The sequence below is a fragment of the Pseudorasbora parva genome, chromosome 17, assembly GCF_024679245.1.
Source record: "Pseudorasbora parva isolate DD20220531a chromosome 17, ASM2467924v1, whole genome shotgun sequence".
Classification (NCBI taxonomy): domain Eukaryota; kingdom Metazoa; phylum Chordata; class Actinopteri; order Cypriniformes; family Gobionidae; genus Pseudorasbora; species Pseudorasbora parva.
Genome location: NC_090188.1, coordinates 7,768,339 through 8,056,696, shown reverse-complemented (window position 1 = coordinate 8,056,696; position 288,358 = coordinate 7,768,339). Strand labels below are relative to the sequence as shown.

General features: G+C 38.1%; 4 protein-coding genes and 2 long non-coding RNA genes across 21 annotated transcripts; 2 read left to right on the top strand and 4 right to left on the bottom strand.

Moving 5' to 3' along the window:
* The first annotated feature begins 55,439 nt into the window (after positions 1-55,439).
* dact2 (dishevelled-binding antagonist of beta-catenin 2) lies at positions 55,440-61,075 on the top strand. The gene is made up of 4 exons (XM_067421051.1): positions 55,440-55,821; positions 57,932-58,064; positions 58,331-58,624; positions 58,771-61,075. Exons 1-4 carry the CDS (start codon positions 55,567-55,569, stop codon positions 60,615-60,617), a joined length of 2,529 nt encoding a protein of 842 aa, XP_067277152.1. The 5' UTR covers positions 55,440-55,566; the 3' UTR covers positions 60,618-61,075.
* An 8,499-nt stretch (positions 61,076-69,574) lies between these two features.
* Positions 69,575-87,823, bottom strand: LOC137045546 (uncharacterized). The gene is made up of 3 exons (XR_010898809.1): positions 87,556-87,823; positions 84,642-84,739; positions 69,575-70,530 (listed from the first exon to the last, which is right to left on the bottom strand). It is a non-coding gene; the product is annotated as an uncharacterized lncRNA (long non-coding RNA).
* A 15,480-nt stretch (positions 87,824-103,303) lies between these two features.
* On the bottom strand, positions 103,304-175,082 carry ablim1a (actin binding LIM protein 1a). 15 transcript variants are annotated; one of them, XM_067422346.1, is made up of 24 exons: positions 163,064-163,307; positions 144,300-144,434; positions 137,453-137,636; positions 137,217-137,329; positions 135,118-135,244; positions 134,950-135,043; positions 130,714-130,801; positions 129,898-129,956; positions 126,454-126,531; positions 125,587-125,742; positions 120,989-121,033; positions 120,641-120,667; positions 118,585-118,711; positions 117,099-117,182; positions 114,837-114,884; positions 111,193-111,333; positions 108,612-108,697; positions 108,419-108,527; positions 107,774-107,835; positions 106,600-106,660; positions 106,395-106,402; positions 106,115-106,189; positions 105,037-105,117; positions 103,304-104,949 (listed from the first exon to the last, which is right to left on the bottom strand). In XM_067422346.1, exons 1-24 carry the CDS (start codon positions 163,290-163,292, stop codon positions 104,836-104,838), a joined length of 2,331 nt encoding a protein of 776 aa, XP_067278447.1. In that variant the 5' UTR covers positions 163,293-163,307; the 3' UTR covers positions 103,304-104,835. The 15 variants fall into 15 exon arrangements, with proteins under 15 accessions (XP_067278447.1, XP_067278432.1, XP_067278433.1 ...); XM_067422340.1 differs by lacking the exons at positions 103,304-104,949; positions 105,037-105,117; positions 106,115-106,189; positions 163,064-163,307 and adding exons at positions 129,589-129,633; positions 171,169-171,267; positions 171,432-171,955 and having other exon boundaries at positions 106,223-106,660; positions 111,193-111,339; XM_067422331.1 differs by lacking the exons at positions 103,304-104,949; positions 105,037-105,117; positions 106,115-106,189 and adding an exon at positions 129,589-129,633 and having other exon boundaries at positions 106,220-106,660; positions 111,193-111,339.
* Positions 175,083-178,702: 3,620 nt separating this feature from the next.
* fhip2a (FHF complex subunit HOOK interacting protein 2) lies at positions 178,703-197,035 on the bottom strand. The gene is made up of 17 exons (XM_067421027.1): positions 196,690-197,035; positions 195,078-195,156; positions 194,821-194,990; positions 193,645-193,749; positions 193,413-193,535; positions 193,038-193,280; positions 192,755-192,951; positions 191,658-191,772; positions 191,379-191,455; positions 191,027-191,219; positions 190,464-190,636; positions 189,445-189,588; positions 188,549-188,639; positions 187,542-187,685; positions 187,229-187,369; positions 186,832-186,935; positions 178,703-181,725 (listed from the first exon to the last, which is right to left on the bottom strand). The coding sequence occupies exons 1-17, from the start codon at positions 196,732-196,734 to the stop codon at positions 181,614-181,616; spliced, it is 2,256 nt and encodes a 751-aa protein (XP_067277128.1). The 5' UTR covers positions 196,735-197,035; the 3' UTR covers positions 178,703-181,613.
* Positions 197,036-198,080: 1,045 nt separating this feature from the next.
* Positions 198,081-211,608, top strand: zfyve21 (zinc finger, FYVE domain containing 21). 2 transcript variants are annotated; one of them, XM_067421218.1, is made up of 8 exons: positions 198,081-198,257; positions 199,216-199,266; positions 200,796-200,964; positions 202,596-202,671; positions 202,758-202,849; positions 207,697-207,747; positions 208,112-208,242; positions 210,909-211,608. In XM_067421218.1, exons 1-8 carry the CDS (start codon positions 198,132-198,134, stop codon positions 210,942-210,944), a joined length of 732 nt encoding a protein of 243 aa, XP_067277319.1. In that variant the 5' UTR covers positions 198,081-198,131; the 3' UTR covers positions 210,945-211,608. The 2 variants fall into 2 exon arrangements, with proteins under 2 accessions (XP_067277319.1, XP_067277320.1); XM_067421219.1 differs by lacking the exon at positions 207,697-207,747.
* A 45,827-nt stretch (positions 211,609-257,435) lies between these two features.
* LOC137045679 (uncharacterized) lies at positions 257,436-258,965 on the bottom strand. The gene is made up of 3 exons (XR_010898827.1): positions 258,760-258,965; positions 258,118-258,155; positions 257,436-257,462 (listed from the first exon to the last, which is right to left on the bottom strand). It is a non-coding gene; the product is annotated as an uncharacterized lncRNA (long non-coding RNA).
* Between the last annotated feature and the right edge of the window lie 29,393 nt (positions 258,966-288,358).

Below are 288,358 nucleotides of genomic sequence, written 5' to 3'. Positions count from 1 at the left end.
TATCTATCTATCTATCTATCTATCTATCTATCTATCTATCTATCTATCTATAGATAGGTAGGCACTTTTTTAGAAAATGATAAAAGAACGAAAGAGATTTTGAGCTCTGGCATTGGGGGCGTAATAATAATATGAACTGCTTTTTATTTTGGCAATTGAATTGAATTTCTGTGAATTAAATTGCATCAATTCACAATTTGGCCAACTGAAAAATTTAGATGTGATCAGTCTCTACACTGTAAAAAAAAAAAAGTCCCAGCCTGACATTTTTAAGTACAATCGACTTGGATGTTTAAGTTATTTCAACTTAGATTATGTTAAACTGACTTAAAAAAATAAGTTGTATCTTGTATGACTTATAAAAAAGAGACTTATAAAAAGATTCTTAACATTTCTTAACTTATTTTCATGAGTTAAAACAATGTAAAAACACACGTTGTCATAACTTATTGAACATTTTTTACAGTGTAGAACATTTTCAATTGGAGACAATAATTATTTTTTATATTCCAACGTTTTCGGTCACTAAATTTCAAATAAATACTCTTCTTTTGAACTTTCTATTTATCAAAGAATCCTGAAGAAACTGAACTCAAATCTCCAATTCTCTCATTTTGTTTGTAACAACTGCAGCAGAATCACCCCACCTATAATAAAGGGTTTTCTCAGGGCAGGGGCTTCACATATGGGGTCGCATTCCCATCATGGGATCACTTTATGGATTTAGTATTAGTAAATTCAATTTATAGGAATTCATTTTTAAATTTGAATTACTTTTTATTAATTAAAGGGGGGGTGAAACACTCAGTTTCAGTCAATCTCATGTCAATCTTGAGTACCTATAGAGTAGTATTGCATCCTTCATATCTCCGAAAAGTCTTTAGTTTTATTATATTTATAAAAGAAATATGGGCTGTACCAAGTCTTTCCGGAAAAAAACGAGCGCCTGGAGGCGTATCGTGTGGGCGGAGCTAAAGAATAACGAATGCGCAAAACGGTGACGTCCTCAAGCGTGGAGAAGCCCATCGCTATCGATCTCAGCTTATATTATCTAGAATCAGATTCGGAGGCTGAAATAAATTGAACAGGAAAACCAGCAGCAGCAGGACGTCCGTCTCTGTGGTATGTACTGTATTTAGTGGCCTGTCAACATTTGTGTGTCTTTACTCGCAGTTTATGAGGACATGATTCGGTTTATGGACTATTGTATGCGACTAAACCTTAGCAGTAGCAAGCAAAACGGTTTTGCACGTCAGACTAGTGTAACGTTATACAGAACAACAATGGAGTCCGTTAGTGCATTTGAATGACGAAGCACGCGATCGTGTCGTTTACTGATGTTTACTCACGTGACGATAGCCAACAGCTCAGACATTTGAAGCAGTTTTACTCACCGACTGCTTCTAAAGCAGGACCGAACTTTTATCGCTGGGACCGCTCCGTCAAAAACACACTTCTTGGAGTGTGGAGATCTACTTTGCGATGCAACTGAAGCGATGTTGTGAAGCTTCTCGTCATTTCTGCGTTCAAATCAGTTCAAATGCAGCGCTGCCTTCCCGGAATGCTGTGCTGAAGCGTTGAAGTCGCTTAATGTCAAAGAGGAGGAATGAAGTGGAGCGCGGCTCGGACTATAACCAACATAAGTGTTCACGTACGACTGGATCTGCAGCTTGAGAGAGTGTTTATGGGCGTGCATTTCCTCTCTCGCTCTAGTCACGCGCACGCACTCTACCGGGAGAAGAGCCCGTACGGCCTATACAAGGACCTTCCGCTCTGTCGACGTCAAGCCGAGCCATACTCGAAAAAAACTCTCCAAAACTTGTGAGAAACCGGAAGGAGTATTTTTAACACAGAAATACTCCATCAAACGTCCAACATTAGTTTTTGAAACTTTATCTATGTTTAGGATGGGAATCCAAGTCTTTAACAGTGTAAAAGGCTCAGTATGCATGAAACAGCATTTCACCCCCCCCCCCCCCCCCCTTAAACACTTTGCAAATAGACTTTATAAATAGATCCAAAAAGTATTATGTAATCATTTAAGACATTTCTGCTTATATAAAAACTTTTTGGCAAAAAGTGGTTAAAATGGAGTCCAGAACTCTAGGGTTCTATACAGAGTACCCCCCCTAATGCCCAGCTCTTGTCCATCTCTCTCGGCAGTGCTTCTTTTGTGTGTCTTGGATCGGGTCAGTTCTCCCGACACACACGGCAGGCCTTTGTGTCTGCCCTGCTGTTCCTCATTCCCACACTTTCCACATTCTTCTTTTTCATTTAAATCTTTTTTTTTTCACTCTCACCAACTTCAAGCCACGCTAAGACTTTGATAGGAGTGGCTGATGTGGAGATGAAGGATGAGTGTTTTGTTGTGTGTGAGCATGGCCGCTTTCAAAGGTTGTGGCAAAATCTGCTGCATTAAACAATTTTCTGAATGAGATCTGTGTGATTTAGTCTTTATGAAATTAATTATAATAGTATAAACATAACGCAGTCATATACATAAGTCCGATAGTCACACACACACACACACACACACTGCATCACAGACAGGCCCTTTGAGAGTGAGAGGGGGCAGATTACTGGGGCAGCTGCTGTCTGTTCTCACGCTAATGCCGTATGATTTGTGGCTTTGCTGCATTTTGCAGATCTAATAATTCTACAGCTCACCTTATTTAACACCAGAAGGAGAGCAAGATCAGAGGAGCATGAGAATGAAGGAATGGAAGAGAAAGAGAGGGAGGGTTGAGAGAGGACAGTGCAACGGTTTTCTATAAGTCGGGACATTGTAAATCAGAGAGAATAGGGTAAAGAAAACGCTCAAGTCAAAAGAGAGCTTGATGGTGTAGAAAAGTTATATCACACCTCTTATTACGGAATTTAAAGACAGTTACAGGCATCTATGATTCAATGAAGAACCTTTGATATTATATGACATTTATAGTTTTTGATAAGGGTTGGAGCTAAACTCTGCAGGACAGTGGCCCTCCAGGACTGGAAGTGCCCACCCGTGTTTAATGGCATCACTTTCAAAAACCTTTTTAAGAGCGCAACAAAGTTTGGTAACTTAGGGCCCTATCATACCTCGTGCAATGCAATGCCAGATGCGACTCAGGTGTTTTTTGCTAGTTTCTCGCAAAATTATACGCAAATATAATTTTTTTAACATCTAGCGCTGGTCTGAAAACGAGGTGTTTTCAGGGGCATTGTTGGCGCGTTGTTATTTTGAGGAACTGAAAACAGCTGCGCCATTGACCAACAAAAACCTGCTCAAGTCAATAGTGCAGTATTTGTTGTGTTACTGTATTTATAGGGCATGTTAGTAATATGTCCCTATAGGTGGGTGCCTATGGAGAAGAACTCTTTCCAGTCGCAAATTACACATTTTAAATAGCAAATCTCCCATGGTACAACTGTCTTTTAAAGGGAATGGGAGTTGATTGTTCTTTTGCATGTTATGCCCAAAACACACCCATGACTTATTAAAGGTGTACTTCAGCTCTGGGAAGATGAATCTGTATTTAAACGGGGTCTTCAATGTAATACAAAAAGTGAAATTATTTTTGAATTTGGTGCCTTCTAGACTGAGAAAAGACAGAAAATGTATTTTTGTCTCATGGGGATGAAAGACTACAATTCCCAGAATGCTTCGCTGCCCTGTGAGGCCATTACCAAAGCCACCAACTTGATGACTGAGTTTGAGAACAGACACTACAATTAAATACTGAACGTGTCTGTTTAATATAATGAGTGAGTCACCGCGCGAGTATCCCAGCACTAACTGCAGGAGTGAGATAAATGAGCTGATGAGCTCTCGTGATGAGAGCTGAGGTAATCGTGATTACACTTGCGGCATACATTCACCAGAATTCATACATTCAATGCAGAAATAAAATGCATTCACAACACGAGTTCAGTCTGGCGCATTTCATTCATGCCTTTGCAAGCTTAACTTTCATAGAAATTAATTTGAGAAGTTAAAAGACTTACATTGCTCACCATAGCTCCGTTTAAATGAGGGCCTGTAGCTGCGAGCTGAGCTCTGAGTGTGATCTCCATCCCCCATGCGCGGGTTCAAAACATGCGGAAATAGCTCCCTCTGCTGGCTGTAGTCTTTAGCCTTTGGCCAAACATTCCTCCTATGATGCAAATATCGTCAATTTGCATCATAGGAGGACTTTTTCCAGAAATAAAATGCATAAATCTCTTGTCTCAGGGGGATATGAGGGGGGAAAGCACGATCATTTGAATATACTCCAGGGTTTCTACTGATACAAAGCCATATGCTAATCGCTGAAGTAACCCTTTAAGAGACTTGCGTCTTACGCACCAACCATTTAGATTCGGCGGATTCGGACACACCTTAAGTGTACCTGGACCACGAGCTTTAGACCATGCACTTTTGTGTTCTAATCTTTAACCCTAAAGGTGTAAAATATTGATACTCATCATTAGTTCTTCAGAATTAGCATGAGAGGTGAGAATGGCACACCGTGAATTAAAGAAAATCATCACAGACTCTAAAACTATGGACGTAGTGTCCGTGACATCACCCGTAGCTGTAGGTTATAAAAAATCAACTTCCCTCAGTTGTCTTGAAGGGTAAGATTAGCTGTATAGACCAAAAACACTTTTTGTACCAAGCTGTAAACATTTTTTTTTTCTGCTGTAAAGTTTAACATGCGGGGTCTGGGATTGGGATTGATCGGAAGGTTTCCGCTTGCAAATCAACCCATGACCTTGGTATTGCTAATGCCATGCTCTGAATGAGCTACAGGAATGCTAGTTATTTAGCTGGCCCAAGTCAAAATAGTCCACTGTCTCTATTATATTCTGCTCCATAGATATAGATTTTGGCTCACTTTAATATCAATATGAAAAATAATATGAAAACTGAAACAGAAATGGCATTGTTCTGATAAAGAAACACCTCTCAAACCAAGACCTTTGAAATATGAATCGCGAAGGCTTTGTTGACTCGTTTTTTCACACTGACTGAAGGAGCACTGTTTATAGACAACAGTAACTCTAGTAGCAGCATCTCAGTTGATAAAGTGTGGAGGTGCTCTAATTAAAAGAGGGAGAGTTTCTGTCTGTTGTGTTCCCAGACGAAGAACAAAGTCTTTCTTGGTGGTCCTGAGGCACATTAACTGATCCAGAGCGCTTGGCGGTAAAACACTCCTACCTGTAGTTTACTGCAGCTGTGTGAAGAGATTTTGGTCGAGCTTCATGCTGAGAGCCATTCCTGTTCTGTATCACCCAAGCAAAGCTTCATGAAACCATCTCCTCCTTTTGATGTAAGAAAAAAAGAGCTCTTATAAACATAGGAGGTTTTATTCAGATAAAACTGATGCATTAAAGAAATGATTTAAATAAAAACAAAAGAGTGTCAACCAAGATAAACTGCACATAACCCGAGGCCTCAGACTCCTCCAGCGGTGCATGTGGACATTAAAGTTGATAAGGAAAAGCCGACCCTTGGGGGTCAGAGGGAAAACTATTCGGTCCGATCAAGATATGTCACACTGCGACTGATTAGAACCTTTGGACTAAAGAAAGTGTTGATGGATTTTGAGATGGATCTGCTCCCACTTCAACCGGAGGTCATTTGTGCTGGAGAGCCTGAGGCCATTTTTAATCTGATATCAAATCTGCTCATGGTGTTTACAGAGAGTATAATTAAACCATCAATACTATCTGATGGCCCAACAGAAATGGGTTTAAATTCACACTAACCCCTCCTTTTCCTTCAAACGGCAGGATAACGAGACTATTCACACAAGAGTCCCAAAAACAAAGAGTCCCATTTCACAGGTTTCTTATGAAGAAAACACTCCCCCAAACTATCTGTTATCTTCCCCAATGAGGACATTGAGATTAAAAGAGAAACCAATCCATAGCTGTTTTATGAGCTTTAAATGGAATTATGGAAAAATAACTTGAGATACCTATATCTCTTTCATTAGCCTAAATACTAAGACATCTGTGAAAACGTCTACCTGCAGGGTCACGACTCACTGTGACTTAATTTATCTCCTATTTGTTTGCAATGCAATGCTTGAAATTTAGCTCAAGCACAGACAAGCCATGACATTCCCAACCTTAAATTATGGGCAGAGAAATGTCCTTTCCTCTGTTTTTGTTACCATAATAACTGTGTTCTTTACATTGTATTAAGACATTACAGATCATATAGAGTTCACTCGAGATGATTTATAAAGTAGGACAGATGCCGATTATTATGTTGTTATTGGGGTCTATGGAATATCTAAAAAAAGCAGGCCATTAGCATCCCCATTCGTTTCTATGGCAGTTACTCAGTGCAGGAACTTCCAGGAGTAGCAGTTTGAAGTAGCATTTTGCTCATGGACCCATTTTATGTCAGTCACCTGAGCTGTGATAATCCCATGTGATTAACAACTCTGAAGCTGCATGAAAATGAATTCATGACAATGTTGAATGGCTGATGGCATTGTGTGATTGTCACAATAATCTCTATTTCATGCATTAACATTAACATATACTGTAATAATGTGGGTTAGTTACTGTCAGTTAATGTTTAAATTTAGCTACCTAACTAAACATTTGAAATGTATCGCCCCCTTGAGTACTAACGTTTGTTAGCACTGCAGTGTAATGCAAGAATGCACATTGAGTATATATACCACTTTTTCGAATCGTATAGCTTGCTATTAAGAGTCATAAAATTTGAATAAACATAGCTTTCTAGTTTCTGCCACTGTATTTTTGCCAAATGATGACAACCAGATGATTTGTTAGATAATTACTAACAGAACACTATACTTACAGTAGGTACCTTCTCAAACCACCAGTTAGATTATACTGAACTAATTTTCATTCAAGCATTGTATATTTGAGGGAAAACAGATTTACTGCGAGAGATTTAATATTTAATATTGAAGATTTAATCTCTCCGCTTTCATCGATAAACAAAATGAATGTTTCGCTCTGTGTTTGAAGGCTCTGACCAGCTCAGTCAAAACAGCTCTGTATGATTTGAAATGGTTGAGAGATATTGAAAGATAAGTGTTTATTTTCCCCTTTTGAATATTTTTCTTTCACTCTTATCAATTTTTGTGTCTGTCGTGCACCTGTCTGACAGAGTGGGAGAATCATCTTGGCTGATGACTGAACATTCCAGAAGAGAAGTCACCCCGTTAATCCTCAAAGCTTCGGCCTGGGACGCCCCACACGCACCCCTTTACACCTCCCCTCTGGCCATTTCTCTGTCCTCTCCTCCTTTTTGCCCTCCATCCATCTACCCTTCCATCCATCCATCTATCCATTGACCACTGCCCTCTTCAATCAGACCTGGCTCAAACATACCAGGCGGGGCCATACACCAAAGGTAAAGACTGTGTGAACCAGATTAAGGGAGCCCCCTTCACCCCTCCCAGAAAAAAGAAAAGAAAAAAAAAATTCTAAAGGTTTTAATCCTCACAAAAATTTCCAAATGAAAGCAAATATTGTTCATTCTATGTCTGAGGAGGACCTAAAAGAAATCATGGCAAAGTGTTCACCCAAAAATGTAAGTTCTATCATCAAACAACTCACTCTCATAAAGTTATAAACCTGTACGACTTGCTTTTTTGCGAAACACAAAGGGAGCTTTTTTGTGTGCAAAATTTCCAAGCTTCACTTTTACATAAGACCAAAAGTAGATATTGGGCTTAAAAACAAGTAGGGAAAAAAGTAGAGACCTATTATGCTCTGTTATAAAGTTTGTTTTTGGCCTCTACTAGAATAGGTTTTCACATTCACAAAACACATTATTTTCACATATTGTACATGGTTGCGGCAACTCTATATCCAGTATGTCAGTAACACACTGGGGTGCGTTTCCCTACAATGATGTAAATCACGAATTAACCACCATACTACAATCCATCGTTAAAGCTACACTGTGTAACTTTTTTAGTTTATTCTTAGCTGAAAACACTTCAAAAATATATGTGCTCATTAATGTATATTTACTTCTATCAAGTAATAAAGTATTCTCGTAAGTTTATAATATGCCATTGAAAATACATACGGGTGAGGGGTTCGAATGCTGGTCGCCATATTGCCCCTCCATCTTGAAAGTACATTAGCCAAAGAGGGAAGCAAAAAAATTCAATCGTTTTTCAAATTTTAACACTCAATGGCACTCATCGAGGAGGTCGAACTGGAACCCATGTTAATCTTGGACTAAATCGGCCACCGTAGGAGAGGAACAGAAACTAATATTCACTGGATTGTCATATACCTTTTCACTGCTAGATGGGGGAAAATATCACACAGTGTAGCTTTAAAGAAATCAACTAGCTAGTCACGACTGTCGTTCAACCACGTTGGTTGATGATGTCACGCAGGTGGTGAAGTAATAACAGCTTTTAATGAATTAATTTGAGACCGAATTCATGCTAGATTTATTGCTATAAATTATGGACATGGCACCTGGGGACTAATTCTTATTTTTCTCAGTTATTTTCCTTTATTTCCAGATTCAATCACGTAATAGAGCACGTACGCACATGCGCACTCTTCAAAAAAGGTGCTTTATATCTCCAGACAAACTAAAAGAAGTAAATGATGGTAACACTTTATTTTGATAGTCCACATTAGACATTCTACTAAGTAACTTTGCAACTACAGGTCAACTAACTGTCATTAGAGTATTAGTAGACTGTCTGATTAATATTTACTAAAACTTAATTTTGTTGGTCCCCCAACTGACATTCTACTGCATGTAGGTAATTTGCCAACTACAATTAAACTTATTCTACTAACCCGAACCCTAACGCCTACCAGTAACCTACCAGTCTAACCATATCCTACCAGTCTAACCATACCAGTCTAACCATATCCTACCAGTCTACTGACAGTCTACTAATACTCTAATGACAGTTAGTTGACATGTAGTTGCAAAGTTACTTATGTTTAAAGTGGACTATCGAAATAAAGTGTAACCTCTAGAGGACATTTGTATGTTTTCAAAATAAAAGATATAGATTGGACTGAATGTCAGCTTGCTTATTTTAAGATAAGGATTTATTAAGTTCACGTCATGCAAACAAGAAACCAAGCTTCTAACCACAGGTCGAAAGCCTGTCGCTGTTGTTGCAACCACACAAGTTTGCGAATGTTCGTTGGTTGAACGATGGTTTCGGGAAACAGCGACTCGTTTTACAATGTTAACTATAACTATGAACTTGCGATGATAGTTGGCTAACGATGCTTCTGGGAAACGCACCCCAGATTAGTTCTTGTCTCTATGAAGTCCCTCTTTCTGAATAGCACAATGTGCTCTGATTGGTCAGCTGGATCAGTGTGCTGTGATCGGTCAACTGCTTCTAAACTTTTTAAAGAAATGTCATGCCCCTTTACATAATTACGAGTTTCAACACACTACTAACTCCTCCTACCCATTATTGTATTTGCTTTGTGCGGGAGCTCTTTAAATTAGAAATATTGTGACGTGTTCGTTCCGGGGGGGCAACACTACAAACGTGTTTGATATAGAGAATAACTTCCTTTGGAGTGACTTTGCGCAATCTTTGAGTAAAATAAATTGTCAAAAAGAAATCACCATTGTACGGAAAAGGAACATGGTGCTAGAAATAAAAAGAGATGGGAGGAAAAAAAAACAAGTCAATGCTTTTGCGTTCTCTCGTGAATATATTTTGTGTTTCATCCACCATTATGTCACTTTAGGGGCCCCGTCCATTAACTAGAAAAGAGTTAATACTGGGTTTGGGCAGATTTGCAAAAGGATCTCTTTGCAGTATGTCTCTATTTTAACTTGCTAAAGACTGTGGTTCACAGTGTTTCAGTGTTTCTCTATCTCTCTTGCTCTGTCAAAGTCCCGTCTTTCCCCTCATCCTTAAAATATTACTCACACAAAAAGCTCTTTATCTCTCAGAGAAATTCTGATGTCCGGGTAGATTTTGCTCTTGGCATCCTCCTCACTCTGCTGGATATGTCACTGGAAAAAAGAGAAGTTTGAATATACATGACAAACTCATGTTTGCTTCGACAGTCTTTTTCACAGGTTGTCTTTTTCCTCTGTGGTATTTTAATATCAGACTCTGGAAGAGACTCTGGAGATCTCAGTCTGGGCCAAAATAAGAAAGATTCCAGAGTGATTTTTGGTGGATTTATTTCAGCAAATATGTGGCAACATTCAGCTTTACCAAACTGCTCTTTTATGTCTTAATTTGGAATTGCCAATTATTTATTACACTTACATATGTGCCATTATACACAACTCCATTCGAACTTTGATCATTTTAGTATAAACTTTTCTCTTTTGAATAATTTTAACTTAAAAATATTTGCATATTTTTTTGTATATATAGAGTGCAACAGTTGGGTTCCCACAAGAAAAAAAGCATACATTTTCTCCATATATAGGATTTCTAACTATAACTTAGCGATAAAACGATAAAACTCATAGGTTGTTAATCGATGCTATATGCTTCTGTTGAAGCCGTCAGCCTGGAATATTTTAACATATTTTGTTGAATTTGTGTTAAAAACTACATTACTCATGATGCTAATTGTTGTTTTTCCTCACTCTTTAAAGCCTTTTTACTTTTCAAAAAAATACTGTTTTGCTTCAAATACAATTTTGTAATATTTTGATTCACCCCGAACCTGATTTGCTTGATTTATGGCTTGTGACATTTTAACAAAGTTTCCCTTTCAGTCGGTCACGTTCGATGTACGTCAGAACTGAACCGACGAATTGGGTCTCTAAAGTCAGATCCTAATTCGTCGGTTCAGTTCTGACGTACGTCGAACGTGACCGACTGAAAGGGAACGAGGGTTACATATGTAACCGAGACATTTAAAAAAAAAATCCCAACAGGGCCGGCCCGTGGCATAGGCGGAATAGGCAAATCATTTTGGCGCCACTCGTCCATAGGGGCGCCAAAATGAGTGATTTTATGATGATGATCCGTTTTATTACTGCTACATTTTATTAATATTAATTCGAAATATTACCAAAAAAAACCTTAAACAAATCCCCAGACTCTTCCCAGACCACCGCATCAATCTCCTCCTGCCCAGCGAGTGCTTTAGTGTGTCCGATATTGAACGCACGATCAGTTTAACGTTGGGAATTTGTTGTTGCGTTGCCTCTCGCGCATCTAACAGACAGGAATGTGCTTGTTTGCTCGCGCCAGTGAAAGTTGGAAAGTTGCCTAATTATTTATGACGGATGGCCAATGTGTCAAAAAGACCGAAGCCCTCTGATACAGGAAAGATAAGGAATAAGGGGATAAAGACAGAGGTAAAGTGATGAAATGAATGAACAGTTTATCTAAATGCATTATCTAAATATGAATGTTTGCTAATTAATTCCAGTTCTTTTTATCTTAAACTTTATGTAAGCAACTGTTCTGGGTGATCAGAATCTGTAAAAAATCATGTCAATTGTTTATAAACATATATAATTTTTTTTAATAGCCTAATGTTTTTACTCAGTTGTGCAAATGTAAGGGGATATATGGTGTTTGTGAAATTTATTTTCTGAAATTAGTAATGCTATTTATATACAGGTTTATCTAAAATAGCTAAGAAATAAAATAAAATGCACACTAAATATAAACAATTCTTAAAAAGTTTAATTCATGGTGAAAACATGAGCATGCATAGTTTAGTGGAGGTTATACGTATACAATTTTATATATATATATATATATATATATATATATATATATATATATATATATATATATATATATATGTGTGTGTGTGTGTGTGTGTGTGTGTGTGTGTGTCCTTGTTTATATTACATTGTGGGGACCAAATGTCCCCATAAGGATAGTAATAGCTGATAGTAGTCACTTTTCAACCGGCTCATTGAAAAGTGAGCCGGTGCCCACTTTTCAAAATGCTTATAAATCATACAGGATACGTTTTTCTGAGAAAGTAAAAATGCAGAATGTTTCCTGTGATGGGTAGGTTTAGGTTTAAGGGCTGTGTAGGGGGATAGAAAATTTGGTTTGTACGGTATAAAAACCTATGGAGAGTCCCCACAAAGATAGTGAACCAGACGTGTGTGTGTGTGTTTGTTTATTTTTATTTTAAAAATTATAAAAACACAACCAACATATAAAAACCGTGATACAAGGGGCACCAAGTAAAATCTTGCCTAGGGCAGCAAATTGGTCAGGGCCGGCCCTGAATCCCAAAATTAATGGAGAAAGTATTTCTGGAACTAATGCAGCTGAAATGTGGGCGGACTAATGCAGTCTATTAAACCATATGGTGTAACGCAACCCATTCTCACTCCCAAGGCGTCAAAATCCGAAGCACAGTCAAGTGCCTTCTGCGTCACAATGAAGACGCTAAAGGTGCCCCTTGGTGTCATTTTTCGATGCGCTGGGTGCTCCATTCATTTCAATGAGAAACCTTTGGCGTCATTCACAGACGTATACAATACACATTTTCCCTGGGTATGGGAATATTATCGTCATGGTGAAATTAATTTTTTTATTGAAATTATTTATTGGTTTATAATTTTGCCATTATGACATGTTGGAGTGTGATTCTCAATTTAATCAGCAAGCATAATTTCATTTTCATTTATTTTATTTACGCTATTTAGACATGTTTTAACATGTAACCCAACCCCACCCCATCCCTAAACCTACCCATTTGTGTGAACATGATATAAAACACAGGATATAACATACGACTGCATCCACGAGTTATTCAAAAAAGTTAAATAATCCAAGTTTTCTGTTATTATGTATATAATAGAACACTGAGAATATTGTCATACATTCATTTTTATTGATATGTTTTGGAAGCGAAACCCAATCTCTTGCTTTCTTTTTCTGCTCGTTGCTTGTTCAGACCTGCTTTACAGATGATCAAAATATCTCTGCAGGTTTCAACCATCCTTAACGGTCCACAATAAAGTGTTTACTAGTGAGTAGCAGTGGCTGACATTTACATTCAAAGCTATTGTTATCATTGATCAGCAAAAGCAAAACAGACATTTCAACAAATATCAAACCTTGAAAATAAAGTGCCATCTCCACTTGATCAACTCCGCTACATGAAAGCCGATGAGGTGTGTGGGATGTGCTGTGGTTTTCATTTTCTAAAGAACATTGTTTCATCTCACAGTCTCAGATAAAATCAACAACACTTCAGGAACCTCAGGAATTTGCTGTGAGGCTAAAAAGAAAATCCTATGGAAGTTGCTATCTCATAAATAGGCACATCTGCCCTTAAAAGGATAAAAAAGAATAAAGGGTCACTCTTAAAGGACAACTCCGGTGAGAAATGAACCTAGGGGTAATTAACAGATGGTTACAGACTAGATCGTTCTCTGGGATGCATTTTCATGAAACGAATGTAAAGAGTTTTATGTCTAAAAATAGATAATGCTATGATATGCTTATAATGCTATTCTATGGGGCACAGGGTAGACACAGGGTAGTGAAATTTAATCGCTAGTTAATACCATTAACAAGGCTAAAAATAGCCTCACACTAACACGGTAGCATAATGAGGATCCCTACATGCAAACCGCAGCATTGAGAACTTTGTATGTATACAAACAGTTTAATAAGAAGATACTTTATAAAGACAGTGGATTACACGTTCACGGACAGGCGCCATCTTGGAAAACAGTCTCGACTCGTCGAGCGACGAGAGCTCTGCTAAGTGATGAACTGTGACTTGGAATCTCATATGGACCGTTGTTTCTGGAAGAAAACACTGAACGCAACAGAGAAATAAAAATGTCTTATGTAATTACATTTCACAAACTTAATTGCTATCGACCAGCTCACTTAGCACAGCGTTTGTGGATCGACTCGTCAAGACTGTTTTCCAAGATGGCGCCTGACCGTGAACACATAATGCACTATGTTTTATTAAACTGTTTGTACACATACAAAGTTCTCAATGCTTCGGTTTGCATGTAGGGACCCTCATTATGCTACCGTGTTAGTGTGAGGCTATTTTGAGCCTTGTAAGTGGTATTAACTAGCAATTTAATTTGACTTACTCTGTGCCCCAACGACAAGCGTTATAAGCTAATCTGTTTTTAGAGATAAAACTCTTTACATTCGATTTCATGAAAACGCATCCCAGAGAACGATCTACTCGGTAACCATCTGTTAATTACCCCTAGGGTCATATCTCACCAGAGTTGTCCTTTAAAAATAAATATTTCAAAAGGGGGTTTTGTGATGCCATTAAAGAACCATTTTTGGCTCCCCAAGAACCTTTCAGTGAAACGTTATTAACCATGTTTCATAAAAACCAAAAAAAAAAAAAAAAATGTTTTCCTTTTAATGTAAAGGACATTTGAAATATTTAAAGAACCTTTGTCCTTTTGTGGAATGGAAAAGGTTGTATAGGTTCTTCATGGAACCATCAATAGGGCTTTCACACCAGGTAGTTAGGAACTAGCCACGAGGCTGGTTTCCCGAGAACTAAAGGTTTCCTCTAGGGCCGTTTTCATGGTTGCATTCGCACTGCCTGTAGGAACTCTGAAATGACGTAAGCCGTGCTTGTTGTTCCCAAAGAAATCAATCAAAACTTTTATTCAGGACACACACACGATCCACACGACACACGATAACATTCGTATAGTTTTTGAGTGCCTTCACACAGTAAACCAGAGGGAGATCCAGAGAGAGCATATTTAAATTTGCAGCAGTATTAATACGAATATAGTGTAACATTTAACAGCGGGAATGGCGGCTACATTTATATTGTGCTTGCATGTGTCTTGACAGTTACAAATAAACGCAGAGGAAACTCTGACCAATAAGAGGACAGTTCGTACTCGCATGTGACTTGCGTGCCGTGTACACATTAGGGTACGCTCTGAAAGCGAACCGAACAAAGAAGAAAAAGCAACATTGTAAAAAGTCCCTGTTTAAGAACAAACAATCTATAGGTGTGAAAAAACCCAAAGGGTGTGTTCCAACCCGTTCTCACTCCCAAGGCGTCAAAATCCGAAGCATAGTCAAGTGCCTTCCGCGTCACAATTAAGACGCTAAAGGTGCCCCTGGGCGTCATTTTGCGACGCGCTGGGTGCTCCATTCATTACAATGATAAACCTTTGGCGTCATAAACAGACGCATTTAATTCTTTGCGTTTATAAAAGCAGACATGATTTTATTAATATTTAAAGGCTACTTTCATATTTTGGAGCAACTAACTCCACTCCTACCCTAAACCTACCCATATCTAAACAATATAAAACACATAACAGGCAAATAAATGTACAGTCACAGGTATTTATTGCAAAAACTGACCAAAGCAGTATAAAAGTATTAACTCATGTTGCATTCCAAGTCTTCTGAAGTCATACGATATCTTCATGTGAAGAACAGAGTCGATCTTGATGTTTTAATCGCTGAAATGATGATCCCGCTGCCCCGTGAACGAACTCATTCATATCTCATTCAAATAATTCAAAAGACTCCTGAGCATGACGCAATCGGTCACAAGACACACGAGAGCCAATGACATTTTACAATCAATGCTGACGTAATGACGCAATTGGTCACAAGACATACGAGAGCCAATGCAATTTCACTATGAAATCTCACGTAACCGGCGCCAATATTTGAAATTTGATTGTGTTTGTTGATGATCTTCTGCGGATGGAGATGCTGATCGCTTTTGGGGATTTTCTTCATACAAATCAATCGTTTGGCCTCGGAAAACTTGGATTATTTAACTTTTTTGAATAACTCGTGGATGCAGTCGTATGTTATATATCCTGTGTTTTATATCATGTTCAGACAAATGGGTAGGTTTAGGGATGGGATGGGGTTGGGTTACATGTTAAGCATGTCTAAATAGCGTAAATAAAATAAATGTAAATAAAATTATGCTTGCTGATTAAATTGAAAAACACACTCCAACATGTCATAATGGCAAAATTATAAACTAATACAATTTCACCATGACGATAACATACCCAGCGCGTCTGTGTATGACGCCAAAGGTTTCTCACTGAAATGAATGGAACACCCAGCGCGTCGAAACATGACGCCTTGGGGCACCTTTAGCGTCTTTATTGTGACGCGGAAGGCACTTGACCATGCTTCGGTTTTTGACGCCTTGGGAGTGAGAATGGGTTGTGTGTTCACACTTGAAGTTCGGTTCACTTGGTTTGTTTGGTCCAGACCAACGCAGTTGGCATTTTAACACAGATCCTAAAGATACTGAACCTAAGGGATATGTTCACTCCCTGATTAGTCACTTTAAAGTTTTAGTTCATCCATAAATTTAAATTCTATTTTAAATTACTAACCCTCATGTCCTTTTAAACCCATAAGATCTTCAGAGGACAAATTAAAGCGGTGCACTATTTACAATGTAAACTGTGTAAGAGACTTACACAAACAAGAAGACATGGTTGAACAAATGTGTTATATTTGTTTGTTTTCCGCGCACAAAAAAGTATTCTCATCACTTCATAACATTAAGGTTGAACCACTGTAGTCACATGAACTATTTTAATGATGTCTTTACTACCTTTCTGGACCTTGAAAGTAATTAAATTGCTTTCTATGGAAGGGTCAGAGAGCTCTCGGATTTCATCAAAAATATCTTAATTTGTGTTCCGAAGATGAACAAATCTCTTACAGGTTTGGAACAAAATGAGGATGAGAAATCAATGACAGAATTTTCCTTTTTAGGGTTGCATCTTGTGGCATGTCTTTTTGGGTGCACACCAGGGTTGGGGACGGCAGCGTTCCCACTGATTCAAATGAACCGCACTAGCAGTGCAATCGCACCTGAGTTCATTTTATCTAACCAAATCTGCCAAGTGTGAACACACACCCTAAATAGATAAATGTAATGTTTGTGCAAAAGAGCATGAGCAACAGAAAAACACTCACAAACAGGTAACCTCAGCAGAGCAGGCTCAGTAATCAGTGTGTTTGCTCACCTATTAAGTCTCTCGTCAGATGTGTGAGGAACCTGGGTCACACTCTCTCAGGAGAGCCTTTGACTGATGGAGAAAAAGAGATGGGGGATGCTATTTGAAATCATTTGCTCCAATGTAGAATGAAACATAGCTTTAAGAAAAAAAAAAAAAAAAAACGAGGTTGGAAAAGTTTACGCAAAAAAATATGAAAATAGTTTCATCATTCACTCACCCTCAAGCTTTTCCAAACCCAAAGAATATACAAATGAAGATGATCCCCAGAATGTTCTTTGTCTTAAATACCTGAACCTTACCAGAGTTCACATGAAATTTCCTTCAAAGTAAAAAGACTAAAATTACATTTTATTAACATAACAACTTGGAATATGTTCAGTACACTTAAATATACATTGTTTTCTCATAATATCATACAGAAGCACTGTACAAACTGAATACAGCCTTGAAAATACATGAACATTTCACATGATTAGTAAAAGTTTGCATTGTGAAATTTGTCAAAATACGGGTGACTGACTATGAAAATGGAAGAGAGAGGGGAAAAATGGGTTTGTGGAAAAGAGTTGCTCTTAATTATTAAAGCTAACATTTGCACAGCAAACATACACGATGTCCGTCCACAAACTCTCCCTTGTGAGGCGCTTTTTTTGTTTTGTTTAGCCCTTCACCTAAACTTGCTCTGCAATATACACAGATTTGCAGTATTTGAACAACTTCAGAAGTTCAGCTATTAACCGTGCAGTATGATACACAGCAAAAGTCAAGTCTGTTAGTTAATGCAACGAGGAAAAGTCACATTTTGAGGACACATACATATGTTCTAATTAGCAGGTCAATATGTTGGGACTTCTGTTTGATTTTGAACCTGAACACACACAAAAAAAACACAAGACAGAAAACCGTGCAAAAATCTTAACTAAGGTAACATCCCCGGGATCACAGACAAGGTTTAAGATTTGCACTTGCACTGGCAGATCTTAAAATATGGCAATGCCATTATTTTGTCTCGAAATGCATGCCAGTTGTTTTTTTTCTACGGCATGTTTATAAAAGCTACTTAAATGTCCTAAGTGAATTGAGGCCTAATCCTAGTTTAGTCTAAAGCCCTGTCTGTGAAATTGGGCAATGTATTTTCCACTTGACCTTCTTAAAAAAAGTACTTATTTTTAACCATGGATAAGGATCACATGTTATCTACATTTACAACTAGCCTTCATATTTTAACATGTTTGGGACCACAATTCATGATTGTTTCCAAATGTTAAATGAGTTTAAAGGGCGGATGAATTGAGAAATCAACTTTCCCTTGGGCTTTTGATATATTAAAGGTCATGGTAATATAAGAATATCCTCTGAAAACTTCCTTGTTAGTCAATAAAAAGCTTTTATAGACACCAGGTCCAGAAAACGATCTTCATCCTTACGTCATTGCGTGACGAAATACACCTCTATGAATAGCACGTCTAATTCAGCAGCCTCTGCCCACCGACATATGGAGCTGTTCGGATCTCTAGCCAGTAGCAATAAATATGCTGAAGAAGATAGCAAAATATTGTGGAAGAACACAGTCGCTGCATAAGCTTCCTTCGGATCATAATATTAGAAATGTGTGATACTTTTTTAAATAAAGTTCCAGCTGACGTGGGGAAGACATGTACGCGTGTTCGCTTCATTTCACTGCGGAATCGTGTGTAAACAAGTCTCAGGATTAGTCTCGCTGGATTTGCAGACACTATGTTGTGCCTTCTATATTGGATCCGACAGGAATGGTGCAACACACTTATGTGAGTAACACTTCTTTTTTTATATGTAATAGTAGTCCCGGGGCTATGTGTTTTCCAGACGGGCTACCAAAACGTACGCCCGTCGGCAGGAGGTGAATCTCAAATACTGAAATAATATTCCTTTCTTGATCTAGGCGGCGCACGTGTTTGTGTGTGTGTGCGTGTGCGCGCAGTTTGCGCTTATAGCAATCTATCATGTGGGCCACGTAATACAGAAATAATATTCCTTTCTTGATCTAGGCGGCGCACGTGTTTGTGTGTGTGTGCGTGTAGTTTGCGCTTATAGCCATCTATCATGTGGGCCACGTAATACAGAAATAATATTCCAATCAATCGCGGGTGGAACAGAAATAAATCATTGTGTTTGTTTGATAAAGACGTTTACGAGCCCTGTGATTGAGAGAATCATTCCGGTTGATGCTTTCAAAACAATCCCTCCCTCATGTGAACTGACAGAGGAGCTTAAGCTCATTAAATATGCAAATCTTATCCATTCCTAGCCGTGGGCGTTTATTTCCAAGTCTCCAGTTCTGCACGCCCATCAAAACCCAGCGTTCAGGAGAGAGCCTCAAAACCAGTGTAGAAAATAGCCTATTACTTATTAGTTATGATGTTTTTGAATGTAAAAACCACACGAACGTCATAAGTTGACCTTTAGACAACAGTATACATTTTTTTTTAAAAAGCCAGTTCATGACATGGAGGTAAGATAAGAACTGCACCCCCCCCCCCCCCCCCACACACACACACACACACACAAAACTGATCTAACTTGGTATAAGCTGCCATTTTTATGTCGTCAAGAAAAAAGTAGCCTAATAACAAATCAGAAAGCTTTGTTTGAAGGACATCCCATTTTAAATGTGACAACAGAAGCTATGGCAAATGTAAGAAGTTAAAACATCAAAGTAAATCTGAAAAGATTAAAATAACATATATTTTACCATTTTAAAATATGAACAACCATTTGGAGAATCGCCGAGAAATCAGCGCATGCGCATTTCTTTGTGCACGCGACATTAATTCTGCACAGGTTTCCTCGTGCTTCCCGCTCATCAATCACTCACACTGGTCTCTCGGGCCAGCGGAGCTGACGGCTTGACACGATTTGGCCATCGATGCCGCTACACATTCCAGGCGTCCGTCGTCTGTACGGATAACTTGCACAGCCTAATATTTCGTGGCACAAGACAGCATTCATACTCGTTCTGCAGCGGTTTATTGGCTTCTCCATATGATTTATTTGTGTGTGACAACCTCCCTCCCCTACCCTCTGCTCCCCAAACACGCTTGATATTTGTCTTTGGTTATTAGTTTTCACTCTTCATTTGCATTTTGATTATGTTTTTGCATGAGACTTACGACCACTAACTCCGCAAGAAAGAACAGGATTCATTAAGAACATGATGAATAAATGATTAACTATAAAAACAAAAAGGCCAATGTATGTAGCTGATGAGGAAATATGAATGACATAAAATATTGCTGTAGCTGTGCAATACTGTAATTGGGTTTGACAGAAGGATGGAACAAAAACACAGTACTGTCATTGAGTAAAGACATATGTGACAGAAGTCTTATTGAACTATTTTTTAATCAATCAGCAAATATGCTACTTACTGTTGAATATGGGTGTAAGGGCTGCACAATTGGAAACATCAACCGATCTACTCTCACAGTCACAGCAAAGTCTTAAAACTAAAGGGACATTTACACAACAAACGATGAACAAAATGGAAAAGTCCCACATTGCAGACATACTTGAATATTGGGCTAGATAAGGCTCTGGTTTTGGATTTCTGGTTAAAGACTGGTGTTGATATGGTTTATGGTTTATACAACATTGTCAAAATTATTCACACTGGTCTGCAAAAATGATTAAATACGCTTTACTATGCATGCCAGGCATGTAGTTGTCACTTAGTTGAACACGTAATATAGGCTATGCCTCCGAGTGACATTGTCTGTTTTTACAAAATAGAATTTTTGTAGTTTACACAGAGACAATGTATTGTTTTCAAAAATGTGCACTTTGCGTTTTCAGACCTTCAAAACAACCATAGGCTTTGAGGGGGAAAATAACTGAACCACGGAGCAATGGAAAAAGGGGGCCTGTTCTGATGAATCATGTTTTCTTTTACATCACGTGAATGGCCGTGTGTGTGTGTGTGTGTGTGTGTGTGTGTGTGTGTGTGTGTGTATGTGTCGCTTACCTGGGGAACACATGGCATCAGGATGCACTATGAGAAGAAGGCAAGCCGGTGGAGGCAGTGTGGTGCTTGTTCTGCTGGGAATTCTTAGGTCCTGCCCATCATGTGGATGTTATTTTGACACGTACCACCTACCAAAGCATTGTTGCAGATTATGTACACACTTGAATTGAAACGTTATTCCCCTAAAAAGAAAAAAACCCTGCATTAATCCCCTGATTATAAAGGTGAGTCAATTTTTGTAAGTATCTTTGGACATAACAACACACACAATTCGTAACAGTTTTACGTTTCGTCTATTCTCTATTGTCTATTATTGTATCTGTTTACTCCCCACTGTCAATTGGGTTTAGGGGTGGACCTTCATGCTTAAAAAAAAGTTAATCAAATCAAATCATACAAAATCCCCACCACGTTTTCTCATGAGTGGGTTGGTAAATAAAGAGAGGCCATACAAAATGATCTACATAGCAACACTACAGTAGCCAAAACAAAACAGTCACCTATCTGACATTAAAGGTCCCGTTCTTCACGACTCCATCTTTCAAACTTTAGTTAGTGAGTAATGTTGCTGTTAGAGCATAAATAATACCTGTAAAATTCTAAAGCTCAAAGTTCAATGCCAAGTGAGATATTTTATTTAACAGAAGATCCCTTTCAAAGCCTTCAGCGACCGGCCGGTTTGGACTACAGCAGGAAGTGCAGGGATGTAATGACGTCACTAGAACCGTTTGTTGACTAACCCTCCGTCCACAAGAACACGCAAAATAGGGGGCGTGGTCTTGTTGCTCTCCCACGTGGAGAAGAGCGCGCATTCAGTGCTTGCATCGCCACGTTATGGTAAGAGGCGGGACCTTTCCGGGCAAAGTGCGCTAAGCTGCTGTCCAATCACAACACGGGAAGCGCCGGCCCAATCAGAACTCGTTACGTGTTTCTGAAGGAGGGACTTCATAGAACAAGGAAATCATCAGGCCGTTTTTAGGACAGAGGAAACAGCGCTGTACAGATAAGTAAATTGTGTGAAAAATACTGTGTTTTTTTACACGTGAAACATGAACTCATGTTATATTGCACACTGTAAACATAATCAAAGCTTCGAAAACGCGCGAAGAACAGGACCTTTAACAATGTGTGATTTTCATTGATGCTAAGGGACACAATCATTGCATCTACAAATGACTTGAGAAGGAGACCCAGCTGGCTTACTTTTATGAGCTCCTAAATAAACGGCAGGAAAATTCCCTAAAAATTTGTAACAAAGCCTACAATCACACAATCATCCCGAAAAGCCTGTCATGACATCACTAAGAGAGCGTGAGTGGTTCTGTCTGATTATGAAGGGATATCGCCAACACATTCCTGAGGGCTGATGAGAGAACAAAGACCATTCTTGCTTTACAAGAGATATTTTTTTAACAATGGACTCTTCCTCTTTTATTAATTAATTCAGTCATTAGTCAGTCTTGGCATCTGTAGTGCCGTTCGCAAAAGCCAACAAGGCCTGTTTAGCGCTTGGCACCTGTGCCCAGACACAAGACAGGGCACTGTATGTGAAGTCTTGCGTAACGGCCCACAGAGGTAAGTTTACACAGCTCAAATGACTGAGGAGATACCCAGCTCACAGAATCCGCCCTTATCACAAAACATCTGATAGTACCGAATCAGCGGAGGTGGGTATAAGCCTTCAATGAGGGACAGACCTCACAAGAATTCCTTCTGGAAAAGGAAACCTGCCTGAGCATGGAGGAGGAGAGAGAATCCGTCAGAGCTTTCATGCCTGAGTCTTTGTATTCATGTCGTCCTGGAAATGGCCTTTTGGAGATGTGTCACTGATCATATTTGGGAGGATTTTATTTGCTTGTCTGCTTAAAATATAGCTCTGAAGAAACTACATTTATGTTTTTAGCAGATGCATTTACATTTAATCATTTAGCAGACGCTTTTATCCAAAGCGACTTACAAAAAAGGGGAGAGTAATAGAAGCAACGAAACAGACAAGGCCAACAACCTGTAAGAGCTGTAAGAAATCTCAATTAATTAGCACAGTGCACAATTTTTTTTTTTTTTTTTTAAAGACATCTACAACAAAAACTCACGTACGCAAAATGCCGAACACTGGATTTTAAAAGCTATGATAACAATGCTCTCTATCCACAGTGTCCTCATGAAGGACTGAAGGCCATTGATAAACCTTAACTCTATCATGCTCCGATAGCCAATGGGAAACTAAAGTTTCAATACTTTACATACAATACAAATCAGGTTTAAAATAAGTAAAAGCAGCAGTATTTACATGCAAATAATATCTAGAGTGCAACAGTTGAGTTTAGGAAGAAAAAAACTCAATTTTCTCCATTATATCCTTTAAAGAGAGCTCAAATTTCAATACATTTTTAAAAGAATTCAAAATGAAAAACAACATTACCATGATGTAGAGAAACTTTCAATATAGTAAACAATATAAAAATATATTGTTTCTATAATAGACAACTTTAAATGAATAGATTTTCATCTGATTTTTATATTTGTTTTTCCTTCATCTCATATGTTAAAGGGTTAGTTCACCCAAAAATGAAATTTCTTTCATTAATGACTCACCCTAATGTCGTTCCACACCCGTAAGACCTCCATTCATCCGCAGAACACAGTTTAAGATATTTTAGATTTAGTCCGAGGCCTTTCTGTCCTTTGAATGTAAGTGTATGCCCACTGGCTCTCCACGTCCAGAAGGTAATGAAAACTTCATCAAAGTAGTCCATATGTGACATCCGTTGGTTAGTTAGACTCTTTTGAAGCGTCGACAATACCTTTTGGTCCAAAAATAATGCAAAAATAAAGTATTGTCTTCTCTTCCGTGTTCCTCAAATAAAAAATCAAACGGTTATGATTCAAGATTCGAATCACGTGTCAAACTGGCAAACTGCTGAAATCACGTGACATTGGCGATACGAATCACGAATCAATCTGCTGATTCACGACCGTTTGATTCTTTATTTGAGGTTTTGAAAACAAACCCGGAAGATAAGACAATCCAGTGGCAGCGTGCCTTACACCACTGTACCCGATGCTTTGCATTGCACATGGTGATGTAAGGCTTGGATGCAGCAGCTCGGCCATGGAAACCCATTCCATGAAGCTCTCTACGTCCTGTTCTTGAGCTAATCTGAAGGCCACACGAGGTTTGGAGGTCTGTTGCTATTGACTCTGCAGAAAGTTGGGGACTTCTGCGTACTGTGCGCATCAGCATGCGCTGACACTTTTACCCCCTTTCCACCAGAATAAACCAGGTGCTAGTTCAGAGCCAGTGCTAGTGCTAGTGTCAGTTCTAAGTTGGTTCGACGGAGGAGCCTTAAAGAACTGGTTTGGCTTTCCACAGGCTAGAGAGCCACCACAGAGCCGGGTCTTACGTCACTGTATACGTCTCATCTTTCTCATCAACGCTAGCGGGAAACACACACACACACACACACACACACACACACACACATACACGTCTATATTACCAAGAGGGGACTATCACTCTACACTATCCAAGAGGGGACCTGTGTTTCTAGTCATTTTGAAGAAACAAAAATCACATACAAAATTTTCTTTTAAGGTCCTTATTCATAATATAACTTCAAATTAGCATTTTTTTATTTTTTTAAAAATATGCCAAGAGGGGACCTGAACGATGTCTACCTATCCAACAGGGGACCTCCATAGACTCTAATGGAGCTGTGTGTGTTTGTGTGTGACCGATGTCTACCTATCCAACAGGGGACCTCCATTAGTCTGCAGTGGAGCTGTGTGTGAATGTGAAGTGAGCTGGCAGTCAAGTCTGTCTTCATTTTATATATATATATATATATATATATATATATATATATATATATATATATATATATATATATATATATATATATATATATATATATATATATATATATGCATTTGGCATATATATATGCCATCTCCACCATTACATGTCTTTACAAATAAATAACATAAATGCAGTTAAGCTTCGTACAGACTATATAATGTGTCAAGTAATAATATGTCTTTTTATAATAACTGTGTTCTTTTGAATGTACTGAGAAGTATTTATTTGTAACCTAAAATATACTTTAATACTTTAATTTATTTTTAAATATATTTATTACACAGTCGCAATAAAGTTACAAGATGTAACATCAAGTAACACACTACACTTAGTTAGTCCACAAGTCTTCTTGTGCTTTAGTATGTTAGTCAACACATTAAAATAAGTTAACTTGTTTACACAGGCATCTGGTATCACAATAGGCACACACACACACACACACACACAATATACCTTAGACATAACACCTAATACATTACAGAAAAGTCATTTCTTTAAGAAATTCATTCTCTGTTGTGTCTTCATAATTACAGTATATGATCAGTCCACATCTCTCATTTAAGATTATTGTCAGGTACACCAATGTATTTACATTATTGAATATTACAGGTCATTATTGAATAGTGATTACGTTACACACACACTGACTCAGGTCCCCTGTTAGATAGTAAATCACGACGCCTGTGTGTTTGCTGTGACATTTCTTATCATCACAAACACACTGTAAACATTTAGAGTTTTTACAGCAATACCTGAGCTTAAAGGGTTAAATCAAGCAGAAATAGCTCTCTAATGTATTAATTGCAGGTCATTATTGAATAGTGATTACGTTACACACACACACTGACTCAGGTCCCCTGTTAGATAGTAAATCACGACGCCTGTGTGTTTGCTGTGACATTTCTTATTATCACAAACACACTGCTAAGATTTAGAGTTTTTACAGCAATACCTGAGTTTAAAGGGTTAAATCAAGCAGAAATAGCTCTCTAATGTATTAATTGCAGGTCATTATTGAATAGTGAATATGTCACACACACACTGACTCAGGTCCCCTGTTAGATAGTAAATCACGACGCCTGTGTGTTTGCTGTGACATTTCTTATAATCACAAACACTGCAAAGATTTAGAGTTTTTACAGCAATACCTGAGTTTAAAGGGTTAAATCAAGCAGAAATAGCTCTCTAATGTATTAATTGCAGGTCATTATTGAATAGTGATTTACGTTACACACACACACTCACTCAGGTCCCCTGTTAGATAGTAAATCACGACGCCTGTGTGTTTGCTGTGACATTTCTTATCATCACAAACACACTGCAAAGATTTAGAGTTTTTACAGCAATAACTGAGTTTAAAGGGTTAAATCAAGCAGAAATAGCTCTCTAATGTATTTATTGCCGGTCATTATTGAATAGTGATTATGTTACACACACACTGACTCAGGTCCCCTGTTAGATAGTAAATCACGACGCCTGTGTGTTTGCTGTGACATTTCTTATCATCATAAACACACTGCAAAGATTTAGAGTTTTTACAGCAATACCTGAGTTTAAAGGGTTAAATCAAGCAGAGATAGCTCTCTAATGTATTAATTGCAGGTCATTATTGAATAGTGATTACGTTACACACACACTCACTCAGGTCCCCTGTTAGATAGTAAATCACGACGCCTGTGTGTTTGCTGTGTCATTTCTTATCATCACAAACACACTGTAAAGATTTAGAGTTTTTACAGCAATAACTGAGTTTAAAGGGTTAAATCAAGCAGAAATAGCTCTCTAATGTATTAATTGCAGGTCATTATTGAATAGTGATTACGTTACACACACACTCACTCAGGTCCCCTGTTAGATAGTAAATCACGACACCTGTGTGTTTGCTGTGACATTTCTTATCATCACAAACACACTGTAAAGATTTAGAGTTTTTACAGCAATACCTGAGTTTAAAGGGTTAAATCAAGCAGAAATGGCTCTCTAATGTATTAATTGCAGGTCATTATTGAATAGTGATTACGTTACACACACACTGACTCAGGTCCCCTGTTAGATAGTAAATCACGACGCCTCTGTGTTTGCTGTGACATTTCTTATAATCACAAACACACTGCAAAGATTTAGAGTTTTTACAGCAATACCTGAGTTTAAAGGGTTAAATCAAGCAGAAATAGCTCTCTAATGTATTAATTGCAGGCCATTATTGAATAGTGATTACGTTGCACACACACTGACTCAGGTCCCCTGTTAGATAGTAAATCACGACGCCTGTGTGTTTGCTGTGACATTTCTTGTTGTCATAAACACACTGCAAAGATTTAGAGTTTTTACAGCAATACCTGAGTTTAAAGGGTTAAATCAAGCAGAAATAGCTCTCTAATGTATTAATTGCCGGTCATTATTGAATAGTGAATATGTCACACACACACTGACTCAGGTCCCCTGTTAGATAGTAAATCACGACGCCTGTGTGTTTGCTGTGACATTTCTTATAATCACAAACACTGCAAAGATTTAGAGTTTTTACAGCAATACCTGAGTTTAAAGGGTTAAATCAAGCAGAAATAGCTCTCTAATGTATTAATTGCAGGTCATTATTGAATAGTGATTTACGTTACACACACACACTCACTCAGGTCCCCTGTTAGATAGTAAATCACGACGCCTGTGTGTTTGCTGTGACATTTCTTATCATCACAAACACACTGTAAAGATTTAGAGTTTTTACAGCAATACCTGAGTTTAAAGGGTTAAATCAAGCCGAAATAGCTCTCTAATGTATTAATTGCAGGTCATTATTGAATAGTGATTACGTTACACACACACTGACTCAGGTCCCCTGTTAGATAGTAAATCACGACGCCTGTGTGTTTCTCTCCTCAACCCCCACAACCCCCCACTCACAATTTACATTTCAATAAGGGAAGACTTGAAAAACCAGTTTGTGAACCAAAAGCCAATAGAGCTCAAACTACCAATGTGGCAGAACCCTTCTCAAATAAACTAGAGAAGATGCTGGGATTTGCCCTGCCAAATTAAACTAAATTACATTTTTTACAATCGCTAGGCCACATTTCTCAATACTTTGGTCATTTTCAAAATCCTTCACACAGTTCTCCAAACCAACTTTCTGCTTCACATCAGTTATTTCACATTCAAAATCCACAAAAACCAACAAAACACTTAATTCATGTCTCAAATCAAGTGCCAATGATCCACAGTTTAGCTTGCACAGACTGAAGTTGTGATCACTGTGTGAAGAGTTGAAAAAGTTGAAAAAGTGTGTTTATTATTGAGAAATGTTTTGTAAAAGAACATTTTATATCACAGCTTAACTGTGGATCAACATTGCTTTAGCAAAAAAATGCATTTAATGGCAACATCTTTCAATTTACCTGAAATCTTTTCTCACTTTGACACAAACACAATCAAAACTTTGTTCTACAGGCCAATTCGCACATCCTTACATGCTGTTTTCAAAAGTGTTAAACTTATGGACAAAACAATAACATAATACAAAACTGAATGAGACAGCAATTTACAACATGTATACCGTAATACTGTAATGCAATTTATCCTGCTAAAAAAATCAAACACTATCAAAGCAACTTTGATGAAACTGAACACCAACACAAGTGTTAGTCCATTACCATCCATTCAAAAGAGGAAACTTAGGAATAATGTTGTACTGTACTGTAAGCATGCAGTGAATTATGAGCAGTAGAGAGTGTCATTCTAGTTTTGTAAAGACATTTTAATTGTATAATGTTCCTGATGTTAGTGTTGGATGTAAACCTGCGCTGCCAGTGCTCTGTAAGAATGAGTTGATTTGTAAAAGTAAAATTAACTGCTGTGAAGCTGAAAGTTGGTTAGCAAATTTATAAACTCCTCACTCAGTTCTCCTAAATATTGGGAAATATGTCCTAGCGATTGTAATTTCATTTCATCATGTAATTTCAATTTATTTTTGGCAGTGTATTTGGTCTAGGACACAGGTAACAGTAGTGAGCTTCTTTGTATCACCTGTGAGAGTCTTCATGCATTGAAATGTAAATTACTGGTGGGGGGTTGAGCAGCAAACTCAACACACACACTATTCTCTATTCCAATTTCAAGAGCACATCTAAAACCACAAGCCCAAACACATTACAAGTGAAAGCACAAATAAATACAAAAGATATGATACACATGAAATAAACAGTGCTTTTCAGGACGGTCTGTCAGTAGTTGTAATATAACACTGTATTGTCCTCACTGTAAAAAAATAAAATAATATATATATATATATATATATATATATATATATATATATATATATATATATATATATATTTATAAGTTAATAATTTTAAAGTTACTTTTTCTCAAAGTGTATGTTCACTTAACTGAACCTACTATGACATAAGCAACTATGTTTACTGGGATACTTCCTATTTTTTTTAAAAATAATTTTGTATTAATTTTAGCATTTTAGTTTAGCATTCGTGGACTGTCAGAGATACAGCTTTTGGGGCGTGTGTTTTAGGTGTTCACCCATATAGCACGTGAGTAATGAAGAGCCTTCTGAAGCAAAGTGGCACGTTTGTGTAAGAACAATGTCCATATTTTAAACTTCATAGACTAAACAAACTATTTTTATTGAAAGAAATTGTGTTTTAGTGTTATTATGAAAAGAGTAACCCCTGACGCTAAGTTTTGTTTAGCTCTATCTTCTCTCTTCAGTGTTTGTCAGTGCACATACGTCAAGGATTCATGGGTGAAGAAGGATTACTCTTTAAAGGACAACTCCGGTGAGAAATGACCCTATAGGGGTAATTAACAGATGGTTACCGAGTAGATCTTTCTGTGGGATGCGTTTTCATGGAAATCAAGTGTAAAGAGTTTTATCTCTAAAAACAGATTTGAGTGACGAACGCTGTGCTAAGTGATGAACTGTGACTGAATCTCATATGGGCCGTTGTTTCTGGAAGAAAGCACTGAACGCAGTAGAGAGAAAAAAGAAAAAAAAGTCCATGTAATTAGATTTCACAAACTTAATTCCTATCGATCAGCTCACTTAGCACAGCGTTCGTGGCTCGACTAGTCGAGACTGTTTTCCAAGATGGCTGCAGTCTGTAAACGTGTAATGTACTGTCTTTAGAAAGTATCTTCTTATTAAACTGTTTGTACTCTAACAAGTTCTCAATGCTGCGGTTTGCATGTAGGGACCCTCATTATGCTGCCGTGTTAGTGTGAGGTTATTTTGAGCCTTGTTAGTGGTATTAACTAGCGATTTAATTTCACTTATTCCATGCCCCATAGACAAACATTATAAGCTAATCTGTGTTTCGAGATAAAACTCTTTAAATTCGATTTTCATGAAACCGCATCCCAGAGAACGATCTACTCGGTAACCATCTGTTAATTACCCCTAGGGTCATTTCTCACCGGAGTTGTCCTTTAAGCGCAATGTGATTCGTGTGGCACTGAAAACCGAAAGCTAGTATTTTAGTCTATGGATCAGTTACTGTGTGGATCAGTTATATGATGGTTAGATGCACTTTTATGGACCGACAAGGCACTGGCATTTTAAAGCTGGGAAGAGCCAGGACTTTTTTAATATAAATTTAAATAACTCAGATTTTATTCATTTGAAAAAAGAATGTCATATACACTTGGGATGACTTGAGGGTGAGTAAATCATGGGCTAATTTTCATTTGTAGGTGAACTAACTGCTGTAAACTGGGCCCACAAACACAGTAGATCCACACACACACACACAATTTACATTTTAATAATAATAAATAAGGGAAGACTTGAAAACCTAGGGCCCTATAATTTCCGCGATCACGGAATCGCGGACGGAATCGCGGAATTGGCATATTAACGTGGAATCTGCATATAAACGCGGAATCTGGTGTTAACGCAGATTTCCCCAGAATTTTACATATTTGTAATGAAATTCTGTGTCGTGTGGGTGGAGAACGTATGTCTGAGGAAAGTGCAGACCGGGGGAAGCAAATCTTCGCGACACAACCCCTCCCGTCATTTCAGCTCGCCCTTCAAAACAATGAAAGTATGGCGAAGTTGGTCTCCACGGCTCTGCTTTCGGCAGCGAAAAAGTTAAGAAACTCGACGCTAACGGCGGTTTCACACTGCACGCGCAGGCGGCGCAGAAGCTTTCCGTATGGAGAGCGTGAGCCGCGCTCGTGTATTGCACAGACAGACAAATATTGTCCATTCTGTCAGATTTTCCGGTGTTCTGCTCGACCCCTGTCATCTCGTGCTTTGATTTATAATGTGCACATTAGGCAGCAATGCATATCTGCTGCAAATGCGACCGTTTTCCCCTCTGTTAGTCTGTTCCAAACATGCATTTAACATGCTGTATATGGGTAGTTTACATGATGAGTAACCTTAAAGTTAAAATTAAGCATCTAGTTTTAATCATTTAAAGGGGCCTTTGAAGTTAGGGGAAAAAAACTTCTGGCAGTGTTGTGTTTTCGTGTATTTTTATTTTTCACAGCTCCTGGATATCATTATGGTGATTGTTAAACACACAGAACAATTCACTACATGATTTCATGGTGCAATGGTTTTTTTTATGTTAATTTTCAAATTTAAATGTTTTACTTAATAGTACTTAAGAGTACTGTAAAATATGATTCTTATGATTTTTTTTTTTTAGTTCTTTTAAAAAAAAAAAATACTTGAAAGAAAAAGCTAATGGAGCACTTTCATTTTAACTTATATAAACTATTATAATTTATTTTACCGGAAAGTTTAAAGCTAATAACCATTAATATTTGAAGTATTTGAAGTGCAGTGTTATGTCAAATATCATATTTGTCCTAAAAAGTAAATGTGATGTTTGTTACCTCGATAAATTTAAGGTCATTCCTATTTTTTGTTTTATGTTGTATTATATTAACATTAAAAGCAAACTCTTTTTTCACCAAAATTACAGTAAAGGGTAAAAAAACTGAATTACCAAACATTTTAACGGAAAAAAAGGAATCTGCAAAAATTAAAACGGAAAAAACGGAATTTGGGAAAAAATAAAACGGATTTTATAGGGCCCTAAAAACCCAGTTTGTGAACCAAAGGCCAACCTAGAGGAAAGGAAAATCAAACCTGAGATCTCCTTCTCAACTCACATCTTTCTCCTAGACAGAAATGAGATCAAGTGAACATCAAATTGAGACATAAGGCTAAGTCTCCTGCTTCTCACATGTTTATCCTGAGACAAAAAATGACATTCTCTCATGTTTATCTCCTCTAAAGTTTCATAAGAGATCTCAACAACATCACATACTATGTTCTGATTTGTCTCCTTGGCTAGAGAGACTGGATTGCTCATATGTGTCTCCTCTAAAGTTTCAGAAGGGATCTCAACAGTATCGCATGCTGTGCTCAGACTTTTTTCTTCAGCTAGATACTCTGGAACTCTCACTTTTGTCACCTCTAAAAAGTTTCATAAAAGATCTCAATAACATCACACATTGTGCTCAGAATATTCTCCTTAGTTAAAGTCTCTGGCACTCTCAAATTTGTCAAACAAATGTTGGTCACTTTTTCAAAACTCTTCACAGAGTGATCACAACTTCAGTCTGTGCAAGCTAAACTGTGGATCATTGGCACTTGATTTGAGACATGAATTAAGTGTTTTGTTAGTTTTTGTGGATTTTGAATGTGAAATAACTGATGTGAAGCAGAAAGTTGGTTTGGAGAACAAGTTTTGAAAATGACCAAAGTATTGAGAAATGTGGCCTAGCGATTGTAAAAACTGTAATTTAGTTTAATTTGGCAGGGCAAATCCCAGCATCTTCTCTAGTTTATTTGAGAAGGGTTCTGCCACATTGGTAGTTTGAGCTCTATTGGCCTGTGGTTCACAAACTGGTTTTTCAAGTCTTCCCTTATTGAAATGTAAATTGTGAGTGGGGGGTTGTGGGGGTTGAGGAGAGAAACACACAGGCGTCGTGATTTACTATCTAACAGGGGACCTGAGTCAGTGTGTGTGTAACATATTCACTATTCAATAATGACCTGCAATTAATACATTAGAGAGCTATTTCGGCTTGATTTAACCCTTTAAACTCAGGTATTGCTGTAAAAACTCTAAATCTTTGCAGTGTGTTTGTGATGATAAGAAATGTCACAGCAAACACACAGGCGTCGTGATTTACTATCTAACAGGGGACCTGAGTCAGTGTGTGTGTAACGTAATCACTATTCAATAATGACCTGCATTTAATACATTAGAGAGCTATTTCTGCTTGATCTAACTCTTTAAACTCAGTTATTGCTGTAAAAACTCTAAATCTTTACAGTGTGTTTATGATGATAAGAAATGTCACAGCAAACACACAGGCGTCGTGATTTACTATCTAACAGGGGACCTGAGTCAGTGTGTGTGTAACATATTCACTATTCAATAATGACCGGCAATTAATACATTAGAGAGCTATTTCTGCTTGATTTAACCCTTTAAACTCAGTTATTGCTGTAAAAACTCTAAATCTTTACAGTGTGTTTATGATGATAAGAAATGTCACAGCAAACACACAGGCGTCGTGATTTACTATCTAACAGGGGACCTGAGTCAGTGTGTGTGTAACGTAATCACTATTCAATAATGACCTGCAATTAATGCATTAGAGAGCTATTTCTGCTTGATTTAACCCTTTAAACTCAGGTATTGCTGTAAAACCTCTAAATCTTTGCAGTGTGTTTATGACAACAAGAAATGTCACAGCAAACACACAGGCGTCGTGATTTACTATCTAACAGGGGACCTGAGTCAGTGTGTGTGTAACGTAATCACTATTCAATAATGACCTGCAATTAATACATTAGAGAGCCATTTCTGCTTGATTTAACCCTTTAAACTCAGGTATTGCTGTAAAAACTCTAAATGTTTACAGTGTGTTTGTGATGATAAGAAATGTCACAGCAAACACACAGGCGTCGTGATTTACTATCTAACAGGGGACCTGAGTCAGTGTGTGTGTAACATAATCACTATTCAATAATGACCTGCAATTAATACATTAGAGAGCTATTTCTGCTTGATTTAACCCTTTAAACTCAGGTATTGCTGTAAAAACTCTAAATCTTTACAGTGTGTTTGTGATGATAAGAAATGTCACAGCAAACACACAGGCGTCGTGATTTACTATCTAACAGGGGACCTGAGTGAGTGTGTGTGTAACGTAATCACTATTCAATAATGACCTGCCATGAATACATTAGAGAGCTTTTTCTGCTTGATTTAACCCTTTAAACTCAGGTATTGCTGTAAAAACTCTAAATCTTTGCAGTGTGTTTGTGATGATAAGAAATGTCACAGCAAACACACAGGCGTCGTGATTTACTATCTAACAGGGGACCTGAGTCAGTGTGTGTGTAACGTAATCACTATTCAATAATGACCTGCCATGAATACATTAGAGAGCTTTTTCTGCTTGATTTAACCCTTTAAACTCAGGTATTGCTGTAAAAACTCTAAATCTTTGCAGTGTGTTTATGATGATAAGAAATGTCACAGCAAACACACAGGCGTCGTGATTTACTATCTAACAGGGGACCTGAGTCAGTGTGTGTGTGTAACGTAATCACTATTCAATAATGACCTGCAATTAATACATTAGAGAGCTATTTCTGCTTGATTTAACCCTTTAAACTCAGGTATTGCTGTAAAAACTCTAAATCTTTACAGTGTGTTTGTGATGATAAGAAATGTCACAGCAAACACACAGGCGTCGTGATTTACTATCTAACAGGGGACCTGAGTCAGTGTGTGTGTGTAACATATTCACTATTCAATAATGACCTGCAATTAATACATTAGAGAGCCATTTCTGCTTGATTTAACCCTTTAAACTCAGTTATTGCTGTAAAAACTCTAAATCTTTGCAGTGTGTTTATGATGATAAGAAATGTCACAGCAAACACACAGGCGTCGTGATTTACTAACTAACAGGGGACCTGAGTGAGTGTGTGTGTAACGTAATCACTATTCAATAATGACCTGCAATTAATACATTAGAGAGCTATTTCTGCTTGATTTAACCCTTTAAACTCAGGTATTGCTGTAAAAACTCTAAATCTTTGCAGTGTGTTTGTGATGATAAGAAATGTCACAGCAAACACACAGGCGTCGTGATTTACTATCTAACAGGGGACCTGAGTCAGTGTGTGTGTGACATATTCACTATTCAATAATGACCTGCAATTAATACATTAGAGAGCTATTTCTGCTTGATTTAACCCTTTAAACTCAGGTATTGCTGTAAAAACTCTAAATCTTTGCAGTGTGTTTGTGATGATAAGAAATGTCACAGCAAACACACAGGCGTCGTGATTTACTATCTAACAGGGGACCTGCATCATTTTGTTAAACATAAATAAATCAAAAGTGGTTAGTTTAAAAAGCTCATAAATGTATAAGGTGGTAAGATGGGCCTTTTATATGGGCCAAAAGTCACACATTATTTTTACAAATACTTGGCTAAAATAAAATGTTTTTAATAATGTCTATGTTAACACTTGTTTAAAAGAACTTTAGATGCAAAGTTTGTCCCATTTACCGTACCTTTTTTTTTATATATAAATAAAATAATGCATTATTTTTCAATAATTATAGGCCACTGTCATTAAAATGTTATATATATATATACACAGAAACAAAAATGTTTACAAAAGCATTGAATGAGATCCCTTAATAATTTAATAAAGTTTTACGGTCTCTCCACGGCCATGATGGATGGTATTTACTATATTTATTTGTAGAAACTGAGGACACACACATTTTGATGGCAGATGTATTTCTAATTACATCCTGGTTGTTTAGATTTTTTAATCGTTTTTTCTTGGATCCTGTAGTATTTAATTTTAAAGTAATGCAAAGTTTGAAACTAGTCAGGGTATTTAGTAAAGAGATATAATCTATATAATGTTTGTTCCTTTAGTAAGCAGCCTGTTAAACAGCAGCTCTAGAGGCAGAGGACAGCAGGCCATTCAAACAATAGAGGAGTGTGTGTGTGTGTGAACGACGTGTGTTTAAGGGCTATTACAGTTCCTGCTCCAGCCTACAGGGGAGCTGCTGAGCATGGCCTTAAACACTCACACACTCTTAGGTCCCCTCTTGGTCAAAATTTTTAAAAATTCACCAGAGTGTTGTTTCTTGATTTTAACATGATTTAAACACACACACCTGTAGGTCCTTACTTGGTCAAACATTTAAAAAATCACCAGAGCATTTCTTTAGTTTTTTACTTCATTTTCACATGATTTGATGCATGACCAACAGGGGACTTGAAAAATGTCCCCTCTTGGCTCAGAGGTCCCCTGTTGGTGAGTGTGTAACGACGCCAAGGTCCCCTGTTAGATAGGTAGACAAGTACACACACACACACACACACACACACACACACACACACCAGGCTAGATCGAGATACATCAGCGCTGTGCAATCCACGTTTGATATCAAAATACCGTGTGAGCGATTCAAAAGCATTAGGAGTCGTTTGCTCTCGCTGGACTTGTTGTCATACGGCGATCGGTCTACACAGCGCTGATGTATCTCGATCGAGCCTTATTCCCTCAATGGCTCATGGCTTTATGTTCCTACATCGGCATCAAAACGCTGCGAATCCAACGTGTTCGTGCAGCTCACACTGCAAAAAATGCTCTTCTTTCTCAGTATTTTTGTCTTGTTTCTAGTCAAAATATCTAAAAACTCTTACATTAAGAAACATTTACTAGACAAGTACAAATTGTCTTGTTTTGGGGGAAAATAACTCTAAATGAAGAGAGTTTTTGCTTAAAATAAGATAAATAATCTGCCAATGGGGTGAGAAAAATCTTAATTCACACAGAAAACAAGCTAGCTTTGAAACTAGGCCCTGGCTCCAAACTAGCACCAGCACTGGCTTGGTGGAAAAGGGGTATTTGTGGCTGAGATGCTGTGGTTCCAAATTGCTTCCACTTTGTTATAATATCACTAACAGTTGAGCATGTAATATTTAGTAGTGAGGAAATTTCACGCATTGGCTTATTGCACAGGTGGCAGCCTATCATGGTACAACACTCTTAAGAGCGACCCATTCATGTTTGTAGAATTTGTAGATTTTAATCACCTGTGGCCATGGAAGTGATTGGAACAGCTGAATTCAAAGATTTGGAGGGATGTCCTAATACTTTTAGCAATATAGTGATGTTGTTTGTGAATGTTAGCTATGCCAAATCATTGAACTATGTTGGTAACGACAGAACTTGCGACCATAGTTGACTAACGATGGTTTCGTGAAAAACACCAGGCTAGTTAGGCCAAAGCACTTAACCTCAGGTCACTCCCAAGGGGTGAAGTATCATATCAATGCATTTAGCACATTGAGTTTATTTCCCTTTAAATGAATTTGACAGCAACGCTCAGTCAAAATTACACAGATGCTGCTTACACTCTTTAACAGGTATGCCTGCGTGCACTTACTTTTGTGTCAACAGCTTTTTTCAACAGCTTAAAGTCAGATGGATGTCTTTGGGGTCGGCCTGCATTGATGACAAATGTTGCGTGCATGCTTGCAGTTTGCTCTCTGACTGTCAGCGTTAATTGTAGTACACCCAATCTCATTCCACAAATAACACCAGCCCTCAATTAATCAACTAGATGGCTGGCTAACAGCATTAGCTAGCAGACGCTGACCAGCAGAGGCCATTTGGGGGTTAAGAGGGGTTTCCACAGCCTGCTGAGGTGACAGGGTTCTGTGGTTGGCTCTGCACACAGTGGACGGCACTGTACTGGGCAATGGAGCCCTTAGTGCTCTGCGTCACAAGTGAAGCAGTTGAAAAGAGATGCATTATGGTCAGGTACTTGCCTATCCTACTGCTGCCCTCTCTCTCCTTTGCTCCTTCTTACCACTCAACCGTTTTCCCTCACTTGAAATGTTGTCCTGCTCTTCATGAAAGTCCCTCTCACTTCTCGGGCTTTTTGGCGTCTGGCTGTGGGTAATCAGCACCTCATCATGTCCAGCCACACGTTCAGATGATTTAAGCACTATATCAAATTCTCTCCACCTGCCAAATACTAAAAATGCATGGCTCTTCTTCTGGAACAATAAAAAACTTGTTTGAAGGCACTTTAGAAATCAATTCTGCAAATAGCTGTTACATAATGTTTGCACACCGCAAAAAGGCTTAGTCGTATATATTATCTATAATGTCATTCTTTTAATTGGTTGATTAGTAAGTGTTTAGCAGCCACTTTATCCAAGTAAATAAAAATATGAAAATGTGTTACTTTGGGTACTGAACCTGAAGCTAAATCAAATTTCCCCCTAATATCTGGCATCAGGTTTAATGTTTGTATGGGAAACCATCTCTAGAAACATTACATGTTCCAATATTTTTTCAATTATTTTTCATTTAAATTATTTCACACACATGCACGCACGCACACACACGCACGCACACACGCACACACACTGTAAGGACTCTTCATAGACGTAATGGTTTTTATACTGTACAAACTGTATATTCTCTCCCCTTACACTAACCCTACCCCCTAAACCAAACCATCACACAAAACTTTCTGCATTTTTACATATTCAAAAAAACTCCTTCTGTGTGATTTATAAGCTTGTTTCCTGAATTTAGGTCCCCATGGTGACAGGGGTCCCCATGAGTCTGTGTACATTCAGGTTGAATAATAATAATAATAATAATAATAATAGTAGTAGTAGTTACATTTATATAGCGTTTTCTAGATGCTCAAAGTGCTTTACACACAGAAGGGTGGAATCTTCTTAACCACCACCAATGTGCAGCATCCACCTGGAAATTGTAACGGCAGCCATATTGCGCCAGAACGCTCACAACACACCAGATGATTGGTGGAGAGGAGACCGAGTGATGAGGCCAATCAGTATGTGGGGATGATTAATTAGGAGGCCATGATGGACAGCGCCAAATTTAGGATTTTTAATGACCACAGATAGTCAAGACCTTGGTTTAACGTCTCATCTGGAGGATGGTGCTCTTTTGATAGTATAGTGTGCCTATTACTACAGTATACTGTGGTGTTAGGACCCACACAGACCACAGGGTGAGCGCCCCCTGCTGGCCTCACTAACACCTCTTCCAGCAGTAACTAAAGCCCCGTTTCCACCAAAATTACAATTTGTACCAGGAACTTTTTTACAGGAACTTTTCTCCCCCCCAGACCTGCAACTGTCTGCGTTTCGACCGCGATCTAAAGTTCCGAGAAGATAAGGCAGATTAGTCCGGTGATGTAGGACTGCTCCTCCAAGTCAGTGACGGACAGTAATCATTTTTGTGTGTACCGATTGAAAGATTTAGTGGACTGTTTACATGAGACGTTATCTAAACCAATCTGGTGTTTACATGTGATGACTTTCAATCGCAATCATTTTGTCACATGCAGTTTGTCTGCCGCATCAAAAATGTCAACGCTGTTTTCTCCAGCAGATGGAAAGTGTTAACTGTAGCCGCAACTCTTAACGGCCAACAGGACTAATACAGTATTATAAGCTATTTATTTGTTGTAAAGTGTAATAATCATCTCAGAAAAAAAAAATCTTCTGTCAGGTGCAGTTAAAGTAAAAACTGCCTGGGGCAATATACGCTGTGTCATTATTCCAACATTATCTTCATAACTTACGTGTCAACATGTCAACATGAGCGCGGCACGCGCTGTCACGTCATGGAAGGACGTACACTTAAAAGTAATCGGTCAGGTCAAAAAAATTAATAACGAGTATGGAAGAGATTCAAGCTGTGCTGCTTTTGCTGGTTATGTATAACGTTAGGTTTACTAAAGAGGTAATTTATAATTAACAACGACAGAAAAGAGCACTAATATGCAGATTCAGCAGCATGCAGCATATTCAGAAAGCTTGTAAAGCTAGATTTAATGTCCGCTATTACGGACATTGCACGTGAGATGGCTGAGACGAACGCGCGCCATCAGACAGAGAGCAAGACTGATATTTACTGAACGTAGACCGAACCTCGCAAAAGACTTTTAAAAATGCCGGGTGAAATAAAATGCTAAACCAATCAGCATGTTCAGCGCCCAAGTCCCGCCCTTGAAAGTTCCTGAACTTTGAAAAAGTACTACCTCACGAGCAGGGCCGTTTGGAGGGGGAAATATTTACCCGGAACTTCATTTAGACCCTGGTTCCTGCGGTCTAAACACACCGAGTACCACCCAAAGTTCCTGGTTACTGGGTAAAGTTCCTGCGGTGGAAATGGGGCTTTAGTTTTCCCAGGAGGTCTCCCATCCAGGTACTGACCAGGCTCAACCCTGCTTAGCTTTAACGGGAAACCAGTCTTGAGCTACAGGGTGATATGGCTTCTGGTTGAAGTCGTTATATTAGTGAACTAGAATTTTAAATCGGATCACTGTTGATGGAGGACTTTATTCCAGGAACAGGCTTAATCTCTGGCTGGAACATGGTCCATTCAGGAGTTATGCTCTTGTTCTGTGAAGCATTTGAGTCAATAGATGAGTGTGCAGAAGGCAGGATGGGTGTCTGCAAGTTCTGTTTGCTTTCTTAAGCCTCAGCTCAGAATTTGTGCAGTCGGCCCAATGCGTTTGTGATCCACACAGGCTTTGGCTCTATTGCTTAGCACCTCTCATAGTTTTCATACTAAGGTGACAATATTTATTTATCTAAAAAAAATATATATTTTATTTATTTATCTAAAATCTAACAATCATGCGAACCTGTTGACATTATCAGAAGTAATCCTCGGGTGCTGCTCACATTGCGTTCAAAAATGACAGAATTTTTAAATCTTTTTATTTCAATTACATAAATGTACTATATTTTAGTTTGATAAAGTTTTTAATTCATAAGTTGTATTAAGGGTATTTTATTGTACTAAATTATTTTCATGGAATAGTTATGATCCATTTATTACCTGATGTTCACTTTTTGAGCATGAATGTTTTGAAGTTGGACATTTAATTTTCAGGTCTATGACAGCTGGAGCACAGACTAGTTTAGTCTCTTATCATGAAAATCATATAAAAATACAATTTTACCCTTTTATATGAAATATATTTCAAAACACTCTTTTTTACTCTAAAACAGTAAGACAAATTAAAGTCTGAAATCTAAACAAGTTGTGCTCCATATTTGAGGTTGATACTTGATATCTCAAAAAATGAGCCTTCAGTAAGAATGTGTTTGGGCGCAGTACCAAACGTTTCCACTAGATCAAATTTGCTTCCTATTCATTTCCAATGCGATCTTTGTGAACAGTACAAGTGTGACTATTTTTCTTAGTGTCACAATTTCTTAATTGTGAAAACGTTTGTAAACGTTTGAAAGTGTAGTCACAATTTTAGTCTCAAAAAGTACAAGTATGAGAAACATAAATGAAAAGAAATCAATGTTTTTATTAACCAAAACTAAAAACACAGACATAAGCCCTATTCGGACTGGATTAGATTAACATGGGGACGTGGGGGTAAAGTAATTTTACCTCGGGACGTCGGTAATATTAATGGCCAATTCGCACGGGATAAGACATCTCAGTAAAACTAGCAGAAGTGGGAGGAGCAACTCGCTTTACAAACCACGGTAACCTCCGCGTCGTCATGTGCGTATCACGTGAGCCAACACAACATGAGCGCCAACTCCGTCTCCTATATATGTTTTTTAATAAACCGTTAGGTCCAGTCTAACGATTCTGATTGGATTATGTTGGTAATAGACACTTTCCTAGAGCTAAAATGTGTTGTGCCTCTAATAAGTGCTTTTGATCTTCTTTTTGCTTTAAATGATATGCGGAAAATACTGGACATTTGCCACAGATTTGTCCCACCACCTACAACGCAACCGAATCCTTCAAGCACCTCCAAGCTCGCAAAATGCGCTTTTTAAAAAAACTTTTAAACAGAAAAAGGCATTTTACCATACATTTTTACAGCGGGTCTATTCGAACGGGATTAGTATTACCCGAGGTCATTTTTCCGGACCTTTTTACAGAAGGTAAAAGTCTCGGTAATCTTTACTGACATTGTCCGTAATGATTACCGAGATGGCACATTTGGACGGGACTAAAATCACAGAGAACCTCTGGTAATAATTACTTTACCCCCACATCCCCATGTTAATCTAATCCAGTCCGAAAAAGGGGTATCAGTAAAAGAAAATAAGAAGATATAATGGCACGATAAAAAAAAAGGTTAATTCTGAGAAATTAAGTCACAATTACCTTTTCTTTTTTTACTCTGCAGTGAAAGAAGGAGAGCGGTGTGGAAAGACGGCTATATGAGTGCATGTTTTGTCCTTTTGATGGATGACACTCCAGCCGGGGCTGCTGTCAGTCAAACCTCTTCATGAAGCTGCCTGAGGTCACTGTGTGCAGGTGCTCAAGCCCCCGGCTAGGAAAACTCTGGTGCTTCAGAAATAAATAAACACACACATCTGTGTGAAGCCTGAAGCACACTAGAGACAACTTCAAAAATAAAAGAGCCATGAAGTCCTGACTAGGCCTACTTCCTAAAGGTTGTCCAAATTACCTTCTTTTTTTCCAATGAAGGTGACCTGCAGCTGTCAAAAGACAAAAAAGTGTCATGTAAGTATCAATATGACAACACCAGAGAGAGATACAATCTCACACATTCAATAGACACCAGAACTTTGTTGGTAGCAATGCATAATTGTCTCTTCATGTAAAATACATCCACTGCAAAAAAGTATTTGTGTTATTTCATTACAAGTATCTAAACATTCTTAAATCAAGATATTTTAACTTGAGAAGCAAAATGACTTTAATTTACTTTAATTTAGATATTAATGTTTCAGAAAACAAGAATGACTATCCAGAGAAACACGTGGAAGATGGGTTAACACAGGCAAGACACAGTCATAGATAAATCACTTTTCTTCATATCTTCCAGGCAAGAACAAGAAACAAAGGTAAATCCTTTGAGGAGCAAAAGGTCAGTATAAGCATAATACTTGCAGGGTTCCTCAAATCCGGTCCTGGAGGGGAACTGCAGAGTTTAGCTCCAACCCTGATCAAACACACCTAAACAAGCTAATCAAGGTCTTCCAGAAATCAAGGATCACAAGAAAATCAAAGGTAAGTGAGTTTGATTGAAGACTGTGAAGACACACACACACACACACACACACACCGGTAAGGAGCAACAGGTGTGTCTCATTAGCACTCAGCGGGTGAATGATGGTGAGAACAGGGAATCTTCTTAGTAGGTGAAATGTGACAAAAGAAGTATGTCCGAGTTCATAATACTCCTAAAAGAGTAGGCAAAACCTACTACTTCCGGTGAGATTCGGAAGTGATCATAAAATCTCTCTATCTTTACTATACCATGAGGCCACAGGAGAGAATTTGTGAATGGCAGTGATACGAAAAAATGATAATGAAACATGGTGAATGTAGTACGTCCGGATTACATTCAAACTTCACACATTCATACTATAGAACGCACTTTTTAGCGGTCGTGAAGTAATTACTTAATCAAAATAAGAACCTACTCAGGAGAGATTTCGGACACAACCTTTGTCCTAAAATACATCCTGGTTACACTTTATTTCGATAGTCAGTAGAATGTCTCAAGTGGACTACATGTCAACTAACACTCATTCATTTGTAACTCTCAGAGTATTAGTAGACTGTTAGATTAGTTAATGGTTAGGGTTAGTAAGTTGACGAAGTTACTTCAGTAGAATGTCTGTTGGGAGCATCAAAATAAAATGTAAGGAAGTAGCAAAAAGTCTACTGATACTATGACTGCCAGTTGAGATGATGCAAATGTTAATTTTAAATGAATGGATTTATAGCATTCTCTGACGCATAGGCGCCTTTACTCAAAGGTTTACTTACAGTTATTGCTGTAAATCAGGTCTATCAGTCCACCTCTCCTGTCTCTGGTACTGAAAATGGCTGCAAGTCAAACTTTCCTGAGCAGTGTGGTCACTTGTGGGATACTCCATCATTAAAAAACAGATTAACATTAATTGGATGACTGTTTTACGATGGCAACGTGTGGAATTCAACTTGGATCAACACTTTACACGTTCTTAAAGGACTCTAGCTCTCTCCACTCCTGGAGAAAGAGTGCTTCTCTTTTAGCAGAGAGCCTGTGTCTGAATACAAGCCACTGGAGGTTGGTCTGGATAACTCACTCTTGAATGGACCTTGACGTTTTTATATTCACCCTTAAAACATAATCTCCCGAGCTAAATTGAGTCTTTCAGGTAAAGCCCTTCTGTCCACGGCACGCAGGCATCTATCCTCTTGAGTTATATGACAGTCCCATGAAATAAACCAGTGTGAGATCAGATGAGTAAACCTATAAATACATAATACATTTAAAAAATGATGAGCGTCACAGCGTATGTGGAACTATATGTTTCTTAAGCAGCATACCGGTATTAGAATGATTATTATTGCATAAATATTGTGTCCAATACTGTGAAAATTAAATGATCCTTCTCCTGAATTAATAATTTATGTTTCTGCAAAATCATGAACAGACTAATGCAAAATATCTTGCCTGATAAATACAGTATATATCCAGTGAACACATTTTCATAACCAGTACAACACAGCAGCCAAATCCATATGAAGGCACCAAAAAATGAAAAGTATTATAATTTACTCACCACAATGTTGTGGTTTAGGCCTATTTGAAAATAAAATGATGTTTCGGTGATATTTTTTTCTTTTCACATCAGCTATTAACTTGAATTGGCAACACATTATTTTACAGTGTCTTTGTTACATATGTTACATGTACATAGTAATAACAGTAAATTATTACATGTAACTAACCTTCAACCAAACACTAATCCCTAACCCTATAGCAAGTACATGTTGTTAATTAATATTACTCAGTACTTAAATATGTAATTATGTTGTAATAATGACACCTTAAAATAAAGTGTAACCCCTTTACAGTAGTTACATTTTACTTAAGTACTGAGTATTATTAACTATATGTATGTACTTACTTATAGGGTTAGGGATTAGGATCTGGTTGAGGGTTAGTTGCGTGTAATTATGCATAATTAACTGTTATTACTATAGTAAGTAAATTAACACACGTAACTGTCAACATAAAAAGTGTTATTGTCGGTGATAGATCACTGATTCTCATGTCATTTGACCAAATGAGACGCTGTAAGACTGACTACACAAAAGTACAAATTAGATTTTAATGCTACACTTTACCTCAAAAAAATATGTTGATGAAAATATGTACAAAAAATATGTTGACTCAACCTAATCTGCCTAATTTCCTAAGTAATCAGACAATTTCATTAAATTACTACAACCTAATTTAAAAACAAAAGCCAATTAATGCAGAAATTTGAGTTTAAATTACTGACGATATTAAGCTGATGTACTGATCAACATTATGGCGTTAACAGATCTCTATCAAATGTTTGCAACTTAAAATAAATAATTTAAAATAAATGTGAATGTTTAACTTGCAACCACACATTTTTTTTAAGTTGTAGCAACTCCCGTAAATTACTTTTTAGAGTGGGTGTTGATGTAAAAAAGAGCCCAGAATTTTTCATATCTTTTCAGAAGACATTGAACATGTCACATGCACTATACTTATGATGCTTTTATGGTGCTTTTTTGTAGCTTGATTGCCCTGGTCACTTTCTTATGAAAAAGTGCAGACATTCTGTCTAAATCTCCTTTTGTCTTCCACTAAAAAAAGAAAGTCATGCGGGCTTGGAACAACATAAGGGTGAGTAAATGATGACAGACTTTTCATTTTTTGGGTGAAGTATCCTTTTAAGCTTTAATAAAGCACAGCACTCATCAATAACTAAACATCTAATCTAGCAATGCTGATACAGTATATATTAGTATAAAATGACTACAGACCCTTTTAAAAGATAAACAAAAGGAACAAAAATATATATTAGTGGTGACTAGCTGAGAAACATGTTCAGACATGCTCCTCCACACAGAAACACACACACGGTTTATATATTAACAATCTGCATTGCATTGTTGATGCCAGTGGCTTGTGTAGACATCGCATTGACATATCAGAGAAGCTTGGCTTTGTTCTCGTTCAGATGTGGTTTAGAACAAAGAGGATTGTGGGTAATGCAGGGCCTAACTACAGGAGAGGATGGACAGGTTTAATTTTATGGGATGCTTTCTTTTTCACTGCATGACACTTACAGCACTAATAAAATCAGACAAATCACCTCCACATGAGAGAACATAACTTCAGAGTAAATCAATACTTCTCATCTCTGTGGAAATTATACGGTGGAAACGGCCGGCCTTTAAGGGTTTGCTCTTTGTAATACTGGACACTTCAAGGCAACATGAAATCAAAATGAAAGAAAAAATATTGTTTTTCTATTCTTATCCAAATGTAGCCTATATGAAAAAGTGCTCCGTCTCTTCTCAAAGTCTCTCATCCAACCACCAGCCTCCATTCTAATGTAATGCCCAATTTTCACAATCCAATACATTCCTGATGGAACAAAAGTCCTGGCCTACATTTTATTTACATAAAATCTTACATAAATCTCTGAGTGTATCTTGTTTCACTCAGAATTACATCAAATTAAAACGAAGGGGGTCAAATTGGTTGCAGTAGAGTGCTGCAGACAAAACCCGCAAGACTAATTTGCCAGTGGTTCCCTCGAGATTTTCCTACAGGGTTTTATAATGAGTTTTTTCAATTTATGAATAAAATAATTTGGTGGTAAACAAAAGGTTGACGATACTTAATTGGAAAATAATGTGCATAATAAAATCATGCCTGTTTATGTTTACTTTAAGCCACATAACCATTTGCATTAAGATTACAATATATCAAGCCATTATTTATCATTTTTAGTGGATATACTCTCCCATTCAAAAGCCATACCATTTTTTTTTTTATATATATATATATTTGAATTTTGAATATTTTAAGTCTCTTCAATGCTCAACAAGGTTGCATTTATTTGATCAAAATATTGTCTAATATTATTAGAATTTAAAGTGTTTTCTATTTTAGTTATTTTATTTTAAAATATAATTTTAACAATAATGTAACAGCGTGCAAGACTTTACTGGCAATTAATGCGTCCTCGCTGAAAAAACGTATTAATGTCTGTCAAAAAATTATTTTAAACGATTTCTGACCCCAAATGTCTCAACACATATGATGCCACTTCTCCTCAGGTTTAAACTGGCATCATGTGGAGCAGTATACATTTTGTTTTATCATAATACATAAACTTCTGTTTATAAAATGCTTGGAAATGTGATTGTGTTATGTTTATTTAAAATAAATGATGTATTGCTTTTTTATTTTCTGAGATTTTCAACTTAATTAAGTACACTGAAAGAAAGATGTGATTTTCTGTGGGAAAGTGTTTGTGTGAGTCTCTCAGAGGTGCTGAAGGGATTCAGGAATGTTTTTAGGTAAAGAGAAAATGTTCTTTGATGTCTGAAATCCCATATCTGTGGTTTTGTTAGTGAATAAAGCTCAAAGACTCAATCAGACAACCAGCATGGGAAACCCCTCATGACAGGAGACCATATACACACACACACACACACACACACACACACACACACACACACACACACACACACACACACACACACACACACACACACACACACACACATGTTGGTCTATGTGGTTTACAGGGACTCTCCATAGGTGTAATGGTTTTTTATACCGTACTAACCGTATTTTCTATCCCCTTACACTGCCCCTACCCCTAAACCTACCTATCACAGGAAACATTCTGCATTTTTACTTTCTCAAAAAAACATCATTTAGTATGTTTTTAAAGCTATTTGAAATATAAACCAATCATAAACCACAATTATAGTGTAATACCAGTGTAATACCCATGTAGTTATACAAATTTGTGTACTCATAAACCACATAAACAGGCTCTCACACACACACACACACACACACACACACACACACACACACACACACACACACACACACACACACACACACACACACACACACACACACACACACACACACACACACACACACTTCTCTTACACACATACCAACTGTTGTTCCAAACCTGTATGAATATCTTCTGCTGAACACAAAAGATGATATTTTGCAGAATATGGGTAAGTAAACAGTTGATGGACCCCAATGACTTTGATAGTATCAACTCTCATCAACTCTTTGGTTACCAACATTTTTCAAAATACCTTAATTATGAAACACCAATAAAGTTTTGTTCTGTGTTGCAGCAAATGTATATTTTCAGAAGGACAATCCCCACTATACACAAACAAAACACCATTCAAGAACACACACACATAGTAGGCCTATACACACCCAGGAAAATACCTTGTGCATGATATCAGTCAGATGCTGGTGGCTTGAAGGCCGTGAGGCTTGTGAGGCACGTGTTTGTTTTCTTGTGTTCATCACTCACTCTCTCAGCTTCACATATGACAACAGATTCCTGTTTACCTTTCCCCTTGCTGCACTTCCTGTTGTTTGTGACCTGTCCTTTATTGCCTCACAAATACAGGTACACCTTATCACCGAACGCTCCTTTCTTCTGCCCTCGCACATTTTCCGTTCCTTTAAAAGCTCTGAGCGGCATCTATGTCTGTCGCTATGGTTGTGTTTGGAGGCCTTTGTGTTTCATTTAGACGGCTACATTCACAAAGCTGGATGAGAGACAATGAGAGATAAACAATGAGAAAAAAAGGACATGGAAAAACTGAGAAACATATTGAAGATAAAAGTATTGCATTAAGGAGTAGGGATGAAAACAGAACTGTTATCCAGATCTGTTACTTAAAAGAACATTGCTGAGCAACATGCCATGAGCAAAATCTTTTGGTTGGTGTCATTTGTTTTCACTCCTATGGCAAGCCCTTTTAGCTGAAAATGTTCTTGTGTTACTCATCAAAATTGCCTTTTTACTACTAAGAATTAAATAAAATGACAAATAAATTATTATTAGTTGTATAATTACAACTAGAGATCCAATTAATTTATTACTTGTAACAATTATGATCAGAGAGCGCGCTAATTCAATTCATTCTAGTAAAATTTGAATTAGGGGGCTCAACAATTGAAATTCTTACTAGAAAAAAATATTAGGGGGCTCTAAAATTTGAATTCTTACTAGTGAAAATTGAACTGGATGCTCTAAAATTTGAATTATTACTAGTGAAAATTTAATTAGGGGGCCCAACAATTAGAATTCTTATATACTGTTCCCATGAAAGTGTGTACATGGTCTGCAGCAATGCTGGAATAGGTGGTACATGTCAAAGTAACAGCCACATGGATGGCAGGACCTAAGGTTTCCCAGCAGAACATTGCCCAAAGCATCACACTGCCTCCACCGGACGGCTTGCCTTCTTTTTACAGGGAGTGCAGAATTATTAGGCAAGTTGTATTTTTGAGGATTAATTTTATTATTGAACAACAACCATGTTCTCAATGAAGACAAAAAACTCATTAATATCAAAGCTGAATATTTTTGGAAGTTTTAGTTTTTAGTTTGAGCTATTTTAGGGGGATATCTGTGTGTGCAGGTGACTGTTACTCTGCATAATAATTAGGCAACTTAACAAAAAACAAATTTATACCCATTTCAATTATTTATTTTTACCAGTGAAACCAATATAACATCTCAACATTCACAAATATACATTTCTGACATTCAAAAACCAAACAAAAACAAATCAGTGACCAATATAGCCACCTTTCTTTGCAAGGACACTCAAAAGCCTGCAATCCATGGATTCTGTCAGTGTTTTGATCTGTTCAGCAACCACAGCCTCCCAGACACTGTTCAGAGAGGTGTACTGTTTTCCCTCCTTGTTAATCGCACATTTGATGATGGACCACAGGTTCTCAATGGGGTTCAGATCAGGTGAACAAGGAGGCCATATCATTAGATTTTCTTCTTTTATACCCTTTCTTGCCAGCCATGCTGTGGAGTACTTGGACGCGTGTGATGGAGCATTGTCCTGCATGAAAATCATGTTTTTCTTGAAGGATGCAGACTTCTTCCTGTACCACTGCTTGAAGAAGGTGTCTTCCAGAAACTGGCAGTAGGACTGGGAGTTGAGCTTGACTCCATCCTCAACCTGAAAAGGCCCCACAAGCTCATCTTTGATGATATCAGCCCAAACCAGTACTCCACCTCCACCTTGCTGGCGTCTGAGTCGGACTGGAGCTCTCTGCCCTTTACCAATCCAGCCACGGGCCCATCCATCTGGCCCATCAAGACTCTCTCTCATTTCATCAGTCCATAAAACCTTAGAAAAATCAGTCTTGAGATATTTCTTGGCCCAGTCTTGACGTTTCAGCTTGTGTGTCTTGTTCAGTGGTGGTCAACTTTCTGCCTTTCTTACCTTGGCCATGTCTCTGAGTATTGCACACCTTGTGCTTTTGGGCACTCCAGTGATGTTGCAGCTCTGAAATATGGCCAACTGGTGGCAAGTGGCATCTTGGCAGCTGCACGCTTGACTTTTCTCAGTTCACGGGCAGCTATTTTGCGCCTTGGTTTTTCCACACGCTTCTTGCGACCCTGTTGACTATTTTGAATGAAACGCTTGATTGTTCGATGATCACGCTTCAGAAGCTTGGCTATTTTAAGACTGCTGCATCCCTCTGCAATATATCTCACTATTTTTGACTTTTCTGAGCCTGTCAAGTCCTTCTTTTGACCCATTTTGCCAAAGGAAAGGAAGTTGCCTAATAATTATGCACACCTGATATAGGGTGTTGATGTCATTAGACCACACCCCTTCTCATTACAGAGATGCACATCACCTAATATGCTTAATTGGTAGTAGGCTTTCCAGCCTATACAGCTTGGAGTAAGACAACATGCATAACGAGGATGATGTGGTCAAAATACTCATTTGCCTAATAATTCTGCACTCCCTGTATAGTGCATGGGCACCCTGACTGGCTATGCATCCCCATGTGCAACAAGCTGCCCTGCACTGTGTATTCTGACACCTTTCTATCAGAACCAGCATTAACTTCTTGAGCAAGCTGAGGTACAGTAGCTTGTCTGTTTGATCGGACCACTTGCCAGACTTTGCCCCACGAATGCATCTTTGAGCCTTGGCCACCTGTTGCCGGTTCACCACTGTTGCTTCCTTCAACCACTCTTGATATATACAGACCACTGCAGACCAGGAACACCCCACAAGAGCTGCAGTTTTAGAGATGATCTGACCTATTCATCTAGCCATCACAATTTGGCCCTTGTTAAACTCGCTCAATTCCTTACGCTTGCCCATTTTTCCTGCTTCTGAAGCAATCAGCTTTTTAGGACAAAATGTTCACTTGCTGCCTAATATGCCTATATATCCTTTATAAGATATATAAGACTTTCTTTTAATTTTGGGGTGAAATATGAGGGTGTTACTTACAGGTTTCATGAAATGTACTCTCTTACACAGAGTGAAAACCTCAGTGTGTTATTTTAAAGGGAGGTTAGGCAATTTTGTAGTTAGCAATAAAAAGCTACTTTTGAAAACATTAGATCCCTTCAGGGCATCTCCAAAGCCACACTTCCTTCAAAACACAAACTCATACAGCAGCGTCTGCAAAGCATCACAAGATAAGACATTTTGATCGTGAAAACAGTCAATAATTTTCACAATAATAATGGATGTAAACTAGCCCAGAAATCTAGACGCACTAGCCTGACGTGGTCATACTCAATTCTAGTCAGAATATGAGTCTGAAACTGCTCCATTGGGCTGTGATTATGGGCCGTGTTTCAACCGAACCAGAAAAGACATCAATTGGATAGACAGACAACCAATCAGAGCAACGGAGCGACGCATTGTCAAATGTCAACAGAGCTCAACTGCACTGTGTTGCCAAGTCTGCGTTTTTTCCCCCGTGGGTTGTTTTCTATGTCCGCGGGTTGAAGCGACTAATATGTGATATATGGACCCATGAGTGCGAATTTTAGCAGGCAACCTTGCCAAAATAACACACATTTTACCCCCCAAACCCCATTTTTCCCCCGGAGAACCCCCCCGAGAAGCTATTGTTTAGGGCTAGTAGTTGGCGGTTTTGTTGTAAAAACTTGGCAACCCTGTCTGCACGCGCGCTGGTATCAGGCTGGAATACACGATCTTTGGTGGTGTTGTAAAAAAAATAGAATAATTTAATGATACACAGAGTACTTACCCAACATGATCATCATTTCTGAGAGAAATTGTGAAGGTGAATACAAACAAAATCGAAGAAATATAATCCAAGCCCCTTTGATGACGTGCATAATTACGTTACTGTTGATCATCTGTCCGTCATCGTCTAAAGCCCGCCCTGATGATTTCATTGGTCCGAACAGTTTCTGTTCGAGGATAATTACTCCTCTATGGAGCAAGGCCAGACCGAACTGCCTGACCTAAAAAAAATTGTGGGCGGGACTAAGTTCGGCTGGCATCCAGGCTATAGACGCACCCTAGCGGCAGCAAATCTAATCTGCCGGGAGTGTCGTCTAGCAACTCTCAGTACACTTCTGAGCTGTAAACCAAACTCTGGTCGGGCCGATCACAGCATGTATAGAGTCGGTGGACGTGGCTTAACATAATGACAGCCGAGTTGGGTTTGCGTGCTTCTAGTAAACACAGAAACTGGCGAACAGCGGTCTTTCGAATCAGCTTTGACCGCGACTCTGGAAGACTTGGAGTTAAGCTTTTCACTGAGAAAAGAACAAAGAACGGCACTGAAGTCATTCTTAAGAAGGGAAGATGTGTTCTGAGTTTTGCCGACCGGATACAGCGAATGTTTAATCTATTAGCTCTGCTTCACCTTCGTTGCTCTGGTTGGTTGTACCGCTATCCTATCGCGTGCAGAGGGAGTTTGAAAGACAACCGTTTATCCCGCCTCTCGGATTGAGCTGTCAATGGTGAGTTTCCAGACCAAACATCTTGATGTGGGTCTGGCTTGTCAGGCTAGATGTAAACAGCTTACACTGTTAAAAACAACCCAAGTTGAGTTGAAAATGGACAGACCCAGAAATTGGGTTGTTTGAACCCAGTAAATGGACCTATTCAAACAACCCAATTTCTGGGTTTGTCCAACTTGTGTTGTTTTTTGTCAACCCAACATTTTTTAGAGTGTACAGAGCTCTTACTTGTACCACCTGACTGCTGCAGATTAATTTCTGCGTTGATAGTGTTGACACACACATAAAGGGTTGTCATCTCGAAATTATGGTTGCAACATGGTGTGAACGTAGCCTAAGCTTGTTGTTATGGAGGTATGAAAATACATATGCTGACAGGCAGGTAGGACATTGTATCTTTGGACGATTGAATGGACATTTTTGGTCATAAGACTTCCACAGAAAATATATGTGCATGTTTTAATGTTTATAACAAAAAAATATATGTTTATAAAAAACATTTATTTAAATCAAACCTACCCTACATTTAAATCATTCAAACAAAATCAAAATAATAGAGTTGTTGCAATGCAAATATGAGATGGCTGCCCAAGACTCTGAACTAATACATGATCTGTGATTTCTCAATAAGGATGTTTAAATAAATACTCCTCTGTACATACATGGCATATGTGTGGTAAATGGGAAATATCATGCTGCAGTGCTGTGAAGGACCAGTGTCTCAGCCGTTGGCTTTGATCAGTGTGAGGCGGAGGTATCGGACTGTAAACCAGCGCGTAAGAGGAAGGTGATGCTTATCTTATTTTGCCTTGAATTTTGAATGTAGTAGATAAAGGTCCAGTGGACATAATAATGCTAACATTGTCCTCTCTGGACGTCCCTATACCCTTATCCCCTTCAAAGCACTTCCACATAGTGATGTCACAATGAGTTTGATCTCTCAGTGTGCCCCTTGGTCTCAAAGCATGCCAATGAGGGTGTGAATCAATGGCCACATTCTGATGGGATGTCATATAAACTAACAGGCACGCTCTGTTGCAAAACCTATAGTGAGCTGTTTTATGTTACTACACCCAGAGACAAGAAAACAAGAAAATGGTCAAATACTGCATCTAATACTTGGTTTATATCGCCACCTGCTGGTAACAGCACCTTTCTTCTTCATAACACAGGACAGTGTCTCCCTGTGGTAAGTTTATGTAAATCCCAATAGCAGGTACATTAGAGTCACTGTCTCCCACAAGCTTCTGTTTCTGACTTCAGCAATGTCACTGTTAAAAATCTCACAAAGACATCTCTGAGTTTTAATGTGAAAATAATATATTTTACATACATAAATATTAAGGCCAAAATTGTTATTTTCAATTATGATTCTCATTAGAATCTGATAATTCTAATACAGAATAATCAGCATAAATCATTACAGTTTATAAATGTATATAGTGTGTGTGCGTATTCACATTTGTATTAAATATTGCCCTTTTGTGCTTGATAATCATGAGAATTGGGGAGCAAAACATCATACAGCTCATAAAAATACAATTAATTTGCTAATAAAAGATATAATTCTTTCTTTCTTTCTTTCTTGACCCAGAAAGGATTTGTGAGAATAATTTGTGTAGATGGTTGACTTGAAAGCCTAATCAAACCATCTCACATTTTATAACATTGATAAAACATTGTATTTAGACTAATCTTGATCAGATTTGACATCCTCTGGCTTACTCATAGAAAGGATTGTTTGTTGTATATTTTTGTATCGCTCCCTGTATCTCACTTCCCCTCCCACATCCTGCGGCTGACAGAAGTAAACGTATCCAAGCTCTGTAGGGGAAAGACAGTGTGGTGCAGTCTGACTTTACCTCACAGCGCCACTGCAGGGATGAGGGCTCGATCCATGATGCTATCTGGCGCCTAGCTCACTCATCAGCACACATTTCCTGTGTAGTCCGACGTCACACAAAATGCACATGGATTAAAGATAATCTCAATATAATGAACTCTGTTTGTTGCGTAGCATGGTTAACGTTTAAAAATATATAGGCTATTATTTCAAAATATAAATATGTATTTTTGTATTGTTTTACCTTGAACTTGTGCATACTAGACATGCATTATGTTATGCCTAAAATGCCAAAACCTCAGAAATAGCATGGTAGGGGTATGCCTACTCTTTGTTAAGAATTAAAATGTTTCCACAGTAGCTACTTTAGTTGATCCTTTTTGAGGTGTTTAGGGTTCTGTAAGTCAGTCATTGTACGCAAGAGGGCGCTAGTGGCTAATTGTTCAAACGAAGTTTGATTACCTGTTTAACTTATGAGGATAAAAGTGCAAAACACATATGCCTATAAAAGGTATAGACCTAACGTTTAATGCGGATTAAAAATATAACAATTTATATACTTCAAATTGGTGTTTGTTTTAAATTAGTTCTTGTTTATTCGTATTTTTTCTAAGGCACAAAGCAATCTACCTGACCACAAACGATTATACAAATCCTGCTAACTCAATAGCACATGAATATTAATTTGTTCATATGCACTTTGTTATTGATTCACTTCTTCGAGCGTTTGATCACGTAACCTTATTAACATTAATATCCTAGACTAGACATTTAACAAAAAGAAAGATGAGCAAAGTCGATGTCCGCCAATCAGCCAGTGAGGGGGCGGGGTTTTCCACGGTCAGCGTGGAGGTGGGCGGGGCTGCTTTATACACCGCCCCTACAGGTACTATACACTCATGCGTTTAGTCCAAACACAACTGTTGTCTCACACTGGGACGCACATTGCACAGGCTCAGTCACATTGTGGATCTCATTATTTTCCTCGCCTCTGTGGATATGTCTAAACAGCACGTCTGATAATGTCGGGGAGAAAAATACCTGGGTCAGGTGTGCAGAACGCAGCGGCAGGAATGGACCGGGGACGTACAGGGGAGAGGCTGCACGCAGCGCTGGCCGGACTGCAGGAACTGCATTTCCTCCGGGACAAACAGAGTGCCATGGTGCACTGGGCTCTGACCCTGAACAGAGAGGAGTCCGATACATCAAAACATGAGAACGTGAGCACCGAAGAGCTGAAACTGGAGGCAACGCTTACCCTGCTAAAACAACAGCTGGTAAGTGTTTTATTAATAAAGGCAAGTTGCCAATAATTATGATTCCCGAATGTGGTTCATTTTGATCACAATTGCAATCACACAATGAGCAACTAAGGACTAGAAAAAGTTATTTTATAACAGGCAATTGCGGGTAGCAAATGTATGGTATAAATGCATATTTAATTTATTTTACTTTTCATTTAATAATACATCACTCAGTTACTTATTCAAAATTGGGATTTGTGTTTTCCAGCTGGGTCACAATTGTGACCATTGACATGTTCAAATCTCAGTTAAAGCATTTTATTAACATAAAACACAATCAATAATCTACCATTTATATAATTCGCATCACATCTGTATTATTTGGATTACATTCGGCTTGCTTTTATGGAGCTTTTTGACAAAGATGTCATCTGAGAGAAGCAAACTGGATTAAACAGCTCTAGTCATATGACTGCTGTATTTGCACCAGCCAAGTAAAAAATGTCCATGACATCAAGACTTCTTTCATTTATAACTGAAAAAACAAACAAACAAAAAAACATTAAAATACATGAATGGCTCGTCAAAGACCCTTTAGACATAAACCTTGTTTACAAATATAGGCTCAAATGTGTGAATATATCTTATGTGATCATTTTGGGTGAATAAAAATAGATCTACCAGATGTTTTCTGAGATTTAGTCAGTTCTTTTACATTATTTTGTGAATTTCCATCAGCAAATGGGAATCTTTGCATAAAACCTACAGTCCTGTGTGTTCTTACTTATGAATACATTCATTGGTGTATTTTGTGCATGGTTTGGCAGTGCGCTTGATGACTGAATCCAGTGCTGAATCACAGGCACAGCTGGAGGTCATAGTGAGGGGTCATAAATCAAGGGCTCTGAGGGGGGCCAGTCCGTTTCTGATGATTAACCCAATTTAATGAGAATGGCAACAGAGGAACTGTGGCCCGGTCGGCGACACAGATTTGACCCCACCGCTGATGCATGTTTGAACCTTTTGGACTTTTGTTGAACCCTTCTAATACTCGATGGTCAAAGTGACTCTGGTCTATAGACATATCAGACTGGCAGTAGGGCTCTTGCACCATTTAAATGAATCCTAAATGGCACAGGGAAATTGCATATAAATTATATCATCTGTAGTAAGTGCTCCGTTAATGTGGATGTATGTGTGCACTAAGATATTCTCTCTAAAAAGAAAGGATTCCTTAGTCAAATGTCTAGGAACTCTGAGAAAACATCTGGCGGACCTAACTTCATATTTATCCAATTGCCAGTTCCCAGATGCAAAGGAAACCCTTAGTTATAATATTTAGGGTATTGTCACTAAGGATTTTCTTAATTTAAGTGGTTTGTTGCAACCGGTTGCATTATCCACACAACTATAGATTACAGTAATACCCTCAGATAAAATTGGATTAGTGATCCTTATTGTTCTCTTTCACTACCTGGCAAGCGCAAAGACGATAGATTAAAGTATGTGTGTAGTCAGAGTTTGGCGCTGGTGTGACTCTACTTTGCTGGTTTGGTTTGTTTACAGTCAACCATTATAGATGTTCTGTATTTGGCATGTAATTTCCTCGTGGACCTATACATTTGGTTTACACAATAGTGTGTGCTCCTCTGCAGGAGAGAGTTTAGTCATCTTACAGCACTTCCCCCAGGCTACCCTTTATCCTTGCCTAGTTAATAGTCAACCGCTGTCCTTCTTTATTTGCTTCCTCCTTCTGTTTTTTTTCTCTCCTCTTGTCTACATCGTATACCAGCAGGAGTCATATCAGCCATTAAATGCCTGGAAGCATAAAGTTTTCAATGCTCTTCTGTGGTTAATTTGGAATGAGAATGAATAGTAGCTTAACAAAAACACTTCAGATAGTTATATTGTGCTTGATTGACTTACAATTTATTCTCAAACTCTCAGCTTATTATTTGTTGCATTAATAAATAGCCTGTTGATTTTATATACAACTCTACTCATGTGGTTCATAAATGTACTAAAATTGTGTGATGCATCAGATACCTTGTATTGTATGATAAGTGATGTATTTGCAGTTGCAGTCAGGATGCGTTTGCAGCAGTTGTGTTGCATGCTAACATAATGTGTGTTGTACCTGCAGACACGTCTACGCAGACAGGATGTGGGATTGAAGACTCATCTCCAGCAGCTAGATCAGCAGATCAGTGAGCTGAAACTGGATGTGTGTAAAGCATCCACTGAACACCTAGAAAGTGACAGCAGACCCAGCTCAGGTGACTAAACATACATATTCACACATCTTCCTTTTTCATTTAGAGGTGAAGCGTCAGTGCAATTTCTGCTCCATTTACAACACCAAATAGAATCATAAACTGTTTGTTTGAATGGCCTGAAGGAGCTGGACATACTAATATTGATGAATTACACGCTTCCCCATTAAAGACTTTATTTACACCAGAATTTCAACATTTCATTTCAGACATCAAGCATTTTTTGTACAGAAATTAACTTTGTATTGCATACTTATCTCTTTTTCCAGGGTTCTACGAGCTCAGCGATGGTGGTTCAGGCTCACTGTCCAACTCTTGCACCTCTGTCTACAGCGAGAGTCTCTCCTCCTCATCTCAAACAAGTTTGCTTCCACTTCTCTCCAACTCATATGTGCCACATGTCCGTAATGGTTTCAGACAGACCGGTGTGTCCCGCCGTTGTTCTGCTGATGAGAGCACTGGCCAGTCTGATGCACCACGTTCAGGTGTGAAGCTCGGTAGCAGCTGTATACGAACAGCAACTGCTCGGGCAGAAAAAGCGAGACAAAGACCTGTTTCCACAGGTGAGCATAGATTTCTGCAAATTACTATGGCATGTACTATCAAGATATGTTTTTTCTTCTTGTAGTCACTATAGTCATAACCAGCTTAACATCTGAAATGTAAAGTGCATCATCTTGATGCTATCTTTCTTGGGTTTGTCTTTCAGGGGACCTTGAACGAATGATCACACCTGGTTTTGGCTCCTTCAAATCCACTGATGTGAAGAGCTCCAAACCCTGTGCTAGCCTCCAAAACCCCTCAGTAGACCCCAAATATCAGAGTAACCTGGTGTCTAGCAGTGGGACAGAAGTGTACTGTTACCCCAGTCCATTGCATGCTGTGGCCTTACAAAGCCCCATCTTCAGTTGCACCGGTGATCAGGGAAGTCCAGCAGCACTTGATGGAACGCCTGAAGTGGGTCTTGAAGAGGAAACCCAAAACCCAAACGAAGGGTTCACAAACTACAGGTCTGCTGGATACATCAACAAGCTACTACAGCGAAGCTCCAGTAAGATAAGCCTGTTAAACGGCATAAGAAAAAACGATACTGCTGGCAGTACACAGGAGCAAAGACCCAGATCCCAGGAAATGACCTACAGACAGCGGACTGTTCCTCAACTGGTGGGATCCATTCAACAAATAACAATGCCCTTAGAAAATGCACTGGAGACTGGAAAAACATCTCCAGCACTAAACTTCAATCAGCAACAGAAGAACGCACCTGGTTTGGAGCCTAATTTAAAAGCTATTGAGGTCCAGACATTGTGCCATGACACACACTCAGCACCTTCCATGGCTCTCCAAAATAATTACTTTCCCATAAGGAATGCCACAGGCAAGACTAGTGCAATGTTTGAAAATGGACATTTAGAAAAGGGGAGTGGACATTTTCCCAAGGAGTCATCTATGGTCCCGAAGACAATAGAGAGGAGATCAAGTTTTACATTCAGAAGAGAGGATGGTAGAGCTTCTTTTGATGATAAGGGTGGTATACCTCAGTCAGAGTTTGTCCATGCACAGTTTGTTCCTGCAGGGTCTCAGAGGGTGAAAATGCGTCAGGCAGACAAGAAAACGAAATCTGTAAAACTGAGAAAGAAGAGCTCAGAAAAATCGTCAAAGAAACAGCAGCAAAAACACTTATCTCGAGAGCTCAACAACAAAACCCGAGCTGACTTGAAGCAATCCAGCTCATGCAAAGGGAAAGTGACAAATCTGGAAGAGTCACTGATACATTCTTGCTCAGATTGCAGCTGTAATGGACATTTCAACTCACACTGCACCCAAAACAACCCTCACCTTCAACAGAGCCAAACCTCCAAGTCCACAAAATCCCGTAAAGCCCCTGAACCTGTGCACCTTCCTCTGGATCAAGCCAAAAAGAAACCGAGTTCTAGGAAATGGCCTTCCGCCTCAGAGATCCCATTGCACCAAACTCTCCACAACCAGAGATCCAAAGAAATGTTGAACTCTCGAAAGGTGTCTATGGTAAGGAGCGTCAGTGCCAGACCTCGTTCCGGTCAATGGGGCTGTCCTCCACGGGCCCTTCCTCACTCGCACTCTACCTCCTCTTACTTCAGTTACTTAGAATCTAGATATCCGGCAGCGCCAGTCTCCAGCCGCTACCCTCCTCGTTGTGAGTCAGAGTTTTCGGAGTATTCTGCAGAGTGTGCGTCACTCTTTCACTCTACTATCGCAGCAAGCAGTGATGGAGAGATAAGCAACTACACCACGAACCGTTTTGGGGACAGCGAGTCCAGCCAGGGCTCTCAGACGGCCTCCGACTCAGACAGCAGTCTCTCTCTGGATGAGGAGGACCTGTTGGAGGAAGAAGAGGAAGATGAAGGGGGTTTAGTGTGGGCTCAGGCTGCGATGGGGACCACGGCAGCTGGCTTTTCTCTTCAGCAACACCATCGCTCAGAGTCAGCAGCCTGTCGCATCAAAGCTTCCAGAGCACTGAAAAAGAAGATCCGCCGCTTTCAGCCAGCATCACTCAAGGTTATGACTTTGGTGTAGCTTTACCAAGGCTTCAGGTGGATTTTGTCAAGTAAACCTTTAGCTTCACCTGAAATTTGGGACTTGCATGGAGCCCTTTTAACCAAACTGAAAACTGTTCATGGTTAATTTTCACCTGTAATCCGAACAAAAGTATTTGGAGGCTTCAAATCCAAAAATATCACATGCTATAATGTACACATTTGATCACTGAGCTCAAGCTAACTTTACCCAAAACATGGCAGTAACAAAAGTTCCATAGATTGAATAGGCAACTCAACTATCACAAGACCTGAGTGATTCTGTCATATTTTGTGCTGACAAAAATGTACTTCTCGACAACACCATCATCCTCTGTTGATATGTATAGAATCTGTACACTGTAAATAAGGTCTTTGAATATCTTGTAATCAAACTGATTTTGGTACAAAACTGTACTTTATGTAATTCAATAAAAATCTTTTACATTTTCACATTAATTTCAGCTATGCATCTTATTTTTCTCTCAAAATAAATATTATTTAATGGAGTTTTCCTACTTTCTTATTCACATTGTCCATTTTAAAATTGACAGAACAGAACAGAACTTTTGGTATTGAAGGGATAGTTCACCTAAAATTGAAAATTCTCTCATTAATTACTCTCTCATGTTGTTCCAAACCTGTAAGACTTTCATTCATCTTCAGAACACAAATTAAGATCTTTTTGATGAAATCTGAGAGCTTTCTGTCCCTCAATTGACAGTCTACATAACTACCACTTTGACGATTTAAAAAGTTATTAAAAAGATGCACGTTTGAGCTTCCGCAACAGCCAGTAAGGTTAATTCTCGTATTTTGTTCTTGAGCTTCAGTTAAGCTTCTGTGTATGCTTGCTTATCATATAAAGCGATCATTTCTCTTCAATTTTTTTTGACTAAACTGCTAAATTAAAATGGATTCGTTTTATGACCTCTATCTCTTATTAACTAGTACATAGTGCACAGTACAAAAATCTCTCAGATTTCATCAAAAATATCTTAATTTGTGTTCTGAAGATCTTACGAGTTTGGATCAACATGAGGGCAAAATTTTCCTTCTTGGGTGAACTCTCAGTTTAAGCATTTAAGATTCCATTGTTCCACAAGAGTGTGTTTGTATATGTGCAGGCTTTTTATCCATGCAAGATCAGATCCTTACACCAAACAGGAGTTCCATTGCTTTAAATTATTCTCTCAATGATATGGCTTTATCTGAAAAAGTTGACAGCTCAGAGGCTACAAGTCTGTTAATGAGGTGAGGTGAGGTGGGGTGGGGTGGGGTGGGGTGGGGGGTATTAAAGCAACAAGCAGTGAAAGATGAGCATTAACACTAAGAAGAATAGATGTCATCAAAGAGTGGACAAAATCTTAGAATCTCTATTAAAATTCCTGTAGTGTCACAGAGGTTGGAATGTTTTTTTTCTTCTGAATAGACTCAAAACAGGTGAAGACCAGATGGTCCTTGGGCCCCTGGATGCGTTTTATCTTTGCTAGTCTGGGTTGAAAGGAGCTTAACTCTCTTACAGACTCTAGAATTTCATCAACTTTTACTTACAATTTACTGCACTGCTTGGTCTTATTGCCATGGCAATGCACACACACCCCTTCAACACAACTAACCATGTATTTTAAAACTGTTTCTGGCTATAGGAAGTGGATTTATATGAGAATCATAATTTACAGCACCTGTTAAACTAGCACTGTATTGAAATTTCTCTTAATTTGTCTCCACCATTTTCTGTAATTAATTGCAATTGACATTCTTTGTAGCATTTATTTGCAAACTATATTGTCTCAATTGTCTCTATTTTTCTTGTTCTTCTATTCAACTATACACAGCCCTCTTAACAGAGGTTAATGTGTAATGTTTCATTTCTTGTGGAGAGCCAACAGATCAACAAACAACTTTAATCATGTTGAACTATTAACTTGCCTTAAAATGCAACACTTATGGCACAAAGTATTGAAACATTAATTATAGTGCTTGCTTGTTCCATTTTAAGATAAATAGTAATTCCCTCTAAGTGCATAGCATCATAAAACCCCCAAAATCATGTGTCATAATTGTTATTGTGTCAGACAGAGTTGCATCTGTGACTGAGAACATCAAGCAAATCACAAGATTAAAGAGAGAGCATAGGTCACTCTGTTTTTCTTTGACACTGGGTCAAGGCCAGCTAGTCTGACCCTGTGTTTGCATTCACCTTCACCAGCTGTCTAGCTGGATCATCTCACACTCCCTGATGCCTTACAATAGAGCTAGTCAACAGGTTCAACATGGAGGTCATGACCATACTCTCCCAAACCTTTCTTTCCCAGCTTGGCCTCAAGCCTTGACCTTCATTCGCTTTTAGTTGAATAAATGAATTGCATTGTATTGGCTGCATTTGCGCCTTGTTTTAAATCTAAGCATGATTTATTAGAGTAAAGCAAAGCAGGGATGCAGAGATGTTATAATCAACAGTGGACAAAAATGTACTTAACTCGTCCAAGTATGTGAAAAATTGTCCAAATATATTTGGTTACATTGTTTGCGACAAACACTAGTTCACTGCTTATTTTTGTCACTGTGTTTGCATTTTGTAATATTAAGCATATAACATTGAGCTTCTGCAAGGACCAACAAGGTTCATTCTTGTTACGCAGCACATTTGAGCTTCAAGAACCAATGAGGTTCATTCTTGTGTTAAGCAGCATGTTTGAGCTTCTACAAAACCATTGAGATTAATTCTCTTGTGTTACACAACACATTTTAGCTTCCTCAAGAACCAATGAGGTTCATTCTTGTGTTAAGCAGCACGTTTGAGTTTCAGCAAGCACCAAAATAAATGATGCCAACTTGATAACTTAACTTGAAAACACAACCTTGACCCACATCTTAAATATGAAGTCACAAATTCACACCACTTCCTTTCTTGAGAACAGTGACTATCCCTGCATGCCTTTTTAATTGTGCTGTTCACTTAAACATGCCCATTTAATCACGCAAGATCTATTCAAGCAACACAAAAGCATGGATAAACAGCTTTAAAATCTCTGTTTCAGATTTTACATGCATGATCTTACATCAATTATGTTTAATTACTTGAGAATTAATATTAAGGTCTTGTAAACGCCTTAAACATTGTCCTTTTATCGGATAAAAGTTAAATGGTCTAAGCAAAATCTGATTGACACCTAGATTTGTGTACAACAATTTCTCTTGTGTAGGTTTTGACATCAAAACCAGAGAGAAGGTTTAATGTAGCAAAATTGGATCAATAAAAATCCAACATATGACCACTCTCCTGTGAATGAGTATAACCTGGGGATTTTACACTCTTCTATATTGTAGAATGAACTCTGAGGATGAGAGAAACGGGGAGGAGAAACATCGAAAGGATCAACACACATTAAGAGAGAGAGAGAGAGAGAGAGAGAGAGAGAGAGAGAGAGAGAGAGAGAGAGAGAGAGAGAGAGAGAGAGAGAGAGAGAGAGAGAGAGAGAGAGAGAGAGAGAGAGAGAGAGAGAGAGAGAGAAGTATGGCATGAAAAACATACCTAAAGGAAGTTAGACATGCGGGACAAAAGATAAAGAAACAGACAGACGGCTGGAGTAGTTGTGAATTTTGGCTCTCCACAGGAGGCATATTACTCTGAAGGGTTACTGCTGTTATTAGGGATCTCATTATGGCTCAAGTCTTCCATCCACAGTCAACACCCACTGGGACTCCAGCCTCCACTGACCTGGACAGCCTTTGAAAGATTTATCCACATGGATGACTCGGTGGTTTAAACATGAAAGATGATTCCTTAGAGATGATTCTGATGCTCATGTTTAAACTGGTACCATACAAGACTTGAATATTTAAAGATGCACAATGCTCAAACAATGCCCAACGTACTAATAAATGTAACACCTATAGGGGTCCAAAGATTATGTATAAACCAATGTTTCCTGTAGAACGGTACTGGAATATTTGGCATCAATGTTTGCTGATAGTACTGTGTTGTTTTTAGTTTAAAAGGGTGCTTCTAACTGCTCTTTGTCAATGTCACATCTCTAATACAATGTTAACGTGACAGACAAGTGAAACAGGGTTTTTAATGGGGGATGAGAGATAGAGAGAAACCACAAAGGAACAGTGGCCATCCAACAGACGGGTGATAATTACAGCCAGGATGGAGGGAGGGAGAAAAGCAGAGAGGAGAGGGGGGATGCATGGGTCTCTGCTTTCTTTAAGTGATGAGGTAATCCTCAGTCCAAACACACGGCTGCCCACTGTCATCTGTGTCACAATTCACTGAGCTGTCCCCCTGTTCAACAGATGTCCCCGTCTAGCAATGCTACAAGTCTCTCTCCATTCACGTGGCCTGTAATTTCGTGCATGCACAGAGCATGAAACTTGGCCATTGTTGTATTTCGGTGAAGCTTAACAAGAAGACATTTTCATACAATTCTGAAAACCTTTTCATACGTAGATGCATTTTGAGGTTTGTATTGAATATGTTGACAAGCGGGGGCTTTACCACCATGACGAGAACGCTTTAGGTGACCTCTCTGAAAACCAATACACATACAGTGGAGATCAAAATTAGAGAAAAATTTAGAAACATTCGATTTTTTTTTCCAGATATATTGTTTTTATTTTATTTATTGCTTGACGTTTGAAGGACGATTAGCTGTGGGTATACCATTGTTCTGCTAGCATGTTTTACAAAATACCAAGGTACTTCCACAAAAACCTTGATTTTGTCAAAAACACTGTGATCAAAATTAGAGAACAATAACCAATGCAGCACAAAAAAAAAACATTACAACTAAAACATGATGCTTACAGCAGTCAAAAATTTGTAGGAAGTATAGAGGCCCTTGCTTTGAATGAGCTCAGCACATCTGTGGCCACAGGACATCACTAGATACTCACACTGCTCCGCTGTGATCGGTCCACTCTTCTCCCAGTCTCTTCCACAGTTCGGTAACTGTAGTGGGTTTCTTAGCCATAACTTTGTCGCCAATGATTTTACACAGATTTTCAATGGGGTTTAGATCAGACTCTCTCATTTTCAAGGAACTGCTTTACCCATTTTGCAGTGTGATCAGGGGCATTGTCTTGCATAAAAATCGCGGGCTGATTGGGAGATGCTCGCAGTGAAGGAACCACATGTTGCCGAAGGAGGTTCTGATAAACAGGTTCTGATGTCCTGCCATGTAGCTGTATAACAGGCCCAACTCCTGCTGCAGAAACATCTCCAAAACCATGCCACTTCCTCCTCCATCTTTCACTGATTTCTTTGGGCACTTTGGGTTCAGTCTTTTCCCAGTTTGATGCCGAACATAATGTTTCCCATCAGACACAAATAAATTAAACTTGCATTCATCACTAAAATGAACTTTGGACCAGTTCTCCTCTGTTCACACAACATGCTCCTCAGCAAAGGTTAGTCTAGCCTTTTGATTCTTTCTGCTGATGAGAGGCTTGGTCACTGCAGAGTGAGCATCCAGTCTGAATTCTCTTAAATGACAAGACACTGTATGGCGAGACAGATCCTCACTGTGTTCAGCTCTGAACTGGCGAGTAATTCCAGCTGCAGTGTTGAACCGATTCCACATTGAAAGTCTCCGCATTGTCCTGTCCTCTCGTGTATTGGTCTTGCGTACCTTTTTGAGTACTTGAATGAATTAGTGTCTTTGTAAAGCTTCAATATTCTAGAAATTACAGATTTGGAATCTGAACTTCTTTTGCAATAGCTGAAAGGGTCATCCCTTTGGCCTTTAACCTGGTGTCGTAGGGTTTCAGTCACCTTAGAGTGGCTTGCCATCTTGCAAAGTCAGTGAAAATTGAAAAGTTTGCTTCAAGTCAAATAGGGTTTGCCAGATTATTACGGAAATTAGCACAGTGCCAGTGCCAGATTAACACCCAAAGCTTGAAGGTATCTAAAAGTATCTAATTTTGACCAGCGTTATTTTTCAATTGTCTTATTTAAGTTGTATATACTGTACTTCAGAATATATTTAACTCGTGAAATATGCTTAAAAAACTGCCCTTTTGCTCCTGTTAGGATAATAAAAACTAAAAAAAACTAAGCAGTGACCTTGAAATTTAGGAAATTGTATGTTGTTCTCTAATTTTGATCTCTACTGTACACATGCTAAACCTGCCAAAGCCTTTGCGTCATGTATGAAACCTAATCATTTTGCGAAACATGGCTTCGATATTTGAAGATGTGATAAAGATTGCATTTCCTTGAATAAATGTACAACGCCGGTAAAGATGGATTTAGACACACCTACTTATTCCTTGGGATTCAAAACTAAAGCCCCGTTTCCACCACAGGAACTTTACCCAGGAACCAGGAACTTTGGGTGGTACTTCGTGTGTTTAGACCGCAGGAACCAGGGTCTAAATGAAGTTCCGGGTAAATATTTCCCCCTCCAAACGGCCCTGCTCGCGAGGTAGTACTTTTTCAAAGTTCAGGAACTTTTGAGGGTGGGACTTGTGCGCTGAACATGCTGATTGGTTTAGCTCACGCAGCATTTTATGTCAACTGGCATTTTTAAAAGTCTTTTGCGAGGTTCGGTCTCAGTAAATATCAGTCTTGCTCTCTGTCTGATGGCGCGCGCCGCGTTCGTCTCAGCCATCTCACATGCAATGTCCATAATAGCTGATAATCATCTAGCTTTACAAGCTTTCTGAATATGCTGCTGAATCTGCATATTAGTGCTCTTTTCTGTCGTTGTTAATTTCCTCTTTAGTAAACCTATACATAATCAGCAAAAGCAGCACAGCTTGAATCTGTAAACGACCTGACCGATCAATTTTAAGTGTGCGTCCTTACATGACGTGACGGGATGTTGACAAGAGAGGAAAGTTAATTTTTCTGAGGGGTAAACTTTTTATTTCGTAAGTTATGAAGATAATGTTGGAATAATGACACAGCGTATATTGCCCCAGGCAGTTTTTACTTTAACTTCGCCTGACAGAAGAATTTTTTTTTTCTGAGATGATTATTACACTTTACAACAAATAAATAGCTTATATAATACTGTATTAGTCCTGGTGGCCGTTAAGAGTTGCTCTGGCTACAGTTAATACATTCCATCTGCTGGAGAAAACAGCGTTGACATTTTTGATGCGGCAGACAAACTGCATGTGACAAAAGGATTGCGATTGAAAGTAATCACATGTAAACACCAGATCGGTTTAGATAACGTCTCATGTAAACAGTCCACTAAATCTTTTAATCGGTACACGCAAAAATGATTACTGTCCTTCACTGACTTGGAGGAACAGTCGCGCAGTCCTACATCTGATCACCGGACTAATTTGCCTAATCTTCACGGAACTTTAGATCGCGGTCGAAACGCAGACAGTTGCAGGTCTGGGGGGAGAGAAGTTCCTGTAAAAAGGTTCCTGGTACAAATTGTTCCGGGTAATTTTGGTGGAAACGGGGCTTATGACTAGTGCCATGTTCTACCAGCAGTGACTAGTAAAGTCATCAAAAAAACTAATCGTTTCTGAAAGATCATGACACACTGAAGACTGGAGTAACGGCTGCTGAATAAATCAGCTTTGCCATCACAGGAATAGATTAGATTTGAAATTAATATATTTCAAAATATTACTGTATTTTTAAACAAATATAGCTTTGGTGAGCATAAAAGACTTGTTAAAAACATTTTAAAAATCTTACAGACCTAACACATTTGAATGGCAGTGTTAAAAAAATGTTACACAAATAATTTTAAAAAACATTTATAAAACCATGATCATAAAACATATATCTGTGTTTGACTGGCAATGTTTATGGCCTCAAAGTAATGTAATGTAATCACTTTAGAAAGCATTTCCTTACTACACAGACGCACATACACACTTTAATAGCCAGTGAGACCTGCTCGTCAGGCTGGTGTCCTGACTCCATTCACATTCATGAGTTCAGGGGTTCCTGTCCCTGCCTGCGTCCATTCATATGTACAGTAACCAGAAGGACAAAGGGTACGACCGCCCCTCCCCCTCTGAGTGTGTGTTTGTGTGTGGGATTGGGTGTATGCCAGAGAATAGGGGTTGAGGTTAGGAAGACACTGACGAAACAAGAAAGGACATTGTGAGAAAAGTTTTACTATAAGATTTAGGTATGAGGTTTGTGTTTGTGTATGGAGAGTCATAATGGTAAATGCAGCTAAATATACTGCTTGATATTCTCTCATGCAGGCTCTTGTGAGGAATGTTTCGGGTACCCTACAAGTAAAGCTCTACTGAATACGCATTTGGTCAATTCCCAGATAAACCTCCCCTTTCAAAGCAAAAATCAAGGCAATATTAATGTACAATGGAAGTGAACGGGGACCAGCATTCCAGTGGTTTTAAAAGCAGAAATGTGAATTGTATTGTTTGAGCTGCAAAGTTATCATTCCAAAATCATTATATTTGAAGTATGGATTAAATTCTGGTTATGCTTTACTTTTTTAGCCGAGTAAAAAGTCTCGTTCTACATTCTTATAAGGATATGTCTACATTAATCTGAATATATTTAAAAACAATGCTTTCATTTAAAATCTCCGCAAGCCTTTTCGAACGTTTCCCAAAATTTGCTCATCCACACTGAAACATCTCAAAATGCTTAATGCGAATGCGTAAAACATAAAACCTCACAAAATGATACAGAGAAAGCAGACATAATAAAGTTCTCACACTATTCTTCTGGAAATATCATTTCATTACCAAAATATCACACCATTCACTTTTGCGTCCAGGTTGCATTCAAAATTGTATGCTTTTAAATGTAATTTTTTTAAATTAAATATTTATCATATTATTGACAAACATTTCACTGCATTATTCAGTGTATTCAAATGCATTTATGAATGCATGTGAATGATCACAAAATTAAAGATATTGGGGTTAGCATTTATCTAATTTTATGCAGTTAATAAATATCACACGAAGAGTGCCATTTCAGTTTTTCTCCTCCAAAAATCAGCATGATTAAAATGTGATACTACAACACTTTAATAAACAGTCATTTAAGTACAACTACAAAATGTTGCAGAATAATATGATATATGAATGAATAATAGCCTAAAGAACCTTTGTGCCAAAAGGGTTCTTTCTTGTCATTATAGAACCTTTTTAGCATAAAAGGTTCTTAGGAGTCGAGTAAAGAACCCATATGGTTCTATATAGAACCCCAAGTGAACCCTTTTTTCTAAGAGTGTATGTCACGACCAAACATGCATCATTGTTTTCAAATACCTCCATTTTCACAGTTTGGTCGCTAATGCAAAAATGGCATTTCTCAAATATATCCACATAATACATTGACAAAAATGCCATCTATGTGTGGACAGAAGGCCAAAATGGAGAGGAAATGATGCGCCTACTTTTTGTCCTTGTCCATTTGTCTATTTGTCCATTGTCCGGAAAGTAAAGATTCCATGGGCGTTAAGGTCCTTCATGAAACAATCAATAAAGCACCTTTATTTTTGAGAGTATAGTGTGATTTTCTAGTCTCAAATGTTTCAGTGTTCATTTCAGTGTACATACATTGTCAAACTGTGGGATGAGGCAACATTATTTTCTTTGGTAATCATCATTACACCACAAATGCAGGTGATATTTCAAGACTTCAAAGTGTACCCATGGAACACATAAACATCCCCAGTGACTCTCACCAACAGGGTATTGTTTAAATAAAGATTCAGTGTTTATATGCATGAATGCATGCGTGTCGGCTTCCTCTTTGCTTGCCTGTAAATGTGGCGTTTAGTAGAGGAAGTTGAGTATTATGTCAGAGCACATCCTCCGTTGTCAACAGCTCCAGACAGGCGGTGTTCTCCCCCCGACAGCAGCCATCCGAGGCTCCTAACCCTCTTACTGCCCTGGAAGGAGCTCCAAACAACCTCCAGATGTTTCTCCACCACTTCCTTTAAGCCCTTTAAGAATAACAGGAAATGGATTAACTAACCAGCTCTATTCTCATGCCAATGTTCAGTAGTGGTCAGATTACTTCCCAGGATTACCCATAATTTCAGCTCACTTCCTGGGAACTGTCTAGTCAGGAATCCATATGTAACATATTACAAATGTTATACTGTCCGATGTTCTAGTTAAGCTTAAAAACTAGAGGATACAAGACTTGTGTGCTTGCATTTTCCCTTTATAAACACATAAAACATCATGTCTTACATTTTTTTTTAAATGATTTTTACATGTATTTCAAGCGAATAATTCTGTACATTTTATCAAAGGCAGATATCATAAGGAGGGACATTGTCATTCTATGAAAAATATGATTAGACAGAAATGTTTAAATGCCCATGAGCGCAACAAGAGTCATCAATATCTGTATTCTTAAGTCTATTTTCTTAAGTAGAGAAATGTGTTAATCTGATAAAAATCCACTTTGTGGTTTACTTTGCGAAATGCACTACAGTTAATCGAGGATGCATTAAATTGATCAAATGCATAATGTCACAAAACATTTCTATTTCAAATAAAAAAAATAGATATATTAAGCTCTTCCTTTGAATCTAAATGTATCAAAGAATCCTAAAAACTGTAATAGACATGGATTAGAAGCCACAAACGTACATTATTCATATCATGGGGTAAAAATAACAACATATTAACATTTTCTGAAGCATACCATGATGCTAAGGCTTAGGGTAGGTTAGCTAATGAGTGGGATGGGTTACACACCTAAGACATGTTTTAATCCTTAACCGTACGTGTGCAATAATAATAGTGATTCTTGCCTTGTGCTGAGAAAGACGTTTCCACTGCTGTTGTTGACAACAGATAAAGCTCATCTCCTAGTGTTAAAATGAGGTTTATGTGCTGTGTTGACCACATCAAAGGCCCTGCAGAAGAACAGATGGTCTTTCCTGTCACCCAAACCACGTAAGGTCTCAAGATAACAGAATACTCAGAGGAAATAAAGGATATGCCTCAGAGGGCTGTGGTTTAGCCAAATCATTCTGCTCCACAGAATAATGAATTTCTGAGGTAATATGGACAACTGAAAAGGAACAATTAGGATTTCCTCCCAAGCTTCATTCAGGATTTCCTCTGAAACTTCCCACCACATGAATGTGCCACAGAAGTACCAATTCCACCTAAAAAGATAAAACCGTCCAGGATAGGTCGTTGCTCTGTCAGGATTGATAACTAAGTAAAAAAAAATTGTCTTGTTTTTAAAGGCATCTTAAATATCATGCCTGACAAAGAGAGACACTGTTTTTATTGAAGCTTCAACACTCCTGGTTACATCCATAACACTTCAGCAGACAATAAGCTCAGACTCAGCAGGTGTTCTTTTCATCTCTCTTGAGGAGAACTGTCTCAGTCAGACACCTCTCTCCTCCCTTCCTGTATCTCCTCCTGCACGTGTGAGAGCGTTTGCCCGGGCACAGGTCATAAAACCATTGGAAGTGCTGTTATGATGGCCGCATGAAAGCCAACTCAAGTCCTAATAGACTTTGGAGCTTGTCACAAACAATGAACAACTCTAGTGAAAATAAAGTGTCTGGATTCAATTTTGACAGTGTATTTTATGTATACTGTGAACATAAAGTAATGTGAATTTGGAACAACAGCAAAGGTGACTACATGGGATAATGCTCAGTCCGTCATTTATTATCACAAAATAAATAATACAAGACTCACAGCTGTTTTAAGGTCTTTATCGCACTGTTTGGGTTTAATTTGAGGGGTTAATGACTGAAACATTATCCCACCTATACTACTTATATAAAAACAAACAAAACAAAAAACAGTTTGTGTAGAATTTCTTCTTTTATAAATAAATGCTTTTCTAAAATATTATACAATTATTTTAGATTTTTTTTAATTTTATTTTATTTTATGAGAGGAGTGTAGAGTGATACAAGAAAATCTGTTGCTCTGAACAACAGTAAATTATACAGTTTAGCGCTATTGTACAAAAATATTTGATGGCAAAATTCGGCAAATGTCCAGTCAGATTTAAGGGTGCACTATTCAACTTTCCGTCCACTAGAGGTCGTCTATTCAAAACAAAGAGTGTGAGCGCAGTATCTTGGGACATGTGGTCTTCACCTCACAGCCGGTGGAAAATAGGACTTGGGCAGAAATCATGTTGATGGATGCGGTTATTAACGTTACTGTAGTGTGAAGCAGAGCAGGACCGAGAGTTGTGGAGCTGAGCACGGCTGCTGGAGCGATTGTTACACAAACACCCGCCTTGCAAGACATGGGACTTTTATTATGACAGGACGGGACACAGTCGCCGGGCTCCTGTACTATTTCCGCTTTTCCGGTCATTGGTATAAGGTGATCAGCTTTTAAAAAAAAATCATATTAGATACATTTAAGTGTGTTTAAAATGATGTTATGACGTTATTCTGTGCGTTCGCTCGGTGGCTGCTGTGACAATTGGTCACACTGCCGAGAGAAAAGTGCTTCTGCCAAATAAGAATATGACAGATATGACGCAATCGCTAACTCCCTAAAACGCTATGCTGAAACGTCCCGGTTCATTGGTTAAAATAGCAATTTTCTCACAATTTACAAATAGTTGGAAACATTTGGGATATTGTAAGTATTCAACTGAACAAAATATATAACACTGGCCTGGTGGTTTTTGGATATTTTACTGCAAAAATACTACATAGTGCACCTTTAAGTATTCATTAGAGCCATGTCAGCATTGTAATCATCCTCTCTCTTGACTTTATAAAATGCGTGCTCATTATAATATAACAGCAAAACATGTCTAAAGCAACCGTGACTAGCTGGTACTCACAGGTGTTAGTCAGGTCAGACACTATATTGAATTTTTATCCGGATGAAAGCTGGCAGTGAGGCTGCATCCGAAATCACACACTGACTTAGTTAGTTAAAAACAGTATGTGACAAAAGTAGTAAGTCTGAATTAAAAGCACTCATAAAAGAGTAGACAAAAAGTGCCCAGATGAGCTACTACTTCTGGTGAGATTCTGAAGTGTGCATACAATGGACACTTTAATATCCCATGAGGCCACAGGAGACGATTTGTTAATGGCAGTGATGTGATGCGGCTGACACTGTCCAGATTACATTCATACTAAACACAATCATACTATATGGAACATACTGTACTTTTTAGCAGTCGCATAAGTTATTACTTATTCAAAGTAAGAACCTACTCAAGAGGGTATGCAATTTCCGACAGAGACATACAATTTTCACAACTTTCAAAACAGTTTTATGGATTTTTTTGCTGTCTATTTTTTCTGAAATATATGTTTCATCAGCTGAACAATCGCTATGTTGTTAACCTGACTAAGGTCTACTGGGGTTGGATGGTATGGACATGTCTCTACAAATGCCAAGTGACCCTTATTTTTGTCCCTTTCTATGGAACATTAACACTCAATATATTATGGCTTGTCTCTGTTGAATAAATAGGAGAGCAAATCTTAAAGTGAAAATTATGTCATTAAATACTCATGTCATTTCAAACCTTTGAGACTTCCGTTCATCTTCAGAACACAAATTAAGTTTTTTTTTTTTTTTTATAAAATCTGAGAGCTCACATAGACTCAATTCAATTGCCACTTTTAAGGCCCATAAAGGTAGTAAAGACATTGTTAATATAGTTAATGGGTTGAATCTTAATGTTATGAATTAAAGAGAAAACGGTTTGTGTGCAAGTAAGGAAGAAATCTCTTCCTGTCTGTGTCAGTCTCCTACGCTGTTTGCGTAGTAAATACAGTGCAGGGCTTTCGAAAACGGCAGCTTACCATTGGTCCACACTGTTCACGTGAGCAACACTACGCAAGCATGTGATGCTGACGCAGGAGCTAGCCAATGGTGAGCCGCCGTTCTGCCGTAGAACTCGGAAGCTTAGGAGACTGACACAGAAGAGAAAAGATTGTTGAATAAAAGCGTTTTGTTTGTTTTTTGTGTTATTCTCACGGTTTCATAAAATTAAGGTTTATGTAGTGACATCGATTGTTTTAACGATGTCTTTACTACCTTTCTGGACCTTAAAATTGTTAATTAAATTGCTGTCCATGTAGGGGTCAGAGAGCTCTCGGATTTCAGCAATAATATCTTAATTTGTGTTCCGAAGATGAACGAAAGTCTTACGAGTTTGGAACAACATGAGTGTGAGTAATTAATGACAGAATTTTCCATTTTGGGTAAACTAACACTTTAATTCAAATGCATTCTAGACAAGCTGTTGAGAGTTTCAAATGCCAGTGAGATGAACAACTATACTATACTATGAGTACTATACTATGAGTACTATACTATGAGTCTTATGCTGTTTGGCAATCCGATTGACGAGTCTGGGTTTGGCGGTTACCAGGGGAACGATAATTGTCTGGCTGCATTGTGCCAAGTGTAAAGTTTGGTGGAGGAGGGATTATGGAGTGGGGTTGTTTTAACTCCATATTAAACCCTAAAGATTAACAAAGGGATTTCACATTTCACAAATTCATGTGCATGTAAAGGCTAGCATCCCACAACTTTTGGCAATATAGCGTATATGTATGTAAAACATATAGGCATATAAGGTTTAAACCTAGTCTAGGACTAAAATGTATGCTTGAGCTGTTTTAACTAAATGCGACTTGTACTGAAATATCTTAAAATATGTCAGTGTTATTGTTTTGTCTCAAGACACACCAGTATTTTTTTCTTTTATGGCACTTTTATAAAAGCGACTTAAATGCCCTAATTGAACTAAGGCCTATAATCCTGGCTTAATGTAAGCCCTGTCTGTGAAACCATGCCATAATTTTAGTATTATAATCCCATTGTTTATTTGCAAACTCTTTATGGACTTTAGAGGGTACAATAATTGTTAGGGTTTAAAACAACAACAACAAAACTTCATCCCTACCAGTGAGATAAAAACTTAGACCATCCTCACACGCTCTGAGCAAATACTGTTTCAGTGGCGCTGAGCTTTCATTTGTCCTCCTACTTTTTCAGACACTGAGCATCATTACTCTGTTTACACGAAGTTGAAAAAATAGCACATTCTATTTATCACCTTCAAGGAATAAGGAAACCCAAACCGCTTCACTTACAAGCTCATTGCTCAAACTTTAGGGAATATCCAATTAAATGTAGTGCTTGTTATAGAGGAAAACATCATCTCCTCTGGGTCACAGTCTCTCTCTAGAATTGGTTGTCAGTGTCTCGCTGGAGGAGTGCAGCATGAGTAGACATCTTCTTTCCAAAATTGGGGCGGGTTGGTACATGCCCTGAATTTGGGCTTTTGTTCACTGGTTAGGATCCCACTTCTGTCATTACCTCATCTTCCAAAAACAAAAGCACTGTGAAAGAGTGAAAGAGGAAAGGCATAACTTTGCATATTTAAAGGGAGGAAAAGGCTTATCCTGTTAGCAATCATCCTGTGATATGATTTTCCCCTGTTAATTGAATATTTTTAAATATATTCCCTTGTTAACTGTAGATGACAGTTGGGCTTGACAAACAAATTATTTTGTGCAAATGTGAACTTGTTAATAATGTCACTTCCTTTTCAATATGTCATTTAAAGTGACAGTTCACTGTTGTTATAAGATAAATAATAATAATAATAATAATAATAATAATAATAACTTTAATTTATATAGCGCCTTTCACAAAACCCAAGGACGCTTAACAAACAGCAAGGGAAGGGAAGGGGGGCGGGAGAGAAAACCGAGCAGTTATGGACCATAGGCCTCAGTGAAGAGATGTGTTTTAAGTTGTTTTTTAAAGGTTGCTAGAGATGATGCAGAGCGGATGGAATGAGGAAGCTTGTTCCAGAGTGAAGGAGCACCAACACAGAAGGCTCTATCACCAAACGTCCGTAGCCTGGACTTTGGGACAGCAAGCAGGTCCTTGTCTGAGGACCGCAGGGACCGGACTTGGTTGTAAGGATGGAGTAGATCAGTCAGATACTGTGGTGCAAGTCCATTTAGAGATTTGTACGTCAGGAGGAGAAATTTATATTTGATCCTTGATTTAACAGGCAGCCAATGAAGTTTTTTGAGGATTGGAGTAATATGAGATCCAAGTTTTGTGTGAGTAAGCATCCTAGCCGCAGAGTTCTGTACATACTGGAGTCTGTCAGTAGCTTTGCTAGGCAGACCAAACAGGACACCATTACAGTAATCAAGTCGGGACGTGATGAAGGAGTGGATTAGGGCCTCGGCTACAGTGGGCGACAGTGGTGCGCACAATAAATGGTGCGACAGTGAAATCAATATATTCAAGAATCTGAATTTGAATTAAAATTATTTTTTATATATGTAATCGATCTTGCAGGAGTTTAGGACTGAATGTAGGGACTTTGAATGTTGGTACAATGACAGGTAAAGGCAGAGAACTGGTAGATATGATGCAGAGGAGGACATTCTGTGTGTCAGGAAGACCAGGTGGAAAGGGAGCAAGGCTAGAAGCATTAGAGCAGGGTTTAAATTGTTTTATAATCGTGTGGACAGGAAGAAAAATGGAGTTGGAGTGATCCTGACGGAGGAGTTTATGAAGAAGGTTCTGGAGGTAAAGAAAGTGGCAGATAGGTTGATGAGTCTGAAGCTGGATACTGAAGGTGTGATGTTGAATGTTGTTAGTGCCTATGCTCCACAAGTAGGTTGTAAGCAAGATGAGAGAGACAGATTCTGGAGCGAGATGGAGGAAGTGATGCAGACTGTTCCCAGAGGTGAGAGGGTAGTTATAGGGGCAGATTTGAATGGACATGTTGGGGAAGGGAATAGTGAGGGCGAGGAAGTGATGGGCAGGTTTGGTCTTCTGGAAAGGAACCCAGAAGAAAAAGAGGTTGGTAGACTTTGCTAAAAGTATGGAGATGGCCGTGGTGAACATGTACTTTCAGAAGCGGCAAGAACACAGGCTGACATATAAGAGTGGTGTCAGGAGCACACAAGTGAAGTTAATAAACGTAATTTCGGGAGGAGTACGCCCATCTAATCTTTCAATTAATACCAAGGTATAAAACCAGCAGCTTACCTCTTCCCCTTTTTAGTTCCTGAAGCATCCCTCCTCCTCCCCTGCTCCTCCTTTTGTACAATTTTGTACACCACACTGGTGGTGGTTGAGGAGAGATCCCTGACACGAGTGTAAAGCGCTTTGGGTGTACAGAAGTACATATGAAATCGCTATATAAATGACTCATTCATTCATTATTTTATTCATTCAATTTGTCTGTTATAGGGGGGCAATCGGAGCTCGGGTAGAATATCCTCTCCGAGCCCCTCTATAGCAGACAGCAAGCCAAATCTGTTTACCACTTTCACTAAGATTATATGGGCACACAAACTCGTGAAGTGGACTATGTCTTATGTAGACGCTGTAATCTCATGGAAATTATCGTTTGTAAAGTAATGGTAGGTGAGAGCTAGATAGCCTGGTGGTGTGTAAGATGACTGTAGTGGTGAGGAAGATGAAGAGAGTAAAGGCAGAGCAGAAGACAAAGTGGTGGAAGTTGGAAAAGGAAGAGTGCTGTGTGGTTTTCAGGGAGGAGTTGAGACAAGCTTTAGGTGGTCAAGAAGGGCTTCCAGATGACTGGACTACTACAGCCAAAGTGATCAGGGAGACTGGTAGAAAGGTGATAGGTGTGTCATCTGGAAGGAGGAAAGAAGACAAGGAGACTTGGTGGTGGAATGAGGAAGTCCAGGAGAGTATCCAGAGGAAGAGGTTAGCTAGGAAGAAGTGGGACAGTGAGATGATCGAGGAAAGTAGACAGAAATATAGGGTAATGCAGCGTGAGGTTAAGATCAAGGTGGCAAAGGCCAATGATAAATAGAAAAGAAGTTAAGAGGGATGTCTATCGGTTGGTGAGGCAGAGGGATAAAGATGGAAGCGATGTGCAGCAGGTTAGAGTGATTAAAGATAGAGATGGAAATGTGTTGACAGGTGATATGAGGGTGAGGGAAAGATGGAAGGAGTACTTTGAGGAACTGATGAATGAGTTAAATGACAGGAAGAGAAGAGTTGTAGAGGCAAATATTTTTGACCAGGAAGTAAAAAGTATTTGCAAGGGTGAAGTTAGGAGAGCTTTGAAGAGGATGAAGAGAGGAAAGGCAGTTGGTCCTGATGAGTGGAGGTATGGTAGTGTCTAGGAGAGATGGCAGTAGAGTTTTAACTAGGTTGTTAGCGAGTGTCAACAACGTTTTAGAGAGGGAGGGGATGCCTAAGGAATGGAGGAGAAGTGTGTTGGTATTGATTTTTAAGAACAAGGGAGATGTGCAGAGTTGTGGAAACTACAGCGGTATTAAGCTGATGAGTCATACAATGAAGTTGTGGGAAAGAGTAGTAGAAGCAAGGCTAAGGGGAGAAGGTAGATATTTGTGAGCAGCACTATGGTTTCATGCCAAGAAAGAGCACTACAGATGCATCATTTGCTTTGAGAATGTAAATGGAGAAGTACAGAGAGGGTCAGAAAGAATACATGTGTCTGAATGAGAGAGAACCAAGTGGAACAGTGAGGTTACAGGGAGAAGAGGTAAAGAAGGTGCAGGACTTTAAGTTCTTAGGGTCAACAGTCCAGAGCAATGGGGAGTGTGGAAAAGAGGCGAAGAAGCGTGTGCAGGCAGGTTGGAATGGGTGGAGAAAAGTGTCAGGTCCGTTGTGTGATGAAAGAGTACCAGCAAGAATGAAAGGAAAGGTGTACAGGACAGTAGTGAGACCAGCGATGTTGTATGGTTTGGAGACAGTTGCACTGAGGAAAAGACCGGAGGAAGAGCTGGAGGTAGCAGAGCTGAAGATGTTGAGCTTCTCTTTGGGAGTGACGAGGATGGATAGGATCAAGAATGAGTACATCCGAAGGACAGCACATGTGAGATGTTTTGGAGACAAAGTTAGAGAGGCCAGGTTGAGATGGTTTGGACAATATTCAGAGGAGGGAGAGTGAATATATCGGTAAAATGATGCTGAGGTTAGAGCTGCCAGGCAGGAGGTCAAGAGGAAGAACAAAGAGGAGGTTTATGGATGTAGTGAAGGAGGACATGAAGGTAGTCGGTCTGAGAGAAGAGGAAACAGAGGATAGGACTAGATGGAGGCAGATGATTTACTGTGGCGACCCCTGAAGGGAACAGCCGAAAGAAGAAGATACAGAAACAGATTTATTTTATTTCAATAAACTTTTTATTTAATTAATACATTATTTAACCTGGCAAAAAATGCTATCCCTTTCATATGCAGTAATGGCCAAAAGAGATGTCTTTTCATATTTTTACATTTTCTTCAAATATTATAAAATATTTGTAAGAATTTTGTATTGTGTAGTTGTGCTTGTTGTTTTATTTGTGATAGTATAATGAAATATACCAAATTGTGCAGGCATGTTTGGACAGGCCGACATAGCCTACAAATTAAAAAACAAAAAATGTGAACATGCAAAAACACGAGACAACCAACAAAATATTATTAACTTATTGTGTATGTATGCTTTTTCTTGTGAGCTTTTTGTTTTTATGCATTTTTTTTATTACATTGTTTAATAGAACCTGTAGCTTTATTTTGCCTTCTTTTTTCCCAATAATTTTGGGATAAATATCATAACCAAGTTTAGTGTTTTATTCTTCGCTTATATTTAAAATGTTTAAAAAAAATATTAAATACACTATATTGCCAAAAGTTTTGGGATGCCAGCCTTTACATGCATATGAACTTTAATGACACCCAACTCTTAATCCATAAGAATCCACCCTTTGCAGCTATAACAGCTTTACCTCTTCTGGGAAGGCTTTCCATAAGGTTTAGGAGTGTGTTTATGGGAATTTTTGTGAGGTCAGACACTGATACTGGACGAGAAGCACTGACCTCAACCTGACAGAACACCTTTGGGATGAGTGGAGACTGCAGCTCAGTCAAGTTCCTCCACACCAAACTCGCTCATCCATGTCTTTATGGACCTTGCTTTGTGCAAGGGGACGGAAGGGGCCGTCCCTAAACCTGAAATTGTCCACTGAAATTGCCCTTGGTGATGTAAGGCTTGGATGAGCTGCTCTGCATGGAAACCCATTCCATAAATCATACAGGTCTGTTGCTATTGACTCTGCAGAAAGTTGGCAACTTCTGCGTACTGTGCACCTCAGCATGCGCTGACCCTGCTCTGTGATTTTACGTGTCCTACCACTTCAGGCTGAGTTGTTGTTGTTCCTATTTGCTTTCACTTTGTTATAATATCACTAACAGTTGACCGTGGAATATTTAGTAGTGGGAAAATTTCATAAATGGATGCACAGGTGGCAACCTATCACAGTACCAGTTCCTAGGAGCAATCCATTCCAATATTTCACAAATGTTTGCAGAAGTGTCCGCATGCCTAGTGGCTTGATTTTATACACATTTGGCCATGGAAGTAATTGGAATGCCTGAATTCAATGATTTGGAGGTGTGCAATACTTTTGGCAATATAGTGTATGTTCCTCATTTTTATGGTTTAATCAAACTTTAAAGACTAATATTACCTCTGGACATCACTCTTGGCCACTATACTGTAATACAAAACTGAAAAAAATATATAATTTGTAAAGAAAAGTTCAACACAGCTCTTTTCCACATTACAACAATTAGTTATTGTAATGACTATGGCAACATACTGATTTGGAACTACATGAGGGTGAGTAAATAATGATATAATTTTTTACACACAATTTTAACACACATTATCAAAAACTGCAGGTATGATAGGCATGTGTTTTTATCTGTTCATCTTTTCTCTTTGCTATAAGTGTCATTGCACTAAAGTGAGTATTTGAAGACAGATTGGTAAGTTTGTATTTGACTTTTTCATTATGTCCCATAAATTCCTGAGCAGATAACATTCTGTGGATACTTTGCTCTGGCCATAAAATCTCATAAGACGTTGCCATTAGCACAGTGTCGACATGAGGCATGCGACAGCTGATTGATGGATGTGAAAAGCACGACACACTAGAGCAGTTGCAAAACGAGGACGGCGAGAAAAAGACAGACAGAGAGAGTTAAAGAAAGACAATCCACACTCTCTCAGCAGCGGATAAGACGTCTTTGTTCTCTGTTGTCAGTAATACACGTGAAAGACTTGAAGAGCTGCATGGGTGGGAAATTCAAAACAATCTCCTCTCATCCCCTCAAAACAAAACCCTCTCATTAGAATTACGCATACCAACTGCTGCTACACACTAATCCAGCTCAGACAGGATTCTCTAACAAAACTTGTGATTTGAAGACAGTTTTGCAGTACTACAATAATTACTAGATTTTTATTCTATCTGAATTATATGCGAGTGGTGCTTGCCTGTGCAAAACCCAAAGCCACAAGTGAAGTCTGAGGTGCTCTGAGTTGTTGTTGACATGTTGAGAGGTTGTTGCTAGGCAGTTACTTATGTGGTTGCTAGGTAAATGTTTTACTGTCTTCTAGGCAAAAATCGTAGGTTTGATAGAGTTGTAGCAACCTTTCACACAAGCCACAATTTGAGGAATCATTCATGTATAGCACAAGGTGTGAGGTGAATTACAGTAGTGAGTAGTGTTTTTATTTTAATTTTTTATGAACCTACAACTTTGATTAAACCATCAAATATGAGAAAAAATATTTTAGAAATTAAAGAGTGAATATCAAGGTTATAAAATTAAGTTAAAATGCCTTCTGTTATGTAGATATGCCATCTACACAATATCTATCGTATTATTTACTCCGATGTTTCTAAGTAAAGCAAAAACTTTAAAAGCGAAGTTTAATTCAGTTTTTTAAGTTTATGCAAAAAATTCATAAAAAAACCCCAAAAGCTCACAGGACAAAGCATACATTGAGTATAACAACATAATCCGTTATTAATATTTCTTTGGTTCTCTCTTGTTTTTGAATGCATTCACAATGCATGTTAGCCTAAACAGCCAAAAATTGTTCACACAATTTGGCATCACAAATAAAACAAATAACTCAAAGCAAATACATATGCTTAATAGTATTTATATAATAATACAATTTGAAGGGGTGAAGATGTCAATTTTCCAATAAGCCAGACATTTTTTTGGTCACTATCACACATACCAAAGTTTACAACTAAAGTAAAGTACTTTTACTTCATTATTGTATATCTATTCATGTATATGTACTTTATCAGATTATTTTTTATTATGGGAAATTTTTATTTTTACTTTTGTACATTCCAAATCAATATCATCCTTTTCATTCTATTTTTATTTCATATTCCTCATAATTACAAACTGAAAAAAAATCGCCATCTAATACCAAACCTGACACAAAATAGCAATGTCAGATTCCTGAATGAGACCATTTTATTTTATATCAATATACATTTTTAGGGTATCTTAAATGGGTGGTCGTCCACAACTGCAACTTTTAGGTTTATTGGTTTGTTTAAGTATATCTCAGCTGTTTAACCTAAAGCCTGCTCCTCATAGTCAATAATAAAACTGACGCTCCCAAAGGAACATTTATACATGACTTCCCTTTTCCGAGCGTTTACTTTCATGAAGCTTTCTATGCATGCACGTTGACTTTAATTTCCGCAACAAATCCTCATGCCGTATCACATGTCTTTATTGCTCTATCTATGGTACAGTGAAATGAATCCTCAAAGGTTATAATACAGGTTTATTGAGGAGCCTGAACAGGTGCGGAACAGCTGTGGAATAGATTCTCTTAAACTCTGAAAACGTTATAAAGCACGCAAGGACACGCTATGAAATTAGCAGACCATAAAACATACAATATTTCTGCACACAACACAATGCCCTCAGCTATGACATTCATAGACAATACCTTCTTCACAAAGGCATTTCAATTCATATATACATTTACTTTTATATAAACAATAGCAATGGTATAATATACATACAATAATATCATTATAAGGCTTGACCTCAATGTATTTATGACTTTTGAAGTGTATTATTTACAGTAGCCCCATAGTCGTAATAGTGTTTATACCGTACAAACCATATTTTCTATCCCCTTACACTCCCCCTAAACCCCATCACAGGATACATTCTGCATTTTACTTTATAAAAGAAAAACTCATTCTGTATGATTTATAAGCATTTTGAAAAATGGGGACATGGCCAATGTCCTCATATTTCACCATCTCCTTGTAATACCTATGTCATACCCATGTCATTATACACATTTGAGTCCTCATATTTCACGAAAACATGCCTACACACACACATACACACACATGCACACGCACGCTCACAAGCACGTACGCACGCACAAACACACACACACACTCACACACACACACACACACACACACACACTCACACTCACACTCACACTCACACTCACACTCACACTCACACACACACACACACACACACACACACTTTTATTAATAATTTTTATTTTAGGGACAAAAAACAGCCAGTTTTCATAATAACTTTATAATTGTTTTCCACAGATGAGAGAAAATGTTATTTTTTTTTGTTGTTTATGGATTTTGAAGTCACACTTGTCATTCAATTAGATATAAAATATCAAACCAAGTAGCATTTGCAAACAACTGATGCACATTTTTTTATATTATTCTGAATATTTTAGAATTTTAAACCCAATATTTTAATATTAAATGTCTTAATAAAAAGTTGAATCATCCTGTTTTTATTCCAAAATGCCACTTGATTTGATATTTTATATACTGTAATACAATGACATGTAAAAACATTAAAATAAGACCATTGCATACGAGTTCACCTTGTGGCCTCTGTATGTAACTATTTAGATAAAAAGGTTGATTTGAATATACACTTGATTAAAGTTGAATGAAGGTGTTATCAAAATGATTATGTCCTCAATCTACCCAAACTGCAGACAAAGCTTTATTGCCATTGTTCTTTGTGTATGGCTGTTTGTGTGAGTGAACCATTAGTAAACACACCGGGTGAGTCACACATCTGGAGTCAATTATGCTTCATTAGACAGAGTCTATCCATCATCGCATGCAGCGGTTAATGGCTCTGGGATTACAGTGTGTGCGTATGACTTAGCACCGCAGCTCACACACCCTCAATGAAAGCCATTTCCCATGGAGCTCAATGTAAACAGTAATCCTACCGGATCTCAGCAGGATGGCGTCAGAGCGGCTCCCCATCACATGCCCTGGCATCAGGCCAGCGGCCTCCTCTAAACTCTGGTACCAGTCTGCGAGTAATCTAAAATAAATAGCAATAGACATGATCAATAGCATTAACAAGAAATCAGTCATTTTAAATATATTTGCTATTCATCTACAAATCAACATGAGATGGAAACTCACCCATCTCCTGGTGGGGACACCGATTAATATGAACCACATGTGGCTCTGCACAGGCATTTAATCATCAAAGATTCAACATTGAACACATTGCATAATCATATTATTACTCTTATCCTGTGGTCATTAATGGAAATAATAGCAAATTATCAATATAAAGACTAGTAAATTATTTACATGTACTACTATTGCAATGTACTATACATACAAATGTATGTACTATATATACATTTAAAGGCAAATGCTAAAGAGTAAGTAATTGGATCATTATTGCAGTGATTATTATGTTTCAGTGTAATTTGTAATATGTTTGGCAACAGTTCTCCTAACTCTAATAGATGGAGTGTACAGCTTTTAATTTTTTAAACCACCATGTAGGAAGACACACCATGGCCATATTTCAGTCAATGTCAAGATTCATCAGACTCAAAGTGAAAGAATGGTTGGGAGGATCATGAAGAATCACTTTCACACATGAATCGGCACCTCTGAGTCCAGACCTTAAATTCATTGAAAGTCTTTGGGATATGCTAACGAATTTTACGAAAATACAGCAAGGTTTGTTAACTCTGCTTATAGAAAAAGAAGAACAAAGAATGCGCATCAGTTTTAATCTTTTACATTTTTAGTTAATCTATGAAGCCACTGTAAACTGTATCGTTATATATTAGGATAATTGTTAGGAGAAAAGGAGAAAAAAAATCCATTAGGAGAAAAAAATGACCTGCAGAGAGCTGAGACCAAAGTAATAAAGGCTACCATCAGTAACACACTACAACACCATGGATTCAAATCCTGCAGTGCCAGACGCGCCCCCCTGCTTAAGCCAGTACATGTCAGGGCCCATCTGAAGTTTGCTAGAGAGCATTTGGATGATGCAGAAGAGGATTGGGAGAATCTCATGGTCAGATGAAACCAAAATAGAACTTTTTGGTAAAAACTCAACTTGTGGTGATTGGAGGAGAAAGAATGCTGAGTTGTACCATACCTACTGTGAAGCATGGGGGTGGAAACATCATTATTCGCATTATTCGTTTTTCTGCAAAGGGATCAGGATGACTGATCCGTGTAAAGGAAAGAATGAATGAGGCCTTCTATCAGCAAGGGCATTGAAGATGAAACGTGGCTGGGTCTTTCAGCATGACAATGATCCAAACACACCGCATGGGCAACGAAGGAGTGGCTTCGTAAGAAGCATTTCAAGGTCCTGGAGTGGCCTAGCCAGTCTCCAGATCTCAACCCCATAGAAAACCTTTAGAGGGAGTTGAAAATCCGTGCTGAAAAATCCGACAGCCCCAAAACATCACTGCTCAAGAGGAGATCTGCATGGAGGAATGAGTCAAAGAACCAGCAACAGTGTGTAAAAACCTTGTTCCGACATACAGAAAACGTTTGCCCTCTGCCATTGCCAACAAAGGGTATATAACAAAGTATTGAGATGAACTTTTGTTATTGACCAAATACTATTTTCCACCATAATTTGCAAATAATTTTTTTTAAAACCCAGACAATGTGATTTTCTGTTTTTTTTTCTCATTCTATCTTTTCACCTCTCTCATCTTTTTAAGTGGGGAACTGGCACAATTGGTGGCTGAATAAATAATTTTTTGCCCCACTGTATGGACTTATCTAACTGAGGGATACAGTGAATAAGCTAAAGTCTCAAAAAGTGTACGTGCTCCTTTAAGGAAGATGCACACCGCAACTTGACTTTAACCACCACAATGCTTCTGAAAGTGCTAGACACAACGGCCAAAGGTTTTTAAAGGGTTGTATTTTAACATGGAAGTAAAATAAAAATAGATTTATTTAAACAACCAGTTAACTGACTAGTCAGTTGTTTGACATCTATAACAGATCAAGCAACCACCATCATGACCAATCCATATTCGGTATAAAATGGGTTATTTCAGAAAAGCTAAATATTTTAAAGGAAAAGGAGGCCTCTCCTAACCCTGACCACCAACAGATCCACTTCAACTTTGTACATAGAACATATTTAACCCCTCGCAAACTCCATTTAATGAAGAGATTAACCAAACCAACTTGTACTCTATGTGCTCTCAAGGTTCCCTGGTACTTTCTTACACATGATCACTCTAAATAATGCTAGGTTATTTTTTAACCCAAAATGCTGGGTTAAGACTGTTGGGTAATTTTTGTTGGTTTATTTGATCACATTTTAAACACCATTGGGTAGTTTCAGATTTCCAGTCATTGGGTTAAACCTGCTGGGTCGCAATGCTTGGTTAATTCTACCCAGCGCTTGGTTGTTTCACATGCTTCCCGCCTTGATTCGTTTAAATTCGCTCCCACACTGTCATTTTGAAAGGACAATGCAAAAGGCAAAGCCACTGGTTGCAGATGTTTTAAGATAAGTTCATATATTTTCATTAATAATCATTTTAATAAGCATAATTATAGTTTTTTTTTTCTTCTTCCGGGCAACAATTCTTAAGCTTTGTTAAGACGACAAAAGTTTTACCTCAGAATCCGATGCAATGTAACTTACTGACTCGTGTTAACTTAGTTTAGGTAGGCATGTGAGACGATTTGTTAGATTAATACCGTTTATGATTACACAGAACCATGATCCCCTTACGAAAATTAAACATGGTTGTTGTATGTAGGGATGTCACAAGTACAGGTACTTCGGTAACAAATACATACTGAAATGTTAAAAATGTGACGATAGTATGTATAGCATCGACTTACAAGTAGACTATATTTGGTCCCGCAGCTGCGTTCAGTCGCATCACGCAGGGCTCCAGACTGTAGCCGAATATACGAGTGTCTCTGTATATTAAATAATATTTAAATATTACTCTTCCATGTTTTGCGTCTCTGTGTGAATGACGGGGGCGCGTGTTATATTATTAACACAGAGACTCAAAAGTCACGGCAACCAGTCAAAATAAAAGTTCGATTTAAACGTGAATAAATTGACAGAATATATTAGGTTTGTAGTTGTCATTGTTGCCAATTTTAACACATTTGTGTATTGTACTATTTGTCAAGCAATAAAAATTATTGTTTTAACAGTCTAAGCATGCATTCTTCATTTGTTCTTTCATGATTGTCTAGTTTTACAGTAGGCTAATGCACAGGAGATTTTTTAAGAACAACCCAGCAAGAATAACCCAGAATAGCAAATCCATTAATGGTAAAAAATTGACTACATTTTGGGTTTCTCAACATCCCAGCCTGCTGGGTTAAAATGCCACTGGGTTAATTTAACCCAGCATGTGTTCTGTCCAATACTTACCCAGCGCTGGGTTGCCAATTGGGTTGTTTTTAACCCAGCCGTTTTTAGACTGATGTGGGAGTGGCCACCTATTGCTCTGTTTTGGACAGAGGTAGCATCTAGATTGTCTGATTTGGTTTCAGTAACAATTCCCGCAACGGTGCCTGTATTGTTATTAAATAATTTAACAATGCTGAACTTTAATATTCAGCATAAGCGCATAGTACTAGCTGGCATCACAGCTGCTAAAAAAAATGATTGCATTGAAATGGAAACCTCATTCACTTTCTGTTGGATTCTTACATTTCTGGATGCAATCTTTCTAGAACTGTCTACTGCTCGAGTTAATGGTGCAAATGAAAAGACACCCTGTAGTTGGAACACTTTTGCTGAGTCATTGAAAGCCTGGTTATGATAATTTATAAATTAAAAGATAAAGGAACACGCTGACTTTTTTGGCACTTTAACTTATTCACCGTATCCCCCAGAGTTAAGCCCATACAAACATTCGCATCTCCGTGCATGCCATAACTCTGTCTGACACACCCACCGCTAGCCTAGCTTCCCGAAGTCCCAAAAAGTCAACAAAATTGGCCTGTTCTTTTAACATAACATATTTTGACATAACACGATAAGTCATTTCTGAAATAACCCATTTTTTTTTTCAGATGAATATAGAAAATATTGTTTCTGAAGTAGCACAAGAAATAAAGAAAGCGGGCACCTTTGGTATTTTTTTGGAACACTAGCGTTACCATGTCAAATGTTCTGAAGAGTAGTCATTTCCTCCACAGTATTACTGCATTTCCTGTTCTCACCTGCTCACCCTCCATTAGGTTTAAGTGGTCAGCAGACTCTGGTCCAGACAGCAGGTGACTCATCTGAGTAAACTACTTCAGAGAGCAATATAAACCAGACAGAGGTCAAAACTGTGGCGCATCCTGAGGGCGAAGGGCACAGCAGGTCAGCTATACTTCAGTCTTTCAGAATCTGGTCTGTCTGGCTGCTGATGGTCATCCTTACTCACACATGTAACGTAACGTATAACATATAACGTAATGTAACACATAACAAAACAATCCTGCTTATTTTATCCTTTGATGCATATTTAATTTTTGAAATATATAGTGAAAAATAATATACAACTTAGTTTAAAATATGCAAATATAATATAAATATAAAAAGTTTGTTATAAACTTCATCAGTTATATTAGTTTAAGATATACTGAATATATAATATTGTTAAAACTCACTGAATAAAGTTATAAACGTGCTTGAAATGAATCATGGTATCTAGCATTTCTCTAGGGCCTATTAAATTGAGCAGATCTCATCCGTCAGCATGTGAAGTCCCACATTTCAGACTCGTTCCACCTTACACCTGCCCTGCAGGAGGGAACTTTGACGACGGTAAGCCCGCTGACCTCAGCTGTAAAATCCTGTAGTGACCTCAGACTAGTACCTGCAGGGTGTAGTGGGAGTTCAGGTCACGGGGTCATGAGGGAAGAGCTCTCATTCATCAACTTCCTGCAGTCTTTCTCAACATGTGTTTCCATTGTAGGGTCAAAGCCTATCACACACACGTGGATACAAGGCACTCAATCACTGATGGATGGATAACAAAAATGATTTGATTGATAAGGCAAACGTTTGCGGTGCAACGTATCAGTCAGTGTAAATGGACAGCTATGTACAACATACAACCTCTCTATATTTGCAGAAAGTGTCGTTTCACCTGTGAGATGGAAGTTGTGCGAGAGCCGACAGAAAAAGTCTTGTTTAACTGAAATGGTGTGACACAGAATGAGCAGACAGGTGTGTGACAACTGTCTTGGAGTAAAAGCGACACAAAAAAAACATTACAGTGGTAAAATTAACTTAAACTTAACTTAATTAAATTTAACTTAAATTTGTCAATTTCTTGTCTTGCTAAGGCAAATTTCAAAGCTATTATTTTTATGTACACTACATGCAATTAACCCTTTTTGTGCATAATTTTGCATGTCACATTTGAGATAATCGCAATTTAAAAAAAAAAAATTCAGATGAAAGATGATCATTTTCATATTTTAAAATGTAAAAGGGCCTGGGTCAGGGGTAAAACAATAAAATCTACACAGAACGCATTTGAAAAATAGCACAAAAAATGAGGCATGATTTAATACAATTAAACAAGTATATATTAAAATATAAACAAACGTTAAAAATAATGTTTAATTTTTTGTGCAGAATTTAGTGTAATTTATGTTATTTTACAATTATAGTTACAGCATAGATCATCAACAACTACACACACACACACACACACACACACACACACACACGCAAACACGCACGCACGCACGCACGCACGCACGCACGTTTGCGGTTCGCACGCACGCACACACACACACACACACACACACACTCACACACACACACACACACACACACACACACACACACAAACACACACACACACAAACACACACACACACACACACACACACACACACACACACACACACACACACACACACACACACACACACACACACACACACACACACACACACACACACACACACAGGCTATATATATCAATACCCAAACTCTTATGCCCATGAATGTCTCATTCACTTTTCATGCTGGTCTTGCACATTCTTGCTTCACAAATATAAGCAGATATGGTCAAAACGTTGAAAGGATTGCATGCAATTGGATTTGGGAGAACACAGTTCTTTCTGTGAAAGTCATTACAGCTAGAGTAAAAACAGGCCAGAAAGAGACTGACAGCTGATTAACCTCAGCTCTCCTGCTGTTATTGCTATTCCATCTGCTGGATGTTGGTGTATAAAAGAAATCATGCTACTACTACATGCTAAAATATCACTATCACTTATAAGCCAGAGACCTTGTAAGAAGGGAGATATAAAGGAACCAATACCAGGATTTTGTTCATCCAGTTTGTGTAGAAATTCATATTCATGAGCGGCTTTGTTCTCGCATGCGTACTCAATAGTTCACGTTACGTTACAAAGTCGTTCACAGAGACATTTGACATTCATACATTTCGACTGAACAAAGACCTATAGTTTTCCTCAAATTCTAGGCCCTGCATTTACATATTACAGTGAATCTAAACACGGTCCTGCGCTTCAACTCTTGCCTTTGTAAGTGCAATGAAGCTTTCATTCAAAGGTGTTTGGAATCACAGCTTGTCCCCACAGCGGGAACCCCTGTCCAAACAGTCAGAGGACAAATCCCCTCACTTCCTGCACCATAAGGCACATTCTCCACGGCAACCCACAATGGAGGCTTTAGAGGAACACATTTACAGAGTGCTAAAGCCTAGTACAGTCTAGACTAAAGGTATAAAGGATGCTGAGATGTGAGCATTATGACCAAAATGATAATCAAGGTAATTTTATGACATGGTTAACATTTAAGACACACATTGCTCTATATTTTCTCATTACTGTGTATTCTCACTCTCATTGTAACATAAAGTAGTTGGTACAGCAGAATGCCTACCAGGTTACACAGCAAAAATATGTTAATTTGTTACATTTATATAGTGCTTACTCAAAGCATGGAAGTTGACATGAAAGGGGGAAATCTCCTCAACCAATACCAATGTGCAGCATCCACCTGGATGAAGAAACGGCTGCCATATTTCGCCAGAACGCTCACCACACACACCAGCTGATTGGTGGAGAGGAGAGAGTGATTCTTATACACACACTGATATATATACACACACTTTTTATATTCATTTTAATACATTAAATGAATAATTGTTATTGAAACAATAATTTTACTTAAGTGCACATCTCTGTGCAGTAAGATAAAAAATATACAATACAATCTATGAAAACTATGCAGTTTTCCTTAGAGTCTATTTATCTTGTTTCAACTAAAAAACTAGAAACAAAAGTCTAAAAAAGAGTTTTCTATAGTGAAGAGGGTTTACATGATAATCAGTGCACCAAGCTCTCATTAGTCAGGCCTCAGCAGCTCAGTTAATAGCCTAATAGTGTTAGTGGATTTGGTCACTTTAGTACAGTTTATTTATATCCGACTATGCACAATCCTGTACATGCTTGCTTTAATCTGGCCTGATTTAGAATATATGCTCAGCTTGAGTTGACATATCCTGTAGCCCAGCGTGCCAAGAGCATTTAACTACCATACATAGGCAACAAACCGTTAATGAGATCAGTCTTAAATGGCAACATGAGGTCAGTGTTGTAGACACGAGCAAAAACACTCATTAAATCATCCACCGCTCTTTACCGGCATACACCTCTCACCTGGCTATAAACCGGGCGCTAACTGGCCGTTAACGTTTTCTTCCAGAGAAGATAAACAGAGATGATTGCAGAGGTAAATACCATTCTAAGGGGAAACAGCAAGGGTTCAGTTACATGTGACATGTGGAATGGGCATTTTGTATAGTTGGGTTTCATTGACCTCTTCAATTTGATCATGTCTTTATGTACAGCTAAGTTTATGCACAGCTGTCATAAATAATCTGCAATAGTTGACCTGCTAAACACCAAATGCTTTAATGTTAATGGGTGCCCTTTAAGCCCATACCACTGACTACTTTATAAGGTAAACCTGAACGTCAATGCAAATATATATTCATGGCCAAGATGACCTGCTGAAGTTCAAACTGAGCATCAGAATGGGAAAGAAATTAGATTTAACTGACTTTGAATGTGGCATGGTTGATAGTGCCAGAAGGGCTGGTCTGAGTATTTCAGAAACTGTTGATCTACTGGCTTTTTCATGCACAACTATCACAGGGTTTACTGAGATTTTTTTTTTTCTCTCTTCGAAAAAGAGAAAATATCCAGTGAGCATTATGTGGGTGAAAATACCAGAGGTCAGAGGAGAATGGCCAGACTGGTTTGAGCTGATAGAAAGGCAACAGTAACTCAAATAAGCACTTGTTATATTCGAGGTCTGCAGAAGACTCACCGGTGCGACTCATAGGCGCAGAAAATCTGAGGCTATAATTCACACAGGCTCACCAAAATTGGACAATAGAAGATGGGAAAGATGTTGCCTGGTCAGATGAGTCTCCAGAAGGTGTGGTCAAAAAAAAACAATAGTTCAGGCTGCTGCTGGTGTATTGATGTGGGGGATTTTTCTTGGCACACGTCAGGGTGTGGTTACACCCCTAGCTATTTTGGGCCCTATGAAAGAATATGAGCTTGGGCCCCCTATCGTACCAACCATACAGGCCAACCTATAGTGATCCAAAATCGTTGTCAGCCATTTAATTATATATACACTACTCAAACAAAAGTTTGATAACGGTATGATTTTTTAAATGTTTTTAAACAAGACTCTTCTGCTCACCAAGGCTGCATTTATGTTATTAAAATACAAAAAAAGCTGAAATATTGTGAAATATTATTCAAATGTAAAATAACTTCTCTATGTGAATATAAAGTGTGATTTATTCCTGTGAACAAAGCTGAATTATCATCATTACTTCAGTCTTCAGTGTCATATGATCCTTCACTAATCACTCTCATATGAAGCATTTTTGTAAATTTTGTTGTCGAATGCGAAGACATCTCTAATTTGACAGTTGATCCATCATTTGACCATCTGATCTCACTCAGTGATTGTAGGCAACGCAGAACAGGACGGAACCATGCAGAAAATGGGGGGGGAGAGATTTTTTCCGCCAGAAATGCAGAAATAAGACATTTTGTTTTATTTGTTACTCTGGTAGATTATATATTTACAATTTATATTTCATTACTACTAGTACTGTTACTACTAATAAAAACGATCTCTGGGCCCCAAAAGTTCATGGGCCCTTAGAATCGTCCTAACTTTCCCCTTTAGCTACACCCCGGGCCTCATTTACACCTGGTATTAAGATGTGTTTTGGTTGATCGCATCACAAGTAGACGAAGGAGACACCCATTACACCTGGTGTTTTAATCCATCTCTGTCGTCCACTTTAAATCACGCCTGTGATCCGGTCGACCAAAATGCATCTTAATACCAGGTGCAAACAGGGCCTTGGTACCAGTTGACCATCATTTAAGCACCACAGCCTTGTTTTTTTTGCTGACCATGTCCATCCCTTTATGAGCACAGTGGACCCATCTTCTGATGACTGCTTCCAGAAGGATAGCCTGCCATGCACAAAGCTCAAATCATCTCAAACTGGTTTCTTAAACATGGCACTGAGTTAACTAAACTCAAATGACCCTCCGCTGTCACCGGATCTCAGTCAATAGAGCACCTTTGGGGGGTAGTGGAACGGGAGATTTGCATCATGGATGTGCAGCCGTCAAATCTGCAGCAACTGTGTGATGATATCATGTCAATATGAATCAAAATGTTTCCAGCACCTTGTTGTGCACCACATCTGGCTGAAGGATATTTATCATTGTCAGCTGTCTTAGTCATGTGATATAGAGGCTTAACAATGTTTGGGTTACTAGGGAAACCTTCTCTCATAACGTAAGCCTCTTATTTAACTGGTGACCCTTGGTCCTGTCGCACTAATTAAAGATGCCATCATTTAAAACCGCAATAAAAGTCCATTTAGAGACATCAGATGAAATCAATACAAGAATCAATTGCGACTCAGTTATATCCGTTTCTTATTCCTTTGTGACTCTATACCTTTTCTGTTACAAGATGAGCTGCACAGTCAGTCCTGCTTTATAGAAGTGACAAAGTGATTAAATGTAGTAGTGTGTTTGAGTTTTTCTATTTGCATGTGGTCCTTTTCTTCATCCATCACTTCATCCAGAGCACTACAGTTAAAAGAGACATTCAACAAGGTTCCGGTTTTTCTTATTCAAATTAGGTAGTGTGCCATCTAATATTTTATGTATTCAACTATTTATTAAAGGGTTGTTTCCATCTTTAAGTAGATGCTGCACAGCAAAACCTGCAACAACCAGTGAACACAGTATACCTCTCATTGTGTAATAAGACTTCACAGTAATTGTTAAATGTTAATTCCAGTGTGAATATTAAAATGTAATAATATGACATTTTATAGCGACATTATAGGAAGTAGCATCAAAAAGTTTGGGGTTGGAAATGTAAAAAAACAAAAACAAAACAAAAAAACTCTCCAAGCTAAGGCTGCATATTTGATAAAAATACAGTAATTTTGTGAAATTTAAAATAACTGTTTTCTATGTGAATATAATTATTTTAAAATGTAATTTATTCCTGTGAACAAAACTGAATTTTCAGCATCATTACTCCAGTCTTCAGTTTTACATTATCGTTCAGAAATCATTCTTATATAATGATTTCCTGCTTAAGAAACATTAATCATTATTATCAATGAAGAAAGTAATTGTGCTGCTTAAAAGTTTTGAAGAAACCCCGATACCGGGATTTTTTTTCTTCAGGATTCTTTCATGAAAACATTTATTTAAAACATAAATCTTTACTAACAGTATAAATGTATTTCCTTGCTGAATAAAAAGTATTAATTACAAAACCTAACTGAACCTAACTTTGGAATGGACATAAATGTCTAAATAATAAGAATTACATCAGACATATTAGAAACATTATTGCAATTGTGTGAAATAAAACATTCACACACAAATGCATTGCAGAGATACAGATTACTAAATTACATACAACATAATATTAATGGGATTACATTTTTTTTAAAAGTGGAAACAGGACTGGAACTAAAAATCTAAATCAGGTTTTCAACTGCAAACCTGCAATCTTCTCATCGAATAACAATTCACAAATAACTAGTCTGTTAGATCACAGTCAGAAGGATCTCCCCTGCAGTGCCGCATTATCATCATCTGCTCCTTAAACACACAGCCACATACCAATGCAGTTTTATCAGATGGCCCCACACTGAGGTGCAAAGGACAAACATGGCAACTCTTCACCCCCTCAGAGAGAAAACAAGCCAACTGACAAACCAGAAACTTGCGTCAGCGGTTTGGGTGAGCTACAAAAAGTTCTAGATCCTGTTTACACATGCATTTAAAAGTAGAGTCGGCCATTTCTGCATCACTAGATGAAATGGCCCAAACTGAATAAAAAAACAAACCCAACAACAGGTAGTACCGATACAGGCTAAAGGTTTATTATATTGTAAAATGAAGTTGGACTGAACTGACTCAAAGTGAATAAAAGCACTGTTGTCGCTGCAGAACTGAACTCTGCTTGCATCACTGACAATTTGTTCCTGTTTATTACTGTGAAGCTCCTTTCCCAAACAGCAACATAGTGTCAATCCAGATCGGGCCCACATCTGGTACATGTGGATTCCATGTGTACCAGATGAGGGCCGGATCTGGGCTGATACTATGATGTCTGGGTTAAAACAGCTCTGGAAAAAAAATATATACAGCTCTGAAAAAAATTATGAGACCACTCAACATGGATTTCTCAATGTTAAGATTTTTCCAGAGCTGTATATATATTTTTTTTCCAGAGCTGTGTTAACCCAGACATCATAGTATCAGCCCAGATCCGGCCTGTATATATATATATATATATATATATATATATATATATATATATATATATATATATATATATATATATATATATATATATATATATATATATATATATATATATATATACGCAGACAGACATACAAACTTGATTCCAAAAAGGTTGGGACACTGTACAAATTGGGAACAAAAAAGGAATGCAATAATTTACAAATCTCTTAAATGTATATTTTATTCACTATAGAATATAGATAACATATCAAATATTAAAAGTTAGACATTTTGAAATGTCATGCCAAATATTGGCTCATTTTGAATTTTATGAGAGCTACACATTCCAAAAAAGTTGGTACATGTAGCAATAAGAGGCTAGAAAAGTTAAACGTACATAATAAGGAACAGCTGGAGGACCAATTTGCAACTTATTAGGTTAATTGGCAACATGATTGGGTATAAAAAGAGCCTCTCAGAGTGGCAGTGTCTCTCAGAAGTCAAGATGGGCAGAGGATCACCAATTTCCCCAATGCTGCGGTGAAAAATAGTGGAGCAATATCAGAAAAGAGTTTCTCAGAGAAAAAATGCAAAGAGTTTGAAGTTATCATCATTTACAGTGCATAATATCATCCAAAAATTCAGAGAATCTGGAGCAATATCTGTGCATAAGGGTCAAGGCCGAAAAACCATACTGGATGCTCATGATCTTCAGGCCCGGCATTGCATGTACAGGAATGCATACAGGAATGCTACTGTAATAGAAATCACAACATGGGCTAAGGAATACTTCCAGAAAACATTGTCGGTGAACACAATCCACCGTGCAATTCGCTGGCTAAAACTCTATTTGTCAAAAAAGAAGCCATATCTAAGCATGATCCAGAAAAACAATCATTTTCTCTGGGCCAAGGCTAATTTAAAATGGACTGTGGCAAAGTGGAAAACTGTTCTGTGGTCAGACATTATTTTTGGAAAACTGGGACGCCATGTCTTCCGAACTAAAGAGGACAAGGACAAACCAAGTTGTTATCAGCACTATATCCAAGTTCTAGAACAACTCCCATCTATGCTCCCATCCAGACGTCGTCTCTTTCAGGGAAGACCTTGCATTTTCCAACATGACAATGGAAGACCACATACTGCATCAATTACAACATCATGGCTGTGTAGAAGAAGGATCCGGGTACTGAAATGGTCATCCAGCAGTCCAGATCTTTCACCCATAGAAAACATTTGGCGCATCATAAAGAGGAAGATGCAAGAAAGAAGACCTAAGACAGTTGAGCAACTAGAAGCCTGTATTAGACAAGAATGGTACAACGTTCCTATTCCTAAACTTCAGCAACTTATCTCCTTAGTCACAGACGTTTGCGAAGAGGGGATGCCATACAGTGGTAAACATGGCCTTGTCCTATTTTTTTTTTGAGATGTGTTGATGCCATCAAGTGATTTTTCCCTTAAAATGATACATTTTCTCAATTGAATCTATGTTGTATTCTGAATAAAATATTGAAATTTGAAACTTCCACATCATTGCATTCTGTTTTTATTCTGAATTTTACGGTGTTCCAACATTTTTGTAATCGGGTTTGTAATTTCTGGACTCAGCTCAGCACTGGAAACAAATCAACAAGTCAACAAGTAGAAGCAGGACATAAAGTCATCAGTCAAACGAGAATAACGTATGTTAAAAACACACAACAGATTGTCTGTGTCGAGATTAAAACCCATTCAGGGACGATCAGATTTCTCATCCGGTCATACAGTCAGCATTCACAGACTTGAGTTATGAATATTATAGAGAATAGAGGAGTTTGGGGACGTTGGTTACGCTTCATGAGTTCTGACTCGAATGGGAAGAAACCCTTTCTGCATCGCTGACTGTGAAAAGTTCGTATGACGCACTGACATTTCATTAGCATGGCCCTTTTTGTCTGGGTGAATCGCGTGGATTTGTGATGTTATGTAAACCCGTTGTTAATTTCTCAGTCAGTTCTTCTGAAACTAACAATGCAGTGATGAAAGTCTAAGGATGTTGTGGCCAGATATACAACACAAAACCAGTTCAAAAACGAAATCTAAAACATTTCAAACATAGTATGCTATGATGTTATTTTGCATTTAATCCAATTTTGCATACAGTTTTTTAGCATGTATATCTGATTAAAAAATAAGGAAAAATACTTAAGATCTCAATCATTGCCAATGTCTGATTGAATCTCTGTCACATGCTCCAGATCACACCTGAACTGAGGTCAGTGGGTTCACAATTCACACAAAAGAGTTGAAAAAAGACAGATAAGTGTTAATATATATAGAGGAATTCTACAGCAGGGCATCTGCATATCCATATCTACATTTATAAGCAAAATATAAGCAGACTTTCAGATGCATACAGACAGAACAACAACATGTGCACATGACAGAGCGGTGTCTGTTGAGCTGGTTTGCTCTGGACAATAAACCCCATCTTTATGGCTTTTTATGATCTGTTTGCTCTGTCCTGCTAATCCAGGTCAACATTTGACCGATAACAAACGACACACACACACACACACACACACACACACACACACACACACACACACACACACACACACACACACGAGTATTTGCTAAGGGTTATTACATTCCCTGCTGGTCAGCATGAGTTTAATTAAAGACAGGACTGTTAAAAGCCCAGCCTACAAAGACACACAGGAGTCACAGAATTGATCCCTGTCTGGCACCACAGACACACTTATGTCATCATCATTAATGCACAGCATAGACATGATCTCTCTGCGTCAGGTTTTGCCTACATTATGCAAACCAGATGTGCTTAAAAGTAATGTAATTAACTTGGAATCTGCTAAAATACACGCTAAATCAAACTGAAAAAGATTTAGTGAGGGTTTGCATCACTAGCTCATTATTAAGTCAATGGAAAGTCCCCACCATGACAGAAAAACGTGTTAATGCTCTGGGAAGCTGTGAAGCTGCCATAGTTCACCGATCATAATGCTTTGCTTGCTGAAGATATTTTAATATGAACCCTCATTGGCTGGCGATATTGCACTATATAATCCAATACAAATATCCGTGATGGGCAGGACTTCATCTTAAGATCCTTTGATGGGGTTTGTGAAATTGAAATCCGTCTGTTTTTACATAATTCTATTTGAATGTCACAATTTAGCTAATGGAGATTTATAGATAGTTACTTGTGTCTCTGTTGACCTTTATGACAGTTTAATGAGTTGTGATTTACCATCCTCATATGCATTATTGATTTTTTTATTTTATATCAAGGTCAAAGGAAAGGGACCATGAGGTCATTGTCAGCTGCCAATTTTGACTTAAGACAGTTGATTTTAGACAAAGAGGTGCAATCATCTGATTCTTATATGTTGACACACGACAGAGCTGTATAGCGACACCAGCATACACACAATGCAACACTGTGGCCCTCTAGAGGGGAAATACAGTATCACAACTGGATCAAATATTCCTACAGATTCCATAGGACCTTTTGAAGGTTTAAAATATATATGCTTGTTTTGTAATTTAAGGAATAATTTTTAGTTGTTCAGAAATAACTTATATTCGCAAACAATATTTGCATCATGTCAGACAGAATGGGAATAAACAGATAAAGTCATCCACTGCTCCACAAGGGAGTGGATGTTACATGAAACTGGAGGTTAATTTCGGGATTTTTACAATCTTTCATTTTATCAGACAGGATGGAATGTTATAGTATGAGACACACCAATACTGCAAAACATCACAAAGCTGATCAATATCTAATACTTACTGATGTTTGTGTTGTGAAATTCCCTCTAAAATGATGTCATTTCCTGTTGGATGATGCGATCAAGTAACTACCCTTTAAAATAAAAAAATATATAAAAATAACAGGATATACAGTTAATAACACAGGAAAAACCTGGTATATTTTCGTTATATTTCATGTTAAATGTCAATGTATCAAAATTATCATTTGCTTAAAGCAAAATTATTTTCATTCACCTCTCGTCACTATTGTGATTTTACCAAATTATCAGTTTTTCTGATAAAAAAAATTATATACAGGTCCTTCTCAAAAAATGAGCATATTGTGATAAAGTTCATTATTTTCCATAATGTAATGATAAAAATTTAACTTTCATATATTTTAGATTCATTGCACACCAACTGAAATATTTCAGGTCTTTTATTGTTTTAACACTGATGATTTTGGCATACAGCTCATGAAAACCCAAAATTCCTGTCTCAAAAAATTAGCATATCATGAAAAGGTTCTCTAAATGAGCTATTAGCCTAATCATCTGAATCAACTAATTAACTCTAAACACCAAAAGATTCCTGAGGCTTTTAAAAACTCCCAGTCTGGTTCATTACTCAAAACCGCAATCATGGGTAAGACTGCCGACCCGACCCTGTCCAGAAGGACATCATTGACACCCTCAAGCGAGAGGGTTAGACACAGAAAGAAATTTCTGAACAAATAGGCTGTTCCCAGAGTGCTGTATCAAGGCACCTCAGTGGGAAGTCTGTGGGAAGGAAAAAGTTTGGCAAAAAACGCTGCACCATGAGAAGAGGTGACCGGACCCTGAGGAAGATTGTGGAGAATTCCTGACCTTGGGGGACCTGCGGAAGCAGTGGACTGAGTCTGGAGTAGAAACATCCAGAGCCACTGAGCACAGGCGTGTGCAGGAAATGGGCTACAGGTGCCCCATTCCCCAGGTCAAGACACTTTGGGCTACAGAGAAGCAGCACTGGACTGTTGCTTAGTGGTCCAAAGTATTTTTTTTGGATAAAAGCAAATTTTGCATGTCATTGGGAAATCAAGGTGCCAGAGTCTGGAGGAAGACTGGGGAGAAGGAAATGCCAAAATGCCTGAAGTCCAGTGTCAAGTACCCACAGTCAGTGATGGTCTGGGGTGCCATGTCAGCTGCTGGTGTTGGTCTACTGTGTTTTATCAAGCGCAGGGTCAATGCAGTTAGCTATCAGGAGATTTTGGAGCACTTCATGCTTTCATCTGCTGAAAAGCTTTATGGAGATGATTTCGTTTTTCAGCACGACCTGGCACCTGCTCACAGTGCTAAAACCACTGGTAAATGGTTTACTGACCATGGTATTACTGTGCTCAACTGGCCTGCCGACTCTTCTGACCTGAACCCCATAGAGAATCTGTGGGATATTGTGAAGAGAAAGTTGAGAGACGCAAGACCCAACACTCTGGATGAGCTTAAGGCCGCTATCGAAGCATCCTGGGCCTCCATAACACCTCAGCAGTACCACAGGCTGATCGCCTCCATGCCACGCCGCAGTGAAGCAGTCATTTCTGCAAAAGGATTGCCGACCAAGTATTGAGTGCACAACTGAACATAATTATTTGTTAAGTTGACTTTTTTTTGTATTAAAAACACTTTTCTTTTATTGGTCGGATGAAATATGCAATTTTTTTTAGATTGATTTGGGGTTTTCATGAGCTGTATGCCAAAATCATCAGTGTTAAAACAATAAAAGACCTGAAATATTTCAGTTGGTGTGCAATGAATCTAAAATATATGAAAGTTTCATTTTTATCATTACATTATTGAAAATAATGAACTTTTATCACATATGCTAATTTATTGAGAAGGACCTGTATATACCAGACATAACATTATGACCACCTTCCTAATATTGTATTGGTCCCCATTTTGCTGTCAAAACAGACCCATCGAGGCATGGACTCCACTAGACCACTGAAGGTGTGCTGTGATATCTGGCACCAAGATGTTAGCAGCAGATCCTTTAAAGCAGCACCAGGTAACTTTTCAACCTTCATAACTATCTGAATCACGTTGTTTAAATATTTTCTCCCGTTGCTTTTGGCTCACTATCGGCTTCTCCCCATTCTTCCCCCTTGACTTTATCGGACTTTATGTCTCCACGTCCCCCCGACTGCCTCATAGACAGTAAAAGATTGCTTCTGAGCGTCTCCTCCTGTCTGTACGGTAATTTCTCAACTGTACGACAGTCACGTTGGTTATGACGCAATCGTTAGCCTATTTTTACAAAAACAGCTTCTACGGGGCGATAGTGTAAGATACAAGGTAATAGAGCCTTTTATGCATTGTCGTGTTTCTTTATAAATAAACAATGGAGTCTTTAAACGCCTCAGATGTAAAGTTATTCACTGTCAAAGTGACTCAAAAATGAATGGGAGTCAATGGGATGCTAACAGCAGGTGATGGCTTGGTTAGAAATGGCCGCCCCTATGGGTTGAGGACATTATTTTTTTCCCAACTGTAGGGGGACCCCGAGAGCAAAAGTTACCCAGTGGTGCTTTAAGTCCTGTAAGTTGCGAGGTGGGGCCTCCATGGATCGGACTTGTTTGTTCAACACAATTTGGAGTCCAAGTCAACATCTCAAACTCGTTGTTGTGCTCCTCAAACCATTCCTGAAACATTTTAGTGCATTATCCTGCTGAAAGAGGGAATACCGTTTCTATGAGAGGGTATAGCCTACATGGTCTGCAACAGTGCTTAGGTAGGTGGTACATGTCAAAATAACATCCACATGCATGGCAGGACCCAAGTTCACCTTCTTCCATTGCTCCGTGGTCCGATTCTGATGCTCATGTTCCACTATTGGCACTTTCGGCGGTGGACAGGGGTCAACATGGTCAAACTGCTAAAAATGTGTACAAATTATAAAATAAATCGGTTTAAAAAAATATACAGCCACTCCCAATATGAGAGAGAAACAGAGGAAGACGACATAATGTATTTCCTTATCTTTTATTCAAACCTGTTGCTGTAGCTATTCATGGTGTTTATTGAGAATCTTTTCATCTTAAATTGGTCCAATAATTTAACGTACGATCTTCATAGTGTGCTTAATGAAATACTCTACACAACAATAAGTCTGATTTGACTGAGGATGGAAAAGAAAAAACTAATAAATAAAAAAAACATCTGTAGGCTACAGCTCTTATAAAGCATGTTCTCTTGTAATGCCTTTGGTTTTACTGAGAGTTGCTCATTGAAACGTTTTCATTTACTGTAGAAATACAATTGAAATACAATAAATTGGCAGTGCGAGTATTGGCCAGCTCTTTAAAAAAAAAGAAAAAAAAAGTCAAATGCAGTTCATTTTTACCTTAACTTTGTATTCTGTTATTTAAATATACAATATATGGACATTAGCGTTGATTCAACAGTTAAATTAGCTTCAGAAAGCTTAAAGGGGAAGTGTCAGTTCTGCACCACTAGTAACTGGTTCAAATGAAAAAGTTTCCACTTTGAGAAGCCTAACTGTCGACCATAACTACTTTGGTTCAACCAACCCAGCTAACAAAAATATGTTCCAAGAACGTTTTGTTCCAAATGCTCCCATTAAGTTATGAAAATGTTATTTCTGAATGCTCTCAGAACATTTATAACGTTCTGGTTTGTAAATGTTAAATGTGAAAGTTAGAGAAAAGATTAAAGGAATGTTTTATCATTTTGCAAGCATTGTGAACATTACTTGTGAACCATCTAAAAAAAGTAGTGAGTAGTTTCCGCCCAACGAAAATGTTTCAGAACATGAATGTATTTTTTTGAGCTAATGTTTTAATTGCGCTATTAAAGACCAGATAACTTGAACGAACATTCAGAAGAACGTTTTGTTAAAAAAGTTCTAAGAACATTCCTTGTTAGCGGAGGATGATATCTGGTGTGTTTGACAACAGTTAATATTTTTTTTCAATTCTGTTCGGTGCTGCTATTGACACAGAAAAGACACACTTCGCCTTTAATTTTACAGATGCTTTAGAGGCTGGTACAGTAGTAAAGGGTGAATACATGGATATGTATGTGCTACTATTTGAATGCATTCAAAACTTACATAACAAGGTACAAAGACACAGACACTCATACAGTGTAGCATCTACAATCCCTCCCTGAACCAAAAGTGACGCAAACAGAGGAGCCTTTACTGGAACACTGAATTAAATGGATTATAACTGTAAATGCACAAAGGTTCAGATGATCAGACTTGCATGAACATGATTTGCCAAGATATGCAAGAAGAACAAAGACTCATTTATGGAAGAGGGAAAATTAAAGCAACAGAGACACAAAGAACAAAGTGTTGTGAATTTTGGAGATATATCTGAAATGTTTTGGACCCTCCGTTTATTACAAACTGACATCATATGATATTGCAGCATGGAACCTTGTTCTGGCTAAAGCTTTAGCAAGAAACAATAAAAGATTAGTAAACAGCTGCATGATACATTATGAGATTGTGTTCAGATGTTGTATATCCTGGTTAGAAGAGTTTGGCTTTCTTCTTTAGTTCATTGCGTTTCCACAGAGGTAACCTGTCGAATTCCTTAATTTCCATCCCAAAGATTTCAAAGAACATCTCTGGAGACATGTGGCGCTAGAAATGCAGGTGAAAATCAATACAAATCCCCTAGAGCATCTTGATTATATCATAATGCAGTGTTCTGCAATACAATACCGTTACCTCTAGCCGGGTTCTGTCCACATCTCTGGGCAGTTTGGAGCGACTGCGGCTGGTTACCTTGAGCATTTCATATGGATATACCTTTAAAACACACATATCAATCAGTACAAAAATGCAACGTTTTAATTGTTTGAAATGCAGTCTAGGGTCAAATGAATCAGGAAAGCATAAAGGCATGTTTACACCAAAAACGATAACTATAATGATAACTCTTTTAGTGTTCACCCCAGCACAGTTTTGTCATCTGCCTCTTTAAATGCTCAAGCTTTTTACAGCAGGATGGATTCTGATTGGCTGTTCATCAGCTGAAAAAAAATCGCTCTGAAAGTGATTCCAACCATACCGGCTGTGTCCCAATTAAGAGGCTGCATCATTTAAAGGACTCGGACTATAAAGACATCGAAGTAAAATATAAAGCAACAATTCAACCTCTTTAGAGTTTATTTTTACATGTGTATCATTACATATGAGTAAGTTGAAACCCAATCCTTACGTTTAAGAGTGTAATTTGGCAATTGCTCCTAAAAAATCCTGTCATTGGCATGCAATGAATTCTGTTCACAGGAAACGAAGGAAGCATTTGGATTTTGGAGCCGCATTTGAAGGAGCCTTTAATTTGGGATGGCCTTCGAACGCTCGCTTTGAATGATTAAATTGGGATGCAGCTACAGTCTCTCTGTGCCGTTAGTTGTGGTGTGGGGTCTGCTATTCTTTTATATTTACAATAATTTTTAGAACAATGCACCAGAGAAACATGCACACCACCATCTTTACAATTTTGTCTTTGAACTTCCGTTTTTGCGGCAGCTCTGTATATTTCTATGACGGGGGATTTTTAAATGAGTCAGAAATCCATAAGATCTTACCTTCATGCTGTGATATAAACCTGAAGACATGGGCAGCTCAAATAAGGTCTATATCTTTATCATTGTAGTTATCGTCCTTGGTGTAAACGGGTCTTATATCTGTCTGTATAGTTACATTACATCCAAGTAGTTCCCTTGATGCTAAGCAGCCTAATAATTGAACTGAGATTCACTATCAGATCATGTTTTGCTAGTTTATATGTTAGACTTGCTTTTGGTTCCAGCATATTAGGCATAGACACTCCTCTGTCCATTCTGGTGGCTGTACGGTGGCCATCATGCAAGGGCTAGAAACAAATCACAGAGAGAGAGAGAGAACATGAAGCGACTTTAGTGAGCCATAACAACTGTCTCTTGCCATTTTAATTTGATTTGAATGAGTATGAGCATGCTGAAGATATTATTTTAAATAATATTACATATTATTTATCAAGTAAGCAATAAGGATAAATGGAAACACAGTAATTCAAACAGGTAATCATATCTACGTACCTGAAACTCTGTTGAGAATAAAATAAAAAGAGTCTGTTTTATTTTCATTCATTAAAGTGACCGATATAAGAACTCTTATCTTTCATATGCATTTATACTACTTCCATAATACACATACTAATACATATTTGACTATCATTTGCTCTCATTACATATTCCTATATGTAATTTAAGTTCAATTAAATTAAGATCCAGATAAACTAACCTCTCATCCCACCGCACACGTCTCCATAACTGTTATACTGTGTGAAATCAGTCGACTGAGGCTGGAGGAAAAAGTAACATTAGAAACAGACAGAATTGGTTGAATACATTGGAAAATAATTAAAATAAATAATAACTGATTTAGTTTGACACAATTTCCACTCAGAAATGGCTAATAAATCTCTCAAATAATTACAAAGAGACGGCAAGTATACAAACTGAAATAGTATTTTCTTGTATAATGTACTATAATGTTTTTTTTTTCAGTGTAATATCTCTTTAACCAATATATTATATTATATTATTACATGACTCTGTTTTTATAAATGATAACATGTTCATCCGGGAAAGCACTAATGAAGTCAGCGCTATACGCTTGCTAGGAAAGGATTTTCCTTTTGGAAGTTTTGCGTTAAGTGAGCTAATAAAATATTAAAACTCAATCAATATTTTGTGTACAATTAATTTTTAATTATGTCATATGGCATCCCACTTTCTCTTGTTTTTTTAAAAATGCAACTGCTGCCATTTTGCAACGCTTGTTTTGAACACTGTAATGGATTCTAAGATAACAAACAGGTACGGTTTTAAAACATCTTAAAACATTGTCTCTAATCCCCATAATAACTGATGTGGCGAAATAGCATGTAATAAGTGGTATGACTGTACCGTATCCCTTAAATGTCTGTCTAGTTTGAACTTGCCAATATCTAGCAACTGCTCTCTCCGAGGAAACTTTGCGTTTAAAAAGCTAATAAGAAATTTGGACTCAATATAAAGATCAATATTTCATGTCTAATTATTGACTTATGTGGGAAGTAAATGGTAAATGGACTGCATTTATATAGCGCTTTCAACAGACACATGGCCGAGCTTTACATATTGCCTCACATTCACCCATTCATTCACTGACGGCGGTGTCAGCCATGCAAGACGCCATCCAGCTCGTCGGGGTTAGGTGTCTTGCTCATGGACACCTCGACACTTGGTCAGGGGGAACCGGGGTTTGAACAACCAACCTTCCAGTATGTAGCCAACCTACATGAACTGTGCCACTGCCGCCCCAAGTAGCCGTGTAATAAGCAGGATAATGCACATCCAGCCAATTATTATATTATATTATATTAGGATTAGTAAGTAATGTCCCACAGATTCCTTAAAAGAATGGATCTTACCCGATGCAGTCCATTTCGCCCGTATCCGGGCAGTGAGCCTGTTTTAGAGGGTGAACTTTGATCTGCAATTGTAATAACAATAATAATACTATTAATAATAGTATTACTTATTGTAATAACAATAAGTAATAATGTTTAATAGTACACATTAACCATAAAAAAACGATGTACATATTATGTACATACTGTTTGCGTATATACTTTTTAAAAATATTTTTTATATATATATATATATATATATATATATATATATATATATATATATATATATATATATATATTTATACATATACAGTGGGTACAGAAAGTATTCAGACCCCCTTAAATTTTTCACTCCTTGTTAAATTCCAGCCATTTGCTAAAATCATTTAAGTTCATTTTTTTTCTCAGTAATGTACACACAGCACCCCATATTGACAGAAAAACACAGAATTGTTGACATTTTTGCAGATTTATTAAAAAAGAAAAAGATTTATTAAAAAAGAAAAATGAACAAATGGCTGCAAATATAACAAAGACTGAAAAATTTAAGGTGGTCTGAATACTTTCCGTACCCACTTCACACGCACGCACGCACACACTCCTCAATCATGATGTCAAGATCCAGAACATGAATGTCTAATCTATTGTACTGAGGAGCATTACTGCTTCCATGCTCGTAGCGTTGTGCCGACAGGCTCCGTGCATGACGCTCTCGGATCTTCTCTTTCTCCATCTCCTCTTTAAGGATCATTTTCCCCAAACCAGATTGGATCTGGAATCAGAAACATGAAGCCATTTAGACAGGAACAAGTTCTAGAGCTGCGCTTTTTGTTGCATCATTCTTTCAGTTCCTGACCTTGTTGAGATGTTCCTCCTGTATCTGTCTGCGTTTCTGAAGCTCCTCCTCATCCTCCTCTCTTGACTTTCTCCTCCCGTCTGTTCCTGAGCAGCACAATGACAATAAAAAAACATTAGTTGGACACATTCACACACACAAACACCTGAAATCAAGGATGGAGGGGAGAGCTAAATGTAAAAGACAGTCTATGTTAAGCAAAATTCTGCATTAATTAGTCTGTTTTTATATGATGACTTTACATCAGGATACATACAGAACAGAATGAAATGATCACTTGTGTATTACATCAAGACAGACGATTACTCAGCAGCACATGGACAGAAAGACAACACAAAAGTTTGAAGTCAATCTCACATTTGGTTTTATTTTTTTACGTTTTAACTATTGTTTATGCTAATGTTTTTTTTAATAACTTGAAACACAACGATGAACAATAAACTTAGTATAGTACTGCAAGAAAAAGTACTCAATTTCAATTTGATATTGAATATTAAACTATCAGGAAGAATCAACTTGATATTAGCAATTGCTGCATCTACACATCTAAATTAATAAATCTGCTTTACATCTTCAGGGCAAGGTTGTAGTTCACCCAAAAATAAAACTTTACTCACCTTCATGTCAATCCTAATAGTGTTTCTTTCTTTTTTAAAGTGCCCGTATCATGCTTTTTTAAATATTGCCTTTCATGTAATGTGTAATATAGCTGTTTGAGAATGTAAAATGTCTGGAAAGTTTTATATATCATAGTGCACAACAAATGAAGTTATTGGGTTATGGCAGTATTACATAATTGTCACATCCAGCACCACGTTGTTTAAATAGTAAATGCACTCGTGCCCATCTGTTCGCGCATGGCCATGCTGGTCTGAAAACAAGGTGTGTTTAGGCGCCTTGTTGGCGTGTTGCATTGCGTATTTTGAGGAAATAAAAACGACTGTGCCACTGACCAACAAAAACCTGGTCTAAAGTCAATCGCGCAGTATTTTTTGTGTTATTTAAAGGGCACGTTAGTAATATGCACCTATAGGCAGGTGCACAACATGCATACACTCTGCTTATTATACACACAGCAACGCGCAGCAGAACACAACATTTCTTTAATATTAAAAATAAAAGCGTTCATCTCTACAGAAGTGTTCAGTCTTTCCGCTCCTCCATGCTGTAGCCGCAGCTGGCTTTTAAAGGGAATGGGAGATGAGACTCTGATTGGTTTATTACACATTATGCCCAAAACACACCCATGACTCATTAAGAAACTAGAGACAACCCTTTTGTGCTTCAGACCATGTACTCAGATCGTTAAAATAGGGCCCAAAGTCAACTGCCAAAACGAGTCGTCAGCAATTCCAGACATATACCAACGTGACAATATAACACATTTGCATAATGCCAGCCCATGGTCTTCATTTGCTGCCTAAAAACATGTACTTTGACCCGCTTTCAAATACTGTAGTTGTAGCTGAGACTGTCGAGAAGACGCTGTTTTCTGCGCTGCTAATTAGTGATGAGGAGTTGACTCCAAAAGAGTTCATTTCTTGACTCTGGGGTCGAGTCCAGCACAGGAATCGACTCTCGGGTGTTGCTATGTCTGAAAATCGCTCACTAGTTTACTGATTTTCTTACCTCTATATAGTGCGTGGCAGTTGAGTGCAAGAAGTGAACGAAATGAAGCAAGAAATTCAGATATGGTAATGCTTAAAGGTGCACTATGTAGTATTTTTGCAGTAATATATTCAAAAACCACTAGGCAGTGTTATATATTTTGTTCAGCTGAGTACTTAAAATATCCCAAATCTTTCCAACTATTTGTAAATTGTGAGAAAATTGCTATTTTAACCAATCACCTGGCACGTCTGAGGGAGTCGCTTGTCAATTGATTCATATCTGCGTTCCCCTCGGTTTCCGGTTTTATTCTGCAGAAACGCTTCACTCTTAGCAGTGTGAATAAGTGTCACAGAAGCCACCGAGCGAACATACAGAGCAACGTCATAACATCATTTTCAACATACTCAAATGTATCTAATGTGATAAACAGAGCTGCGTTACCTCATACTCATGACCGGAAAAGCGGAAATAGCGCTGGTGACTGTGTCCCGTTCTGTCATAATAAAAGTCCCGCTGCTCGCAAGTCGTGTGTTTGTGTAACAATCACTCCAGCGTCCTTGAGGTGAAGACCACATGTCCCAAGATGCTGTGCTCAAACTTGGCGTCATAAAACTACGCTTTTGTTTTGAATAGGTGCCCTCTAACAGACGGAAAAGTTACAAAGTACAATTTTCAGACTCCTTGAAAAATCATGTGCAATGTATATTATGAGAAAATGTAAGTTTTTTTTTTTTACTTGGACGCATGTAGACCTGTTTTAGGAGACCTCCAAAACAAAACTATAGGAACTTTTAAAATAGCATAACTGGGGCACTTTAAAAAAGACAACAAGAAAGAAACTAAACGAGGGTTGAAAAAACATGAGGTTTAGTAAATGACACCAAACAGTGCCATTTACTGGGTGAACCGCCCTTTCAAGGCAGAAGCAATGAGACTGTGGAAACAGATGCATCATGGGTGACCACAGTACCTAGAACAGCTTGGGCGATCGGGAAGGACCAACAGTCTGTCTCTATCATTGCTGGGTAGTCTGGACCAGGGGCGTACGCCGAGGGGAATTTGGCCGATTTGATGATGTCATCAGCAGACTTGCTCTGGGCTGCAAAGGCAGCTGAATCTAGATCAATAAACCGGGGGAGCTGGACCATCAGTGTGGATAGACCAACATCTAACCAACAGATAGCAAAAAAAACGCCTGCTGCAAGCCATATGTGGCGTATATGTTTAAGGCCTCTCCTCATTAACATTCACAATATTTACTATTAGAGACTATTGGTTGTTTTCTTGCATGCTAAACATGCACAGCTATATCATAAATCACTCAGCCAAAATAAGCCATGCAGCAATCTGACAAACAATCACTGGCTTCAGAACACATCGCATGAAGGCAGTGGGATCTGACCTGCTGAATCTATCTACAAACTACTATTTATTATACATATTCTTTTTTCAATGCTTGTTGACAAATGTCTCGGTTACATTATGTAACCCTCGCTCCTTGAAGGAACAGAGACGTTACGTTGGAACGACTGACGAATGGGGTGTCCATTCATCAATCGTTTTGACGTAACGTAGAAAGGGAACATAATACTAGGATATTTTAAAAAATCACAGATGTTACATGACTATATGTTTGGTAATAAGAGGTCACTTAATACATCAGCAGATACTAACTTATGCACATCTATCTTAAAAATCTTGCAATTTTTTGCAAGTTTTGTTATTGATGAATATGAATGAAAGCTCATCAGGCACTCGTCAGGAGATGGCACTTTAATGATGATTGATTGATCGGTTGGTTGGTTGGTTGATTCATATTTATAGTGAAATGAGCTCAGTTGAGAAGACTTCAAACTATACTTACATGTTTACATTGAGGTGGTGTTAAATGGCACACAAGCAGATATTAATGAGGTGGAGGGACTCACAGTTTCCAAACAAAAACAGACAGACAAACAAACAAAACACAGAATTATGGTAAAGTGACATACAAACCATACACAGTCATGGCCAGAAACATTCTGAAATTCCATGAGTTTGTTAAGATTTTCTCTCAGTAAGAATCTTCTGACTGCTAGCTTGTTAAAGTAACAAAAAAAATCAACCCTGCCTGTTAACTAGGTTACGGTGAAAATTTGTTTCTTTATCAGTCAGGCTGTATAAATGCCCTGCTGTTGTGAGCCAAGCAGCATTAAAGAGAACAGGAACATGCCTGTATTGCTGAATAAGACTCAGTAAAACGAGAGCAGCAAGTTGCTCAGCATTAGGGCGTTAATGCTTGCAATGATCCAACTACATCATCATTTTAAATATAATAAATAAAAAAGTAGAATTGGCAAGCACTTTAAGAGCTCACTCAGATGCAGTCTTCACAATGCAACGTTTAAAAACAGTGATTCCCAACCGGGGGGGCACATTCGTCAGCAGGTGCTTAAACATTGCCATTTTGCTGTTTTAAACTAGCAAGTCTTCATTCTATATGCTGAAGACCTCTTACAGTTTCTCATTAAAAATTATACCAATGACAGTGTATTTGCTTTTATGTGGTATTTCCTACTTGAGCTTCAGTGGCATTTGATTTCCACCATACAGAGTGTTTTTTGCTAGTTTCAGCCTAACGTCCTGCTCCACGTTATTTAAAGGTCCCATTCTTTGCGATTCCATCTTTCAAACTTTAGTTAGTGTGTAATGTTGCTGTTAGAGCATAAATAATACCTGTAAAATTATAAAGCTCAAAGTTCAATGCCAAGCGAGATATTTTATTTAACAGAAGTTCCTTTTCGAAGCCTACAGCGAACGGCCGGTTTGGACTACAGCCCTGCACTTCCTGGTTTAATGACGCAACTAAAACCGTTTGTTGACGAACCCTCTGCCCACAAGAACACGCAAATTCGCCCACAAAAACTGTGTGTTTGTCGCCATGCCATTGAAACGCTGTTATTTTCATCTCTGAGTCAAATCACCTTTGTTTGGCCTTCCCACGGACGCTGTACGTAGAGATCAATGAAACTATGTGCAGCACATTTTGCTGAGGACTGCTTCCTCAATCTCAATCAGTTTAATGCCGGATTCGCAGAAAGATTATTCATAAAAGATGACGCAGTTCCGTCTTTGTCTGGAGAAGGCGGTGTTGTTTATGGGCCACAACCGGTAAGTGTATTTTATTATTTAAGTTGGTCCGTTTAACAGTTTATGTAACTCATGACACAAAGTGCAACGCTGTTTAGCTTTGTTAACTAACGTTAGATGGTAATTGAAACTAATCCGAAAAACTTAGCATATAAAAGTGTAGTAATTCATTCAGACACCATCGATTGTTGGTGTTTGTAATGATCAGTTTAAACTACTGAATAGACAGCTTACCATCCTGAAACATCCAGCAAAAGTCTTTCCTGAGCAGGTTGTAATCGATCCTCTTCGATATTCTCCGGGTCTGATTCCGGCTCAAATTGATAAGGCAATATAGACATTTTTGCAATAACATTGAGCGCGTTATGGTAAGAGGCGGGACCTTTCCGGGCAAAGTGTGCTAAGCTGCTGTCCAATCACAGCGCGGGAAGCGCTGGCCCAATCAGAACTCGTTATGTGTTTCTGAAGGAGGGACTTCATAGAACAAGGAAATCATCAGGCCGTTTTTAGGACAGCGGAAACAGCGGTATACAGATAAGTAAATTGTGTGAAAAAAACTGTGTTTTTTTACACGTGAAACATGAACTCATGTTATATTGCACACTGTAAACATAATCAAAGCTTCGAAAACACGCGAAGAATGGGACCTTTAAATAGCAAATTCACCCGCGCCCATCTGTTCACCCATGGTCTGAAAACGAGGTGTGTTCAGGCGCATTGTTGGTGCATTGCTACTTTGATAAAATTGAACATGTTTGCGGCATTGACCGCACTATTTTTTGTGTTATTTATAAGCCACGTTAATGATATCCTTCTATAGGCGGGTACAGAACACGCGTACACTCTGCTTATTACACAGACAGAAACATGCAGCAGCAGCACACAAACATTTTTAAAATTTAAAAATAAAACGATTGATCTCCGGAGAAGCGTTCAGTCTTTACGCTCGCAAACTAGGTCATGTAAATAGCGAATCTGCCATGGTGCAACTGGCTTTTAAAGGGAATGGGAGAGGAGACACTGATTGGTTTATTGCACGTTATGCCCAAAACACACCCATGACTCTTTAAGAGACGGTACAACCCTTTTAGACCATGCGCTGGGATGCTGACCGTTTTTTTTTCTATCGTTAAACTAGCAAAAGTGGATTCGGACAAGCCATAAGTGCACCTTCGCCATGAGCTTCAGACCATGCACGCAGATCGTCAAAATAGGGCCCTTTGTCTTTCTCAGATAAGCTTTTTCTTATCTTCTCAAACTTCTCTTCAAAACTTTACAAATTATCTCAGGAGTCACGGAAAAAAGCAATTGAAGTTTGGTGTTAGTGATAGTACCTTAAGATCCATATATCAAAAGTGGTTGGGAAACACTGTGTTAGTAAATTATAATTCAATAGGCAAGTGTCCAAATCTAATTTTCTATTATTCATCAATGTATTCATCAATTCATCAATGCATTGACCTCAAAGATTCTGAATGACTTTACCATGCTGTTTGTAGATGGGGGGTTTTCTGTAGATGTTTACTCCTTGATCTGAAAGAAAGAAAAAATGTTTTTTAAATTTTAATTCTTGATATCAAAGCTACTTATGGAAGCCCATTTCCACCACTAAATAAAAAAATACTAAGAGTAATTGCGACTTTTTATCTCAGAATTCAGACTTCTTTTCTCACAATTGCATGATTTAAAGTCAGAATTCTGAGATATAAACTCGCAATTGCATGAAATAAAGTCACAATTCTCACTGAGAAATAAAGTCAGAATTGTGACTTTTAGGGCTGGCAAAATGAACATGTTAATAACGTGTTAACGCAAATTAATTTTAACGGCACTAATTTTATTAACGCGCGATTAACGCAGCGCGCATTTTCAGTTTGATCCATGGCCCGTAGTTGGAGAAATTGAGATCAGCCATAGACGCAAAGGATGCAGCAGCAAACATTAATAGGCAAACAAAGGGTTAACAATAACATTACTCAGAAACAAGTGCAGTTACAGCCTACATAAGCTACCATATTTTCTGCTTAACTTTTATAGATCGAAAGAAAAGTGTGTTTTTCACTAAATACATTCTCTGCAGTCCGAACGCGATGCACTGCAAGCTCTCTCTAGCTCAGGTAAATCATTAACACCATCAACACTTACATTACATGTGTTTTATTGCACTAAATACATTACAATCGGCTAAAAAGAATACACAGGTTACTTTTCTGAACAAGAGCGCTCCCAAGTCCATGTTTCTCACACTGTTCACGTGAATCGCGGCACAGTTCTGCGCACGCACGCACGCACGCACGCACGCACGCACGCACGCACACACACACACACACACACACACACACACACACACACACACACACACACACACACAGGCAGTTCAATAGGGAAACGTGCATCTCTTAAAGGAGTCGCACTATATTCCTAATCGTGGAATAAGGACCTCCTCCAGTATGGTGCGGTTCTGGTGCGCACACAGGTCCGCATGACAGCTTTCACATTAACAATTTTTCATACGAACTGTGCTCTGTTCTGAACTAAATTGCCAGTGTAAAATCTCCCTTTATTTATATTCTTAAAATGAGAGTAATCGCTGTTTATTCTTAATTTTTAAGCTTAGGCTTAAGAGACATGATCTAGTTCTTTAAAAACCTTTGACACATGTCTAGTCTTCATGCTCTGAGTGTGGTTTCAATAATAATAAACATACATTTGCATAAAGCATACATATTTGTCCATGCCCATGTTGATTAGAGTATTAAAAACTTGAAACATATTAATTTAAGGTACATTTAGAACTGATAAAAATGTGCAATTAAATTGCGATTAATCGCGTGTTAACTCATGAAAAAATGTGATTAATCGCAATTAAATATTTTAATTGATTGACAGCCCTAGTGAATTTATATCACGAAATTGCGAGCTTATATTTCAAGATTCTGACTTTATAACTCGCACAAAAAAAAAGAAAAAGAATTCTGATATAAAAATTTGCAATTACTCTTTTTATTTTTTGATTTAGTGGCGGAAACGGGATTCCATTGCTACTTGGTTTTAAAAACAAAAAAACAAAAACAAAAGTATTACCATTCAAAACGCACCGATGATCAATCAAGTCTGAGAAACTGACAGCTGCATCACGTACATAACATATCTGCTTGTTAAGGCTGACGTCACGCGGCAGCGCTTCCGGGTCCTAATGCCTCCTGGCTCTATCTTATACCACAAGAAAAACTACAAATGGTGCTAATATACACACACAATGTGGTATAATACTACAATAAAAGTTATAATAATAACCTTTTTCTCCACACCAAAATTCCAGATGGCCAGACAGTGATTCATCTTTTATAAAGCGTTAAAATATTAATGTCTGTAACGCTGTGACCATAGAGAATGTTGTGTAGACTGTAAGTATTTAAAATGTTTAACTTTTTAAATGTTTGATGTTTAATATGAAAAAATAGCGCTCATCAACGGGCGTCAATGGCATTCTCAAGTGAAAAGAGTTGAGGCTTGGACCCAGAAACGGCATTCCTTACGTCACGACTTAACAAGCGGATAAGATCTTTATACACTGAACAAAAAAGTGAGTGCTGTTAGCTTGTGCAGTAGTGTAATTTCTGAACTGTCACTTTAAGACAGAGAGATAACCAGACATAGAAAATGTAATGAATTGTGAAAATGAGCTTAGACACGGGCATGCTGGGATTGACACACAGAGGGCCGCTGAAAGACTCCCAAAAGTACCTGGCAGGTGAAAATGTTTAGGGGTCAGAGATAGAGGAGGGGTGCTGGACCCTGGGGAATTCCGACCACTGGACGGCTCAGTGCCTCCAATCAAAAACAAGGTCAGAGGTCAATAGGGAGAATAGTTTAAATTAGGGCTGGGCGAAATAGCTAAAAACAATATTTTTCAGCCATTTGACAAGAATCAATATTTAATGTGTGTGTATATAATACTCACACATATTATATACACCAATCAGGCATAACGTTATGATTAAGATTGTGTTGATCTCCCTTTTGCTGCCAATACAGTTACTGACCTGTCAAAGCATGGAATGAAGGTGTCCTGTGGTATCTGGCAGCAAGATGTTAGCAGCAGATCCTTTAAGTCCTGTAAGTTTTGAGGTGGGGTCTATGGATAGGACTTGTTTGTTCAGCACATCCCACAGATGCTCGATTGGATTTAGATCTGGGGAATTTGGAGGCCAAGTCAACACCTCAAACTTTCTGGGGTGTAAAGGGGTCTGCATGGGCACACTAACTGGTTTGCGGCTATGCAGCCCCATACACAACAAACTGCGCTACTGTTTGATTAGACCACACAGGCTAGCCTTTCGCTCCCCAAGTGCATCAGTGAGCCTTGGCCACCCATGACCCTGTTGCCTGTTCACCACTGCTTCTTCCCTTGGAGCACTTTTGATAGGTACTGACCACTGCAGACCGAGAACACCCCACAAGAGCTGCAGTTTTGGAGATGCTCTGACCCAGTCGTCTAGCCATCACAATTTGGCCCTTGTTAAACTCGCTCAAATCCTTTACACTTGCCCATTTTTCCTGCTTCTAACACATCAACGAAAGAAATATTAAGTGCCATTCACTTCACCAGTCAGGGGTTATAATGTTATGCCTGTTTGGTGTATGTAGACTAAATCTGACATATGGTATGTTTAATGCACAAAGCAAAATGCAAAAAGTATTTAAAAATAAATAAATAAAAAACAAATTAAAAACTAAATTTAAACTTTTTAAATACATAAATAAATATAAGAAAGATAATTTAATCATTTATATGCACAATATATGCACTTGATCATATATTATATGCACAAATATAATAATGCCTAGGAATAAATAACAACATTTACCTTTATATACACTACTGGTCAAAAGTATGGAATAATTAATATTACTTTATCCTTGCTGAATTAAAATGTAAATAGTTTTTTTTTTTTTTAAATCTTTTTCCAATTTTTGAATGGTAGTTTATCACAGTTTCCACAAGTCCTAGGATTTTAGAGAGGATTTAGATTTTCTAGTTTTTAGTTTTCTATATTCTAAAACTAAATTTGGACACTGAGGGAAAAGTGTAAATATATTTTAGAAAGCTGTAAATAATTTATTACATTTTTTATATATATATATATATTTTTTTATAAATACATTTTGATTTGATAAAATATTAAATTGAGTGTTATGAAGACAGCACCAGACAGGGTTCATGGCTCACCGGGTCTGTGGAAGTGCTGTGGTGAGCGTGACATGGGTGTGTAACTGTGGCGGCTGTAAATGGGCGAGCCGATGGAGCCCTGACTCGTCGACCTGTGGAGGATTCGTTCTCTCATGTCATAGTAACCCTGAAAAAAGAACATGTAGGAAACAAACACAGTTTTAAAAAAATGCCATTCTTACAACTGAAAATATAAATATTCTCCACTCACAATTTAAATTAGATGTAATACTCTATTACTGCAGTACTGTATTTAGAATTCAGCATTATTATGTAATATATTTCAATATTTATATTTTATATTTTATATTTTATATATATATATATATATATATATATATATATATATATATATATATATATATATATATATATATATATATATATATACAGTCTTGTTCAAAATAATAGCAGTACAATGTGACTAACCAGAATAATCAAGGTTTTTCGTATATTTTTTTATTGCTACGTGGCAAACAAGTTACCAGTAGGTTCAGTAGATTCTCAGAAAACAAATGAGACCCAGCATTCATGATATGCACGCTCTTAAGGCTGTGCAATTGGGCAATTAGTTGAATTAGTTGAAAGGGGTGTGTTCAAAAAAATAGCAGTGTGGCATTCAATCACTGAGGTCATCAATTTTGTGAAGAAACAGGTGTGAATCAGGTGGCCCCTATTTAAGGATGAAGCCAACACTTGTTGAACATGCATTTGAAAGCTGAGGAAAATGGGTCGTTCAAGACATTGTTCAGAAGAACAGCGTACTTTGATTAAAAAGTTGATTAGAGAGGGGAAAACCTATAAAGAGGTGCAAAAAATGATAGGCTGTTCAGCTAAAATGATCTCCAATGCCTTAAAATGAAGAGCAAAACCAGAGAGACGTGGAAGAAAACGGAAGACAACCATCAAAATGGATAGAAGAATAACCAGAATGGCAAAGGCTCAGCCAATGATCACCTCCAGGATGATCAAAGACAGTCTGGAGTTACCTGTAAGTACTGTGACAGTTAGACAGTTGCCAAAGAACACATCAACTGGCCTAAAGAGAAATGGAGGAACATTTTGTGGACTGATGAGAGTAAAATTGTTCTTTTTGGGTCCAAGGGCCACAGGCAGTTTGTGAGACGACCCCCAAACTCTGAATTCAAGCCACAGTACACAGTGAAGACAGTGAAGCATGGAGGTGCAAGCATCATGATATGGGCATGTTTCTCCTACTATGGTGTTGGGCCTATTTATCGCATACCAGGGATCATGGATCAGTTTGCATATGTTAAAATACTTGAAGAGGTCATGTTGCCCTATGCTGAAGAGGACATGCCCTTGAAACGGTTGTTTCAACAAGACAATGACCCAAAACACACTAGTAAACGGGCAAAGTCTTGGTTCCAAACAAACAAAATTAATGTTATGGAGTGGCCAGCCCAATCTCCAGACCTTAATCCAATTGAGAACTTGTGGGGTGATATCAAAAATGCTGTTTTTGAAGCAAAACCAAGAAATGTGAATGAATTGTGGAATGTTGTTAAAGAATCATGGAGTGGAATAACAGCTGAGAGGTGCCACAAGTTGGTTGACTCCATGCCACACAGATGTCAAGCAGTTTTAAAAAACTGTGGTCATACAACTAAATATTAGTTTAGTGATTCACAGGATTGCTAAATCCCAGAAAAAAAAATGTTTGTACAAAATAGTTTTGAGTTTGTACAGTCAAAGGTAGACACTGCTATTTTTTTGAACACACCCCTTTCAACTAATTGCCCAATTGCACAGCCTTGAGAGCGTGCATATCACGAATGCTGGGTCTTGTTTGTTTTCTGACAATCTACTGAACCTACTGGTAACTTGTTTGCCACGTAGCAATAAAAAATATACTAAAAACCTTGATTATTCTGGTTAGTCACATTGTACTGCTATTATTTTGAACAAGACTGTATATATATATATATATATATATATATATATATATATATATATATATATATATATATATATATATATATATATATATATATTTTTTGCCTGCATGTGAAATAAAACTCTAAATCTGACTTACCTCAGCAGTTGGTGTGGGTGACCTGATCTGAAAAAACAGGAAAAAAACTGGTTTTGTGAAGAAATTCACATTGTAAAAAACCATCCATCCATCCATCCATCCATCCATCCATCCATCCATCCATCCATCCATCCATCCATCAATCCAAAATAATAGGACTTGGATGTACAACAGATAATTTGTGTGACATAGTGGCCACAAAGATGCCTCTTGAGAATCCATCTGAATCATTAAATCATAAATGGGACACAATATGGTCTCATGGACTGCTTGTCCAATCACAGTGTGCCATTTGAGACAGCACAAATAACTTGAGAATGAGTGAAAGAGGTCATGTGAATAACTTACTCTGTCGTCTGGCATGGGCGAACACTCTCTCCTGGAGCTCTGCAGCTGTCAACAGAGAGATGTTATGCTGGGATAATAAACTCCAGGTGAATGAGAAATAAAGTACTACTGTACGTGAATAAATTAGATGGTCCTCACTGCAAAACATGAGATCCAGATCTAACGATTCTATTTCATATACTTGGTATACACTTTTGGCAACACTGGAGCCGTGAACTTCACATTCTTTTAAAAATCCAGCGTTAAGTTGATCCTGGTAAGCGCTCATTGTCACAAATGTAAAAAACGACAGCGTTCTTCTTCCTTAAGGGAGTTTGGCGTAAAAGCATTTACTTCCAGCTGGACCTTTTGATGACTTCGGTAAGTGTACTACATGCATCAGACGTTCAGCCAATGGTCCGTGGGTGTGATGTCCGAGGCTTAGTCTAAACCTACCCCAAACCCTACACCTACCCAAACTCCACCCCCTGGATCCAACCTCACCCTGTGGATCCAACCCCACCCCCTGCATTTAGACCCAACACCGCCCCCTGGATGTCATGTTCTGCAGTAAGGAGCTACTGGAATAAATATCACTTTTACACAAGCGGAAAAATATATTAGTCTGTGTTCAATACCATACTGAACTCAGAGCTCTGTTTCAATCTCTAGTGAGCTGCATCAATATTCAAATCCACTACCTATATTGGATTTTATACCCTAATATTGACTACCTACAGTCTTGTTCAAAATAATAGCAGTACAATGTGACTAACCAGAATAATCAAGGTTTTTAGTATATTTTTTATTGCTACGTGGCAAACTAGTTACCAGTAGGTTCAGTAGATTGTCAGAAAACAAATGAGACCCAGCATTCATGATATGCACGCTCTTAAGGCTGTGCAATTGGGCAATTAGTTGAAAGGGGTGTGTTCAAAAAAATAGCAGTGTCTACCTTTGACTGTACAAACTCAAAACTATTCTGTCAAACTTTTTTTTTTCTGGGATTTAGCAATCCTGTGAATCACTAAACTAATATTTAGTTGTATGACCACAGTTTTTTAAAACTGCTTGACATCTGTGTGGCATGGAGTCAACCAACTTGTGGCACCTCTCAGCTGTTATTCCACTCCATGATTCTTTAACAACATTCCACAATTCATTCACATTTCTTGGTTTTGCTTCAGAAACAGCATTTTTGATATCACCCCACAAGTTCTCAATTGGATTAAGGTCTGGAGATTGGGCTGGCCACTCCATAACATTAATTTTGTTGGTTTGGAACCAAGACTTTGCCCGTTTACTAGTGTGTTTTGGGTCATTGTCTTGTTGAAACAATCGTTTCAAGGGCATGTCCTCTTCAGCATAGGGCAACATGACCTCTTCAAGTATTTTAACATATGCAAACTGATCCATGATCCCTGGTATGCGATAAATAGGCCCAACACCATAGTAGGAGAAACATGCCCATATCATGATGCTTGCACCTCCATGCTTCACTGTCTTCACTGTGTACTGTGGCTTGAATTCAGAGTTTGGGGGTCGTCTCACAAACTGCCTGTGGCCCTTGGACCCAAAAAGAACAATTTTACTCTCATCAGTCCACAAAATGTTCCTCCATTTCTCTTTAGGCCAGTTGATGTGTTCTTTGGCAAATTGTAACCTCTTCTGCACATGCCTTTTTTTTAACAGAGGGACTTTGCGGGGGATTCTTGAAAATAGATTAGCTTCACACAGACGTCTTCTAACTGTCACAGTTCTTACAGGTAACTCCAGACTGTCTTTGATCATCCTGGAGGTGATCATTGGCTGAGCCTTTGCCATTCTGGTTATTCTTCTATCCATTTTGATGGTTGTCTTCCGTTTTCTTCCACGTCTCTCTGGTTTTGCTCTCCATTTTAAGGCATTGGAGATCATTTTAGCTGAACAGCCTATCATTTTTTGCACCTCTTTATAGGTTTTCCCCTCTCTAATCAACTTTTTAATCAAAGTACGCTGTTCTTCTGAACAATGTCTTGAACGACCCATTTTCCTCAGCTTTCAAATGCATGTTCAACAAGTGTTGGCTTCATCCTTAAATAGGGGCCACCTGATTCACACCTGTTTCTTCACAAAATTGATGACCTCAGTGATTGAATGCCACACTGCTATTTTTTTGAACACACCCCTTTCAACTAATTCAACTAATTGCCCAATTGCACAGCCTTGAGAGCGTGCATATCACGAATGCTGGGTCTCATTTGTTTTCTGAGAATCTACTGAACCTACTGGTAACTTGTTTGCCACGTAGCAATAAAAAAAATACGAAAAACCTTGATTATTCTGGTTAGTCACATTGTACTGCTATTATTTTGAACAAGACTGTATGGACCTTGAACAGCATAATATATCCTATAACTTCATCTGCTGAGTGAAATTTAAAGGGGACCTATTATGCCTTTTTCAGTCTTTTTTGTTTTTGGCGTCTGCTAGAATAATAATAATTATAATGATAATAATAATAATAATAATACATTTTATTTGTAATGCACTTTATATTAAACAAAATCTCAAAATGCTACAGAATTAAAACAATCAACAACAATAAATAAGTAAACAAAATAAATAAAACTGAAAAATTAAGAAGTAACAAATCAATGAAATGCTCTGCTAAAATGGTAGGTTTTAAGACCACGCTTAAAAGCATCTACAGTCTGTGGAGTCCGCAGGTGGTCAGGGAGAGCATCCCACAGACTGGCATGCAGAGCAGAAGGCCCGATCTCCCATAGTATGGAGTTTGGTCGTGACAGTTTTTAGAAGGTACGTTGAAACAGAGCGGAGGTTACGTGTGGCTGTTTGTGTGGTGAGGAGTTCCTTGAGATAGGAGGGAGCATCACCATGGATGCACTGGTGGGTAAGGAGAGAGATCTTGTACTCGATCCTGACAGACACAGGAAGCCAGTGGAGGGATTTAAGAATGGGGGTGATGTGGTCATATTTGCACACCCTCATGAGGATCCTAGCAGAACTGTTCTGAATACACTGCAGCCTCTGGAGATTTTTGGTAGGGATGCCGATAAGTGGACAAGCTTCTCCGCATCAGCCAGTGTAAGAATGGGATGAAGTTTGGCATTGTTTCTGAGGTGGAAGAAGGAGGTCTTACACAGATGTTTGATGTGAGCTTCAAAAGTAAGCTGCGATTCCATTCTGACTCCCAGATTGGTGACTGAAGTGGAAAGTGAAATGACCTGATCAGAGAAAGCAATTATAGTGATAACGGATTTCCGGACCTGAAGTGGAGTGCCTCTCCTTCTGAAAAGTGCGATGTGTTCTGATTAGACGGGTGAACCGCGTGTTGTGTTTGGTCAACTGCTTTGTTATCACACCCTGACCATAACTGCGAGTTTCAACACACTACTAACGCAACTCAACCAGACCTCATCCTCTTTATTGTTTATGCCTTATTTATGAGGACTATTGTGATGTGTTTGTTCCCAGAAGAAAACAGAAGACTACAAACAAGGTGTTTCAGGGAGTTCAGAATCAGCGCGCACTGATATAGAGAATAAATGCCCTTTGGAGTGACTTGGTGCTTTTTCATGTTCATACAGCAACATTACACTAGCCTGGATGCCAGCCGAACTTGGTCCCGCCCACAACATTTGAGCTTGGGCAGTTCGGTCTGGACTTGATCCATAGAGGATTAATTATGCCCAAACAGAAACTGTTCGGACCAATGAAATTGTCAGGGCGGGCTTCAGACGATGATGGACAGATGATAAACAGTAATGTAATCATGCTCGTCATCAAAGGCGCTTGCCTTGGATTGAATTTGTTCAAATCCTAAATGGAGAGCCTGTGTGTATATGCATTCACCGTCAATATTTATCTCTGAAATTATGATTATGTTGGTAACTAACTGTGTATCCTTATATTCTTTTTACAACACCGGCAAAGATCTCCAGTTTGTGTGCAGACAGGGTTGCCAAGTTTTTACAACAAAACCCGCCAACTACTAGCCCAAAAAATAGCTTATCGGGGGATTCTCTGGAAAAAAATGGTGTTTGGGGGGTAAAATGTGTGTTATTTTGACAAGGTTGCCTGCTAAAATTCGCATTCCTTGGTCTATATATCACATAATTGAGGTCGCTTCAGCCCGCGGACATGGAAAACAACCCGCGGAAAAAAATGCTAATTTGGCAACACAGTGCAGTTGAGTTCTGTTGACATTTGACAACTACGTTATGCATCTCTTCGTTGCTCTGATTGGTTGTCAGTCTGTCCAATTGAGGTCTTTCCTGGTTCGGTTGAAACACGCCCCATAATCACAGCCCAATGGAGCAGTATCAGACTCATTTCTGACTAGAATTGAGTATGACAACATCAGGCTAACATTAAACACTAAACAAAGTTGAATATGTCAAAAAACATGAAAGTTTTTTTTACACCTTTGGGAGGAATTAGAATGCAGACTTTAAGTATATATATATATATATATATATATATATATATATATAAATTCTTAAATTCTGTTGTAGAATTTGCCTATAATTTTCACATCAGGAGCATGCAACTATGATGCTGTCTAAACAGAAAGGTCTCTAGGGTTTGGAACAGAGCCTATTTTGACTTATGTTTACCTCTCCCACACTCTCTCTCTCCTCTGACTCCTCCAGTGTGGTGGTGTAAAGTGGCTCATAGTGGATTAAATCTGGACGCTCAATGTCATAAATGGCTTTGACTTTGGGAATGGCTGCTAAATCCCTGTAATCAAGGATCTCATTGTCTACTTTTGCCTAAGAGGGAAACAAACACAGACAGGAAGTCACACACTCAGATATTTTAATTTCTACATGACAGCAATGAAAAATATAAATTCTATAAAAAGCCTGGGCAATCAAAGGGTCTGATGATGAGAATTTAAATAAAAAAGCAATAGAGTTTGTGTGTTATAGTGATTTAATTATGGTTATTGCTTTAATAAGTTATTTATATTTCAACACTGCTGTGAGAATTCACAATGACAGGAAAGAGACCTACTGTATCTTTCAGGACTTCTATCTATTTGAACATCCAGAAACTACATGACAACTCAGCTAAGCAATGTATAACATTGTAAAGTTCAAGAAAATGCACAATAATTATAGATATTTGTTGAGCAATCAACATTCAAAGCACTATATATCATTCAAATGTTTGGGATTTGTAAGATTTCTTTATGATTTTGAAAGTCTCTTATGCTCACCAAACCTGCATTTATTTAATCAAAAACACAGTAACATTGGGATATAATGTTACAATTTATAAATAGCTGTTTTCTATATTAATATATTTTATATGTAAATTATTCCTGTGATCAAAGCTGAATTTTCAGCATTATTAGCCCAGTCTTCAGTGTCACATGATACCTTCAGTAAATGTCGTAATTAACATTAACTAAGATTATTAAATGCAGATAAATGTGTGTGCATATATTTACTCGTACAATGATGAACTAATGCACTTACATAAATGGTGTGACCCGGTGAGCTAGGTATGCTTGAACCAGGTCTGGAACATATACTCTCGGTCGACGAGCGCATCGGCTGTGGAACAAACACAGGTTTAGAACCAACTACCTTTATTTAACATAAGCATTAAATAAAACAATCAGCAGAGAAAAGTATTTTAAAAAAATCACTTGCATCTAAACAGCTAACCATCAGTTTATAATGATTAGTATGATTTATGATTATTCAATAAACAAAGATTTGTTTTTGAGATGTTACTTGTGTGCTTTATTGCACATTAACTTACCCTAATGTATTCTTTCTGACTTAGACTTACTTAGCTACTCAAACATATCAACACATTTTGTGACTGCTTGTACAGAGATACACTATTATAATGTACACTAAAATATTCATGGCCATTTAGGGTGCAGAAAGTCAATCAGCTGATCAATGCTATATGACTCATCTACTGTGAGACATCAAACCCAACAAGGCATCCACAACAAATCTGAAATGAGTGCAACATAAATACATTATAAATACATAAATATAAATCCCTATAAAGCTACAACTATTAAAAACATTTATGTAAGCTGAAATAACTTAAATTATTAATATAGCACTACAATTATTAACTGTAAATAAATAAAAAAGAAAACTAACTAAAACTGAAATAAAATCTAATAAACCTAAATAGCAATATATATATTAAAAGATAAAATGATATTTTGCATATAATGAAAATACTAAAAGTAAAAATAAAAGCCAAATCAAAATATTAATAAAAGTATAATAATAAATAGGAACAGCACTGCTTTGACCTGTACACAGATATATTATGGATCAAAACTAGTGCTGTCAGATCAATTAATCACATCTAACATAAAATATTTTCTTTACATAATAATATATGTGTGTACATATGATTATATTTATAAGTATTATGGTAAATGGACTGCATTTATATAGCACTTTTAACAGACCCTATGGCCATCCAAAGCGCTTTACATTTTTGCCTCACATTCACCCATTCATACACCGACGGCGATGTCAGCCATGTAAGGCACCATCCAGCGCGTCGGGAGCAGCTGGGGTTAGGTGTCTTGCTCAAGGACACCTCGACACTTGGTCAGGTGGAACCGGGGATCGAACCACCAACCTTTCGGTTTGTAGACAACCTACATGAACCACTGAGCCACTGCCGCCCCGGCACATATACACATTATGTTGCCAAAAGTATTGGGACACCCCACCAAATCATTGAATTCAGGTGTTCCAATCACTTCCATGGCCAAAGATGTATAAAATCAAGCCCCTAGGCATGCAGACGCTTCTACAAATATTTGTAAAAGAATGGGTCTATCTCAGGAGCTCAGTGAATACAAGCGTGGTACTGCGATAGGTTGCCACCTGTGCAATAAGTCCATTTGTGAAATTTTACTACTAAATATTCCAGTCAACTGTAGTGGTATTATAACAAAGTGGAAACAATTGGGAACAACATCAACTCGACCACAATGTGGTAGGTCACGTAAAATCACAGAGCAGGGTCAGCGCATGCTGAGGCACACAGTGTGCAGAAGTCACCAACTTTCTGCAGAGTGAATAGCTACAGACCTCCAAACTTTGTGTGGCCTTCTTATTAACTCAAGAACAGGATGTATAGAGCTTCATGAAATGGGTTTCCATGGCCATGTAACCGTACATCCAAGCCTTACATCACCATGTGCAATGCAAAGTGTCGGACGCAGTGGTGTAAAGCACGCTGCCACTGGACTCTAAAGCAGTGGAGACGTGTTCTCTGGAGTGACCAATCACTATTCTCTGTCTGGCAATCTGATGGATGAGTCTGGGTTTGCCAGTTGCCAGGAGAACGGTACTTGCCTGACTGCATTGTGCCAAGTGTAAAGTTTGGTGGTGGAGGGATTATGTTATGGGGTTGTTTGTCAGGGGTTGGGCTTGACCCCTTAGTTCCAATGAAAGGAACTCTTAATGCTTCAACATACCAAGAAATTTTAGACAATTTCATGCTTTGTGATAACAGTTTGGGGACGGTCCCATCCTGTTTCAGCATGACTGAGCACCAGTGCACAAAGCGAGGTCCATAAAGACATGGATGATAGAGTTTGGTGTGGAGGAACTAGACTGGCCTGCACAGAGTCCTGACCTCACCCCGGCAGAACACCTTTAGGAGGAATTAGAATGGAGACTGCGAGCCAGGCCTTCTTGTCCAACATCAGTAATAACAGTATAAACGCACTCCTAAACCCTGTGGAAAGCCTTCCCAGAAGAGTTGAAGCAGTTATAGCTGCAGAGGGTGGGCCAACTTCATATTAATCCCTACGGATTAAGAATGGGATGTCATTCAATTTTCTGCCCCAAAACCTTTGGCAATATAATGTATGTCTGTGTGTGTATACGTATGTGTGTGTGTGTGTGTGTGTGTATATATATATATATATATATATATATATATATATATATATATATATATATATATATATATATATATATATATATATACAGACACAAACGCATATTATGTAAACAAAAACATTTAATGTGAGATGTGATTAAAAGATGTCCTAATTGTCCATGTTACCAACAAGCCGAGACCAGTGTTGTATTTTGACCCATATATTATGAAGGCCAGAACTAAATGGTGACAGAACCTTTAAAACAAACCTAAAAACAAATTAAATCATTCATTTGCCTTCCACACAATGAATGTCAATGGCATTTCCATGTTTCCAATGGTGGGAAATGTAAGTGTATCGGCATACTCAAATGCTGAAATGCACCATGCGTGATAACAGTGGCTCTGCTTCATTTGAGGCCTATTAAGTAATAATGTAACACAATAACAAGACCAAAGAAATGTGATTCAGGGTTACACAAATAACTAACTTTTAACTTGCTAATCAACTAAACACAATAACTGGGATGTTGATTAATATCTGTTCTGTGGCATCAGCATCTATGAGATGGAATAAACCAGATGTTAATGATGGTTTATTATGACTAAAACTGAGAGCAGGCGGTCTGAGCGCTGCAGTGTGCTGCCAGTGAGGGAGCACTGCAGCCCGCCGCCTCCAGGGGGCAGCACATGGTCATGCGATGCCATGGCACAGCTGACAGCCAGTACAGTACCTGCCTTTCTGTTTTGCTGAGGAGAGCTAGAGATGCAGGCAAAAGCTGTGGAGGAAGACACAGGGGTTTGGTTGGACATCATACAAGATTCTGAATCACCTAATCTATAGCGGTGTTCCCGGAACGATTCTTTGAGTGACAAGTCTACTAGAAAACAGCCAGAAGGAAAAAGTACAACCTCAATGCTAACAATGAGATATTATCTGTTTACTTTGGAGTCAGCAGAGAAAAACACACAGACAACAACAATACAGGACAAACATGTAGAATCAATGATACTGATACAAAATGACATGGAAAGGACCGTACCCGCTGTCTCTCCTCGCCTCTGGGTGAATGTTTACAGCTTGGATGCCAAACTGTTGATCCTGCATAAACAATGAAATAGATAATTTTAAGCCATCCAAGACAACCAGGGTAAGAGGCCACATTTAGAGACAAGTCATGTGAATTGTGTCACTTTTTGACAAACCATAGAGAAGAAATAAAACAAATATGTGCATCATTTTTAGAGGTGACCTTTACTATTGGCCAGCTAGTAATTTTTTTCATTCTCAATTTCTAGAGTATCATGGACATATTTTTCATTCTTTTTAAATAAGGGAAAGTAGAAGTTCACTTTAAAATTAAAATTACGCCATGATTTTCTTACCCTCAAGCATCCTAGGTTTTTATGATATTCTTCTTTTTTTGATGAACACAATCAGTTATATTAATAAATCGCACCAGTTACGCTTTTTCCATTGGTTGAATATGGAAGGTGGTCTGTCTGCTTGAAGCTAGATATTTTACTTTAAAAAGATTAAAATATGGATATTTTCTTAAAAAAGAAAACATTGGTTGCTTCAGAAGTCCTTTATTAGAGCTATGTTTTAATTATTAGTACAGATTTTATTGTATTTTTAACCAAATAAATGAAGCCTTGGTGGCAAGAAAACATTTTTATATATATATGGTATTGCATTTTGTAGTGTATCATTGTCTCTTTTTAAAATGCATAGACTAATATTAACAACGACACATCTTTTCTCTTGTTTTGGCCTTCCGTCCAAACGGAGACTGTATCCTCCTGCAGAACAAAATATATATATATATATATATATATATATAAAGGCTCAGACTTACCTTGCAGGTACATCTCCTCTCCTTCTGTAAACATTTGGTTACACCTGCTACAGCGAGCACAGCTGGGGTGGTAGTGCTTGTCCCCTGCCTGTGGAGAAACACACACACATCACAATATGTACTCACTCAAGTTAAACTGTATAATAACCATTGCAGTCAGATAACTCAAACAGACTGTTACTAAGAAACCGATGCTTTGCATGTGTATCATGTGAGACAACTTATATTTTATTCAAATGACCAGAACCAATGAGCTTATCAAATATGATACAGAAATATTCTGTGTTCACAGTCTCTCTTTACAGTGCAGAAAACATCTGAAAACATTTAAGCTATACCCATGTAAAAAATCAGTCTTAAGAGAGACTTACAGGCCCTGTGTAGTATTTTGTGATCTCAAACTACTCAAAGTCCTTCTGTTATACTCCAGAGAGACGATGCACAAACACATCCCAGTATAACAAACAAGAAAAGCTTAAAGTGTAAAAAGAAAGGGCAAGTGTCTCTCTAACAGCCAATCAGATTCAATTAGCCATATAAAAAACTTCCTGTTGCAATACTGCGGAGTCTGCTGTGAGCCTGTTGTGAAACCCAAGACGGTTATCTGTGAGAGATCGGATGTGTGTAACATGCTTTTGTGCTTACCCTGTGTCACAATCAGTGTCTTTTGTGTAACGCTTTATTTTGATGGTCACTTTCAGGCATTCTGTTGACTATATGATTGTGCTCACACACACAAAAAAACCTTTAGTTCTGGTCTGCTTAGCGTTCAACATTGTCATTTTAACACCGAAGCTAAAGATACCGAACCTAAAGGAACATGGATACGTTCACAACCTGATTGGTCTGCTTTAATTATGTATATTTTGCAGCAGAACTTACTTAACATCCAAATCAATGCTGTGTGTGGGGATAAATGCGCTTGTTGCATGTGCGGAGCCTATATGATCATATTTTGACCAGCTGGGAACTCTGAAGAGCTTATAAAATGTGTAAAGGAGTCAAAACAGCAGCAGGGATCCTCCGTCACACACAAACAAAGATATGCTGCGAGGAGACGTGGTTCTAATGCCTGTACCAAACTTTGATGGGCAACATCATGACTATGATGAGAAAAAAAGGCTTGCACATTCTGTCCTTTTTAGGGTCACACCTTGTTTACATGTCTTTGGTCCGTGTTGCGTTCATATTTCAGTTGAACAGCACCAGAGTTTGTTTCAAAGTAGATCGAGACCCATCTTTCCAGTGATTTCGGCACACCTGTTTGGTGTGCACCAGGGTTCAGATGGCTATAAGAGTAATCGCACCAGAGTTCGTTTTAATTAAACGACTGATTATCGGTGCAATGTTACTTGAAGTCAAATATTACAGTCTAAAGGGAAACATCAAAATGAAGTGCAACCGTCTTTCATGTTAGGATGTACAGTGGGGCAAAAAAGTATTTAGTCAACCACCAATTATGCATGTTCTCCCACTTAATGATGAGAGAGGCCTGTAATTTTCATCATAGATATACTTCAACTATGAGAGACAGAATTAGAAAAAAAATCCAGCAAATCACATTGTCTGATTTTTAAATAATTTATTTGCAAATGAATGTGGACAATAAGTATTTTGTCATCTCAGATTTCTGGCTCTCACAGACCTGTAACAACTTCTTTAAGAGGCTCCTCTGTCCTCCACACGTTACCTGTATTAAATGGCACCTGTTTAAACTCGTTATCAGTATAAAAGACACCTGACCATAACCTCAAACAATCAGACTCCAAACTCCACTACGGTTAAGACCAAATAGCTATCAAAGGACACCAGAAACAAAATTGTAGACCTGCACCCCTGGATGGGAAGACTGAATCTGCAATAGGTAAGCAGCTTTGTGTGAAGAAATAATAATAATAATAATAATTCATTACATTTATATAGCGCTTTTTCTAGACACCCTTTTTCTAGAAATCAACTGTGGGAGCAATTATTAGAAAATGGAAGACATATAAGACCACTGATAATCTCCCTCAATCTTGGGCTCCACGCAAGATCTCACCCTGAGTGATCGAAATGATCACAAGAACGGTGAGCAAAAATCCCAGAACCACACGGGGGGACGTAGTGAATGACCTGCAGAGAGCTTGGACTGAAGTAACAAAGGCTACCATCAGTAACACACTGGGCCCGTCTGAAGTTTGCTAGAAAGCAGTTGGATGATGAGTTTGAGATGAAAAACTCAAAAAAAATTTGAGGAGAAAGAATGCTGAGTTGCAAAGAACACCAAACCTACTGTGAAGCATGGGGGTGGAAACATCATGCTTTGGGACTTTTTTTCTGCAAAGGGATCAGGACGTCTAATCCGTGTAAAGAAAGAATGAATGGGGCCAAGTATCATGATATTTTGAGTAAAAACCTCCTTCCATTAGCAAGGGCATTGACGATGAAACGTGGCTGGGTCTTTCAGCCTGACAATGATCCCACCACACCGCCCTGGCCAACGAAGGAGTGGCTTCGTAAGAAGCATTTCAAGGTCCTAGAGTGGCCTGTTTTCAGATCTCAACCCCATAGAAAATCTTTAAAAATCCGTGTTGCCCAGCAACAGCCCCAAAACATCACTGCTTTAGAGAAGATCTGCATGGAGGAATGGGCCAAACGACCAGCAACAACAGTGTGTAAAAACCTTGTGCCGACTTACAGTAAATGTTTGACCTCTGTCATTGCCAACAAATTGTATATAACAAAGTATTGAGATGAACTTTTGTTATTGCCCAAATACTTATTATCCACCATAATTTGCAAATAAATTGCAAATAAATGTGATTTTCTGGAATTTTTATGGACTATGGTGAAAAATTACAGGCCTATCTCATCTTTATAAGTGGGAGAACCTGCACAGTTGATGGCTGACTAAATATTTTTTGCCCCACTGTACAAATGTGTGCTGTCAAGTGATAAATATACTGTTCATGTTGCATGTGATTTTAAACATTGATTCTCAAATGGTAGGTTCAGACACCAAAATGGGTCTCAGTTCTGAAAAATATTAAAATGAAAATATGACCCAGATTACATTAAATACTTGCAACACGGATAGGGCTAGTGCTGATCAGAAAGTGTTTCATGAGGGAATTATTGGCTTATGACTGCATGAAACAACTGAATACAATATAAACAAAACAATTCTAGTACTGTGTGGGGTTACCACTTGATGAACGCAATATTCTTTCCTGTGTGGACATATTTCCTATTGAAACAGGAAGTTGGACATATTCTGAGTGTTAATTATTTGCTTATGATTTTAAGCTGCTTACTTCTGAAGCTTTAGATCAGTGGTAGGGAATCCTAATTAGAACAATTCTCATTCACTTTATTTTAAGGTCCTTTTAAAACATTCTGTTGACTATAAGAAACGTTACACCAACATGTCTTACAACTCTCATTAGAGTGTTAGTAGAGTATTAGTAGACTGGTAGGGTTCGAATAAGTTGACATTAAATTGTAAAGTTACTTATAGTCAGTAGAATGTCTTTTGGGGGAGCATCACAATAAAAAATTACTAGGTATTAAGCAGACTGATAAATAATGACTGATAAAGCAGTCTGATAATACTCTAATGAGAGTTGATATGTAGTTGCAAAGTTACTTATAGTCAACAGAATATTCAAAAGGGACCATCAAAATAAAGTGTTACTGAAAATTTTTATATGTCCCTACAAAGAGGATGCAGCATTAATATTTTTTATTACCATTATATTTTCTTGGAAGAGAAAGACTTTAAAAATGTTTTAAATGTGAATATTTGTGAATTGTGATAAATAAATCACCTCCAAGCCAGTGTTCTTTTAGTATTATTTATATATTATTATAGTATTTAATACTATTTTTAATCAGCTTTTATATTTTCAGTTTTCATTTTAATTATACTTTAAGTTTGAGTAATTTTATTTGCTTTTGTCATTTCTATTAGTTTATATTGTTTTTAAATATTTGATATATATATCTTTAATTTAGTTTTAGTTTTAGTAATTTTCAATTTGAGCTTATTTTAGTTAGTAGTCAAGGCAACCTTTCTAATTGTATTTTAAGTTTTATGTCAGCTTTATTTCAATTGATCAAAAATGATTTTTTTGTTAACAATAACAGCACTGCTCAAAGCTACAGACATGGACTAAAAGCCACTTACAAAATTATTTCAAAATGTTTTTTTTGTTTGTTACCAGTCTAGAATGTTAAACTTGTGTGTTTCCGTACCTCCAGGACCTTCCCCGTGATGAACTGCTGACACGCCTCACAGTGCACACCAAACTGAACCTGATAATCTTGCTCACAGTAGGGGGCGCCGTCTCTGAGCACAGAGAACGAATCAATGCATGCAGTCACCCACCATATTGGATGGATTTTGTGATGAATGTGTCTTACTTGCTGATGTATTCTCCAGTCAATACTTTGGAACAGGCCTTACATTTGAAACAGCCCAAATGCCACTGACTCTCGAGAGCCAACAGAGCCTGACCATTCTTAATATCTCTGCCACAGCCTGCACAACCTGAAACACACACACACAAGAAACAACTGATTTGCCTCTAAGACTTACTCGTTTGATAATTTTCCTTTTAATATATTTGGGTGCTAGCAATGGTCTTGATCCACTACACATCAGAACACTGATGACAAACAATGGGATTCATCATTGCTGTATATACCTATTTGTGTTATTTATCTGCAATTTTTTTCTTTCTTCACCTATTACTTGTGACTTTATAGATGAAAGAAGATCTTTGGCTTTAGTAGCCAAGCTAAAAGACTTAAGAGGAAATAAATATTATTTATTAATCATTGTAGCTGGATCCTGGCCACAAAAAAAACAAAAAAACATACGGAAACAGGGAACAAAGATTGATGGAGATTCTGAATAATTGACTGTTTCACATCAAGTGGTTTTACAGGATTTTAAACGATCACTTTCTGTCCCATTAAATTAACAGCTACTGTTGTTTGGATGCAATGTGTCTATGTGGCAGCTACTCTTACTATAGTTAATGTACACTGATGGTATTTTTTTAAATACATTTCTGAAGCTTCTTCTTTATTCCTTTTGGCTAGATACTTCTCTGGGCCCAGTTGCATAAACTGCTAAGACTCCTACAAGTTAGTCATATTTTTTTTTTCTTTAAGACGTTTTTTTTTTTTTTAGGTAATAATGTAGATTGGTTTAATTTGATACCGAGGCCTGATTACCTGCTAGTTGGTCATACTAGTTCTTAAGAGTCATAATAGCTATGTTTATGCAACGGGTCCCTGGACTTAAATTAAGTAAGATTTTAGCACAATACGTGAACTCAAAATTTATAGCTATGAGAAATGTTAAATAATACGATAAGGCCAAAATTAATTATTAATTAAATTAAAAGAAATAAAACTTTTAAAATGGTGTATAAAGAAAATGAAGCCTATTGCAGTGTAATATTATTTTCATAATAATTAAACACACATTTTTAATGAATCCAGATGCTTTACTTTTGATTCCCCCCCATTATTCTCTATAGCAGGGCTATTCAAATCCTACCCTGGAGGGCCAATGCGGTGCAGAGTTTAGCGTCAACCCTGATCAAACACACCCACCTGTGATTTTCTAAAGATCCTGCAGATATTGATTAGCATTGTTAAGGTGTGTTTGAATAGGGTTGGAGCTAAACTCTGCAGCGCATTGGCCATCCAGGTAAAGATTTGAATTGCCCTGCTCTATAGTGATTTACAGATTTGTATGGATTTTTACTTAAATATAGCTGAATGCTGCAATAAATTAATTCATAAATAGTGCAAAATTCAAGGTAGCATAATACCATGATGTATAAATACTTAACATTTGAAATAATCTATATTTTCCTCCCACATTGCACTAATGGGAATGAGCGGAGTGTCTATTTACACCAAGCGCAAATAGCCTGCCTTGTTGGCAGAGGCTATTTACAATGACTCCGCCCACTGACAGAAGAACTTTAATTGCCAACAGCAGAAATAGTGTAGAGGTAAGGCACCGTGTAAACAAAGTGTCTAACGTGTGTTTAATAATAAAGCGTTTATCCTTTAGGGTTAGGTGTATAATAATTTACACTCTATATTATTATTGCATACAGTTTAATGTACAACAACACTGAGGTGCAAATAGTGTCTGCGGTAACGTTTTAGTATGGGGAACACATTCACTATTAATTATGACTTTTGCCTAAAAAAACCTCCTAATTTACTACTTATTAATAGTTAGTATGAACATTTTTTGTAGCATTTAATTTTAGGTACTGGGTAAGATTAAGGGATGTAGAATAAGATCATGCAGAATAAGGCATTAATATGTGCTTTATAAGTACTAATAACCAGCCAATATCTTATAGTAATACTGAATGAATAGTGGTAATTGGACCCTAAACTAGCTTTTGGGTTGAAATATGATAAAAATCTTGACTGGTTTTGTGACATTGACTTTTAGATGTGCTGTGGCTTCAGGTCCCTGCACTCACTGCTGGGTCCGACGACATCTTTGGTGGGTCCTGGAGACATGGGTTCTGCACAGTACTGACACAGACAGTCCTTGCCATTGAATGTCACTCTGTCCCCAGCAGGAAATGGTCTCCTGTAGGTCATAAAATATACGATCCCTGTTAAAACTCCTCCCAGTGCTGGGCTTATACCATAAACCACAATGTCAGTGACTGTATAATGTCTAGCGTGTGTGTGGGTTTCCTTTTGCTCTTACTTGCAGACAGTACACACAAAGCATGCTGGGTGGTAGGTCTTTCCGAGTGCGGTCACCACTTCCCCCTCCACAAACTCTCCGCAGATGTTACAGCGGGTGCCGTGGATGCGCTGGTAGTCCAAGGTGCACAGATAATCTCCTTTCTTCATAAAGAATCCTCCCTGAGCCAGATCGCAGCCACATACTACAGAAAAACACACACAACCGTTCAAATGATGCTTCTTATAATCAAATTCTTTTGGTGTGTAATATACATGTACAGGACTGGCAGTGTGTGTGTGTGTGTGTGTGTGTGTGTGTGTGTGTGTGTATTCCAAAGACCTGTTGGTCTACTATATTCTGTAAGAATTTGAAGTGCAGATTGATGCAATCTAATGGCTAATATACCCCACAACCTATTGCGAGATGGACGAGGATCTTATTAGAACTACAAACATGGATAAAAAGTGTTAAAAAGTGTAAAAAACTACAAACATGAAGGATGAGCGAGTCCGACGGTTAAGTAGAGAGGTTTAGATAAAGGGGATTTTAACTGTGACAAGATGATTGACAGTTTAAACTGTGACAGCTTCATGTAACTAATCAACAGAGCTGTCCATTAAAGATGACGAAGTAGTATGTCCCAAAGCATTTCTACTCTTCTGCTACACACTCAAAAGTATGTACTTTTTCTTCACAAAAAGAGTACCGGTACATACTTTTGGGATGTAGTTTAAATTGGCGAACTGGGATGCAGCATTGGTCAAGACGATCTGCTGAAGTTCACACTGAGCATCAGAATGTGGAATAAAGGTGATTTAAGTGACTTTGAATTTGGCATGGTTTGAGTATTTCAGAAACTGTTGATCTACTGGGATTTTCACACACAAACATATCTAGGGTTTACAGAGAATCAACCAAAAAAGAGAAAATATCTAGTGAGCGGCAGTGGGTGAAAGTGCCTTGTTGATACCAGAGGTCAGAGGAGAATGACCAGACTGGTTTGATCTGATAGAAAGGCAACAGCAACTCAAATAAGCACTCGTTACAACCAAGGTCTGCAGAAGAGCATCTCTGAATGCTCAACACTTCTTGCAAAGACAGAATTACTTGTTTTCTCAACCAACCCAGCACTTCATCAAAATTTCTCCATTCAGCTTGGTTCATCGACCATAACTCCATCAAGGACAGCAAGAAACCTTGGAGTTGTGATTGATGACCAGTTAAACTTCACTGACCACATTACTGCAACAGCCCGGTCCTGCAGATTTGCTTTATACAACATTAGAAAGATTAGACCCTTCCTATCAGAACAGGCTGCACAACTCCTGGTTCAAGCTCTTGTTCTCTCCAGACTGGACTATTGTAATGCTCTTCTGGCTGGGCTTCCAGCATGCACTATCAAACCCTTGCAGCTGATCCAGAATGCAGCGGCGAGAGTGGTCTTTAATGAGCCGAAGAGAGCGCATGTCATGCCTCTCTTCATCAAACTGCACTGGTTGCCAATGGCTGCTCGCATCAAATTCAAGGCACTAGTTCTCGCCTACAAAACAACCACTGGCTCTGCACCAATATACCTAAACTCACTTGTTCAGACTTACACACCCTCCAGAAGCTTGCGTTCTGCGAGCGAGCGGCGCCTCGTGGTTCCATCCCAAAGAGGCACGAAATTGCTCTCACGGACATTTTCCTGGACCGTTCCCACCTGGTGGAATGACCTGCCGATCTCAATTCGTGCTGCCGAGTCTGTAGCCATTTTTAAAAAACATCTTAAGACACATCTCTTCCATTTGCACTTGACCAATACAGAATAGCACCAACTGATCACCACAGCAACGACCAAAAGCGCACACTCCTGGATCATATCTACGTCTCTCATCCGGATTTGTGCCTTCAGGCGGGTATGTTACATAGTTATCATAGCTATCAAAATCCAGTGTTCTGTATTTTGCGTACGTGAGTTTTTGTTGTAGATGGCTATTGCTGCGCGTTTAGCTAGAATACAAAACCAACCCATTGGGCCACTGAATCTGCATTAACGACAACAGTTGGGGCAACAGCCTTAGTCCTAATGGGTTGTTATCATAGCTATCAAAATCCAGTGTTCTGTGTTTTGCGTACGTGAGTTTTTGTTGTAGATGTCTATTTAAAAAAAAAATTAAATAAATAAAATAAAATTTGTGTACTGTGCTAATTAATTGAGATTTCTTACAGCTCTTACAGGTTGTTGGCCTTGTTTGTTTTGTTGCTTTTATTGCTCTCCCCTTTTTTGTAAGTCGCTTTGGATAAATGTAACACGTCAAACATTGAAGCAGACGAGCTATAGCAGCAGAAGAAACACCTGAATGCTGTCAGTTAAGAACAGGAAACAGCTACAATTCACACAGTCTCAACAAAACTAGACAACGTGTGATTGGAAATATGTTGCCTGGTCTGGATGAGTCTCGTAGTCTGGCGTAAACAACATGAAAGCATGGCCTTGTATCAATGGTTCAGGCTGCTGCTGGTGGTGTAATGGTGTGGAGTATTGTTGCTGACCATGTCCATCCCTTTCTGACCGCAGTGTACTAATCTTCTTATGGCTATTTCCAGAAGGATAGCGTGCCATTTCACAAAGCGCAAAAAATATATACAGGTATATATATTTGGAACAATAGTTAGTGAGTGAAATTTTTAGGTTGAACATTGATTTAGGGTTATAATGGCTTCTTTGTCATACATGTCTTTTCTTGTAACAGGATAGTGCAGTATAATTGGTGCACTAGGAAAAACAAGTGTAAAAATAAACCTCGGTGGAGGACAATAGCCAAAGAGAAAACATAATCAGAAACCTTGAAATGTCTAATCTGAACCAACAGACTCTCTGAAACACACTTAGAGCTCATTGTGTTTCATTTTGAGGTCTTAAGAGCTCCATCAGCCACTTTCTGTTTTGGAGTCTTGTTGTCCAAACTATTTTTCCTGGCTTTCCGCACCTCATCCTGGGTCCCCAAGGGCTGAATCGTGGCCATGACTGATGCAGGATGTGCGATTTACAGAGCGAATGAGCGAGTGGAAGTATAATAGATGTGTACAATGTGTACGTAGTGCACAGCAAGGTTCTGCAGTGCTGTTATGCAACGGACTTCAGTAATTCTCACAGTTTTCTACACGATCCTCTCCTATAAAATGAGTTTATGCACTGAGAAACTTCTGCAGGGCCGTATGAGGACAACACCACCCTACGCTAGTCTCATGAATAAAGCGAGATAACATTACATTAAAAAAATTAACACATTTCTGTAGTTACATTTATAAATTACACTGTTGACACTTTCCTCACACCTAACCCTACCCTTAAACTTACCCATACCACCACACCACAACTCCTTACTTTATCCGTATCCAACCTCAATATCAGCAAGTGTTTTGCAATACAATATGAACAAAATAAGTACATTGTACTTTTTTAAGAAAGTAAGTACATAGTTAAGGCCACCTAATATAAAGTAGGACCGAAAAGATTTGAAGTGCATCTTTAAACCATATAAAACGGTGCAAAAAAAAGTGTAGTACACATTTATTTAAAAAATGTATTCATCCCAAACAACACGAGGGTGAGTAAAAACATTTTTGGGTGAACTATCCCTTTAAGTTATCCTGCAGTTCCAACCAATCTGAAGGGAATAAACACTATGACTACAGCGTCTCCTTTTAAAATGTAGAAATCGGCACGGAATCATTTGATGTGATGAATAAATGAATAAATAACAGACTTGGTAACAACGTCCTTTGACACATTTCCAACAGTCTGACTTTCATCTCTGGATGACCCAGACACAAAAGAATTCATTAACTCTAAGATTCAGATATTAAACTCTCATTCAATGTGATGAGCTGAGCTCTGTATGTTAAAGCACTACAATTACATGTATTTAGATGCTTTTAAGAAGTATAACAATGATTATCTAGAAATTAGCTAAATATAAACTCCAAAAATGTATATGAAATTGGAAAACTCGAAAAAATGTAATGTATGAATTTAACTTTTTGTGCTTTTATGTATAAATTGACATATAAGTTAATTTAATAAGTTAAAAAAAAACTCTAAAATATATATGGTGGTTTTAAATGTACAAGATTCAATGGTAGATCACATGTGGGCAGGTTGCCTATAAATTACGAATAGAATGATCTAGTCGTCCGTGTCCTGCTCTGTGATTAGAGTGATTAGATAAGACTGATTATTATTATACAGATTTACAGTAAGAATGACATAATCCCTGAGGGTGGTGAACACAAAGTAGACGATTAGCTCTTACACTGAATATCAGACCAGATAACAACAGGTCATGTTCAAAATCAATTCAAATGTCTGTGACGTTTAATCCAGAGTTGTCTGAAAAGAGTTGATATCTCATATTCATTATCACCTTGCATATTTAAAATGTATAAGCTGTTAAATCCCTAATCTAAAATAGTCCCTCTCCCTGAGACAGTGTCAGAGCCTCTGTCTGTGATGTATTAATAGGTCAGAGAGAATGACGTGAACTCAGTTCTGTCCAGCGCATTTCCATTGAAAAACAATGGAAAGGTAGCGCAGTGGAATAGAATAAGGCATTCTGTGTGAACAGACTTACAGCCCCGTGACTGTTAAGAAAACAACATCTATAGGTCAATACACTGCAAAAAATGCTTTTCTTACTTAGTATTTTTGTCTTGTTTCTAGTCAAAATATCTAAAAAAAAATCTTACATTAAGAAACATTTACTAAACAAGTAAAAATTATTGTCTTGTTTTGGGAAGAACTCACTCAAAATTAAGAGTTTTTGCTTAAAATAAGCAAAATAATCTGCCAATGGAGTAAGTAAAATATTTGTGTTTTCTTGTTTGAATTAAGATTATTTTGCTTACCCCATTGGCAGATTATTTTTGCTTATTATAAGAAAAAACTTAATTTTTCAGTCTTTTCTTCCCAAAGCAAGACAATTACTTTTTGGTTGTAAGAATTTTTTCAAGTAAGAAAAGCATTTTTTGCAGTGTATACTTCCAAATATACATTTGGACTCACTTGACTCAATAATTTTTTTCATTATCTTAAAAATATTAGTCTTAAAAATGTTTATGCTTATATGCAGGAAATTAGTTTTGTAGAATTATGTTGTCCAGCACACAACATTTTGTCACACTTCAGTTAAGGGTCCAATTCTCACTATTACCAGACTATTTACTACAACTTTTGCCTCAATAAACAAGTAATCTGCTTTTACTAATAATTAGTAAGGTAGTTATTACATTTAGGTAATAAGGGATGTAGAATATGGTAATGCAAAAAAACTAGTATCACTACGAAATAATACATTAATATGAGTTCTACAAGTATTAAAAAACAGCCAATATCCTAGCAATATGCATGCTAAGCAACTAGTTAATAGTGAGGATTGCACCCTAAACTAAAGTGTTACCCAACATTAACATCACGTTTTGGCCATTACATAATTCCCACTTCCATTTACGGAGTTTTAGTTTCGATGGGTATTATTCAAAAATGTGACAAATAGTATAGATATGGAATAAGTATGTCCAAACCTTTGACTGGTAGTGTATCTATGGAATAGGCTACTTCTATTAATTAATCCCTAAAGTTGTCATGTGCTACAGAGATGTGCAAAAGAGAGCAGATCATACATCATAGTGCTGCTCAAGAAAGTCTCTGGGTTAATTGGATCGCAGCTCAGGCATGACAGGATTTACTTACTAATGTAGGATAATATCCAGGTCTGCATCCAGTGCTACTGAAAAAATTGTCTGCATAATCTTGAGTGTTTGGCTAAAAGCAGATGGATTGGGCTTATTAAGCAAGTGACATTTAAGTACAAATTTTCCATGTCGTTTCTCAATTAAGAATTAATAAGAAATGGCATTTATGATAATAATAATGTGCTGTAATATCCATCTACATATATACTTTTTTATAGCATCGCACACTGCAGGGCACTACTGAAACTTCAGTTCATGTTCAAAAATGTCATGTTAACTCCTGCCATTTCAACATTGACCCATTGTTGTTACTGACCTCACCTATCCCTATAGAGTTAATGCTATATAGACTATAAAAACAAGTTGGTAGGGTTTGTTCTTAAGACTTAGATCCTGAAACACATGCTAAATAGGTCAAGCGGAAACCCATCTTTAACACTCTTAACAATTACACAGTGATCCTGAATTCTGACTGGAGTGCTGAGTCATAGAAGACTCACACAAGAGCTGATTTATAGGAAACATTCAGCAAACCAGAACTGCAGCATCTTCAGACAGAGATGATTTGACTATAAACATGCAACCAACAGCTTGAAACCTGTCAAACACGTCAATCTCACATTTAAGAAAAAATTATATATATATATATATATATATATATATATATATATATATATATATATATATATTAAGATGCGTTTGGGTGGATTAGATCACAAGTGGACTAAGATAAATACAGGTGTAAACGGAGTCTAACAAGTTTTGAGCGTGTCCACTTTCGAACCCTTCTAGAGGAAGGGTAGTCAAAAACGCATTCAACCGGATTGCTTTCGTAGTGTAGACGCTCTTGTGGTCGAATGTCTTCGAAAAGCCACAAAAGACTGCCTGCTCTCCACCGACTGACCTAACGAATAAACATTTTGGGAAGCGTGCTAACCAGACAGGGTTTAAACTTTGTCCGCTGAAGACCTAAGTTTTGTTTAAAAAGGAAAAAAACCTACCAAGCACAATGTTGTCTCACCATTCCTGATTTCAATTCAGAAGACTTCAATTTGAATGTAAAGTAGACAGCTATTCCTCATTCAGAACTGGACTTGTATGTGTGCATAAGTGCCATTCATTCCCTCACCTTTGCATGTGAAGCACTTGATGTGGAAGTGTTTGGCCTGCACCCGTAACACCTCTCCCTTGCACACCTCTCCACATTTAGCACAGCGTATCAAAGGCTTCTCCGTCTGGTGGTGAGCTTCCTGTGTATGGGCCACTGTATAGAAAGAGAGAGAGAGAAAATAGTTTTGTCATGGTTTGTACCAGTTAGTACAGAGTGACAGCGCAAGTACTTGTGGAACATGAGATGCTGGTATGGAGATACTGCATGTAAAATACATTTAGTTCTACTTTTCTGTTCATTAACAGTGCATTTTGGTTTGCATTACAAAATCAAGCATAAGTTTGATTTTGGGCTCAGTAAATTTGACTTTTTATTCAGCAAGGATGCATTAAACTAATCAAAAGTGATGGTGAAAACATTTACAATGTAACAAAAATGCTGTAATTTCAATTCATCAAAGAAATCCTGAAAAGGGATTTCCACAAAGATTTTAAGCAGCAAAACATTGATATAATAATCAGAAATCAGAATATTAGAATAGGATCACATGACATTGAAGACTGGAGTAATGATGAAAAATACAGCTGAAAATTCATCACAGGAATTTTAAATGTCACAGCATTGCTGTTATATTTTGTATTTTTGAACAAATAAATGCAGCCTTGGTGGGTAAATGAATGCATCTTACTGACCCCAAAATTTTGAATGGTAGTGTACATCTAAAAAACTACAACCACTACACCTTAAAGTCATAATGAAATGGCATATAATGTAGGATATTCAGCAAGAAATCAAACTGCGATCTGTATGTCTCTACTTTCTTCAGTATTCAAACAGCAGATCATGTACCTTCAAATATTCCTTTCAAAAACATTACCGCCTCACCTCAGATGTCCTTAAAACCTGATTATAAATTCAGCCCTAAGAAATACAGCACGGATGAGCATTTCACATTCCCCTTGAGAAAGAGTTCAGCACAGACTGAAACACACAACGCTTTTACTATTATTGATCTGCATTTGTTTTCCATTTATTTTGCTTTAGTTTTAAACTTCACTTTATCTAAAGCTTCCTCGACAATTAGTGTTTTTAAAATGTTATAGCGGGGCTTTAAAAGAATAGATCATGGAAAAAAAATGTAGAGTAATGGACTTTCATTATATATTCACCTTCATGTCAATTCAAACCCGTATTTTAACTGGCAGGTCCTTTTGCTTATGACACACAAAAAAATAGACTCACAGAGAGTACACGGACTGCATCCGAATATACTTGAATACTGTCAGCAGAGTAGTATGTCTGAATACAGTATTCATAAAATAGTAGGTGAAAAGTATCCCTGGATGACCTACTACTTCTGATGAGATTCTGATGTGGGCATTCAATGGACACTTTAATATCCCATGAGGCCACAGGAGAGGATTCGTTAATGGCAGTGAAGCAACACAACTGATGCTGGTAGGTCACATGACAGTGACTACATAGAGGATGTAGTACGTCTGAATTTTCATACTACACGCATTCATACTATATAGAAATAAGTTTGGAAACACTTTAGTATGGGAAACACATATTCACCATTAACTACAACTTTTGCCTCAATAAACTCCTAATTTACTGCTTATTACTAGTTAGTAAGGTAGTTTTTTGTAGCATTTAGGTTTAGGTATTGGGTAGGATTAAGCGATGTAGAATAAGGTCATAAAGAATAAGGCATTAATATGTGCTTTATAAGTACTAATAAACAGCCACTATCCTGGTAATATGTATGCTAAAAAGCAACTAGTTAACAGTTTATAACTGAACCTTAAAATAAAGTGTTACCATAAGTTTAAATGCAATAATGAAGTAGGGCTGGGCAATATGGCACAAAAAATTTATCACAATATAATTTTTCATATCAGTCGATATCGATAAATATCACGATAAATGTAAAATCTTTATTTCTTTAAAGTTTAAAGGCATATTTTTGCTCCTGAGTGAAATATGTAGAAAACAGACAGCTAACTGTGGGTTTAAACTAGTGTTGTCACGATACCAAAATTATGACCAGACTAAAATATCGATATATCGATACTAAATCGATACCACAGTAAAAAAAAAAAAAAAAAGATAAGATAAGATAAGATAAGATACGATGCTTAATATGACAACAGAACTTATTATTATTCATGTTATTTTTTACTAAAAATTAATGTGGCCAGCATGTTCCTTAGGGTTGGGCATCATTTTGATTTGAACAATTATTGATCAATTGATCAATTACTATTAAAATTATCTCACAAATTGTTGCTATCTCAATGTATTTTTTACAATGGGGTAATATAATTGTGTTGCAATAGCTTACACACAGCACAAGAAAGCTTGATTTCGAATGGTAAATTGAATTTAAAAAGACGAGTATACAGTAATAAAATAAGAACAAATAAACAGATTACAAACAATAGCACAAATAAATGCAATAGAATAGAAGATACAAATTAAATAGACTGCTTTATTTTTTCAGGTATACATTTTTTCAGGTCTAACATTCAGATAAGAAACTGAATAAAAAATGCATAGTAATTACATTTAAAACAACATTGGATAATGTTCTTTGTAAAAAATTCAATAGCGTACAGATGAAACTATTAAAGTTACACAAGTTGATCAGTCAAGAGCAGTTGATCGTTTGTCTTTTTGTAGTTTGAATAACAAATGACTGCGGTCCCTTTAAGACTAACGGACGCATGGATCCTAAACACTGTTCTTACTCATTCTTCATTTCTTCCTGAACTGTTTGCGACTGTGTTTACGTTAATACTCTTCCAGATGTGCACTGATAGTTCTTTGAGTGTATATGACCAATAATAAGCTGGAAAAAGAAGCAAATGTTTGCACTTGTATCATGTCAGAGGCGGCTTTATTACGGTAGACTATGTGTGTGTGCTCTAGATGTGAGCACGAAATCTGCGGGGATTAGTAGAATTAATTTATGTGCAATCCCGCGCGAAATTCAGAATGATCACACACTAACACTAACACACTGTCATGAGGAAAAAGTCCAGCAGAACGCGCGTTCACCGTGCTCAGAGGTTAACCGGGCTGAGGGAGAATATGCCGGTGTGTGTGTCAACTCGCTTTCGGTCGGAGAGGAGAGCGCAGCTGGTATCGATACTGTAAAAACTGAGAATCGTATCGTTTCAGATATTCCAGTATCGATATATATCGAAATATCGATATTTTTGACAACACTAGTTTAAACCTATCCTTATCCTTTATAGTCAAAACATGACAAACACTTCCCAAACAGGTGAACAATTTATTAAAACTAAGATTTACCTCTGTGTTGGGCTCAATGTTATATGGAAGAACTTCGAAGAAGCAGGATAATTTAATAATTAAATAATTCAGTGTGGTGAACGTGAACCTATGATAAGCATGCAGTCCACGTACGTCGCTGTTTTATATCGGATGGGATCGCCAAAATATCTCCAAACCACTGAAGTTGAGCGAACGAACTTGTCAAAGATACCTTTGTCCTGCGAGCTGGTCGTGGGCTCTGAGTTTTCTTCACTATCGCTCATTTTTCTCGCTCCACTTCACTCCGATCCTCCAAGCCTGTCAACAGCACCCAGAAGCCCGGTCTGCAATACGCATGCGCAGCATTACGCATAGTGCATAAGCATTATATCGAGAATTTATCGAACAGTTGTTATCGTTTTATCTAGGAAAATTATACCGTGATAATTATCGTTATCGCTTTATCGCCCAGCCCTATAATTAAGTATTTACTATTAAAAAAAAATGCCATTTTGGTTGCTGAGATTGTGTTTCACAACATGAGGGTGAGTAAATAATGCTTTAATTAATTCACCTGAAATAATTATTTTGTCATTAGGTCAAATTATGACAAAAGCTATGATGGATGGATGAATTGTTCGCAATTACAATAAAATGCATTTAGAAAAACAGCTAAAAATTAAGACCTAACTTGTTTTGATTGTATGGTAATATAATTTCCACTACAGAGCAGTGCACCCCAAAACCTTCTCAAAAATTCTGAATTAAGGAAGCATCTCTCAAGGCACCTTCTCCATTCCAACCCACCATTCCCTCTCTCCACGGTGTCTGCACTAATCCAGACTCATTCTGTCTCAAAGTGTTGAACATCAAACACAGACAGTCCCTGCCCTATTGAATCACCATCACAGGGAAGGGATGGGCTGGATGTGAGTGTATGCGTGTTGGATTGTACGAGTCTCGCGGGACATTCATTTCGCAGACGCAGACTTTTTTCATACATATTTATGCGTCGACATTCTTCCCCTGCCCCCTTTCCACACCCTCTTCACCCCCACGACCCAGGCTAAACAAAGCACTGGAAAGTGGGATCAGAGCCATATCTCTCACTGCCAGAGCTGAAGGATCGTTCTCCATCATAAACATATTCAGCATTCAGCATATAAAAACATTAAAAAAAGGAATACAATTTAAATGAAGCTTTTTCAAATGTTTCCTTGCATTTATATGTTTACAACAAGATTTGACAAGAAAAATTACTTAAAGGGACAGTTCACCCAAAAATAAAAATTCTATAATTTACTCACCCTAAAAATGTTCCAAACATTTATCAAACTCAAAAGATCGTCTTTTGTGCTCAGCGAAAGAAAATCCATACAACTTGAGAGTGAGTAAATGATGACAGAATTTTCATTTTTAGGTGAACTATCCCTTTAAGATATACAGTGCCTTGCGAAAGTATTCGGTCCCCTTGAACTTTGTGACCCTTTGCCACATTTCAGGCTTCAAACATAATGATATAAATATAAAACTGTAATTTTTTGTGAAGAATCAACAACAAGTGGGACACAATCATGAAGTGGAACGAAATTTATTGGATATTTAATTTTTTTTTTAACAAATCAAAAGCTGAAAAATTGGGCGTGCAAAATTATTCGGCCCCCTTATCTCCACCGTTCACTGCTGTCACGACTTTACCAAATCATACCAAAGACGTGTGTTTTTGACGGAGTGGTCCCAGCGATAAAAGTTCGGTCCTGCTTTGGAAGCAGCCGGTGAGTAAAACTGCTTCAAATGTCTGAGCTGTCGGCTATCGTCGCGTGAGTAAACATCAGTAAACGACACGATCGCGTGCTTCGTCATTCAAATGCGCTAACGGACTTCATTGCTGTTCTATGTATAACGTTACACTAGTCTGACGTGCAAAAACGTTTTGCTTGCTACTGCTAAGGTTTAGTCGCATACAATAGTCCATAAACCGAATCATGTCCTCATAAACTGCGAGTAAACACACACAAATGTTGACAGGCCACTAAATACAGTACATACCACAGAGACGGACGTCCTTCTGCTGTTTCTCCTGTTCAATTTATTTCAGCCTCCGGATCTGATTCTGGATCATATATCTATTAGCTGAGATCGATAGCGATGGGCTTCTCCACGCTTGAGGAAGTCACCGCTTTGCGCTCGTCATTCTTTAGCTCCACCCACACGATACGCCTCCGGCAGGGATGGAAATTAACTTTTTTGTCCACCGGCCACTGTGGCTGGTGGATTTCAAAATCTACCAGCCACTCAACGTTTTTACCAGCCACTTTCTTGTTTTTAACCGACAATGTGTAACTGCACGTGAAAATTAATACTACAAGCTCTACAATACTTAAGCTGTTTATTTAATCTCAAATCTCAATGAAATACTGACATTTTTTCACTCTTATACACACACAAACCATGAACTGATATACATTTCATTAAATGAGTAGGGCTCTATGTTCTCTCTTTTTTTTTTTTTTTTTACCTGGATGTGGCATTTGGATGATTCTTTTATGGCTTCCAGTTTTAGGTTTTTAGTACCAACAATGAAACTACTAGTTTTGGCATCTTCTGAAGCGTGTTGACGACATACCGAGCAGAACATTGTCAGTAGGGATGCATTGAAATAAAAATTATTGGCTGAAACCGAAGCACTAAAAGAAATTATGCCAATTATCCATTGCATTTATGGCTAATGCTATGACTGAGTAACTTTACTAAAAATCAAGGCATTGCATTAATTAATATTAAGGTTTCAAATAATAAATCAATTACAAATTATGCAAATATTTATTTAGCACATTGCAACATCAAACAGTATAAAATAAAATTAGGCAGGTCTACTAGCCTACAGAAATGTAATAAAGTAATCAAATGTAAAATAACTGCATATTTAACTGTTTAAATGAAAGATTATTCCTTATTAAACTTACAAAAGCTATTCAATCAAGAGCAGTGAGTGATGTCCCTATCGTTTGTTTGACATTAAACAGACAGCAGTAAAGGCCACTGCCCCTTTAAGACCTAATAGAGGGATATGCGTCATCTTTCACGACTGTATAAAGTTCACTTAAGGCATATTCAGACTATGTCTGCTAGAATTCTCATCAAGATGAACATGTTGGCATACTTTTTGTGTGAGTTTGTCCGTTTAAGCACAAGACTTGAAAGAGAACTCAATATTTGCGCGCTGTGAGACGGGTGCGCGCTTCCGGATAAGTGTCGGATCTTCTCTCAGTGCGCGCGAGTTATTATGGTTATTATTCGCGTCTTCTGGCACTACATCCGGGTAATGACGGCGAAAACGACTGGTCATATTCGGACATACATAGTGCGGCCGCACTCGCATTCACTGAACACAGTTTATAAAGAGGGGAAACAGCTATTTTTATTTACCCGCCACGGTGGCCGGTAGGTGAAGCGAGTTTACCCGCCACAACGCAAAATCACCCGCATTTGGCTGGTGGCGGGTGCTAATTTCCATCCCTGGCCTCCGGGCGCTCGTTTTTTTCCGGAAAGACTCAGTACAGCCCATATTTCTTTTATAAATATAATAAAACTAAAGACTTTTTGGAGATATGAAGGATGCAATACTACTCTATAGGTACTCAAGATTGACATGAGATTGACCCCTTTAAGTTAATACTTTGTAGCTCCACCTTTTGCTGCGATTACAGCTGTAAGTCGCTTGAGGTATGTCTCTATCAGTTTTGCACATCGAGAGACTGAAATTTTTGCCCATTCCTCCTGCAGAACAGCTGGAGCTCAGTGAGGTTGGATGGAGAGAGTTTGTGAACAGCAGTTTTCAGTTCTTTCCACAGATTCTCGATTGGATTCAGGTCTGGACTTTGACTTGGCCATTCTAACACCTGGATATGTTTATTTTTGAACCATTCCATAGTAGATTTTGCTTTATGTTTTGGATCATTGTCTTGTTGGAAGACAATTCTCCATCCCAGTCTCAAGTCTTTTGCAGACTCCATCAGGTTTTCTTCCAGAATGGTCCTGTATTTGGCACCATCCACCTTCCCATCAATTTTAACCATCTTCCCTGTCCCTGCTGAAGAAAAGCAGGCCCAAACCATGATGCTGCCACCACCATGTTTGACAGTGGGGATGGTGTGTTCAGGGTGATGAGCTGTGTCGCTTTTACACCAAACATAACGTTTTGCATTGTTGCCAAAAAGTTCAATTTTGGTTTCATCTGACCAGAGCACCTTCTTCCACATGTTTGGTGTGTCTCCCAGGTGGCTTGTGTCAAACTTTAAACAACACTTTTTATGGATATCTTTAAGAAATGGCTTTCTTCTTGCCACTCTTCCATAAAGGCCAGATTTGTGCAGTATACGACTGATTGTTGTCCTATGGACAGAGTCTCCCACCTCAGCTGTAGATCTCTGCAGTTCATCCAGAGTGATCATCGCCTCTTGGCTGCATCTCTGATCAGTCTTCTCCTTGTATGAGCTGAAACTTTAGAGGGACGGCCAGGTCTTGGTAGATTTGCAGTGGTCTGATACTCGTTCCATTTCAATATTAATCGCTTGCACAGTGCTCCTTGGGATGTTTAAAGCTTAGGAAATCTTTTTGTATCCAAATCCGGCTTTAAACTTCTCCACTACAGAATCTCGGACTTGCCTGGTGTGTTCCTTGTTCTTCATGATGCTCTCTGCGCTTTAAACGAACCTCTGAGACTATCACAGTGCAGGTGCATTTATACGGAGACTTGATTACACACAGGTGGATTCTATTTATCATCATTAGTCATTTAGGTCAACATTGGATCATTCAGAGATCCTCACGCAACTTCTGGAGAGAGTTTGCTGCACTGAAAGTAAAGGGGCCGAATAATTTTGCACGCCCAATTTTTCAGTTTTTGATTTGTTAAAAAAGTTTGAAATATCCAATACAATTTCATTCCACTTCATTATTGTGTCCCACTTGTTGTTGATACTTCACAAAAAAATTACAGTTTTATATCTTTATGTTTGAAGCCTGAAATGTGGCAAAAGGTCGCAAAGTTCAAGGGGACCAAATACTTTCGTACTTTCGCAAAGCACTGTAGATACTCCAGCGCAGTTTGTTAAATTTAAGTTTGTCTAAATTAAAATAAATACATTCATAAAACTCAAAATAACTAAACAATTCAGATTACTTAAAATGTGTATTTGAAATTTTTTTTTTAATTTGAGTTGGCTCTACTCAAACCAATTAATTATTTTGAGCATTAGGATTTACAGTAAGGTCTCAAGATATGACACAGGTCCTTATGAAAGCATGTAAAAAATACATTAAACACCTGCAAGCTTATTTCTCTCATATAACAGTTCTCAGTCTGCAACCAAATAAATCACTCACTAAAGTAAAAAATGTACTGAAGAATCTCGCATGCCCACAAAAAGAGAACGAGAGTCGTTATAATTCGGGAGAGAGAGGATGACAGCTACCATACTTCAAACTCTTTGTGAAGCTTTATTAAACACTTCCTCCAGGCATTTACGCTGATTAAGCTCTGAAGTGGCACAACAAGATTAAGTGGGCCGGTCAGAACCGTTAACCTCCAGCTCTAAGAGCCCAGCATTACTCATATTACTTCAGACTCACAGAGACTGCAGCTCGATGGACTCGCTCTCTATGCAGACAGCTGCCTTGACTGGGATAAAACTTCAATAGAGTTCTGTTTTTGGCATGTTGCACATTGAATGGCACAATCTCTATTAAGCACAAAGATATACATAACACACAAAGATGAGGTACAATATACTGTAGATTTAACCATTTTTATCAGTACTTACAAAGTTTGCTTGGATTCATCTATCATTGTGGATTATATTTTCTCAATTGCTCAAATGTGATTGGCTTCTCTATGAGGGGTACATGCAATGCCGCCTTTGGACAAAAAATACCACAATAATAACATTAAATATACAAAGTTATTTGGACACTATAGCATTTTGGTCATACCGTACATAGTATTCTTTGAAAAATGTGTTTTATGTTTTTGAAAATTATCTTATACTCGCCAAAGCTGCATTCATTTGATCATCAATACAGTAAAAACTGTATTTTTGTGAAATATTACAATTTACAATTTAAGTTTTCTATCAGAATTAGTAGTATTAATTAGTATTAATCACATTCACAATAAGTTTTTTTTTTACACAATATATATGTGTGTGTACTGTGTAATTATGTATAAATACAAACTCATTGATGTATATTTTAAGAATCATTTATACACTCTAAAAAAATAAAAAGTAAAAGTTATTTTAACCCAATGTTGGGTCAAATATGGACTAACCCAGCAATTAGGTTGTTTTAACCCAGTGATTGGGTTGTTTTAATCCTGCGGTTGAGTTAAATATTTGCTTAAGACAACCCAATTGCTGGGTTAGTCCATATTTGACCCAACATTGGGTTTTTACAGTGTATATATAAATGTTTTATATATAAATATTTAACAACATTCATGCATGCATTTGTATTTTAATATATACATAGTAATTATACACAATACACACATTTAAATTATGTAAACACAAACTTTTATTTTGGATGTGATTAATCGATTTGACAGCTTAAAATATTTTAAAGCGTAATTTATTCCTGTGACCAAAGCTGAATTTCCACATTTGTCACATGATCCTACAGAAATCATTCTAATTTATTCTAGTTAATAAGAATCTCTTGAAGCATCGAAAATGCATTTTGGTCCAAAAATATCAAAAACTACGACTTCCTCAAATAAAGATTCAAACGGTCATGAATCAATGAATCGATCAATGGGATCAATGGATCGCGTGTCAAACTGGCAAACTGCTGAAATCACGTGACATTGGCAATCCGAATCATTGATCGATTAATTGATTCATTAACCGTTTGAATCTTTATTTGAGGAACACGGAAGAGAAGACAATGCTGAATAAAGGAATTTTTTTATATTTTTGGACCAAATTGTATTTTTGATGCTTCAAGAGATTCTAACTAACCAACTGATGTCACATATGGACTACTCTGATGATGTTTTTATTCCCTTTCTGGACATGGACAGTAAAGCGTGCATAGATGCTCTGGGACTAAAATATAAAATATCTTAAACTGTGTTCTGAAGAAGAGTGGGAGGTCTTACAGGTGAGGAACGACATTAGGGTGAATCATTAATGACATAAATACAATTTTTGGGTGAACTAACCCTTTAAAGACACAATGCAGGAAATGAACAGCAGCTCTGAGTCTGCGCCTCTGCAGATGAACTGCAGCAGGGATGAGACATCTTTAAAGAGACACCCTAAAACCGAAAGAGGCCACTGCAGGCGAGACACAACAATGGACTCTACCTTCCTGTGAGCGTTGCTATGGTGACGGCTGCGGGCTGCGTGTGTGTACCTCACGGTTCTGCGTCCCATTTAAAACTGCAACACTGCTGAAGTGACGGTTGGAGACATGCCGCAAACTCAATCCGACAATGCAAAGACCGACAGCTTTGATCCAATAACCTGTGGACCTGAGAGGTACGACTGCAGCACAGAGGACTCTTTCTATTATATAACAGTTCCTGTGATTCTAATAGCTCTCACACACACATAAACTAAGATTATCAACCTATGTTTAACAAATGAACCACAAGATACAGTGTCAGAATCACCTTAAAAAAAGAGGTGAGATCCAGCCTGCATCTCTGCAGATAAAGCGTTCTGGGACTGAGCGGTGAAAAAACATCATGTGATGATTCAGACTTACTATAAACCACTTGAAAGGTATAAAAGTGACTGCTTTCTGAGCTTGTAATGGACCATTTACTCTTAAAAGTGTGCAGTGTGATCACACTATGATACAAAGATGGTCAGTTACACACACACACACACACACACACACACACACACACACACACACACACACACACACACACACACACACACACAAAACAACAACCAACCAACCAAACACACACACACTCTATCTCACCTTTCTTCTTGACCATGACCATCAGTAATAAGTGAAGATGAATCAATAATCAGTCCTGGCCGAGTCGTATCTAGTGAGATTCACCACCACATTCAAAAGGTAAGCAAATAATCCAGTGGACAAGTACAGATGAATAAAAGAGAAAAACGGCTCCCAAAACAACAGAGGCAGCCCGGCGCGTGCCTGCTCCCCTGTACCCCTCTGTCTCCTCCTCCTCTTGCCGCCCCCACCCCCCGTCCCATCCCCCTTTTATGTCTCATTAATCCGAGGACTCGCCCATCTTCCTCTGCAGTCTGGAAGTTACCAGCTCTGCCAAGCAGAATTTATGATTGTAGCAGTCAGTTTGGCTTGATTAACCTAAAACAAGCATTGAATGTGGTTCACATCAAATGGTGGTCATCATACTATAAGAATATCCTGTGCGTTTCAAAACTGAAATATTCCTTGTTAGTCTAAAAAAATTATTTTATTGAAACTGAAGGGGGATTCTGATATATATATACTAATTAAATTCATAATCAAAGCCTTAATCAATATTCCTATATTACTTTAATGATTTTTTCCAGTCATGATTTATGCTTTATGTTTCTTGTTTTCTACAGTGTATATTTGGTCTCTGAGGAGATGTTATGTGTCACTAAACACTTACGCCCTTAACATGTCAGGAGGGCAGTAACAGTGTTTGCTCACTTCCAGATATGAAATATGAATTTGTCTTTTATTTAATTTATTATATTTTAGTCCTTTTATATTTCCTTTCACTGAAACTCTAAAGAGTCAAGATGAATATTGCCTGTACAATTGTGTGTCCCTCACTGAAAGAAAGCACATGTTATCAGTATGTTTTGGTTAGAACTGGAGCTTAATCAGCTCCAACCTTGTGTATCTGTGTATGTGCACAATATTCTATGTTACAGATCAGTGTTGAGAATGGTGTACAATGGGCACCCTAAGAGATGGGTTGACTTGTTGTTCTGGGCAAGCTGGCGCCTGCTCCAGATCTGGAAGATCACTACAGGCCTAATTCCAGGGGAAAGCGTCAACAAGTGACACATCTATGGTAACGTGCATCAGATTAACTGACATGAGTGGAAATTTACCATGACTGTGCATTTTCTCTGAGCCAATCAGAACCATCCACATTTCAGTAATACCGTGGATAAGACCTTGAAAACGGTATAACTGTTGGGACAATTGTATGTATGATAGGGCGAGGCAACGAGACTGTAAGAGCGGGAGCGCGGCCTACAAACTCCTTGTAAGACTTGAAGCTGGCTTCTGCTTTTGAAACTGCAAACTATTCTTAAGTACATTTTTCTTTTAATTAATTACACTCCTGACTCCTGGTCTTCATTTCTTCACTACTGATCCTGGGTCATAAGCTGTTAACCTCTAACAAAACCAATTCCATTCCAGAAGACGACTCATTGTGGAATGAAAGACCGCCTTTGAAGAGGAAAATCAACGCCTATTTCACCATGGCAACATTGGCCCCACCCACTGGCGTGTTAGTGAGATGACGAGAAGACAAAAGCAATACAGGACTAAACATAACATTACCTTCCAAATGATCATAATGCTATAAATGTGGTTATTTATTTTCAACAATGTGAATGTCTCGGTTGAGCATTATTTATTTGCATTCGGTATACACTTTACTGTTAATCGGTGCAGGCTTTGCAAACAGCCTTTTATGCTATGGACTCTACAGTAATGCCAGTAATGCCACATCATGTAAGTAACTGTGTTAATTCCAATGCCTGAACTTTGAATAGGCATGTGCCGGTATAAATTTTTCATGTTGCGATTAATTGCTGAAGCTTTTATCACGGTATGCTGTATTATCACGGCTACAGCATTGATATAAGTTGCAAAAAAAGTGTTGTGCTTTAAGAACTGCTTTAAGAACTCTTTTGATATAACAAGAATAACTCTGAATGTTAATATACAATAATACAATGTGCCAAAATATATAAAAGTAAAAATGTCAAACAGATTAAAGTGCAAAAGTAATTGGCTATAAAGAACAACAGGTAGCACATTACAATAAGGTCTCTTTATTTAATGTTTTAACTAAGATTGAGCTACAATTTTTTTAATGTTAGTTAAGACATACAAATGATCATCGTTAGTTTTATCTTAGGTCCTTAAATATTTTGGTTTAAGTAATATTATTAAACAGTAACCAAGAAATTAACATTAGCCTACTCAGAAATAATTCATTCTTTATAAGAATTTGTCACTGTCAGTTTGGTAAAAGTGAATTAACATGTTAAATAATGAAGCCGTATGTATCAAAGTTTTACAAATAATCAGAACAAATTGTTAGGGCATGTTGAAGTCCACATTATAAATCATGATTGACAGCTGAGATCGACGTCTTCTCTGAGTGAAGTTGTCAATGAGGCACTAACAGACTTTTTTCGGAATTTGGGAGCAGATTGGTGCTTTAGCTTTAATTTCTACATTTCCATAACTTTTTATTTCACACCAACATAATTAATTGTTCTGCATCTGCGAGAGCGTGGGCGGGCTTCTGATATCGCAGCTGTACTTCCTGCTCTACTTCCTGCGCTCTACTGCGCAACTCTGGTCCCGAAATCGCTACTGCGCAGACTTGGTCCCAAGATGTCAGCGCCGTACAGGCCGCCTGAAAGCTTCAAATATGGCAAGCGGAAACGGATGATGTCGAGTCGTTCATATTTTTTTACGGCCTATGGTTCAGCCATGTGCAAATGCACATGACACAAGCTTGTTTACATCTGAGTACGTGTCCTTTTGACGCAGAATGCAGCTATTTTGAGCATTTTATACGGTTTATGAGCAAAGTATTCTTAAGTGCATTATAAAAAATAATAATTGTTAATAAACTATTATTTACAGTATTTTGAAATGCCCACGATAACAATACCGTGCATATTCATTACCGTAATATCGCATTACTGAAAATCGCATGTCTATCTGTGACCAGTGATTTCTGATGTGTAATGATTCATGTATAGTCAGATGTTCGTTGTCTATGTGTCAGTAAATCAAACCATTTTTGATGTAAAAACTATACTTACACTGTAAGTGCACCCCAGCAAACATAAAACAATAAAATTATGCAGTTCATGACCACAACACACACACACATACATACACACACACAAATCAATAAACAAACAAAAGACCTCAACACTCACTGCCTGCTGTTGGTTGAACAAACTCACACCAGGTTGAGCCAATGTTTCTGTCCCGGGCTGGTCAGATGCTCAAACAAATAAAGCTGTCAGTACTTTTATAAACCCACCAGAAAAACGCTAGCCTGACAAGCCAGACCCACATCAAGATGTTTGGTCTGGAAACTCACCATTGACAGCTCAATCCGAGGGGCGGGATAAACGGTTGTCTTTCAAACTCCCTCTGCACGGCGTGCACGCAATTGGATATCGCTACAACCAACCAGAGCAACGAAGGTGAAGCAGAGCTCGTTGACAGATTAAACTTTCGCCATTTCGTCATTATGTTAAGCCCCGCCCACCGACTCTATACACGATGTGATTGGCCCAGCCAGAGTTTGCCTTTCACAGCTCAGAAGGGTATTGAGAGTTGCTAGACGACACTCGCAGGCAAATTAGATTTGCTGCCGCTAGGGTGCGTCTAGATTTCTAATTTTCTAGGCAAGAAAAACAATACAATGCTTTCTGCTAAAAACCCTGAACATATTGTTAAGGATCACACAGGTTTGCCGGGATCACAACAGCAAGACAAGACATGATCTTGTTTAATCCACTATAAAAATCCCTGTGATAAAGCTCTGACTATCCTATTATTAGCCACATCACAGTACAACAGCTGTCACTCTCCAACAACCACATCCGCACAGTCTACTACCAAAGGAAAAAAAATACAAATGCTGTGAATTCTGAAAAAAACAATATTTTTTTTGCAAGGCAAGGCAAGTTTATTTGTATAGCACATTTCACACCCAATGGGAATTCAAAGTGCTTTACATAGATGTTAATTAAAATAGTGTTATGCATGAGAAAAAAGAATACCATGTGTAAAATACTACAGTATTTTTTTCAGGGCTCTTAAAGGACTTAGGTGGATAGAAGAGTTTCTGGGGGGGGGGGTTCCATCACGGTGACGAGTGAGCATGAGCTTAGTTCGAGAACAGAAACTGCAGTATGACAGTAATAGCCCTATAGAACATTTAAGATATGTACATATAAAATGTTCTATATTGCTGTACTCATTCCTCAATTGCTTTGCTATCAAAACATTTGCATGCAGCAAAAAAAAAAAAGTATATATATACACACACACACACACACACACACACACACGCACACGCACACGCACACGCAGCTTAATATTTTGGACATAGAGAAATAACCTGAGGATCATCAACCTGAGGTGACGCCTCTGACATGCCTAGATGAAAACTTTTCCATAAGCAAAAATTTTTTTTTATAGTTAAATTGGTGCAAAAATCAGGAAACATTTGGTTTTGTAGACTAACAATAGACAGTAGCCAGGGGCCCTAGTCTGAGCCCATTTATAATACAGTCCTGTGTCCAATTTGGATTTTAAAATTGTTTTGCACGCGTCAAACTCTGTGCAATTTGTTTCAATCACCGTGCAAAAGCACAACACAGTTAAATAATTATGACTCATTGTTATTCATGAGAGCATTTTCATTGATTTGTCATGCCATTATCCTTTTTCAATAACACCAGTCTACAATTACTGCGTCTCTCTGCCCTTCTCAGATGACCCTGTAAAAGCTCTTAGTTCTCCACAGTAATGTCAGGAAGTAAACTCCTTTCCCAGCAGATCTATACGGTACATTCTGGAATGCCAGGATGGGGAAAATGCACATTGAAAATGAATCGACAAATATGCTGTTAAACAGAACACAGACATCTCGTGTTGTTTTACTTTTAAGTTGATACGGTGTCCTAAAACATTAAAAAGAAATGTACATTTAGCTGTGCACCTGTTGTGTCATTGTCACTATTGTCTGCAAGCGACATAAACACAATGGCAACATCCAATTTTGGGGTTGGCAAGATTTTTTAAATGTTTTAAAGAAGTCTTTTATGTTTACCAAGACAGTGACATGAAATATTATAACTATTTTTAAAAAAAAAATCTTCTCTATCTGAATATATATTACTTTTATATACATGTTCAGCATCATTACTCCAGTGTCACATGATCCTTTAGAAATCATTCTAATATGATGATTTGCTGCTCAAAAAATATTTATCATTATTATTAATGTTGAAAACAGTTTTGCTGCTTCATATTTTTGTAGAAACAGTGATACATTTTTATTAAGATTCTTTGATGAAAAGAAAGTCTCAATACAAAATATTTTGTTACATTATAAATGTTTTTTTTTTTTGATGAATTTTGTGCATCCTTGCTGATAATAAAAATATATTTGGTAACATTTTACAATAGGGTTTCATTAACATTACTTAATTAACATGAACTAAGAATGAACAATACTTCAACTTCAAGATTTATTCATCTTAGTTAATTTCAACAATTACGAATACATTATAAAAATCAAAAGTTGTATTTGTTAACATTACTTAACACACTGTGAAATTACATGAACAATCAATGAACAACCATATAATTGTACTAACATTAACAACGATTAATAAATACTGTAACGTTTTTTTTTTTATATGAAATTTTACCGACCCCCAACTTTTGCAAGTAAAAGCTGCTTCTTTTTTTTTCTTTAAAAAAAAAAAAAAAGGCAAATGAAGTTCCTTTCCCACAAATCACTGTGATCTGTTTGTGTAAATCTTTACCCAAACAAGAGTTTACAAGCAAATCCCAAGAAATCTGAAGACTGTTGGTGGAGGAAATCTGACATGCTGGATTTGTCTGATGATTGTAATACTAGAGTAAAGCCTTTTGGTAGCTTCAAGCATCCTTAAGTTTACGTAAAACTCATTTTCGAAAAGCAGGAACCATTTTTTTTTTTTTTTTACATTACTGATTAATAAATTGCATAACGCACTTTCCTCCTCATACATGCTAATAAAAGTTTAATGTGTCAAGATGTTTCCTTGCACTTAAATGAGCAGTACCTCTTGATTAGCATAAGTATTTGCTTCCATCACATTAACAGCATGTAATCCCATTTTAGCAACAGAGACATTCACTTTCATAATCTGCTTTAGCCCACAAACACTCACACAGCACCACTAACACGAAAGAAACATTCTAATGAACAGAGAGAGTCAAATAGCCATTGAACATATTTTTGGCCAGGGTGATCACATTCGTATGCATACACAAATTGTACATTTCTGTAAATTTGGATAGACAATGTACAATGTCATAATGCATTGGTAGCATCTATAGCCTTTTACATGCTTAAAAAAATTCAGAGAAAGATTTTCTGATGTAAATCCATCACGGAAAAGGGAAACCTTAATTTAAAGGTGCAGTGTGTAGTATTTATGAGGATATATTAACAGAAATGCAATATAATATACATAACTATGTTTTCAGTGGTGTGTAAAGACCTTACGTAATGAACCGAATGAGCCGTTTCTATCTACATGCACCTCGTCATTTAGCTCCACCGTGTTTCTACAGTAGCCCTAAACGGCTAGTCACTCTCGGCGTCTCCGACGAGGACATTTTTGTCCTGTGTCAGCAACTGTAGCTCTTCTACGTGCTTTGAATCAAAGGGGTGTCAATTGTAATTCACAACTTCAGGTCTAGATGCCACTAAAATGTACACACTGCACCTTTAAGAAATGTTTGATATGATAATATTATGCAAGCTAAAGTATTGCACATCTGTAAAGTTGTATAGCCTACGTAAAATGTTTTTTTTTTTTTTGAATATTCATATAAAATATTTTCTATACAAAATGAATAGTATGAGTTAGTAGGACCAGTGTTGTGTAAATTAGTCTAAAAAGTAATTAATTAGCTAGTAATTAGATCTTCAACAATGTAATTTGATTACTATACCAATTACTGTCTTTAAAAAAGTATTATTTTATAATTATCGTTGAACAATACAAGGACGGATAGACATGAAATGGCTCTTTTAATAATAATAATTATAATAAATATTATAAAATTATATAACTTATTCTTGAACTGACTAAAGTGTATAAAGGGAGGTTATATTAAAACATACATTTTAACATGACATTTAATTCTGATGTTAACTTATTGTTTTATATAGAATTGTTCTACAATTACATCAGAAGTAACTAATTAAATTACAGATTACAAATTACAGTCCATTACTTTGTTTTTTAAGGGAAATTAACTACATTACAGTAAATAACTACTTAGTAATGCATTACAACCAACACTGGACACAAAAATTAAAAAATGTAACTTTTCAATGACCATTCCTCAGTTGATCATGGGTCTGTGGTTTCTGTAGTAAAACTCATCTAAAAGTTATTCAACTTTCTCGACAAGAGGTTTGAATAACAATATTAAGTGCAACACACAACTGCTCGTACCGGGTGTCAAGCTCTCGCTCAGGTAGTAGTCTTCAGGGTTGATGAACGGCAGTTGTTGCATCATAGACTGTTTGGGAATGAGGTACAGCACTTCTGCCACACGTCCATCCTCTATGACAGACATGCGCTTGACGGAGTTTGTGCGTTTGATCCGGGTGCGGTCCACCTGCTGGCTGCGTCCCGAGCCGCAGAGTTTTCCCAGGCTGTTCAAAGTGGGAAGAGAAGGCATGGCTGTGGTGCACAATAAGTCCTTAAAAACACACGAACCTGGCCAAAAATGCTTCTTCTCCGCAACAGACTAAATGATGATCTCGCAAAAAGCCCTTTGACCCAGCCGTCAGAGGCCACGTTCCAGCAGGTGAGTCTGCAGCGAGGGCCAAACTCTAACCGAAACCCGCTGATCTTCAGATTAACAAATCTTAAATCTTCAACCAAATGCTTACTTGTCACAATTTAGTGCTTGCCAGATGCACTGCTCCTACCTCTGCCTCAGGTGAAGACCACAGGTCAAGTAAGAACTGGCTCGAATAGCTCAATGCCTTCTTATAAGAGGATTTACCCTGACGTCTACCCCGCGATTATCGCTTGGACGGGGCTAGACGATGCCACCAGAGCTGCCGCACAAGCTCCTTGCTGAGAGTACTTTAACAACACGTCTAAAAATACCCTGCTCTTGATCCAAATCAAGAATCATCATTGAGACAATTACCAAGCTCTTGTTTGCACAGGTCGATTCTTTTTTTCTTTAATTGCAGTCTGTTTTCTATTAATACAATTGAAACGTAATGCACAAGATTAGCTGAAAACACATCAGAGCGGATACTGAGAGATATAGATAATCCCACAAACTCCTTTAAATCTTTAATCACAGGATTTTCTAATTCAGCCAAAGAAAAGCGCCATCAGAATGACACAATCTGATGTAACAAGGCTGATGAAAGCAATAATAAAAATGTTAATTCTTCCTATATGCTTCCTGTATTCTTGTGCAATACATTTTGTGATTTTGTGAATTTGTATTAATATAAAGGCTGCAGTTTGGCACAATGCATAAAAAGTAATCCAACGGTTGAAGTCTAATGTCTTGTCAAGATGAAAATAGAGGCTGTTACAACTGTCATGAATTCCACTCAAATCTCTATTTGTTGCTTTACCCCTAAAGGAAATAGGTGACAACAAATGGGCATAAATAATCACAGGGACTTTTTCTGATAAAAAATAAATAAATACAAATTAGAAAACCTTATTTTAAATTTAAATAAAATTTAAAAAAGAGAAACCAAGAAATAGCAGTTATAATCATTTTCTAGAGAATGTATTTTAAAAAGAATATACGTGACTGTGGTGTTTAACACTTATTTTGACCTTCATCAAATATTGTAACAACAGCTGAATATCCTGTAGTGCTGTGAAACTTCATTATGTTTTTGTGTGTGTGTGTGTGTGTGTGTGTGTGTGTGTGTTTTCTGCCAATTTTTTGGGTGGTAAGTAGCACTGGCAAGCAGTCAACAAAGACTTTTTTTTTTTTTTTTTTTTTTACAAATAATAATTATATAAATCATAAAACAATTATAATTTAAAAGAAGAGTATATAGCATTAATTTTATTAAAATATAATTCAATTGTTTTTTAAATAAAACAAAAAAAAACTTAAATATATATTAAGGAAAACAAAATGCATCCAGAGCACATGACCTTTTCTATAAACCCACATCCAGACCACAGACTAGATCTGATAAAAATTATCCACTAAAAAATGACATGACAGATATCCTATATTAATAATTATAACTCAAAACGTTGTTTAGAAAACAAATCTTGTTCTTGTTCTGGTCAAAGACCAGTGTTGGGAAAGATACTTTTAAAAAGCCATTGCAATATTGTGCTACTCCCTAAAAAAGCAACTAATTGCTTTACTAAATTATTATTTATGGAAAGCAATGCAATATGTTAGCCTAGAAATCTAGACACACCCTAGCAGCAGCAAATCTAATCTGCTGTGAAGCAACTCTCAATATCTTCTGAACTGTAAAAAACAAACTCTGGTCGGGCCAATCACATCGTGTCTAGAGTCGGTGGGGCGGGGCTTAACATAATGACGGCCAAGTTGCGCCTTACCCTAAGCCTAACCCTAACCCTGACTCTGGAAGACTTGAAGTTAAGCTTTTCTCTGAGAAAAGAACAAAGAACGGCACTGAAGTCATTCTTAAGATGGGAAGATGTGTTTGTAGTTTTGCCGACGGCGAAAGTTGAATCTATTAGCTCTGCTTCACCTTGGTTGCTCTGGTTGGTTGTAGCGCTATCCTATCGCGTGCAGAGGGAGTTTGAAAGACAACCGTTTATCCCGCCCCTCGGATTGAGCCCTGTCTATGGTGAGTTTCCAGACCAAACATCTTATGTGGGTCTGGCTTGTCAGGCTAGCAATATGTTACTTTTGCGTTACTTTTTCTCTGGACTGGGCTTGCTTGTTTGTTTTTTAATAACAAAAAAAGTTATATTTATGGAAAATGTAAGGGCCCTTTCACACCAAAAGTCAAACGAATCAGGCTAAAGGAAAATTAATGTTTGTCAAGAAGAGGGCTCAACTGAAACAAACTTGTCTGCTGTGCTGCCATTCTGGATTGCAGAAGAATAGGATGCAGGATAAAAAAAGTTTAACATTCTTAGGATGCATCTGAAATCACATACTTATAGGCACTTATAAACAGAATGTGGCAAAAGTTGTAAGTCCAAATTCACAGCACTCATAAAAGAGTAGGTAAAGTGATGAACACTTTACTGTCCCATGAGGCCACAGGAGAGGATTTGTGAATGGCAGTGAAGCAACATTAAAGGTCCCAATCTTCGCGTGTTTTCGAAGCTTTGATTATGTTTACAGTGTGCAATATAACATGAGTTCATGTTTCACGTGTAAAAAAACACAGTATTTTTCACACAATTTACTTATCTGTACAGCGCTGTTTCCTAAAAACGGCCTGATGATTACCTTGTTCTATGAAGTCCCTCCTTCAGAAACACCTAACGAGTTCTGATTGGGCCAGCGCTTCCCGTGTTGTGATTGGACAGCAGCTTAGCGCACTTTGTCCGGAAAGGTCCCGCCTCTTATCATAACGGGGAGATGCAAGCGCTGAATGCGCGCTCTTCTCCACGTGGGAGAGCAACAAGACCACGCCCCCTATTTTGCGTGTTCTTGTGGGCGGAGGGTTAGTCAACAAACTGTTCTAGTGACGTCATTACATCCCTGCACTTCCTGCTGTAGTCCAAACCGGCCGTTCGCTGTAGGCTTTGAAATGGATCTTCTGTTAAATAAAATATCTCGCTTGGCATTGAACTTTGAGCTTTATAATTTTACAGGTATTATTTATGCTCCAACAGCAACATTACACACTAACTAAAGATTGAAAGATGGAATCGCGAAGAACGGGACCTTTAATGGACGCTGGTAGGTCAACTGATAATGACAGCATGACGAATGTAGTATGTCCAGATAACATTCATACTGTTTTTGTGCAAGTGATATGAGTAAATGCATGCTCACATTCAGTCTAGAATGACAATAACCATCATGTTTACACACAATGCCGCTGTACTTCTCTCTTTCTCTCTTACGGAACTTGCGTTACTTATTTGAAAAAGTAACTATTTTATATTTTGTTGAAAATGTAAAACTAATGGATTACTTTACTTGAAAAGGGTAATTTGATTACATCATTTGTAATGGGTTACCCCAATTTCAAAGAGTGCTTCAGTCACTGTTATTGACTGATCAAGATAATTCTCCAAATGATGACAAATCCTGAAGAAAAGCACTAACCTACTGCCTTTATGAAATTACACAGTAAAGAATCAGATTTAAAAGACATGTCCTGATCTTTAGACCCCGGAGAGTCTTTCTGCACTCAGATGCATCAGAAAGGCTGTGGCTCAGCAGTTACTTATTAAACACACAGGCTCTGTTCCAAAACCTAAAAAGATTATACGCTATACACAAGCAACATTTTAAGAAATTTTAACAACATTTTTTACCTTTCTAATTATCTTTCTAAGATAACGGCAACATCATACTTATATTTTACAGAGAAGGTAGTAATCTGGACACATACATAAATAAAATAATAAAAATGTTTATATATACACACATATACACACTGTATTGCCAAAAGTTTTGGGACACTACCTTTACATGCACATAACCTTTAATGACATTCCATTCTTAATCTGCAGGGTTTAATATGGAGTCGGTCCACCCTTTGCAGCTATAACAGCTTCAACCTTTCTGGGAAGGCTTTCCACAAGGTTTAGGAGTGTGTTTATGGGAATTTTTGACCATTCTTCTAGAAGCGCATTTGTGAGGTCAGACCTTGATGTTTGACGAGAAGGCCTGGCTCGCAGTCTCCGCTCTAATTCATCCCAAAGGTGTTCTGTCGGGTTAAGGTCAGGACTCTGTGCAGACCAGTCTAGTTCCTCTACACCAGGGGTGTTCAATCCTGCTCCTGGAAGGCCACTGTCCTGTAAAGTTTAGCTCAAACCCCAAATAAACACACCTGTACCACTTAATTAAGGTCTTATTAGGCAAACTAGAAACTTTAGCAGGTGTGTTGAGGCAAGCTGGAGCTAAACTCTGCAGGACAGTGGCCCTCCAGGACCGACTTTGGACACCCCTGCTCTACACCAAACTCGCTCAGTCATGTTGGAACAGGAAGGGGCCGTCCCAAAACTGTTCTCAAAAAGTTGGAAACATAAAATAGTCCAAAATGTCTTGGTATGCTAAAGCATTAAGAGTGCCTTTCACTGAAACTAAGGGGCCAAGCCCAACCTCTGAAAAACAACCCCACACCACAATCCCCCCTGCACCAAACCTTATACTTCAGAGAACATATCTCCACTGCTGTAGAATCCATGGCGGCATGCTTTACACCACTGCATCCAACGCTTTGCATTGCACTTGGTGATGTAATGGCTTGGATGCAGCTACTCGGCCATGGAAACCCATTCAATGAAGCTCTCTATGCACTGTTCTTGAGCTAATCTGAAGGCCACACAAAGTTTGTAGCTATTGATTCTGCAGAAAGTTGTTGACTTTTGCCCACTGTACGCCTTCCTGCTCTGTGATTTTACGTGGCCTAACACTTTGTGACTCAGCCACTGTTGTTCCCAATTGCTTCTACTTTGTTATAATAGTGAGGAAATTTCACGAATGGAATTATTGCACAGTGGCAACCTATCACAGTATCACGCTTGAATTCACTTGAGCTCCTGAGAGTGACCCATTCTTTTCACAAATGTTTGTAGAAGCGTCTGCATGCCTAGTGCTTGAATTTTTATACACCTTTTGCCATGGAAGTGATTGGAATACCTGGATTCAATGATTTGGAGAGGTGTCCCAATACCTTTGGCAATATAGTGTAAACATGGACCCACTTTATATTAGGTGGCCCTAACTACTATGTACTAACATTGTAATTAATAATTTGAATTGATACAATACACTTGTTGTGTACATACATGTTTTTACATTGTACTTACATTTAAAAAAATACCTGCTTGTAATTACGTCTGTAATTATTTCTGTAGTTACATTTGTAAGTACACAGTTGTCACTTCCCTTACACCTAACCCTGCCCTTAAACTGACCCATATCACCACACCTGTCCCTAACTCTACCAGTATCCCTCCTCAATATCAGCAAAAGTTGTTGTACATTGTACTTATTTTTTGATGTAAGCACATAGTACTTAAGGCCACCTAATATAAAGTGGGGCTGTATATATTTTAATTAGACTTCAATATTTCTATTATATATTAATTTTTGCTTTGAGTATCATGTCATTATCTCATTGACTTAACAAAATAGCTGCTCACTACGTTTCCGAAAAGAGCCTCAAGGGGGTTTGCAGATGCTGATAGACTTTATAACAGACTGAGGCGGATTAGAGTTATGCATGTAATCTTTAAACTGTCAAATGTTGAACATAATTTACATGCCAACTGAAAATTAGATTTTAAAGGGAGGGGAGAAGAGAGATGTAAAGAGATGGGTTTAGAGTGATGGAGAGAGAGAGAGAGAGAGAGAAAGAGGGGGGGGGTGAACTTGCATTTCTTATGATGTTCCTCTGCTTCTGAGTGATATAGGGCTTCATGAATAATAGAGCTCTGCTATCTCCGTTAAATGAAGCTCTCTTCCGATCTCTCACAAGGCCCTTCACATGACTCATGCACACTGCTTTGGCCTCGACATAAAAAAGTTGAAAATTACACAAAAAAGGCAATTTTACAAGATTGTTACATAGGAAGATAGTAGAAAATGTACCATAAACACTGAAAACATTTGTGCTTAGAACAGAAAAGCTCCCTGTATAACTGCTTTGAAAAATTGCAGAAAGGAAAAAATAATAACTTGATGAACATTAAACTTCACCAGATGCTTTTAGTGAATTTAAATTAGTTCAAGAAAGGAATTCAACGCATTGGATATTGATGTGAATTAGTGAAAGGGCCTTCAGGCTGAGCGGTTGACCGTGTTTTTCAGTAGCAGAAGACAATATACAAATCTTTTTTAGCCATTCTGAAGACGAAGAAAAAAATGTCCCTCCATTTCCCTCGATTCCCTTACTATTCTATCTTATGCTACTCTACGCAATGTCAAAAACTTAGTATTTTGAGCATTTTTTGTGATTATTCGCCTCTTTATGACAGATCGCTTCCTGTATTCCTCGATTATAAGTCTCTTTTGATAAAAGCGTCCGCTAAATTAATAAATGTAAATGTATTTGGGACTGCTTGCTTACATAAGATTTTACTTTCTTTGGAGAGCAACATTTTTGGAAAGAGCTCTTTGCTCTTTCGCAAAAATGTTGCTCTCCAAAGAAAGTAAAATCTTAGAAATCTTAGAAATGTTTTGAAATTTCTACATTTTTAGAAATGTTTTGAAATCAGTTACATTAATAACAGCAAATTAAACTAGATACTGCTAGAATTAACATTATTTTAGACAATTTACCCAACAGTCATCACCAGAAACCACACAAACAACCACACACGTGCGATCAGAGCAGTATTACAAATCTAAAACCACTGCCATCCTTAAAAACAAAACAAAAAAACAAGCCAAGTGACTTCCAGCTGTTTTTGTTTATGTTCTCAGCAGATACCAGAAGCTGCTACATCATCTTAGACTCTACTCATGATACTCGAGCTCTGAAAACATCTTAAACATGCCTCAAACTTGACACAAGAACTTGGCATAGAAACCGCAAAAAGACTGTAGAGTTTAACATCCTCTTGAGCGCTAAAATCATTCACCCACTGATATCAGTTAAAGGGATAGTTAATCCAAAAATAAAAATCTTGTCATCACTCACCCTCAAGCTGTTCCAAACCTCTATGAGAGTTTCTTTCTTTTACTGAACACACAAAAAAAGATATTTTAAAGGCTGTCATTAACCAATAAGTGGATGGTCCCCATTGACTTCCATAGTATATTCTCCCCATATATGTAAATCAATGGGGTCCATCAACTGTTTGGTTACATATATTCATCAAAATATCTTCTTTTGTGTTCAGCAGAAGAGGTTGAGTAAATAATGACAGAATTTTCATTTTTGGTTGAACTATCCCTTTAAGTATCTGCTGTGATATAAAAATATAAAGACTGAGAAAAAAACCCATTGGCACCACACATCAGCTCAGTGAATGAATGGGAAGGACAACATGTCCTCTTCATGTATGTTTTAGATGCCATCTAAATGTTTTATCATTCAGATTTGTGTTTTTCCTTTTGCTCACTTCATTAAACTGACGAGTTTGCTGTTTCTTCTGTGAAGTGGACCATACAGCAAATTAGCTTAGCCGACACTAACAAACACGTCACACTAAAAGCAGAGGTACGGTGAGAATAAATCTCTGCTACAGAGCAAACCGCCCGGTTTCACCTCACGGAAACTGATCCAGCTCCAGCGCACATATCAGAGACAACTCCCTTACAAAGGAAAACAATGGCACATGAACACAAACCAAGCGTAAACACAAAGAAAACAAGCCTCCTATAGAGACAAACACATAAATCACATGCAACAAGACACTGGGAGGTCTGATGCAGTGCTTACCATCAAGTCCGAAGCAGGAGGTAATTTTTTGGGCGTAGTTGCACAGTCCATCGTAAGGAGGCTGTTTTTGCTGGTGCACTGCACTCTTTCCCCCCATCTCTACAGACAAGAACATACACACTCTCACCCTTTCAGCCTCACACACTCACAGGACGGCCCCGGCAGGACATTCTGAGGCTGCGTCCTCATCAATAATTCGCATTCGCACAGACTGAGCCACACATGCACGCACCAGACTCGTTTGCCCTCGCACACACACTCACGAAAGTGCTGAGGCGGTGTGTCCTCGCTGCATGCGTTCTGCTGTCCGGACTGGGAGGAAGTGGAGGAGGAGACTCAGGTTACCGCGGTACCGGTTGCCAAGGATAGGCCGGTGATGCCGCAGTCTAACAGGTAGAAGTCTGCTGCCCTGGTGCAGAGGCAGGGCGGGGCATTTACGGGACGAGCTGCGCTACTGTCGGACACAGAGATGCAAGAACACACAAACAAACACACACACTCCCAGCCAATATGTCTTTTAAGAAACACTCTCCTAGTTGGCCTGCACTTCAGATGATTTAGCTACGTTTGACAGCCACTGTGTCTGATATGGGAATTGGTTTCTGTCACAGTTGATTACAAATTGTGACTGTTTGAATAATGAGATATTAAGTCATTACTATGATTTAGCATCTCCTAATATTATTGAGAAATCATTATTATAAAGTCATAACTACAAGAATGTTTCTTATTATTATGAAATATTAAGATTTAATATCCCATTATTATTTTATTATCATTATTTATTTTATTTTTCATGGCTGATGCTGATATCTAGGGTGGATGGTCACCGATATAATGCTAATACCATTTAAAAGTTTGGAGTTAGTAAAATTTGTACTCTTTTCTGGGGGGTGATAATTACTTTACCAAGCAAGCATTCAATTGATGAAAAGTGACAATAATGATTTTAACATTGTTACAAAAGATTTCCATTTCAAATAAATGCTGACTTCCAAAGAGAATCCTTAATAAAATGATCACAGCTTCTAAGAAAATATTAAGCAGCAACTGTTTTCAACTGATGATAATCAGAAATGTTCTTGAGAAGCAAACCATCATATTAGAATGACTAAATGATGAATGATGAATTAGAATGACACTTGAGTAATAATGCTGGAAATTCAGCTTTGCATCACATTAATAACTTACATTTTTAAACATATTCAAATAGAAAACAGGTATTTTAAATTCTAATAATATTTCATAGTTTTTACTGTATTTTTGTTAAAAAGAAAATTAAAAAAACACTGAACGCTGATTTCCAATGAAGCTGTAAACCATGTAGCAGGAATAGATTTACGCTTAAACCACTGTTTTAAATGAGGAGGTTATGGTTTATTTGAACATTTTGCATCTCCAAATGTACATATTTTGTCACCTTTAATCAATGTGAACCTTTTCTTAAAAGGATAGTTCCCCAAAAATTAAAATGTCATTTATTATAATAAAGCCTAAATTTATTCTGTTCATCATAAAGCGATATCCTGGTCCTACCAGACTCTTTTACATTTCATTGGCCAGACTCTCTGTACAATTTTCCATTGACAGGTGTTAACTTCCTTGAAGGTGGGAACTCTGTTGAAGTTTAAAACTATTGGATCTGCCCAAAGCCACTCGGAATCTTTGGTTGTGACGTATGTCATCTTAAAGGGTTAGTTCACCCAAAAATGAAAATTATTTCATTAATTACTCACCCTCATGTCGTTGGACACCCGTAACACCTTTGTTCATCTTCGGAAAACAAATGAAGATATTTTTGTTGAAAGCTGATGGCTGAGAAAGGCTTCAGAAAGGCCTCCATTGACATTCAGTACATTTCCATTGACCCACTCACAAGACCCATAAAAGGCACTTAAGACGTGATTACAAAGTCCATCTCACTACAGTGGCTGTACAATCATTTTACAATGCGACTAAAATAGTTATTGTGTGCACAAAAATCAGAATAACGACTTTATCCATGCTTAGTGCCTTTTATGGGTCTTGTGAGTGGGCAAGTAGAAATGTACTGAATGCCAATGGAGGCCTTTCTGAAGCCTTTCTCAGCCATCAGCTTTCAACAAAAATATCTTAGTTTGCGTTCCGAAGATGACCGAAGGTGTTACAGGTGTCCAGTGACATGAGGCTGAGTAATTAATGAAATAATTTTAATTTTTGGGTGAACTAACCCTTTAAACTAGCACACAACAGCATTGTCATCGTTCTCAGCCACTCCCTCTGATTAGACCGGATAAAATTTGACCGGAGATAACCAGAGAATATACCACAATTCCAGTACTGAAGGAAAATTATAATTGAGCAGAAGTACGTAGAAGGACAGAGCCAGGCTAATAAAGCGATTGAGTCTCTTCAGAAAATTTGGACTAAACTGCTCAATTCATATGGATTAGCTTTACGATCTCTTTATGAATTTTTTGGACTATCAAAGTCATACTTGCGTAGCGGTCAATGGTGGTACAGAAATCAGATTTCATCAAAAACATCTACATTTGTGTTTTAAAGATGAATGAATGTCTTATGGGTTTAGAACGACATGAGAATGAGTAATTAATGACATTAATTATTGGGTGAACTATTCCTTTAACTCTAAAGAGAACATGTTTTAAGGATGTGTTTTTACTAAAAAATATGGACTGATTTTTCAATATTGGAGTTTTTGCAGTCAATCTCTTTGGCTAGAAGATCAAAACCCAAATATTTGATTATGGATTCCCATAGGAGGAGATGCTGAAAGTATGGTAAAGTGATTGCTCAGATGTGATGTGGTGGTAAGCCGCTTCACTCCTTCACACACTTCACTCGCTAACTTGGGAACACGGCCACCGTTCAATAACACACGGATATATTGATTTACCAATAAGAGCAAGAGCATTAAACCAACAAAATGCTGAGATGTGGAAAACAAAACCACTTGGACATTCTGCGAACCTCAGATGCACTAAACACCGCACTATTAATATGTTATTATGTGTTTTTATTAAAATAATTGCTATTGTTCTGTGTAGTTACATGTCTGACTCTGGTCATCACAACCATAATAAACTAGTAGGCCTCCATCTCAATGTGCGTGCAGAAATGGAACCCATGTCTTTGGGGTTGCTTACACAATGCTCTACCATCAGAGCAAATTACCTGATGCAACAGAAAATAGGCCTACACTTCTTTTAGGCCAGAATTAGACAGATGTGCTAATCCTCCTGACCACATAGAGTCCATTGTCAGAAAACATAAACACTCACAGAGTAACACTATATGCATTTTGTAGCCAAGGCTATACATTCTGCTTCTACAGCAATTTACTGATAAATATAATCGCGTTATGAGAAATAAACACTTTAGTGAAGTGTGACAACTAGCCCCGGTCTGATATCCAAACGTGAGCTCTACTCTGAGTCTGGCGCCATCTGTTGTTTACCTGAAGAAAGTTTCGTTATTTATCTTCCTACATATTTGTGTTAGCCTATTCTTATTTTAGCCTATACTAAGTATATTGAGTTCCATATTAAGTTGCAGAAATCATTAGGCTATATTATGTGTTCATGTGAAGATTGACTTTCATACCGCATATTAACGCCGAGCCTGATGATTCGCGCTTAAATTCTGCAACATGAGAATGTAAGGCCGATGACTAGAGTTACTGTCCCCCAGACAGGTGTTGTAATATGATGATCATGATGATGATGATGATGTTGATGATATGAACGTGTCCCACTCACCGCGCACAGACATGCCGGGTGTGTCAGGTCCGGATGGGAGCGGAATGATTCGGTTCCTGTCGGTTCTGTCTGTGAGGAATGACCGCACGGATCTAATCCAGTAGCCTAATACCGAGCTGCAGGTACAACCGCGCAGGATGCTCGAGTCCTGACTGCTGGGTTTAAGAGACTATAACTTGATTGCAATAAGTTATTATTATATACCTATAGTATTTAGGCAGTAATAACACGACAACAATAGGCTAGTCTGGTTAACAGAATCTTAAATATTATACGCAACGTTACTGTAGGTCAACCTTAAAATATCAAGCCATGTCAGCAACTAAAAACGTAACGTTTGCTGTAAGACAAGTTGTTAACCACAATAATAATACATGATAAATTTGAATGGATGAAATTAAGTTGTTAAAATGCAAAGATGTTTAATAATTTGATTAGCTACATCATCAACTGATCAAAGTTGATGTCAACTGAATCAAAGAAACTATAGCCTACATCAGAGCACATTAACTTTTTTTTATTATTTTTTTTTTAATCAACATTAAATAAATGTCACACTTTATTCAATTGTGAAACAAAAAACTACTTTTTTTGTGGCATTTAACACTCCAATCCCGAATTCTGTTATAAAAGGCCTATTTTCCCAAACAATTTTCGACAAATAAAATACTGATCTACACTGTGCTGAGTTGAATATTCAATTTAAATCACAATTAAATTCATATTACAAAAGTGAGTTGACTTTAACCTGTTCACTTGTTGTGGTGGTAACCTAATAGCGTCAGTTATATTTTCAGATTGCGTTTCTCAAGTAACTGGTAACGTAATTTATTTTTTGTCTTATTTTCTCAAATAAGTAAAGCAAGTTCCCTTGTTTCCCCAGCTCTCCCTGTTACAATGTTGAGAAAAACCGTGAGTTCGGCGCTGTGTAAACGTGATCGTTATTTTAGTTCTAGACCAAATGTGAGCATGCATTCAATAATCACCTTTGCAAAAAAAAAAAAAAAAAAAAAAAAAAAAAAAGCAAAGCAAAAGAAAAAGAAAAAGCAAAGCAAAAAACTCAATTTTCCTCAAACTAAATAAAATATGAATCCTACACAAACCTCCAATAATTATTTAAAACAATGTGTGTGTGTGTGTGTGTGTGTGAGTATCTCTATTGACCAGTGTAGGCTACTTGCTGATGAGATTTAATGATTCAGATAAACCATAAGCAAAACTGACTAGATTTTTATTTTATTTTATAAATGGATGCTGCTTCTGCTTTCTATTCTCCTGCAATCCAGAATGGCAGCACAACTGAAATGTGCCCTCTTCTGTACACATGTGAATTTACATTTCAGCCTTGTATTTAAATGTTGGCGTGAAAGGGCGTTTACATTTACCCCCAATATATATATATTTTTTGTTATTTAGTCTAAAATACAAAAAACAAACAAAAACAAGCCCAGCCCAGGTGAGGAAAAAGTAGCGCAACACATTACTTTTCTTAAAAAGTATTGCAATTAGTTACTTTTAAATGAGTATGCACTATTGTAATGCATTACTTTACAAAGTAACTTTCTCCAACACATTAATACAACTAACCAGGTGTGACCGCTACTGTCTGGGTGTCATCTCCTGGTAGGTTGAGGCTTTCTGTGGACACATTTTCACAGGCCTCATACACAATGTATAGTGATGGGAGTGAAAACCTGCAGGAATGAAGGTCCAAACATGGCCCATGGGTCATCTGCAGCAGCCTAAGAGATTTAAAAATGAGAAGAATTCACCAACCAGTGAGCGGTAAAACTCGTTGTTTGAATTGATTGGGTGTTGCCATCTTTTTGGTAAGAGTTCAAATACAACTACTCCACTAACTACTTCTCTTCAAAGTCACCACAAACTTCGTCACTATATAAGCTGGTAGGTCACATGGTAATGTGTGTGCCCATATTACATTCATGTATATACAGTATTGTTCAAAATAATAGCAGTACAATGTGACTAACCAGAATCAAGGTTTTTCGTATATTTTTTATTGCTACGTGGCAAACAAGTTACCAGTAGGTTCAGTAGATTCTCAGAAAACAAATGAGACCCAGCATTCATGATATGCACGCTCTTAAGGCTGTGCAATTGGGCAATTAGTTGAATTAGTTGAAAGGGGTGTGTTCAAAAAAATAGCAGTGTGGCATTCAATCACTGAGGTCATCAATTTTGTGAAGAAACAGGTGTGAATCAGGTGGCCCCTATTTAAGGATGAAGCCAACACTTGTTGAACATGCATTTGAAAGCTGAGGAAAATGGGTCGTTCAAGACATTGTTCAGAAGAACAGCGTACTTTGATTAAAAAGTTGATTAGAGAGGGGAAAACCTATAAAGAGGTGCAAAAAATGATAGGGTGTTCAGCTAAAATGATCTCCAATGCCTTAAAATGGAGAGCAAAACCAGAGAGACGTGGAAGAAAACGGAAGACAACCATCAAAATGGATAGAAGAATAACCAGAATGGCAAAGGCTCAGCCAATGATCACCTCCAGGATGATCAAAGACAGTCTGGAGTTACCTGTAAGTACTGTGACAGTTAGAAGACGTCTGTGTGAAGCTAATCTATTTTCAAGAATCCCCCGCAAAGTCCCTCTGTTAAAAAAAAGGCATGTGCAGAAGAGGTTACAATTTGCCAAAGAACACATCAACTGGCCTAAAGAGAAATGGAGGAACATTTTGTGGACTGATGAGAGTAAAATTGCTCTTTTTGGGTCCAAGGGCCACAGGCAGTTTGTGAGACGACCCCCAAACTCTGAATTCAAGCCACAGTACACAGTGAAGACAGTGAAGCATGGAGGTGCAAGCATCATGATATGGGCATGTTTCTCCTACTATGGTGTTGGGCCTATTTATCGCATACCAGGGATCATGGATCAGTTTGCATATGTTAAAATACTTGAAGAGGTCATGTTGCCCTATGCTGAAGAGGACATGCCCTTGAAACGATTGTTTCAACAAGACAATGACCCAAAACACACTAGTAAACGGGCAAAGTCTTGGTTCCAAACCAACAAAATTAATGTTATGGAGTGGCCAGCCCAATCTCCAGACCTTAATCCAATTGAGAACTTGTGGGGTGATATCAAAAATGCTGTTTCTGAAGCAAAACCAAGAAATGTGAATGAATTGTGGAATGTTGTTAAAGAATCATGGAGTGGAATAACAGCTGAGAGGTGCCACAAGTTGGTTGACTCCATGCCACACAGATGTCAAGCAGTTTTAAAAAACTGTGGTCATACAACTAAATATTAGTTTAGTGATTCACAGGATTGCTAAATCCCAGAAAAAAAAATGTTTGTACAAAATAGTTTTGAGTTTGTACAGTCAAAGGTAGACACTGCTATTTTTTTGAACACACCCCTTTCAACTAATTGCCCAATTGCACAGCCTTAAGAGCGTGCATATCATGAATGCTGGGTCTTGTTTGTTTTCTGACAATCTACTGAACCTACTGGTAACTTGTTTGCCACGTAGCAATAAAAAAAATACTAAAAACCTTGATTATTCTGGTTAGTCACATTGTACTGCTATTATTTTGAACAATACTGTATAGAACATACTTTTAGTAATTACTTTAATCAAAATAAGAACCTACTCAAAAGTATGCAATTTTGGATGCATCCTAGATTTCTACTTGGAGAAACATCTCATCTGAATCTCCTGAAATGAATTATTATTATATGCAATTATCCAAAAATATTCCATTTAGTCAGAATAAACTGCACTGCAAAACCAACTCAATACAAATTTGAAGAAAGCAAATGTTTTAATTGGGACGGAGTGAAGGGAATTAACATAAGCCACAGGACACAGCGAACCTCGTTACAGAGATTGCCCGGCCCAGAATCAAGCAACTGAGATCACATGAGATTTCATCCCGAAAATGGTAATCGGTCAACAACTTTGTTCTTCTAAAAAGTGTCACTGTGTGACACCATGGCAGTGACACTCAAATTTAACAGAAGATACCTCCTGACACGTCTGACAAGTGAGCTACATCTGTACAAGTGTATAAATCAGTCAAGCAGAACAGTGATAGGGTCCAAGCAGATGAATTACATATTTAGGCCAAAAAACAAACACAAAAAAAACCTTTACAGGAGAAAGCGGAGATTCTTTTTAACCAATGGATTAATTTGCTTTACAACAAAAAATAAAATAAAAAATCAAACAGACACCATTAAAATAGACCAATTTTTCTTAGGCGTTTAACTCAAAACTAAGCAGTTCTGCAGCAGTTATAAACTATAACCGATAACTGCATTTAAAATAAGGCATCACATATGTCCCCATAAATAAGCAAAATTAGAGAAACACACCTGAATGGAAGGGCAGTTAGGGAGGTGATATGCTTTCCTCTGCTGCATATTATCAAATATGACCTTGCATGCATTTCACACCAGACATCACTACTGTTATAACTGTACATTTGTATATACACAGTTTGGAACTTGGTATAAAATGTGCATGATCGAGAATAATAACAAAAAAAAAGATGCATTATTTTTCTTTCTCTCTGAAACAGACTTGCTGCTCCGATGATGATACATCCTTTGGTTTTTAAAGAAAATAAAAATTAAAAAGACAAGACATTTAGACTTTCTGCACATGTAAAATGGATAAATAGACACTAATGTGCAATTCTTGAAAATAAACGCAAACCTCGACGCAACTTTAAACATACAATTGTATTATGGATGGAAAATGCAAGGTAACGATTGAGATACATAAATCTGAACCCTGTAAAGATTGTTAAGTAAAGCCACGATGCCAAGGCAGTCAGCTCTCCAAAAATAAAAGAAAAAACCCAACCCTATTTCAAGCTGTGCCCATTCTTTGCCAAATGTACACAGTGCGAATTTAGCACAATATGTCCTCTACAAAGAGCAGGAGCAGATGAAGAGAGCAGCCTGATGAATACTGTTGCTGGTATAATTCCACAAATGTCACATAATGCAAATGTATAACGTTAAAGATCCCTTGTGAGGAAGCTGATAAACTCTAAAGTAGTTTTAAAAGGAATAGTTCACCTAAAAATTAACATTGTCATTTACTCACCCTAATGTTGTTCTGAACCACTTTCTCTCACTTGTTTGGTGATTTTTATGAAAAGGGATAAAAAAAGTGTTATAAAAATGATCCATGTGACTTGTGCCCTATATTTCAAGCCTTTCAAAATCATACAATAGCTTTGTGTGAGGAACAGATTTAAATTTTAGATACAATTCCCTGAACATCTTTTGACTTTAAGGGACAGTTCACCAAATTGTTTTATTTATACTGACCTTCAAGTTGTTCCAAACCTGCATGCATTTCTTCCTTTTGCTGAACACAAAAGAAGATATGTTGAATGACGGTAACCAAACATTTGCTGGCCCCAATTGACTTGGATAGTATGAAAAAAAAATACTATGGAAGTCAATGGGGACCAGCAACAATTCTGTTGAAGTCAATGGGGACCAGCAGCTGTTTGGTTACCAACATCTTCAAAATATTTGATTTTGTGTTCAATGAAACGAAGAAACACATGTAGGTTGAGGGTGAGTAAATTATGACAATTTTGTGGGGGGGATGAATTATCCCCTTAAAACTTAAATGTCCCTCTTAGTTCACACAAATCTATCACGATGGCTTCAGATGCCTTGAAATAGTGCACAAACTGTTTTATGGTACTTTTATGGTGCTTTTTGCATACATCCTCATCCATATTTACTGCACGGAAAATGATGTGCTCGAGTTTATAGGCGTGTTTTAGATGAACTACTTCTTTAAAACTCTTTTTAAATCAATAATAAATACATGACGATACAGGATGAAGGACACAGCTACTGTCTAGCTGGGACCAAGGCACACACATAACGTCAAGTTAAACAACTAAAATGGTTTAGGAACACTGTCGGGAACATAAAGGATGAACAGCTCTCTGGGGATGCACCAGTGAAAACTGGTTTGAGTGCAAATGTGCCCAGTCTCAGATCAATCCAGTCCGCATTGCTTTCCGCTCGCTTTAAAATAAAAGTGTTGGCAAACACTACCGGAAAGAAAAATGAGAGAGGATTCATTTAAAAACGCTGCTCGTTGTCTAGTTCTTCAATTATTTAAAAACAGCTAGACTTTGAATCCTGAGTTATTGTAATTTTTCATTACAAATTAACTTATGTTGCATTTGACATTTGTATTCACACTATTTTTCTCAGAAGAACAGATGACAGTATCTTTGATACTACAAATGACAAACAATCAATAATTAAATATTTCAATTCATTATTTGAATCAAATTTAAGTCAATTTCTTTTTCTACTTTTGAACCTAATTTTTTGGCATTACCCTTCTTTAGTTCTGAAGTTATAGTTTCTTTTTACATATGAATGCTACAAAATCCTCTCTCCTCTCCGCATGGGCTGTTGCACGAGAGCCACAATTCACTCCTCTCTTTTCAAAATAATCCTCCTCTGTGCCTTTAAAACAGTTTGCTCCGTCGTAGTAATGGAAACATCCCAGAGATAACACGATTGAAGCATCCTTGAATGCGAGTCCTGCCGCAGGCAGCAGTCTACGCTGAGGGATGAGTACAGTTGTGTTTGTCGTTCCCGTGTCATCCAGCCCCCTTTCGTCTGTTTAGTCATCTGTTTGTGTCCTGCGCACAACGGAGCGATAATCAGGGGGAAGTGGAAGCGGACGCATGAAATTTCACAAAAGCGATAGCTGCGAGCTCTTTGCAGAATTCCTCCAGAACAATGACCCCCTCGAGCAACGTCACATGATCAACGCTGTAAGACAAAGATAACTCGTTATCACAGAAAAACAGACACACAGTAAAGAAACAATCTATGATCAGGCTGCACGATAGGGCTAGGGATTGCATTCAGTTCCAAGCTCAATTTAATTCAATATTTATTCATTTGGATATATCAGGTACATTACATGTAAATGTAATGGGGGGGGGGGGGGGGATCTCTCTAGACTGATGTTGTAAGTAACTGGAGGCAGGCTACAAATAATGTTGAGTGTTTATGCATCAACTGAAAACAGCAAATACATTTTAATTTTTGATTCTTGGGATTTAAGAATCAATATTGGTTCATTCAAATTGATTAAATTCAAGACATCAGTATTTTTAACCCAGCCCTACTGTACGTTTTCACATTTTCATAAAATGAAGATAAATATATTCACAATGATTTAAGATTAAAGGACAACTCCGGTGAAAAATGCCCCTAGGGGTAATTAACACATGGTAACTGAGTAGATCGTTCTCTGGGATGCATTTACATGAAAATCGAATGTCAAGAGTTTTATAAAAACACTAGCATATGGGGCACAGAATAAGTCAAATTTAATCGCTAGTTAATACCACTAACAAGGCTAAAAATAGCCTCACACTAACACGGTAGCATAATGAGGGTCCCTAATAAGAAGATACTTTATAAAGACAGTACATTCGCATATACCGGTCCTTCTAAAAAAAAATAGCATATTGTGATAAAGTTCATTATTTTCCATAATGTAATGATAAAAATTAAACTTGCATATATGTTAGATTCATTGCACACCAACTGAAATATTTCAGGTCTTTTATTGTTTTAACACTGATGATTTTGGCATACAGCTCATGAAAAGGATGCTTCGATAGCGGCCTTAAGCTCATCCAGAGTGTTGGGTCTTGCGTCTCTCAACTTTCTCTTCACAATATCCCACAGATTCTCTATGGGGTTCAGGTCAGGAGAGTCGGCAGGCCAATTGAGCACAGTAATACCATGGTCAATAAACCATTTACCAGTGGTTTTGGCACTGTGAGCAGGTGCCAGGTCGTGCTGAAAAACGAAATCTTCATCTCCATAAAGCTTTTCAGCAGATGGAAGCATGAAGTGCTCCAAAATCTCCTGATGGCTAGTTGCATTGACCTTGCCCTTGATAAAACACAGTGGACCAACACCAGCAGCTGACATGGCACCCCAGACCATCACTGACTGTGGGTACTTGACACTGGACTTCAGGCATTTTGGCATTTCCTTCTCCCCAGTCTTCCTCCAGACTCCGGCACCTTGATTTCCCAATGACATGCAAAATTAGCTTTCATCCGAAAAAAGTACTTTTCCTGCACACGCCTGTGCTCAGTGGCTCTGGATGTTTCTACTCCAGACTCAGTCCACTGCTTCCGCAGGTCCCCCAAGGTCTGGAATCAGTCCTTCTCCACAATCTTCCTCAGGGTCCGGTCACCTCTTCTCGTTGTGCAGCGTTTTTTGCCGCACTTTTTCCTTCCCACAGACTTCCCACTGAGGTGCCTTGATACAGCACTCTGGGAACAGCCTATTCATTCAGAAATTTCTTTCTGTGTCTAACCCTCTCGCTTGAGGGTGTCAATGATGTCCTTCTGGACAGGGTCGGGTCGGCAGTCTTACCCATGATTGCGGTTTTGAGTAATGAACCAGGCTGGGAGTTTTTAAAAGCCTCAGGAATCTTTTGGTGTTTAGAGTTAATTAGTTGATTCAGATGATTAGGCTAATAGCTCATTTAGAGAACCTTTTCATGATAAGCTAATTTTTTGAGACAGGAATTTTGGGTTTTCATGAGCTGTATTCCAAAATCATCAGTGTTAAAACCATAAAAGACCTGAAATATTTCAGTTGGTGTGCAATGAATCTAACATATATGCAAGTTTAATTTTTATCATTACATTATGGAAAATAATTAACTTTATCACAATATGCTAATTTTTTGAGAAGGACCTGTACAGACAGAAGCCATCTTGGAAAACAGTCTTGACGAGTCGAGCCACGAACTCTGTGTTAAGTTAACTGGTCAATAGGAATTAAGTTTGTGAAATCTAATTACATTGAAATGCGTGAATTATATCTGTTTATTAAAATATATTGTTGACTAACTACAAGGGAAGAAGGTGTCCTATATGAGATTCCAAGTCAGTTCATTAGCACAACGTTCGTGGCTCGACTGGTCGAGACTGTTTTCCAAGATGGCTCCTGTCTGTATACACGTCTTGTATCTTCTTATTAAACTGTTTGTACACTTACAAAGTTCTCAATGCTTCTGTTTGCATGTAGGGACCCTCATTATGCTACTCTGTTAGTGTGAGGCTATTTTTAGCCTTGTTAGTGGTATTAACTAGCGATTTAATTTCACTTACTCTGTGCCCCATAGACTGGCGTTATAAGCTAATCTGTTTTTAGAGATAAAACTCTTTACATTCAATTTTTATGACAATGCAACCCAGAGAACGATCTACTCGGTAACCATCTGTTAATTACCCCTAGGGTCATTTTTCACCGGAGTTGTCCTTTAATTAACATGATAATAATTAAATTATTATTTTTTGATCTGTCCTGTCTTTAATTTAGAAGGTGAGCATGCACATTAGTAAACTGATTAGTTAGTTACATGCACATTAGTAAACTGATAACTCACAAATATCAGCTTATTGAAATAACCAGTTTTCCTCGTTTACATGCAAACCAGTAAACCGACAATGCAAGTAAACTGTGTTTACATGACTTTATTAATAAACTGGGTTATTTCCTTGTAGTGATGTCAAAAATAATAATGTCCGTATCTGACTCAAAGGATTCCAAATGTTACGTCAGTTGTGATGTTAAATAAAGCGTGCACCGTGTCAGCGGGAGATTCACGACTCATATTATTCCTCATGTTGCATGCAGTTATGCAGCATTTTGACTGCAACTCTTCTACTTCTGCTGCATGAGATGTGTTCATGTTCATTTGTAGTTCTGCCAATGGTCTTTGTTAATTAGCTCCAGGTGCACCTTGTTATCTTTAAGTTAGCTACTTAACCATGACTGAAGTTGAAATCTCTCCCTAAAAACTCAATCACTATCCCCTAAAGCTGGGTATACACTGTGTGATTTCTATACGACAGGGCTATTCAAATCTTACCCTGGAGGGCCAATGCACTGCAGAGTTTAGCTCCAACCCTGATCAAACACACCAACCTGTGATTTTCTAAAGATCCTGGAGACATTGATTAGCATGTTCAGGTGTGCTTGATTTAAGGTTGGAGCTAAACTCTGCAGCGCATTGGCCATCCAGGGTAAGATTTGAATAGCCCTGCTATACGATTTCAGCAAGGTCACCTACTCATACTGTACGAGTAAATCGCATGCGATGCAAAGCCAAAGCTCACGAATGGTGTGCTCTCTCTGTGCGGTCCGACCGTCGAGCGCGACTTCAGTGCTCACACTGTACGGGTGAAAAATGCGCAATACAACCCCCGTGCCTTGTTGCAACGATAGACTATGCTGTATTATAGAGAGATAGCCTATCAAATGCATCACCTATCGATATCAAGAGGATTTAGAATTTATGTATAAAAATTATAATTATTATTCTTAGAGTAGCCTAGGCCTACTTTTATTATTAAATTGATATTACATTAATTTCCCCGCCCCCCAACAATTTCATGATGCATAATCGACGCACTGCATAATAAAATAATAGATAGATTACTCCTCACTATTCTCTCCTCTTAAGATTAAGTAGGCTAAATATTAATTAATATTAAATACAAGTAAATAAATAAATAAATAAAGTGTGAAAGTAAAACAAGTAGGCTAGCCCTAAATTAAAAATTAATTTGTTAAACTTCTGCTTTCACGCAGGCGCAATGAGGGAAAATAGATCAGTTCGTGGTTTTGCTTCAGCTGTGCGATAACCTCACGAGGGGCGACCAGAATTTCTGACACGCCAGAAATTTCTGACACGCCAGAAAGAGGTTTGTCACCTCTCGTTTCCCCCTGTACACTGCACGAACACCTCACGACAAACGACGCACGATAAACCTGAAAATCGGCGTGACCCAAAAAAAGTGTCGCACAAGTCAGAATTCGCCTCGAAATCGGGAGAAAATCGCACAGTGTATGTCCAAATTAAATTAGGCCATTATTATAGTTCACTTAAAGGGTTACTTCAGCGATTAACATATGGCTTTGTATCAGTAGAAACCCTGGAGTATATTCAAATTATTGTGCTTTCCCCCCTCATATCTCCCTGAGACAAGAGATTTATGCATTTTATTTCTAGAAAAATTCCTCATATGATGCAAATTGACGATTTTTGCATCATAGGAGGAATGTTTGCCCAAAGGCTAAAGACTACAGCCAGCAGAGGGAGCCATTTCCGCATGTTTTGAACCCGCGCATGGGGGATGGGAGATAACACTCAGCTTGCAGGGAGAGCTCAGCTGGCAGGCACTAATTTAAACGGAGCTATGGTGTGCAATGTAAGTCTTCTAACTTCTCAAATTAATTTCTATGAAAGTTAAGCTTGTAAAGGCATGAACTGAAACGCACCAGACTGAACTCGCGTTGTGAATGTATGCCGCGAGTGTAGTCGCGATTACCTCAGCTCTCATCACTCCTGCAATCAGTGCTCAGTGCTGTGATACTCGTGCGGTGACTCACTCCTTATATTGAACAGACACGCTCAGTTTTTAATTGTAGTGTCTTCTCTAACTCAGTCACTGTAATCAAGTTGGTGGTGTTGGGAATGGCCTCACAGGGCAGCGAAGCATTCTGGGAATTGTAGTCTTTCATCCCCATGGGACAAAAATACATTTTCTGTCTTTTCTCAGTCTAGAAAGCACCAAATTCAAAAATAATTTCACATTTCTACTGCATTGATGACCCAGTTCAAATACAGATTCATCTTCCCAGCGCTGAAGTACCCCTTTAAAGGATAAAAATCAAGTACTCTAATTGAATCGAGGAAGCGTGACGGCTCTAGTTTCAATGATTTAACTTAAATACTGAAGGCCCTCTATGGCATTGTTTTGTTCATTCGTGTTGAAAATTGAATCTTTTCTCGTTATTTTTGTGCAAATAAACATATATGCATCCAAGCCTCACCTCATTCCCTCTGGCTCTAGTCCCAGCAGTCTCTTCCTCACCAGCAGGAGTTTAGGGGTGAACTCAGGGATGCGGTGTGTTCGCAACATCAGATCGCCAACCACCTGATCAAATCATCAATACAAACTGTGGGATAAGCAATCTCTGAGGTGTCTAAATAAAAAAATCTAACAGTAATCTAATCAGTGTTAGTTTCATTCAAACTATCCAGAAAAATCTAATATTTTCATCTTCAAAGGCGGGCTAGTGATGCCAGTCATACATAATGCTACACACACTAACAGACTAAATGAAGATGTCCATTAAAATGGCTAGGTTTGCTCCTTGGAAACAGCAGCACTATGTGCAACTAATTGTGTTTAAAGTAGGGATTTAGTGTGGACAACAGTAGACGTACCCTGACGATGACTGAGAAGAGAGACCTGCAGCCTGGTGCCAGGTTAATGTACGGGTCCAGCAGGTACTCGTGAAGATGAGCATGAGGCAACAGAGATAGCTTAGACAACACAGACGTCACCTGCAGGTTAACATCATACGGCTAGATGGAGATAGTGAAGCAAAGAGAGATATCAGGAGGACAGCCAACATCCAAAGATAGTTTTAAGAAAACTGCATGATTTTACAAATGTATTATCTATGTAATTAATACATGTAATTTTTTGTCACGTTGAGAGCTATCACACATCAGGAAACATCTTTAGTTCACACACCTGATCGAGAATTCGCCCCATTCTGTCAAACAACACTTTGAGGAAGTGTCCTTCGAAAAAAGGACTGTCCAGATTACACTTCTCAACGGGTTTTGGACTGCTGCGCCAGTCCCACTTCTGACAAACTCCACAATAGTCCCGGAACTGTCAACATACAACCAAATATGATGATAAATGGTAAATGGACTGCATTTATATAGTGCTTTAAACAGACCCTATGGCCAACCAAAGCGCTTTACATTTTTGCCTCACATTCACCCATTCATACACGGACGGCGATATCAGCCATGTAAGGCGCCATCCAGCACGTCGGGAGCAGCTGGGGTTAAGTGTCTTGCTCAAGGACACCTCGACACTTGGTCAGGTGAATTCAATCCGGGGATTGAACCAACAACCTTCTGGTTTCGAGACAACCTACATGAACCACTGAGCCACTGCCGCCCCAAATAGAGATATATAGAGACTCAGTGTTACACATTTTATTCTATTATTTATTATTATAAATCTTAAAATACTTGTAATGCATTTTTTTTGGCAAATTCACAATTTGGCAGTTTTTGCTTTATTTAATAATAACAATATTTATATAGTACCTTTCAGACATAAAGTTCAAAGTGCTTTACATAATCAAACAATTATATAATCAAATATCAATTGCAACATCACATCCAATAAAAACAAACATATCAAAAATAAAATATAAAAGGAATCAAATACAAGGTCTGTAAACTGTCGAATCAATCCCATAAATTTATAAAACTATATATGTACAACTTTTGAAAAAAAGATAATAAAACATAAATAATACAGATATATGCTGCATTAGCAACACTAGGGTTACTTCAAAAGTATTTGAATATCCATAAAAACAAAGGAGACACTCACAACAAAATGCTGATAAGGTTATGAAATAAAATTTATATTTACTTATTTTTCATCTTAAAGCAATAAAATATAGTGCATATTCACCCAATTTTTTCTATTAATTTTATAATTTTATTCCTCACCTGTCTGTGTGCATCTCTCAAGTAGGTGTCATAGCCTGTGCCCTCAACCTGATAGGACGATTTTGCCTCATCAGGCACCAAACACAGGAAACTACAGGGAGAGAAACAGGGTCCATTAACTTCCCATATAATACTTCTATGTTAACGATCTGAGCGCATGGTCTAAAGCGCCTGGTGCTGGTATGCTTAGGGTGTGTCAGTATCCATTTTTTTTTTTTAATTTAACGACAGAAAAATGGTCTGTGCGCCAGCTGCATGGTTCAAAAGGTTTGTATTAAGTCTCTAAATGAATAATGGATATATTTTGGGCGTAATGAGTAATAAACCAATCAGAATCTCATCTACCATTCCCTTTAAAAGCCTGTTGCACTTGCACCACGGTGAATTCACTATTTACATGGCAGAATTTGCGAGCGGAAAGACTGAACACTTCTCCAGAGAGGAATCCTTTTATTTGTAATATTTAAACATGTTTGTGTGCTGCTGTGCTTCCCTGTGCGTGTAATAAGCTTTGTGCACCTGCCTATATGTGCATATCATTAATGTGCCCTTTAAATAACACAAAAAAATGAATTGACTTTAGACCAGGTTTTTGTTGCTCAGTCGTTTTCAGTTTCCTCAAAATTGCAACAAACCAACAATTGGCCTGAACACACCTTGTTTTCAGACCAGCACACCCTTGGGTGAACAGATGGGCACGAGTGCATTTAATATTTAAACAACGTGGAGCAGGACGTGAAAACGGTAACTGCGTAGGACCGAAACTAATAAAAAAAAACACTTGAGTCGCTCGCGCATGGCGCAGTTTATGATAGGGCCCAATATTTATTAATAATTTTTTGAAACTGGCATATCGAAACTGGTCAAATTTGCCAGAGATGGTTATCCTGCGGTACCTGTTAACTATTTTGTGAACCTCCGTCTTCCCATCAGGCTTTGCATGTTCTGTGCTTGGTGGTGGAGAGCAGCTTAACCAATCAGGGCTGGAGAGTCTGTTATCAGGTGAAAGATCTGAGAACAGTGGGTCTTCTTCTAGATCTCTGGGGAAACAATACAAATCAATGCAATTAGACTATTACACGCATAATGCATCTCACAGAAATATTTGCGTAGATCTCCAAAGGTTCACAAGAGATGACCCAAGAACAAAAATAAGTAACCATAGTATAAAGCATCACTACAGCAAATTTTTAAGGGAATAAAGATATGTAACTACTGTAGTGCTCTACCATTATATATTCCAATTTATTAGAATGAGGGACAATGGATTTATGCAAGGCATAGTTTTAATTAATCAGACCCATTATAAAAAATGCATCATTAATGGATAGTGAGGCAAACAGCAATTGTTTATTTAGATTATTATTACTAATAAATGCAACTAAGTGCAACATAACAACTAATAAGTGCAACATTCCTGTCCACTTGAATCAGTATAATAGTATTATTGTGTGTCCATTAGTTTAAAAAAAGGAATGAAATTTATTTGCATTTATTTAAAGGTGAAATGTGTAATTTGACTTGTCAAACAGGTTTTCCAACTCTCATTGTTTGCCATTGATTGCTAAACAGGTAGTGCTGTCCTGTCAACACACTGGTTGTGAAAATGTTACACTGTATAAAGTCACCCTACAAATGGCTTAATTATTATATCTTCTGCATATTAAAATCAAAACGTTTTTAAGCAAAAAAAAAAAAAAAACCTTTACCACCTTTAATTACTAATTAAATAGCATCATCATACAACAACCAATCCAAACACAATTTAAAAACATCACTTTGGTTGACTTGCATTCGAAGTTTTATTCATTCACAAATTGCAGTGCATTTATGATCTTGCATGTTCTAGAAGCATGCAGACGCATTGATCAGAATGATCTGGAAGTGTAGCAGCAGTGGAGACAGCAGCTCTTACACAGCGTCATGTGGTTGGCCGTTCTCCATGTGTTCGCGCTCCTCTCGTTCCTCTGGCTGTTTGTTCTCCATGTAGTTGCGCTCTTCCAAGCAGCGCAGCACCAGGTTCTGCAGAATGTGCTGACATGGTTTCTGCAGCAGATGCTCAAAGAGCCGTAGGGTCATGATGCTTATCTAGAACCAGACACAGAACCAGAACTTCATGCCAAGAACTTCATCAATATCCAATGACAATCTGTGTAGGACTTCTCATTTAAGGGGCAGTTTGTTTTTCCGAAGCAGCAACAGAGTTCTGCAAGTGTGTTTGTTTGTTACTGGTCATAAGTCAAAAGAAAAGGAGTACATTTTCATCAAATGTCTTTTTTTTGCTGCATATATTGTATTATAAACAACATGAACGTATAGTGACTCGAAACTTATCCAGGGATAATGCCATGATGTTTTGTGTGTGTCTGTGTGTCATAGGTTTGACCCTCATTTTACGAGTTCATTAAACCCTTTAGATCATCGGGTGAAAAGAAGGTGAAATGCATCAATTAATGCAGTCATGGCAGCCAGGGTTACCTCATCTGACAAGTGGTCACAATGTTCTATGAGTCTGTGTCTCAGGGGATGCTGGGTAATGCCAGCAAGTGTCTCTGGCCCCGTTCCCTCTCCCAGCAGAAAGTAAATGGTCTCCTGAAGTAGGGCTTCTGACGTGACCTGTCTGATAATCCTGTTTAACAGGGCTGTGGAAGTCAGAATGCCAACTTCTGACCTGGAATGAGATGAATGAAAAGAACAAGGAAGTTTATGAGAAAGAAAACTTATTTTCTGAATTAAGTTCTGAAAACTGTTCAGTTCATAGCTTTGGGATGCGGGTGGAATTTCAAAGTATGTAAGACTGGTAAACAAACCTGAGAGCTTACATACTTACGTTTGCATTAGCTGAGGCTCCATAACAGCAACAAAGAACCGCTCTCTCACGGCCCGGGCCAGAACTGCAGCAGCCGTCTAACATTAGAGGAGCAAAACACAAAAATGTTACAACATACACATCTCAATATGTGAATTTTTATCCTCCGTTTATGAATTATGTTATGTATTAGACAAAAAATGCCTTTTTATATATTAATGCTTGCAATTTGTAGACAGATTGAGCATGATTAAAACATTTTTTTTTTTTAAATATGGTTTTTGATTAAATTGTCTTGACCTTCTGAGCCTCTTTGATGAGCTGATCACAATAGTCCAGCCAAGATAGGAAGGAAATAAGGGCACGTTTGCCCACAAAAGCCACAGCATCCTCCTTTAGATTATATACATCCAGCCTAAAAATACACAAAAATACACACACACACACACACACACACACACACACACACAATGAACATTCAAAGCAGTTTCAGATGAATTTTCACAGTATATTTTTGATGATAAAAAAAAAAAAAAGAAGACGACGCTGTATTAAAGAAAAAAAAAAATGAAACACTGGTCAGACACTTACATGTGCCGTTATATTAACATTTTACCAAAATCAAGCACAAATTGAGTTACAAGTTTTTTGACCAGTGCATATCAGCAAGATGTTTTGTCCGTCATTAGAATGCACTTACTGCCTCAGATGCGGCCATCGCATTACTTTTTCATCATCTTACAGGATATAAAAATATCTGTAGCTTATGTTGGGAGCTCAGTTTCTGTCATATTGCCAAATTCTCGTTATTAAAAAAAGTGTTTTGTACAGGCTATTTAAGACAGTACTGACTCTGACTCGAAAACAAATGCTAGACTAAGACACTCTACTCCACTCCTCAAATACATATTACATTAGCATATATGCATGCGTCTTTCTACAGTAAAGAAAATGCTGTCTTTATTTACCATTGCACTGCAAACAAGCAAAGGCGGCCAAACTAAGTGTGGCAATTCATTCACAATAGAAGAGGGTGGAGTTACAACGTTAAGTTATAAGCTCTTTTTAATACTTTTCATTGGTTATATATTTGCAAAACACACAGACAAACATAAAGGGTGATTAATAGTAATGATTTGTGAAAAAATGTAAAATGGCAAAATATGGAGATATGTAGGGAAGCTTGTTTCCGTCATAGAATAAAACTATTTAAAAGATAATTGCACTTCTCACAATTCTGACTTTTTTCCCCCACAGATTTGCGAGATATCAGCTTGCAATTGCGAGAGATAAAAAGTCAGAATTGTTAGATAAAAAGTCGTAATAACTTGTTCATTTTCATTTTAGTATACATTTTGCAAGTGTTAGCAATATAATTTAGGAAAAAAGTCATGTACCCCCAGTTTACGGACTCCACAGTTTCGATATCTAGAGGGTCCATGGACTGGGGAAGGGCCCGGTAGAACTGTGCCAGCCGGTCTGTGAGGAGTTGACTCAGTTCAGTGTTCTCTGTGAGGCATTTGGCTGCAGCTGGCTCAGGCAAACTGACTATCAACATCAGACCCTCACATGCCTTCACCACGATACGCCCATCCTGAGAAAGAGACAAGATCAGTTACATTCATACAATCAAATTCATCAGGATGTGGGGCGAGTATAGAGACAGGGAGATATACTTACTGGACTCTTAGTGAGGTTCAGAAGGGAGCTGACTAGGTTGTAGTTGTCATTGTTTGGCAGTGTAGTGTGGACTGAGGACGGACTTGCTTCCCCTGGGCTCGTGGCTTGACCTGCTGCATCCTCCTGTGTGGATGTGACCAGACTGGGATTTTGGTGTTGGTTCTGTCCCGTATCTGGAGAAGATGGATTTTTCACCAAATCAGCTCCACCATCTTTAGCAGGCTCCAATTTTTTATTCTTATTCTGCAGAAACACATGGAGAAATGCCAACATTAGACATAGCCATTGTGTCAGAAGAGTGTCTTAATGTACGCTGCCCGGACAGAGCCCATCTTGAAACGTCAAACTACTAAATACACATCACCCAACACTCACTTCCAGAAAGAAGTTGACGAGGTAAGGGTCCTGCTTAAGTTTGGCACAGACGGTACACAGAAACTGGATCTCTTCATTCTCTGTAGGAGCAGCCAGAACCTCCCCGCAGAGGCGGACCAGTTTCTGAGGAAACACCATTAGATACACGATGGATGGTTGGCTAAATATTCAAGGGATTTTTCTATGTTTCATTTCCTTAGTGAAGACAGTTTAAAATTGTTATCCTGCTCACCTGTACAGGTCTATGCACATTGATGTGAGGCAGGAGCGGTTGCCGAATTCGACCCAACAGTTTGGTGTAGAAACTTAAAACCTGCTGTTTCATTCCAGGAGGGCACTAGGGAAGAGCATACAGGAGGAAACAAAACACAGAAATAAAACTTTAACTTGCTTTCCTGGTACATTGATAATGATAAGCATCACAGGCATTAAAATAATAATCACTTAACTTACACTGCCGTTCAAAAGTTTTGTTTTGTTTTAAGTGTCTTACAATCAGTAAGCCTGCATTTTTTTCTGCAGATTTTTTAAAAATAGTATTACAATTGGAAAAAATATTACAATTTAGGTGATTAAAATAAATGCTTAATTAATGATTAATTAAACTGATAAAAACTGTAGTAAAGATTTATATTGTTAGAAAATATTTCTATTCTAAATTAATGCTTTTCTTTTTATTCACCAATGAGTCAATAACGGATTATAAAAACCGCATATTAGAATGATTTCTGAAGGATCATGTGACACTGAAGACTGGAGATATGATGCTAAAAATTCAACTTTGCATCACAGAAATTAGTCATATTTTAAAGTATATTAAAATGGAAAACCATTATTTTAAATTGTATAAATATTTTACAATATTACTGTTTTTTTACTTTGTTTGATCAAATAAATGCAGGCTTGATTAGCATAAGAGACTTTCAAAAACATTAAAAATCATAATCATCCAAAATGTTGACGTGCTATATATGTATATTTATAAATGTATTGATCAATTAAAGATCAAATGAATATATTGCCCATCATTAATATTGGCAGTAGGCAATGTCTGCAGATTTTCCGAAGAGCAGAAATTAAAATCGCACATGTGAATGGGTCAAAGTTAGTCTTTTAATATTAGAATTTTTGAAACAGTAAAAAATACCTGAAAAATAAATGTCAAATATTACTTTAGGTTAAATCAAAAGGGCCGTAAGCCAACAGATACCACAGCGTGGCATTAATTCCGTTTTAAATTACTAAAATAAATGACGCGCTACAGTATTACAGTCGTGAATAAAGATCTGTAACTGAGGTTTCATTTCAGTTAAGATATCAGTTAAGTTAATGTTTACAAGTCATATTTTAAATCGTTGATTATGAAATTGATGGAGGGAAAAGCACCAAATGTAATTAAAACACTCACATCTGCTTTGCCCAGAGTGTAGAGCGTCTCCAGGATCTTATGGTGGAGAAGATACTCCATACAAGGTCCTGTCTCTCCTGACTCTCTCTCCCTCTCCTCCTGGGTCAGAATATCCAGCATCTGCTCCAGATGGGAGGGGATGTTGGTGTCTGTCACCGGGGCTTTGTCATCTACGAAAACATGAAGAGAAGATGACGTATGGTTCTTTGGTAAAGGGCAGAAAGCGAGATTGATTATCACTGCAGCTGATCTCTTACCTGAGGTTTCTATGTAATAATGTGTGATGGCCTTCCAATGATAGACAAAGTCCTCTTGCAATGGCAGTGACGGCGCGAGCTGAAAAATAAAACAAAAATATCATACAAATAAAATGCTAACTGTATTATTATGGATTTTACAGCAACAATGTATGTATTTGTATAACACACTACACCACAATATAATATAACAATAATAATAAGTATTTGGACAATTAAGTAAAAAAATTAACTGTCCTCTGCAAACAAATGCTTTTTTCAGTTACTTTGAACGATGTTTAGGTGATTTTAGTGGATATATGAATCATGAATTGCCCTTAATTTGACACAGGTAACATATGTAGTATGAATGTGTCACACTAAGGTTTAACAAACATTTTGAACAGTATATCTATTATTTAAAAAAAAATTGTAAAACATTTTGCACAAAAAGAGTGTCTGTGCTATCCTACTTTAAAAAAAGTGCCAATTGCATTGACGTTATAATCATTTTACTTTGACATTTTAATGTAATGTCATTCATAAAACTAAGTGTGAATGAGAATCATGCATCTAAATACTTTTTATGAATGTGCATTAATACAACAGAATGTATAGGTGATTCTATAATTGGAGATACATTTTACATTTCAAAAGTTAAGGGAAAAAAAATGTGAGCCATGACAATGAGCAAAACATTACTAAAATAATAATAAAAAAATAACCATTTGAAAAAGCTGAAAAAAGAATGACTTTATACATCAAATGTGCCTGCTGCAATTATAGAACCTCTCTCTCTCTCTCTCTCGCTCTCGCTCTCGCTCTCGCTCTCGCTCTCGCTCTCTCACACACACACACACACACACACACATTTAGATACTACTATGATGTCAGATTGGTATACTGTACTTTTTCTATATATTTTTGAGTGTTGGTTATTAGAAGTTTATCGTGTGTTATGTAACGTTACTGTTATGTACTGTTTAGTCTAATGTTGTATATTGGCCATGTCATGGTTGTCCAAGATGAATTTTTCAAGATGATGTCCAAGGAACAATAAAGTATAATTCTATTCTATTCCATGTAAAGAAAATGACGTTAAGACAAGCGTAAGTAATCGTACATTTGTACGCGTGTCATAGTAACGGCTGTTTTGTTTACATCCTGCAAATGAGCTGCTAGCATGCTAACTGGTTATCACGGATTCACTTGTCTAAATTTCACATTATACAGGCAATGTCTCCCCTAAAATGTGATACATATGACTTTATATTGATTACAACCTCGAGGGGTTCGTGTATATGAAGACCTTTAACCGAACACTCCACGAATTGCGCAAGATTTTAGCACAGCTGCTAAAATACAGCAAACAAAGGCTTAAAATGTCCAGACCAACAATAAAAACGCAATAAACCACAACCGAGCAGGACACACACCTTTAAACACGCATGAGGAGATTGTTAAGACGTTTCAGAGGTTTTGTCTGTCATGTGTTATTTACTACATAAGCTGTTAGCTCGTGGCTAACAGGCCTTCAGCACATAAACATTAACCGAATCTCACTCTCCCATTCCTCATTTCCATAGTAAAACCGTCATTTAAATGTGATCAGATAGTTTTCAAAAGCTCTCACCGCCTCGACGGCGTGTTGCAGGATGGAGGTAAATTTGGAGAACATGTTGTTTTTGGACAGGAGGAGCTTTGCTCTGGAGATCTCCTCTCTCTTCCCTCCTTTGCTGCTCCTTCTGCGGTGATCCAGATTGAAGACTTACTAAAACACACTTGACTACATATATACCGATAACGTGATGGTGTGTATTTACATTTCAACACACACTGTAACGCAGGTGAGAAAAAATCAAGGACAGCTACACTGAGAGAATAATGCAGGTTTGTCTTTTTAAGGCCACGGTGGCACTTTCATTGCGCTTGAAGAAGAAACACTGAGATCACTGCTCACTTCTGCTAATGCACACCAGACCATGGGAAAACAGAAATATGGAAGAAAAAAAGATCAGCCGATATTCAATAACGTACTGAGGGACACTGAATTTTATATTACGTTTTAAAAGCTCCGATAATCTGTCAAAAAGCTGCAACAAATTCAATTGTAAATAAAAATTGACAGGACCTGCACAAGAATTGCACAATTGTCTGAAAATAGCATACATATTTCAAAACGGTGTATATTGTTATAATAATAATAATAATAATAATAATAATAATTATTATTATTATTATTATTATGAGGATAATAATAAAATCAAGAGGACTTTTATTGTAAAATCAAGGAATCTTTCTCTAAAGGTAATGTTTTTAGTGTAATGACTAACATTTGTAATAACAATATAATAATAATAATAATAATAATAATAATAATAATAATAATAATAACATTAATAATAATAATAATAATAATAATAATAATAATAATAATAATAATAATAATAAAATCAAGAGGACCCTAATTGTAAAATCAAGAACTATACTTTTGTACTGTGCCCAAATTCGTTAAACAATATAATACATTGTGAGTATTTGGGAAAATGTTTGTGTAATGATTAATATTTGTAATAATAATAATAATAATAATAATAATAATAATAATAATAATAATAATAAAATATTAATAATAATATTATGTAAAATTGTATGTTATGTGTTATATTATATAAATATGGTGAAATGAAGGACTCTTAAGTTGAAAGTGCACCTGTGTGACTGTAATAATAATAATAATTATTATTATTATTATTAATTATTATATATAATATATTATATTATTTAAATATGGCGAAATCAATTACTCTTATGCTGAAGGTGTGCCTGTGTGACTGTAATTATTATTAATTATGATTTATGTAGTTTAAATATTGTTAAAAATGAAGGACTCACTATAATATTAAATTATTAATTGTTTATCACATTAGTTATGTAATTTAAATGTTTAAAAAAATTATAATAATAAAAAAAAGAAGGACTCTTATGCTGAAGGTGTGTGTGTGTGACTGTCGTGCTGCTGCTGATGTCGGTGCTGTTCTTCTCAGCAGCAGCTGCGCACTCATAAACACAAATATGTCCGCGGTGCCTGACGGCAAAAAGCTGGTCCGGAGCCCGAGCGGACTCCGCATGGTACCGGAAAACGGCGCCTTCAACAGTCCGTTTTCCCTGGATGAGCCACAGTGGGTTCCGGATAAAGAGGTAATGGATCTTGATCAGATATGATGATGAAGATGATGCTGCTGAGACTGCTGTGGCTGGTCTGTCTCTGTCTTTGGGCGTTGTTTGCTCAAGTCAAGGCAACAAGAGATAGTAGGAAATATTTTGCAAGTTTCCTAGATGGTGATACAAAAAAAAAAAAAAAAAAAAAACATGGCTAGTCTTGAATCTTTTGAACCGATTTGATCTCAGATGCATGGAAACCAATGCATCTCTGTCCTTTATAGAGTGTGTATGCGAGTGAACATCCACGATTGTGGACAGCAACTCTTCATATGGGATATTGAATGATTTGGGGACATCTTTCATGAAACAAACTTTCTCCAATGTTTCTGTATGGAGCAAAAGCGTGTGACTGTCAAATGATTAGCCACGCCCAGTCATCATATATTATGCTGAGGCATGCAGAAACAAAACTAACGTGCAAATGCATAAGTCGTACATCTCTACGACACAGCCCGTGTTTTTCGCGCATACATTTTAATTGAAGTGTATGTTTACAAGTATGTTTTACAATACTGTGAACTAATAGATGAGTCAAAAGGATTTGATTTTGGGAGGAGTTAATATTATCCAAACTGTACTATATTATGTAAGCAAATTATACAGCAAAACTCACAATATTTAGGGCTTTATTGTTAAGAATATGTATTAAGTCACTGTGGTCAGACCTGAAATGTTTTATTTGACACAAACAGGCTGTTTCTGGTTTTATGTGGCCGCTGTCAGATGGCATTAGCCAAAAAGCCCAGTGTATTTTGCCTTAAAGATTTGGCCTTGATTGTATTGCTGCTACACCCATATATGAGAACTAAATTCAGCTGTCTCTAGGGTGTTCTGCCACACATTTCTATTGAAATGCCATTGACTCTTGGTGCCTGTTCTTCCCTATATATGCATTTAAAGAGCCTTTTTATGTTTCATTCTTATCCTCTCTTAGTGCCCCAGATGTATGCAGTGTGACACTAAGTTTGACTTCATCACAAGGAAGGTAAGCAAGGACTCCTCTTATGTCAGGAGTAATTTCGTACAGAGTTATGGAGGTTTGCACACAGAGGACAATGATTTTATCGCTGAAAGTGACTGTATCGGTGCTTATATTCCTACATCTGTATGTCCTCATGATATTAGTAGTCTGCATAACTGTTTATAATCTTTCTAAATCTGATAACAAATATTTATTTGTCACAAAATACAACTTGCAGTTGAATGTTCAGCAACTCAGACTGTGCGGTACTAAATAGTAGATAAAATATTAGTAGAATTGTACAGGTAAAATGTGCAACAATTGCAGATTCTATTCATATTCTTTCTGCTGAAAATAAACATTCTCTGAAATAAAATTGCAGTGAAGGATGAAGATGAATGATTATCAATGCATAAATCAAATTAAATTAGACTGCATGAATTATTTTAATCATATATATATATATATATATATATATATATATATATATATATATATATATATATATATATATATATATATTACTGTATGTGTATGTCCACATTGTGTGGAGTTTGTATGGTTAAACTTTTCTCAACCACATTTTTGTCAGCAAAAAATCACATCATTTGACTCCCAGACACTTTGTTGCTTCAAATCTGTGTGTGTGAGAACTTTCCTTTATGAGTGTCTTCTTTTTAGATGTATTTGTTCCTAAGTGTCTTTGTTTTAAGTTTTGCAATAATGTGCTATTGCATGTTTCCTTTTTTGCTTCCCTCTTCTTCGTTCTGAATGTTCTTTTGATGCCTCTGTCTGTTTGGTTGTGTGATAGTGTTCTGTTAGGGCTTAAAATGCTATACTATTCTATACTATCTAAATTACAAATAATGTAATAATGTTTTTTTAAACCTTTTAGTTCACATCCAGAATATTGTAAAACTCCTTCCCATGAAATAAAAACGAATAACTACATTGTAATATACTGTTGCCATGGTATACAATTACCATGCTTTAGTGGTCATAACACTTGCACATAGCTTGTGTGCATGCACACTGCTGTTCAGAAGTTTGGGATCTGTATTGTTGTATTGAATAGTCTGGTCTCTTATCCTCACCAAGGCTGCAGTTATTTGATAAAAAAAAAAAAAAAAACGGTAATATTGTGAAATATTATACACATTTAAAATAGCCATTTTCGATTTGAGTATATTTTAAAATGTAATTCCTTTATTAAGTTAAGTTAATTATTTAATGTAATTTATTATTTCCTGTCAAAGCTGTATTTTCAGCATCATTACTAGTCTTCAGTGTCACATGATCCTTCAGAAATCATTCTAAGATCAGATGATGATTTGCTGCTCAAGAAACTATAATTATTCTTTCAATGTTGAAAATGGTTGTTTGTTTTATCAAATGAATGCAGCCTTGGTGAGCATAGGAGACATCTTTTAAAAACATAACTTGTGTATATTTGTTAATTTAGCTACATATTGCTTTACTGTTTTGTAGCTATTGTGTGTTTGATGGAATTGCAGTGGATTTAAAGCAGTGAGTGTTTCCTCTTTGTGTGTTAGCATCACTGCCGGCGCTGCGGGCGGTGTTTCTGTGATAAATGCTGCAGTCAGAAAGTGGCTCTTCCCAGGATGTGTTTTGTGGATCCGGTGAGGCAGTGTGCAGAGTGCAGCCTCATTTCACAGAAAGAGGTGGAGTTTTACGACAAACAGCTTAAAGTGCTCACTGCCGGTGGGTTGAACAACCACGCACTCGAATGCTTTTAGCTGACCACTGACACGCTTGTACCCAATTTTACATTTGCAGACTTAATGTTCAAAGTTTATGATGTTTGCTAAGCATAGGGCAGAGCGTATGTGTGTTGCGTAACTCCTGTAGCTTACTTCAGTGAACACTGACTTAATGAGTAATCCTTTACCTGAGACTCAACTTCACTGCTGCTGGAAATAGAATTCAGCCATTCTGCGTGTGTGTTTGGCAAAGGCTGTTCTGATGGAATCAGGGAAAATACACAATTCTGTGATCACATCTAGGAATGCACTATATAGCAGTACTGTATATCGATTATCAGCATTTTAAAATGTATTTAAATGACTTGGCCCGTATTGAATGTCATTTTGCATGCTCACTTGCCCTTTTTTAATATTTAAATCACCTTTGCATTAATCTAAGCCATACTAAAACACTGTTAAATATTAATATTCAGTAATATTAATATTGTTTTGACTGCACTTACAATGTTTGATTAGAAATCAGCTTGCCATCACTGTTTTCGGCGGAGTTGCTTTATAGCTGGATTGAACTCTTTTAATAAGTGATGCACTTTTTACAGCTATTGAACCAAAATGAATCAACACTAAACTGATTTCTACTGAATAATGACTGTTTACTGTAGTCTTTTTTGAGCTCCTTTACAGCAGAATTGATTTTTTATTTTAATTTTTGCATTATTGAATCCTGTTATCTCTATAATTTAAGCTGCTTTAAAACAGTATGTATTGTATAAAGCACTATGTACATTAAGGTCACTTGACTTGAAATGTAGCACATTTCAAAATGATAATGCAGCTTCATACTGTATATTAAAATATTGTCATACCCAAGTTGACTTGAAGCATGTAAAACAATAGATAATTTTTTGGTGTTTTGATCTATTCACCCTGAAAATAATCAGCTTGTCAGTATCAGCAAGAATTAATATCTGTGATTTCCTAAAATGTTTCCTTAATAGCACTTATTCAAAAGTTTGGGGTCATTAAGAATTTTAATTTGAAAGGAATAAATACTTTTGTTATATTGTATTGAGCAATAAATTGATCAAAAGTAATAGTAAAGACTATTCAACACTGATAATATGTTTTTTGAGCAGGAAATCATGTTTTAGAATGTATTAGAATAATTTCTGAAGGATCATGTGATTCTGTAGACTGGAGTAATAATGCTGAAAATTCAGCTCTGCATCACAGGAATACATTACATTTTGAAATATATTTAAAAACAGCTATTTTTAATTGTAATATTATTATATGCAATATTACAATTTTTACTGTATTTTTGATTTATTGGTGAACATAAGATACTTCTTCCAAAAATCATAAAAAGTCCCCAAACATTTGAATGGTAGTGTAGTGTGCTTTTTCATCTGGATGTCATTGATTTTAGGGCATTTGCTCTTCTGTCTCATAATGCAAGTCTAACAGTCTGTTTTGAATCTTATTGTTGCAGTGTGACTAAAGAAAATGGCTACTTGGTATTTGGTGCTGTAAACACTAATGCAATCTTTTATTTATGTGGAAAATGTTGTCAAATACACCAATAAGTATTTACACCCACAACCTTACAGTCTTTTTCCTGCATTTCAGGAGGAAATTTCTTGGTCAAAGTGGGTTCCTCAGAGAAATCAGAGACTATGGTCTGCCGTTTGTCCAATAATCACAGGTATGCGTGTAGGCACCTACAAATATTCTATCGTGTTCTGTCATGTGATGTAGCACATCTTAAAGCCTCTCTTTTTTTGCTCTCAGGTATCTTTTCCTAGACGGTGACAGTCATTTTGAGGTGGAGCTATCTCGCATTTCCAGTATGCAGGTGTTGACTGAGGGGTCGACTCCGGGAGGTGAGGCTTTGTGGAGAAACTTGTCAGAGCAATATAAACAATTATTGGTTTTTGAGACTATTCTTTAAACACTAGTTAAACTCTTCTAGCATTGAGGACAGCATTTGAGGATGCTAAAACCCTCTCTGAAAAGTTACATTACATTAAACACCCTTGGGATGTAATGCACTACTGTTTAAAAATGTTTCTAAACTAACCAAGGCTGCATTTATATGATTACAAATACAGTCAAATATTGTAATATTATGAAATGTTATTACAATTTAAAGCTTCTGTCTGTAACTTTTTTTTGTTTAAGATTTACAAAAAATATATAATGAGAATGTACAGTATAAATCCATCCAAACCATGCTTTTGTCTTACCCTTAATAATTATGGGACACTTATAATAAGTGTTTATACTGGGACTATTTTAGGCCAGACTGGTAGGAACCGCTACGGAGAAGCACAGTCCCTGCGTGACTCGCCATTGACATAAACAGAGAGAAGTAGATCCGGCTCCAATGTTCTTCCGCAAGATGCAGGCAGTTCTTTTTTTAATGATTAACAGTTTATTGGTTTTTCAAAACATGTAAACACACACACACATCCATCAAAAAAAATAAACAAAACAACAACACTACACATAGAGAAGAATAGAATAAATGAAGAAGTAACACGGCAAGATGCATGCAGTTCTGTTTATTAACCACTAGAGCGGAAAAAGTTACGGACTACAGCTTTAAAAAAACTGTTTTATATTTTAATATATTTATGTATTTTATTTTATTTTATTGTGCTGCAAAGCTGAATTTTCAGCATTATTACTAAATTTTACCCATCAGATTCTATTACAAATTATGATAAATGTTTTCTTTTTGAATATTTAAAAATGTAATTTCTTCCTGTGATGCAAAGCTGAATTTCTAGCATCTTTACTCCAGTCTTCAGTGTCACATGATCCTTCAGAAATCATTCTAATATGATGATTTGCTGCTTAAGAAACATTTCTTATTATCAATGTTGAAAACTGTTTAAAGGTGCAGTAAGCAATTTCTGAGAAACACTAATATTTGAAATTGACACCCAAACAAACACCCTCCCTTCATTGCTTCGCCCCCAAAATAACAAGCACACTATTCATAGTTTTCACATGATGTCACACCCTTATAGGAACGCCCACCTCGAAATAAAACAAGGCTTTCCTCCGCTGCCCGCCAGTCATTTTTATCAGGTTTTAGTAAGACCGTAATATTAAAAGACCAAATTCAATTTACACTTTTGAAGCCAGTTAGCTCAAAGGGGAAATATTAATAGGTATTCATAACTCCTTATGATTATTCATTATGATTAATTATGAATATTTAAATCAGTTAATTAGATGAACTGTTAGTTAGATTAATTCAAAGAGAAGTGTATTTTTCATGGCCTCAGAAAAATAATCCCTGCTTAGCATTTACAGCGTTTAGAGCATTTAACAAAATCAGTCATTTAAGTGAAAATGTATTTGCAGACAGGGAGTCAGAACCAAATATGTATTGCACACAAGTTTTATTAATTAAATCACAAACACAACTAATCTAAAAGAAGCGCATACATACAATCACACTTATATGGGTAAGATGGAAAGTGACAGAATGAAAAAGGAATGAAGCTATGGAAAAAAGTCATTAACCATAAAAAAACATCAGCTTATTATTTTCAAAGCGTCCGTTAGGAGTATTTTACTGGAGGATTTATTTTTATCCTAACCCTCTGATTAGTTAATATATGCAAGACTTGCATTGCCGTTGCTGTTGAAGCAGTTTTGTAAAGTTCCTGATTTGATAGTTTTGTGAGTCGATGGCGTTTGCGATCGATTTTTTTTTCTGCGCTGAATAAAGATATGATGAACTTGCACGGTTAGTTTCAGTTGCACATGGCTTGAGGTGTTAGACCGGGTTTCCGTCCCACACATGCACAACAACACAAAGAAGCAGAGCGCTGATGGTTTCTCAGTGCAGTGATGGTGAAAATGCAATTTCCTTATGAGAATGAGGACATTTCAAACTCTATTGGAAGAGCTTTCTCTCTCGGCATGGAGAGGGTAGACATAACAGGCTGTGGCGCCCATGGGCCCCGGTAGGGTCCCCCGCGCACATCAACCAGCAGGAGCTACAGAAGAATAAAGAAGAGAGCCAGATCTGTGTGAGGGACCTTTTTAACCTCTGAGGATAGCCTCGCCTCCTAGGGGTCAGTGAGCAATCGTACTTAGGCTTTCGGAGTTCGTAGAGACCAAACATGACATACACATGAATTTTGTTAACCATACTATGCAATTCTGAAACATAAATCCAACAGAGATTGAATTTATACATAGACCAAACCCTATAAAAGAAAACAATCTCTGCAAATTCCTCCTGTTCACAAACCATATCAGTGTCCATGTGTAAACAGTGTCCAAACCTTTGTCTGGAGAGTAATTATTCATTAATTATAATGAAAAAATAATTGTGTCTGATTTGTCTCAGTCGTTACATCTTATTGATGAAGCATTCTTTGTACAGGCAAGCAGGTGAACATGCTTTCACGAAAATGAAAATGCGTTGTGTTCATATTTTGGGCTTCTCTGCTCCCCTATATGCAGTATGCATCATCAAAAAGGTATAAACTGAACTTTTAGTATCACTTTTTTAGTACATTAAGGCACTTTAAGCATTGCACCAATAAGGAATAAGCATCTCCTTATCCTAGTGTCGTTCGCCCGCCGTCTGTGCTGCTTAATCAGCAGTTTATAAAGACAGTTGACATTTTACAAGTTTATTTCATTTATTGGCAAGAACTAATGTTGTCAGTGAAGAGAGTTTCTGGTGGTAAAAAAAAAGGAATATTGATGTTGTTGCTGTTTAATTGGCGAATCCATTATGACAGCTACTTACAATTTAAAGTAAATGAAGGTTTTAATCACATGTTAGAATTGTAATCCCTGATTTGTAAATGTGTGTTTACTAGTAATTACAAAAGGGCTGTCACACAACTCGATTTAAAATTAAACCCAGATCAATAAATCCTTGATTAGCATTAAACTTTGCTTAATTAATTCCTTATTGGTGCAACAGTGGGTTAAGTGTTTTTCACTTTTAGAGTGTTAGAAAACAAAACTTGCATCTTTTCACATATTTTCACATATTCAATGTTAAAAATTCATTGAAAATTGGCATACTTGTGCTGCAGTTCTATGGCTGTTTTGCCCTTTGAGGACTCTGTGCCAGTCATGTGACTGAAAAATATGAATGCAACACAGGCAACCACTAACATCAGTCAGTTCGCACAAGTATGGATGAATCAACAACAGCAGCACATCTTGGTTCTGTGTAAAATAGCAAAATTAATGTTACTGAAGTATTAAGCAGAAATAGCGCAACCTCTGCGTCTGTTTTCAGGTCTTCCTGCTCTCTAAAGTCTCTCCAACTCTGGGAAGCTTCTCCAATATTACCACAGGTCCTAAAGCTCTTGCCTGATCATAACCTTTCTTTGCCCAAATCTATTCCTCTGAACATTTCCTCTTTGGTAACATATCAGCCATCTCTCCTTTCTACAGTCTTTCTACAAATGTCCCGCTTGCTCTCTCTCTCTCTCCTCCCCCATCATGAGCGGACACGCCCCCTACTGCTGATTGGCTACAGGTGTGTTGTGCTGCTCCGTGGATTGGTCCGATCCTATTGTTTTTTCCCCCTCCTATTTACATAGTCAGGACTATGTTACAAACACTATTTAATTTTTTTCACAAAATTGTTTGATTTGGTGTTGATCAAAATTTTCAGCATTTCTCAGAAATCTCTTACTGCACCATTAATGTTTTTGTGGAGTCAAGGTAAACTTCCTAGTTATCCTCAATAATTTAGTGTGTTTTTGTTGGACTACACGTTGGCCGTTCTGACCAATTTTTAATTAGTATGCAGTGTGCTGTGTCTGAAACTCAAACAGCCCACTTCTAATGAAGCAACATTACCAAAGTCTTAGTATCACATTGTCATGAATTACTTAATATAATGAATTATGAACGTCTTTTCCGGACTGATCCCAGATGCACATAACTTCCTGTAATTCAAATCAATAAAGATTTGTATTACCTCCATTATGTTTAAAACGAATTTGAGGAATCAGCATTAATCTTATCCAGTGGTTTGTTTTTAAATATGAATTCTTGCATGTAGATATAAAGGGATATGATTATGAGCTGGAATTTATTATTTTGTGTCACGCAGTATGTTAGACAGGCATGTGATTTACATTTCTATGCATTTCTATGAAAGCTTCAGATATTGTCACCTAAAGCTTCAAATAGTCACATGGCTTCATGAATGCTGGATTGATTTCTGCTTTAACTGAATGCTGATGGATATTAACATTGCACTGTCGTACTGAGTAAACTTAACAACTCTATAAAACAGACATATACACACTATACAGTAGCCCCAAGTAATTTTGGACACTTAAACCACACGTAATGTCACTGGATTAGATACAAAGTATAAAAAACTATGCAAACTAATGTTCCTCAAGCTTTTCTTTGGACCAACTTTAGACATTTGTTTTAAATCAGTGACTAAAATCTACTGGTCCCGAGGTGATTTTTAATGGATGTATAAAGTTGGTTCACTGTAAGCTCAAATGTAAATGCCACTTGTTTTGAGATTTTGTAACCAATGCAAAAAACATTTAGACATTTAAGGCGTGACTTGCATGTCCAAAAAGTTTCTGGGGCCAATTTATATACGTCTACTTACAGTGTGATGCATACCTAAATATTTTGCTGTTTGTTTATATTTCTTTCCTTTTAACGTTCTCTTCTTTTCTTTAATGTCCTTGTTCTCCTCTGCATTAAGAGAAAGATATATGCTCGTACACGAGCTTGCTGGACAGTCAAATATCTGAAGGTCAGCGTCCCTCTATCTCTCTCCTTGATGTCGATTTTATTTTCCCTTGTCTAAAACTGTGCCATTTATTTAGTTTTCTTTGTTGTTCCCGTCATATGATATAAGTAACTTTGCATGCACTCATTTCCTGTGACCCCATGTCAAAGCAAGGCAGTCTCATGAAAGGCTACATGTGCATGTTTATTGTGATGGTGTGATGGTCCCTCAGACTTCCGTCGTACTATGCGAGGCACAAATCTAATTTGCTATTGTACAAAGTACAACGATTAACTACAAAAGGAACATTTGTCATGGCAAAAACTGAATGTTGCCTTGACAAGGAATTGTTGTCGAATGCCACCACTGACCTTTGACCTCTTTTTAGGGGGTTCTCTCCGTGCCAATGGCATGGTGCTTCAGTACAAGCCACCAGGATCTCAGAGCCTTCAGGATCTCCAGATGGACACTGCTGATGACAAGCGCGTTGCGTCTGCCTGGCTTGTAGCCATGCACAAAGTAGGTGTGAGTGAAAGTGTGCACTGTGAAAAAAAAAAAATGTTTTATGTTTATGTTTTATAATATATACATATACATACATATAATCTATACACACACACACACACACACATTCACTGTGATGACCAAAATTATTAAAACTGCTGAAAAATCTTAAAATATTGACTTTTTTGCCTCCAAAGCATGATTTCATTTCAAAATGTTAAAGGTCCCGTTCTTTGCGATTCCATCTTTCAAACTTTAGTTAGTGTGTAATGTTGCTGTTAGAGCATAAATAATACCTGTAAAATTATAAAGCTCAAAGTTCAGTGCCAAGCGAGATATTTTATTTAACAGAAGATCCCTTTCAAAGCCTACAGCGAACGGCCGGTTTGGACTACAGCAGGAAGTGCAGGGATGTAATGACGTCACTAGAACCGTTTGTTGACTAACCCTCCGTCCACAAGAACACGCAAAATAGGGGGCGTGGTCTTGTTGCTCTCCCACGTGGAGAAGAGCGCGCATTCAGCGCTTGCATCTCCCCGTTATGGTAAAAGGCGGGACCTTTCCGGGCAAAGTGCGCTAAGCTGCTGTCCAATCACAGCGCGGGAAGCGCTGGCCCAATCAGAACTCGTTACGTGTTTCTGAAGGAGGGACTTCATAGAACAAGGAAATCATCAGGCCGTTTTTAGGACAGAGGAAACAGCGCTGTACAGATAAGTAAATTGTGTGAAAAATACTGTGTTTTTTTACACGTGAAACATGAACTCGTGTTATATTGCACACTGTAAACATAATCAAAGTTTCGAAAACCCGCGAAGAATGGGACGTTTAATAAAGCATGCAGATGGTTACTCTGACCATCAAATATCAGTAGTGAGTCGTACTGTTTTTATCCACTTTTAACTGTAATATTTGGTATGTCCACCTTTTGCAGTAATTAAAGCAGCACTATAGCATCTCTCTGGCATAGTGTCAGCACAAATGTTATCCCATTCTACAACTGAAGCCAAAGGCTTTCCTTTGATTGTACAATATATCTGAATGTGTCGGGTCATTGTCTTCTTGGAAAATAAATGCAGGCCCAATAAGACAAATCCCAGGTGCCAAGTGTTCTATTAGCCAATACTGTATATCCACTATATTGACAAAAATATTGGGACACCCCTCCAAATCATTGAATTCAGATGTTCCAATAACTTCCATGGCCACAGTATAAAATCAAGAACCTAGGCATGCAGACTGCTTTTACAAACATGTTGAGAAATCAATGTTGTCTCTTATTTTTTTAATAATAATTGAAAAATAAACATTCATAGATAAAGGGTTAGTTCACCCAAAAATGAAATTTATGTCATTAATGACTCACTCTAATGTCGTTTCTCACCCGTAAGACCTCCGTTCATCTTCAGACACAGTTTAAGATATTTTATATTTAGTCCGAGAGCGTATGCAAGTGTATGCACACTATACTGTCCATGTCCAGAAAGGGAATAAAAACGTCATCAAAGTAGTCCATATGAGACATCAGTTGGTTAGTTAGAATCTCTTGAAGCATCGAAAATACATTTTGGTTCTAAAATAGCAAAAACTTTGACTTTATTCAATATTGTCTTCTCTTCCGTGTTTGTTTTCAAACCTCAAATAAAGATTAAAACGGTTATGAATCAGCGTATTGATTAATTAATCAGATCGCCAGTGTCAACTTTATTTATATATTCAATTTTATGTGAACTAAACCTTTAATAGTTAATAACAACCCTAAAATAAAGTGTTAACCAAATAAAAAAATAAAAAATAAGAGTAGGTAAGTCTAATAAATGTTCATATAGAACGTTAATCAGACTTACCTACTCTTATTTTTTTTTTTTTTTACATTTGGTAACACTTTATTTTGGGGTTCAATTATTAACTATTTGCTTATAAGCATGCATATTACTAGGATATTGGCTGTTTATTAGTACTTGTAAAGCACATATTAATGCGTTATTCTTCATAACCTTATTCTACATCCCTTAATCCTACCCAATACCTAAACTTAAATGCTACAAAAACTACCTTACTAACTAGTAATAAGCAGTAAATTAGGAGTTTATTGAGACACAAGTCATAGTTAATAGTGAATGTGTTCCCCATACTAAAGTGTTACCACATTTTTTAACTAGTCTATAAATGACCGGTGCTTTTGAAATAATTACGGTAACCACAATTTTGTTTAATTTTATATTACTAGCAAAATCATAACAAATATTTTAGGAATATTACATAAGGCAAGCGTTATGTATATTCTATTTGAAAACTTTTGTTTTAATATACGGTATTTTATTGTGAAACTCCGCTGTGAAACCTAATAATATGGTAAAAATAAAGGTGATGTCCACCCACTGAAGATACAATCTTTTTTATTGAAAACCCAACGTTTCAGCCGTCAGGTCTTCATCAAGCACAAAGCCTGTGCCTGATGAAGGTCTAACATTTGAAACACAACCCCGTTTATGGTGCATGGGGTGTGAAACCTGATAATAATGTCATCATAGCAGGACTTCCGACTGGCGTCATGTTGAGCACCACAATTTCACCCAGCCATAGTCATTACTGTGATACTGTGTTTTCTGAAGGGAGTTTCTGAACTTCAGGACTCCTCTATATTATGTTAATATTATGTTTTCTGCTTCCTGCTTTTCTAGGCTGCCAAACTGTTGTATGAGTCAAGGGACCAGTAAAATGACAAAGGAAAAAGCACAGTGCTGGAGACGGAGAAGGATGAATGGAACGAGAGCGAGAGAGAGCGAGAGAGAGAATATCAAAACCAAGTATTATATGTTATTCATTTTTACATGTACTCTAAGATGCTTGTATGATTTCTATTGAATATTTTGCTTCTACTCCCTGTTGAGACAGACCAGAATTACTTACTACTTCTCTGTCTGCGCCAAGGGGAGGACCAAGTTTTCCGACAATTCCCGTGCAATATGGACATGTATGATAATATATAAACGCACCATTTAACAGATGCTTTAAGTGTAGTCTCACGTATCAAAGTTTTGTAAACAAAATATATTTTGTCAGATATTCTTATTTTAACACAAAATGCTGTGTATCTACTTTTTACTGCCCAAGTATTTACAATATGTAGTCGTTTTTCTTTCTTAACATATTGGAAACACCTTTTGAATTGTTTTTCCTACACTACAGAATGATGTTTGAGGTCTTCATTTGTTGTAACGTGTTTACGTCTGCAGAGCAAGATTTCCCTTTTTTAGAAAACTGAAGTTAGATCAGCCAGATTGCCTGGACTCATATTAAACTTTGTTCTAGGTCATCAGGTTCTTGGCTAATTTTCCATTTTCAATGTACACCAAATAAACATCTTCAGTCCACAACTGAGCAATTAATGTCTGTGCTAATTTACTTTCCAGAACACTGACGCATTTCAAATGTTTACCTTTTTTTACTTTGTGATATTTCACCCCAAAATGAAAATTCTGTAATTCATTACCCTCATGTCAATCTTTTTTCCCTCCATTGACAACTACGCAATTACCACTTTGTAGTTTCGAAAAGTTCATAAAGAAGTCCATGTGAAGTGAGTGGTTTAGTCCAAAAATTTCTGAAGAGACACGATCGCTTCATAGGCACAGATTGAATTTAGGCTTTTGTTCACAAATAAATATTCATCAACATCAGCTGTGGTAAACAGAAGCTCAAGCATATTCACTTGACGTGCAAGAGCCAATGAGGTTCATTCTCTTGTTACGCAGCAAGATTGAGCTTCCTCAAGAACCACGAGGGTGAGTAATTAAAGACAGAATTTTTATTTTTGTGAACTATACCTTTAAGTATCCCTTTTAATTCCGATGCAGAATCTTCCTTTTTGCGGACAGCTTGCAGGTTTCGTTCTTCTTCCTCACAGGGCTGAAGAGAGATCATCTCGAAGTAATTTTAAAATCATTTTGGACAAAATTGATTAAAAATACAAATAAATAACCTAAGATAAACTGGACAACAGACACTGAATAGTCAATCTTATTGAAACATTGCATTAATACATTATGTTTTACACACTGTGTCAAAAATTGTGTCAGTATACAGTAGGCCTAGCAAAGGCTTGTATCCCTTTCTGAAAAGCCATGATCAGCTGCTGCTGCCCTCTTGTGTTCATTACACGGCTGAACAAGACATTCATTCAGCTTTAATAGGCTACGAGAAACCAAACAATGAGGAATGATGATGCCAATTACTTTCTACCTCCCTCGCAGCTGATCTTAATGCGTTTGTCTACACGGTAACATCAGTGAATAGCTGATAATGAGTCAGCTGTCAGCAGGTTACCACAATACGGATATGATGTTGGGGGTGTATATTAGCATGTTTAGTGTAGCTGTAGGTGTGGAAAACACTCAGACGGCTGAAGAGAGGCATCCATCTACAGGAGCAACTCATTTTACACAAACTTCCAGACATTAAACTGTGGGGCCAATACTCTGCATTCTTTTTAATTAAAGTTTTTGTGCGTGTGTTCATGTTTTTCTATCCCGGTGGAAACTTTGACCTGAATGCACACACACAGACTCATGTCACCGTGGAGACCCGAATTGATGTCCCCACGAGGAAACAAGCGTATAGCCTATAAATAGCCTACAGAATGAGTTTTTTTTTTTTAAATGTGTAAATGCTGAATGTTTTGTGTGATGGATAGGTTATGGGTAGGGTTAGTGTAAGGGGAGAGAATACAGTTTGTACAGTATAAAAAGCGTGCGCGTGTTTGTGTGAAATTAGCAAAAGTTAATTGTGACATTCTTTTCGTATTTTTTTTATATAGCTATTTATTTTCATTACAAATGATATAGTCTAAATAATATTTCTGACATCTGTTCTGCAGAAACTTGTTTCCGTATATAAATTCGAGATTTTCTCAAAAATTTGAGTCAAAAGTTTGGGCCTATTGTCTCTAACACGATTAAATGTGAGATTTTAAGTCTATTATATCTTGGCACAAATATCATAATAAATTGATTATAACAAGTAGGCTATTTAAACAATAAGCATAACAGTATGCAGTAGGCTATACAACAGTGGGATACTGTATTTAGTTTGATCATTTTGACCTCCCATGTGCAGCGTAATGATAACTGGATTCTCTAATTGACTTATTAAATAAAACTAAAATTAAATGCCTTAAAATTGAATAAAAACAACTAAATAAAAATACTTAACTGATAACAGGTCCAACTCGCATGTAACTTTATGAGGTCATGTGACAGCCTTAGGCTACTGTTTGATTTATTGCATGCTTAGTGTGTAACGTATACAATGCAGCATTCAGTGAGCTAGTATTCTATTTGCGAGCACAGCCAATAAAAAGCACCATGTGGACAAAAGCAAATGTTTCTGATTGGCACTGTTGCATCTTGTTTAATTATGAAAAATATTATGAAATAAAAACACCTGAATCTCTGTGCAAATCAGAAAATGTATTTGATTGGCTTCACTGTATTCATCAAACACATTCATGTCCAGACCTGCAGATTCTCTTTAGATTAAATTTAAATTACATTTTTATGCAGATAAAATGTAATGGAAAATAGTTTTTCAAATGAACAGTAGAGGAGAGTCAAGTTCCATGAAATCCAGCTGTATACAGTGTGCATCTCTGCTGCCCTCTTCAGGAATATACGCCTCATTTGAAATTTTGTTTGTATAATCATAGATTTATAAACCTATAAAGTTGCATTTTCAACATACAGTTATTTTAAAACATCAATAATATATTAACTGCAACTTATCCATCAAATGTATTCATTATAGAGGCTAGTTCTGTGATGAATAATTCTTCCCTTAGAATTACATGAAAAATGTAATTCATATACAGATATGACTGTAATTTAAAGAGACCCTTGAAACCCTTTTTAAAAACAATATTTAAAAAAAAAATTACTTTTTTAAAATTTATTTACTTCATCCAGCTTCTACTTTTATTTTCACCTTTTTCTTCTCATTTACTACCTTATAATTATGCTCTCTCTCTCTCTCTCTCTCTCTCTCTCTCTCTCTCTCTCTCTCTCTCTCTCTCTCTCTCTCTCTCTCTCTCTCTCTCTCTCTCTCTCTCTCTCTCTCAATTTAACAAGCAAGTTAAATTGTTTGAAATTCTACCTTACTTTCTGAGCCTTATTTTATTCCATGATTGCTAGAAAAGTGTGACAGTACAATTTTTCTTCAAAGGGGTCATAAACTGCATTGTTTTATAATGTTTCCTGGGGTGCACTTATAATTTCAGTATGATTTCTATACATCAAAAATTGTCATAATTTAGGATGATGATTTAGCCCTCTGATTTGAACGCTCTGTTTGAAGGGACGTGTCTGCTGTACAACTTCAGTGTAAACGCCCACTGCTGTGATTGGCTAACATCTTTGCATATGAAATAGCTAAGTACATGTGGAACTCTCTCAAAAACTGGTTTGATTTACTGACACAGACAAAGAACATCGGACTATACATGAATCATTACATATCAGAAATCACTGGTCACAGATCAGGCAGAAATAACACGGTTACTTACATGTTGTGGCATTACTGTTGAGTCTGTTTGCAAAGCCTGTAAATAATAATAACCACATTTCTAGCATTATGATCCTTTGGAAGGGATTTTTTTTTTTTTTTTGTAGTTGTACGTTTACCTGCACTTTTGGGGTAAAACGTCCACCGGAGGCGCTAAGTGGTAATATTTTTTCTCCATTCCAGATGCGCATCATGGCATCATGACTGATCTCACAGAATTAATATTTATAGCATAATTTTATATTTTGGAGTAACTAACTCCCCTAAACCTACCAACTCTTAACAATATAAAACACGTAACAGGCAAATAAATGTACAGTCACGTGTATTTATTGCAAAAACTGACCAAAAAACAGTATAAAAGTATTAACTCATGTTGCATTCCAAGTCTTCTGAAGTTATACGATATCTTCATGTGAAGAACAGAGATGATCTTAATGTTTTAGTCGTTGAAATGATGATCGCGCTCCTTTGCGAACAGAACAAACACACACTCGTTCATTCATATTTCTGATTCAAATGATACATACAACAAGTTGAATGACACGATCGGTCTTTGGCGGATGGACGACGTTACTGATCGCTTTTGGGGATTTTCTTCACACAAATCAATCGTTTGGCCTCGGAACACTTGGGATATTTGTACTTTCTGAATAAATTATGCCTGCAGTCGTATCTGCCTGTTATATCCTGTTTTTTATAATACTAGAATGGGTCGGTTTAGGGAAGCGTTTGAGTTACACGTTCAAAATGTGTCTAAATATGTGTGTGTGTCCACAAGGTAAATGGATTTATAAACATACTAAATTGTTTTTTTGAATATGTAAAAATGCTGAATGTTTCTTGTGATAGGTAGGTTTAGGGGTGTGTGTGTGTGTGTGTGTGTGTGATGGGTAGGTTTAGGGGTGTGTGTGTGTGTGTGTGTGTGATGGGTAGGTTTAGGTGTGTGTGTGTGTGTGTGTGTGTGTGTGTGTGTGTGTGTGTGTGTGTGTGTGTGTGTGTGTGTGTGTGTGTGTGTGTGTGTGTGTGTGATGGGTAGGTTTAGGGGTAGGGGCAGTGTAGGGGGATAGAATGAAACGGCGTTGATAAACACACTAAAAAGCGATTATGCGTCTTGATAGCACGCCAAAATGGCATTCGAATTGACGTGTCATATATACTCCATTTCATGAGATCAGTCTGTGAATGGAGAAAAAATATTACCACTTAGCGCCTCCGGTGGACGTTTCACCCAAAAAGTGCAGGTAAACGTAGCTGGAGGTACATAATTCAGGTGTTGCAAAAATGTAGGCAGAGTCACGTATTTCCAATGAGCCTGGGTTGCCAGTTTAACAGTGTACTTGATCTAACCACTAAACCTCCTCCTTATTATTTTAAACATAAACAGTTTTCATCCCTAATCTGTCTTTGTGCAGCTACTGCTGTATTGTTTATAGACATACTTACTTCTCTACTTGAAACTGATGGTGAAAGGCCACCAAGGCCCCTACCTCTGCTCAATGAGGGGGGTGGCTGTTCCACACCTCTCAATTTGATGTATATTGCCCCAGCTTCAAATAAGTGCCTGGGTGATATTTTATCTCCTGGAAATGTTCCATTATTCATAATTATCAGATCCAATTAAGGGCAGCAAAGCACAATGCAATATCTCTCTACCTAAGCTTGAACAAATAAACACCCCATTAGCTCATATTCTCTTCCTCACTTTATATTTTCTTCTTTGTCTCTCTCTCCAGGACTTTTGCTCTCCAGCACTGATTAATAAATGTAATTAAATTAAGGCATGAAACACATTCATAATGGGAGTCTAGTTGTAATTACCACAAGCAGTATTCAAACTGCGTGCAATAAAGTAGAACCCATGAAGACTTAATTAGACACAAGTGTGTTTACAAGCAGCCATTTGCAGGGTGAAAGGCCCGCCCACGTGAGAATATCTTGATTTTGGTGAAAAAGAAACAAGATAAAAATGAGCAATGGTAATATGGGTTACTGTAGACACGATTAACTGTGGGGTAGGGGTAGAAATTTGTCAACTGGTAGAGATTTGGACTATCACAGTTACACTCATGGGACGTCACAAAAGCTTATCATTTGAATGATTTTATAAGCCTTGCGGTTTAAAAACAAGCACAATAATCAACGAAAGAGGATTCAGTGAGAGACTGAGTGGACATGCACATACAGCATGTGAGTACTGAACTGAGTTATTTGCGGTGCCTTATTTGGCTCGAACGATCAATAACACACACTAAGGGCCCTAGCAATGCGACAGTATAGGCACGACACAAGTGTTTTTAGTTTTCCTAGTTAGTTTCAGCCCAACACAGTTATAATTTTCATGTCTAGTGCTACGTTGTTTAAATAGCAAATGCACTCGCGCCCATCTGGTGTCAAAACACTGCTTCGCGAAGCTTCAAACCGTTATGAATTAGTGTATCATGAATCGATACACTGATTCCAAAGCTTCAGGAAGAGGTGTTTTGAAATCGGCCATCGCTACACTGTCAAAAAAAAAAAGAGTACAAAATTGTAACTTTTAAGGTACAAGTGGCCACCCTTAAGGACACTGGGATCGAGTGTTTGTACCTCTAATCAGGGGTAGGCAAGTTCAGTATTAGAGATTTGATGTCTTCCAGAGTTTAGCTCCAACCCTTCTAAGCAACCACAGTATACAACTCATCGCTCCCTGCATGCATTGCAACATTAAGTATGCCACCATTATTGAGATGTATAGGCTGATTCTTGATATCTGTATGTGTCTAAACTTTTCAACCTCTAGAATGTTTTTAAAAATCTAAATTTAGAACATCTGATCTTTGGCAAGTAAGTATTGTTGGTGAATATTCTTTATTATTATTTTTATTCAGTGATGAGTTTAGCCAAACATTATTCTTCATGATACAGTTTATTTACGGCTCTTTTGTTTTGAACAATTATATGTTTTGTTAACACTGTAACAAAAAACACAAACCCAAAAAAATCCAAGTCAAACTGCCCAACTAAAGGAAATACTGATCTCCATAATGGTGACCAAACATTTTCAATAAAACATCAAAATCTAAACATCTGTTAATTCTCAATAAGAGCTACTATAGATGTCTTTCAGGGTTGGAACTAAACTCTGCAGGACAGCGACTCACTAGGACTGAACTGAGGAAAACAATGGTATAGTTGTACCCTAAGGACCAATTGTGTACCTTTAAAGGGACAGTTGTATGTTTTGTTCCCCAAGGAACAAAATTGTACCTTCACTGTACCTTTTTCTCTCAGAGTGTATATAAGTCGTTATTTAGTTGTTGTTTTTTTGCGCACAAAAACTATTCTCGTCGCTTTGTAAAATGATTGACTTTTAACAACGTCTTAAGTGCCTTTTATGGGTCTTGAGAGAGGAAATGTCATTGTTGCCAACGGAGGCCTTTCTGAGCCATCGGATTTCAACAATAATATCTTCAGTTGTGTTCTGAAGATAAACAGAGATCTTATGGGTCTGGAACAGCATGAGGGTGATTAATTAATGACAGAATTTTTTTTTTTGGGTGAACCCTAGGCTTAGTTTAACTTTTTCCCCAGAAAAAAAGGGGGTGAGAGCGCCAAGTTCAAGAGTCACGGTTCGCTACTAGTAATAACTAGGTTAACCATGAACCTACCCCTAAACCTAATCCCATCTCATGCAGTCACGTTATATTAAACAGTACTTTCTTAGGTGACATAACTATGTAACTAGTGGAAAGAATCACCAAAAATTCTCATCACTAATTCATATGTATTGGGCATACCTGATGGACATGTTAATCCACCAAACAACTGAAATATAATTAATGAGGTTCACTGAGAATCAAAGCTTTAAAAAGATTACATAGCAGGAACCTCAAAAATCTGGACAGAATCCAGTGCACAAGTTCTTTATTACAAATAATAGCAATGTTAAATGTGGCAGTTTTAAAACACCAGAGGTTTCTAACACTGAAGAATAATTTGGAGCTAGAGAAGGCTTAGGGAATTGCTCTGAAAGAAATTTAATTGCATCACATTGGCATGTGGTTCACCAATCACATAAACAGCAGTAAGATCACAGGATGCTCATCCAACCTTATTGACCTCCTAGAAGGGGCATGATTCGTTTTGCAGTGGTTCACATCAGCCTGTTGTAAAGGTTTGATCTTAAATCAGTGGAAAACTGTACTGTTAAATGCATATCACGGTCAGCCATGACTTTGCCAGCTGATGGGGTATTTCCTAAATCAAAGGCTTTTCTTTCTCTCGGGCCTTTTTCCTACATCTTCTCGCTCTATAGCTGGGGGGCATCACTCAATCAAGAGATGAAGGACTGATATAGAGAACTGCCAGGCTTTGAGAGTGTTCAAGGTCAGAGACAGGCTTTCAAAGACAAAAATAAAACACTTTCGCAGATCAGCAAGTGATTAAAGGAATAGCTCATGAAATTTCTGCCAATGTTATATCACCTTCTGTCACAGATGGCTTAAAGAGGAAGACAAAGATCAATGAAAATCAGGTAAGGTTTATTTTAGATTACTCAAAGATATTCCTGAGTGTGTAACAGTGATCAAACACATTCAACACCAGACTACTGAATAGTGACAGAATGAAACTTAGGCCCCCATCCACACGAAGCCAGAGCTTTCCCAATCCGATCTTTAAAAAAAAAAAAAAAATCTGCATACACAAGAGATCACTGAAACCGACTCAAACCGATCTAGTATACATGCCAGGCCAGTGTGTGGCGCTGTAGTTCTGCCACAGAAATACACTTAAAACAGAGAAGAAGAGTTGGAGCTAGAAGGGGTTAGCATAGATATCCATAATAAACAGAAAAGATTAGTTCTTTTGATCGAGTCTCGGGTTTGAGTTGTTCGTTCTTTTGTCACGTGACTTGTCACCGTATTGAACACTAGTTCACAACCTTTTTAGTAAAAAGCACGTAGTTATTTATTTAATTTTTTATATTATTCTCCGTTAATATCAGACATATACAAATATGGGAAATATATTGACTATTCAAGTCTAACATCACAAATTCAATTAGACTAATTTTGAATCAACTGTGTGCGTGTGTGTGTATATATATATACACACACAGCATGGGACTGACAGCAAGAATGAAAGACTCAAACCCGAGACTCAAAAGAACTAATCTTTTCTGTTTCCGTTACTGACAGCATAGACTCTATGGGACTAACAGGAAGAACGAAAGACTCAAACCCGAGACTCAAAAGAACTAATCTTTTCTGTGTCCGTTACTGACAGCATAGACTCTATGGGACTAACAGGAAGAACGAAAGACTCAAACCCGTAAGACTCGTAAGAACTAATCATTCGGAGATTCAGAGCTGATTCAGAGGCCAGATGTTGCGTAATGCGCATGCGCGGTCAACAAAATGAACGAATCACTCTCTGAGACAACTCGCTAGTCCCGAGTCATAATAAAGATTCGTTCAAAATGAACGAATCGTTCATGAACGACACACCACTAGAAGGGGTATAGCAATGGTAGGAGGTGAGGCAAAATGTCATGATCAAATAACAATAAATACATTTGCTACTTAACAGATATGTTTTATTGACGCCTACACCTACACCCCAACCCTATACCCATACAATAATGCAAATATGGTAATTAAATGGCGCGATATTGATGTGCGCATCGATAGTTGTCCGTAGTTGTATCCCTTAACTCTTTCACTGTGCTGGATGTAGTGTGATGACATCACCATTTCACAAAATATATGGATTGGCTGTACACATGAAAACATAAGAATGACGTTTTACGATGTATCCTCTCTGGCACCCGGTTTCAGAAAATATCAGATTCATGCTTCCAAAATGTCGCATACGTGTGGACAAAATGCTAATGCGGTACAAAATTGATACATATACAGCTAAACGCGTCTCTGTGTGGACGGGGTCTTAAATACAAAGGTTGATAAGGGCCAAACGAGAACCACTGATGGATAACTGATGAATAACCATGATAACTAACAGGTGGTGAGAACTAAGACGGAGGGGAACAGGAACTGAATGAAAACAACATAAGAGTCCATGATAATGAACAAAATCCCAGAATGTCCATGATATAATGCCCAGACAGGTGGAGGTTTTGGAAGAGGGTGAGGAGCTGGTGAAGGGTTGGAAAGGAGGAGCAGGCAGAAGGTTGTTAGACAGGCAGGCAAGGAGGGACGGGGGTGTAGATGGGAGGAGAAGCCAGATGGTACCGACCTAGAGCATGGTGATGACGAGAGCTCACAGCGACATCGATGGAGGGAGGAGCTAAGTAGGCGTGGTTTGACAACCTCCGTGGGATGACATACAGATGGAGACTGAGCTGGAGCTGATCTCGGATCCCACGGCGATGGCGGAGAGCTGATGGGATCGAGTGACAGTGCTGGCACAGGAGGCCTGGACGAAGCCACGGAGACGAACGCTCGAGGTGGAATCAGAGCTCCTGAGGTCTGAGGTAGACCCGGTGCAACCGAGGACCCAGGTGAGTCTGGGGGGAAGGAGGATCCCACTTGCAGCCCTAGGGGCGGAGAGCCAAAGAGCAGCGGGAGGCTCACAAGTCCGCTGCACCTGACTAAGTGAGAGACGACGGGACGAGGGAACCTGGTGTAGCATCACGGTCGAAAGCCTCTGGTGGAGCCAAGGGTGGGAGGAGTCACGATCAAAGGGTCGAGGTGAAACGAGAAGATCAGAGCCCGGAGGCTGAGCGGAAGGATCCACTCGATCTGGCGAGGCTGGTGAGTGCAGGCTTCAATGTATACTGCAGGGTAACACAGGGAAAGATGAGACACTGTATATGAGAACAGCTGAGGCAGGGCTAGAGGACTGGGAATATTACAATGCAGAAATAAACAAAAATAAGGGGAAATAGGGGAAGGCTTATCCACGGACCCAGTGGACATCGCTGTTCCGAGCTTGAGACGAACTTGATAAAAGCGTGCAATGTTCTCACTCAAACCACTGCCACCTGCTGCTGCTTCTGCTTTAAGAGGGAAACACTGACCATAACTGCTTGTCTAGGATCTGTAATCCTCTGTAAGAATTCGTAATAACAGCATATTATTCGCGAAAAGGAGCTAGCAAAAGATCCAGTGTGTATCTGTATTTGCACTCGTCAAATTATTTCATTTCCAACTTGTTTTCGCTTCGGTGAGTATGTAGCCAATCACAGGTGTTGAACTTGGAATCCACCCACTCACCACTCGAATGTTTGTCCAGGCGCTGAGTTCAGTTAACACGCGCTTCAATCCTCTGTAAGTGCAGACATTGTGAAAATAAGAGATTCATTGTATACCAGCTTCACAGCAGAACTTTGTGAGATTGTGTTTATTGAATGAGCGACAGCTTTTAGTGATTATAAAGGGAGCGCTCAGGGGCGGAGCCAGACGATGTAAACATTCGGGGCTTAGCCCAAACCTAGGGGGGTCCGGGGGCATACTCCCCCGTGGAGTTTTTTTCCCATTTACATCAGCTAAATATAGAAGAATGCCTAAAAATCTATATAATATCTGGGAAAATGATAAGTTACTCAGCATTAAAAAATAAAAATAAAAATTCACCCAGTAGAGCCTACAACCTGTTTTGTATTTAACTGTTCTCCAGCTGTAGTGAATCCAAAACACCAAACATGTTAAGGATGACTCATTTTAACCCCTGGAAATTAAAAAAGGCAACCATTATCTGACTATTTTTAAGTTAGCCTGCATAGGTCAAATTGGAATTTGGTGTAAACATCAATCATTATTAATCTTAAAGGGGGGGGGGGGGGGTGAAACACTCAGTTTCAGTCAGTGTCATGTCAATCTTGAGTACCAATAGAGTAGCATTGCATCCTGCATATCTCCGAAAAGTCTTTATTTTTTTTATAATTATATAAGAAAGATGCGCTGTTCCGAGTCTTTCCGAAAAAAGCCGAGCGGGTGGGGGCGTATCGTGTGAGCGGAGCTAAATAATGACGTGTGCTCGCTGCTGCTGCTATTGTGTTGAGTCGAGTGCGTCGTAAAGCTGTGTCATCCCTAACATCGGGAAAAAAACTTTATTCAAAATAAAAATATGGCTTTTAATCAGATACAGCCATACATCTATGATCCGGAATCAGACCCAGAGGCTGCAGTTGAACAGGAGCAGCAGCAAAAACGACTAGAGCAGGACGTCTCTATGTGGTAAGTTACAAGTTATACACTAACTATATAATATGCTTAGCGGCTTGTGTTATTTACATATTTATACTTGAATTATATCGTCGTATTTTTGTCTTTGAAGGTGTACATGTGGGAAGTGCAGTTGTGCACGTGTGTTTGTGTGTTTACGCGTGGTTTGTGTAGACAGTAAGCGGACTGGTTTTGCACGGCAGGCTAGTTAGTGTTTACATAGAAAGACACGGAATAGAAGCGCATTTGAATGAAGAAGCGTGCTTATTTAGTTCAACATATTTCCCCCCTCTTTGTGTATTGTTGTTTGGAGTGCTTTTACAATACACAAACATAAAGTTACACATATAGTGGCCAGCTAAACAAATGTACACGCACTACACATCGCATGCTCCATTGATCAATTAACTATACGTGATCATGTTTGGGCTACTTGATGAGCATAGGCAATAAAACAGACATTTGAAGCAGTCTCACTCACCGCCTGCGGTTCTAACGTTGGGACTGCTCCATCATTCAGCATTAGGCGATCGGGAAAATCCGGCGTCGAGCTGGGCCTTGTTTATGAAACAGTCGGCACCGAAATGCAGTGAACAGATATAAACATTCGCGCAACTCAGTTGCTGATCCGGAAAAGCAAATTACATCCACTGTTGCCTTACCGCGGGGTTTTGGGGAATCTGTGCAGGACTGTCTTGGTCTGGCAACCAAAAACGCACTTTTTTGGTGACATTGTTATGTGCACATCACCTGTGCACCATCCTACAAGCCAGCGCTTTGATGGGCGTAGCCTGTTACTTTCGCTCTCTCCCTCTCTCTCTCTCACGCTCTTCCGGTAGAATTGTCCGTAAGGCCCATACAAGGAAATTCCGCCCCCATTAACGTCAAAGGGGACGCATGATCTCAAAAAACTTGCCGAAACTTATGACTAACCGGAAGTAGTATTTTTGACAAAGAAATACTCCCATCAAACGTCCACCTTAACTTTTGAAACTTTGTCTATGTTTAGTATGGGATTCCAAGTCTTTAACAGTGTAAAAAGATCAGTATGCATGAAACAGCATTTCACCCCCCCCCCCCCCCCCCCTTTAAGAGTTCAGTTTGGTTTACTTTGTGCTTAGCTGACAATTTTGCCACATCAGAATCCATGACCAATCAGATGTTGTTTTCGGCTGCAAACTTTCGCGGTTGGTTAGTTCTGTTAGTTCCCAAATAAGGAAATGCCCATATTTGGATTAGAAAGTGCTGTGTGTGAGACTGAGAGCTTTATAATGATACCAGGCATGACATGTTTCTGTGAATGGAGAGGGCACGGGAGCTCACGTTAGAATTACTTTGGATGATTTCAGGTAGAAATCTAAAGGCGCACGGTGACAAAATATAATGAAATAACCACCTTAAATGTCTAATGTTGCCTTTTTTTATTTTGACATGAAAGCTTACATGTTAAGGGAGTAAAATGGCCCAAAATCTCAAAATTGACTGTTTTCACCTGTCGTGTCTCGCCTTAATAAGTAACATCTAAGGTTAAATCGCTAGCTAGCCAGCTATACAGTCATGTAACTCAAGTGTTACAACAGCGGATTTACAAACCTGTAACACTTTCATCTGACGCAGAAACTCTCTCTGGCCGGTGATGTTTAGTGTTCCTTTGAAAAAATGTGTAGTGTCCATGTCCAACTACTTAGCCACCCCCCCCCCCCCCCCCCGCTCCGCCCCCGGGAGCGCTCTGTGTGCACTGTAGGCAATATCATTATTATTTATTTTTTATGAATAGGTCTATAATATATTCAGAATTTAAATAAAACTTTTGTTTTCCATTCTTGACAAGCAGCCACATACACGCTTCAATACACTGACCCATCCGCATATACAAGCGGGATTCACTCAAAAAATGATCAGTTATAAATAATCTATTTATAAGTATTATAAGTACTTATCTATTTATGAGTACTAGCTATAAGTATAATAAATCAGGCTCATAAAAATGTCAGGAAAACATGATTCCTGGCTGCGTGTCATTATCCATGGATCACGAATCTGTGGTAAGTTGTAAGGACCACTATATCGAGCCCAAACTTTAGTTTAAACTGATAATCGTTTGCTCTACTCGTGTTTTCCTCTATTAACTCCAGTCACGCAGCAGCTCTTCTGCCACTCAGCCCCGGCTGAGGGGACGTGTTCCAGCGGGAAAATGACGTTGATGCATTTCCTCTAATCCAGTCAATCAGCCAATCCTCCGTAGTGTCAAGAGATACTTTTATGGTCCTTTTGTGTTGTTTTTGCTCTTTATGGAGCTTGACAGCCGTGATTTGTATTGGTAACATACATCACACACAGATCCCATGTTTCTTTTCTATTTGAGATTCTCACACACTGAGTCTGAATTGCTTTATTGCGGTTTATTTTCACAGGGACTCTCATCCTGATTTAGCAGAATAGCGATGCTGGAGATAAATGCATAGCTTGAGATGCAGGAGCAAGTGGTTGAATTTTGTGCAAGCCAAGGCGTGGTGTGACATTTGTTTTGGTTGTTCAATAAGCCTGCTGGAATTGAAAAGTATCAGCTTAGACAATCTGCAGAATTACTTTTGTAAAGCTTTCTGGGTGTGGAACGGGACTGTGTGATTGTGTCACCACAGGTGCTGGTTCCCTCTGAGTTCAGCCGTTATTCTGGAGACACTTCTGTCAGAGAATTTCTCTCTCTCCCCTTTCATATTTATTTTATGTTTAGTTCTTTGAAAGAAGTAGTTTACAGAAGTACACCAATACAGTCTATACAACCAAATAAATGTGAAGTTGGATTTTTGAGGTTTTATTGTCTCTACACTAATTTTTTAAACTTTGTTTCAAAATTTAATTAATAGTAAAATTCCATAAAATTTTCCTTCCTTGAATAAATCTTACATGTTATTCATATGAATTAAAGGGTTACTTCAGCGATTAGCATATGGCTTTGTATCAGTAGAAACCCTGGAGTATAATCAAATGATTGTGCTTCCCCCACCTCATATCCCCCTGAGAGGAGAGATTTATGCATTTTATTTCTGGAAAAATTCCTCCCGTGATGCAATTTGACGATATTTGCTAGCCTAGAAATCTAGACGCACCCTAGCGGCAGCAAATTTAATTTGCCCGCAAGTGTCGTCTAGCAGCTCTCAATACACGTCTGAGCTGTATTCCTCTCAATCTGGACGGCCCAATCACATCATGTATAGAGTCAGCGCGGGCGGGGCCATACTGACGACGGCCGAGTTGCGTTTGCGTGCTTCTAGTAAACACAGAAACTGGCGAATGGCGGCAGTCTTTCGAATCAGCTTTGACCGCGACTCTGGAAGACTTGGAGTTTAGCTTTTTTCTGAGAAAAGAACAAAGAACGGCACTGAAGTCATTCTTAAAAAGGGAAGATGTGTTCGTAGTTTAGCCGACCGGATATGGCGAATGTTTAATCTATCAGCGAGCTCTGCTTCACCGCCGTTGCTCTGGTTGGTTGTAGCGCTATCCTATCGCGTGCAGAGGGAGTTTGAAAGACAACCATTTATCCCGCCCCTCGGATTGAGCCCTGTCTATGGTGAGTTTCCAGACCAAACATCTTGATGTGGGTCTGGCTTGTCAGGCTAGATATTTGCTTCATCTTTGGAATGTTTGGCCAGAGACTAAAGACTACAGCCAGCAGAGGGAGCTATTTCCACGTTTTCAACTCGCACATGGGGAGTGGGAGATTACACTCTCAGCTCAGCTCAGCTCAGCAGCAGGCATTAATTTAAACGGATGCTAAACAATGTAAGTGTTTTAACTTCTCAAATTAATTTCTATGAAAGTTAAGCTTCCAAAGGCATGAACTGAAAACGCGCCAGACTGAACACGCGTTGTGAATGTATGCCGCGAGTGTGGTCGCGATTATCTCAGCTCTCATCACGAGCGCTCATTAAATGTAATCTGACTCCTAATCTGAGTTAGTGCTGTGAGACTCAGACTCGATCGTTACGTTCAGTATTTAATTGTTACTGTCTGTTCTCTCAGTCACTGTAATCAAGTTGGTGGCTTTGGTAATGGCCTCACAGGGCAGCGAAGCATTCTGGGAATTGTAGTGTTTCATCCCCATGAGACAAAAATACATTTTCGGTCTTTTCTCAGTCTAGAAGGCACCAAATTCAAAAATAATTTCACTTTTCTACAACATTAATGACCCAGTTTAAATACAGATTCATCTTTCCAGCGCTGAAGTACCCCTTTAAGAATTGAAAAATGAGTAAAAGAGCTTAATAAGTCATTTTGTATATATCTTAAACTTAAATTGAAAGATATTTTATTTATTTTGTTTCATTTATGGAAACGTATCACATAAACATAAACCCAATCCCTTGTTCCATAAAATATATATTTTTTTTTACTTATTTAAAATTCTTAATTCATATCATGAATAATATTTGGATTATTTAATTTAATTTAAATAAAGTTTACTATTAATTGAAATGCGTAAATCTTGATAAAAATCCTAATTTCTTTGAGTGTGCATATTTAGATTGCATAGAAGAAAATTTTTAAATATAACATTTCAGATTTAATACAGTGCTAACAGAGTTTTCAAATAAATGAGATTCGTCTAACAGAGGTGAATAATTAACTATTCAGAGCAGCTATTTATATACTGTCAAATTGATGAATCATTAACATGATCTAACATACGTTTGTGTGCATATACTGAATGTGTGTGTGTGGGGGGGGGCATGTTTTTGTGACATATGAGGACACAAATGTGTATAATGACATGGGTATGACATAGGTAAGGAGAGGGTGAAATATGAGGACATTTTGCCATGTCCCCACTTTACAAAATGCTTATAAAAAGTAAAAATGCAGAATGTTTCCTGTGATGGGTAGGTTTAGGGGCAGGGGCAGTGAGGGGATAAAAAAATATGGTTTGTACACCATTATGCCTATGGAATGTCCCCATATGTCACAAAAACAAACGTGTGTGTGTGTGTGTGTGTGTGTGTGTGTGTGTGTGTGTGTGTGTGTGTGTGTGCATGTGTTATATACGCCTGTTCATTTACAGTATTTGTATATTACCCTTCTCTTGCATTCAAGCCTTCCCAAGTGTTTAACTTGAAATAATGAGCCCTGTTATTTCATTTTCTTCTGGATGCGGTGTCGTGTCCAACACCTGTCTTTCACTAATCATTATCTCTGCGGTAAAGTTGCTAATAAAAGTTGTTCATCATTTATTACATGTGCTTGCTGATTATAATGATCCTAATAGCAGTGATTGTTGCCTCTTTAATGGGTCCCTCCCGTTGTTTCTCATCTTCTCCTGTCTATTTGTTCATTATGAATTCCTTACTGCAGCTTTACCAAACCACAAATCAACTTCTCTTTGTGTCCTAGTCTGTGTTTACACTGCAGGATGCAGGATTAATTTATACACTGTAAAGCGATATGGTCCGACAATGTTTATCCTTTAATAATTATACTTTTAATAATCTTAAAATAATGCTAAATCAGAGCGAATATTTTGTGCTCTAGGCAGTTGTGAAATATACTGTAGATTCATGGCTCCTTGTGCATAGGGTTGCATGGATGAATTTTAGTAAACATACATTTCAATAGCCTGACAAGCCAGACCCACACCATTGACAGGGCTCAATCCGAGGGGCGGGATAAATGGTTGTCTTTCAAACTCCCTCTGCACGCGATAGGATAGCGCTACAACCAACCAGAGCAACGAAGGTGAAACAGAGCTTGTTGATAGATTAAACATTCGCCATATCCGGTCGGCAAAACTCAGAACACATCTTCCCTTTTTAAGAATGACTTCAGTGCCGTTCTTTGTTCTTTTCTAAGAGAAATCCTGTGTCCCAATTCGCCTAAGGTTACTTATACTACGTCCTAAAAGTATTTTGTGAAGAAAAATTATATACTTTTGAGTGTGTAGCAGAAAAGTATGCAAGCTTCGGGACATACTCTGTCGCTTAGTTACGTGCATCTCATCACCGTTTAACTGCCGTGTCAATCATCGTCAGATTCGTCACAGTTCAAATCCTCCACATTCAGATTAATCTCCTACCGTATCGGAGAAAAATGGAGCCACACGTTGATCTGCCATTTGTGGGTCTTTAATGCAGAGACTCTCCTCATGTTTTTGCAGTTTAAATATAATGATGCATTTAAAAGTTAACAGCCAAACGTGTCATTACACAAGTTCACAGTGCTGCTCAGGTGAGATATAATCTGGACAACACTGAATAAATATATTTTTGTAAGGTTGAATGCTGATAGTTGGTCACTCAAACCCCTTTATCTAAACCTTTCTACTTAACCATCGGACTCGCACATCCGCCATGTTTGTAGTTTTTTTAAAAGCTTTTTATCCGCGTTTGTAGTTCTAAACGAATCCTCGTCCAACTCGCAATGGGTTGTGGGCAATATCAGCCGTTGAGTGCACATCGATCTGCACTTCGAATTCGGACCGGAAATAGTAAACCATCCGGGAATCTGTGGAATACTCTTTTCAACATATATGATTTGGGACATATGCTAATTCTATTTTCAAATAGGCTACTATTTAGTATGGATAGTATGCAAATTGGGCACCCTCCCTCCAATACCTCATTACTGTAATGCATCAGAATATTTTAGCTTTGAGTTTGTTTGTTTTTTTGAGTGAGTTTCATTATTGATTCCTATTATTGAAATACAATATTAGGAGACAATATTAGAAGAAGCTGGGGTTGTCACTAGTGTAAAATCACCAACCGAAAATCTTCAGATATAGGAACCCCTTGAATTTTTTAAAATTACTTTCTTATACACAATTTTTTTTATGCATCTGTTGTGATTATTGTATGATTATTTTACTTTATTTTATATGTAAAAAATTACATAAAAACCACTGAATAAAATGTGCTATGTAAATGAACTTGCCTTGCCTTGCCCAATACAGGGATTTTTTTATTGAAATGTAAAGCAACATAAACCAGTACATATACTGTCATAATGTGTACATATTTCACAATAATATTTTCCCAACATTACAGTACTAATAATAATTAAAAATATATATTTTTCAGTGCATTTCTATAGTGAGAATTGGAATAAAAATATTCTTAATTTTCATTCAAATAATGTTACAGTGACTCCATTTCTTTGTGTGTGTGTGTGTGTGTGTGTGTGTGTGTGTGTGTGTGTGTGTGTGTGTGTGTGTGTGTGTGTGTGTGTGTGTGTGTGTGTGTACTGTACTGTATATCAGAGCCATAGAAAAAGAAAGTTGCGACACTTTGATCTGGCCGCCACGGTGTCACATGGTTCATAGAGCGCTCTATGAGCGTTCCAAACAACTCCGCGCTGTCAATCCAGTTGAATGGCATTAAGCAGGATAGACAGTAGATATGGTTATTTTATTTGGGTCATGCGAGTAGCTACATCAAGATTTTACAGTGTTGAGTGTTGTAGCCAATCACGGGCATTTCTGTTGAAAATAATGACCAATCATATGTTTAATTTACCGTGAAGATAATCCCCTCAGTATCGATCAAAACAAGTTTTATACGATCTCAAAGCGCTGAATGGATTTAGTGCAAGTTTACGTCTTCTCATCTTCTCTCTCATTACCTACAAATCCTCTCATAAACAAAGCAAAGACACGATTTAAATAGATTTAGCCTATTGTGAATTTTAGTCAGATGTTTTTGATTTCATTAGACTTTGTGATGTTAATTAGCCTATATATTTAACACTTAGGTACAAATAAAGTAACAAAAATAGATATAAAAATAGTGTTATATTAGTGATTTGATCATCTGTTGTCTATAGCCATCTATAGAAAATAAATGGTAAACTGCTAGACTAACTAAAAATTGTCACTGCACTAATTGCTGCTTCCATACTCTTCATTTGTAAGTTGCTTTGGATAAAATGTAATTGTACATGCATAAAATAACTGCAATGTTACAGTATAAAAATATAAAGATCATTGTCTTTTAATGTAGATATTTTTGCATATTCTAAATTATATACTAAGCTTGTATTTTCTACAATGGAAGTAACTTGACATAGGCCTATGTGTTATGTACAATGACTAATAATGTAAATGTGCAGTTTCTGTTCTATATTTTGTAAATTTAACAGAAATTGGCTGTAAAGGTTTGCTATTTATGTACAAGTAGGCCTACTTAATTTAGAGATTGAAGTTGAGAGTGGTTCTTTTAAAATAAAGATTAATACTGTAAATATGCAAACATGTTTTTGAATTGATGTGCTTACTGCATTTTTATAAATAATATCTTAGTTATTGTAGTACATGGAAAACCTATATTTTAAATGTAAATTACTGTAGATGGACAGAGCAGGTTTGTAAAATAAATTTGATTGAAAATTAGTTTTTTTTTATGTGTAATTTGACATAATTGATCCGTTTTTCCACAGTTTAATACATTTTAATTAAATATACTGTAATTTTTTACAGTGTAGTTGAACATATAGGTGCATAGGCCTATATGCACACACATATAAGTGCATATATGTATATGTATATGTAGCCTACATATGTGCGTACATATATGTGCATATACATATAATATAAGTGATGTCATAACTTCGGCACTCTATCTGAGCTGTAAACGCCAAACTCTTGACGAGCCAATCACATCGTGTATAGAGTCGGTGGGCGGGGCTTAACATAATGACCGCTGAGTTGCGTTTGCGTGCTTCTAGTAAACACAGAAACTGGCGAACGGCGGTCTTTCGAATCAGTTTTGACCGCGACTCTGGAAGACTTGGAGTTAATCTTTTCTCTGAGAAAAGAACAAAGAACGGCACTGAAGTCATTCTTAAGAAGGGAAGATGTGTTTGTAGTTTTGCCGACGGAGAAAGTTCGATCTTACAACGAGCTCTGTTTCACCTTCGTTGCTCTGGTTGGTTGTAGCGCTATCCTATCGCGTGCAGAGGGAGTTTGAAAGACAACCGTTTATCCCGCCTCTCGGATTGAGCCCTGTCTATGGTGAGTTTCCAGACCAAACATCTCAAGTTCAAGTTCAAGTTCAAGTTCAAGAGTTTTATTTGTCACATACACAGTTATACAGAATTTAACCGGCAGTGAAATGTAAACAGGTCCGCTCCATGGACAGCAAATAACAATTAACAAAGAAAGCACAATAAATTATAAAATAGGGATAGGATAAAATAGGAATAGGATAAGGTGCTATATATATACATATGTAGAATTATGAATAAATCAAGTAAAAGAAATAAGAGATGTGGAATAAAATAAGTGAGATCAAGTAAACTGGAGACTATAAAAATAAATACGTGGATAACAGAAGTGCAGGAGTGTAATGTGCAAACAGCATTATAATGAGTAGTTACATGGAACACGAGAATAAAGTGCAGTGCAATATCAGTATGTGAGTTTGTTAATACTGAGTGAGGTGAAGTCACATGTTGTTAAGTGACAGCGTTCAGGAGTCTGATGGCCTGTGGGAAGAAACTCCTCCTGAGTCTCTCAGTTTTGGCCATCAGGCTACGGAAGCGCTTACCAGAAGGCAGCCGGGTGAAGTGGGGGTTGACCGGGTGATTAATGTCCTTGATGATTTTTATAGCTCTGCCTCTGCATCGTTTGATGTAGATGTCCTGCAGAGACGGGAGAGCTGACCCTGAGATGCGCTCGGACAAGCGCACCACTCTTTGCAGGGCTTTGAGGTCGTGACTGGTGCTGTTACCATACCACGCTGTGATGCACTGAGTCAGTAAACTTTCTATCGCCCCTGAATAGAAAGTTTTCAGGATAGCTGGTGAGACCCGGAATTTCCTCAGCTGGCGCAGGTGGTACAGTCTTTGCCTGGCCTTTTTCATCTGAAACTGGATATGTGCAGTCCAGGTCAGGTCCTCGGAGATGTTCACACCCAGGTATTTGAAGCTGCTCACTCTCTCTACTGGTGTCCCGCTGATCATGAGAGGGGAATATGACCGTTGCTGTCTCTTCCTGAAGTCCACAATCAATTCTTTGGTCTTGTTCACATTCAGAAGGAGACAGTTGTCTTGGCACCATGATGTCAGTTGCTCCACCTCATCCAAGTATGCGGTCTCATTGTTGTTGGAAATGAGGCCCAGGACAACAGTATCATCCGCAAACTTGATGACAGAGGTGGAGCTGTGTGTGGACAAACAGTCATGCGTGTAGAGAGAGTAGAGCAGGGGACTGAGGACACAGCCCTGTGGAGCTCCCACACTCACGGTGATGGAGGTGGAGGTGAACTGTCCTAATCTCACCACTTGAGGTCTGCCAGTGAGGAAATCTTCAATCCAGTGACAGAGAGAAGAGTTCAGTCCGAGATCCAGGAGTTTGTTAGTTAGCTTAATGGGAACTATGGTGTTAAAGGCTGAACTATAGTCAATAAATAGCAGTCTTACATAGTTCCCATTCTTGCTGTCGATGTGTGTGAGGGAGGAGTGGAGGACGTGAGAGATGGCATCTTCAGTCGATCTATTGGGACGATAGGTGAACTGAAGAGGGTCCAAGGTGTCGGGGATGGAGGAGCAAATGTTGTTTTTGATGAGTCTCTCAAAGACCTTCATGACTAAAGACGTGAGAGCCACTGGGCGATAGTCATTTAGGCAAGAGGGTTTACTGTTCTGAGGGACAGGGATGATGGTGGATTTTTTGAATGAGGTTGGGACCACAGATGTAGCAAGGGACTCATTGAAGATGGATGTGAGGAGTCCAGCGAGCTGATCAGCACAGGACCAGCTCGCTCGATTGTTGCAGCTCTGAGTGATTCTGTCTGACGCGTCACTCGGCAGTGTCGCACTGCCGCGATTGCCATCAAAGCGAGCGTAGAAAGAGTTTAACTCGTTCACAAGCAACGGATCAGCTCTCACTTCTGCAGAGGAAGAAGTGATGTGGGTCTTGATGTGGGTCTGGCTTGTCAGGCTAGCAATATGCAGTATAACGTCTGGATATAGAGCATTTAGTGGAGACAGTAACCATAGAAACAGGGCATTCTCGTATTCCAGCACACTCTCAGTTTTGTCTTTTCTTATAATATTCTGTTTTCTAATTTTTGAGATGGTCCGTTTAAGTCTGCATTCTTCATTATTTTACTGTTATTCAAAATGTTTTACTCTGAGCACAATTTGAGGAGAATTTTAGGCTTAAGTCAGAGTTTTGCCCCCCCACCCCACCCCACCACCACCACCACCACCACACACACACACACACACCTTGCTGGCTGACAGAAACTGTGACAAAGCAACGGCACATCATCAACCAAAACTCAAAAGCAAAGCCATCTGCTAGGAGAGTGCTCCATCACTGTCAGCATCTCTCTCTAATAGCTGGGGAGTTGCTGATGAAGTAAAGAGGAGTTTAGCTTGTGACGTCTCTGATGAGGTGACTCTTATTTTATTTATTTATTTTATTTATTTTTTACATATTAGTTTTCCAATCCTGTTAGCTGTCTAGGCAAATTGTTTACAATTTTGGGGTCATAAATACTAATAAGAATGCATTAAATTCATCATAAGTGACAGCAAAAACATTTATATATGTTACGAAAAATCTTTCAAAAACGATCTCATCACAGTTTGCACGAAAATGTAAAGCAGGACAACTGTTTCAACATTGATAATAATCTGAAATGTTTCTTTAGCAGCAAATAAAATTTTTGTTACTTCAGGTTGAGATTGTCATGGTTTTATATTTACCCTAACCAAAAAAAAAAAATTGTTTGCAAGTATTCAGTCTAAGTGTAAAGATGTATAAGTCTCTGGTGTCCCCAGAATTTGTCTATTAAAGAATTAAAGCTTGTACTTGTTTTTGTGAGTGTCCCTTTAAATGAGCTCAAAGGGATGCTTAAATGGACACCCCTTTAAATGTCCCTTTAAAGCAACACTGGGTAACTTTTGCTCTCGGGGTCCCCCTATAGTTGGGAAAAAATAATGTCCTCAACTACTGTCGTAAACTCTGTCATCCTACAACAGGAGATGCCATCGCACGTGCATTTGTTGACATGACAACCCTGATAGCCCTGAACTAGTGATGCGCGGGTCGTCTCATAACCCGCGGATCCCGTATGTCTATTTAATGGTCGCGGGTGCGCGGCGGGTTGTAAAAGTATATACAGTGGTGCGGGGCGAGCCAAATAACTTCATAAAAGCGTCCCCGCGGGTTGGTGCAGCACTAACAGTTCCCCTGAACACTGCAGGAGGAGTTCACATGCAGGTGTTCTTCTGGTGTCAAGTGTATAATTTCATGAGTTTTATTTTTTTCAAACGCCAAATAATCGCGATGCTCACGTTTACAAGCCAGCGTCATTATAGTAGTCTATTGGTTACCGTTTTACAGAATCTATATGATACTTCAGTTCAATGTTTGCGTGGTAGGTAATCACCATGACAACCATGACAGCATCGGTCGGGCACGCCTCCTTCAGCTCACGCCAACGAGCAAACGCTGGTCACATGTTGGTCCTCGTCCTGCATTTAATCCCATCACCTTTTCGTTTCCTCTTATTGCTTTCCTCCAACAAAACCTTTTCTTTCTTATTTGTCTGTGCTGATTCAGAGACTATATTATTCTACGAACAAAGTTGGGCTTGCACGTCCGAATTTAAGGAAGTGTGGGTGTTGGTGGAAGTGACGTATATGCCGTAAAGCCGTTGAATTTTGTAGTTCTTTTTGTTCTCGGGTTACTACCCGAAACCCGAAGTTTAAAAGTACGATTAAAAACGATACAGACCCCATCAAGCTATGGCAGACGTGTCATTCAACCTATTGTAAGTCGATGTATCATCACAAGAGTCTTGAAAATATATTATGAAGGTTGAAAAGTTACCTGGTGCTGCTTTAAATAAAACAAGATTGAAAAAGATTGTAAAATAAAGTGTTACCATTCAACTCATGTCTGGGCAGCTTTCATTGGTCAAGGACCGCTCAAGAGAACGTTTGACTGACACTTAACACAACCAATCCCAGTTTGTTTTGTTCCACGTCATGTTTAGCAGTGTGAAAATGTAAAGTCGATGTCCCCAGGCCGGCGTGCATCTATAAATTATTAATTCAAGAATGTTGTGCAAGTTTACAGCAACAATGGAACCGCAAACTTTACATACTTTTGAAAACCCAGAATTTAGTTGATCCTGGTAGGCGCTCATTGCACTCAACACGACGGCGTTCTTCTTCCACGTCACGGCATTTGTTTCCAGGTGGACTGTAAAATAACGCGACACACATGTCTCACGGACATCCTGTAGAATTCAACCAATCAAATGACGACTTCGAAACTCCTGAATTGTTTCCAGAAAGGTGTGCCATACACTGTAAAAAATTCAACTTATGTTTTGTATGTCAAATTCAGCTTTTAAAGTTTATTCAACTATTTAACATGAAAAAAAGTTGAGATAACTCAAAGTTTGTACAACTATTAACCCTAAGTTGAAAAAACTCAAAAATGTTCTGCACCTGGTTGCCATATACTTTTACGTTTTCTCAACTTTTTTATTAAATTTTTTATACAGTGTATGCATCAGTCGTTCAGCCAGTCAAAGCCTACTCTTATGTAAGATTTATTATTTATGATGTTTTTTATTCATTATAAAAAAAGGAACAGTGAATTTTTACCATTAGAGGCTGGTTGTTTACTGGTGGACACACATCTGTGTTCAAGCACCTTATAAAAGTGAATTTCGGGGCAGTTATGGTCTAATGGTTGGAGAGTCAGATTTGTAACCCGAAGGTTGTGAATTTGATTCTCAATACCAGCAGGAAATGACTGAGGTGCCCTTGAGCAAGGCACCTAATCCCCATTTGCTCCCAGGGCACCACAGGAAAAAAAAGGCTGCCCACTGCTCAGGTGGTGTGTGTCGAATGTTTGCAGTATGTGTGTCTGTTCATTACTCACTGCTCCTAATATGCGTGCACAGCTTGAATGGGTTAAATGCAGAGGACAAATTCTGAGTATGGGTTACCATACTTGGCCTTTACATGTCACTTTCACTTTAATGTTCAATAGGAGCAGCGATCAATACTGATTTACAAACAGTACGAGGTTCTTTGCATATCTCTCCAGTTGTTCTGTGACACTTCAGAGAGCGAGATTTTACCTGTCAGAGCGTTGAAGAGTGCAGCTCAAGGTCAGCAGCAGGTTGACGTTAAATAGCTGCAGTCTTATGTTTTTCACAGCTCTTTGAATTTCAATTAATTCTAAAGCTTTTAATGGATCTGTCACTAGAGTTATATTCAAGGCAGAAGAACGTGCCTTTGACAGAAAAGAAACCAAATGCTATCTTGTGGCCAGCCATCTTGGGGAGGTGTGTGGCTTTCGTTCAGTTTCCCCCGTCCTGTCCTCAATCTATTTCACAGAGTGACAGGAGAATGCTGAAATGAAGGCGTCTGATCGATTGCCTAGCAGAGACGTTCATGGTAAATAACAGCAGCTTAAAACGCCACTGACAGGAACCTGTTTAAAAAGCTATTAGACTTGTTTCCAACTCTTTCTGAAATAATACAATAAAGAAGAGAATGTGTAATGAAATAAGAGCTCTGTAATCCAATTGCGCAGTAGATCCAATCGCATTTATAAAGTCAACAGAGGTTCGGTAGATTCACTGAGCCTCTCTCTCTTTCTCTTTCGCTCTCTGAACTCTCCTTTTAATCTCCCTGAGTGATTCCAGAACGTTCTAGCACACAGTCCTCGCGAGGGGGAACATGGTACTTTCTGACCCCTCCATCCCCTGCTATCTCTGTATCCCCGAGGGCTCAATATATCCTAATAGATGTTGTGCACTGAATTACAGGCAATATCACTGCAACTTTTCTTCATTTTGACCACCATTAGAGCAGTTCTAACTGGTGTCTTTGGTTTTCCCTGATCAAATCAGATGCCTCTTCGGCTCCCGGACACAGAGAACAGACTCTAACATACTTTACATAAATGCAGCATGTTTTGAAAAACATCTAATATCAGTGTTCTTTAACTCCTTAAAAATGATCGCTGTTTTTGACTCAAAGATTAGAATGGAAACCTATTCAGCTGGATAAGAGTTGAGAGAGAAATCTCAGACTTTGGTGACACTGAAATTATTGTCAGCTCATTACCGATCAGTGTGTAAATGAAAGCAGCCTACTTTGTAAATGGCACTTTAAATGTTCTTTCCGGTGCTATAATATATTATGTGAGCAAAAAGCCTGTTTCTGCGCTGATGCATTCAAAAAAGTAGTTGTGTATTTTGAAGAAATATATTTTGAAAGCAAAATATGAATTGCAAATGTTAGTAGAAAACCCGGCTGCATTTCAATCATTGTCAATGAAGATGTTTTTACCCCACAGAGTGTAGTTACAGCAGTTACCACCAGGGGCTCACTGGACCACGCTAACCATCCAAACCTTGACTTTATTTTGTCTCTTTTGGAGCTGGATGTTTTTTGTGTTGTCTCTGTTTGTCATTGTACTTTTTCTGTGCATATTAAGAATTTTAGATTTTTTTTTAGACTCTATAGCCTACCTACACGATGTGATTGGGCCGTCCAGATTCTGAGGAATACAGCTCAGATAGGAATTGAGAGTTGCTAGACCACACTTGCGGGCAAATTAAATTTGCTGCCGCTAGGGTGCGTCTAGATTTCTAGGCTAACTTTTGCCTGTTTCATTAGCCCATTCATGACGCTGTTGATGTTGAGAGTGGTGCAGGAAAAAAATTAAAGCATTTTAATTTGAATGTTTTAGCGTGTGTGATTTGTCGCGGGCACAGGTCGGGTAACGGGCCAGATATTAACGGGTCTGGGCGGGTACGGATTTAATTTTGATATTTTCACGGGTCACGGGTCGGATCTGGTGCTAAACCTTGCGAGTACGGGCGGGGGCGGGTCTCCAAAAATGGACCCGTGCAGGACTCTGCCCCATAGTCAAGAATGCTTTTTTTACACCTTCACCATGAGTTTATCCCATCATAAATATGTAATAAAAAAAGTTGGTCTGTCTGACATTACTTTTTTCAGCTTAGTTTTTGGCTACACTTTATTTTAATGTGTCCGTTACAATATAATTATGCATTTAAATACTGTGTAATAATAATTTCCAATTTAGCATAATTACTATAGGGTTAGGATTGGGGTTTGGTCTAGGGTTAGTTGAATGCAATTATGAATAATTAGTTATTAATACAGTAATGTAACGTGTAACAAGGACACTGTAAAATAAAGTGTTACCTTTGTTTTTGTTTTATCTCTTTTGGTTCCTTTTTATATATTTCAGCAGGTGAGAGTTAAATAAAAGACTAAAAATGGACATAATGGACTGTGCGCTGCAATTTTTTTGTTATCATTGTTTTGGGTTTCAGAGCGCTACTGTAATGACTGTAATCTGCCATTGACACGAAACATAAAACGGTCATAGTGATAACCAATCTTCGCATCTTCTCCATATCGACTGAGATCTCTCCAGATGTAATCTGCCAGCGCTCGGCTCTGAAAAATGCCCTAGTACGGTCTCTGTAGGCCTCGTGTTGCATGGAATGTTGGAAATTGGTTTCTGTCCATTGGAAACTGAGCAATTTACGCGGCTCGGTCCCTGTCCCTCTGAGAAATTGTACTAATTTCACGCCTTTCCTGAGTGAGTCTGTGTCTTTCTTTAACATGCATCAACATAACTGTTCTCCATTACACAGGTACTTAAAGAGACAAGACTCTGAATGTACGGAAGTAAATTAGAGGTGAGAAAGAAATAATAAGACTCTTTGCCGCTCGGTCCCACAGCATTTCTCGACATGTCTCTGTGATCTTGATCCAATCTACAGTGACTCTCACCTGGAGACACTTTTGCTGGTCTCAGGGAGAATGCGGAGCTCGTGATCATTTTAAAGTAACCTCCACTAGTTGTCTGATGCTTTAAATATAATGAGGTTGTGTTTGAAATGGCACTGTGTGCTGCTGGGTTGTTTGCTGTGAAACCAAAACAGCATATTCCAATTAGGATTTCTGACGGATCATGTGACACTGAAGACTGGAGTAATGATGCTGAAAATACAGCTTTGCCATCACACGAATAAATTACATTGGGACATTAAAACAGAAAACAGTTATACAGGAATATTATGTTTTATTATTTGATGTATTAAAGAAGTTCTAAGTTCAAATTTAATGTATTTGGTAATCTCTCAGGACATACGTTTTTCAAAGCTCTGAGAGACTGAATGTGACTATAGGGACAAGATGATGGATAACCATCTATCAAAATGTAAATATGCATTACTCACCTGGCACGGAAGACAGTTACCATGACAGCGCCGGGATGTGGGCTCTCCAAAAGCTAGTCTTGACAGCCTTGAAAGCCCACAAGTACTACTGCCAAATGAGAGATGTCAAGTGGATACAGAATATCACACAAAGCCATCAGGTTGGCACTGTATATCCAGTGAAATTTTGTCTAATGTGCATTCACCAACCTTGTTCAAATGCAATGACTCAACTTTAACTTGACATTTTTGCACCCTAAAGCTGAAAGAGGCCTTTTCAATGCACAAAATGCACTGCTAAACGTTCAAAACCTGTGAACCTAAAGGCGTTTATGCAAACTGGTTACTGTACATATCAAAATGCATGTGTCAAGGGCTCTTCAAATACTGTAGGTGGTTTTGCTGTGCAGCTCACCATTAAGCTTTCAGCCAGCACAGGAAACCAAAAAAATGAAGAAAAAAACAGTACACAAGAGTATATAAAAACTAAAGTTGGTTGTTAGTCGCCAGCAGCATAGCAGCTTTAGACAAACAATGACCCTCAAAACTGTCCTGTAACTATAGTTAACATTACAACATCAGCTTCTGTGAAAAAGCAACACCAGTGTTACTCAGGTATAGAGCAGGAACTTCTGCATCCGTTTCCAGGTCTTCCCGCTGAGGTCTCTCTAGCGCTGGAAAACTTTTCTAATATTAACGCGGGTCCTAAAGCTTTTGCCTGTTCACAACTCTTCTTTGTCCAGTGATATTCCTCTGAGCATTTCTCTTTTGTAAAGCCTCTCAGCCATCTCTCTTTCTTCAAATCTCCACCTGCTACAAGTGTGTTGTGGTGCTCTTCTGACCCACTTTTTACAGCATTTCTCAGAAATAATGTATTGCACCTATAAGCTCGGGATGCACAGGTTTCGTCAGTCCTGCAGGAAACCATATTCATATCACATTTCCAAGGTGCCTGTTGACATGCACATCTCGGAGGGAGAACTTGTCAGGTTATTTGAATTGCCAAAGTTTTCAGGTTCTGAGATATTCAGAGAACTTTACTGCTGTACTACAAACAAGATCTTTTTTCAACATAGATAACATCTAGTGCTGATTCAAGACCTAAGTCTGCACAGTAGTGAGCATGAAGTGGAGCCGCGGGTATCAAGGCCACACCCAAACTCTTGCAGAATCCGCTCGTAAAAATGACTGCCGAACAACTCATGTCCGTGTAAGATAAACAGTTATGTAAATTTATAAATAAAAGTTAAAGCTCCAACATCCTCCTGAAAGTCCTGAAAAAAGTCTGTTAGTGCCTTAGTGACTATTTCACTCAGAGAAGCTGTCAATCTCAGCTGTCAATCATGGTGTCACATGATCCATTTTATAACATCAAATAACTTACTAAAACTAAACTCATTTAAAGCTGCAGTAGGTAACTTTTGTAAAAACAAAAGTTTTTTTTTTTTTTTTTTTTTTTACATATTTGTTAAACATGTCATTATGTCCTGACAGTAGAATATGAGACAGATAATCTATGCAATAATCAAGGTCCTCTGGCTTTGCAGAAATACACTAGCCTAGAAATCTAGACGCACCCTAGCGGCAGCAAATTTAATTTGCCCGCAAGTGTGGTCTAGCAACTCTCAATTCCTATCTGAGCTGTATTCCTCAGAATCTGGACGGCCCAATCACATCGTGTAGGTAGGCTATAGAGTCGGCGGGCGGGGCCATAATGACGACGGCCGAGTTGCGTTTGTGTGCTTCTAGTAACACAGTCTTCTAGTAAACACAGAAACTGGCGAACGGCGGCGGTCTTTCGAATCAACTTTGCCCGCGCCTCCGGAAGACTTGGAGTTAAGCTTTCCTCTGAGAAAAGAACAAAGAGCGGCACTGAAGTCATTCTTAAAAAGGGAAGATGTGTTCGGAGTTTAGCCGACCGGATACGGCGAATGTTTAATCAGTCAGCGAGCTCCCCTTCACCGTCGTTGCTCCGGTTGGTGTAGCGCTATCCTATCGCGTGCAGAGGGAGTTTGAAAGACAACCGTTTATCCCGCCCCTCGGACTGAGCCCTGTCTATGGTGAGTTTCCAGACCAAACATCTTGATGTGGGTCTGGCTTGTCAGGCTAGAAATACACCGCTCCTGGTAAGAAACAACCAATCAGAGCCAGGAGGAGTGTCTTAGCAGTGTCAATCAAGCTCGTGCGTTGATCACACCCCTCTCTCGTGCACAGCGCGAACAGTCAGGTGTTCAAAATCAAGATTACCGGTTTCATAAGCTTTGCTTATGGCGGACAAACAATCCAAACTGCCAATTCCTCGAGTGGCACCTGCTCATAAAATAAAGACAGGTAAATGAAAAAGACAGATGATGATGACCCTTAAAAAAAGACAAAGAAAGAATTAGATAGATCCTGAAATAAAACAAGGTTAAATATCAGAGCGGCTTCTCGGAGGTGGCGGGAGCTAACCTAACTTACTGAAAGGATTAAAAAATGAAGCAGAGTTTGCCACATTTCTGCTTGACAAGTATTTATCTCTGCTTGAACTTGATTCATTTTTTTAAGAACTACACAACTAAGATAAATGATTATTTTAGCTCCTCGAAGCCGTTGTGGGTGTAAATTCCTCGTCGGAGCCCATTGACAGTGTCAAAACACTAGCCGCATAACATACAGATAAAATGTCACGCACTGTGCAAAGCAACTATTGAAACCTACTAATTCACAGTCTTGTCATGTTGCTGAAACAATGTACTAGTAAACCTTATTTAGCAGTACATGTTAATAGAATAATTACTTGCATACTGTAACGTTAGTTACCATTATATTATCTTACTAGCTATTTATTACTTATAGAAATAGTGCAACATCATACAGTTAAATTACATGTTTTGCAAAATATGTAATGCTTTGAGGACCAAGTTTGTAGTCAAAGTATGGGCAGGCCTTAGTCAATGTAAATCATATTTTTGATGTTTCGTCCGTATCAGTGAATGTGCCATAACTGTTTATCCGCCGTCAGCGGTGGGCCTGCGCGTTCACGGCAGGCTCCGTTGTGATGGGGAGGAGCTGTGAGTTGTGTTTGTTAAAATGTTCAGGCTATGTCAGCGTTTTCTAAAAGCTCCCTACTGCAGCTTTAATTAAACAAACACTTGAACTACCTAAAATGACAGAAAACATCTTTGAAAAAAATGTATTTGAAGTGTAATTTGATTGTTTAGTTTGTTTCACGTCCCATTACATTACACAAAGAGGTTGGGTTTATGACCTATACTAGGATCAACCACCTGTGGGCGATCGAGATGTATTGTCTGAGGTGAACCCCCACCCTTAACCTATAACTGTATCCCTAAAAGTAAGTCTTGACCCTCAAATAGGACTTCAAATGAGTCTGTAAGGGTGGATTGCCTACTACAGTGGTTCTGACGGCAGGTTGCCGAACGACTAAAGATACGTTATCAGCGTGATGGTAGAAAACTGTACATTTCTTGTCTATAACCACCCACTGCAACTTATACCAACGACGGAAATAAGCGCAGTTACAATAGCAAAATATGTGGGAGAGCGTTGCTTTAATGTGACTATATTGTACTGCAATAGGTAGCACTTCAAAGTCAATACCAAATTAAATCATCAAATCATTTATAATTGAAAGAATTTAATGACAAAATCTGGATATGGTTACACTTAAAATAGTTACAAAATAGATGTATGAGATGATAAAAACTTAATCATACCCAGCATGTATAGAATGTTACCTGAAAGAGAGAGAGAGAGAGAGAGAGAGAGAGAGAGAGAGAGAGAGAGAGAGAGAGTCTTCTTTTATCCATCCCATGAGCATGTGACTGAAACCCTGAGACATTCAAACTGACCAATCAGACCAGAGTTCCCCCACTGTACGACAGGTGTAGCACACATTTGGCCTGCTTCAGCATCTCTTTGTCTTTAGGAATCCCAAATGGCCCCACTGATAAGAAAGATGGGGTTGAAAACAGTAAAAAAAAATGTCTTTGTTCAATTTCAAATATCAAATATCTTTGATTATTTTCAATAATTCAATAATTTTTACTTTCTCAAAAAAAAAAAAAAAACTCATTCTGTATGATTTATAAGCATTTTGAAATATGGGGACATGGCCATGGTCCTCATATTTCACCCTCTCCTTGTAATACCTATGTCATACCTATGTCATTATACACATCATTCCCTTGATCCTTTGATATATAAAAGTTTATTGTGATATTAGAATAGCTTGTACATTTCGGAGCTGAAAACTTTCTTGTTCGTCAGAAAATATTTTATTGACACCTGGCCCAGAAAATGAGTGATCTCAGAATGTGACGCGTGGAGCTAAACGGATCGCACTACCGAACATGCTGAAGAGAGTAAGATATTGTTGTGGAAGAACACAGTCCCTGCAAAAGCTGCCTTCGGATTCTAATATTAGGAATGAGTGGTTGAACTTTATTTTGAATGAAGTTTGCTCACTTGCGTAATATATTGTGCGTTTGTTTGCTTCATTTCACTGCGGAATCTTTTTAAACAAGATACAGGTTGAGACTGGATTTGCAGACATATTGAGATTAAAACACAACGCTGTTCCTTCTATATTGGAACCAACAGGAATGGTGCAACACACTTATGTGAGTAATAGGGATGTAACGATTACCGGTTTCACGATAAACCACAGTGAAATGTCCTGATGGTTAGTAATATCGTTTAAAATTTAATTATCATTAAAACCCTCAGTGATTATCACGATTTTGAAAACTCGCGGTAAATCCTGTCCAGTCTGGTGCAGGCGAGCACAGCACGTGACGCAACGCTGTTTTCTGAATGAGAAGAAATGACAGAAGGCAGTGTCAGTACCGGGAGATTTTCCAGCCTTCTAAAAGTAAAAAATCTGAGGTGTGGCCATATTTTGGCTTTTACAAAAATCCTAAAGGGGAAAATGAATCAAAGAGGCTCTGGCACCCTGTCTGCAGCAGAACATGCCAGAAGAAAGTCGCTGTAATAGGGGAAACACTTCAAATCTGCGAAGATTTGCGAACGCAAGGCAAGTGGACTTTGACCTAAATACCAACCTACGTCTGGGAAATAATAACGTGAAGCTTGAGCCACAGACGAACGAACACGTTCAGACACGACTAGGGTGACATTTAAGGAATAATAATCAGGGCTTGACATAACCCCCGTTTGTTTGTGTATTTCGGCTGTGGCGTGTAACACAGTCACTCACGTCACTGTTGCGATAGTCACCTACTTATTATAGGCTTCTCCAAAGCCATCTATTATAATCGCGTTGCGCATTATAACCTATCACACGTGTTTCTATTGAGTTTATGAATGCAATGTCTAATAATCAGATGCGTTCAGATCAGCAGAGTTTTGTTCAGAGTGCGCTCTCCCTCACTGTAATCTGCACTCAAAGCAGAGATGAGCGTGCGATGCACGCAGAAGATTCATTCAGCATACGGTTGAATATTTTTGTTCTATTTCAGCAGCGAAAATAGTTTAAAACAAACACCGCAGAACCATAGCGCATCTGATATGACTGGCATAAAGTTGGCTTGACGTTCGAGATAATTTAGGGACCGTCTCTAAAGTTACATACATTGGTTATGCGCGTTTGTATAAAACTGACTATAAAGCGTTCATAGGTGTCGGGTATAATGCACACCTTTTTGAATATGGATATGATTTATTTTCCTGGGATACTGTTTAAGCTCAAATATGCTAGATTTAAATGTGTCATAGGACACTGATGAGAATTTTGCTTGAACATATTTATAGAGATAATGTTAGAGATTCTATTTACACCAAATTATTATTTATGCATGTGGTGCTATTGATGACGGCCAATATAAGGAAGGAAATCCCAAAGAATATAATGTTGCTTTTAAAAAGTGCATGGAACTGCTTGATTTATTTGTTGTTTGTTGATTTTCAAATATAAAACTTGTTGACATGTTTTCAGTGTGTGCATTGGTTATTTTTGAACACTTTATCTAATTTGAACAAATCCGTGATAATATTGATAACCGTGATAATTTAGGTCATTATAACCGTGATGTGAAAATTCAATACTGTTACATCCCTAGTGAGTAAAAAAAAACAGAACATACCTTAGCATGCTTTTACAGTCTGGAGAATTCCTTGTTTGTTGGTTCATTGCGGTTCGGGATCAGACTCGGACATGTATGAGCCAGGGCTTGTGTTTTCCAGACGGGCTACCTAAACGGAACTTCTTAAATAGTGTCGAATCTTAAATAGTGAAACAACATTCCTTTCTTGATCTGCATTGTTCATTATCTTGACTTGATATTTAAAGGTATGTGTGTGTGTGCAGTTTGCTCTTATATCCACTGATCAGGCTGGCCAAGTAATAAAAAAATGATATTCCAATCAATCTTGGGTGGATGAGAGATATATCATTTTGTTTATTTGATAAAGACGTTTTGATAGCCCTGTGAGCGAATCATTCCGATTCACGCCGTCAAAACAATCCCTCAACGGAACTGACAGGGGAGCAGAAGCCAAGCCATCAAAACCAAGCATTCAGGAGAGATCCTCAAAACCAGTGTAGATAATAGCCTATCACTTATTCATTATTATGTTTTTGAATTTAAAAACCACATCATTATAGTTGACCTCAGACAACAGTATAAAAAACATTAAAAAGCCAGTTCATGACACCTTTAATAAAACATACTTTTCTCATTAATAACTTCCTCATGTGTTGGTTTTGACATCAAACAACAGTGTTTTTGTTTGATTCAGTGTTTTAACTTTGATTCTGGCTGTTATGTGTGAAGAGTTTGATCAGCTGTGTGTCTCTGTTCAGCATCCTGTCTCCCTTAAAGATCCTTTAGAATTTCAAATCCAGAAACAAAATGAAACAAGCCATTTAAAGTGACAAATCATGAGCCAACCACATACATAAAAAAAAAAACAAAAAAAAACAAATGCACGCAATGGTCTAAAAGAAAAAAAGAGGCTGTCAGAGGATAAGACGAGTTTTGTAATGCCAGTGTTGTTTGGTTGCGCCTCAGGGTTTTCCACACAGATTCTTTTAACAGACAAAAGACAAAGCCAGTGTGGGATTATATAGTAATAAGAAAACAGCACACTGGATCTTTTTTACTTGTTAATTTTTAGTTTCATTCTTTAGCTGATGGTAAGGATTTAAATGTGTAATTATTTTTCAAGCAGAGTGTAGTTCAGGGCCGTAGCCACCATTGACATTGAGGTGGACAAGTCCCCCCTGTATATTTGATATTCCTGATGCTGCTCTGCTGCACTTCATTACGCAGCACTTTATATGTTAGGATGAAAAAAAGGTTTAAAAGTTACATTTTTTGTCTGGTCTGCCTCAGTGGTCTAATAGCGCTCATCAATGTCAAAATGATTGAGGTGGCCAATAAAATTAAAGTAGGTGTTCACTTTTGGCTCTTCCACAGTCTTCACACAGACGAGCACGTCAATATATCGCTTAATGCCATTGCACAGACTCTATGCTTTCTGGTGAAATCACAAAATAAAATCCCAACTATGTCATCATGTTTCATTAAAAAAAATATATTCAAGACATTTACCCCCCATTATGGCCTTGGTGTAGTGCTATCAAATAAACACAGAACTAAACACATACACTTAGCCCAAAATTGCATACTGTCTGAGTAGGTACTACATTTTAATTTGAATTAGTCTCACATAGCCAGATCTCCAGACTGATGGCAGAAGGTTTGGACTTTGCTTTCGCAGCCTTCATTGGTCCAAGCGAACATTTGACTGACATGTAATGCAACCAGTCAAAGTTGTTTTTCTCCGCGCCATGTTTAGGGGCGTAAAAAAGTAGAGTCGATGATAAATTATTCATTCAAGAACGTTGTGCAAGTTTACTGCAGCAATGGAGCTGCGAACATCACAACAGTTTTTGGTTCCAGGTGGAATGCTAAAAAACGCGGCACACGTGTCTCCTGGACATACTGTAGAATTCAGCCAATCAGATGGTGACTTTGACAATCCTGAAATTTTTCCGGGTAAAGCTACACTATGTTATTTGTCCGTCTGCTAGAGGGCACCTATTCAAAACAAAGGTGTAGTTTGATGACACCATGTTTAAGCACAAAATCTTGGGACATGTGGTCTTCACCTCACAGCCGGTGGAAAAGAATCGGGATAGGACTCGGACAGAAATCATGTTGATGGATGCGGTTATTAACGTTTCTGTAGTATGAAGCAGAGCAGGACCGAGTGTTGTGGAGCTGAGCACGGCCGCTGGAGCGATTGTTACACAAACATTTTATTATGATGGGACACAGTTGCTGGCGCCATTTCCACTTTTCCGGTCATGAGTATGAGGTAACGCTGCTCTGTTTATCATATTAGATTTAAATGTGCTTAAACTTATGTTATGACATTAGTCTGTGCATTTCCCTCTGGGGCTTCTGAAGTGTTTCGGAAATAGAGGGTAGCGCAGATATGACGCAATTAACAGGCGACTTCCTTAGACATTCCGGCTCCTTGGTTAAAATAGAAATTTTCTCACACTTTACATATAGTTGGAAACTTTTGGTATATTCTAAGAACTCAACTGAACAAAATATATAACTGGCCTGGTGGTTTTTTACCTTTTTTTACTGCAAAAATAATATATAGTTCAACTTTAAGTGTGCCATATGCATTTACTTTTGCGACCATTTAAAAAAAGTATGTTCTATATAGTATGAATGTTTGTAGTTTGAAATTCTGACATACTACATCCATTATGTTTTTACTTTCACGTGACCTACTAGCGTCAGTTGCTTCACTCCCCTCAATGAATCACATGAGGTAGTAAAGTGTCCATCAAACCCTATTAAGCTGAGACTACTCAAATGATTTGAGGAAAGTGATTCCCTCAGTTCAATTGAGTAATGGAGTCTCCCAAAACTTGTATATTTAAGTTTACTTAACTTGGTGCTCACGTTCACTGTACTTAAATTGTTAAGTTCACCAAACTGGGTACACCAGAAGTTCAGTAGACCATGCTGGGTACTACCAAATCAAAACTTCCCCATGGGTCCCAACATGCATTGCGGCATGAATAAATTATGCATCTGAGTTGTGACAAATGTTCTTTGATTCTTACTATTTGCTTTTACTTTTGCTGTTTTTTCTGTTGTTTTTTTTAGCTTGTTTTGTGTTCAGGGTTGATCTTTTTTTTGTCACCATTAGAGATTCATACGCAGATTCGTGATGTCTGTGTGTGTCTAACTAATGGCGTAGATTTAAACATTTTGTGCACATAATAAAAAAAAAAATTATAATAATTCAATTACCAAAACAGTGAAGGATCTAATGGCTAGTATTATTAATATTTCAAAACTATTAATAACCGTTTTGACAACCAATGCATTAGACTCTGCAGGAGATCAGGGATTCTGCCAATACATGATGATGTTATTATCATCATCAGTGCATAAACAACATCACTTGATATTTTCTCTTGGCTTTTTGTTCCTTAACAAATGTGTCTCACAATCACATCGAAGCAAGACCAGAGTGAGCTATTTTAATTAATTATGATTTTGAGTTACATACAACTTGAAATCTTAAGTGTATGCATTTTGTTGGTTAATTATACTTATTAACTTATATTCTTGAGTTTCTGGACTAAACTAGTAATATTTAGTCAAGTTTACTTGATTTGTTAAAGTAAAGGGTTTACAGTGCACTTCTGAACCTCGGCAGAAATAGGTCATCCGGGGACTTTTCGCTTACTGATTTTTGCTCGATGTATTCGAACATCTTTTAGCGAACTGTTTTTTTAATGTTTTTTTTTTTATATAGCATGGAAGTATTTCATTTGAGATGCAGAAATAGTCCTTTTTTGGATGAATTTGATGAGTTCTTGAAATTGCAAATTTGACATTTTATGATGTTGATCTCTTTAGGAGACACATTTAATCTCGCAATCGAGATATTACAGAGATCCCAGTTTAAATTTTTTTTTCTCCTACAGGCTATATTTACTGTGTTTGTGGTGCTCGCTCCATACAGACATCCGCTGTGATTATTGCATAAACACACCTGCAAAGGGACAAGTCTCTGATATCACTGTTTGACTACAGGCTCCTCATATCGATGGCTATCTCTGCGCTCTCTCGGTCCTTCCAAATCAAAATAAGATCCAACCAATAAGTTTAGCTTGGAGTCTTTCATTTGGAGAGGATTTAATCGGTCGTGGAGATTTCATTACTTCCGTGTACTGTAATCGTGCCATGAATTTGTGCACCATGCCTGTGGAGTTTAGTGAAGCCCAAAGTTTACTGATGATTTTGAAGTACAGTCCAAGTGTTACTTCTGAACTACTTTTGTTGATCTCTTGAAAGTTGTGTAAATAAATAAAAATGCAGAGGCTGATAATTAGTGAATTGTTTTAATTTGGACAGTCAATTATTTTTTATTTTTTGTCTTTTAGTCATTCATCACTGTGTTTTTAAACTCCTCCCTTTGTCATTACTGGTTGTTATTTGTGATTAGCACACTGACTCACATGTTGGCTTGTAATTCTGAGTTTGTAATAAATCTAATGCTGGTTTATAATCATCTTTGTATTCCGTGGATCTGGGTGTTACAATGACCTTGCACTTTAGAGAATTCTGGAATTACTTAAGTATATTCCAGGACATGTTCTACATGTAAATGATTTCTAAAGAATGATTTAAAGTAATTAGGTAGCCTTTAATGATTGAGGTGACTCTTAAACGCAGGATCAATTGTGGAAATCACTTTTGGGTATAATAGCAAATTAGCTATTATCAGCTTCTTTACAATGTTTGAATAAAAATTGAATATTACCTTCCAGGAGGAGCTTTTAAAAGGACAGATAATGAAGAATACAAGAATAAAAAAATGAGATCATTTAGGACTGCCAACAACCTGACCCAATTTTTTTAAATAAGTAAATTAAAACCATTTTTTTTTTTAACAAAAGGACTGATTGCCTCATTTAAACATTATTACATTATCCAATAATGATCCAAGGAGGATGTGAAGTGAATAACTAAGCTCTAAATTCAGAGCACATTAGAAGGTAGATGATTATTGACTGTAATATGATAAAACTGTCTTTTTTGACCAAACAATGGGTACTTTAGATAATGTGTGCAGCTACACACACATTAGCCACGTTTCCACTGTTAGGCCAAAAGCGATCGGGTTGGCTAATATGCCAGGGCCAGTCGTGTTTCCCCAGTCACTTCATGGGTTTCATTGGACCTCGCTGAGCTTCCTCTGGTCCAACGGGCAAGGTTTTTTGGCCCACCAAATACCTCAGTCCGAAATGGGCCAACTGTCTTGACAAGTGGTCATGAATAGAGGAGGAATATACCTGAGGCAGAGACGGTCAGAACCAAAGCTCATTTCTTACGTTTTTATATCAGGCTATCAACTTACCTCAACATTTAAGACATTTTAAACAACTTTCAACTCACCTTTCAGACACCAGCAAGTGTTTGAAATGACTTCCTTGCTATCCAATATACTTAGTAAATTGGCTTGGGAACTAATGTGGTCGGAACCAAAGTTTACAGGCCTGCGTTCTCTGGATTTCTCTCAAGCGGAGCACTCCTACATTCCAATTGGTTGCCGCCAAACCGCATCATCATTACCATAAAGTTGATCTGATTTCAACTCTCCTCTCCAAATCGTCCAATGCTGCATTCCACTCCACTATTAGACATGCACTTGCGAACTTCCCTAAGCACTTCCCTTCGGGGGAATCCCCGCCGCCATTTTTTAGTGCGTTTCATTTAGTGAAGTGGGCAAGGGAAGTTATGGACAGACCCTTGCTCCCTCGATTTTGACCAAGGGAGCGAGTCTACTTGATATGTAAACACAAACAACTCTATGATATTTTAATTGTTTTTAAAAACATTTAAAACAACCCAAACACACCTATATACATATAGAATGTTGCATTAAACAATTTCATAAAGGAAAAAAATAAATAGTAAATACTATATAAAAATAGTAAATAGTAAAATAGTAAAAAAAGGCCGTTCCAGTTCAGTCCATTGAAAATGTTCCGCCAGTAGTGGGCTGGGCACTCATGTAATATAAGCAATGCCGCACATCCGATTGAACGAGACGGAGGGAAGTTAGTGATTGAAGGGCATAATAAAAACGAACTGGAACGCAGCACAAGATGTGCCGCTGGAGCTGGAGCTCGCCGCCGGCTCTCATTGAAAATGAATGACTTCCGGCCACCTCGCTGCTCTCGCTGCCGGTGGTGTGAACGCACAGTAATGCTTGAGGACATTTTGTCCCTATAGGGTTTACCAGGACCACACACACACACTGGGTTTCTATATTTTATGGGGACATTTCATAGACCTAATGTGTTTTTTTTAAATATTGTAAAAACTGTATATTCTACACTAACCCTACCCCTAATCACACAAAACTTCTGCGAGTTTAGATTTTCAAGAAGATCATTATTTTTGATTTGTACGCTTGTTTCCTCATGGGGACATTCCACCGGGATAATAGTTTTTATATGTACAAACCGTATTTTCTATCCCCTTACACTGCCCCTAAACCTACCCATCAGAGGAAACATTCTGCATTTTTACTTAAAAAAAAAAAAAAAACCTCATCCTGTATGATTTATAAGCCTTTTGAAAAGTGGGGACCCTCTCCTTGTAATACCTATGTCATACCCATGTCATTATACAAATTCGTGTCCTCATATGTCACAAAAACATGAACCCCCCCCCACACACACACCCACACACACACACACACACACACACACACACACACACACACACACACCCACACACACACACACACACACACACACTTACTTAGCTATTTAGATGGGGACATATATAATTTTTATATAATGCTAATGATATTTTTAGATTAGATTAAAAAAAAGATAGCCAGACCTCCATTTAAAAAAAAAAAGGATATAATAAAGTTATCTTTTTCGTGAGATTTGAACCAATCTACTGGTGTAATGGATGATATATGTCACTATTTCGGGACTGTATATTTTACCTTTTATTATTTTTTACTTTAGCAGTAGCTGATGTAGATTCAGTTTTCCTGTTCACACATCTCAAATTATTGCAGACTGACACTCCCAAGAGGGCGAACCCCTGCTGTGATCATTCATTTCGCTCTTGTATCACGATGACGGGTAAATGCCTTTTTTGTATATCAAAGAACCACACTCCTAATGACATTTTTTTAAAGAGAGGAGGCGTATTTTGAAATATGTTTGTACAGACTCAGAGGATAATTAATCCCGACAAAGTTTTCACAGAGCACCTTTTCATCCTGGTTCATTAGTGTCTAATTGCTTTGTAAAAATTACAACATGTCGTAATCTCTCGCAGAGAAAAATAAAGACGGGCCAGCCATCTGTCCCTGTGACCGTAGGGACTACGCTAATGCATTAAAGCTCAGATTCGTATCGCTATCGGTCAGGGATTAAAGCGCTTCCTTGACTATTGCCTTCTGAACAGGGATGAAAGCAGCACGCGATGGGCTGATTAAAATTCTGTTTTCTTGGAGACTACAAGGGGCTCAGATAGAAACACAATCCCTCTTCCTGTGATTAATTAAATTGTGGGGAAAATGAGGGCCTAGCTAACCCCATCTCGTTGTCAACTCTTGCTCTAGCTGTTTAATTCAGTGGAATTGAACAGTAAATACTAATATATGCTTAGTAAATTGGCCTGGGAGAGAGGAGATGAGACCTGGGTTTGATTTAAAGTGATTGTGCCTGAGAGAGACTGTGTGTTCTCTTAAGGCTTGCTGTTCATTAGTAAGTTTTCAAAGGGAGAGAGCTAATTGTCGCTTGCCCTGGAACAAAAGCCACGGCGTAGTCCCCACAACCTTAATGAGTTTCTGTTTGTAATGAGACACTCACTGTGTTTGGAAACGGATTTTCCACAGTCCACAGATCAATAACGCACCCAACGAAAACTTTATCTCATCTGTTCATTTTACTCTTCTGCTCTCTGGCCTTCAGTCGTGGCTCATAAAAACATCTTGAACTCCAAACCCCGGCGATCCCTCCAGCTCAAACTATTACTTGAGCTTAACATATATTTTGTCAATGGTCACTTTAATTGTCTGCCTCAGACTGGCCATAACAAAATGACTAGACTGCCTGGATGTTGAGGGTAAAAGTTTTTAAGCCTTTTTGCTGTGGGAAAACATAATAGAAGTTGTTTAGAGCTGTGAAATAAAACAACATGAATTGTAACTGCAATGTAAAATGTAACTGCATGAATTTTGCGGAAGAACATTGTTTTGGTTGTGCCTCGGCTCTGCATTACTCCGTGGATGTGTCATCCAGCAGTTTATAAAACGTAAGCGATATAACCAGTTTAGATGGAAAGTATCGCAAGCTGACTAGCTGAAAATGTTACTGTAGCTTTACCCATTACAAAGACGGTACTTTCATGAAAATAAATTCCAGCACAGCCTACAACAATCATAATGAAACGACCCTTCACAAGTCAATGTTGATTCTTGTTTTATTACAAGATCTGTCACATTCTTTGTCAGCACTCTCCTCTGTTCTTCTAAAAAAAGACGGGTGATTCCTCTGAGGTTTGAGATTGGGTTAAAATATAAACACTTATAAAATGTTACAAAAGATTTCTATTTCCAAAAAAACCCTTTTATTTTTCATTTTCTATTTATCAAAGAATCCTGAAAAGGCTCCAAATTAGCATAGAATGATATTGTGCAGAGTGATATGCATTTTAATGAATTGCAAAAGGCTTCTTTAGACAAAAAAACAAAAACAAATATGTGGCAAGGGGGGCGTGGTTCAGCGAGGTCTGCAGCGGGAGAGAGAGCCGCGGGACGAGCGGTAACCCAGCAAACACAGCAACGTTGTAAAAACGTTTTTTTCATGTTGTGAAAAGGTCGCGATAACGTTTTTATCCGACGTATTTAATACGACAGATGTCGGGTTTTTTTCACGTTATAAAAACGTTTTTTCACAACGTTGCAGAAAAGTCTTTATCACGTTGCCACGTCTCCTTGTAACGTTGTAGAAACGTAAAAAAAAATGTTTTTTTATCACCTTACCATATCCTCTCCTTCCAACGTTGCAAAAATGTGTTTATAACGTTTTTGTCACCTACCACGTCCATCTCCTTCCAACGTTGTAGAAACGTACTACATTCAAACTGGTTCTTCACTTCACACATGCTGTGATCAAAATGTTTTAGTTTTTTTGTTTTTACTGTTGTCTTTAATATAAAAACAATATTATAACTACAGTAAGAAAAATATATTGTGGTCTTTTTAGATCTCTGTATAATAATATTTCTGTCAATCTTAATATTCAGCTTATTAATAACGCTTTTTACATTTCACCTTACCTGTAGGCCTTACCTCTGTTTGTTTCCCATTTTATTAAACTACATAAACATATGTAGTACTAATAATTTATACTACACACAACATTTGTCAGTCATTGTATTTATTCACACAATATAAAAAGCAATATGATAGAGGTAAGTCCACAAAAAAAAAAAATCTGTCATTTACTCATCCTTGCATTATTCCAATCTAAATCTGTATGACTTTCCTTTGTTAAACACAAAGGGAGGTGTTAATGTTAACCTTAAGTCAGGAGATATTAAGCATAATGTTCCTTATACACTATTCACTTTTTTTAAACAAAAGAAAGTGAATAAGAAACATTAACTCGAATGTCTAACAAAGTCATACAAGTTTGGAACAACAACAGAAAAGTTACATGATAACAGCTTTTTCATTTTTAGTAGAGATAATGTAAATTGAAATCCTTGAGATAATTGTAGAAGACTACAATTAAAGCTCTCATTAATAATAAAAAAAATTCTAAACAGATAAATAAAAATACCGGTATGCCAATAAAACAAAATGGTACAAATAAAGTACAGCTCATGCAAATCATGCAATGACTGGGAATTTAAATAAGAACATGAACAAAAAAATGTAGAGAAAAATCCATACAAATTCAGTGCACAGATTTTATAACAAAAGAGATTAATCTATAAAATGTAAATTCTCATTTTAACTAATTACAGATTATGTTATTGCATATGTTATTTTACTGCAATCTATTTTTTTTCTAATCTAAATCTAATCTAATCTAAAACCAATGCTTATATTTTAAGGATTTTTTTTCAACACAAATTACAGATAAGGCATCCAAAATACAATTTACAACTTATTAATATATATTATTATTATGTAAAATGTATATTAGCTATAGAGACAGAGCGACATACGTCATAATATGAAAGCCACGCCCACCGGGGGGGGGGGGGGGGGGGGGACCAACCGTATCCATTGACTTTCTATTGCGGGAAGCGACCTCCTTGTCATTTCAGACCTATTACAAAAAACAAACAATGTCTAAAAGCTGATATGTGACAAGGTGTACAGAAAACAAGCTAAAAACCCCAGGAACAAAACCCAGAAGTTTTTATAAGCTGTTGACCCCAAAAAAACAACGAGTGTTTAAAGACTAAAGTGGATACAGGCACTTGAGACAGAGCGCGACATGCTATATTACACTGACTACACACACTGGAGGGGAAAGTAATCAGCGACAGGATATATAATATATAATATATAAAACTGACATTTGGATATTTAACAAAAGGTTTACTGCACACGTAGGCATATGGAGTGTCAGGATCCAAAAAATTGAACCATTCTTCTTGCTGAAGCTTCACGTCTTATTGCCTGTATCCACTTTTGTCCTTAAACGCTTGTTTTTTGGGGTCGACAGCTTATAAAAAGTTAGTTATGTGTTTTTTACCTTGTGTGCTGCACACCTTGTCACATATGAGCTTTTAGACATTGCCGTTTTTGTTATAAGTAAAAAAAGACAAGGTGACCGCTTCACGCAACACAAAATCAATGGAGAGCGTTGGAATGTTTCCTCCCTGGTGTGGGCGTGGCCTAAATACACTCTGTCTCTATTATTGTTCAATAAATAATATTTTATAATATTGGTAATATTATTAATAATATTATTATACCTGATTTTGAGAAACAGTCAAGTGTTTTAGTCTGTTTCACATTGGTACACTAAATAGATGTATTATAGCAAACAAAGTTTAGTCGTGTTCCTGAGTAATATCTGCATGCACCTAATTCTGCAGAGAACATATAATACACCATTAGACAGCAATCCATATGAGACAGAAGTCTGGTCTGGAAGGTGGATCTGGAACCGACTTCTGTCCTGGTTTTCCCAACATCTCTTGTTTATCCGTCTTCACAAACTGCCCTGAAATACAATTCAAACATCAACAAGGATTGCTATAAATATAATGTGAGGTTCGTACATTCACAATGCTCATCTGGCCTCGGTGGTGAAGTGTGCAGAAAATTCTGCCGGACTGAAATTTTGTCTTTTAGTCTTACCCTTCTTATACTAATGGTAACAAATTTATAACACAACAATAATTCACTCTCAAAACTACCTCTCTTTAATACTGCAAATACCACGTAGAGCCAAACATGGATGAAATCACAGAATCCAGTCACAAATGGAATTTACTGAATTAAGCAGAACGTTACAGAATTTGGAAATATTCTTTATGTATAAATCAAAATAAGGGCTCTACAATGAATCAGATATTGATACAGACTAGTGTCTGAATATTAAAGCTCAAAAAGACTGGAACTGAAATCTGAAGTCTTTGTTCTGCCATGTCTATAGTATGTAAATAACTACTACTACTTAAACCGAAGCACGCCAGACACTCGTGATGATTTCAGTATCTACTGTCTCCCTATACATTTGCACACATGAACTGCATCTGGAAAGTTGATCTCAGAGTTAATTAATGAACATTTAACCATTTAATTTGCTAGAATGATCAACATATACACACAGGAATGTATGTATGGTTGTATGTATGTATGTATGTTTTACTTACAAGTCAGATGGTTCATAGTGCTGGACAGCCATCACAATCTAGGAACATAAACAATTTGTCACAGAGCCAACAATAAGTGGTAAACTATACAATGTCACTCAGGTAGGTTTATTAGAAATAAATAAACTAGTGCATAGGTGAAAATGCAGCAAAAAAAAAAAAAAAGATTAATATACAGGATATATACAATATATAATATCGTAAGATACCAGAATTTACGTTTAGGTTTTACAGATGCATGGTTATATACGTGGTCAATACTTGTTTACTATGAAAGATCAAACATGTTTGAAATAGCGCATGTGAGTGACGTCACCGAGTCACCTAAACTGCAAACTGTTTGGTTAAATACTTAAATTAACGTTCCTTTCATTCAACCATTGACAAATGGCCAGCAAAACATTAACAAAACCTCTTATCTACACATAATATGGAATTAAAAGCCCAACTTTCATAAATAAGAGCTCAGGGCTATAGTTAGCCTAACGTTACCTCTCAATTAGCCTAACGGTTAAGACGCTAACGGACTTTTTCCGAAGACACTAAACCATTTCTTTACAGTAAATATTCAACAGAAGCGTGTTAGAAAGTGTCAAGAACAGTTGTATGTATTATATGTGTAATATTAGGGACTAAACTTACCTGAAATTAGTGAAAACAACAGTGACAGACGGAGCTTTGCTGCTTGTTGTCAGACGAGCTGCCCCGTTTCCATGGTAATTTCATCCGCTCCAGTTTGTTTAAAAGCGACTCGAATGTTCAACGCGCACGCACATTAAACACGTCATGCATAATTTGTGCAGTGTTGCGTTTACATGAATACATATTTTTATACTGAAGTATAATGTCCCGATAGTTAAGTAGGCCACCGTTTAAGTGGAAACTGCAGCCTATGCCTACGTAAAACTTTAAATGGAATGAGAATGAAAGCTTGTATATAATATAATATAATATAATATAATATAATATAATATAATATAATATAATATAATACTCTAATATAGCTATTCTATCAGTTAAATGAGCACCTTAAAGTATATTCACAACATTAATATAGAATGCTCAGCTCTGCATCAGCCTCATCTGTTACTCGATCAGTCACTGAATCGTTGATGTTAAAATGTTACTGTCACGTTCTGTTTATATTCTGTGTATATTTTTCACAAACAGAACGTAGCCTACCGTTGGAGGTTTGGCATATGGTTGTATTTTGGTACTACCATGACGTTTTTAAAACGTTTTATTCCAACGTTCAGATCACGTTATTTTAACACCTGAATAAAACGTCTACTAAAGGTTGTAGTTTGGTCTAGTTTAGTTTTCGTAGTAAACAAACGTGATATTTACGTTTTTTTTGACTACTTAAAGAAAACGTCCCAGGTTGGTATTTTCACAACGTTTTTAAAACGTTTTTTTTCCAACGTGCAGATAACGTTATTTTAACACCTGAATAAAACGTCTCCCAAAAGTTGTAGTTTGGTCTAGTTTTGTTTTCGTAGTAAACAAACGTGATATTTATGTTTTTTTGACTACTTAAAGAAAACGTCCCAGGTTGGTATTTTCACAACGTTTTTAAAACGTTTTATTTTGGTTACATTATTTTTCTATTTTAAAAAACGTTTTTAAAACGTCTTTAAAACGTTGTACTACAACATTACTTAATTGCAACCAGAATACAACGTTGTGGAAAGTTGTAAAAACGTTTTGTGTTTGCTGGGAAGTGAGTTTGTTGGAAGCAGATTAATAACACCTGTCTCTTGTTCTAGTAATGAGCGCGGAGCGGGTATAAAACATCGGTGGAACCGGAGATCGAAGAGAGAGAGAGCCGGACTGTTGACGCGAACCCCAGAGACTGAGTTAACCGGAAGCCAGAAGTGCCGACCCGGAAGTGATCGTTGTGTTGAGAGAGAAGCACACCATTGAGTGTGCTGATGTGTTTTGAGAATTATAAATAAATACAGAGAGCGTCAACAGTCCAACCGACCCCCGTGTCCTCTTCCTTCCTTCCATTATCGAACTTTGCTACAGTGGTGCCGAAACCCGGGAAGGAAGTAGGACCGCGCCGCCGCCATGACAACACCAACGCCCTCCGCCTCGCCGTTTGCGGACATCATCACCTCTCTCGCGGCCCTCCACCAGGATCAACACCAGTCCATGCTGGACCTGCGGGCGGACCAGGAGCGCCGCTTCGAGGCCATCGTCCGCGGCCAGCAAGAGACCGGGAGGTTCGCACCGAAGCCGCCGGGCTCGCCAGCGCACCGGTCCACGTGCCCCTACACAAGATGGGGCCACAGGACGATCCCGAGGCCTTCATCGACCTCTTTCAGAAGGCAGCGGAGGCCTGCGGGTGGCCCCGGGCACAGTGGCCGGTGCGCCTCATACCACTGCTCACCGGAGAAGCCAAGGCGGCCGCCCAACAACTGCCGGTGGCGAACCTCCTGGATTATGAAGACCTGAAGAGGGCCATCATCCAGCGGGTCGGCCGGACCCCCGAGCAGCATCGTCAGCGGTTCCGCTCGCTGGACTGGGGTGAGGCCGGCCGACCCTTCGCGATGGCCCACCAGCTCCGGGACGCGTGCCGCAAATGGCTATTGGCCGGGGGAAGCGACGTGGACCACATCGTCGATCTGGTGGTACTGGAGCAGTTTATCGCTCGGCTACCTAAGAAGACCGCCGAGTGGGTCCAGTGCCACCGGCCCACGTCGCTGACGACAGCCATCAACCTGGCGGAGGACCATCTGGTGGCGTGCCCGGGGGTCGGCGAGCCCCTACTAACCTCTCCCTCTCTCTCTCCCCCCTCTGTCTCTCCTTCTCGCCCTGTCCCTCCCCCTAGGTCCCGCCCTCCAGGGCCCCCTCGCATTCCCCCCAGAGGCCGGGGTGGAATGGGCCCAGGGCAGTACGGGAGTTCGAGGGCCCCGCCCAGGGGGGCGGCGGGCAGGCCTGGGCTGGCCTGCTGGCGGTGCAGCGACCCGGACCATTTTGTGGACCGATGTCCGATGATGGACATCGGGACAATGATCCGGGTCCCGGACTTCCAGCGGACCACCCCCGATCAAGCAGGAGAGTACCAAATTCCTGTGAGTATCAAGGGGGGTACATATCAGGCCTTGGTGGATTCAGGATGTAACCAAACCTCGATCCATCAAAGCCTGATGCAGCCTGGGGCATTGGATACAAGCCGCATGGTTAAGGTGCGGTGTGTGCACGGGGATGTGGTGGAATATCCGGTTGTCCCAGTCACGATACAGTTTAGGGGAGAAAATCATAGTGTTGAGGTGGCGGTTAGTCCCCACCTCCAGCATCCGCTAATTCTGGGAACGAATTGGCCCGCCTTTCCGGCGTTATTGGGGTCGTTATGCGCGGATGCGGCTTGGGAGAACAAGGCTAGGAACGGGGCGGTGCGTGTGCAGGTTGGCGAGACTGATACGGGGCCCTCGGGAACTGCTTCAGAGGAACCGAGCGGGGTCGAGAGACTGATTCTCTCGGACCGCGATGACTTCCCTCTGGAGCAGTCTCAGGACGAGACCCTAAAACATGCTTTCCAGCAGGTCCGCACTATCGACGGTCAGTCCCTTCAACCTGCATTGCCCGTCACGTATCCTTATTTTGCCATAATTAAGGACAGGTTGTATCGAGTGACCCAAGACGCTCAGACAAAAGTGGATACAACCCAGTTGTTAGTGCCAAAGAGCCGCCGGGAAATGCTTTTCCAGGCGGCTCACTCTAACCCAATGGCGGGCCACCTGGGACAGGCGGCCACGCTGAATCGTTTAATGACCCGATTTTTTTGGCCAGGCATTCACGACAATGTGCGCAGGTGGTGCGCGTCTTGTCCTGAATGTCAGTTGGTGAATCCACTGGCCGCCCCAAAAGCGCCATTGCGCCCCCTTCCATTAATGCAGGTCCCCTTCGAGAGAATTGCGATGGACCTCATCGGGCCATTAGAGCGATCCGCACGCGGACATCGTTTTGCGCTAGTTATCGTGGACTACGCAACACGATATCCGGAAGCAGTGGCTCTCCGCAACATCTCTGCGAAGAGTGTTGCGGACGCACTGTTTCGTTTAATCTCCCGAGTGGGGATTCCGAAAGAAATCCTCACTGATCAAGGCACGGCGTTTATGTCACACACGTTAAGCGAGTTGTACGGATTATTGGGCATTAAATCTATTCGGACAAGCGTCTATCACCCACAAACAGACGGCTTGGTCGAACGATTTAATCGCACTCTTAAATCCATGATCCGTAAATTCGTACAGGAAGACGCCAAAAATTGGGATCGGTGGTTAGAACCCCTCTTATTCGCTGTGCGAGAGGTCCCGCAAGCCTCCACGGGGTTTTCCCCCTTCAAGCTTCTCTACGGACGGCAGCCCCGGGGGGTGCTGGACGTCCTACGAGAAACTTGGGAGGAGGGGCCTTCTTTGGCCAAGAACGAAATCCAATATGTGCTGGACTTGCGAACAAAACTCCACACCTTGGGGCGGCTATCTAGGGAGAATTTGTTGCAAGCCCAGGACCGCCAAAGCCGGTCGTATAACAGGGGTACGAGACTACGCAAATTTACACCAGGAGAGAAAGTGCTCGTATTACTCCCTACATCGAGCTCTAAATTAATGTCGAAGTGGCAGGGGCCGTTTGAGGTCGCACGACAGGTTGGAGACCTCGATTATGAAGTGATGCGGTCCGATAGGAACGGGGCACGTCAAATATACCACCTCAATCTCCTTAAGAAATGGAATGAGGTGGAATCAGTGTTGTTGGCGACGGTGATCGGGGGAGAGGATGATCTCGGGCCAGAGGCGAGCATCAAAGCACAATCGGTCGCGCTGGCCCCTGGGGGAGATCACCTCTCACCGTCCCAACTCACTGATCTCTCTAAACTACAGGCGGAGTTCGCCGACGTGTTTTCGCCCCTACCGGGACGTACCAACTTAATTCAGCACCATATCGAGACCGAGCCGGGCGTGGTAGTTCGCAGCCGGCCGTATCGTTTACCTGAACACAAGAAAAAAGTAGTTCAGGAAGAATTAGGGGCAATGCTCGATATGGGAGTAATAGAGGAGTCCAACAGTGACTGGGGGAGCCCGATCGTTTTGGTCCCTAAAACCGACGGCTCGGTCAGGTTCTGTGTGGACTACCGCAAGGTGAACGCAGTGTCGAAATTCGACGCGTATCCAATGCCGCGGGTTGACGAGTTGCTTGATCGGCTGGGCACGGCTCGATTTTATTCGACATTGGACTTAACGAAGGGCTATTGGCAGATCCCCTTGTCTCCATTGTCCAAAGAAAAGACAGCCTTCACCACGCCGTTTGGATTGCACCAATTCGTCACGCTTCCCTTCGGCTTGTTCGGGGCACCCGCTACCTTTCAGCGCCTCATGGACAGGATTTTGCGTCCCCATGCCGCATATGCTGCTGCCTACCTGGACGATATCGTGATTTACAGTCACGATTGGCAGCGGCATATGCAGCATGTCAGGGCGGTCTTGAGGTCGCTGAGGGGAGCGGGGCTCACGGCCAATCCGAAGAAGTGTGCAATTGGGCGGGTGGAGGTAAGGTATCTGGGCTTCCACTTGGGTCATGGGCAGGTGCGTCCCCAAATTGATAAGACCGCCGCAATTGCAACCTGTCCGAGACCCAAGACCAAAAAGGAGGTAAGGCAGTTCTTGGGGCTGGCGGGATATTATAGACGGTTTATACCAAATTATTCGGACCTCACCAGCCCTCTGACTGACCTTACTAGAAAGGGGCTACCAGATACGGTCCAATGGACGGAGCCGTGCCAGCAGGCCTTCACCCGAGTTAAGGCTGCTCTATGTGGCGGGCCGCTGTTACACTCCCCTGACTTTTCTCTCCCTTTTTTGTTGCAGACTGACCCGTCGGACAGGGGGCTGGGCGCAGTCCTGGTCCAGGAGGTGGAGGGGGGAGAGCGGCCGGTGCTGTACATTAGCCGTAAGCTCTCGAAGAGAGAGGCTAAGTACAGCACCATCGAAAAGGAGTGCCTTGCCATCAGGTGGGCCGTTCTCACCCTCCGCTACTACCTTCTGGGGCGGGAGTTCACCCTCTGTTCGGACCACGCTCCTCTCCAATGGCTCCACCGCATGAAGGATACCAACGCGCGGATCACCCGTTGGTATCTAGCTCTTCAGCCTTTTAAGTTCCAGGTGGTCCACAGGCCGGGTGCTCAGATGGCTGTGGCCGATTTCCTCTCCAGAAATGGGGGGGGGGGGGCTGCAGGCCGGACGGCTCCCCGGCCTGAGTCGGGCGGTGGGGGTATGTGGCAAGGGGGGCGTGGTTCAGCGAGGTCTGCAGCGGGAGAGAGAGCCGCGGGACGAGCGGTAAGTGAGTGGGTTGGAAGCAGATTAATAACACCTGTCTCTTGTTCTAGTAATGAGCGCGGAGCGGGTATAAAACATCGGTGGAACCGGAGATCGAAGAGAGAGAGAGCCGGACTGTTGACGCGAACCCCAGAGACTGAGTAGTCTATAAACAAAGCATCCGGCTGTCTTTGAGTTCAAATGAACAACGGTTAAAGTTACTTGTCCGGTTACAGAAGAAAACCATAATTCCTCTGTTCAATCAGGCTTCAGACATTGATAGTCACACAAACCTAAAACAACCCAGCCACAACACATAATTGGGCATAAAATGCCTTACCTTAACACAGAATCGACCACAACATTTGAGCTCAGGCAGTTCGGTCTGGACTTGATCCATAGAGTAATTATGCCCAAACAGAAACTGTTCGGACCAATGAAATTGGTGACAGATGATAAACAGTAACGTAATCCACGTCATCAAAGGCGCCTGGGTTGAATTTGTTCTAATCCTAAACAGGGAGCTTGTTCATATATGCATTCACCTTCACTATTAAACATGAGAGGAATTTGTACCACAGCACCACTACACCTTGACACTCTTGACAAGAATAGCACGTATAGTTTTCTTTATTAAAGTAAATTAGGTTTTAATCACCGTCATGCATGAATGAATGTTATTTTTGCAATTTTGCACATAATAATCCAAGATGATCACTGTAACAAAATTCGTAAATATGGTAAGAAAGGAGGCGGAACCGGCGAAAATTCAACACCTTTAATTCAGTAAATAAACTAAACGAAAGCAACCCTCACGGACAACTGCCCACAGACACATAATAAAACATTTAAAAAAACACAACGTCAATTCCAGGTCTGGTCCTCTCTCGTCCTTCATTGCTGTTGCTCGTCCTTATATGTCTCCGAGCTCCCTCATGAGAGACTCGCTCCTCCCATGTCTCTCGCTCATCCACCTCGCCACAATCGCTTTACACAAAACTCAAATTGCACGTCAAAATAAAAAATTGTCAGTATTTTTTGAGATCCCCCCAAAATTTCACAAATCCCGTTTTCAGGGGAGCCCGTGTCTTATTAAGGGGAACCGTGCGCACCCAACTCCCCCATAGTTCGCACCCTGACCTAGAGGACACATAAAAGGGCTGTGTGATTGTAAGCAAAAGGCAAGAGATGTAGGGATGAGTGCCTAAACCTCTGTGAATTACGCTGAAGTGCACTTACATGATACGATCTTCTTTCATCACATAAATGTCATGCTTTCGGGCTTACTGACAGACAGAGATGAAGCTGTTCAGACATTTCCCTCCAGAGGGATGGCAGAAACAGAGAGGCGGTTGTGGTTGAATTCAACCCTCCTGTGGTGGCGGGAGATGAGAGAGATTGCTGGGAAATGCTGTGTCTGGACGGAGGGTCTCTTTTTATGCAGAGCCCTGATATCTCAACAGTGCAGGGCTGTCAATAAGACTACAGTTGTCTGGTTCTTTTATACAACAGCCACCCTGAAGATCTATTGTTTAGCAGTGTGGGAATTCACAAGATGAATTTTAATACACACTGACTGACCGTGCTTGGCTACAAACGCTCACAAACACAGCGGATATTACCCAGGACCGTCTCTGCTGGATGTTTTCATCTCTAATTGTCAAATCATCAGCACAGCATTGTTGTCTCCAATGAGTGCTGTTGGACAGGTGTAAGCCTGTCTCTGGAGCCAAAAAGGACAAGACTGTGGAGAGAAAATTACACCATGGAGTCTGTTTGCTCTTTTTAAACGTTTGAATGGTAGTGTAATCTTTTTGAGAGTTTTAGTAGAGTGATCAGTTGCATGTCATGAAAAATGTTATCAAGGCATTACTGACCATCCTGGGTCAGATGGTCTGGTTGTGGGTTCGATTCTTAGTAGCAGCAGGGATATGTAGGGGCATGAATGAAGGTAGTCAAGTCACATTTTATTCACCAGCATCCCCAGAACTGAATCTACTCCTTGTGATGGACAGAAAAGGGAAAAAATAAATTTAAAATGATTGCACTTGGCAGTTCCCATAATGCAACGCTACACTGAATATGGCAGTGGTACTCTATATTTCCTGTGGTTTCTCTGCTTTCTCCTCTCTAAGACTTCTCTGTTAGTGTGCCGGCCATGGCAGCAGACCTACAGATGCATGCTGGGATCAGATGGAGTTGTAGGTTCTGTGTCGGCTGGTAAGCTGGAATAATGCATTTGCAGATAGATGCTTTATTCCCTCTGGTGCTCATGCTGAGGGATAAAAAGGACCGGCGGAGCAGACAGATATGACTAATGCAATGTGTTGATGTTGGAATGAAAGGTTTCTGAAAAACATGCTCCATAGGTTGTCTATGAGATCTTTTTTTTCTTATTCATCTGTTTGTTTTGCATTTCTTATTCTGTGCTTTAATAATGCTCTCTATAGAGGCAGGTGTTGTTTTGCTCCTTGTGTTATCTTTAATGAGCTGTGTGATATTGCATTTCTCTTACTGTGAATGTGATATAGATGTTGAAGTGCTCTATCTGATCTAATGACAGACTGGGCGGGTTTGCAGTCGTTTGATGAGAAATTGATTTTAACTTGATCTGTTGAGATGATTTGGTTTTCATTTGGTTTGCATTCTGTAACTCTCAGAGCTCAGATTTGGAGTTCTGAAAGTTACATTATCAGAATCAAATCAGGACACTTAGTATGTTTTGGTAAATTTTAGTTTTTTTATCAAGTCGACTCGTGTACCACTCTAAGCCTGTTATTTATGTTTGAATGTTCAAAATAAATAAAAATAAATACGGAGTGTTTATTCACATTAGGTGGAAATAGCATGCCTTGTTGGCAAGTTAGCTCTGCCTAACAGTGCCAAACAAGATTTAAGAAAAACAGCCATTGTTCAACGTCTTCAGTGTTGCAATCAGTAAAGCGTATGCATGGCTAATCACTGTTTTGTCGCGTTCAAAACGGCTTCGAATCCGCATCTTGCAAAACTTGCTGTTCTCCCTTTTCTCATCACAAATTAAATCGAAAAGGCATTTCAATAAAAATTAAGAAAATGCTCTTCTTTTTCTTTCAGCTGTTCCCTTCAGGCGAATCATCTGCCTCCATCTAGGTCCTATCCTCTGTATCCTCTTCTCTCAGACCGACTACCTTCATGTCCTCCTTCACTACATCCATAAACCTCCTCTTTGGTCTTCCTCTTGACCTCCTGCCTGGCAGCTCTAACCTCAGCATCCTTTTACCAATATATTCACTCTCCCTCCTCTGAATATTGTCCAAACCATCTCAACCTGGCCTCTCTAACTGTCTCCAAAACATCTCACATGTGCTGTCCTTCGGATGTACTCATTCCTGATCCTATCCATCCTCGTCACTTGCAACTGTCAACTGTCTTAAAATTAAGAAGATGTTCTAAATGTGGAAATAAAGTGCCAAACAAAATGTTTAATAAAAGTATTTATTGGGAATAGGTGTAAGAAGGGCTTTTATTGTCAGTTTAAGGCTGCATTTCATTGAATAATTTAAATAATAATAATAATTTACTTTTTTTTAAAGTTATCATTGCATCCTGTTAATGTACAACAATGCTGAGGTGAAAATAGTATGTATCTGTCAAAATACATGATAACTTACATGTAATTACTATTTATATGAGAACTGCAAAGAACTGCAACTTTATGGTGTAAATAGAATATATCACTATTTTTACTTAGAATCTACAGCTTTTTGCACTTATAGTTTAAATATCATCTTTCGCTAAGAAAACATGTTATTTTCACTGAATGTAAATAGAATCTAGTTGCTAACACTTGGTGTAAACAGCATCTATTGTTCTTTGCACTTAGTGTAAATAGCAACTAGATTCTATTTACAGTTCTATTTACAGCCGCTGGCACACAAAAAAATATTTGTCACATTTTTCATTGTCGCAGCACCTCTCTTTCCAGTCTGTCAGTAGCGCTCTGTTTAATTCCCATCACTATGAAGCCCCTCCTTCCGAAAAGCACAATGTAAGCACATCCATACTGTACATATTGATGGCTTCAACATAATCAGATGCATGTGTGAAGTTCTGTCTGTCATGGATGGCTGGAGGGTCAGAATAGACCACAGAGTAGTAACAGAGACAAATGCTTTTTCTTATCAGAGCCCCCGAGCGCTGATCTGTCTGGCCTCTCTCGCTGTTCTCATTAAACAGGGTCGCTGGTTTCAACCTCTCTCTATGATTTTGACCTTCAGCGCTCTGACCCGACAGCTAACCACCCACCCAATTACACCGACCCCGGCCGCTGCCGACGGCGCATTCGTACACAAACAGGCATTTCAATTAGCAGCCTTATCCGACCATTGCCAAATTCTCGGTTCACTTCAGCTACGCTAATGACAAAACATATATCATTTTCAGGATTCCTGAGGAGGAAATACAGACACAAATGAGAAGATTGTTCACATACAGTATAGTAAGTGTGTATGTGTAGATTTAAACTACCATTCATACCATTCACTGGGAAAGAAATTACATTCATTCAGCAATGGTGCATTAAATTGATCAAAAGTAACATTAAAGATCCCATGGCATGACATTGTCATTTTATGAGGTTTTTCAACATTAATATGAGTTCCCCTAGCCTGAATATTGTCCCCAAGTGGCTAGAAATTTTGATCAGTGTAAACCGAGTGTTGGGCGTCTTTCTCTGCCTCTGAGAAATTGAGAGCTCAGACGAGCTGATCCTGAATTCTCCTGTTATGACGTCATCAGGAAAGGTTTCCTCTCCTTCCTCTGCTTTACCCGCTCAGAGAATTAGTAGAATAGATTCAGTTTATCAGTCGCGATGTGAGCACAAGCTTTACCATATGGATTCGACAGCACCGCCACAAACAGTGAGTAACAGTGTTCATTAATGCCTGATCTGGGATCAGTGAGTTCTGATGTGTAGCTAATCATCCAAGTTCACAGACTTTCTTTCTAAATCGTTTAATACCGTCAGTCCCGCCGCTGACCGTCTCCATGCATCAGTGAATCAAGCCAGTGACTAAAACCATCAACTTCACGTCGTTTCTGTTAGTAGCACGAAACAAATCTGTTATTTAAATTATTAAACTACAGAGAGTGATCAAAGAACACTCTTTATAATGCTTGGATCTGTTAATCACACGTTTATCTGCAGTGCACACTTGTCCAAACTGCCGTTATAATGAATGGCACTGTTATGCTCAACAGAAGCTCTTACTTTTGTGAGAGAAATAACGTTGCAAAGTTCACTCGTGTTTATTCAGAGCTCTCAGATACAAACAAAATAAACTTGTGCTCTCAACAACTTGGTACAATAACACTCTCTCAGCAATCTTTCCCAGCTCTCCGTCTCTCTCTGGACTGGCAGTGAGTGCTGCAGCTGCTAAACCACGCCCCCTCTGCCACATAATCTCATTTCAAATGCAAAGATGTCAGCCAATCACAACAGTGGGTGTTTTCACTGCCGGCTCACAGCAGACACGCCCCTTGAAACAGAGCATTCAAGCCAGAGGGCTAACATAAGTATAGAAAAAATGCCTTTTATTTCTAAATTATGAAATTTTTTATGTAAAAACCATACTAACAATATAAATACACCTCAGGAAACATTATAAAATAAAATAAAAAATCCATGCCATGGGACCTTTAAAGTCATAATGTCTAGCCTGGATACCAGCCGAACTCAGCCCCGCCCACAACATTTGAGGTCGGGAAGTTCGGTCTGGACTTAATCCATTGAGAAGCAACTATGCTCGAACCAGAGCTGTTTGGACCAATGACATTGCCAGGGTGGGCTTTTGACAGATGATAAACAGTAACGTAATCATCCATGTCATCAAAGGTGCCAGGGTTGAATTAGTTCTGATCCTAAACGTTGAACTTGTTCGTATATGCATCCCCTTTACTAGTTCTCTCAAAATGAATGATCATGTTGGAACGCACTCTGTGTATCCTTAAATTCTTTTTACAACACCGGCAAATATCGTTTACACTCATCTTCTTCCTTTATTTTTTCTAGTGTGTGTGCAGTTGAGTTCTGTTGACTAATATGCGTTAGTGATGTGTCGTTCATTAACAATTTGTTCTTTTTGAACTAATCTTTAATACGACTTGGGAACGATGAGTTGTCTCAGAGAGGTGAACTAATCTATTCTGTTTTCCGGACTGTATGCATTGCATATGGGGCTGTCCCGGCCAGGGGCGTCGAACAGAGGGTAATAGTGGAACTGAGTAACATGGGCCCGAGATATATAATGATAATCAATAATAATAACATGACAAAATTACATAGTTATTAGGGGCCCACACCTTGGTTCTGTAACCGGGGCCTAACATTTGGTCCCGGCGTGGATCAGACACTGATGACGGAACCTGAAGACAGGAGAGGTGGACTCATTTTTCCAAGGAACAGATGTAATTAAATGTGAAGTGACAAAGAAAAGAGCGACTCAGATTCAGAGGTGAGGTTAACTAACAGACTGCATAGCCTGAAGACCCAGCTAAGTAATTAATGAATCATTTCATTCTTAAAGTTTGGCCTTGGCTGCATTAGCTTATAATGTATTGTTTATTCCAAGTGTGATCAACGTTTGTATAAGTGCTAGATGTGTTGGGGAATTTAACATGTGACATTTTAATTTTATGCTGCTGAAATGAACAAAATGACTTGAAAAAAAAAAAGATTTGTTCATTTTGCTGAATGAGGTTCCAAGATCCGGGTCTGCCGACACGCTACTATGCCTCGTTTAATGTCACTTACTCGGTTCCTCTGATTGGTTGTAGGTCTATCCAAATGAGTGCAGAGGCATTTTCTTTCCTGGTTCGGTTGAAACACGCCCCATAATCACAGCCCAATAGAGCAGTGTCAGACTCATATTCTGACTAGAACTGAGCAGGGATGCCACAGTTACTTTAAAAAAGTAATCTGATTACTGATTTTTTTTACTCCTTTAAAAAGTAACTTAGTTACTTTACAGATTACTTGATTTTAAAAGTAACTAAGTAAGATTACAAGTTACTTTATTAGACACCCCTGCACCCCTGCCGCCTCAACATACAAATGACAACCGGTTTTGCCAACACTCACTTTAATGGAGGTGCATTTTTAACAGTAACGTCAACAATGTATCTCCTGACATTTTAAGTTGAAATTAAAAAATATTTCCTGAAAAAATACTCTCCCCGAGATGCAAGAAGGAAGCAAAATGATATTTTTTGTATTTTTTACTAAGGAAAATAACTAAAATACACTGTAAAAAATTATTGTTGGTTTTTTGTTGGTTTAACTTAAAAAAAGTAAGTAACCTGGTTGCCTTAAAATTTTGAGTTTATTGAAATAAAAAAACTGAGTTGATACAATGAAGGAAATTTGTTTAATAAATAGAAACTCAAAATATTTTTGTATCTGAACCACATAAACAATTTGATGAATCTTGAAAATAGCACTATTTGGCATGTTTCATTGCATCATCAGAAATAAACACACACAATTACCCAATATGCTTACAAAATCTTTTAATAATATTTTAATAAAGGTTGTCGAATCTCAAAAAAATGTTCATTGTATTAACTCTAAATTTTAATTTCAATTAACTCAAAATTTTAAGGCAACCAGGTAACTTTTTTTCTAAATAATTTTTTACAGTGACTTGGATAAATGACTTTAATCTGATATCTGGTTTGGAAATAGTACCGCGTTAGATTACTCATTACTGGGAAAAAGTAGTCAGATTAGAGTAACGCATTACTGGCATCACTGGAACTGAGTGTGAAGATGTCAGGCTACATAATGTCACAAAATATTCCTATTTCAAATCAGCAAAAACTTCGATTTCTGATGCATTATGTAGATTAATGGCTGCTGGAAATTCAGCATTTCCATCACAGAAATACAAATAAATTACCTTTTAAAGTGTAATAATATTTGACAGTATTATTGTTTTTACTCTATTTTTTATTAAATAGATGCAGCCGAATAAGCCCAAACTTCTGAAAGATATTAATGTAGATGGCAGCGCAGATCATTTCATAATGAAACTTTTGATTGCAGACTTTGCTATCTTGTTTGAGATATTATTGAGATGCCTTCTGAACCCTGGAGAGACATGAGATTATTAGTGTCTTTTTTTCCCCAGAAAAATATCTGATGAGCAAGACACGTAGTAAAGGTCTACATTTTTAATTTAAATTTAAACGTAGTGTAGGAGAACCGATATATTATAGAGATCTCATTTGTTTTGATGTTCTTTTCTGATAGCATATGCGTGTACTGAATTATTATTCAAAAATAATTCCACACTCTCTCTATATGGTAAGTATATAATTATTTAAATTTATAAGGTTTTATTTATTTTTTTAATTATTTTTAATTATCTCAAAAAAAGCTTTGCTGAAACGCTTATTAATAACTTTAGCCTTGGGTTTATTTAATCCTACTTATTAATTTGGTCAACTAATTAAAATCATATTTATTTTACATAATGTGCCATATCAATTTGTTTGACTTCAATTTACTACATATTTATTTTGTTTATTATCTCTGCCTTTGATCGCTCTTATTTGTCATGCCACTGATGTGGGGCACTTTGTATGCCGTTGTTTGCTGGAAAGGTGTTGAATAAATAAAGTGTGAATTAAATTAGATTTCAGAGGTGTGTAGGAGTTGAGGACGAACAGACTGTTGAAAGAGAAAACTCAATCAGTTCCTCACTGGCTGACACACACGCACACACGCACACACGCACACACACACACACACACACACACACACACACACACACACACACACACACACACACACACACACACACACAAGCCAGTAAAGCAGGTAAAAAGAGATAGAAATTCTAGCCTCATCTCAATCTCTCTCTCTGTCTTGGCCTCCATCAACTGTGTATTTTAAAAGCACTACATCAAGAGCAGCAGAGGAATAGAGAGTCCCCAATGAACCAAAGTGTCAATAATATAAAAGCTGCCAATAAGATTACACGGATCTCAGCAGATAAGACTATCATCTCCTCAGCCAAAACAACACACAGTAGCTCACACAGAGCATTTTACAAGATTAGATGCGCAAAACAGAATTGAAACATTTAGAAAAGGAAGGGAGCTCTAAGATCTCTTTAATGTCGCTACTATTTTTCCTGGACAACAGTGTTATAAAAATAAAAGTGACTTCTGAAAGATGCTGCATGTTCATATATAAGCAAAACTATTACTGATGGTGAGACTTTGTTTTTTTTCTCTTGAGAAAAACACTTCAGTAATCTCATACCTTTACAGTTTCAGAAAAAGTGTCGCCAGTTTCTCAAACTTTGCTCTGATTTGTTAAAGGTCCCATTCTTCGCGTGTTTTTGAAGCTTTGATTATGTTTACAGTGTGCAATATAACATGAGTTCATGTTTCGCGTGTAAAAAAACACAGTATGTTTCACACAATTTACTTATCTGTACAGCGCTGTTTCCTCTGTCCTAAAAACGGCCTGATGATTTCCTTGTTCTATGAAGTCCCTCCTTCAGAAACACGTAACGAGGTCTGATTGGGCCAGCGCTTTCTGTGTTGTGATTGGACAGCAGCTTAGCACACTTTGCCCGGAAAGGTCCCGCCTCTTACCATAACGCGCTGAATGTTATTGCAAAAATGTCTATATTGCCTTATCAATTTGAGTCGATTACAACCTGCTCAGGAAAGACTTTTGCTGGATGTTTCAGGATGGTAAGCTGTCTATTCAGTAGTTTAAACTGATCATTACAAACACCAACAATCGATGGTGTCTGAATGAATTACTATACTTTTATATGCTATGTTTTTCGGATTAGTTTCAATTACCATCTAACGTTAGTTAACAAAGCTAAACAGCATTGCACTTTGTGTCATGAGTTACATAAACTGTTAAACTGTTGAACTTTGAGCTTTATAATTGTACAGGTATTATTTATGCTCTAACAGCAACATTACACACTAACTAAAGTTTGAAAGATGGAATCGCAAAGAATGGGACCTTTAAGATATCAAATATAGCGATTTTAAATATAAATGAGCAAATTATCTGATAAACAAATGATCTGTATACTCCTTCGCTTTACAATTGACTCAATTTTACTACCTAATTTTAATTTTTAGACTAAATTGATGTGAGAAATAACTAATTTACCATCTAAAAACAATGTGTGCAAACATATTCTGTCTGCTAATTAAAATAAAATGAGGAACAGTCTGGAGATCATGGGAGAACAAATTAACACAATTGTAAACTATAATGCTCAAAATAATTGTGTTGAGCATATTAACTTTTATAATGTCAAACTGCTGAAATCACATGACATTATCGATCCAAATCATGAATCGATACACTGATTCATAACTGTTCTAATGTTTGTGTGCGGATTGAAAACAAACCCGGAAGAGAAGACAATGCTGAATAAAGTCGTAGTTTTTGATATTTTTGGACCAAAATGTATTTCCGAAGCTTCAAGAGATTCTAACTAACCCACTGATGTCACATATGGACTACTTTGATGATGTTTTTATTCCCTTTCTGGACATGGATAGTATACCGGACATACATTCAATGGAGGAACAGAAAGCTTTCGTTCTAAATATAAAATATCTTAAACTGTGTTCCAGAGATGAGCGGAGGTCTTACGGGTGTCGAACGTCATTAGGGTGAGACATTAATTACATAAATTTCATTTTTGGGTGAACTAACCCTTTAACATAATAGTCATTATTTTGTGTGCATTTATCACATATAAATGTTATAAACACACATCTCTTCCTCATCCTTTAGAATCTGATCTGAACACAAATTTACCATATGAATCCACACAGACGACACAGTGTCAGAATCGCACAGGGATCAAATGTCACCAATGCAGACAAGTTTCTGAAAAGAGAGATGGAGAGAAAGAATCGTCCCATTGGGATGGTGTGTGGTGCGGCTGTCTGTGAAAAAGAGGAACAAAAGAGAAAAGAGAGAAAAGAAAGGTCAAAGATATAGAGCGTGTGAGAGGAAGAGAACGATAAGACTAATGGACAGACCGCCACATTCTGTTTGTCTGAAAAGAGACCCAAAAAAACACGGATAAAAGTCGTAAATCTTTTGTGAGGAGGCTACATCAGACCAGTCATATTGAAATTCATTTTACATAGAAATAATGATGTCTCACATTTCCAGATGTATTTGAAATTAAGCTAAATGGTTTTCATATAGCAAAAAACAAAATGTTGGTGAGGTGGGCAGTTAAAAGCTTAGTTCATTAAAAAAATGAATATTCTGTTCATGTAATGGATGTAGGAGAGTAAGAGGTGTGCATGTAAACCTCACTCCCCTGGCCTCAAGATGTACCCAAGCGATTGACTCTGAGCTCAAATCTTATTCAGAGTGGGTCGAGTAGGACTGGTTACATTTGGTGCCATGACCCGGATAGGTGTAACAGAAGTAGGAGAGTAATGGCTCACTCCCACCAAGTGATGTGGTTTAGTACAATTTTGTGCTATACTCAAAATGTTTTCCAGAAGTTGTGAATGGAACCCTACTTCCGAGCCGTACTGTACCACTTTTTAGCCACCCTTCCGTTGGGGTACCTCGTAAAGTAGTCTGGTACTAAAGGGTGGAACTAGACTCAGTGCAGAACGTTGATTGGTTGACAGCGAATTGTCACTTGTGCATGCTTTTTCGGCTGTGTTTTTCTTTGCAGCTTGACAAGGTCTGTTGTATGTCGTCCATTGTTGTTTACAGTGACGCTTTCTTCGTCGCGTTAGAAAGGCGTTGATCACTATACCAAGCCTATCATAAGGGCACTGTTGGTGATGGAAACGCAAGCCGGATCAGGGTTACAGTCCCGAATCGTAATGTACCGATCAGTGGAAGCCATTAGAGCTGTGCATGTTAACCTCACTCTCCTGGCCTCAAGAGGCAAGCTAGTGACTGACACTAGGGGCTGCAGCCTTAAGCAGGCCCACCTCCCACAATTGGAGACTCTGGTTCGAATCCTGCTCTGAGTGGGTTTAGTAGGACCGGTTATATTTGGTGCCGTGACCCGGTTGGGAGTGAGGTTTATGGGGGTGAGTTCAATGGATGCAAGCCAGAAGGAGCTGCATGTGTAAAACTCTCCTGGCCTCAAGAGGCACGCTAGTGATTTAAGATATTGGCTGCTGCCTTTAGCGCCCTTGTTACCATGCCTGCCCCCCACGCCAGAGAGTCTGGTTCGAATCCCGCTCGGAGTAGTCGAGTGAAACTGGTTACATTTACTCACCGTCATGTTGTTCCAACCCAACCTGATTTTTTCTTCTTCTGTGGAATACAAATTCAAATGTTATGCATTTTCCTTGATGTTTTAAATACTTTCAGTTTAAAGGGGTACATTAATGTAGTAGAAATTTGAAATTATTTTTGAATTTGGTTCTTTCTAGACCGAGAAAAGACAGAACTTTTTTTTTTGTCCCATGGGGATGAAAGACTACAATTCCCAGAATTCTTCGCTGCCCTGTTAGGCCATTCCCAAAGCCACTGCTACTGAATCACTTCTACTTTCCCACCACCGCGTTCATCTACATAAAATCAGTTCAGTTAGAGAAGACACTACAATTAAAAACTGAAAGTGTCTGTTCAATATATTGTGATTTAGCCGCTGAGGAAGTGTCAGCACAAACGCAGCAGGAGTCAGATTACATGCATCATGATGAGCTGAATGAGCTCTCGTGATAGCTCTCACGCTCGCGGCAGTAGTTCTCAGCGCGTGTTCAGTCTGGTCAGAGAGTCTGTTCAGAGAGTCATTTCAGTTCATGCCTTTGGAAGATTAACTTTCATAGGAATTAACTTGAGAACATAAAATACTCACTTTGCTCCGCTGGCCGCACCGTTTCCATGAATGCCTGAGCTGAGCTGAGCTGTGTGAGTGCGACCCCATCCCCCATGTGCGAGCGTCTGGCCAAACATTTTACTGATGACATAAATCGACGATATTTGCGTCACCGGAGTAATTTTTCCAGAAATAAAATGCATAAATCTCTCGTTTCAGGGGGATATGAGAGGGGAGAGCACGATTATTCGAATATACTCCAGGGTTTCTACTGATAGAAAGCCATATGCTAATCACTGAAGTAACCCTTTAAGGTGGGACTATATACATTTGTTTCAGTGACTTGAAAACCATTTTTTTCCCCAGTTCCTTTTGGTGATACTAGCAGGTTTGGAACGGCATGAAGGTGAGTAAATGACACACATGTACTAGTACTTCTACCAAGCCTATTACCCATATTTCCTCCCTCAGATATTACATTCATTCAGGCCTGTTGCTGAAAATGTAAGTATTGATGTATATGTGACAAACATTATGTCCAGTAAATCTCAGAGTTCTGGATGGATGTGACTTTACAGTGACAGCTTCCTAGCCTAGTATTTATCACCAGTCATCCTTTACACGCACGTATGCAGGTTTAATAAATGTACAAGCCTTACAGTCATCACTGATGCACACCTCAGACAGACTACACATTAATGATTTCTTCAGGGCGTAAAATATCAGATATACCTGTCACATATCAAATCGATAAGCCAATGAGATACCACATACAGCTGCTGCTCAAAATATCTTATGAGTCATACCCCCCCAACACACACACACACACTCACACACACACACACAATCATCTGTTTGGCCAGAATGAATCATCTTTTTGACGGCGATCACTGCGCTGGCTGTAAAATCCAGTGCTAAAAGTCATCTACATGTCTTTTTTATATATATATATATTTCATTTCCCATCTTCATTTTTGCTTGCTATACTGTTCTCTCTTACAGATTAATTCAGACACATGACCTCTGCATTCCTCCTGCCTTGAACTGATAAAGACCCTCAGATGCCCAAAATAGACATCCTGCCTCTCATTCAGAGCTATTCTTGCTGTGCCAATGCAGAGACGGTCCTGACAGCTTTGGATGAGAGAGAGAGAGAGAGAGAGAGAGAGAGAGAGAGAGAGAGAGAGAGAGAGAGAGAGAGAGAGAGAGAGAGAGAGAGAGAGAGAGAGAGAGAGAGAGAGAGAGAGAGAGAGAGAGAGAGAGAGAGAGAGAGAGAGAGAGAGAGAGAGAGAGAAATGGCAGCATTATGTTCGGAGGTGGAGGCTCTCTCCACATTAAACTGTTCTTGAGACAGTCAGTGGCACGTCAGAAATAGTAGAAATCAAAAAAAAAAAAAAAAAAGGATTGGCTATGGAGTGGATTCCCTGAGGAAGACTTTATAGCTCAGAGGTTGCTCTTTCTGAAGATTCAGGAGTTCTAGTTATATTTAATTTAAGTATTGACTGAGGGTCAGATCATGGTCCCATGAGGCCTCTGAGCAAATGGATATATTCAGATACAGTATATACACCACCCAGGCAAAAAAAAAAAAATGCTATTTGGATTTAAATTGGCAAATGCTTAAGAGTCTATGATTGGATCATTATTGCAGCGATTTTTGTGCTTCTAGCATGTAATGTGTTTGGCAACAGTTCTCCTAACTCTAATTGATGGAGTGTGTAACTTTTCATTTCTTTAACAACCATGTAGGACGACACATCATGGCCATATTCCAGGATGACAATGTCAAGATTCATCAGACTCAAACTGTGAAAGAATGGTTGGGAGGATCATGAAGAATCACTTTCACACATGAATCGGCACCTCTGAGTCCAGACCTTAAATTCACTGAAAGTCTTTGGGATGTGCTGGAGGAGACTTTACAGAGTGATGGACTCTTGCAGTGACAATACAAGATCTTGAGCAAACATTGATGCAACTCTTGATGGAAATAAATGCTGTCCTTGCTTTTGGTTGGAATCCCTTGATTTGTGAAAAGAACATTATACTTAGTTTTCACGTTCACAGTGAAATTGCGTCAAGGTTTAAAGTTATCGGGTCTCTGCATAACTGATTAATACCATGGACAGCATTTTGTACTGAATTATTTTTTGCACTTAAAGGGAAAGTTCACCCAAAAAGTACAATTCTGTCATCATTTACTCACCAGCAAGTTGTTCAAAAACTTTATGAATTTCTTCCTTCTGCTGAATACAAAAATCGAAATATTTTGAAGAATATGGGTAACCAAACAGTTGTTGGGCCTCATTGACTTGCAAAATATGAAGAAGAAGAAATAAATCACTAAACAGAGAAGGCTCATAAGAGTCAGTCAAGTCACCTTTATATAGTGCTTTATACAATATAGCAAAGCAGCTTTACAGTGAAAACTGAAAAAAAATATGCATTCCGGCATAATTTCATCTAAAGCAGTTATGCAAAGAAATGATGTCATAGTCCAGCTCAGTTCAGTTCTCAGATCAATAATATTGTTGAATATTAAGTGTTCCCAACTAACCAAGCCAGAGATGACAGTGGCAGGAACTCAAACTCTGTCAAATGACAGAAATGAGGAAAACAAAACCTTGGGAGAATGGTTTTTTAAAGAAAGAAAATATTAAAGGTATCTCATTTGTGACTGTTCTTTCCTACAGGTTCTCTCTTTCTATACTGGGTATGAAGTAGGTCTGGACTATTAGTTAACAAATCCCATGATGCCACACTTCTGTGAGGATACATTATTTAAAACTGAAGTATAATTAAGAGGTGATGAGAAAACCCGACCAGGGCAAACGTTTGGGAAAACGCAGACATCTCACTGGCCGCATTCATTATATCTATGTTATGTGTGACAGCAATCAACAAATGATAAATGAACCTCAGTGTTTATTGTTCAAAATGCAGAGAAGAATAGGTGGCTCTAGAGAATGTGAGCTCCCAAATCCCCTTCCCTTCCATTCTCTCTCTCGCTCTCTTTCTCTGCTGCTTCCGTAATTACTTCTGAGCTGCGGTGAACTTGGCCATGGAGACGTATAACTCTCCCTTCAAATGTCAGCAGCTCATTGCAGCTGCTCTAATTGGGCTGGTGTAAACGCGAGGTGGCTTTTTCTTCCCCTTCATCGATTTCTTCTCCTTTCCTCACCTTTGTCATTTCACACTGTCTGTGTGTGACAACTAGTGCCAATCTCTCAAGTGCCTGTTAAAGCTGTTGAGCTCCTCAGGCCTGCGACTGATGTGGAATCAGCTGTGGTGCTGTCAGGATGGGTTTGCCGACAGCATTGGTTTTGAATAATGCTGATCGTAAAGTTTATTTTATTTTATTTTTTTATTAATCAATAGCAGTTCTCTTGGGATGGTTGAATTGGATGGATCACTTTTATAACAATTACAAAAAACTACTGGGGTTAATGCCCACTATACACTCTTAAATAAAACCTGCATTGTTTCAACCCTAATTTGGGTACAGTATGGACAAACCCAGCTGTTGCGTTACATTTTAAAATATTTTTTTTAGGGCCCTGTTTACACATGGTATTAAGATGCGTTTTGGTCAATCGGATACACTTGTTGTGTCGAAAACCAGAAGTGGACAGTAAGTACATTTACTTGAGTACTGTACTTAAAGGTAGGGTAGGTAAGAATGATCTAAAACACTTTTGTCCAAATTTGTTTAAACTTTCTTTATACGTCAATACATAATTAAAATGTAAGTACTCTGAAAAAGAGAGTATAAAAGTCGAGTGACTCTAGACTTTTTAATCTGCAATAAACACTGCTCATTATTTTTGTTCGGGATGAATCAAGTGATTGGCTGGGGCGACTGTCACTCTCTCTCGCTACCATGGCGACCACCGCTTTCGCTACAGGATCTCCCCACATGCGAGTGCTCGATTGATTTGAGCAGTTCAAGAGGCAAGAAACCCAGGCAAAATAGTGGCAGAGAAAGAGCATTCAAAATTCACAGTGCCGGGTTTTGCAGTCAGCGAAGGCAAACAATGAAAATAAGGAGGACAGTACGAGAAAAGGCAATGCACAGAAAGTCTTTGGATAAACAAAGAAATCCAACGCGAGTAAATATCAGCGTGGCTTTTCAACGATGGCGAGAACTGAGGGACCTGAAAAACGACTCATTGCTGGCTGTATTTCTGCTGGAAAGGTAATATTTCATTTTGATTATACATTTTTTTGGTTTATGTTTTCATGAAGCATGTATCAAGAGCACTTGAAGCTGCCTAATATAGCTAACATAACATTACTTAGCATAAAGTTACAATGTTATACACTTAGCCATTAGTAGAGATGAAAAATACTCAATACATTTAGATCAAGTTGATCGCTGTCGTGTTGAATTTCGCAAAATTTAACTCTAGATAACAAAATGCATGTGTAAAGGCTAGTACACCGCATCCAGGAACTTTTTTTAGACCTAAGTTAGCTTTAGCTACTATTGATCAACAATGCTTTCATCATGGAAACTATTACATGCAAAACACAGTAAATGTTATGAATCTTACACGAAATTGATCTTCATCACAGTATAACTGATGTTATTTAAAAAACATGTATCGATGCTAACCGTTTTTAGCTTTGTCTTATAAATGTAACTCATTACCGAATTAAACAAAAATATATTTTGAACTTTACCAGTACCGGTATTCTAGCTTGATAGTGAGTACTAAAAGACATCTTATTTGTTTATATTCATAGTGATAAAGTTAGATTTTTTATTACATGTGATTCTGACATGCACACTGTCTGAGGTAAATAATGCGTCTTCCAGCTGATTGGTCGGTGAGGCGCATTCATGTGTTTTGGGGGCGTGGCTTTGGAAAGAGCCCAGAAGGGAGAAGGTGGAGTGAATGGAAATAATGAGCTGTCTTTAAAACAGTCGTGAGAGGTCTACAGACACTCAATTTTTATATTTTCTTTTTCAGAGTACTTACATTTTAATTATGCATTGATATATAAAGAACGTTTAAACAAATTTGGAAAAAAAAGTTTTTTAACCAATTCTTACCTACCCTACCTTTAAGTATACTTTTTGAGTATCTGTACTTTACTTGAGTATTAATTGTTTTGTGAAACTTTGACTTTAACTTCACTATATTTGAAAGACAAATATTGTACTTTTTACTCCACTACATTTCTATCAAGATCCTCGAAGTTAAAAGTTGTTTCTGTAGCAGCTTTGAAAGTCAGTGGATATTTTTGTCCTTCTTTAAAAGGTTTGTTGTTGTTGTTGTTGCAGACAGTCTATCAGTAATCTCTCTTATAGGGCCATGTAAAGTTTCACAACTTTTTTTGAACATTGATCAGTTCAAAACGGAAGAAGATGGTTCCTTGGCACAGTGTGTACACCCATAGCCATACTTTGAAAGTATGTTTCAGTTTAAAAAAATATCAAGATTGGTTTAGTTGGCACACACTTGATGCATGTCTTATAAAATGTTAAAAATGTAAACGTCTGGGAGAAAGATAAGAGTAAAGTTGGGAGAATATCAGATGTGTATCAGTGTATTGGATCTGTGCATTCAGTATTAAAGGGACAGCAGCTTTATAAAGAGCTTTGTAACATTTATAAAAGTATTGAAATGAGTTTTAGGTGGTCATATGCTAGCATGTCTTATGTAGCATCACTGACTGGCTTAAACTATGATGGCATAGTGTGCATTTAAACAATAATGCAACAATAATAAAACAGTGCATTGGCATAAAAATTTAATTTTTATACTTAAGTACTTTTAAAAACAAATACTTCAGTACTTTTACTTAAGTAAAAATATTTTTTTAGAACGTTCACTTATAGACGGTTTCAACGGTAACAACATAAACAAACGCTACTGCGCATGCGCGCTTTTGTGGCCCAAACTTAACTTCCGGTAGACATCAATAACACCAGAGGATGCGTTATCTTTCTTATGCGTTAGCATCTTTAATTTTGATTGTGCACCATTATCTTAATGTATAGATTTTTTTTTGTTTCAGCATGTTTATTATAAATAATCTCCCATTTATGTCTTTAATATAGAGTGGGAAAACGCCCCACTTAAAGGGTAGGTCACCCAAAACTGAAAATCCTGTCATTCATTACTCACCGTCACGTTGATCCCAGAGTTTCCGCTAGAAAAAAATGGTGCCGGTCAAAGTGACCGGCAGAGGTTTCGTTTTCCGGACATTTTGATGATATGCCGGTCAAAAACTCCTGAAAGCAGTTTATGTAACTTATATTAAAAAAAAATGACCATGTTTATTAGCCGAACTTTCAAATAGACGGAAAAAAAAACATGAACGTCCGATTGGCGTCAATCAACCAATTTTTTTTTAACTTATAGGCGTAATTTGCGGGTGGGACAGGTGGGACATGTCCCTACCACTTTTTTAAAACATCTTGCTTCACGGATTAACCTAACTAATACAAACAATGCAGTTCAATGCAGCAAACGCGGCTCATGCAGTCTTCACACAGACGAGCGCTTTAATCTAACGCTTAACGCCGTTGCAAAGACTTTCTGTTTGTTCCGGTCAGATCGCGAAACAAAACGCACAAAAACTGTTCCTGCTCTTGATGTACAACCACTGATGGTATTCGGTTTTGATGAGAGAAAAAATAGACCACGAGGGCAGATTAGAAACGAGAACTTCTGACAAGTTTAACAGACTAGACCAGTGATTAAGCAAAGTGTGCAAATCTATTTGCCTTTATTCACGTGAAAAATCTTTAGATGCAATAATTAAACGCAATTAATAAATTTGATTATAAACTCAGTATGTCTCATTTAGTTGGTAACATTTAAATTGGCCACAGTGTGAAATGACAAAGTCATTTAATAGAATATAACAGTATACTGATAACTACAAGCAGGTAAGCACTACAAGATGTTTTTGAAATCATTAGAGAAAACGACAAAATTACTTATTCACAAAATTACGTGTGTGAATAAGTGCTGTTTAAAATGTGCTTGCACCCGATCATATTCAGTGGAAGGTAAAAAAAAAAAAAAAAAATTCCCTTAAACTTATCCCACTCATGCCCATCGCCGTGATCATCTGTATAACGCTGGTTGTTTACCGTGAGTTCTGAACACTGCACCATGTGCTTATTTAAATCTTTTCGTTTCTACACATACTAGGCTACATATTCCTCATGTCTGAGGCAAGCCTGCCGAGTTTCAGTTTATTTGAGACGCGCTTCAGTTCATGATGAAAGCGATGGCTTCCGCGACCTAGTCTACTTATTTATTTCTTATTAATTAAATACATGCAATTAACCGAAGAACCCTTTATTAAAATTAAGAGACAATTTGTACAAAACGAAAGAAAGGCTTTTTACAAAACAAAACTTAATATTAAACTAAATATAACCACCAAAATCATTTCTGACCCACTCGCATCTTTGCACTTATAGCCTATCATAATCAGATGAAATCTAAAAATAATATTATAATATTTAAACATAAATATGAAGAAAAAAAAAACATTGTTTAATGGCTACAACAAGTATAGTAAGCTACAGATTTATGTCATGTCTGAGCTGGATTTGAACGAACATCATTTTACCGGTGGGTTCAGTAGCCTATATAAATGCATGGGCACTCGCCTTTCAATTATGCAATGCGTCGGCATAACATGTTTCTTTGTTTCATAATATAAGAATAATGTTGGGAAACTTGTGTCATGTGCTCTCTGCTTGATTTTTAATATTTATATCATGTTAACCAAGAATAGTACTTTAAAATGTATTTCTACTGAGTAGTGCGCCATACAAACAGACACAGACCGGAAGTTAACTTCGGGCCAGGCGCGTAACCGTAGCAACGCGCGTGCGTTCGATGAAACCGTCTATAACGGAGTAATATTTGCCCAGTAGTACTTTTACTTTTACTCAAGTAATGAAGTTGTGTACTTTGTCCACCTCTGTCGAAAACGCATTAGACCGGATTGCTTTCGTAGAGACGCATGCGTTCGAACTATAGACTGTAAAAAAATGTTTTATATATATATATTTTTTGAGCCGCCTAGCTCAACCATATAGGCAATCCACCTTAATTCTGCAGAAATTAATATAATGGAAAATAATATAAGTAAATTATAAAGAAATTCGCCCTCTCGCAGTTGTCATTAAGGGCAAAATTAGCTATATAGACCAAAACAACCTTTTTCACCAGGCTGTAAAAAAAAATTCTGCTATCAATTTGGGCATTTTAACATGGGGGAGATACAGATTTGACTCCCTAGAGCCTGTATATCGGCTAGTCGATGTATTACATTTTAGGGCCGCAGGAGGTCACCGCTTGGTTCGAACAACCAAAAAAACTAAAACGCCTCCTGAACTAATGAGTTCTAAACATTATGACAGAAGCGGTTGAAAGTGGACAAAATAGATGGATTAAAACACCAGGTGTAACCCATGTCCATTTGTGACATCAGTTCAGCAGTAACTCTATTATTCAGCTTTCACCCGGCTGCTTTTTAGTCGATATTAAGTCATTTGGGGATATATGAATATAAATGGTGAGCCTTTAGTTTTGACATTTTGTGCTTACATCCTCACACAGCATGGATCCAGAACAGCTCCTTCGCCCTGGTAAGCCTACCTGAGCTTCCTCTAATGACCACCAGAGGGCAGACTAACACAGCCCACACGCTGGCTTAATAGTTTACGTTGGCCAAAGTAAAGTAGGGGAGTAAAAAAACACCGACCTGGATGTCATTTGCTTTAGTCATAGGTGCAGGTCTGTCTGATAAAGTCCTTGATGTCACAGGAGCGCTCAGCAGATTCGAGAACTTTTGAGGAAAGCCAGAATTAATTAACAGAGAAATCCAGCTCTGAACTCAAAGCATTTTGTGCAGTCTCAAGGTTCAGTGGTTTATTGATATTGTATTTTTTTTATATAAAATGTTCATAAGGAGCTTGTTAGACTCATTCCCTGGTGTCCAAATCAAAAGCAAAATGTTCTACCATTCAAAAATAAGGCTACAACTCTCTGACTGAAAAGAGTCTTCCTACAGTTTGTGTGTGTCTCTGTAACTAGAGCACATCACAGGTAATTCATAACGCGGACATATCATACATCATAATTGTACAGGCAGGTTTGCTGCTCTGCATTTCTGTGACTGAAATTCCATTTAAACGTGACTCGTGATTTGTAGCCCATGATTTATTCTGTTTGATGCTGGTACCAGTGTCAGGGTTTCTGTGAACTCGTATCTGATCAAGGCTCTATATGATCATTATGAACACGCATAATCATTTCAGTTTTGGGGCTAGATAAATGGCACATTAACCTGGGCACATGATAGTAATCTTTTATACCCATCACTTTTTTTCCTTTTCCCAGAATGTAGAACATAAATGCAAAACAGTGCCTATGTATTGGCAGCATTTTAAGTGTTACCAAATAATATGCGTGATTATGCTATACTCGCAAAGAAACTTAATACTGGTTAAGTTTAGCTTATAGGGTTTACTGTGGCTCGTACCAACTCATTGCATATTTCATTTCTGAACTGCCACAATGTGTACAGCAACCACTGTAAAAAAAAAAAAAAAAAACACACACCATGAAATTGGATTAAATGTGCACAAAGCGATGAAGCTAATATTTTGCAGAAATGTGAAATCATCGCAACACTCTTAGATGAAAAATCCATCCGAGCGAGATACGTGTTGTTTAAATAAATGCACTCTAAAAATGGCTTGGTTAAAAACAACCCAATTGGCAACCCAGCGCTGGGTAAATATTGGACAGAACACATGCTGGGTTAAATGAACCCAGTGGCATTTTAACCCAGAAGGCTGGGCTGTTGTGAAAACCCAAAATGTAGTCAAATGTTTTTTTTTTACCATTAATGGATTTGCTATTCTGGGTTATTCTTGCTGGGTTGTTCTTAAAAAATCTCCTGTGCATTAGCCTACTGTAAAACTACACTCTAAAAACGGCTGGGTTAAAAACAACCCAATTGGCAACCCAACGCTGGGTAAATATTGGACAGAACACATGCTGGGTTAAATTAACCCAGTGGCATTTTAACCCAGCAGGCTGGGCTGTTGAGAAAACCGAAAATGTAGTCAATTTTTTACCATTAATGGATTTGCTATTCTGGGTTATTCTTGCTGGGTTGTTCTTAAAAAATCTCCTGTGCATTAGCCTACTGTAAAACTAGACAATCATGAAAGAACAAATGAAGAATGCATGTTTAGACTGATAAAACAATCCTTTTTATTGCTTGACAAATAGTACAATACACAAATGTGTTAAAATTGGCAACAATGACAACTACAAACCTAATATATTCTGTCAATTTATTCACGTTTAAATCGAACTTTTGACTTTTGAGTCTCTATGTTCATGATAATGACACGCGCCCCGTCATTCACACAGAGACGCAAAACATGAAAGAGTAACTTAACGTTAATATTTAAGTAGTATTTAATATACAGAGACACTCGTATATTGGCTAACGTTACAGTCTGGAGCCCTGCGTGACGCGACTGAACGCAGCTGCAGGACTGAATATAGTCTACTTGTGAGTCGATGCTATACAGATCATACTATCGTCACATTTTTAACATTTCAAATGTACTTGGTACCGAAGTACCTGTCCTTGTGACATCCCTACATACAACCATGTTTAATTTTCATAAGGGGATCATGGTTCTGTGTAATCACAAACGGTATTAATCTATCGTCTCACGTGCCGACCTAAGTTAAACTAACACGAGTCAGTACATTGCATCGGATTCTGAGGTAAAACTTTTGTCGTCTTAACATCATGTAAGCTTAAGAATTGTTGCTGAACTTGCCGCGAAGAAAAGAAAAAAACTATAATTATGCTAATTAAAATGATTATTATTGAAAAAAATATGAACTTATCTCATAACATCTGCAACCAGTGGCTGTGTCTTTTGCATTGTCCTTTTAAAATGACAGTTTGGGAGCGAATTTAAACGAATCAAGGCGGGAAGCACGTGAAACAACCAAGGGCTGGGTAGAATCAACCAAGCATAGCGACCCAGCAGGTTTAACCCAACGACTGGAAATTTGAAACTAC

Coding starts and splice junctions, on each gene's coding strand:
- dact2 (XM_067421051.1), top strand. CDS start 55,567: ATGTCGGGGAGAAAAATACCTGGGTCAGGTGTGCAGAACGCAGCGGCA. Junction 58,065..58,330: donor TGACAGCAGACCCAGCTCAG/GTGACTAAACAT, acceptor CTCTTTTTCCAG/GGTTCTACGAGCTCAGCGAT. Junction 58,625..58,770: donor ACAAAGACCTGTTTCCACAG/GTGAGCATAGAT, acceptor TTTGTCTTTCAG/GGGACCTTGAACGAATGATC.
- zfyve21 (XM_067421218.1), top strand. CDS start 198,132: ATGTCCGCGGTGCCTGACGGCAAAAAGCTGGTCCGGAGCCCGAGCGGA. Junction 199,267..200,795: donor TTGACTTCATCACAAGGAAG/GTAAGCAAGGAC, acceptor TTTGTGTGTTAG/CATCACTGCCGGCGCTGCGG. Junction 202,850..207,696: donor TGAGGGGTCGACTCCGGGAG/GTGAGGCTTTGT, acceptor CTCTGCATTAAG/AGAAAGATATATGCTCGTAC.
- fhip2a (XM_067421027.1), bottom strand. CDS start 196,734: ATGTTCTCCAAATTTACCTCCATCCTGCAACACGCCGTCGAGGCG. Junction 191,773..192,754: donor GTGGAGTCCGTAAACTGGGG/GTACATGACTTT, acceptor GTGTATTTTTAG/GCTGGATGTATATAATCTAA. Junction 189,589..190,463: donor GGCCAACCACATGACGCTGT/GTAAGAGCTGCT, acceptor TTGTTTCCCCAG/AGATCTAGAAGAAGACCCAC.
- ablim1a (XM_067422346.1), bottom strand. CDS start 163,292: ATGCCTTCTCTTCCCACTTTGAACAGCCTGGGAAAACTCTGCGGCTCG. Junction 135,044..135,117: donor ACTGGAGAATACATCAGCAA/GTAAGACACATT, acceptor CTCTGTGCTCAG/AGACGGCGCCCCCTACTGTG. Junction 108,698..111,192: donor GATCGCCCAAGCTGTTCTAG/GTACTGTGGTCA, acceptor TGTGCTGCTCAG/GAACAGACGGGAGGAGAAAG.